The sequence below is a fragment of the Corvus hawaiiensis genome, chromosome 1 (assembly GCF_020740725.1).
Source record: "Corvus hawaiiensis isolate bCorHaw1 chromosome 1, bCorHaw1.pri.cur, whole genome shotgun sequence".
NCBI lineage: Eukaryota > Metazoa > Chordata > Aves > Passeriformes > Corvidae > Corvus > Corvus hawaiiensis.
The window spans coordinates 51,948,973-52,237,330 of NC_063213.1; the positions used below are offsets into that span (position 1 = coordinate 51,948,973).

The 288,358-nt window shown below is 36.4% G+C and overlaps 3 long non-coding RNA genes across 5 annotated transcripts; all 3 read right to left on the minus strand.

Annotated features, from left to right (window-relative positions):
* Nucleotides 1–5,680: 5,680 nt before the first annotated feature.
* Nucleotides 5,681–46,175, minus strand: LOC125326342. Its single transcript, XR_007203773.1, has 3 exons — nt 46,148–46,175; nt 14,138–14,227; nt 5,681–10,294 (listed from the first exon to the last, which is right to left on the minus strand). It is a non-coding gene; the product is annotated as an uncharacterized LOC125326342 (long non-coding RNA).
* Nucleotides 46,176–46,661: 486 nt separating this feature from the next.
* On the minus strand, nt 46,662–178,260 carry LOC125326335. Of its 3 annotated transcripts, none has more exons than XR_007203767.1 (14): nt 177,126–178,260; nt 176,876–177,037; nt 170,952–171,071; nt 156,926–157,144; nt 142,111–142,201; nt 133,308–133,502; nt 131,935–132,077; nt 121,710–121,888; nt 101,990–102,048; nt 94,997–95,096; nt 60,740–60,860; nt 59,283–59,409; nt 48,485–48,592; nt 46,662–46,727 (listed from the first exon to the last, which is right to left on the minus strand). It is a non-coding gene; the product is annotated as an uncharacterized LOC125326335 (long non-coding RNA). The 3 variants fall into 3 exon arrangements; XR_007203765.1 differs by having other exon boundaries at nt 142,067–142,201; XR_007203766.1 differs by lacking the exon at nt 101,990–102,048 and having other exon boundaries at nt 142,067–142,201.
* A 10,487-nt stretch (nt 178,261–188,747) lies between these two features.
* LOC125321165 lies at nt 188,748–195,120 on the minus strand. Its single transcript, XR_007201509.1, has 3 exons — nt 195,009–195,120; nt 190,002–190,252; nt 188,748–188,798 (listed from the first exon to the last, which is right to left on the minus strand). It is a non-coding gene; the product is annotated as an uncharacterized LOC125321165 (long non-coding RNA).
* Nucleotides 195,121–288,358: the final 93,238 nt, after the last annotated feature.

Below are 288,358 nucleotides of genomic sequence, written 5' to 3' on the forward strand. Positions count from 1 at the left end.
CTAGAAAAGAGCCAAGCCCACTAGGTAGCTGACAGCTGCTTGAATTTAGGCTGACACCTTTAAACAGGAATAGAGATAGCAAACGTAACTGATGCTGGGTTGCATCCATGGGGAATACAGCAGATTAGCTAACTCAGGATGTAGCTTCTGTTGCATAAATACAAACTACTGAGCATTTTATGGGCCTGATCCTTTGAAGCACCAGGCTGGCAGCATCTCCAGATCGTAGTGAATGTTCAGGCAAAGTGAAGATAGCTGTGTTATACATAAAATTTCCTTACCATTTTGTGGGTCAGGTCAATTATCTCTTAAGTCCATTCTAGGGAGCTAATAGAAGAGTCTTCGGCATGTTTAATTACACGGAGAAAGGAAGAAAAACAGACAATGGACAGAAAGAGCATAAGAATTGATTCATCGTCTGACCGCAGTGAAGTAGAATTGCAGGACCAAACTGAAGAGCAATTCTTCAGGACTGGATGAACTCCAGAAAGTACTCAGACAGCATGAAATAATTTAACTTTCAATAGGGCCTCCTCCCTTCCTTTCTTTCTTTACTCTCCTTAGTTGAGGAAAGAGTTCTAGAACTGAAACTTTAGGTATAAATGAAGATGGTGCTAGATGTATTTTTCATGTTAAAGATCTTTTCAGCACTTACTAAGAGATGTAGTTACAGACATTAAAGACAACACATTTCCACCTAAAAGGACTAGCCCAAGTCACTGTGTTGTCATTTTAACCTTTCTCATAATCCATTCAAATTAATCTTCTCAGGAGTTAACTACAATTTCCCAGTTTATGAATGTTGAGTTAGGAACTGAAACATGATTATTTATCTTACAACTGTGTATAACATATCCTACCAAAGATACAATGATTTGATACCGGAGAAACAGTCTTTGCTGTAAGGGCTTTATACTCTAAAGAAACATGATAGTCAAAGTAAGAGAGAAAAAGAAGTATCAGCATCCCTGTCTGAGAGAATGAAGGAGATTTTCAGCATTCAGCACATGGTCATGCAAAAGTAGGTGGCAGCTGTAGGATTTAACCTAGATCTCCTGACTTTCCATCCTATCCATCTCTATAATTATTCATTTAATCTGAAAAATATGCCAGCAGAAAAGTCTTGTGCTGCATCTGGTAGTAGACAGGATATAGAACTTTATACAAGAAGGTTTGCTATCTCTACTGGCATGCAACATTATTTCAGCAGAGCTGTGTTCTGAATTTTCTTTAAAATTCTTTTAAAATGAAAGAATGGCATCCATTACTTACTGAAAATAATTTTTCACTGCCTCAGGATTCAAAGGCTGAATACATCAACCTTTCAATCCTTATTTGCAGTAGGGGTTGTTTGGCTTGCCTTTTATTTTTTCCTATGGTAAGAGTGCATAGGAGAATAACTCGAAAAAAATTGGTGATCAAGGGCATACCAAAAACATATATTATTGTCATCCTAGATGTTCTTGGCCTTGACCAACTTTGTTAGTCCTCATACATTTTGGCACAAAATGGTCTTGAACTGATACTGATTAGACTGCCCTGGTTTTGGGCACACAAAACAAACTAAGGGGTTTGTAATCAGTATTAAAAAATATTGTTCTAACCAGAACAGCTGCTCCAAATAATTTATTCTTTATTTAACCAATATGCATAATTTTTTCGGGTAGCTTACTCTTCTAAAACCTTTAATACGCATATTTAAATTAAACCCTCCTTTCTCCACAGTGTGAGGTTGCACCTGTACTTCGTAGGATATTTAGTTTAGAATAAATGATCACTCTGATGCCTATTGTGCTCTAAACCAGCTCCACTTTTGCTTTAAGTGAAATCTTCCAATCAACCAAATCAACTTCCAATGCTCTATATTTGTGTGGAAAGCAAGAGAATATTTTTAGAAGATGCCATTTTTTATAAACCGAAAAATATGTAGCAGAAAAAGCTGTGAAAGGATAAAAATATCTATGGAAAAAACCTGATTATTAAAATCATAATATATAGTTCTTTAAAGCAGTAAACCTGAAGATGCTGATAAAACAATAAAGATTAGTGAACAGGAAGACTCCATGGGAACTAGTGATGAGGAAATTAGCCTAGGACTCAGGAAAGCTGTGCTCAGATTCCTGCTCTGCTACTGACGGTTGGCATTGTGCTGGGCAAATTCATTGCCTTTCTGCCATCAGTATAGTATCATGATACAGGGCAACAGCACTTCCCAGCCTCTCAGGAGCATTGTTTGGGTAAATTAATGAAAGATTGAGAAATTCAGGTGTCATGGTAATGGGGAAAGAAGAGAAGGAGGGAGAGGGTGTGAAAGAGAAAATCCTGGTGGCCATATATTCCAAACAAGCAACAGAAAAGCTCTTTTCCCCCCACTTCTTGAATACATTATCCCAGAGACACTACCACCATTGGTGATGGGCTCAGCCTTTGCCAATACTGGGTCTGTCTTGGAACCAGGTGGCTCAGTTGGACACAAGGGAAGCTTCTGTGGTTTGTCATAGAAGCCACTCTCTGTAGCCTCCCAACTGTCAAAACTTTGCTAGGCAAACCTATTACATGTGCAGATCCATTCCTGCAGCTGTGGCTTGGGATGGTATGGCAGGAAATATAGGGTGAATAATGTTGGCAGGGGACTGGGGGACAAGCTCCAGGCACTGTGGCATTGGGTGGGAGGGTGCAAAATTTGATAGGAATGGGGTTGAAAATGGGATTTGGAGAGATACTCAGACCATGTTGTTCTTACTGCAAAATTCAGGACCACATTTCAATTTTTGCTTTGGGAATGATTGTGGCTGGCTCTGAGATAATTACCAAAGTGAAAATAATAATTCTTATAATTGCCATCTATTGTCAAGAAGAAAGTAATTTCCCTTTTATGCCCTCACGCCCATTAATTTCAACCTTAGCAGAGATGTCTTGCAGAGGTAGTAGTGGTGAGAAGTGCACTGCAGCTCTTTTCTAGAAGCTCTTTCTGAGACCTCAAGCAGCTTTCTGGGCTGTTGAACACTGCTTCTTCCCTGTCACCCTGTGAGGCTGGTTGTGGTTGCAGGGCACTTAGCCCCTGCATGGCTTGTGCACAGTGTGCTCTCCTGACCTGAATTGTTTGCTGAAGGACCAGCCACGTTTACTGGCGCCGTGCTGAGAAAAGCACAGGAAATGCTTCATCTCCATTCTCAGCACCAGTAAAAGGGAGGGCAGACGGGTAGTGGAGGAGGAGAGGAGCAGTGGTAGCCAAAGGGGACAAGGGTCTTGTCCCTCCATCCATGAACTGGTTTGTGTTGGAGCTGTAGATCAGTAGGGGTATAGCAGATTTGAAGGCTGCATGGGAAATTCTGCCTCTGTAGCCATGTGGAGACACTTGAATTAATTTTTAGATGAAGGAAACAGAGCATAGGGTATTAAAAGGCCATGGTTTTCCAGGTCAGATTTCTAAAGGTTTGCATCCAAATCTGTTCTAAGTAAAGCAAGTAGAACTGTTACACCTTGAGTCACTGTTTTGTGCAAAAATTATGGTAGAAACACATGCCTTAAAATATCACAGGGAATAAATTTCCCTGTTAAGATATGTATGATAGGGGAAAAAAAAGCCTATGCTTTCCTTCTAGCATATATTTACAAAACAGAGATTTCTATCTTTTTGGTATTTAAGAGTCTTTAAAATTTATATATCAAACCAAAACCATAGAAAACCCGCTTTTTGGATGTTTGAAAATAGTCATAATCCCTAAATATAAAATTGCATGATGATTTCCATTGAAGAGCATATTCTATACTTTATGCCTCTTACAAATGCTGGAAGTGCATCTATATTTATCTTTCAAAACAGCAGTTAGGTGAATGAGGGAAAACCACTTTTTGGATAATTTTGAATTTTTGTCTGAATTCAGTTTTATGCTCCAAACTTTCCATGATGAATTTGGACCTTGTACTTACTGAAAGAGAACTGAACTTTTTCTTTGGTAACTGCAAGAAGGTCTTCATATCCCTTTTGTTTTGTGTCTGAAACTAACTAAAAGATTTTGCACTGTCTTTTTGTCAGACTTTCCCAGTTTTCTATCTAAACTGATCTGTGCATTCACAGTAAAGCTTCATTAAAGATCAGGCCAAGCAGTCTTTAAAAAGTACAGGGCTTCAATGACAGACAGATGGTGGCTTTCATGATGTCAGGAAGTGTCAAATATTATGGTTGGCTGCAGAATGATGGCTACTTTCCAAACAGATTGAGAAACAGACAGAAAGAGCAAGAACACCATTTGTTGTATTTAGATACATTGTGAACAGAAGGAAGCAAGACAGAGCATACTTTTACACATCTTTTTTCCACTCCTTGTGAAAACAGTTTAGGATTTGTTACGTTATATTAGCCCTATCATTATGCAAAAACATGTGAAAGCCAGAAATGCTGAGATAGATAGATAGAGATATATATAGATTGATAGATAGATATAGATCTATAGATATAGATGTGTTGGTATATATTGAGATATATATATATGTTTCCATTGTGACTTTCTGTGTCTTTATTTGCAGTTCTGTGGATATTTTTTTTAATATTATAGGCAGATAGAAACCTGACATTTCATTTAATGTATTTATTTATTTATTGATTTATTTTAGGAACAAAGCTGTCCTATTTAGATAACTTGCAAAAATATTGCATTTTTTATTATTATTATTGTTATTAACCTATATGTTATTCTGAACCCCTGTTTGGGATAGTGCTCATTAAGGTACTTACATTTAGATAATTGCTTTGGTGTTGCATAGGGGTGAGGTTTTTTCAGTATTTGTGTTGGTGCTTCGGGAGTTGGGATAGTTTTGGTTCTTCAGAATGGGACAGTTTTGAAATATAATATGTGCCAACAGCTAACTAGCAACTTTTTAATAAATATCCAGAAAAACAAAGGCCATGAAATGGTCTCTGTCTGGATGAGTGGCTTAAGCTGCACAGAGCCTGAGTGACGTCAACAAGTCAAAGATTGTTCATGTCTGAAGGATGGGACAGATTTTGTGCCTAAGAACTAATTAAGAACTATAATTTTTTACTTGAATATTTTTTTGGCCAATGGAATTCAGAGTGAAGGGTGCTGAAATGCCTACCTTTATTGCATACCATTATATCACGGGTGTCTACATCAGGTCAGCATTTTGGTAGAGCAAGCTGACTGTTCCTGATGACTGTAATTTTGAAAAGTATATTCTACATGGGTTTTATGTGCCTGGCACAGTTACTGGAGAGTCTGTCTACCCTCATGGCTGTAAGGGAGAGGTGTCAGGTTTGCCTTTGCTTATTTAAGATCTTGTTTAGGCTCCCCTGTCAGATGGCTTAGCAATGGCTGCTTTAAAGGTAAATGAAGGAGCTGACCTTGGTCAGGAGGAGGAAAGAGGGAGAGAAGGCCTGTAGGAAAGAGACATCTGAGAAGCTGGGAACTAGGACAGCTGCCCTGTGTGTGTTCCTGCTTATTTTACTTATTTATGAGCTTTTCCATGATGTCATTCACTATCTGTGTATAATCACTCTTTTCCTCCCCAGTTCTCTCCCAGAAAATCTATCTGTTTCTCTAAAATATCAAAATACTTAGAGAGAAAATACATGCTTATATTTATGATAATTAAATCCCCGTAAAAATAAATGACCACATTTTGGAATATTCTTTTATTTTTTTTGCTTGTTCTCCATTCAACAGTGGACTAGCTGAATCCATGGTACCATCATGTGACAATAATTTTACACTTCCAAATTATACCAACATTTGCAAACAGCATAGCAATTATCGTCCACAAGGAACCTCCTTAACCAGAATCCTGTTGCTCTGTGGAAAGAAAACAAAAACTGTAGATTGGAGCTTATTCATGGCTTGTTAAAGTGTGTTTTTTGATTAATGATGCAAAATTGAGTGATGGATTTTCCTGTTTCTCTGCTCTTGCCAAATTTGCTGTATGATTCAGCATTCCCCTCTTTGAATACTGGAAATATTTTTTTTAATATTTTTTGTTATTTTGGTATTTTTCTGTCTTTTGTAAGGATGTTTTAAGGACTGAAGGCCTTTTTTATCTAATTCATTCTTTGTAAATAAACAAACATGTCATGAATAATACAAAAAAAATATCCACAATTAATCATTACAATTCTTAAATTAATTCTCTTTACCCATAGTCAAACAGAATCCATTCAAATTTGCTTTTTGGTGAAAGAACAATCAATTGAGATTTAGGTTTAGCAGAAAGGTGTATAAAAAGAAATAATGCAAATTTTGTTTCCCACGAGCATTTATGGAAGTCTGATTTTGAGGAGGAACACACAACTCTGTGCACAGGAAGTAGTGTTCCTCACACTGCTTCAGTTGGAGAGAACAAACAGTGTGACCTGATTTACCAATCCTAAATAAATGATGCAGCTTGAATTTCAAATATTTGCAATCTGTTTGCAGGGAAAAATTCAGACTTATTTGTTGAGTACGTTTAAATGAGAAAATCATGATCTGCTGATGGATATTCCATGAGAAGAAAAAGAGGCTAATTTAGTCGAAGAAATTACAGGCAGAGAATTACTCACTCAGCGCTACTGGCAAATAGTAAACGAGTGGCACCAAGGTTTCAATTCAAACACTTAACAAAGAAAGCAACTAATAACGTCTTCCTTTTTCATCTGAAGTACTATAAAGAAGAGGGCTAGCCCTTCTGCCAAATTGCTTTTGCAGAAATGTGACTTCCGCCTTCGTTATTTTACTCAAATTGCCTTAATTAAGAAACTAACTCTGCAGCCCTGACTTTGATCTTGTTTTCAGACTGGATGTGTCCAGGTTCATCTTTATGGACTTGCTGATTTTCTGCTGGATTCAGGTCAGAAGTCACAGTCTGCTGCAGAATATTCCTCCAAATGATACATGTCTAGGGGGAAAAATCCTTTTGATTTAATACTTTTCTCAATATTTTAAGAAATTGAAAAGTTATGAAACAACCCCCCAGGTTGGGAGATACTGTCCATCCCGAGTTTTTTTTCCATTATACTGTAGAATTACACTACATTGAGCTAAATAGTAATTTTAAAATATTGTATTTTTTTTCTTTGTTTTGGTGAGTCATGGTGGTGGTGGTGGTTTGGGGTTTTTTTGGGCAGTTGTTTTTTTGTTTGTTTGTGTTTTGTTTTTTTCAGTCTTCCATACCTGGGAGGTCTTGCATAGAGCTCTTCTTCTGGAGCCCAAAACTCCTTCTTAGGCAGAATTCTACTATGAACTGATCTACTATGAACTTTGGATCCTTTGCATAGTGTCATTTCAGGTTCTTACCTTGGTTTCAAAGGGTAAGTAATGGAATGATTTGCATATGGCATCAATTCCAGATAAGTACAGTACCATGATAATTGATAATACAAGTAGATTATTGTTGCCTGGGGAAGCACCATGATTTTTGGTTTAGGAAGGATTAAAAGGATGGTTTTAGCTCCAGCTGAGGTGCATCTAGGCACTGTCAGAAGATGGAAATTCCTGTGGGTATTCTATTAGCTTGCTTGAGTTTTGTTCCTTTCTGGGGCATGTGGATTCTCATGGGGCCTCTCTTATTCTGTCTTCTTCATTGTATTCCATACCCAGAATAGTCTCTTTTCCTTGGGCAGGAAAAGGGAATGAAAGATGTTCTATATCTAGAAGTTTTTGCAAGCTGTACATTCAGTCCCCATCCTATTGCTTGGCTGGGTGATGTGTGCCTCCATCCATCTCCTGGGAGACATGGAGCAGGCTGTATGCATAAACATGGGATAGCCTCTCGTTACATAACCTGTCCCAGTTACTCACTTTCAAGACAAAGTGAGGTTCAGGGTGTAAAAAAAATCTTCATTTTATGAGTAGAAAGCCTACGGATCCTAATTGCTTATGACCAGAAGGCTACTGGGAGTAGGTTTCGGAAGCATGTTGATATCTAAAAAAATTAGCTTTCTTTTGGACCTTTTGTGTTCTCCTGTATATCAGCAAGGTCCTCTAACCCTATAGCATCCAAAATGGCTGTACATAGCATAACATTACAGAACAGACTTAGAATGGAATGACTTGGAATCTCCTGCTTGGGCCACTCATGTATTTCCCTAGACACTGAGTTCAGTCCTTCTGTGAAAGGTGCTCCATGGACCAGAGAAAAGCACTCCCACCTTAGGCCTCTTCCAGTCCTGTTGTCACGCAGAAAAAATTGTATCACTTTAAGGCAGAAGAAATATATTAAAAAAAAAAAGGGTGAAATTGCCTTGTAAAATAGGCAGGAATGGGAAGGGGCAGAAAAGAGAGAGTTACAATAAATAAGTGAATGTTGAGATTCCATAGGATATTTAATTTTCAATTGCTATTTTTATAATTCCTATATTTCTCTTTGTGGTAATTGGCTACACAAATAGAGCATAGCAGTAGATAACTTTCGTAAGGTTTTTTGACACTGTTTTTTATATTATTTAGACAAGATATCATAATTTATTTAATTAACACAGAACAGTTGTAAAACTGAGTGATAAATACACTAAGAGAGTAGTTGTCAGATTTGGTGAAGGTATGTAAAGAATTGGTTCCTCAAAGGTCTATTTTGGTTATGAATGTGTTCAATGTTTTCATTAATAGCCTGGATAAAAGACCAGAGCATACAGTTGATCTTTACTCATAGCATCATGATGTGTAGCAGTGACTTTACTGGGGTACAGTGTTACAAACCAAAGCAACCTTGACAAATGGAGAAGCAGCTTGGAAAAGAAAAATGTAAGAAATTAATCAAAACCAACTGCAAAATATTGCCCTTGGGCAAAAATAATCAACTGTGCAAACAAATGATGAGGAACTTGTTCAGCAACATTTCCAAAAAAGATCTGGGAACAACACACTCAGCATTAGTCAACAGTATCCTTCTTTTGAGAAAGAACACACCAGGCGGTATGTTGAGTTGTCTCTGGTATGCAAAATATGAGAAGTGAACTGTCCGCCATGGCTGGAATTGACAGAACCTCAGCTTTACCCATGCGCAGTAGGATTCAAATTGATAGGGGGTCCAAACAAGTCCAGACAATCTGGTTAGAAGTTGAAAAATAAAGGAGTGAAAAAGTTGAGGTTTTTAGTCTAAGAAAGCCTGGAGAGAAGGAGACTTTGGCAAAAATTTTCAAAATGATCCAGGGAAGAAAATAGTTTATCCTTAGGGAAGAAAATTTATCCTTAGGGACATTTGGACAAGAAGCAGGTTTAAACTTCAACAAGAAATGCTTAGTTTGAACAGGTTTTTCTAAGTGTCCAGTAAGGATGATAAATCCACACGTTTCCTGGGGATGTGGTGGTAGCGGGTTAATCCTCACTCTTTGTGAATGTTGAAGGTACAAGTGCTTTCTGTCTAAGGAAGTGGGGTACAGTTTATGATCTCCTGAGATCCACTCAGACCCTACTTATTGCTGAGTTGTGATTACTGTCTTGACCCAGCTCAAACATACCAAAATATAACTGAATGTTGCAAAGTTTTGTTAAAAGGGACTATCTGCATAATAGATATTCAAGGTTGCTCATTTTCATGTTACCTAATTACAAAGAAAATACATTGATTAAACAAATTCTCAGGCTTTCAGTATATCAGCTGCTCTTTCTGAGAGCTTATTTCCTTGAAGCTATCAAGTTTGTACAAAATAGAAATAAAATATAAATGAATGGTTCTCCACGAAGATGGTGCCATTCTTTATGGAGCTGCATCAGTGATAGGTCAAATTTATATTGCTCTGCAGTATGATTTTAATATCATTCTGGCCTGGTTTAGGCATAATCAAGTCTTCTGTTGAAAGAGCTCTTGTAAGGAGCAATTAAACATTAGTACTTTAGCTAGACCCATATTAAATTATGCCTTGGAATTTAAGTATCTGGGAATCATCTTAAATCTCAGCTTGAATTTTAGGTTGTATTGTATCTGCAATTTATATTGAGGTATAAGACAATCTGTTTCCATCTTGATTTAGTATTTATAGCTTAAAATGTTATTTCATTATTAAGTGTTCTGTGCAACTGTTAGTAAGACCACTAATAGATTAAGGTACTATTATTTATGATTACAGCTTCTGCTTTTCAACAAGAAGAGAAGCTGAACATTCAGCAAGTGAATTTTAACATGCTTTTTGAAAGCCTTGTAATAAATCAAAGCTAGCTGGGTACCCTTCAGCAGCCATGAGTGGCAATTCCAGCCCTTGCAGTGAATACTTACAACACAGTGGAAGCAAAGGACTTTGAACTGCTGTAACACCAAGGACTCAACAGAACACCTCTGTAGGGCAGGCGCAGGAGAATAGTATCTGGAAAAGATTTAATTTCACTTATCTCACCTTCTCTTTGCTGTGGACTGACAGGACTAGCACTCAGCATTCTCATGGACAAGCTGATATGTGACTCTGAGCCCTTTGAACCAGATTGTGACAGTATGAACAGTAATTGGGAGTTCCACTCACTCCAAAAGAGTCCTTGCCATAGGAAGTCGTCAAGTATGTACAGTTTAGATTGACACATGGATGAAAGAGCAACAAATAGTACCTTGTATCTTCATCAAGGCAGATCACCATTCAACATTGTATTTGAAATCTTTGAAGCATAGGAAGAGCTTTAAGTATGTCACAGTAAGCTTGTCACATTAAATACATACATTTAATGGAAATTAAATATGTTCATTGTTTTAAATATATGTTCAGTTTATGTCAGTATTTTGATCACTGATGGTAGCTTACAGTTTAGTTCCCCTGTCAGCACAGAGATTTCTTAATGCATTAGGGAAATAAATGCTTCAAATCCAAAGGACTAAAGAAAAATAACTAATTTCATTTACATTATAAGAAAGACAGGTTCTCTGCATAAACCTTGTATTGAATACATTATTTGGGCCAGAGTAGATGAGTATGAGCTGCATAATTTCCTTTTCACTCTCCATGTAAGACATAGTGTAATGGCTTGACAAAGAAAAAGCCGAGTTACACTTGCTGTACTATACAACTCCTTTGTTAACATAACCAGTAAAGAGAGATTATATAACATGATATTGCCTGATGATCAGTTCTCTGGTTTAAAGAGCTAATTTCTTCATGCTGCCAGTCTGTTCTGCAAACTCTTTTGTGTTTTAAGATGGGAGACTTTCCCTTCTCCCAGTTCTGAGGAAGAAACAGAAATAGGGAAAATAAACTTGTTTCTATGTGTTGCTACATTGCACAAACACTGATCCCCTAATATCTAGTTACATTTTTGACAATTTTGCAACTAAGTTGAAAATAAAAACTACTCACTTCTACTTCAGCAAGCTGTGTGAGAGCTATTGGTGGCTTGAAGACTTGCCTAAAGACAGCCACATTTCTGCCTGAGAAGTCTGTCCGACATACCTAAAGTTAGTTTTTAGGAGACTGAATGGAAACCATGGCCTTCATTTTTCTAAGCACCTTACGCTTGCAAGTAAAACTCCTTGTTGTGTAATCAATGGACCTAAAGATCAAGCACAATAGTTATCAGATGACATCCTAAACATATGTATTAAGACTTTCTGATTTGGCAATATTTAATATCACCTTTCCAGTAATTTGAAAGTTTATGTTAACATCTAATAAAACTTTGTCAAAAAATCAAGTGTTAACTACTTGATTTTGAAAAGTGGTGCAACCAAGCCTGTGACTAGAATATCATTCAAGGACAGGCTCAGAAGTCAATTCAACACAGGCATCAGTATTCAAGTTTGGAGTAGGAAAGACTGTCTGTCTTGCCTTAATATATTCAGTATATTTTCTAGTATTTGAGCTATGTTATGTCACAACAATTGTTCTAGAGGCTATTCTAATTCTGTTATTTGGAATAATTTTTCTCCCATTCTAGATATTCTTCTTTAGCTTTTCTTTCTGTCATCCTATTTCTCTTAAATCTATTAATTCTGATCTTTTACATTTTCAGTTAAGATACACCAACATTCTATCTATCTGGGGGCATGGGATTGAGAACAAGGTGGGAAAAAGTGAATTTACTATTAGAAGAGCAGGAGAGAAACATAACTACTGCAGTCCCATCCAAGCTTAGCATTGCCACAAAACACCAATGTTGGCATTCATCTGAAATGCTCCTCTGTAGAGTTTCTTTGCTTTCCTTTAATTCATAGCTGAGAGCTTAGCCTATAGCAACCTGAGCCATAGTTAATGAAAATTGAAAAGTTACATTATATATTGTCCTTCAGGGTAAAAATATTAAAACATCAACTTTATCTACAAAGACGGTTTCATTCCAGCTACTGCAGTTAGGGAGAGAAATGTACACAAGGCATATACATTATCCAAATGTCTCTGTCCCCAAAGGGTGGATGAAAGAATGTCTTCTGGGCATGAGTCTCTAGGTTTTTTAGAAGTGTTACGATAATTTTTTGTTTATAATAGACAACACCATAAGGAAGGTTTTACATGCAGTGTACAGACTGAGTGAGGAACTCATTCACAAACTCTACTAGAAAGGCATAGATGGATGAAGTCTATTATTGAAGCAGTGCCTATTGAAACAGCAGTCTATTATTGAAACATTTGAGTAAAATAAAAAAGGACAGTCTAACAGCAAACAATTTTACTGTCTGTGGGAGCCATCCCTGTCTTTTTTCAAGAAATAAATGACCATGACTCTGGTTCCTCACTACATCTGATGTAGCAGATGCATCAGTAAACAGTGGTCCAGGAGTGAACTGTAACTTTCTGAAGCACTTCCATTTACAGAACAATCCTGCGTGGTTGGTCACCAGTCAGCTACTCTCTGTGCCATGAAGATAAATTCCTACATACTAAAGGAAGATAATATTTAGCTGAGCTACTCCAATATGAGTTTTTCTCTACTTGCTCTCCTCTTCAACAAACATTCCGTCCACAGTGTTGTGAATACAAAGTGGCAGCAGTAGCATTTCTTAGGTACCTCTTGCATAAGGTGCATGCAAAAGACCCGTTATAGTCTGTGTGCAGCTCCTGGGAGTTCTCCTTAACCACCAAAACTCCCCAATGTCCCAGCCATAATTCCTACCAGGAAATCTCAGGCTTAAGTGCATGGTCTTAGGTGCACATATAAAGCAATGAGAGGGAGTTTAATGACCTGGAAAATAAAGTACATGAAGTTTTTTTATCATTTTTAGTATTATTGTATATCGCAGATCAGTTTTTCTTTGCTATGTGAAATGTGGCAGTTATGCCAGGGCTCCAAGGGTTGCTTTGCTGGCACCTCAGTTCAGCAGGAAGGACTCTAGCCTGTAGAGTACAGTATATTTCCAGAGCCAGATGCTTGCAACATAGTATTTATACTATGATGCTTTTTATTATGTCTTTTTTCTCCAATACACCTTCAAAGAGTAGCAAGCAATTCCCTGGGAACAATCCCTACTCTGTTTCATGTTCTCCTGGATATCTTGATCAAAGTACAATTTACCTTGAACAGCAAGTAAACATTTCCTTATAAATCTTAAAGTCTTTTAGCATGAGCTTCAGAAAACACAACGTTATAAGAAAACAAATTTTAAAATGCTAGTAGATCAGACCTTTATACATCCCTAAGAATCCCTAAGTCAGAAGCTGACCACCAGATGGGGAGATCTGGTGTTCACATCAGTGAATTATCCTTCATATATTTCTATTGGTACAGCATATCTCCTTCTTCACCTTTCCCAGAGTGCTTTATCCCGTATCAACTATATGCCTGTGGAACTGAGTTTTAGACTATATTTACAGATTGGTGTATACTAAGTGAAAATGTATGTTAATCAATATTGAGCCAGGTGTTTGTAGAAGAGGAGATATCCCATTTTTGGTTCACATACACAAACAAGCTGTACATGTTGTATGAAACTGTTCTTGACTGTTTTTCTCTGCATCTTCCATATCTAAAGACTATTTTGCGTGTAAGAGAACAGCTCTAAAAAATGTTACTGCTGGAACCACAAGAAATATATTGAATTCCAGATGTGCACTGTGAACACATTTCAAGAAATTGACGATACCTGCTATATTGCCAGCTTCCTGTAGGAACCCAGCATTACACATTATTAACAAAGAAGACAGGCCCAATTATGAATTATTCTATATGAATTATACTGCTGGGGTAAGAGCAATCTTTTCATCTTCTCATTTTTAGGGATTTGTGTGTCCTACCTTGTTTCTGCTCTCTTTTCATACTTCAGCCAAGATATCTTCCCATAAAAATAAGATGCATTTAGGATTTATTCCCTTGCAGTCCAATTTCTAAAACAAAACAAAAATCAGCAAATATGGAGACATAAGACATACTCAATTCCCATTAACATTTATCACATATAGTCAAGGTGTTCTTATGATTAAGGAAATGACCTGGTACTTGAGAGACCGAGATTTAAATTCTGTCGATAATTCTCTATTTATTTCTGCTGAAGAAAAACACTTAAACATGTGCTACAAATTAAGGACAAGCTTAAGTGGTTTTTGAGTCCCAGACTATAGACCTTGGGCAAACCACTTTGTCTCTTGGAGTCAGAATGTGAAATCTTTTATTCAGCTTGGTGAGCAGTTTCATGCACAACTAATGTCATTGATTTTAATATGGTTAGTCATGATAGTAACCACTTGCCAACCTCAGACTGGTACCTCAGCTCTTATTCTGTAGAAGGGGGTAATTAAATTTCCATGCCTCCCAGAAATATTAGTGTATTACACACTAGGTAATTTAGGTAAATTTAAAAATCCCACTCTTTGGAACTGCTTGAAGTCTTTTCACCAAGATTCTGCATACATGCTTTTGCTCAGATACAATATTTCTTTGTCTTTCATTTTCTTCACAGAAAAGTTGCGCAAAAAGGAGCGTATTAGCATCCTTAAGAAAACTGAAGTGATATGATGAATTATTATATAAATAATTTCAGGGGAATATACTCATTGTCTTTACTATGACATTTTCAGAGAAAATATTCCCTGCCTGTCATCTTAATACTACCAAGTCAATATGCTTTATATGCAATTTATATCAAAGTTTGGAGGAAGCTTAAATGAAAAAGAAATAGCCCACATTACTGCAATATTTGGGGTTTTGCCTTGTATCTCTTTTATCTATTATGATTTTTTAAAATAACTACCAGTAGTGCTGAACCCACTGTGATATGTAAGATAAGCTATTCTGAGATCCTTCATGTTCCATAAACCAGGGTATGTTCTTGATTAGGCAATCACTGAAAGAGGAAACTCACTTGTAAGTGCAATTGCACTTACATGTCAAAAGAATATTTATTAAGAGAAGAAAAGGAAATGTTGGAATCTGAATCAAAAGAGTTTAACATCACTTGGCCTAACCTTTTATATCTCAGTAGAAATCAATGGAAAAAGAAAATAATTAGCAAAGAAGCATGGATTTATATAGAGAGATATAGACATACATATGTATACATACATACATGCACTCACACACATATATATATCATATCTGAGTTTCATCTTCCACTATTTTAATCTCAAAACCAATGGAGAATGTTTGATTGGAGATTTCCCTTTCAAATCCACCACAAATTCCTTCAGTACATTCAAAATAAAGGCTTTTTTTCTCCCTCTACTATTCCTGGTGGCCCACAGAAAGCAATTTTTGAATGTTGAAACTGTAGGAATAGAGTCAGTCATTAGTCTGTCTAATTAGATGCTTTGGTCAAACACAGTAAGCACTTGAGTAAACCTGGACAATTATGTCATAGCAAGGCTGGAACTTTAGAGGGCAGAAATACTCTGATTGCATAAAAAGTGTCAATTGTCATGGATATGTTTTTGTAGTAACCAAGTTACTTGTGAACTTGACCTATTCCACTAAGCTTTTAAAATTGTTGATCGTGAGGCTTGTAATGGAATTTGTTCCACTGTGTGCAATCATGCGCAGTCCTTCAGCTCGAGTCAGCCAGGCTAGTAGGCTCCTTTGTCAGGCTGAGCTCCTCCTCTCTATTAACCTCCCAAACAGTGCCTAGCTCAACTTTACAGATCTTAATTCTATTTGTTCCACTTTGTGCAATTAGGCTTACTTCATGCACCCAGTCCACCAGCTCTCACGTGGGACTCCAGAATGTTTCAAGTCATGGATATTTACAAGAAAGGTATGAAAATCATGGAATCCCGAACTGCCCTGACAAACAGGGAGACAATGCCAGACCTCAATAACACTGTACTTAGCTCCACAGCATTCAGCAGTGAGGGATTTCAAGTGCAGAGAGAGAACAAAATAACCAAGGAGATATGTATGTGTAGAAAGGAGGCTGTGAGAAAAGGTAATAGGAGTCATGGCTACTACCCCCATGTGTCACTATTCCTCTTTTGCATTGGTTGTGTGGAGAACGAAAAATGTTACATTTTTTTTATGCCAGCCATATGTACCAGCTTCATTAGACTCAGCTGACTTTTGCAAACACTTCTTATTATGTGCCCTGCCTCCTCTTATTTGAGATAAGTAAGAGACAGTTTGCATATTTCTTTATCTACAACATTCAGTACAGAAGTTGCTTTTGGAGATCAAGAAAGAAGTTTATTTTCTAACCATGTTGATATGGGATCTAATAAATTTCCAAGGATATGTTGCTAAGAAAAGATGAGATATGAAGCTACCTTGTCTCTGTGTATCTGCCTGTGGTTGTTCTCCCTCTGTCTTTGAAATTAATTTAATTTTAGTATAGTAGTATAGATCTCAACCCTGGTCAAAATCCTTTTGTTTTTTCAGGAAAGGAGAGGAGATAGAATCTAAGACTTGTCTAGGCAAAATCACAGCTGAATTAATCCTGAAAAAAAACCAGTATAAAGAAATTTAAAATTAGTCATTAACCTGGTACTACTAGGAAGCTTCCAGGAAACTGCATTTCCACAGAAAATTTCTCTGTAAATGTAAATGTTATGTCATGAAAACTTTCCAGGCAAAACTCATTCAAGCTCTCCGGTGTCTTGAGTCTAGTTGTATCTGTTTACACCATGGATGATTTTGCCATATTCTACTTGTTGAAATTTTGCCTAATGAAGAACATAAAACATAAAATAGCAGGTATTCATCTAAAATGCAGGCAATACCTGTGAAAATCGTAAGTAAATATAGGCACTCGGTATTGCTCTTTCTTCATTTCAATGATTAAAACACCATTACTCAGATCCCCTTTCAGTTTAACAAGAATTTAGTGCATTCAGGGGGAATAAGGCAATATTTTTCTACATATTATCTGCTCCTTTGAACAACAGATTGTGAAAGCCAGAGTTCTTGTGCCATTAGTTGAAATGGCATAGCAACAGTCAAACCTCTGAGATGACACTCAGTGGTCATTTCTCCATGTTCATTCATCTGACAGAAGACTTTGGCTCTGTTATCTTTTTATCCATCCTTCATGCCACGAAAAAAGTGGCTGCAAAAATATCTGTTTTTAAATAGCTTCTGAAAATAAGAATTTGCTAGAGTTTTTTTCCTAATCACTGAGAAAACATGTGAAACTCAGACCTTACAAGTCAACATGAAGTGCCACTGAACAAAATATAAAGTATTTACTTATGATCCCATTTTTGTTGTGACAATATTCCCTATGGCAACAAATTAGATTTTAGTACAACAGCACTGGCAGAAGTAATGACCTGTCACCAAAGCATATACTTTTAGTATTAAAAATAGTAAGTCTTGTGGGGGCTAACTCATAAGCTTGTCTGGTGTACCCTAGAGAATGAACCTCTGTGCATGCATCATCATTCTGTTGCCAGACAACTTTCACAGCCAGTGACATGACACGTCTGAAGTCTATGCCAGAAAGAAAGCTTAGAACATTTTTTTTCAGGTTTATCTCCAGTACTTAACGGTGCAAACTGTAACCACACAAATCTATTTTCTAAACTAAACTAAACTAAACTAAACTAAGAAATGATGAACTGCATTAAAACTGCAGAGGGAAATCACGAGTCCGTGTTCATGGCAGCATAACAAGACGAGGCACATTACCATGCTTTGTAGGTAAGGCATTCATAAACCATTATTTTCTTTGGGTAAAAATCTTGGTTCCATCTTTTTCCTTTTAAAGAACAATTCAAAAGTCAATAGTTCTCAAAAACTTGTGATGACATTAATTTTTGCAATAAAATGACTTTCTAGATGTATTTAAGTCTTTTAGGTAATTCATAGGAAATATCCAGGAGGCTGAAATTTAAAACTTCACAGTAACTCCACTGTACTCAGGGGCCTCAGATACACATCTTATCAACTGTTAGAATAATTTCAGTTTGAATCCCTTCCAGAGTCTGAAAATTTTGCTATTCTTGGATTTATCTGTGGTGCTAGTGCTATATCTGTGCCTAACTTTTTTTTTTGAGTGCCGTGGGAACCTGTCCCACTCAACTGAAAGGAAATGTGATGAGTGCAACCCTTCAGACACCCACTCATGCCTATAGATGAGGCAGTTGGAAGTGGGGTAACTTTTCCTAGATGAGAACAAAGAAATGTAGTCTGAACTGATGGGAAATAGTCAGCATAGTAATAAGGTTTTCAAACTTCTCACCTGGAAGCCAATAACTCTCCCTCCACATGTTCATACTCTGCACTCACCGTTGGCAAGATCTACTCTCATGTATTAGGACAGATGCACTGATGGATGGAAGTCTCTTCTTGATGCCTTTTTTATTGTCTCTCAAACAGAGCTTTCCTTCTCATGTTCCTTCTCTGTTTCTCTTGTGCCAACTTTAAATTGGGATACCAATTTCTAAACCCCCATTTTTAGTAATTCCATTTCTTGCCACTTTTGGTGCTTATGCCCACAGATGTCTGCTGTGCTGATGACAGCTGTCTGTCATTAGTTTCATTCTTCTTACACCTTAAAACAAGGGTTCTTACCTTATATTCCCTGTGAATTCTGGTCTTTATTTACTGCTGTTCTGTGTCTGTACTTGCACTGTGTGCAGTTTTACCTTAAGTATCTTAGGCAAAAATTTACCACATAATTTAGTCACCCAGTATGAAATACAAAATGAGCCAAATTAGATCATAAACATTCCTGAGAGTTATTTTAATGACTGCATATCAAGATAGAGTGTTTGATGGAAATGGTCTGGAAAGTAGTGACCTATTGAGAAGAGCTGGAGAACAGTATTACCTGCATTGGTGAATGAGCAAAGCATTGTTGGACAGAAAAATCTGGGTAAGAATAATGAAATGCCCCACTGTCTGAGGACACCTTGTATTCCTTCCTGCCAGTATGAGTGGAGAGACAGAGGAATGTTGCCAGACAAGACTACTCTAAGAAGTGAAGGCTGTATATCAGATTTTTAAATTATTTTTATTTTACAGCTGCTGCCAGGTGGTGCTGTTCATATGTTATTCCATAGTGAATAAATAACACATATGCTATTTTCAAATATGTATATAAATATAATATTCTGATGTTTAGGAATCAACTGTAGTAATAAGTGCATCATCTTCAATATGTCTTTCTGTTACCATGTCAATAATTTATGTGGAGTAAACAAAAACATCAGCTCTCCCTCAAGATTTCAATGAGAATTTTTCCAGTACTTAAAGTGTCTTTTGGTTCTTTGCAACCAATTTTAGCACTGTTGCCCTTAGGCATCAATATAAGCTTAAGCATGTAAGTATTTGTATAGGTAGTAATGGAGGAAAATAAGCCCTTTCAGAAGCAAATTTGCCTAAATTATTTCAGGCTAAAATTTCAGAAAAGATTGAATCCGCCTAAATGTATCATTATGAGAGGAAGTCCTGCCTTGTTTTCAGTTTTTTACCATCCTCTCTTTCATGTTGCTGCACATAACTGTGGATAATATCAGGGAATTGATCTGGATAGATATAAGAAATATAAGAAATATAAGAATATAAGAAATTTCATTCACTTTTTCTAGCAAATTTTGCATTGTGCTAACTGATTATTATCTGAGAGTTCCTCATCCTGTAGTACTTATCTTTCATTTAAAAATTAAGTATATTTCTATACCTCATAATTGCACAGAAAAACCTGAAAAAGTGTTCTGAGTTCATTTGAGCTTATCAGATTCCTGAAATTCCTGAAAAGGAAGAAAGAAGACTTTAATTAAAGTTTTTTTGAATTTCAAAAGGTTCTTTACAAGTTAAGATTTATTTTACTGAAGTGAGTATTACTTTTGGTTTTTAACCTTTAGAATATCAAAATCTTAATGCAGTAGTAGCCAAGGGCATTTTTTAAGGCTGAAGGAACACAGAAGGAGAATCACAGGATCATCTAAAAATTTAGGTTATAGGGAGATTTTGGAGGCCATCTGGTCCAGCCTTCTGCTTGGATCAGGGTTAATCTCAAACTGGATCATGTCACCCAGGGACCTGTCCAACGAAGTTTTGAAAAATCTCCAAGGACAGTTTCCCACAGTTGAACAACCTGTTCCAGGGCTTTTTCATTCCCTTTGTGCATTGTTTTTTTCCTTAAGTCCAGTTGTAATTTTCTTTCTGTAAATTGTGACTGCGACTTCTTTCCTTTCACTGTGCACCCATGTGAAGCATCTGTTTGTGTTTTCTGTACTCCCCTTGAGGCAAACAGATACCTTCTCAGCCTTCAGACCCAGTTTCCTCAGCTTTAACCTGCATGTCAAGTACTCCAGCTCCCTCCAAATCAGGGTTTCCATTCTCTGGACTCTGCAGCTTCTAAGTGTCTCTTTTGTGACAGTAAGGCCAAAACTGGACTATGGACAAGCCTGCACTAGGACTGAGCAGGGAGGGATAATCACCTCCCTGGAGCTGCTGGCCATGCTCTGGTTCCTGCAGCTGTCTGCACTGAGCCTTCCTCACTGCATGGAGCTCGGCTGGCTCATAGTGTGTTGTTGGCCACAACCCACAGGGCTGCTAGGGTTAAAGTCACAGACAGACCAGAGGAAACCTTGGAACAACAGGTGAACAGCACTTCTACCTATGCATGATTTAATTAATTTAACTCAAAAAGCATTGAACTTTGATTGTTTATAGCTTTTTAGGACAAATATTGTAACCTGATAAAAAGAGATCCCTATTTGTTTTGGATAAGGTGGTAAAATGCTTCTGATATCAGGGCAGCTATGCCAGGTCAGAATCTGACATGATATGCTGAATAACAAAGAGGCAAAAAAAAAGGTAATACATTATATATTAGAAAACATATACTGGAAACCATTATTCTATGCTTGGAAAGCTTTGGGCATTTTTTAAAACGATGAATATCTCTGCTGGTTTCAAAGATGATTTAAACCAAAGTTTAGTTGCAAGCTGTAACTTGAGACTGTTGTGAGTTATACCACTGTTTTATTATTCTTAATAGCATCAAGTCAATCCAGAGATATTTCATCCTGCAATTTTCTTCTGATATGAAAATGCATAATGTTAATCTTTGTAATACTTTATAAACTGACTATAAACCAATGTTTATGGTCAGTTAATCATTGTATTACTTTGCTTTAGGTAATTTAGTACATTACCATAATGTAACAATCTACTTAATATAAATTTTAAAGTGAGCACAGCACAAGTTTCAGGGCATTAATATATTACATTTTCTAACCAGAAATTCAGAACACAGCTAAAGTTTAGATGCAGATCAGATATTTTCTGCTTCAAGTGACTTAGTGTTTTGCCTAAGGAATATTCTGATTTTGTGAAAGTCACTACATTTTTTTTTATTATTATTATAGTGTGCCTTGCAGTCCATTTAGAAGTCCCAACAGGACTGGAGCAACCATTACAATAATCATAACACAAGAACATCATATGAGGAAGCCTCCCAGAGCATCAGTTCAAGTGGATACATTGTAGGGTACTGTTTCCACCAACACTGAGGCTTGTCAAATCCCACTGAATCCTGAGATTTAAAAGCTGTCATGAGTGGGAGTTCAAATGAAAGGCATTAATGCTAACACATGATTACATTATTGATTGTATGAAAAAATAATACAGTGGGTGGAGGATGATGCAAAAGTAATAACTACCTGTGATTTTGGAATTTAATTAATTTAATTAATGATTTTTTAAACATTCTGTATCTTGTTAGATGGTGAGATTTCATTAAATATAATGAAAATTGGTGGGTCTCACCACTAGTAACTTGCATAGACTTGTAAGAGACAGCTCCTCAAAGGACAGCTGAAACTAAGGTAGATTCCAGACAAACCAAGAGACCTTCCACAGTCCAAAAAGGAAAGTAAGTCCTCCTAACATCACTTAAGAACTTCAGTAGTAGGGACAGTTATTTTTCATTGGGTATTGCACGATTAAAGCTCTGTGTACATACAGAGACTAATGTCTCCCTCCCTGAGAGAAGAAAAATATTGTCAGAAGAACACAGAGAACCTGAACATGAGAAAAAGTAAAGTAATAAGATTAAGAATTTAATGAACTAAGTGATCTGGGTCAGATTACTACTATGATTAGGGATTGGATAAGATTGTTTTTTCGCCATTTTCAACTCTTAGGCACCAAATTTTAGCTAAGTGCTCTCCTTTAAAGAAAGGACTGTATTATATATCTCAAGAATGCTCTTCCTCCTTTAGGTAGCCAATTAAAACTAGTATTTTTTTGTTGTTGTTAATTGCTTCTATAACTTGCTCTATACATAATCTGATACATAGTGTGCTCACAAGTCCACGTTTTAGCTTGAGGTACCTTCATCACATTTCATGGTGACAGAAGTAATTTGTTCATCTGCAAAGCTAAGACTCTGCTGAAGCTTGAACTGTTTGCAATGAAAGAGAAAGACATGGCAGGAAAGAGATCCAATCTCTGACTGCTGCATGGAAGGGAAAGACCTTTATGTATTGGGCTTAATTGATGAAGGCATGACACAACCAAAAGAATCATACTTAATTATGAAGGATAACACAATGGTATTAACTTAGTTGTTCAAAGAAATACCAATACTACACATAGAAATCAACCACTTTTCACAGAAATAATTACTGCAGGGTCTTGACTACTCTTGAGCCCTGAACAAAGCCAAGCATATTTTTGCATTGCCTTAAAGTAAACGGAGAGGCAAATTGTGGCTCAAAGAGACAATGAGTCTCCTGGCTTCCCCTTTCAGTGCCTGAGTTCTTACATGCTGGTGCAACTAGGTCATACAGTGCAAGATTCCCTATTGTGGTTATTCTTTTCATTCGCCTCTTACAGCTCCCCTGGGTATTAGCAATAAAGGAGTGTTTTATTCCTTTATTCTCCCTCCTATCCTGCATAGCCATGCAAACTGGGTCACAATTTGGACCATAATTTGTAAGACATCTGTGGATCCCTGCAACACTTTATAATCTACATATGTTCAACCTGCCCAGAACTGTATAAACTTTGCAAGCCTTTTATTTGGGAGTAGGGAGGGAGCAGTGCAAAGTGAATAGATAGTCTTTTTTTTTCAATCCTGTAAGAGAAAAAAAACCATAAATAGTTTCATTATAATCATATTTACTGCATTTGTGTCACTGCATAACAACATCAACAGGGCTGAGATAATCAGTATGATTTCATATTTTATTGTAATGAGATTACACTGAAGTTTAACCTCTGCTCTTATTTCCCAGATTTGTTATATTTTATCCTCTGTTATTTACATTATTTTGTAATACATTTTTCCATGAGTTACTATATGTCTCCAGAATTTTAAGTTTGAGTGTAGTTTTTCTTCAGAAAGTTTTCCTGATTTGATTTTATTAATATGAAATAATATAGCTCTCTTGACTGTTTACAATGACAGTTTTGTCAGAGATTTAATTGTACATATATCGTAGTCTCTAAAACAGTTATTTAAATTAGATTAAGAAAAAGTATGTTAAAAAATTAAATGCTTACATGGAAATTGTGTATTGTAGGCTAGGCACTGTTTTACTTTTCTTATTTTTACTTTACAATGATCCATTTCTTCCTCCTCTGACCCTGGTTAGGCATATTAATAAATGACATAAAAGGAAAGACTTTGTGAGACTACTAAACAGAAGTGCAATTGGAATGGGACATAAGCCCTAACTTGAAATATGATTTTACATAGAGTCCAGTCATTCTAAGAGTGGTAGTAGAAATATTTCTAATATATCACACAATCCATGTCAAAGAGGATGGCTTCAAAACCCTGGACAAAAAGACTATGCTAAATGCACTTGATCATTCTTTTGCCTCTTCCTCTCTCACATTCATGTCAACATAACTGAAGACATTGTTAGTCTTTAGCTGACAGCACTTGTACCAATAGGACTTTTTTTCAGGAGGATCTGATTCCCTTTCTAGATTAACTGACCCATTTTACTGCTGCTTCTGAGCTGCTGGGCTTCCCTGTAGTGGCTACGGAGCCCCTGCTTACTTATCTTTAACCCCTGGTGTGATGCTTCGGGGTCTACACATAGCAGAACTTACTGAGAGCTAAGAGAGTACTTGCCTGATATGCTTTGTGAAGACTGAAAATTTATCCCACCGATTCATGGTAACAAATTTGCTATTGATCAGGGCCAAATAAAATCCCACATGCCTGTGTAACTAGAGAGCATGGAAATGGAATTGGTTGAAAAAATATTTTAAAATTAAACAGATATAATTTGTACTATTAGTACAATTCCTCATGGGAGATGGAGATTTAATTCTTGGTTTAAAAAGAAATCCCCAAGTTTTCCAGCAAAAGAACAGTTTAGACAAAGTGCTGGAGACTAAACACCACAATAAACCAGGTTTAACCCAGTTCTCTGAGGAATTATTTGTGGTACACTACAAAATACTACAAAATATTTGCATTACTCTTGAGAAGGTTGTGAAAGGCATTCTTGGAGACTAAGAATAAGTCTCCATTCAGAGAAAGTGGTCTAATCCTGCCATCTCCAGAATTTAAAAAAGGGCAAACATTCCCCTACTTCCTGCACTTGCTGCTGCACTCTAGAAACAAAGCTGGCCTAATTCTGAGTTCAAGACAGTCAGATGGCACAGGCATTTTTACGTAGAATTACTGGCAATTAAAAAGAAACACTTCTACTGCAAAAGGAAACTCAAGACAGGTGACCTGGTCTGTCTGCTACATGCAGCTCATTAAATAGTTACATAAAAAATTTCATGAGAATTTGGTAGAACACTGTATATTGGCTTCAGATTCATTGTTAAAAAGATTAAATAATCAGGAGTCTTGTAAAGTAGAAGATACATTAAATAATAAATACAGGTTCTTTTCTCTGGAACATCCGATATTTACGAGATAAGAATTTTTTCATCCCTTTTTATATATATTTTTATTGATACAGGATTCTCCACACCATCCTGCCCCCACAAAAACTCTATCTATCTATCTATCTATCTATCTATCTATCTATCTATCTATCTATCTGTCTATCCATTTCTGCTCTTTAAACATTTGATAAAACAAACCGTATTCCTTTTCCAAAACATACTGGAGGAGCTGCAGTTGTTCCCTAGGAAGACTTGCCCAATGAGAGCACTGATTGTGGGGTAGTAGTCTCTTTTTCCATTTCTGATACCTCTCTCACTTCGACTGTCTTGTATAGCCTTATATTCGACACTGAGCCATGCCACATGTGCTTTGTGCTTGGTGATATATGTTTCTTTTTGCATTTGTTCCAAGTGTTTCAACTGAGCTTTCTGCTCTTGGTATTCTGTTTGTGGATAAAAATTTCAGCTGTAATAGTAATGCCTTTTCCAAAGCCAAGGTTTACAGAAACAAGGGTGAATTGTTCAAAACATTCAGATAAAAATTTAACATCAACCCATCTTGGAAAAGGCACTTAAAATTTCTGAGGAGTTGCAAAGGGCTGAGTGTTTTGTCAGCCACAGAGAATTTTTGTCCCAATGCATTGAAGTGTGAAACCAGAAACAAAAAAAGTTTGTAGATGCTCAGTAGCAATTTGCTAGAGTTTGGCAGCAAAATTATCCTAATTTTCCAGTCACACTGATCCTCCCAACTCTTGTGTGGCAGACAGCTTGCACACCATCACAAAGCTGAGGCATTTTGTTACTGTCTTGGGGTGACAGTTACCCTAAAATGTATTACTTATTTTAAAACATTATCCCTAGAGACACGTGACATTTTACAAGACAAGGAAATGAGAACAACAGCAGCAAAATTAAGATAATTCTTCTTTTTTTCCCCCTCTTCTTCCAGCACATCTCTTAATGAAAATGATCAAATCCATGGTGCAATCCCACTATGCTCAACTGCATAAATGTATGGAACTGCATTTTTGGGTCCTGGGAGTAGGATGAACAGAATGAAACAAGCAATGTACTTCCAAATAAAAGCAGCAGCTCTATTGGAAGAATATCTCTCTAGTTCACTTGGCAAGATAAACCTTCCCACTTTAATACAGTAAGGCCTAAGTCAACTTTCTATATAATGCAATGAAAATAGACACAATTTAGTAAAAAGAGAATTTGTCTTAACTGTATTTCATAACTGCTACATATGTGTCTGTGTGTTTGTAAATACAATTTCTCAGTGTCCAAGAATTAAATCCTTGCCTCATAATGATAGTAATAATAATAATAATAGTGGTGTCCTTACATTCCATGGAAAATAAAGATGCTCTATTACTTTCATTAGGCACTGGTAAGGGAGTGTGCACAGGTCACAGTATGCAAGCTATTAAGATTGAAGGCATCTGCACAAACAGCCTTGACTGCTTTTTAAAGGCTAAGCTGCACAATTTGTCTTTCATTAAGAGCTGTTGTGCAGTTTTGTGATTTGTAGCCAGCTCAACTGAGCTTCCAGAGTGTGTACTTCTATTTTGAGATCTTGTCAATAAACAAATAAGACATATGCTTCAGTGAGTCATCTGAGCAGAGCAGACTATCACAAGAATCAGTTGACCTGTACTTCCTTCCTGCTACTGAATCCTTCTCTACCTTTTCTTGTTAACACAAAGTGTGTCCCTGTACGCATCACAAAACAGAGAAGCCAGGGATGGGAAGACAAGGTCTCTTTCATCCATATGGGTTTATTTGTGTTCTGCTGGCACCGTTATAGTCATACAGTAACCAACATAAATTTTTAGTTTTATTATCACCTCTAAAAAGAGACAGAAATGTGAAAATTGAAGCCAGAAGGTTTGTATCACAGGATTAATTAGGCAGGGCCAAGTGGAGTCACACTTCTCCTGGCAGTGAGTGCCTCAAGAAGGTGCCTGCCTTCAATTATGGAGCGCACAAAGCAATTAAAAACCCTGTTTCTTTTTCCTCGGGTGTTACTTGTTGAGAAATCTTTTTTCTTTCTTTTTTATTTTTTTTTTTCTTTTTAATTCTCTGGAGATCTGAACTGGTTTGAGGTGTAATCTGCTAGGGTAGATATTCATGAAAAATTGATTTAGCAGAAACCTAAGTGCAATAGGTTTAAAATAAACCTGAAAGGAATGAACAATGTGTTTCTTGGCCGAAATTTTATTGGCCATTTTTTAAATACAGACTCACATGCACAGAAGACCAGATAATTAAGGACCCAGACATTATGGATCTCCAGGAAAGAATTTTGTCACTGGGACACATGAATCAAATCAGCCAGCCACTCTATGCATTTCCTTAAGCCATACAGCACTCTTGATTAACCTTTTCCTCAGTCCTTTATACAGATATATGAAAGCTTCTGAATGGCAGGGTCGTGTGTATGTGTCAGTTTTAAACGTATGTTTCAGGCAGCCATATTCCACGGTCCATTGGAAATTAGTACCCTGTTTCACCTGTATGTAGTCTACAGGACACGATAGCCTTTCTCTGGATTTATGAGCCTCTTTGCTCTCCTGGTGTTACCAAGAACTTTACCACTGTCACTGACTCCGACCCTTTGTACCAGGACTCAACATCTGATTTTGTGCAGCTGGACCTGCACATTAATGCTTTTGCCACATTCCTTTCAAACACCCAGCTAACTCCTTCCTGTCCTGTTATTTCCCATGACAGATAAATAATTCAAAATATGATATAAAGTATGGTGTATATCTGGTTTGAATAGTGCTCTATCAAGACATGTTTCAGCTATAGCAATGACCTCATACTTCCTGTTGAGTAGGGAGAAGCAAAAAGATATTTAAATCAATAGAATAAGGGAGCCATAGCAGGGGATATTACAGTTCATGTGAGTTTTCTTCACAGGTATTATGTGACAAAAAATGTATGCTAGGACATTAAAAGGGTGTAAATAATGACCACTGGTTTACTATTGTTTCTAACACTGGAATGCCTATATTCCCAGGCTTCCTCATTAATGTTGCCTAAGAAGTGATTATATTTTTAAACAAAAAAATAGTGGGTAGTGGAGATTTTTTTCTCCCATTGTGCACTTCAATTTTATTATTTCCTAGTTTAAATATAGCTCACAGAAGAATGAGAAAATTCTTTATAAAGGTCATTAAATAAATGCTGCTGGAACAAATCTTTAAACAGGATCATCACTGAAATGGGAAGTTATGCATATGGAACACTTTTACTTGTAGTACAGATTAAACAGTTGGCAAAATAAAGCTTTAGATTGCCAGACATTATGTGTCACTAGAAATCAATTCTGACAGATTTTATTGAGGCTTTTACCCATATTATTGCTGCTATATTTTTTTCAATTAAAAAAAAAGAGGAAGAGGTTTGACTTTTTCATTACAGGTCAGCCCATTTGGCAAAGGCTATCCTGTCACATGGCACACTTTTATACCCATTTTGATTTAGTGTGCATAGTATGTTTGTCAGTGGGGAATGTCAAGATGACAATAGTTTCACATTTCTGAGCCATTGCTAGAAGAACTCTGACACATTCTCTTATGACTATTTCAAGATATTTTTAAAAGTTTCAGCAATTCCACCATACACATAAAACAAAACACAACAGAGACTTTTTTCTTTCTTTTCCAAAGTTATTTTTCATTTGGTTCATGAGACTTAAATAACTATTTCTTAAAATTAACTGGCAACTAGAGTATAGCAGAGCAATATTCTTTCACTCTATTTAATGTCTTGTCACAGGTATAAACCCATAAATTTAGTGCCAGTGGATTTTGGAGTTAGCTAGCCATATTATCTATATGTTGTTTTCTTCAAAAGATCATATACATTTGTACATACAAAGTCCAGTATTTTTGTAAAAAGCCTTCAATTTTCACATCAGTTAGGGGGTTACTGATGCAATTTACTCAAGGAGATATGTATACATGCATACATATACACACACAAACACCAGGACAGTCACTGGAGAAGTATATAAAATAATTCATTGTATTTGGATTGAAAATCCAATCCTGGTATTAACTGTCTTTTGTACTGCAAAGAGTAGATAGGATTCAGTTGCAATACTTTTAGAAATAATTAGGAAAGGTTATTATATTCTTAGTGTAGCTACCTTGGACCCTGCTGCCACACGATGTGTCTGAGGCCAGAAGTTTTGAGGTCTACAGAAAGAGTGAGAGTCACACTGTTAGCAGAAAAGACTTATAATAGACTGAAAAAACACCAAAGAATCAACAGCTTTATAGGTGTTTTAAGATATTCACCAGCAAATAACAAGCTGAAAAATAGGCTGTGGTTCCTCTCTCAGTAACTTTATTCACCACTGCAGGTGGGTCAAGAGTGAGCTGAATATGGTGTGTTTCAGCCACTAACATTGAAACTTGCCTTTATAAAGTATCTCTGTACTGGGAACTGAGGCTTCATTGTGTGCAAAAGATCAGTCTTCCTGGCTTTAAGAAATAAGAAACACATTTTTTAGGCGTCCTCCTTACTTTTGATTATCTTTACTCCTCTCCTTAAATTTTCTTTATGTAGTCTTCAAGACAAGTTCAAAAGGCTCATTTGGTTAGATAGCAATAGAGGATAAGGATAAAATTGTTAAACTTCTGACTTTGCTTGGTCTATCTGGGCAAAGGCAAAGGGCTGAAGTCTCAAGTAGGCAAATATGTTGTCAAACTTCCTGTGAAGCCTCATAATAAAGAGATTATAAGAAAAATAATTAGGGACAAAAGCTTAATAACATAAACCAAACAAAAAGTGAAACATTTTGCAACTCGGTTCCCATTTTGATTGAGGGTTCATGTTTATGTGTTGTGATTTTTTCTGGATGTTAAGATTACACACATGCTCTCCCTAGGCATTGCGCAGGAACACCAGATTGCAGACTGACAGGGTGAGCCTTGCTGTGCTGGTGCAGAGCATTAACTTGAGCCTTGCTGTGGGCTGAACTCCCTTGTGAGAACCTTTGAGAGGAGCAGGGGAGGCATTGCTCAAGCCCCCTTACTGCTCCTTCTCGAGAGGCCAACACTCCTCCATTACTACCTGTGTGTGTGTCTTTCTTTTATGCTTCATATTGCACTATACAGCATTATACATTTGCAACATGTGCATTTATCTACCTAAAGGGAAAGATATTTTTCTTTTGAATAACATTAACAAAATCATGCTTCATATACACATAGATGGTTAGGTTTGGTTTCATTTACACATAGATGAACTTTACACAGATCTGTTGTGACACAAAATTTTTTTTAGGAACTTTTAGTACGTAGTGACTATGATGGCGCTGGGTTTAGCAGCTGTTATGTTTCAAGCAGGAGCTCTACATGTGGTTATTTGGGGAAAAGGGACACAAAGAGTAGAAATTTGAGGTGTGAGACTGTTCAATGGGAGATTCTCCCAAGTTCCTTTGTTACAAATATTGATAAATACTAATTGAAATCCTTAATAATATAAGAAAGATGCCGTATTGGGAACAGAGACATTCAACTGGAATTTTGTAGAGATGTAAGGCAGGCAAAACTGCAAGATATTAGAAGAAGTAATCAATGTGTCCCTTGTCATTTTAGGGGCTATTTTAGAATAAAAATAATTGCGCTTTTAGCTTTCCTTTTCTTTCTTAATTTCAGTAGATAATTTTTAATATAATTATTTTTTGAAGATAAAACTCAGTCTTGACTTGGGGTATCTATCATATGAATTAAAGGTCATTATGAACTAGGAATTCTCCTGTTTGTGTGTTAGTAACATCCAAAGTTGTGAATACTTCCAAAAATATTTTTCAGGACTTCACTTGCATAATAACCTTTTTTTCTGTTTTTTAAATTTTTTTTCAGAAAGGAAAAGTAGCATTTTGAGAGCATATAAAACAGGTTTTATAAGAGTTTACAGTAAGATACACACAGAGTCACCTAAGAAGTTATTTAATAAATAATTCATCAGATTAGATAATTTATTTCTAAAATAAGGGCAATTTCAGTAAATATTATCATTATCTTATTTCAGAAATATTTGCATTGAGACAATAAGATATGACATCTCTGCCCATCAGAAGAGTGGAGGGAGTCATCCTTAGTCAGTCAGTATGAAAATACAAGGATTATTCAATTCTTTGATGGACAGGTGAGATATTTTTCAGTGTTTCCTGCTTTTGGTTTGTAAGATGAGTCAAATCACATAATTTGTCAATCATACACTTGTAGGACTGCCTCATTATTTTAAACTAAATGTAAAATGTAGACATGTCTTCTTGTCTGTAGAGTCCAATCAGAGTACGGGTTTCTTCCATCACCTACTCTAAGGATCATTTAGCAGTGCACTCAGAGGTGTTCACCTACTTCAGCCATAGCTCATGATGTTAAGTGGTGCCTAATTTTAACTGCCCATTTACTAACATTTTAACTGCCCATTATCTGTTACCACCAATTTAAATTCTGGGAAAAGTTGCCTTATAAATGAACATCCTCCCTTGGCTTTTATATAAAATACTACTACTCTAATAATAATGCAAGTCCATCATCTTTAATAAATTAAACAGGACCTTCATTCTCCTTTAATAGCAATACAGGAAGCCTAAAACTTATTCTTAAGCCCTTAAATTTAGGGGAACACTAAAGTAGATGCAAATTCTCAAACATAATAGTGTTTCTGGTCAGCTACATAGAAAATTTCACTAAATGGCCAAGGTAGGAGACCACAGTTTCTAACTAGATCCAAATAGGTCAACACTAGCTAATAAATTTTGATCGACTGGTTGTTCTTTGGTGGGGAATGAAGAACATGAAGGGCCATGAAAAAGAGATATACAATAAACTAAAACTGCAGCATTGGTTTATTCTCATATAATGTCTGTGTGATGGATTAAAAAATAATAACAACTTTCTCCAAGGTTCTCATCAGAAAAATCAATTTGACTGAGAGACAGGGGTTTGTTATTACTATTTTTAAGCAAAAGTTTTACTGACAGGAATTTTTTTAATAAGAAAATACCATATAAAATTATACTCCACAAATAAATATCACAAAGTGAAGGAAAGCCTTGTATTACATATACTTCTCAAAAGGCAATTGCAAAATCCAGTCAAAATGCACACAAAATGTCCATATTTTCTGGTTTCCACCAATAAAAAGTTTTAACAGAAAAAAATTAATGCCTTTACACAATAATAAAAATAAATTTCCAAGAGACACTACTTGCAACTCATCTGATACATGGATTTCTTTTTTTCATTTTTTTAAAAAACAAAACACATTCAAAAAATCTCACCCCAAAACACAGCAACTCTAAGTTTTGTATACCTTGTAGGACAGAGCCACAATTTCCAGTGGACAGACAATGAGTTCTGTATTAAAGACTTTTATGCATTTATGTATTTTCTTGCAGCTATGAAAGTATAGTTATTATGAACCCACTGCTAAAATAATTAATGGGGGAAAAGAGGCAATCTTAGAACTGATTTTCACAAGTTGATTTGGGGGAATGTAGAATGATTATGTTTTTGAGGGTAAAATAATTATGCCAGTGAAGTAAATAAAAGTATTGCTACTGATTTGAAAAGGACAGAACTTTGAAATATTTTTCTGTGAACTAAATCATCTGTACACATTTCGATATCAAAGAAAATGGAGAGAGATAATGCAAATGCCTTTACGGGAGTTTCAAATGCAAAACCACTCCACTTCAAAGACACAGTAAGTGTTTCCATCCCTTATGCATTACCAAGGATTATGATTTCTGAGGCTGATACTCTGGAAGTCCATGTAAACAGAAGAGATTTAACCAATATGTACCTAAAACCTTTTTGCTATATGTGTTATCTGAAATTGCAATAGTGTGCCATCGGCATTGTAAACTGTGTTCATGAAGCCTTGGTTATTGCTCTTTTTAATAATGGTGTGACTGCAGTTATAAGTATTACAGATTTTTTCTTACTTGATATGATGCAGAGAGATCTTGTCAGGGAGTTTTGTTTCTTATTCTCCAACTGACTCTTGACTGGGGTGAACAATCTGCCTCGAGAAGTGTCAGCTTCAACCAAGTTTTCCCTGCAGTGGCAATATTTGCTTTCTCCTTGGAGCACAGTTAATGCCTGGCTGCCCTTTCTGTCCCTCTGCCTGGAAAGGTACTAGCTGTGCTGCAGGAAAGGATCACAGGGCAGGGGACAGAAGCCAGCTCTAGCTCTTTCTCTTTTGACAGTTATACCCTTACTTTCAGTGTGAATTGGGTGCTCCTGGAGGTTTCTGCTCAGCAAACTCCTCTCCCATCTCGTGGCAGTTTTGCTGATGTGAGGCAGACAAAAGAATTGGGATCTCTTTTACAAGGCTGCATAGTGGAGGAATTACAGGGTAAGGAGCAACAAGTGTCCACACTGCTGCAATAGTGACATGCTTGACTTTAAGCACAGGCATAATGTCAGTTATTCACAAATAAGTGAATAATAGGAATGGACATTAGTGTTGTTTACGAGCTACGAGAGAAGGAGCTATTTTATTTGTGTTGTGTAATAGTTCTGCTTTATTTCAGAGGTTTTTTTCTTTTCATGACATTTCATCACTTCTCATTTCCCCCAAATTAGATTGTAAACCAAAGTGTTCATTCTCTATTCCAGTCTCACAGAAAAAAAAAAAAAAAGAACAACAAAACCCCTGTAAAATAAACATTGCTGGTATCTACATAATGCATAGATTACAGTGTACAGTTTATGCTTTTTAGTACCTAGTTATGATGCACTGGTAGAAATAAGCTCAGTAATGTTGAAAACAGAACAAGAATATTGTTTAATGTGTAAATAGATAAAGCTAGGTATAAAGTGTTTGAAAATAATTACAATTTTTTCAGATAAAATTTAATTCCTTTATTTTTCATTTGCAGTAGGGAAAACTAAGGAAATTAAAAGTAGTAGAAGATGAAACATAATCTTCTGAAGTGCTGGCATGACTTCATCATCAGTTGTTAAGACTTTAACTAAGAACTTTTTCCTAGTTTAGCTAAAACTTCACTGTACACCTTAATCTATGTCCCATAAGATTATTCTGCTGTGTGGCACAGATGTCACTGAAGGCTTCCAGAATATGTGAGATTACTTTTGTTCTTTAGACAATTAACAAGATTTCTGTCTTACCCTCTGTGACAGTTATGGAAGTACTGAACTTATCAGAGACATAATAACGTAAACCTTCATACGTGTAATCATTTAATCATGATGCTCTCAAACAGTAATATTTTTCTCTTCACTTGAGCAATTTCTCTTAGAATTGTTTAATGTCAATGCTTATATCAAGCAGAATAGAATAAATACCAGTATTCAGCAGTAAATCAGAGAAACAAAACAAACAAACAAAAATAAAACAAAAAAAAAAGTTGAAGTCAGCAACAAATGGAAACATATTTCAGAATATTTCCAATTTTTAAGACCACTGGCACCTGGAATATAAAAGTCTCAATCTGCCATAACACAATTGGAAATTTCAGCAAAAAAACATGGGGAAAGTGAAAGCAAAGGCACGGGACTATTGAGGTGCAAAATGAATAACGTATATATATAACTCTTATAAAACCCCCCCAATATAGTTCACAGAAATTGTAGTCTGAACCACCCGTGGTATTCTCTGAATGAATTAACCCTACCTTACCCTCTTGCACACTGTAAGTACCATGATACTGTAGGAATGTTAAGTTCAAAGTTATAATTCAGGAGTTTGAAACATGGATGTTTAGAGAGAAATAGTAACTACTTTTAGCTGAGAAAACTCTCTTCTGGAGCACTCTGCTGATTAACAAAGCTGTCTGTGAAATTCATGATGCCACCAGAAGATCAGAACAGAAGAGGATAAAATGTCCATTCGGAGATCAGAAAATTGATTTTGCTGGCTAAAAAAAGTCTTTACTGAATAAATGTATTGTGAGATTCATTAGAACTGAGTTATATTCTGCAAGCACACTCTTTTTTTTTTTTTTTAATACCAATTACTATTTCATTTTAATTGCACACCAGTATAACTCCTTGAGTAAGTATATAAGCAGGCTTATGGAAAGCTGAGAGAGACACTAAAGATCATAACTTCTCTAAGAGACAGTGCTGTTGTTATTCAAGGGTTTTTTTGAGTCCTATGCAAAGTCCTCAAAAACTCGCAGAGTATTAGAAGCATCTGTCCTCTATCCTGCTTTTAAACACCTGTGGCTGAGACCATGATTAGAGATGGACAAAGAGATGTATCACATGCTTGTGATACAAAGCACTTGCTTCCCTGGCTCATTTGTTCTCCATCACAGATTAGCATCTTGTCAGTAGGTGCTATAAATATGTCTTTTGGAAAAGATCAAAAGGTTACTCAGTGATGAAATCTAGCACAAATATGGTATAGTTTCTTTTCTTCCTTACAAACCCTTTATGTTGAATTCAGCTTTTTAAGTTCTAGGCAAAGTTTATGAGCCACTCAAAGATAATTCTTGAAAACCAAAAAAATAAAAGCAGAACAGCCTGCTGTCAATAATATTGATAAGAATTGCGCCTGAAATTATAACTTGATTTCTTAGGCCTTAACTCATATAAACCATTATTGCTTGATATCTGAATTATATTTTTTTATTCAGCAAACTTATGTGCTGTAACAGACCTTGAAATAGTGCTGGAAAGTCTAGAAACAGTACAATGGAGACAACATTATGTGCACATATATGTTATTCATTCTGACACTGTTGGCCATTATACACTCCAATCCAGTCTATCATGAACAGGGCTCTGCATCCAAGAGGACCAGCACTATCCTGTTATACCAAGACATTCCTTGTCCCAGACATCAGATGGGTGGGACTCATCTTTTGCTCCTTCACAATTAAATACCTGAGAGCCAACTCACTGCTGACAGAAATCCAGTGACAGACTACTGACTTCCAATGCCAAGAGAGGAGCCTAGGCAAACCTATGGCTCTGAAAAGTAATACACTTGGGTTTTTTGTAAAAAAATGTTATTTCATTACTGCAGCAAAACTACAAAGTCCTCTAACTCTACATCTCCTCTGGCACTGCACTGTCCTATGTGCTTTTTCGGCTTTTGGAGCCAATTGTTTGTGAAGCTCTCCTAGTGACATCTACAAAATCTGGGTTTGGGGGTTTTTTTTATATGTTGGAAGTTATAGAAGGCTCTCAATCCTGAAATGTGTCCTCCTATAAAATAGATATATTATTGGTTCCAATAAAAGCCTAAAGAGAAGCTACTTTCAAACCCTACAAAAGAACCTCAATTTAAAGAGCTAAAAAACTTTGAGAAGAGGTCTATGTATATGAAAATGGTGAAGGCTTGAACATAAATAGCAATTTGCTGCTTGGAGTCCTGAGTGATGGATTTTGGCTGAATGACTGACTAAATACAAATATTGCTGCATTTGCTGCTTTTAGTGCATAAGTACTCAGCTCAGAGACTAGTTAAAATATCCCACCAAGCTCAGGAAAGGAAATCCTGCTAAGATTCCACCTAGCAGGATCATAAGAAGGTCCAGGTGACCCAGTACCCCTAAGGTTTGTTTGGAGTACTTCTTTTTCTGGGCTAGTGGTGCATCACCATATAGTTGTTTAGAAAATGGGTAAAGTAATGAATGCAAACTTCGCAATATTCTGTAAGGTTCAAGATGTGTCCTAAATAAAAAATAAAAATAAAGCATTATTACTGTAAAAGAAATAAATATGTTCATCTGTAGGGATCTCCAAGAACCTTGCATAATAAAATGGTGGTAAAATGAACTAACTCTTGAGCACGATGGCTCATTCTTGGTTACAAACATGCAGAGTTTTATGTAAATAAATCTGCAAGAATTTTAATGACAGTGTCTGTTGTGGAGAATAGGATTTTTTAATTTTATTTGATCAATGTCGGAGAGAATAAAACATCAGAACTATTATTTTCTATTAACTGTATCTGGCACTGGCATAAGCAGTCTACTTTGCCAATGAGTTGAGTCGGTAAAGAAGGAAGAAAAAGAGAAAAAAGTTTGTCAAACTTAGTAAAAACTTTATAATCTATATATAAAAGACCTCACTTACTTGCACCTTTTTGATTGAAAATATTTTATAAAACCAAAATCCTGTTGATATTGTTCAGCTAAAAAAAATCATAAAATCTCACACATGTAAGAGCTTGAATGTCTGGCTCATCACAATTTTAATTGTAAATCCCAGGAAATGCAGAATATGAAAATTAAATTAGGAAGTGCTCAATGGATTGCAGAGTAGTAAATTTTATTAAATTTCTTTACAAAATAACATTTGGAAAATAATTTAATAAAAAGCTGTATGTGCCTTACTAAGAAACAGTGAAAAAGGTTCAAGCAGTTTTTAGTGTAACTAGAATTTTTTTGCAATGCCTGTGGTCTTGGGCAAACTGTGCCTCAAGAAAATGTGAATTGATCAAAATGTATGTGCCTTTAATCTAATATGTAATTTATGTATAGATTACTGAAAAGATAATTTATGACAAACAACAGCATGATTCTTTAAAGCTGTTTTTATGGACCCTCTTCATGACAATATAGCGAATTGTTAACCAGTCTTGGAGAGCTGCAATCTAGTGTTTGTCACAGACAACACATTTAATTTCAAAATTAAAAAAAATGTGGTATTCCCGAACTGTATAGATGTATGTAGTATTCTTAGCAGAAGCCATAACCTGCTGTCCATATCTGTTCTGCCGTAAAAATCCACATTTTACAATACAGGCAAAACATTAAATTTTTATGTGCTTTTTTCATATCGATGTACATGTCTCTCACACCAAGAACATCTATTTTTCAAAAGGTTGGTTCTTGAAGAGACAAATCAGAAGTCTTCATGTATTTTTGCTTCTGTAGCAGTATTATGAACTAGGTATGAAAAGAAAGAGAATTAGAAAAATACACATTTTCTATGTACCTTGGAATAACTGCAACGTTAGATCTAATTGCTGAAATATATAGGACTTGTGCTATTTGGACAAATAGGATGAAGATTTCTGGTTTGACATGAAGACAATATTAAACCTGAATTTAATCACGCTGGTCCAATCAATATTGCAGAATCATCTTTCCTATTGCAGTTTAATGAAAGACAATGATACCAATATATCGATCTTCCTTTCAGCATGGTTATCATTCTATAGGGCTGTTGCAATGTCCTTAGAGCAAGACCTCCAAATCCTCCTAACCCAAAATCTCTTCCACTACCAATCTGTGGCAATATTTTTCTAAGTCACCTTGTCATGGAAGCCTACTGAGTGAACAGCACAACTAATTTGGACAAGAATTTTCCACCAGATGAAAAGAAAATTCCGATGTTAAGTAACAAAATCCCACTTTTTTTCTCCAGGACACTCTTCAGTACAAGCCAATCAGAGTCCTTCAGCTTTTGTTCATGAAACAGCTGGAACTTCTTATATTGATCCACTTGATTAACTTAATTAGTATGATTAATAATATTAATAGCAGAGAGTTGCTCATTACTACATTATTTACAACACTGTCATTGGATACACCCAGTTCATGAAATGTCTAAAAAAAAAAGACTAAATCATGTGAAATCTTGTTTTTAAGTCTTCTGACATTGCCATGAACAAGAATAGCAATTGACACATCTTGCAGATCTCATCATCATGAACTCAGAGTGATAGTTCTGGGACATTGATGTCATCAGCTCAGGAGAGTGTCTCACACAGCAGACTCACTCCTCACTCTCCTAGTGCCTTGCTTAATAGCCTGGATGCTTCTCTTTAATACAGAAGGTTGCCTTACATTCCTGAGGATCAGCAGATAGTGCAGGAAGGCTTTTATTTCATGCCTCATTTCTTCCAATATCCTTGGAATTATTTACCTCACTCACATTCTCCTGGCAGTTGTGGAAAAAGAAGAGTTGCAAATGAATTGTTATTTCCTGTATGTGTGTACACAGGTGTAAACATCACAGCACAAGGGATACAGAGCAAATTTTTAACAACAAATATTTCAGAAATGACAATGGTTACCTTAGCAGCCCTCAGTCCAATTGGGTGGAGTGGCCAAATGCCTGTTAATTAGCTGAGGGGGAGTTTTAGTCAGTACTAATGTGATTCAAAGAAAAATACTATTGATTTAATTAAAGTTAATTGGTGGCTCATCAAGGAGGAAGGTTGGCTGCCTTCTATGCCCCAGAAAGGCCAACATGCAACTCCTGTCTGAGACACAGCTGAATTGCCTATGTGTCACCCAACCAATATCTATACAACATTTAACATCTAAGCACCAAAATGTTTTGAACATTCCCTTTGAATATATCCCCTTGTTCAAATGCAAAACGAAGGACATATGCACTAATCACATTTCTACTGTGGATCTGTCAAATCACAACATTTCTGTGAAAAATACAGGAGTTTTACAAGAGAATCAGTTGCTTGCCAGTGAAATATGCTTTGCCTTAATAGAGTCACATGGTAAATCCTAATCATGTGGAATTGAGTTTTATTCAATTTTCAGATTTTATTTTAAGAATTTTACCTGGAAACCAGGTAAAAGATACAGCGAGCCAGTAAAAAAATTGATAACATAAATTAATCTATAACTTTCTGTAATATACAGTGTAATATTGATCAGTAAATAAATATAAACAATATAGGCACTGAAGAGTTTCACAATGAATTTAAATTAAGAAACTCACATCTTTTTTAAATAACTTTCAATCATAGTCTGTTCATCCCTCCAGCAGTCCATCCCAGCTTTCCATTATAAATGGTGGACTATGGTACTGAATTACATCTTTTGCACAGCAAATATTGCTTCAGTGCCAAGACTCCTCCTTTGTTGAAAAGCAGTTTCCCTTGGAAGGTGGCACTCCTGGCAAGAATTTATGGTCAATTCAGTTCATTCAAAAAAGTGACAAACATGACAAAAGGGCCAAAAGTTGTTATACCTACTGGCTCTGCCATCCCTAGTGCTGCTAAGAGGTTGAATATGGTAACTGACAGTCACATTTTTTTCTTCAGGCAGATGTAAGTTCACTAAATACACACAAAGGTGAGGAGATGTGAGCCAGTGGTGTACATAAAACTGGAGAGCTGCAATTCATAGGAGGTTGCTCTTATAATACATGTTAGACTTGAACAAGAACATTCCAGTAATATTTAGTCAGCAAGAATGGCAGGGCAATAGACAAGGGAGGTAGAGTAAAATTCATTTTCCTACAGCAGCATTGTGTGATACATCTAAAGTTAACTACAATGTGGAACTTCAGCCCTTTCGCTTTGACTACAAAATCACAACTACCCTTAGAGAAAAACCTGTAAGGAAAGAAGATTTAGAAGCAAGAAAGGAAAAAAAAGGCAGAAAAAATTTAAAACAGAACCAGCCCTGTTTTTTCTTTGTCTCTTCTTCAGTCTTCTGCATCCTTTTGTATTATGTGTTGAAACGAGAATCAACTATGCAGTATTTATAGTGATGTTACTCTCCTGATAAAGTATTACACAGGCTGTGGCAACAATCTAGGGCTCAGCAGGGAAGCTGTGAGACAGCTATTTTTGTAATGTTTAAAATTATACTAAATTAATAAAAATAAAATCTCCTGCTGGGCTTCCAGTTTTAAATAGCACATTGTGGTGTAAATTATCAGAGCATCAGGGTTCTGCTAATTTAGTACATATTATAACACTGAAGACATTAAAAGATCATAGCATTTTTCATTTTAAAAACAACACTGTGAAGTGGCTTAATAATTTCAATAGTTTATGCTAAGAATGGCTAATATATGCTCCATGGGATAGAGGGAAATGGGAAAACTGCATATCATAACTTTTAGGGGCTTGAAGGCATAATTGTTTAGAACTCTGTCAGAGAGAATTCTGCCTGTTCCTCAGATTATGACAGTCTAACTTACTAAATTATCACCTTCTAAAATTAGAATGGTACTTGAAAACAATAACTATACATAATTTTGTATTAAAGCAAGATGACATATTTCCTAATTAAAAAAAAAAAAAATATTGCTTTAGAATAAGAGAAATTCCGTTGCTTCATACCTGTATGGAAAACTTCTGCAAAGCAGTGCGGAAAATCCTACCACAAAGCATATATTAGGTTAGATAGTCATCAAGCATAGACCTTTTGAAATCATCCAGAAAGTATCCACTAACAGAGAAGGAAAGAGCTGAAAACATTTAGTCAGATGTTGGGCAGCATGAAGTGCTAAAGAGTGTGCAAGACCAAGACCTAAGCAGAGTAAAAGAGAAAGGTGATGACACATATTGCCAGAGAAACGATGTTAAAAATAAAAAATGTCCACTTGACAGCACATATTGGTTCCTTAGATATTTTTCCCCTACTACTAGAAACTTCTTGTGGCCATTCATCCCTGGTAGAAAAGCATCACAGTAGTGGCAAGAAAAAATGGGCTGCTGTAAACCAAACTGTCTGATACACTTTGGCAAGGTTAGGCAGATTGATAACAGCGTTAGTGCTTTGCAAGTACTTATTGCTGCCACCCGTGGGTGGAGCTATGCCCAGAATAATGGCAACAGGACATTAGTGGGGAAGGTTCAAGCAAGACAATGGGCTGAGACATCTCTTCCTCACACCAGTTTTTTCTCAGTCTGCATTTAAAACGCTAGAAGCTGTGTTTGAAAGCATGGAAGACTTATGACTACTGCTAGCATTTGTGTTTGCTCATGCCAGACTATTTATTTTCAAAAGTACTGCTTGTTAAGTAAATAAAAGACAATATAATTTTGGCAATTACTATGTTTACAGGGAGCTGGAACAAGGTGAAAGTCACTGGCATTCTTGTTGAGCTAGCTGATAAAATGTGACCTGAAATAATGTGTTACTAGTGAAGTCATGCAAAAAAAATCCCTAGACCCAGTACACTGAGACCACGTCCTCATTGTGAAGAGAGAAATATTCAGACTATGCTGTGGCAGTCTAATATGTGTGTATCATAAGATACTGAGCAAGCAAATAAAAGCAAGATAACTGCAACTTCTTGGGATTACTTTTGGACAGCAGTTTATCAAAATTTACATGCAAAGCAACTCACTTCTTTTAGAAACCTTGAGTCTGAAAAAAACCCACTTTTCATGCCTGATCAGGTACTGCTTTGCTGGCTCACTTGGGTTTTCATAAAGGGTGAATTGATTTAGAGCACCATTGAATTCAATAGAAGATCATAAAACTGAATTTAGTGTTGCTGTTATAATGCAGAAAACTGACCAAGATACTTAAAATAATTTTATTTTTTAATCAGAAACTGAAAATTTTTCAAAACTGGAATTTTTAATACAAATTATAATGATTGAATAAAAGTTTGGATAATGGGGAGTAACTGATTAGCAACATCTCCCTTTCTACCAATCTTGTGGCACATCAGAGGCCCACTTGGCACCTGGGAGAGCAGCAACTGAATATTTATTTTTCAAAATTATTCTAAATTATTTGAATCTGGGTTTTCAATATTATATGTCAGTATCATGATCATTGTCTACACTGGATTCAGCAGCTGAGTATGTTAATCATGAGTATATGAAAGAGCTCAAACTGATTTTCATTTCTTACTAGGCTTCCAAATCAAACTTTTCTTTGTGATGTCAAATTCTGATTTACTAGCCAACATCAATGATAGAGTCAGAAAATTATATGAAATTCCCCAGTTTTTGGGGCTTCACCACTGTGACGAGATTTTTTTTTTCTACCACTAGTTCTGTTTTCCCTCCCAGCTGCTCAAGTGGGGACAACACCTTTTCCCTCTTCCTCAGAGGACTTCAGAGAGGGCCAAGAGTTTTCGTTCATAAGATATCTCAGGAACAGAGGCTATAAAGGTGACATCTGTGGTATTATGAGCACTGGGAATAAGCCGTGACAGAGGCCAGCTTTGCTCCTTGCTCTCTGGAGCTGTGCTCAGCCTGTCTGCTGAGGGCAGACTCCTCAGATGGGAACTCACTCTGCAAGCCATACCATGTCAATATTGTGCCAGTGAGTGTGCTAATTATAATTCATATGATAAATACAGTGCCCAAGTTGAGCTTATATCCTGCCTTTGTGTAATTTGTTAGTACAGCAAACTTAGAAAAGAGAAACAGACAAGAAAGATGCAGGGAAAAGGACATGTAGATCCATAAAGCTAGCTAGAGACATATCCTCTTGACTCATATATAATTTTTCTCAGGTTTCTGTTGAGGTTCTATGAAGCCATATTTTACTGACCCTCTTCCAGAAAAATCCATGTCTAAATAAGTGGCCTGCTAATTTATCTGGCTTTATTATTAAGAAAGAAGTATTCAGTACTAATAAATAATTAATATTTAGACAACGCTTGTTATACTTCGGGTACAGGTGGAATATAAATATTGCCCCTATGAACACACAGAAGGACAGTTTTGGGGTTTTTTTTTTTCAACCACAAATGCTCAAATACTCACTGTCTTGGCAGGGAAAATGCACAGATACATGGAGGAAGATACTTGCACCTTACTTGACACACTGGAATAACCTGTGTGATGACATACTTTTATTTCTATGGAATCAAACATTGTTCTAAAAAGGCCTTTGGCTCAGACGTGTACCACAAAGCTTTGTGTTGGAGTCTTCTCTTCTCCCCACAGGCTGATTGTCTGGGTTTTCACCATTATTCTGAAGCACTTTTTATTCTCGTTTCCAACCCTTTTTTCCTCCCTTCCTTGTGCTGGCATGTATTCATATGGATTTTTTTTAACTGTTATTAATTACAGATGATGTTTCTTCTTCACACTTGACCGCAAAACCAGACTGAAATGGACATTTATTGAATGGAGATGCAGTGTAGTGCACTACCAGTTCATGTGCTGCTCAGGCAGATTTTGAGGCCTTCCTTCCCCCTCTACTGATCCATAATTTATTAAGCTCAGTAGCTCTGTCAAAAAACTGAAACTACAGCTCAGCAGCACTAATTGCCACTTCCATCATTAAAACTGATTCATTTTCCCTTGATGCAACCTAACCAAGGAATAACATGACAGAAATCTTAAGCTCCCTAAGACAAGGAGTTACCACTCCTTACAAGATAACTCTTTCAAAAATTAAATAAATACAAAATTATGAACAGCAGCAGAGGACATTGACATATCCCAGTGTTGTGAGTATGCCCATTTATTTAAAGGATGATGAAAGTATTGGGAGGAATAAGAAGGTTGCCACAATTTATAATTTAGAGAATTTTTTTCAAGACACCAGCTTTGTTGCAAGGAGCCTGAGATCAGATGAATGGCACTAAGAAAGCACACAGTATTCTGGATAGCTCATTGTCCTGGAGAAAAGGAGGAATAAGGTTTCAAAATGCATTTCCAGATGCTATGTTGAATCACAATCTCCATGGAGATAGACTCACATGAGACATTTGTGTGTACAAAATGAAGTACAGCAAAACACAGTCCATTTCTTTTGTCAAGTGAATAAGAGCTCATTTGTCAGGAAAGTACAAAGCTCATAGGATTATTGCTGCTGTGACACTAGAAGCAAGAGCAAAACATTTAGATAGAGCAGAGGTAGTAAAATGCTGTGGAAATTTGAGCTCATCCAAGTGCTCTAGAACCTGTTTGCAAAAACAGATGTTTGTAGAGATCTGGCCAAGACCCAGATGAACCAAAATTTTTGAGACATGGTGATAAAAATGAGTACTTGCTTTCTATATAGGCATATACAGGAGGGAAAATGTCTACTCTTCACCCAGCTTTCAAAAATAGGACAGAGATGAAACAAACTGTAAAATTTAAAGAAGATTAAATCAGAATTCAATGTAAATAACATAACTTGAGTGAGGTGATGTCATATTTTTGTCTTCTTTCCATGGAGGTTCAAATCCACAAAAGAAAAAACAGGAAGTGCAAGCACTGCAGAAGCAGAAATAATATTCGACTAGGTTATTAAAATAATAATTTGGAATATTCTGCTGATAGCATATATTCACAAAATAAATGCTTTTACCATTGGTTAGAAATGCATACGCATTCAAAGACAAATCTAAGTCCTTAACACGGATAAGAAAGATCTCATAGAGGATCTTGATTATGACAGTCATAACCAATTCTCTATCCAGCATAAAAGAAGGAACAATATTCCATTAGCAAAAAGGTGTTAGGTAAACTAACAAAGTTACCGTAAGGATACATCTCAAGTTACATATATCTTAGTTTATATCTCATAATACTAGTGTGCAGATGTACACTGCTATTATGATTATCTTGCATGACTCCTAATATGACTACAATCTTCTTCAGTGATTTCTTAGGCTTCTTCTCATTTTCTTTCTCTTGACTTTTAAAGATATCTTGAAACAAAGTCAATAAATTTAGACATTTTTGTGTTTCTTTATATTACTGCCTTTGGCCGTAACACTGAAAGCCTTCATTGCTCCGACTATTTACTCTAGTCCAATTTGCACTCCCTTACAATCATTCCCATGTTTCTCTTCTTTCTTTGAGTTTATATCCTTAGCCAGCATCTACTTTTACCAATTACTGATCTCTACTTCCAACCTATTTTATTTGATAAAGCAAACTACTTTGAATAAATAATGTATTCAAGTTCAGGCTTCCTGTGGTAGATTATCCATAAGGAAGGCAATTACAGCATTGTCTAATTTGTTTGGTTTTGAAAGTGTTCACTAATTTTGTATGAGAAATTTCACCCCATGGCCCAGTCAGGAAAGAACTTTGTTGATATTTTGAATTAAGTCTGACGTTCATGGCATAAAGCCAAATGTAGGAGAGTGAACCAAAAGTAAAGTAAAATGCTGTTTCATTTAAGCTAATGAGAAGCTGAAAGACCAAATTTGTATTGTTTGTCCTCTCCAGAAACAGAAGAATCCATATTACTTTGTTAGGGTATGTAATGTGATCATAAAAACATGATGATTAAATAAAGCTGAGCACCCATTTCAACTCTTCTATAACACTGAACGAAAAGAGAAAAAAGACACATAAATTAAACAATTTTATTTCCTTACCTGGTGTGGCCTCATTAAGAAATGGTATTTGTGGAATGGGGGCCAAATGTGGAAGGTATCTTTTCAGCTTTATACCGGCTAGCGCTTGTATTTCAATGCCTTAGAAAGCCTCGAGCAGCCTTGAGAAGTAGCACGGGCGATCTAGCACTTTAGTAGCTCTAAAATCGGTACCTGAATCAGCTGCAGAGCAAATACCATCAGCAGAAGCAAAGAGGGAGAAATATAGCTCCCTGCTCGCTCAATTCCCTGCAGTTAGAAGCCTTCAAATGAGACAGACGACCAGAGATGTTTACAGGAAGGTAGCTGAGCTGAGAGAGGGCGTTTGCCTCCCCTCGACCATCTTTTATTCGGAGAAGGGGAAAGGGGATGACTGGGGGCGGACCCGGGGTGAGCGGCCAATCAGACACTGCTGAAGAGTCTGAGTTACATTTGGCTTTGCCCGCGCTTGGAACAAAGGAACTCGGAGCACATGTCTTTGGGAGGGGGGATGGGAAGCTCAAAACAGGCAGCAACAGGTATTGGTTCTGGAGTTAGAGCTGTTTGAGCTGGAGCTCAGGACTTTTCTCTTATGGTGAGATACCTAGAGAAGAATAAAAACATTTTCAACTTCAAATATCTAGATTTTCTGTTTATGTAAAGGAGGGTACTCTTTGGGATTGTTTTTGTTGTTGTTGTTTGGTGGGTTTTTTTTCTTTTTTTTCTTTTTAAGTAGTTGAAAACTTGGGATTTCCAGAAAAGGCAGAAATAGCAAAAGCTTTATAAAGAAATCTCTGCCAAAATCTCTCTTTGATTACTTTGTCCTTGCATGGAAGGTCCTTTGTAGCTTTGTTTCAGTCAACTTGGTGGCCTTTTGATTTTGCCTCAAACTGCACAGTAGCCTCTGATCCCCAGGAACTTATGGTTTCTGCCATCTCTGAAGCCGGAGCTGTTTTGTCATTGATTCTCTCAGTGGTTTCCAACCCTCTTCTTGAGATGTAAAGCCTGTCTCTGTGCTGTGAGTCTGTTCTACCTGCCACATCCTCTAATCCAGAAATTTCCATCCTGAGCAGACCCAGTTACTCCCAGGAACAGGAAGACTGTCTCCACCTAGCAAATCATGTCTTTTCTTTCCTCCCCATGACTTACCCCAACTCAGCTTGCTTTACTTTTCCCAGAGACCACCCTCTGATGATGCCCTGGATCTGCCTCAGCTATCTGCCTCTTTCATAGCTTCCTGATAAGTTTCTCTGAGAGGTGTTGGAGCTATAAACATAGCTGCCTAAAGTACAGGGAAGCTTCCAGGAACTGAAGGAGGTGAAATTGCTGTAATTCTGCTTTCAGAATACTAAGATAGGGAAAAGACAGACAAGTGTCTAGAAAAGGAAAAAGGAAAGCTGAAATCATAGCCCTTTCACAGGGAGGACTAGCGAACACCCAGACCTTTACAAAAGTGGAAGACAAGCATAGTTTCATTAGTTTTGAATTATAGAGAGGAAAATAATCAGATACTGAAGTGTTAGACTTGGTTTTAAACAGCACATGGACCAGAGCAAGATTCTCACCATTTTTGTCCAGTAAGGGATTGCTCCCATAAAACAAGGAAGGAGCTTTGCATAGTCCTATTAAAACTTTCACAGACAGCTTTTGGTATAGTTACCAGCATTCAAATCTAAATATTGGAATACACTTAGACCAAATAAGACTTAGTTAGTGGATCCATATCCACAAAGCCCAAAATATTTTTTAGTCACAAGACATTTGAGACCAAACAAAATATCCTGCAGGTTACTCTTTTTCTGCATGAAAGCAGATTTCATGCTGCGGTTTGCATTCCTGCTCTGTGTGCCAGACTTGATGACCTCTGAGGGAATGCAAATCTATAAAGATGAGCCATATTTGCACCAAAAGAGATAATTAAAGAGAGGAAGGAAATTAAAAAAGAGAAAAATACACTGCAAATTTCAGAAAATCTACCTAATAGTGGAATAAGTGGATTGAGGGATAAATGGTCTCCCAAGAGATACAACAGAAAGGCTATCTGCTTGGATTAGTACTAAATGGAATGAACAAAACACTAGAAATTACATTGCAAGGAATAATATTGCACTGACAGGGGAATGGTCAGGATAATCTAATAGTACTGTTTATCTCCAACCCCCCCAAAACTGCAGGAGATAGTATCATGAACAACACCTTTTTGTTCTCTCACTTTGTCACTCCTCTATACTCAAACTCTTTCTTTTATCCTGCCAAGAACTGCTTTTGATATGATGTGAGGATGTGTCCAGCCTGAAAGGAAGTGAAAAGAAGGAAGTGAAAAGAAGTCCATGAAATATTTTGAGAGAAGCATGTGCTCACCATCCCCAGGATTTACAGCAGGTATAGTATTTCAGCAGGTGTGACTCTTCCAGCAGGTATGACTGTTCTAGTGGGGTGTCCATATTTTCTTCCTTTGCCATTCAGCACCTTGAAGAGATATAGGAGAGGGCTACAGAAACCTTTGTTGTGCAGCTGTTCTGATTGCTCATCAAACAGCAGTGATAGTCCTAGAAAAGCTGCTGACAAATAGAATGTAGGAGACTCACATTTATGGGTTTTGTTTCTGTTTTTCAAGGGAGCACTCCCCTTTGGAAACAGCCGTATGACAGCAGGCCAGAGGGGTGACATACGTGTGAACATATGTCACTGCCCCCGTGGTAATGTACATGCAAACATATGGCATTGCCCTCCTGGTGCATATTAGTTGTCAACAGACACAGGAAGGACCTTGCCCTGGTTATGTTTTTTATCATCCATATGGTTTTCTATTACTCCTGATAGCAGATAAATTACAGCTACTTCCAAAATCTCTGTCTAATAATAGTTTGTGTTTATTCCAAATATAGATGCTTTCTCTTCCTTTGGTACTTCCACAGAATTCATTGAGAACCAAGCAACAGTTTTTCATTGCACTGCAGGACTCTGATGATTTGAAAACAGAAGAAAAAGAAAGAGAAGAGTCAGCACAGACACAGCCAACAAGATGAATATCTGGAAGTAAACATGCAACTTGACCCCTGTAACTTGGAAGGGACTCAGCCTCACAGGAAGGAAAAGCCTCACTGCCACATTGCATACACACCACTGTGGTCACCAGAGAAAATCAGGATAGTGGCCCAATATAAGGACACAGTGCTTCTGTATACAGTTTTACAAAATGACATGATTCTGTGAAAAACTCAGTTGGAAGATAGCAAAGTTAAATCAGTTAGCACAAGGACTCATATTTTTCTAAAGAGTAATCTGCTAGACATTTTATAATGAAAACTCCACTGGCAAAAGCACAGACCATCTCTAGATGATGCTGAAGCCAGTACTTTCAAAGACTAGTTACATGAACTGTGACAATAAGGAATCCAAAGAGCAGCTAGCTCTGCATTAGTTTACTGCCTTGTTGTCTATTCCAGACGCAATCCCAAACCTCTATGCAGCCACTTCAATGAGTTCAATAATCAGTCCCTAAAATGGTCTAAACCACAAAGTGTACAAAATCAGTGTTTGTTTGAAAGCACTACTGTAAGTGACCCAAAGTCTAAAAGACAGGAAAATTACACAGCTGTCCTGCCCCCATATGTCAATCTCCTTGTCTGTTCCCTTTCACACCCCAGCATCTCAGTCACACTACACATGTGGCAGCTGCCATTTGTTTGCTGTGCATCCAAGAACATGCTGCTTGGTTTAGTGTTTCTGTTGAGACAGAAGAAGACATATGCATTGCACTAAAACAAGCAATATTATTCTTGAAACTCAGGTCTTAGCATGCTGAAGCTCAGGTTTAAATATGTCAGGGCATATATCAGACACCTGATCTGGCCTTTCCTGTTTGACTGGCAGAGGAATATCTTACCTATAAGATCAGTTGTGGTGCACATCGAGTTTGCAGAAGTACAAAACAATAAGGGCAATAGATCACAATATTTTTTCATTAAAAAAAAAAAATGCTGTGGGTTTGTGGTACTTCAGTTCAGCTTAGATGATCTTGCAGCACTGAGAAAATTCTTCCAACATCACGTCAGTAAAATACTTTTGAATAGGTTTATGCCAAAGCTCTCAAAACAGTTTTAGATGGAGTGTACATAATACAATTGACATGAAAAATCTCAGCCTAGCAAAGTACTCTGTACTATCAAGAATCATAACATGGGTCCTTAGGATGATTTGGAAACCATTTTAGTGGATCAGAACTAGTGTTATTATTGTTAGATGTGTTTAGTATAGTAATTGCAAAGAATCAAAAGCAGAGAGTTGTATACAATAGCAAATGCTACAGGTAGATAAATATTTCTCACTTTCAGTAGTTACTGAAATGATTTGGTAGAGTCATGCTCAATGACTGTTCCAAACTACCTATATTGTAATAGTCTAGGAATATTATAAAAATGAACAAATAACAAAAGTTTAGGATGCATTGATGGGGTGGTCTTTATCTTTCAGGTAGAAAGGACTTTATGACAGGAAACAACAATAAGTTAATGTAAACAACTTATTTTGCCTACCTTCATATTTCAATACAGTTGTTCAATATAACCACATTTCTCCAAAGACTCGTATTCTGTTATTGAAAGGTAATGGTGGAAACCAACTTAAGAACATGTAAAATGCAAGATTTTTTAATCAATGAGAAGCTATTAATTTAACCAAGCCTTCCTGTAATAATATTGAGACAGACTGTCTGCCTGGTTTTACATTATAGCTAGCTTTGCAATCTGTACGGAATCTAATGAGGTGTGTACTTTTTGTGAATATATTGATTGAGAGTGGTCCTTAGGAATCCAACGCTGCCAAAAACTTGGTATCTCTCCGTGATTCCTGAGGGGTTGTTTGCTTTCTAGAACAACAAAGTTGTTATTTTAGTAGGAGCTGTTGGCTCTTGCCTCTCACTACACATGAAACTCATTTAGTTCATCTTCACTAGATCACATTAAGCTCAGACCTCACTAAGTTCAGATTTGATGTGATCCAATGGATCAGTGATCTGACAGACCCCCATGTGAAACCACACTGATGCATCACTTGACAGGTTCATTAAAGTCATCACATTAAAGTCATTGTGCACATGTGTAGCTCTGCAGCAGCAGGATTCCTCAAGTACCCAAACAACCTAAGCTGGTATTCTGAGCAGTTCTTGACCTGACATATTTGGAGTTGACTAAAAATTCAAGGCAAAAATTTGAGGTAGACAATCTACTTTTTAAGACTTACAGAAACCAAAAGGATCTTCTTAATCTAAAAGCATGCCTTAGTTTAAGCATCTTTATCTCACCTTCATGGTGTCTCATTGCTGATTTCAGCAGAATCATCCACAGCTGAAATCCAACAAAGAATTATGGTTTTTTATCAGCTGTGGCTTTATCATAGTCAGATTTTATTAAAAATTGCTATTAGCTTAGAAGACGCATAGAAAAGAGAATCTGTAGCTAAATATACCCAATTCATTGAAAAAGTAAGAAGCTTTTTGCTTGCTGATTTCTTTAACATTGTTTTATAGTTATTTGATATATTTTTTGTTCGTACTGACTTTTTGGTGTAGCATCTGAGTGTGTTCCATTAGCTCATTAAGCACTATGACTAATGTCTGAAATATGATACGTACTCTGGAAAAAATTTGCTTTGTGTATGGAAAAAGAAAACAAATGTACTGGCATGTGGAAAAAGTAGAATCAGTTATATTTCCTCCAGTGTTGAACACAGCTGGCTGGAAAACAGGTATTTTTGAAATGTCAAGGTTTTACAACTTGTGCTTATCCCACATTAGAACAAAGCTGGGGAAAAAAAAGAAAAACCACCTTGCAGGTAAGACAGTTTTGCACATTCCATTAGAAGCAGGAGACAAGGATGAAATGATGTCCCTGATTGTTGGGGGGGGGCTTGGACTAGATGACCTTTAAAGGTCCTTTTCAACTCAAACCGTGTTTTGTCTCTGAACGATTCCATGACTGCAATTCCATGAATATTCTGTATAATGGCTACCAAAGCCACTAGAGGTCTTGCTGTGCAGTGTACATGCATCATCCCCAACAGTTTGCTGCTGCTTACATTCTAGTATGAGAAATGGTTTTGGGAAACCATGATGGAATTGGGACAACCTGCCCTAGGTCGGTCTGCTCCAGAGGAGTTCATCTCCCTTCCCATGTGTCACCAACACAGAAAAAAACAGGAAAGAGCTCAGTAAATATTTAGAAAGGTCATGTGTTATACTGTCTAAAGATGAATCACATGTTAAATACTGGAACCTAACGATAGTAGAGACACATTGTTCAGCTGGTTTTCTGGTGCATTTCAATAACTTTTATCCTACACACCAGCTAGCTAACTGAAATACAATACAGAATAACTATAGTCCGATGTTTACATTTTCTAATGAAAATTTTAGCTATAAAGTAGTGTCTAATCTTGGAATATTTTTATTTATTTTTGACAGAAATAAAAAGAAAGCTTTGAGTTTCTAGTTAAAAGAAATTACTACTAAAACATTATGTTATTCCACATCCAAAGTGGAGCTAACGTTAACATGAAATGCTTTGAAAGTTGAAAGAATACTTAATCATGGGCTTGTAATCAAAGGAAAAATTACATCAAAGTCAAAGGCCATTTTATTGACATCTTTTGAATCACAAATTTACTTTTTTATTTGAATGGGGGATCTTGGCTGTTAGAAGTTTATGGTTTTAAAGACTGATTAATCAGGATCCAGGTAGATCATTTTATCTCTCTCTAATCACAAAGATAAAATATTTCTTAAAAAGTCACTATAAGCTGATCTATATTCTGTTACCTGTATAATCTATACCCATTACTCGCAATCAATTTTAACTTAAAAATGGAGAAATAGTGGCTTTCTGTCTATAGTTCGCGAAATTTTAAGTTCTTTGACTGTCTTCTAAATGTCACTCTAATGCTTTTTAGGCTGCAAAAAAGTAATGCAGCAAATAAAACGTGTTGCCAAACTAGGCTACAGTTCAGGATAAAACTACTTCTACTGCACATTGTATAGGGGCCTGTAAATTTATTGAGGCTCAGACTTTAAATCTGTGTACTAACTCTTTCACATCAAAATGTATATATGATCTGAATCCAAGAAATTCCAAAATTAATTCAGTAACCTTCCTATTTTTTACTATGGACTATTATTTTAAAAAAAGAAAACACATATATACGTAGAACAATTCATTAATCAAAAATATTTGACAAATTTGGTGTAGTGCAGACTTTTACAGTACTCCTTTAGTTAAAGTGTGAATCAAAATCCAAAGTAAAATAGGAGTTCAATACTCACAATAGAAATAAGTACCAAATAAAAATACAGAAACTGTAAAGCTAGGATAGTGTTTCGTGGGGAAGGGAGACCTAAGGTGACTGGATATGGATATCTACCCACTAGCTAACAGTTTATGACAAATGAAACATATTTAAGTAGCCTAATTTTCTTTCTGATTTAATAGGATCCAATAAATGGAAACTGTATGGCCAGAATAATGAAAAGAGCACAAAATTTATCTCATTCTGTTGCGTCCTCTCTGTGTTCTTTTGTCCTTTGATTGCACTGGTGGATAATATTATTTTGTTCCCAAGGAAATATGTCCCTTTGATTAGGTTGCAGATATTCTCTCATTTGTCACTGTTCTATCAAGCTATGCCATGTAACAGCAGGAACCCTTGATTATTTAATTGCTTGTAAGAACTCATTAAATCTTACTATCAATCATTGAACATATGGCAAATATCACCCAATGGCAGGAGAGGTTTTAACAGTGATCTGTCACTGGGGCATACCCTTTCTTTAGTAGCATAGGCCCTTTGTTTAGTTCTCTGATCATAATAATTTTTAATTAATATTGATTTGTAAAAGAGTGTTCATGCAGTGGCCTTAATCTATGGGTATAAGGATAATCTTCTAACAGAAGCATTTGTAATTCCATATAAATATCCAGGAACCCCATCTAAGAGAGTTTAACCTTTTAACAATGTTTTGTAGATCATGTTAGTCTGATGATAACCTAATTTAGTCTTCAAAGTGGATACGGCTCATTAAGAAAAACATATAAGAAGTCACACAATAGGTTTTGCATCAACACCTTGATGGGATCCTATGAGCTATCTCTGATGATATGAATGCAAAAGACATTTTTCAAAATATAGAATATTAGCTATGGCTAATAGAGGTAGCGACTTGTTCAGCTACTTGTTTTGTCTATAACAAAAAACAAGTCAAGGGAGTGGGAAGAAATCTCACCAAATACTGCTTAACTGCATCACAGATCCTTAAGGTTTCGATATATATTTACACAGATGGATAGACCTAAAGTAATGAAATAATCTGATTATTGCAAAAAGTCCTGCCTGAGATATGTAGAGTTTAACATAAGAAGAATTTAGACTCAGCATTCTTTGCCATCAGAACTTTAGCTACAACTAATTTTACCTGAGGAGGTTCAAAATTAGCCATGCTCTAAAACTGAATAAACTTCCAAAGGTGAAAGTTCACAGCAGTTGGCAATAGAACTTTTTTGCAATCATAAAAAGAGTGATATTGACCATTTTCTTGTGGTGACTACTCTTTCCTTCTACTGGACTCACAACCTTTTTATATACTTTGTTCATTAGTACTACTTGGAAGTTGCAGGAAACAAGAGAAAAGTCCAACCACTCAACACTTCTTTAATGATTAAATTCAACAAAAAACTTGCCTTCATCTTTCTTACTCTTGATATACTGTTATTTGGAGATAAAAACAGTATCTAAGCTACTACTTTGTAATAACTTTCTCAAAAATCCCCTTTCTTTTGAAAATTTTGTGTCAAAAGGCTTTGAATAATTCATAAACAGAGAAAAGTGGAAACTGGAAGATTTCTGTCTCTGAGTCAGGCTTCTACTCATTCGTGCTACCTGTGCCATATTACACTCTTTATCTGAGGTGTGGTTGCCTTTGTAAGATGACATATATGCCTTGCCATAGCAACAGCTTAGGTTGGGGAAGGGTGGGTTAAATTCTAAAATTTGTATGTTCTTGGAACAAATTTTTGGATATGGATCACAGCTGGTGTCAATGCCAGTTTGTTTTGTGGTTTTGGTGCAGTGGGTGAGCTCTACAAAAGAAGTAGAGATTTGCATGTATAGAAATAGTAAAGAGCCACAAGCACCTTGCTTTTATACAGAGTGAAAGGACGGCTGTGCGAAGTAAGAAAGAACATCAGATTATTACCTGAGATATGTATCTGCACTTTTAGGTATTGAAATTATTTAGAAAAGAGGCAGAAAAGGAAAAAGAATTTTGAGGCTGGATTTCTCCATGTGTTAGTATTTCAGGTTATATTTTCTTTTTTTATGAACTTCTGCCTCTACATATTTCTGTGTATTCATCCCTTTTCTGTTAATAGTATTGTACCAGGCGTCTATAATTTGTCTTATGTTATGTTGACTAAAGATCATATAATTTTTGCAAAAAAAATCTGCTTTATGCTTTCATGAGGACTTATGTTGACTCCCACATTTTGAAACAGCTATACTGATTTTTAAATGTATAATAATTATTTTTAAACTTAGTTTCTGAATCTTTGGTTCTTCTCCAAAGAGGATTCACCTATGCCTAAATAGCTGTATGCATACATACAGCCTTGAGGACAGATTATTCAGGTGTTTCTCTGATAAAGTGAAATCTAATTCATTCCTGTAGAGGCAGAACTCAGTCCTATAACAAGGGGAAAACCTTCATGACAGATATTCAGCTACATCTAATATGTGTTTAACATTATTATAGCAGTATAAGGGATGTAAAAGAGTAATTTTCCTTTCCTGGAAAACACTGTAAGACTGTCTTGAGATTCCTTTAAGCAGTGCTGCCTATGGAAAACTATCCCAAGGATCAAATCAGATACCATGGCTCACGAGAGAGTCTTTTGGGAAATGTTTCGATGAATATATACAATTTAATTATTGTTTTGTTTTGTAGTTTACATAAACTTAACAAAACATTACAGGTAGATAAATCACAAATTTCTGTGGTTTTCTAAGCATTTAGTTACTGGGCTTTGTCCTAATTCCTCGTTTTTTTTCCATGTTGCGACATTATTGGAGTCCTTTTTGTGCTTTTTGCGTCTCTTTTCCTGAAGCTTAATAATTGTAAAATGATAATAATAATGTGAGATGATAAAAAAATTTTCATATTCTGTTTGAAATTCTGAGCATACTCAGATTCGTTGGCATTTTAGCTGAGAGTTCAGTTCTTATTTCATTTATTGTACAGAAATGGGTCCATCTGATTTACTTCTGTGTAAAATAATGATAAAGATCTCTTTTGCCAACTGGCTTGAGACTATGAAGTACTTCATTAACCATTCAGAGATACTGGAAACACCTTGTTTTCCCAAGAAACTGTTTTAACTTAAGGACTTCACAGACAGCCTGTTAACAAGAACTGCAATACATTACAGTAACTTCATTACTTCCAAGGTAGGCTAGAGTGTCATTTCAGGAGTAATGAATGATGCTTTAAGGTATCAGGCAGATACCCTAAAGACACTGAGATTATGCCACAAAATACAGAAAGTCTTCCAGGAAGCAAATGAATAAGCTTTGCTAAGGGAGCGTAGAATAAAACCCATTAAAACCCATTAAAGGAACCCAAACTGTAGACAGAAGGTAAGGAAGGATTGATTTGTTGTAGCTGTAAAGGCAATAGAATGTCTATTTATTAATTAAAAGTACATTTTATGTATTGTGATATGATAAATTGTTGACTGTTTAGGCGAATTACCTCAGAAATGCACCTAAGGCTATTAACACTGATAAATTATGCACTACTACTTTTTAAATTTCTGAAACAGTCTTCACAAGTATGCTCGACTTTATTTTCAGTTTTAAGCAGCAGTTTTGTGTAACCATATTCAACATTTAACTATTGCCACTAAAATCTTCCTAGCCAGAAAAAAAGCCAAGCTTTCACAAACAGTTTTAACTCTACTATTTTCCCCTATTTTCCTGTTAAATATACATACATATGAAACACAAAGTTTTCTATTTTGACAGAATCTGATGAAAAAAAGTAACATACTCTTAACTATATACTCCCTTGACTTTATATCCCCTTTAACTTGGGAGCGTTAAAACAAGTAACCCCCATCTGAAATAAATGTTTAAAATACGAAAATGACATTTTTGGGGGTATAAATAAACACAAAGAGAATACTGAAGGTGTATATGTATAAATAAATCTATATATTCTCACACACCAAACTTCTGGGAAAATGTACTAATCTCTGGGGTTTTTTCTTCTAGGATACTAACTAAATCAGCTAGAGGTGAAAAACACTAAATAGTTTTCACAGGTGTTCTGTGTCTTTGAACATATAATGTTTTAAGTTCAATATCCATACTTTGTACTTATATATATAAAAAAATATAGTGTCCGTATTCTGATATATTCTGTGTACTTACAACAGAGTTTATATCTGAAAATCAGGCATCCATCCAATATAAAGTTAAAAATTTCAACATTGTGTTTGTCATCCTCTATAAATTTGAATGTGTGATTGTGTATATATGGGAGTGAGTGTGCACGTGTGCGTGTGTCTGTCTTGAAAAATAGGCCTTTTTTGTCACTCTCTGATGGTGGTGACAGAGGGAGAATAATACCTTTGTCCCACTATAATTTCTAAAGGCATTTAAAGGGTTCATTGTTTCAAATCAAAGAGCTATTCATAAGTTCCAATAAAATGCAATCCATCACAATTTTACAGGAGCAGAAGCTTTCAGCTTGTGCATATTTTTCAGGAAGGCAATTTAAAGCTTATAAACACAAATCACATCTTTGGGTTTTAACCACAAAACATTTACACAGTACTGACCTACCACCTACCACATCTCAGTACAAAGCCAAGAAGTAGAGCACGCAGGACCAGGAATCAAGGACCTGGAGACAGCATTTTAGAGTAGACCAGATGCTGGGGCATCAATTCAGGAATTCTCAAAAAGTTTAGAGAGAAAAGGATGTTCCCTTGTGCTTATATCCCTTATTAGAGTGTATATGACATAATAATTCAAATAGTTGTTTGAATGACAGACCTATCTGAAACAGGTTCTTATATCCAGGAAAAAGGACTCTGGAATAATTTTTTTGCCCTTTTTTTCCCCCACGTATTTGATGATTATGCTTGTGAGCTAATATGTACATTGACCAGATGCACAATTGCTATGATACCATAGCATCTCTGATCAGTAACTGATTTAGCTCAGTCTGTTAAAAAACCTTTGATGCATATGGGTGAATCACTCTTAGAAAAAAAATGTGAAGACATATTATTCATTCTATTTTACTGGAGGAGAATTGAAGCTTAGAAATGCTCTATTGTTTACCTAAGGTTACAATCATTTAAGTGACTTACTCAAAGAGCTGGAATCAACCAGTTCTGTCCTAGTCTGTCTTAATATGCAAACATTACTCTATTTTTATTTAGTGTTTCCTATTCTGGGAATCTTGAAAGTACAGTGCGGATTCATCTTCCTAGGGAACTGGTATTCATAGACTCATGAATCATAGGATAATCTTTGTTGGATGGGAGCTCTGTAGGCTATTTTGTCCAACCATCTGCCCAAATCAAGACTAACTCAGAAGCTAGACCAGATTAAATAGGGCATAGTCCAGTAAAATTTTGAAAGCCTTGCTGAAAGTCCGGTCTTTCTTGACAGCCTGTTCAGCACTTAACCATTCTCATTGTGAGGAATTTTTTTCCTTAAGTCCCCTTGCAAGGTCTCATGATGTAACTTTTTATCACCATCATTTGTCATTTCGTTGTGAATCTTGGAGAAGAGACTACCTTACCTATGTTTCTCCATAACCACCCAATATGTACTTAGAGACAGAAAATAAATCACCTTTTAGTCTTCTTTTTGAAGGGTTAAATAAGTACATTCCTTCAGGGTGTTGTGCGCTCCAACTCCTGTCTATCCCAGCCTTCTCTGGCTTTGCTCCAATTTGTCAGTACCTCTCTTATAGTGGGGAGCTGGACACTGTGGCACTACAGGTGTAAGAGGACATGCAAGTGGCTTAGTGGGAATAAACTCTTCCTGTGACCTGCTGGCCATGTGCTTGCTGATGCAGCTCTGTATGGACTTTGTTTACCTTTGGCTGTGCACGCTGTTGGCTCCTTCAACTTGCTGTGCACCAGAATCCTGGTGTCCTTCTCCACAGACCTGCTTTCCAGACAGCTGCACCCCAAGTCACACAGATGCAAAAACAGCTCTTCCCCCTAAAAAAAAATACAATAACTTATATTTTAGGAGAAGGAAGCTCTTCAATACCATCATAACATGGGAATGCAGTCTGACAATTGTTAAATATCCTGCGTTTCCCATTAAGATTAAGGAAGATTTCAGGCTCCAAACCTGTTAGCTCTTAAAAAGGAATCAAGTGAACTACAGTAAACAAAAATCACTTTGTAAGAGAAAACTGTAGAAGTTGCTAGTCATTGTAATGCACACTGATATATTCTTTAGCAGCAACATTGTTTTATTCCAAATAATCACACATCAGCAAATGAAAAATTTACTGTTATCTATAAACTGATTATGTTACAACATCCCTGAGATTTATAACTCCCACACTGGATCTTTACCCCTTTCCTACTGCTAAACTGTTATCCTCTCTGCCTCTTTTTTTTTTTTTTTTTTTAATTAGGCCCATGTACTTTCAGCATTTCAAAAGGCTGTATATTTATTCTGGAACTGTTAGCTGCTACTGGATTGTTTGATTGAATCATGGTCCAATATCAATATTTTGTATTATAAAATGCTTTGTAGCATATTAAAGAGTCAACCAAAAATGAAAGGGAATGGCTACTCTAAAATCTTTTTCTCATTTGATGCTAGCAGATTGTTTTAAAAATTCACATCTTCTTTTCTGTGCACAAACTGCCTACAAAAATAGTGGCGGCAGTTGGATTGTTTTTAAAGCACATACAACTCTAACCTTTCTTAATCTAATTTACATTTTAAAATGCTTGCTGTTTCAATTCAATTTGTGCTGATCCTGCCGTGGAAAAGTGGGAGGACAATGCTTAAAATAATGATAATTCTTGCCTCTTTCAGACAGCCAAGCATAGAAGAGAACAGTTCAGAGTAGGTTGGGACAAGAAAGAAAATAGGCCTGGATTCACTTTGGTTAAAGTAGTGTCACATACAGAATCAGTATATTAACAATAGAGGTTTTGGAACAAGCCCACATGGCCTGATAAATAAAGGAAAGAAAGTAGTGAGAGAAAATCAAGCTACTTCTAAGTTGCAGAACGTAGCTGCAGAGGGAGGAGATGAAGAGACAGAGCCACTACTGCTGGAACAGAGACTTGTTGCCATGGGAGCAGGGATAAGGAAAGCTGGTACCCTGGAGGCAGTGACTGGGGATAAGAACAAAAAGGAGAGAGATAAGAACTTGGAACACTGCACATTCAGGGAACAGACTCATGCACACACCCCCCCTTTATTTTAGGAAGCCCAAACTGCCTTATTTCCAACCTATGTAATCACATGCATGATGGGGCCAAGGTCAGAAAGGCAAAATTTTGTAAGGAGAATATTAAGTACCTTTTACAGAAGTAGTTGGTTTTTTTAGCTCTCTCTTCCCTTTGAGCTCATTTTAAAATACACATCATATGTGACATACAAGGTGAATATCCATGCTTACAGGCTGATATCTTCGGGATCACTAAGGAAAAAACAAAAGCGTTTATCCATGGAAACAGAAGATTCAGAGTTTCTTCCCCTATCAAGTCATGTATTGTCTCATAGGAGTGCAATGACAATTCTAATATTATGAGGGTTTGACTTATTGAGAAAGATAATTTTTAAAAACCTTGCTAAATATTTCTACTGACATTCTTCGATAAAATATAGCACAAAAATTCGAGCAATATCCTGATGTCATGAGACATTACCATCCAATAACAGGGATAAAACTTGCTGTAGAATTTAACCATGGCATTTTTAGTTTTGAAGTAAGTTACTTTAATTTAGGTTGCCATTTCCTGTACAAAAATCATGCATTGAAATTTCCCATTTTTCCAAACAGCAGGCATTTTATATGGAAAAATCAGCAAAGAAACTTTTCTCCTTTGCATTTTCCAGGCACAGAGGGTACAAATGGTTAAATATTTTTCTCATGCTTACATATCGAAGTTTAAACCCTCTGCCCTGTGGTTTACCTGCATGATTTTATTCTCTTTCCTCCCAAGTCTGCCTTGTACTTATGTTTTTTTATTCTACAGTATGAGCTGATTGTTCAAACTCTGTGACCAAACCACTCACTTTGTAACCTTTTCTGAAAGCATATATTAATAAAAACAAGCAGGAGTTGTCAGTGCAGCAAAAAAATAAAACTGCCTGTTATATGCAAAGCACATCTTTAATGATGTTTAAAAAGGAGCTAAACATCTCTATGGGAATTCTTAAAACACTTATCTCTTAGGCCCTTATTTAGTTTTGCAAGTCTTTGTTGTTTAACAAGCTGGAGAAATGGGTCATCTAATGTTATATTAATCAGTAAATTAATATTTTAATTTGATTTTCTTTATAGTTGAGATGCTTGCGGCATCTCCAGTGTTTTTTCTCTCTGTACACTGATGTTAAGCAGTATCATTATCATAATGTACCTTGGGGTTGTGAGATAACAGGGTCCAGTGATAGCTCTATTCTTAGGAGAGTGGGAGGTTTATGATGACACTTATACATTTTAAATGACACGTGGAGGCTCTCGTGCAATGAAATGTCTTACAGCTGAGTCATAGGCTTTTCTACATTGGGCTTTTTAGTTCGTACACTTGAAATCACATGCTTTCATGTCCAAGGAGGTGATACATTTTACTAATTTTTTGATAAGATCTTTACAGTGTGCTGGAGTAAAAATCTCAATGATTCAGTTTTTATAACCAGTCCTATTTTGAAAATTTTTGATAAGTTGCAAGAGATATGACTATCAATAGATGAAAAGGAGAGAAAATGAAAATTAATTCTTTTTTCTGAAAAAGGTTCCAGCTAAGTACGTTTTTCTCAAATATTCAGTCAGTCAAATACAGAAGACTCGTGGACGCAAGGAGAGACACAGACTTTTATTTGGTGTTATCAGCTCTAATTACCCTTCTGAAATGTGCTTGGAAACTCAGAAGTTTGATTAGATCAGGCAAGACGGTCCCTGTCCCTTGTGCATTTTTACAAGAGCTGACAAAGAAAGCTTTCTCCTTTTTGCTCTCTTATGCATGACCTTTAAACAGGTCAAAATAGTGCTAAGATGGAAATGGTTCACAGGTTACTGTTAGGTGAGTACAAAGGAAGAAACAGTCTTTGTTCCTTTTACCTCCTTAGACAGTCACAATCTGGCCTTCTCACCTTCTCCTTTCCCTCCAGACTCTGTAATTGAGGATATTTACTACATCAAAGATCCCATGCCTAGTACAGGCCCCCTCCCTCTATTACAAATACACAAATCACACGTCCTAGTGCATGTTCGCTCTGGTCCAATGGTAAGTTACATGTCTGAGTGAAAATATATGTTTGGTGATACCCTCACATACCAAGGTCAAAGCAAATCACATTCACACATTCCGTATCACACTCAGTTTACTGGCCATACCTCAGCAGGTGCACCATAACCATATATGACTGTAAAACAGCCAATATTTTATTGTTTCTTGAGCTTCACTGGCTTTGTAACATAGCCGTTCACAAAAATGCATCCAAATGCAGGTTCCACTTATGCTTGCAATTGGGCAAGTGCAAAATTGGCTCAGGAGGAATGTAGGCACGGTGCCAGTTTCCTTCTCTCTCTCTCTCTCTCTTTTTTTTTTCTTCTTTTTTTTTTCTTTTTTCTTTTATTTTTAAAATAACTTATTAATGTGAAATGGCATTTTAAACATTGCATAGCACAGGATTCTGGGTTTGGGGACTGAGTCATGTCTGGCAACCCTCACTTTCAGTCAGAAGCTTTTTTTCCTGTCTCAGAATAGTGGTACCAGCTTTTCAAAAGATAAATCTGCCTGGATTGAGTCAGCCTCGAGGCCAGAAATGTTGTGTGGGCTGTTGGCTGGATGACTGCACCAGAATGTTTTGAAGTTAGAATAAATGGAAAAATCTAAATGAACGTGCTTATTATTTTAGCATAATAATAGAGTTAATAGATAATCTTACATTATGAGATCCATGAAAATTTTTGTGATGGATCATTGAAAACTTGTGGGAATATTCACTTTGCTTTTGATCGGTACTAGTTTTCTCTGAGGAAAGTACTCATTTTTTACAAAAGCCTATAAATAGAAAAACAAATGCCTGAATTAGTTTTGAATTAGAATGAAGTTTTGAGTCTAATTCAACGTGAAAATCCTTTTGAATTCAAGAGAAGACTTACCTCAGTTTTAATATGAAGGACTTTTCTAAAAGTTTGAAACTTCAGAGGTGTTTGGCTTCATTGTAAACATTTCACACATCTCTAGCTATCATGTTGCTAAAGTCAGCACTTGCCAGTGTCAACAGAATGAGCTTGTTACACATCACTGAATGTTGCAGGAGTAGGTTTGACGCCCTATATGATTTTTCAGTCTCACTTTTTGGAGTCTTTACACAAAACGAATAACATCTGTCTTCAAAGAGAGTTTCATCAGCTCCAGAAGCAGGACGTCAATAGACTACATAAGCAGGAATAGCAGAGGTGTCTTAAAAAGATGGGTGCTCCAGAAGTGAACGTGCATTGAAAAAAGAGACAGTCTGCTTAAATTAAACCAAGTAACCTAAGGGGTCTGGCTACTCTCACATTTTTACAACACATGCAAAAAACAAGTTAGGAAGAAGTTTCTTCCTTTAGCAACTTAAAAAATAGATTGAAATTCCAATTCTTCTGTCCCAAAAGCACAGCAATATTTTCTCTCTCTATTGATTATCACTCCACTTTGGTTGAAACAGTCCTGACTAAGATCAAAATCGCCTTGAAAAGATGACTTTAAACCTGATGAAGTACCAGCACCACTGCACTATGCTATCAGATGGGTATTTTTGGAAAATGAAAGTAAATCAATATTAATAATATAAACCAGAAATTGATTGATTTTGCCATTAAAATATGCAATGGTGAAAGAGCCCATATCTAATGATTTCTGTTAAAGTCTTGTAAGTAACGTATTAATTAAACTGGATACATGAAAATATTTGAAGACATTTGTAAGACTTACTTGGGTCAACCAATTTTTAAAAGCAAAAGTTCTACCATTAATAAACTAGAGAAAGATCATAGCTGTTAAGCAATAAGGATGAAAGTCACATGAAAAGGTGACTATGAGAAATTTGAGAAAAAAAGAATTTGCAGTCTCCATCATTCTCTGTCTCTTACAGTCTAATAAGTTAACTTGTACTGACTGGTAAGAGAGGCAATAAAAACTGATAATTCTTTAAATGACACTAATTCCAGGATGTATGCAAAGCCTCACCAATGCCTTAGCATCTATCAAGGACATATTAAATAACTCAAGATAGTGGATTAATATTGTGTAACCATCTTCAGAAATACTAAACCATCCATTCCAACATCCTTACTGGCATTGATCATGAACCATTGAATCAGTACTTTATGTTCATTTCCTTTCATTTGCTTTATTTTACACTGGGGAATATTTGCATTCGTACTACATTCCTGTTTCACATCAAACACACTCTAAAATTCCTACCTGCCTTAATGCAATAGTAACTTTGGTAGCCAGTTATGGTCCTTGATAACTATGCTCATTCCCCACTCCACCCAACAGTGAGACTGAAAGAGCGAAAAAAAAGGGAAAAAATGAAAAGGAAAATAAAGACCTAAAAGGCCAGTGATCTGATAACAAAACCGATAAGTTTGTTATTATAGTAATAACGAATTGGTAAATTTGGAAATTAACATCTAATGTATGTCAATAAAGCTCTAGTAATGGCTTAAAAAAAAGAGTTAACAAAAGCACCACCAACAAAATGAGGAATTAGAAAGCACATTAGAGCAATCAGTAAATCATTTTGAAAAAGAATCAAAATCACTATACAGAACTGAAAACCACTAAGTCAATCCTTATTGTCAAGCCTAATGTGATCCAATGTACTGTAGTGAGGGAATAGGAAGGAAGTGTCTACACCACATGTTGAATTAAAGGGAATCAACCAGCCATTTACTTTCATTTATTTAGTAACCTTCGTGATGAGATCATCAAATATATTGCCTCCTCGGGAATCACAGAAGGCTGGTATCTTGCTCCCTTTCTTCTATCCCACCCTTTCCGACCTGATTTTTCCATCAAACTACTTGGCTATTTAAATGCATGGGATTTTTTTAGGGAAAAGTTGGTTTTGCTTTGTACCAGAAGAAAAACATATTGAGATATTATGCTAACAGATTAATTTTAAGTCACTCTGAAGGATTCACTAATGGACTTCTGAATATTACAGTATCATACTCTTAAGAAGTAGTGCACACAACAAGCTATGTTAACTGAGACCAATAGGAAATAATTTGACTGCAAATGATAAGTAAAAGGAAAAATGTTTCCTGCTCCACCAAAGCAAAATCAAACAAGAAAAACATACTGATGGCAACACTTTACCTATAAATCTAGAGATCACTGCATTAAACAGAGACGACTTCTCTTGTCCCTTGTTTTGATAGGTAAGTCATCTGCTGTTGGAGTAATTTGTTGTCAAAGGTGTTTGAGATGAACTGGGTTCCTGTTTCCTCTATCCCACTTCCATGATGGGAACCTGAAACAACAGCCCTACCTGTAGATATTTATTCTGTATAATGCCCAAAGAGAGGTGAAAAGGATCTCACAATGGGTAAGACTTCTATTTCCAAAGACAGTCAGTATAACCAAAAAAACCACAGAACATGAGCACCTGAGTGCCTCCATGGCTCACTGTTCACTGGGTTGCAGGATCCCTTATCCATGCTACCTAGAAATGACTTGGTAAGTATGCAAGAGCATGCAGAAATCCTTTCTTTGGTCACTGTAGCCCCTTAGTACAGTTCTCTGTCTAGGCAACACTGCCTCATTCTGGCTAGTTCAGAATTAATTTGAGTATTTCTATAGGGCTTCATATTGAGCCATATTTATATTTTGAGAGCAACAAAGCTTTTATCTTTGGAGTTTTCTTCACCTACTTCAAATCTGCTGGAGTTCATAAGTATTTAAAAGACTGTAATTTTTTTTTTTCCCAGCTGTAGAAGCTGGTCCAGTAGTAGATACTATCACACTTTACAAATCTTGACTCAATTATATCAGTACACTGTGGTAGGGAAATTGCTTCTGAGACAGTTTCCTTGCTTGTTTTCTTCCCTTGATATGTTTTACTTGGTAGTAGTGCTGATTGTATATATCAACTGAGTTGAATTTGGAAAAATAAACTGTTTACAACTTCAATCTTTTATCAAAGAAGGTCAAAATATTATTCTTCTACGTATAAAACTTCCAATTAGTGATAGCTGATGCATACGCTATCTAAAATACTATATTACTTTTTTCTGTTCCAATTTGTCTGGTAAAGAATTTGAGTTCCTATGAATTTATTCCTTGTTTTCATTGTATATGTGAACAGTATATGTACCAAATTTCAGTACATAAGGAGATTTGTTGACAGTTTACTTTGGCAATTCACAATTTGTAGAGCATAGCTGCTAGCTAAATCATGTGGGTTTGCTTCTGCTCTCTAAACAGATTCTTTTTTTTTTTTTTAAGTGGAAATAACAAATAATGCTTAGCCAGTAAAAATAAAAAAAATAGTACTCTTTAGATGATTTCTGATTCCCTTCCTCCTCTCATATTCATGCAACAAAAGCTGTTTGAGTAAACACTCACAAATACTAAAATGAAAGGGCATCGGCAGACAGGAAGAATGGCTTTTCAATTGGTTGCTTAAAAGTCTTCCATTAGGTGTCAGCTGCTTACATTTCCAAACATTATATCCCACAATAATGAATAAAAGACTTCCTAATAAAATGAAGGCTTTTTAGTGTGAACATTATGAGTGCCTACTCAAGACTAAGGTTAATTTTGTGCCTTGCATGAGCACTTTGGCTTGCAGATAGAGAGTTTGATTTAGGAACAGGTCACACTCCACAGACATGAAATATCCATCTGTTGTGTGAAGAGTCACACTCTAGAGTGAATGGAATTCCTCAGATCAGAAGAAAGTAACTGAGTATTTTGTGATACCTGATCTCTCCTCCACCTGTGGAAACCTATTGAAGCAGCTCTACTTACAAGACATTTGTCAGAATGTTAATTGGAAAAATGACTTCATTGTGTGAGTCATACAGTCACCTCTGTGGACCTCATTAGGTTTAAATGAGCAGACTGAAGGCCAGAGCAATCATTCTGAGCACAGCCATATGTTGGTGAAGAAACTCTCTCAGAAACAGGCTCGTGGCCAACTTTGGGTACTTACAAATGACTAGATGGAAGATGGAGGTCTTGGTGGCAGGAAATACACTGGAAACACTGACATATGTAACATGTTCCCTTTCACAACAAAGGACAATTTAAACACAAATCTTTCAAAATAGCAGATTCACTAGCTTGTAGGTTTTTAAATGGCTTGCAGCTTTTGGATTGGGACAATGATAATTTTAGGTGGCTGTAGATCATGCTTGCATGTAGCTGTGGGGTTCTTGCAGGACACCCCATAGCCCTGGTTTGAAATCCTTAGGAACACAAAACTTTTTGCTGGGAAATGAAGTCATTCCATCTTGACTTCAAAAATAAGAAAGACAATCAAATTAAACTATTGGTTGAGTTTGTGACTTTCTGTGAGAATATAAGCTGCATTTGTGGAGCTGCTTTTTACCTACTTTTGAGAATTAGGTAGATCTGGATGAGGGTTTTAGTAGAAAATGAAAACAACTCTGTCTCCCACAGCAGCTAAGAAGTAATCTCCAGCAGCAGAAGTAGTATAAAGAGAATGACATATTCTACCATTTATTTAATTTTTTTTTAGCTTGAAAGATTCTGCTGTTGGGATATCCAGACTCAGAAGTGCCGAGAAAAACATTGTTGGAAGACATCTCATAGTAAGGAGTCTTGTCAGGACAAGTAAATGGAAGGAACATGGGATAGCATTCTTCTTCTAATGTCATCTAAATATAATATAAATTTGCAATGAGGCTTAAAGTGAGTTACAAAGCTTGAGGGAATTAAACTCTGTAAACTTTTTCAGAGGATAAAAGTAAGCAATATAGTCATTAATATCTATGGAATAACCTCACCCAAACCAGTATTACTGAAATACAAGACTTCTATAATTACATATTTGTATTACCTTAAGTATATCTATTTTGAAGCTATAGATTAAGGTACTTTTGCGGGTGTGAAACTCTCAATAGTCTGACCTTTACGAAATTTATTTCAACTACTCATATATGTCTGAACTTCAGAAAAGTACACATTTTGCTTCTTTTTCTCAGTTGCTGTGCACACAGTCCTTTTTCTATCTGACCTCAAAATAAACAAGAATGAAAAAAATATTTTTAAAAACTGACAGCTCACTACAAATAAGCAGAAATAAAACAAGAAGCTTTTAAAAACCAACAAGCTACCAAAAAGAAGACTGAAAATCTTGACATTGTCATCATCACTTGAGAGACTGAATTGTTATCTACTCAACTCCACCTTCCCACATGATGAAAGAAATCTAAGACATGGCCTTGAGGTATCAAGCCATCCAAAACTCTGCCCATGCAAGTTGTGTTCTTCCAACAGGTATATTTCTATTAGATTTAGTCTCATAATTGGAAACACAGAGATGAACAGCATTTCACAAAAATGGCCATAAAATCTTATGCTCCCATACAAAAAGCAACCAAGTCAAAACTTATTTGTAGCAAAACAAGAGGATAAAAACTAGGAATTAAAACACATTGGTCATTAGGAAAGTTCTCACATCCAAAAAACACATGGTGCTTTTCCCACATACTCACCCAAGAGACAGAAAATATGTCCCTAAAACAGAAGTCAGTTTTAAAGACATGCAGTAACCTGGGTATCTGCATGAAAACACTTAAAATTTAGAGGTTCCTACCCTGGATTCATTAATAGATTTGGGATTCACAGGGCTCACCTAGTTTTTATTTTATTTAAGTCCTATTCAGAAATTTTAAGCATCTATCAATTTACGTATAACTTCTAAGGATACTTCCTATTCCTGTGGTTGGATGTAAATATAGATACTGCTGTGTCATCAGTATGACTAATCATTATTACCCAGCCAGGTACACCTTTCTAGTCATATTCATCTTTAAAGAAGTAGCACAACCAAATCTTCAAAGCAAAAAGTTGTCATCTGAAAATTCTTTCTTCTTTTCTTTGAAGTCCCTTTGCACTTAGAGGTGCTGCCTATGGAATATAATCTGGCTTGCCCAGCTGCTTTCACTCTCAATGTTTCCAATTTTGAGCTTTTTCTAGAAATCCAGCCAAGGAACAAACTGCACTGAAGTTTATGTGAACCAATTGCTTTCTATGTCAGCACTACAACATTATGATGATATAATTCACTTAACCACAGCCTATGCAATCCCTGTGGATAAAAAAACTCTTTGTCCTTGGTGTACCCACAAATTCCTTGTTCTTCCTCCCAGCATCTGACTTCATGCCCATCCTTGAATTATTAACTCCCAGAGCAATGTCTCCTTCTCTGAAAATAATAAATCTATCTGCCAATTGTTGTTACCATGTAAAAAATTAATTTTTCATAATCACAGTAAAGAAAAATGTAAATATCTGCATGGTAAAATTCTGCTATTATTAATTAAACACTTTTATTCAAAAACAGTGCTGCCTTTCTCTAGAAATTAATATCCACATTTAATTTTAATATTTAACAATTCCTTTAAGTAAACAGCAGAATTCATGGAAAAAACTTGTTTGATTGTCTACACACAATTGATTGCTGGTATGGCTTGTAGTTTATTTAGTTCCATAAAATGGAACTGTGGTTTGAGCATTTTAAAACACAGGTTCATATATGTTCAATATTTTGTTCAGTTATACTCTTTGCCAGTATTTCCTCCAATTGCAGCAACACATTCCAACAGCCTTTTCATAAAGCCATCTTTCCCATTTGTCTTTTTTGTCCGCTTGGCAAGAAATATCCATAATGATGACTGTTTTCCTAACCTTTTATGATCAGAGGGGATAAAAAGCAACATCAACCACAGGCTTCTCTGAGGTACTGCTTAAAGTTATTTGTTCCCCAGCCTGTGTCACAGATAACAATGCAGAAGGTACTTTTCAGTTTACTGATTAGACTACTGTTAAGTTTGCATTTTTCTGAATAAGCCTCTGCTCAGTGCTTCTGTACTTCTAGCTGTCTATACTTCCAACGCTCCATTCCAATTTGAACACTCCCTTGTTCAAAGCTTCCATTCCATGGAGCAGTAAGGTTTCCCACAAAGTAGATCAACTGTTAGAGACCAGCCTTTACAAATATTTGGGCAAGTCTTGCACTGCATCAGATATAGAGAACAATACACATACGCAACAGTGAACTCTTGTCTCTGACTGGAGGTTTTTCCAGCCTGATCACTGTTTCTACCAAATTTAAACAAATAAGGATGTAAGGAGCTAGAAAGATATGCACCATTGAGAAAATTAAACAATTCTTCGTGAACTAATTTTTTTCATATAACATATACTCTTTTAATTCATTATTAGTTATGCTGTTAAATTGACTGGAAATATATCATTACACCTTAATAACCCTATTGTAAGTACAAAGTACATCTTTAACTGGGACCTTATTAGTGATGCTTCCATAATGGAATACTGACATAGGTTAGAGACTTGTGTATTTCAAGTGTTCATAGCATTTATAAATGTCTGCAAATTAAGAATTGATAAAATAAGATTTTGATAAATAAAATGTAATTCTTTTTAATGTTTCACATACTGTATGCCAGATAAGGTTCTTCTGCATAACCTGGGCCACATGCTTACAAGCATGAGTTAATTCTCCCCTCTCAATAACTATTTTGAGTCTGGTAGTGTGACCTACTTCCCTAATTGTGAATTTCTTCATGGCACACAAATACTACTACTAATATTGATGTATATTTTTTCCTCTTCTCTGTCTGCCTGCTGCCTACAGAAGAGCCATACAACACATATGCAAATTAATCCGTGGGAGATAATCCCAGTCCCTCGGTTCACCCACTTTAACATCAAGAAATAAAGAAGCTCAGTACTGAAAGCTCCATAGCACTAGGGCTTACGGAGCATTGCCACACAACATATTTTTCGGCATGCATTGTTTAACTGTTATTTTGGACTAATTTGTAGTTACGTTTAATTACATAATAATAACTGTATTTACATATCAGTATAGATTACAAAAATCTTGTAAAAAGCTTGCTGTACTTACTAAAAAGTGTTTTGCAACATTCCCTTGCTCTGTTTTATGGTTTCCACATTACAGAAGTGCACCAAATCCATATCCATTTCTTTTGCTAGTGTCAGCTGGTGCACAACCAGGCCTGTGGTGGAGGCGGTTTTGTCTTGTTCCCCAGCTGGCTGCTAAAACCTGTTCTTTGCAACTCCTCTCCCCACAACTCACTCCTTTGCCCAGCTGCTGTGTTCTTCCTGAGGGCTGCTGTGGCAATTCCCAGTTCTGGGCATATCTTCTCAACCACCCACCCAAGCCTGGCCCCTGGTGCCAGTGCACTGCCCCCTTATCCTCAGCCCCCAACAGAAGCCATCAGTAATTCTTTGGCAGAGCAAGGCTTGGCAAGCTCTGGGCTCTGGAGCTGGAGCACAGGGCTGGGGCTAGCCTTATCAGGCTGTGAAATTCCACTGAAACCAAGGGGATTTCTTCTGTTGAGAGGAAAGCATGCAGAAGGGCTGTCAGGATTGGGATCTTATGTACTACTCATGAGTGGAAGGAAAATGGAAATCTTTTCAATGAGCCTGTTTGCTTTGTAATATAAAACTATGTAATAAAAGAACATTCACATCATTGTAATTTTCCAATGTTTTATACTTTAGTCATATTTTTCATAGCAGTTTCTCTGATTTATCCATTTCAATTTTTTATGATACTTCTTTTTTTGTTGTTGTTGTTGTTGCCTGTTTATTATTGGCATATATTTTTAGTATTTTTCCTTTGGATTTTTTTTTAAATTGACAGGATTTCATCTCTGTTTGTTAAAGAGAACCAGCTGTTTTCTTCAAAGATAATTTTCTGAAGCTGCTGTGTGCCATAATTACACTGCAATTACACAGCAATATCCATAAAAGCAGATGAGGATTCTATGTGTCCTTCTGACTCATTAGAAGTTGCAAAAATGATGGATGCAGTCTTTCCTAGCTTGACTATTGCCCTCTGTTGGCAAACCCAAGTCCTGTCCTATCGAGAAAGAACTAAGGCAAGGAATAAAAAAACCTTTGCAAGAAGATCAGTTTCTGTTTTGGTAATGGGAACACTGAGATGATGCTGAAGCTGGGAAGTATTTTCTAGGTGCATTTGATGGATAACACTTTGAGGGGTTTTTTTAATGTTTGCAATAAATCAGTATTTTATACATTTTGCACACTTTCTGATAAATTATTTCTTTTCTCAAATAGTCAAATTACTTGAGCAATTATTCTCTTTGCAGTTCAGTCTGACATTCACATAATTTCCTTGCAAAATCCTTCAAAAAATTTCTTGTTTTGAAAGAGATGGTCAAATTCTATTCAGTTTTGTTTCTTCAGATGTTCTGACATGAACAAGTTGAAAGAACTCAAAATATGCTTATATGGCTTTGGAATACCTTAGATCTTCATGTTCTGACTATGGAGAAGAAAAAAATCAGAGAGCTACTATTTTCACTCAAATCAAAGCAGACAAAATCAAATTCCTTCTGAATCAACAGACAAAAAATATTTTCACTCTGGAAGGAGTTCTCAAATATTTAAGGTGACAAAAGAGATCAATTAAGATGGGAAGGGTAAGAATTGGATGGTGAGATTTTGAGGAGGTGTGGGGGCAGGAGGGTTTATTTGGGTCTTTTTGCATTAAATATTGAATCAGGTGAGCTATTTAGTTTTGTTCATCCATTTCTGGCTAGGGTTTGGCCTGGTCACTTCATAATGAGCCTAAGCTAAGGTACAGAATCAGTGAGGCTACTGGGACTGATTGTCAATGGACTCTTCTGCACTCTTGTCAGAGCAGCCACTAAAGTCTAGATTTGTAAAAGATTGTGGATAGGGCAGAACTTCAGAAAAATTAATTTCATTAAAATCCTACAAAGTTTAAAGTGAGTTGAAAATCAGGAGAGACCTATCAGCACATGGATTTCTCCTGGGTCTTTGCTAGATCCTGATACAGTTTCGAAACATTTACTTTGGTATGGGCAATAGTTTTGTAGTCAACTGGTCAACTAAAGCATACAAGGTGATTATTAGTCCTCTAGTGACTTTCACAAACAGACCATATTTAAACAGCAGAGTTAAACAGAACTCAGTTTAGAGAGTCTATTCTGGAAATAAATGGCTGTGAGAAATGAACTCGTTTTATTTTCAGTTGTCTTTCTAGCTGTCAGAGCATCTATAATGTATATCTCAGCTTGCAGAATTTTTAGATGCTCAGAATTTGAGTGTTTCCTTTACTGCCAGACAAGGACCAGATTTTGTTAAGGCTAACACAAGGACAGGAATAAATTTTCTAATGTTCACATTTCTTTCAGTATTGATAGCTAAGGCAACTTGAATGAAGCTTCAAAGGTCAATGACTTCTTGTTTAGCATCACCGGGTTGACCGAAAATTATTTTATATTTTCTTTTCCCTCTCTTTTCAGAAACAATTCATTGATATGTCCAAGATTTTTTTTCTCCATGAAATTAGACTTGCACAGCAAGACACTGTGAATGCAATAAAAACCTACACCAGGGAAAATGGAAATATGGATAAGCACCATTTATAAAGTGAGGAACCAGTTGTCTGTCCACTGCAAATGCACTATCAATTTTCAGTTTCTGTGTAGGACAGTAGTTCTTTCAATAGATAAGACAATTGCATAATTGCAGGACTTCCAGTTTTTCTTCCATTCAGTGATTGCTGACTGAACTGTGCTGATTAGCTTTCAGTACAAGGCTTGACAGTGGCTCTGCAATCATTCTGCACAGCTCATACCAAGCAGTATTTTAATTTGTTATGAGAAATACCTGATGAAGTGTATTGTTGGAGTCACGGCTATTATCCTGCTGGGCTTGTAGAAGACACCACTTTTGATGCCAAGTATATATTTTCCACAGTTCCTTTGCATTTTTCTTCCACTATCACTTTTCATTCAATATTTAGAGATTTTTTTCTTTAACTCAATTATTTACAGCAATGAAATAAAAAACCCCTCCACAATTACCCCTGTTTTGTTAAATTGCGAAACAGTACATTTAGCAATTCTGTCAAATCTCTAGTAGTGAAAGTCAGCTCTTTGCCATCTTGGTTTATATATTTTTGCTACTATATGTACTTAAAATATCAATAGATAGGAAATTAGAATTCAGCTACTAAAGAAAAGTTTTTAAATATTGCAGAGACCACAAGCAAAAAACCCACGGAAAAGGCATATTTTTGCATATATAACTAAGACAAAATATGCAGCAGTTAAAGCTCATACTTTTCACTTTTCTCCACATGTACAGAATCTCTACTTTTTTTGAGGCATAAAATTCTGATGGTGAAATTGCGACTGCATGAACTGCATAGAATTAAAACATTATTTTTATCTATCTACATTCATTAAAATGTAGAGAGGAAAGAGGTAGACCCTAAAGTCCAATTAATCATCAGTCTCTGAAAATTATGATGTTATAGTTTGATGCACTCATTAAAAAAAAAATCTGATCTGTGTTTACTGGCTTCTAAATTGCTCATTTTATTTGTGTTGTCAAATCAAAGATTGCATACGTCTCACTGCAGGAAATATAAGAAAAACTGACTGGGAGATAAATACTCTGGTTATTGCATGGAGGAATTGAAAAGGTCTTTGCTTAGACACATCAGAACATACTGTCCTGCTGTAAATATAATGGTTATCAGGGTGTGAAAATTTAGGCTCACTGCCACAGTAGGGGATAGCTTTTTTTCCCTCCTTTGGTGGTTGTTCTGAGATTAATACACAAGCAGTGCAATGTTTTTGAAAAAAAAGATGCTTTTTAACCCTTTTAGAAGATTGTTTTAGTGGTACTAGCAATGGCACTTTCAGATGTACAATAATCTGGATGCCATTCAACTGTTCAAGCTATTCTCTTTTAAATATTTCATTTTTCTTTTTGAAAGCATATAACTCACATCAAATCTTTTATTAAACTCTGCTGTCAGATTATTTTTGGTTTATTTTTTAACTTTCATACTGGTGTTATGTACTCAATGATGAGATATGTATGTACAGTACATTCTCACAGACACTATTAGCTTCATTATTTGTGATTTAAGATTAAGATTTGTCTTTCAAATCCACAGTTTCTGTCAACTGCAATCATTTTCTGCTTGCCTTTACACATAAGATCAATGCTGTTAGAGTTCAGGTTTCTGTGACTGTCATCCTGAAGTTGATGGTATTTCTGGTTCTTTATTGCCTTCTGACATATCACTACACTTAAGTACAATTTTTCTCCAGTGCCTGAGGCTGAGTTGAATGAAGTGGTCCTTCAGTCGCATTCTGTCATCTGTGTGTTGACCACGACCTTCATGGTTAATTTATGATTAGGAGGTTATGTCTTTCCTTACTCTAGCAACAGTATTTCAGCAAAGTTCTTTATAAATTTCTTAGTTCTGCAAATACCTTGCAATTTTGCAGGCTTGCTCTCTGCAGTATTCTTCAATAAATAATAGGAAGCTAGCCTGCACTTTTAGAGAAACTTTTCTATGTACATTGCTAGTGCCTGCTTAGATTGTTTCTCACGCTGTCTGTTGTCCTGCAGAGCCAGACGAATAATGAACGATCTTTGCCATCTCTGGATTGTACCACTGTGAGTTCTTAGATGACATTTTACTGTGAGATGACATTTTACTGTGAGATCTGGTAAGGGATCTACTTGATTATATATCATCTACCTGGGAGTAAATGTGTCTGGTAGACAATGAAACAAATTAAGCATGAACAGTTTATGGCAGGATGAGACCTTTATAAGCTTTGAATTTCAACAGTTGATAAAATATGAACTAGACATCATTAGTGTTTCAGAGTACATATAGTGTTAATTGAATTTGGAATTTTGCTTGGGATTACTGTTACTGTTTAAACTTAGCCTATAAATTGAGGGATGATACTTCCTTGTGCAAAATCCCTCAGTGAAGTCTTCTACAGCTCACCAGTAAGCAGAAGGATTGCTGCCAATCCTCTTACACAACTTTTGTGAATGTGAATACAGTTTTCTGAGAATGAAGGCCATGAATTTTTTTGAGAATCAGCTTCCTCATAACATAGGTTCTCTTTCAGGAATCCCAGGTACACAAAAGTTTAATCCAGCTTATAGGTTTTACACTACATCTGAATAAACTCATCACTGGTCAAGTGTCTGGAATCAGTATTAGGAAAGATCTGTTTATCTATTTGGTGGATGTGATTAGTAATTCTGAATTAACCTCTCAGATTGTACAGACTGAAGATATAAAAAACCCCAAACAACAACCCAAGAAAAGTGCAGAATCAGTTGATCTTGACACAGACAGATGGAAATGGCAGGAGGAGTCCAGTAATGAGTGCCATAGTCCAAAGTACAAAATCACAGCTAATTTGTAAAACTGTTAACACACATAACATTTACCCTTCTATTTAAAAATCTGCATTATTCAAAAGGTTTAAAGGAAAAGAAGCCAAGAATACTTGATGATTCATTAGTTTGAGAGGCATACATGCTCTTGTTAAGACAATTAATACTTTGGTCACAAATCCTTTGGTTTTATTGATTTGGCAGAAATCATAACCCTGGCTCATTTTGTACTTAACACTGAAGAGTTCTGAAGAAGGGGAAGATAGGTTAAGCAATTGTTCTGTGATATTTGCATCGAACTGATCCTGCAGTTTCTGAACACAGATCATTGACCAAATGCTGTACTATGATGTAATGTGGCTACAGCAAGAGCCATTCATCCTGCACAAAAGGCAAATAGAAGGCTTCTGAATTAGTGTGTTGAAAATTTGATAGGATAAAATGTCAAATAATTTTTTGCAGGCTCCTCAGAGAAAAGCCTTATATGTATAGATGCTCTGATATATTATCTAAATAGTACCCTTTCTTAGATGGAGCTGTTACTTACAGAAGGTGCAGCTTTACTTTCTTTCTAAACACCCTTTCAAACATACTGTTTAAATCTGCCTTGCATTCAGTAGATTTTCCTTATGAAAGAGTTCTATATTTTAACTTCTTTAAGCCCTCTGCTCCATACTGGATACATGAAAACCTTTTATCAGAGATGTAGCACTCAGAAGACAGATTTCAGAACCATCATGGACAATTCTCTATAAGCATCAGCTCAAAGTCCCACAGATGCCACTAAGCAAAACCAACAATAAAATGCTGGCCATCATCAAGAATATAACTGAGGATGAACATGAAATGTAATACTGTCACTATCAACTGCATGCAGCACTCTTCATATCTACAGGATATAGCAGAGTCAGAAAAAGCAAGAGAAGAGCAAATAAAATTAATAAGGACTTGGTGCTGGTGTCCTGGCAGAGAGACAGACTAACTACCTAGACTGAGGGTTACCTGCTGAAACTCATATCAACTTGGACTAAAACAAGAAAGTTCTTTTTTATGCAAAGGATAGTGATTGTGTAACTTCCTGCCAAAGACAGACTTGGAGGAAAAAACATGTTCAAGAAGAGATTAAACAAAACAATGGACAACCATATCCAAAAGTAGATACTAAAGGGGGCAGGTGGGGATGTACCCTCTATTGTCCTTCATCTGGTAATTGTGGATGTTAGGGCAACAAACCACAGCTAGTGACCAGGCTTGAGGCCTTCTTCTGTTGCAAGTGCTAGACAGGGAGCAAGATGGACCTACAGATGAGTTCTGTTCAAAGAACATGATTCTTTGAGCTGTTTTACAGGTAAGGCAGGGAAAGTATTACTGCCATGAATAGTCTTTCTAACTATGGAAATTTTATTTGTGTATATATATATGTTTATATATAGTAAAGATGAGTTTAAGCCATGCATAAGCAGACTTCAAAGATATTTTGGGTTTTTCAAACATTAAAATGACGAACAGATTAATGAATAGTGAAAGGTATATAAAAATATATTGTAAACAATTTAATGTATCCTCTTTTTCAACTTATATTGTCCTTTAATATTAATTTTCCATCTTTTATGTTCACAATATGTTAAATATGACTGTCAATTTAAAATGTTTTAAACAAACATCATGGAATATTTCCTGAAGTTTATCTGAGATTCATCATTTCAAATTTTTTCTCTAGAAGCCTGCTTTTAAAGATTATGTTCAGAACACCAAAAAACACAATAGTGTTGTCAAATTAAGATAATCTGAATGTCTTAAGTTAATTTGAAATGTTTTTTAAAAATATTAATTCTTTTTATTTGTACAAAATATTTGGATAAAAGCAGAAAACAGTATTCAGGACACAGATGATGCTCTAAACCAGTTAACATTATCATTTTATTCCCAAATGTATTTGTCATGGATTATGAAACTAGTTCTAAACTTCTTGTGTTAAAAGAGTTCTGAATAAAGGAAACTGGCACGGTTCAAAATATTTGTCATTAGAGGTAGGACCTTCTTAATTTTACTTTACAACTACAATTATTCTCCACACAAGTTAGGATCTTTACTAACTCAAGAACTAAAATTCCGTTTTACCTAAAACTTCCCACACTACTCAGCTCCAAAATTTTAAAACAGTAACATATGGTAAGCAGTTTGTTATAAAAAGGGGGATACTGAAAAATTTAAAACAAAATGTGTAAAGGAAAAGGCTTCTCTTCCCTACTTGTCTGTAATGTCACTGTAAATCTGTCTCAGTTTGAGCTTATTTAATTCTTGCTGCAGGATGCACCAATCTTTTGATGCCCTCAAATAATCCTAGTTTGGGAGACTAGCTGGAACCCTTACAGAAATGTCCACAGAAAGAGCCTTGACTTAGTAATTAGCCTAATGTTTGATGTGTTGGCATCTCATGAGATGTTGTAGTGATGAGTAATAGGCTCACACTAACTCACAGCTTCATTCACATTCTGCAAGAAAATACAAAACTGTGTGCCTGTAAGGTTCACAGATAAAAATAATTTGTGAAGACTGGATCATGCCAAATATCACAGATATTATATGAAGTTTAGACACCTTTTAGAGAAGCAATTAAAAACTAAATGTTAGACAGACTGGCAGTATTTTAATCATAGCATTAATCAAGTTGGATATTGTGTTAGAGCTTCATTCATGTGATCAAGTTTTCTTCTAAACACACGTCTTGCAGAAACAGTTTTACAGGCAGCTGGTGATGTGTGACAAACTGGTGAGCAATTGGGAAATGTGCCTGCAGCTGAAAGTACTAGTCTTCATGGTGGATGGTACTTCGGGGTTTGTTTTTCCTATGCTGCAGAAGGATGAAGACTCAACCATTCTGAACTTTCCTATACATACATAAAGCATGTGCAAAAAGCCTGAAATCCTGGCTTTTCCACTCTGTCACTCCCTCAGCAAGACAAAATCAGTGACCACGTAGAATTAAGCCTTTTTCCATCTTCTGATAGAGATCTGCATGACAGTTTTCTGGTGATGGTACTCAGGCCACTACTGGTCTTTCAAATGTTACATGAAAGATGAAATCACTTGGCTAAAGAACATGTTATCCTCTAGGCCTCATATACATAATAAAACTCTCCAACAGATGCAACTGAGAGAGTCTCAGAATAGCCATTAGTCAAGATACTTTGGTTTAAGAGTCCACAAACACAGGTTCACAGGTTAGACTTGATCAGTGCAGGAACTTGTGATAAATGTTGTTGCCACTGGTGACTAACTAATAGCTGTCAGAAAGGCAGAAACTTCTAACATCAGCAAAATTTTCAAAATCACAATTCTAAAAAATTTCATTTGGCCTTTAAAACCAGCTCTAAACATACTACTATAAGAAGTGATATATAAAATGCAAAAAGCACATGTCTGGCATAACTTACAGCAAGAATAAAGCAGAATTATTTGCAAAAATCAAGAAAAAAGTATTATGTGAATAGAAATAATACATCAAGGTAAGCAGGTAACATGCACACAAAAGGCATTTGGGGAGTTACTTTTAATATGAGGGGGGTTGTGTGCACTTTGGAGGAAGCAGTACCACTTGTTAAAATGTACACTTTAGGTTAGTCTTCTCTTAGGAGTTAATAGGGAATTAATCATCTGTACACCAGGGGAGAGTGGTTTGATCAATACTGAAACTATAACCTTCACTGAGGCAACATATCTAATAAGTACATCTTGAATAAAATTCCTTCATGCACTGACTCATTTTTCTTAAAACACGAAACCAATAAGCATTAGAATCCTTTTGGAGTGAGGGTGATCTCAGCAACACTTCTGACTGGTCTAACCAAAGTGTACCCATCTATACATCCACAGATAGGCAATAAGCACATCTAATACATTATTAACACAGAGTAAAAATAATAATGGATCAAGAATTAAACTTTCATGAGCAATATGAAGGTCTGGTGCTGTGCCTATAAAAGAAAAAAACAAACCCAAACCCCATATTTATCTAAATTAACAAGGAGAGTTAGAGATTTCCTTCTCAAGCAAATAACTAGGGTGAAAAAGATCATTATACAATTTGAAACTTTTCATTGTGAGAGTAAATGCAGTAAAGAGTGCTGAATAGTTATGATTTTTACAGGAATATATTAACTGAAGCATTCTAAGAGAAGTATTAGATCTAAAAAATATTATATAAGCCCAAACATCTCTTTTGATTCATTGTGCCTTTTGCATTTTTCTTTTATTTTTAATGGCTGAACAGGGTGTTAAATTGGAGTAAAAGACTGGCAGGAAAAAACACACTGTATTTACTATATCCTGATGAACTTTACAAATGTATAGGTAAATTATTCCCTGAGTTATCTGTCCTGTAGTCAGAGGACTTAACTTATTGATTTACTTACTGCCTGCAACTTACTCTAATAACCTAATAAACTCTAATAAACCTTCTGATGCACCTCTTATACTATGTAATGAGCAAGGAAAAAGAGAGAAGTTTAAAGGTTGAAAGTTAGAGGTTTGCAAATCAGAAACACAATAAAGCTGTGAGATTTTTAAGCAACTCCCCTGCTTTCACACCTTTGCAAAATTATTTCAGCTAATGTGGATGGCTTTGGTGGGACTGAGGTAGTGTAGGCAGCTGATTTGCTCTGTAGTTTTTAAAGGAATAAGTAGAGGAACAGAAATAACCAAGAAGTAATGCTTCTCCTAATTCAGAAGAAGCATTTGGTGTCTACTTGGTTTATTGTACCAATGATACAGTTTAAAAATACTGCTTTTGGTACAATTAACTAAAAAGCTCGCTACTTTTGCCAGACCTCTGGCACCAACCACTAGCCAACTATTTCCGAGTGCTTACCAAGAAATACACCGCTGGGAATAATGACTTTTACACAACTGTGGCTCTTGCTCCTGTCTGAACACTCTTTCTCTTTTGCAAGGACAGGTGAAGGGCTCTTTTGACAGCAAAACAGCAGAAATTGAGGCCTGTGTCTTAAATCAAACAATGAAAATGTTAATTGAACTGAATTGTAAATTGTGGTGATTTACCTGCTTCTATATTAACAGCTAAGACAAGCCAGGAAAATAGTGTAGAGTAGACAATCAACAAAAGGAATCACTATGACTATCTGAAAAAGAAAGCTGGTCATAGCCAGCAGTGCCTGTAGGGAATGGAGACAAAGACTGCCCTCACACCACCTCAGGCAATTCAGAGTTACTATACAAACCAAAAGAGTTTTATGCCAGAGAAAAGAATGTCTGGAGTATGTGTGGAGAAGGAAAATAAACCCAGTACTATTGAAGTTTAAAGAAGATATACTTTTACCAAAGTGTAACGGGTAAAAATGGACTTGAAACCCAAATTTTTGAGTCACGGTTTACCATTTCAGAGAAACACATGTATCAGAACCATATTACTTCAATGTCTTTTTGTATTTTATTGAAATTTTTATTACATAATTTTCAAATTCTCTCTGTGGTAGTGCTGTTTGGGAAAGGGGTGAACAGAGATTTTAGAAAGACACTCACAGTATATGCAAAACTAAGATGACTACTGCAAGCATCTAAGCAGAACTCCTTGGGTGGGTGATTTGCTCTTATGAGACAAATGCCACTAGGCCATATATGCTCCTGTTCTTCAAACATTTATATTCATGATTTAAACATTTATATTCTGTAGTAGTTCTTAAATGTCCAGTTGTCCCAAACCGGTTTCTTTAACACACTCTTGAGAAGGGCTGTGGCTGATTGCACAGGTGGGACATGCCCAGACAGCGAGACAAATCAGCTGCAATTCATGAGCAATTCAGATCAGTTTTAGTCACAGAATAATTTGGGACTATCACAGACATCTTCACCTACATCAGGCTGCTCAGAGTCCTGTCCAACCTGACCTCAGAGGTTTCCAGGCATGAGGCGTCTACCACCTGGGAAATCTGTTCCAGTATTTTGCCTCCCTCATTGTAAAATTATAACTAATCTAAGTCCTGTGGCTATGTTACAGGACAAGCAAAGAGGTCATGCTGCAATAGCAGATGCTGCCTAAACTGATCAGCCAGGAAGAAAAGGGCACTCCCACTGGTTCTTTCAGGTGCACAGACACTTGCCGTGGCTCAAAGGCCTGGGAAAAGCAGAGCTTTCTACAGTAAGGAAGATAGCTGAACTGAGCCATGTTAATCTATTATGTAAGTAAGAAAAGTAGAAAGTAAAAAATTAAATGGAGGGAAAAAAATAACAGTGACCAAAATGGCTATATTTTTAAATATTTGAGCTAAAACTAGTAATAAAGAGGAAAAGGAAAAAGATAACTAAATGTCAAAAGATTATTATCCTGACAGTGTCCCATCTAGCAGTGTTTTCAAGCCCATGATTAGCTTCAATATCTTGTGTTGTGAAGAGCTTGGCTTGAAAGTTGAGGTTAATAAGTGCAATAAGAGATGCAATGCCCTAACTGCTCCTGTTTTCTCAGCAAACAGATGATAAAGAGTAATTATCATTCACTGATAACTGTCTCTTTTTAGATCTTATATTCTCCGTAAACTGATTTTGTACTTAGAATAGAATTTTCAAGAATTCAGTCTGTCAACATAATATGGTCTTGTTATTGCAATACTCTAGCTTGTAAACAACTTTTCTACTTTTTTCCTATTTTAGATTGACTGAATTATGTAAGAAATGTCACATTTATGATTAACAGTGAGCTATTTACACAGGGACTTAACCTCTGTTGGAAAGCTACAGACACTTAAAATTCAAGATCACTTTTTGGAAAGCTACAGAAACTGTTATGTCTTTTAAAAATGGGACTGAAGTAATTTATCAACTGTAATACAATGAAGGCAAGAAAAAAACCAAAATGAAATCATCTGTAATTCATCATTTCAGTGTTTACTGAACAGGTACAATTTAGTATTTAAAAACAGAAAATCCTGATATCTGGAGGTGGAATTTCACTTTGGCCTTATCAGGGGCAAATGTCACTCAGAAGCTGGAAGACTGCACAGGAAGAGAGGATGGAGATTTTCAATAACTGCCAGCAGCATGTGCATTATAGGAGAGATCAGGGTCCTGACCAAGTGTTCACTATAAATTCAATTCTCAGCAGTTTTGAGAATACTTAGACCATGTTTCTCTCCTCCACTTGAGGAATGAACTAAATACCCTCTACTGCTTAGAAGGGTAAGAGTGTTGAAAAATGCATTAATTTGCACTCGAAAAGTTTCTTTTTTCTTTTTTTTTTCATCCACAAGTTCAAAAACTTCAGTTTCTTTTAACTGCTTTTTTAAACTTTTGAAGCTTGCCAATGAGATGAATGCACTTAAGAAAAACACTAAAATGTTAAATCTGCTGTTTCAAAGAGGGCCATTTTGATGCTGATTAGAATTTCTTTAAATACAAGTCCAAAACCTGCAGAAAATTAGTCAACATTATTCACTGGCAGAAAGCAGTTGAAGACCCCTCATTGCCAGCATTACAACTTTCTTAATTTATTTCAATCACAATATGTAATAAGACATCCCAAGACATCTGTTTGAAACTTACTCTCCTAATTTTGCAAAATGTATATGCCTGAATACATAGAAGCGATGCATGGAACACGATCAAAAGGCCATTCCAAAGGTGTATGCTTCCACCAAGGAAATATTAGGGTGGAATAAAAGTACATCCCCCATGCCCTCCAAGTCTCCCCTTAATAAAGGGCTAGCATTTAATCTCAGTTTACACTTGGATCTGAACATTCTTCAACAATGCAGTTCCACACAACTTAGAAGAGTTACTTAGAACAGAGTCTGGTTACAGACCTTAAGGTAAAACATCCTCTGTTCACAGAGATTTAACCCTGAGTGTGCCAGTTATTCCACTCTCTGATGGCCTATGAGCCGGCTTGTTCACCTTGTAGCTGCTCACCACCCTTCCTTCCTTCCAAAGCTGTGCCACTGTGGAGGATGAAAGGAAGAGTGATACCAAACCAAGTGATACCAAGAGTGATTTACAAGGCATAACTTTTGTGCCTTTTAACCAATAACAAGATGATGTGAAAGACTGGAATACAACTTTGGGGGTGGGCTCAAGGTTTTATTAAGCCCAATACCCTGACTATTGGGTTATAGAATCAGATATATTTTTAGTCCATTCCTAAGGCCTAACACATCATTGATTATCTTCGTCAGAGAAGAGATTTGAGCATATGATCTGTTCTCTAGGATTTTCTCTAAAAGAGAATGGTACCAACATGTTACCAGTGTTTGATTAAAAGAAAGGTATGAGCTTTAATTCATTACTTCATTTTCAAGAACAAAGTGCAGATAGTCCCTTTCAAAGAAAGGTTTCTGATGCTTCTGGTCCTTAGTTACCACTGCCTTGGAAAGGCATCATTTGACATGCAACATTTTCAAATTGCCATACCACTTTTATCTTTATCCCCACCACTCCCTATCCCTCCACTGCACTCCCCCCCTTCTCCCTTCCCCCCTCCCCCAAATATATGAAGCCCCAGACAGCAAATTCTTTATTCTTAGGGCCAGGTGGTTATAAATTTGGCATTGCTGTAGCTGATGCAGCTCATACCTCACTCACATACTAGGGTGACATGGCAATAACACTCAGTTATAAACTGACACGCGTGTATGCATAATACTTCTCAAAAGGTTTTCGTGGCTCACCTTTGTTCAGTTCACCCATCTTCAGTCAGCTCTGTACAGGCTTACAGGTGATACTTTCCAGAACCATTTAAATCCTGAGATTAAGAAGCAACAGTTTCTGTCTTTGTCCATTATTACTGCATTATTTTACAGTATAAAAATCAGAGCCTGGCTTTATTAGATTCTCTCCTTTGCCTCCCATCCTTCCCTCACAGTGGGAGTGAGAGAGAGAAAGACAGTAATTAAAAAAAAAAACCCCTAGAAATCAAAAGTATAACATTTCCCACTGTTAACTTCATGAAGTTAGATTTTGCCAAGCAGAAAAATACATATTAAAACACAGCCAATATTTGTAATCTTAACTCTAGTTTTAACTTAATTTTGCTTCAAAGTTCTAACTGCAGGTGTTTGGGGGATTTTTCCCTCTCCAGTTTAAGACTGCATGCTTGTTGCATCAGATCAACTTTGCTGAGCTACTGAGTTCCATTACACACACACAGACAAAAGTACAGTATCACCTCCTAAAACACTTCCAGCTTCATCATCTGAGTAAAGATATGACAAGGCTGTTTATCAGTAGGTAATAAGACAGATAATTTAACTGTACAAGCTCTAATTGGTCTAATTCACTAACTGACCTCTCACCACTTGATTCACTAGTACAATTGAGCTCTGATAAAGCCTTTAATTGTAAATTGCACACAGCTGTGAGCTGCTTCTCACGCTGGCACAAAAACACTATCATCGACTGTTTCATCTCTGCGACCTGCTAATTTGGAGCATATGTAACTGTTTTTAATGCTGAAGGCTTGACATACCACAAACAGCAGATGTTGCAGCTGCCCCTGAGACGCTTTATTTAATTCAATTACGTCTTTTGGAGATATGTAAAAAAGCTAGGCGAGATGAGAGAGGGCAGGAGAATGTTAAAAATGGAGCCCCTGGTTGAGGCCCAGGTGGCTCGATAGGCAAATGATTGGGTGAATGTCTAAATGATCTTTTTAATTGAGTAGACTGACGGCTAATCAGGGTCATGAAGTGTTATCACACTGATGAGCTGAGTGGAGCCCTGGGCTGCTCTGCAATTAATGCTGCTTTTGTGAAAAGAGAAAAAAGGAAGATAATGTATACCATCTGGCAATTGTTTATGATAAAAGCAGCAGTTTGCTACAAATTCAAGTTAAATGCTATTCATAACATTATTTCTTCTGCTGCTGCAGAGGGCAAGGACATAGAGCCCAGGCCTTTGTCTGACTTTCTCATTCTCTTTCAACAAGCAAAACATTCATTTGCTTCCACATGTGTTATTATTAATTATTTGCCTGCTTGCTAATGTATGGCCCAAATGATGCTCTCTTTGAAATGTCATGAATAAGTCCAGCAATCTAGATTTTGGATGCTTCATGCCAAAGCATCCAGTGAGAGATAAACAAAACTAAGTTCTCAACTTGTAGCTAAAAGCCAGAGAAAACAAGTTAGTTGTTTTGGTAGTGGTGGGTACCCATCCCCCTGCCCCCTTCCCCTGCCCTGTTCCATTTTAAAGAGCTTGAATCTTTGAAAGACACACTTAAAGGTTCAGAAAAAAGCATGATTTTGAGAAGGAGGGGGGAAACTGAAGGTGGTGAATGTCTATGTGAAGGAGTTTCACTGGGTCTAAGAAGGCTTGGCTTTACAGAAGAGAAATACAATTAACCAGCAAGTCATGGGTGTTCTTGGGCCTTGGCTTTCTAGCAAGGCAAGGAGAAATAGGAACTGGTGATGGCATAGCACTGAGCTAAAAGCTAGCATCCCTGTAAGTAGAATATTATTCTACTACTCGGTAGAAGGACATGACAAGTGGGGAAAAAAGTAATCCTGCCAATTCTTCTTAGGTTTTAAACCAGTTGTGAATTGGAGGTAATACTGCTGGGGCCCTCCTTAAAGAGGACAACCAGCAGTCAAGTTAGGGAAAATTTAACAATATATAGTGTCACTTCTGACAAGAAGATGAAGCCTTGGCTTAAAACTTAGATATCAAGAGCTTATTTATTGCTTACAGATTAGTTCTGAAAATCAGGTCATTCCAATTCCTGGCTGTGTCACAAATATATTGTATGTCCTTAAGAGAGTCACTTAACTTGTATATGCTTTGTCTAACAGAGAATCTAATCCTTTTTCTTTTTAAACCAACACTCAAGTCAAAGTTGATCAAAATTAACAAATATCTGTTTTGACTCCTCTTTAAAACTTAAAGGCTGGAAACAGAGACTGTCCCTCTGCCAGAAAAGTTGGAAAGAACTGGACTTTGTAAAATTTCTTTAATTCTTGGGGTGCTGGAAGCACGTTTTGTGTATCATTCCTGTCATTGTGTCTTATACTTTTTTACTTTGGAACTGTATTTAAGCATCATGTATATCTTCAAAGCAAGATATTGCTGGACAGTACTCTAGAAAAAGGAGGAATAGCCTTAAAAGAAAGGCATAAGCCTCAACCTTAGATCTTAAATGTTTTTGTCTTAACCCCTTGTTAGTTTTTCAGTTCTGTGGACTACAGATGGATACAAGAACTATTACCTGTCATCACTTGTTTTTTTCAGTCCTTACTAACCACTGTGTACTGAAGATGAAATATCAGTAATGTTTACAGAGACCATGTGTTTGCAACGTAGAGAAGGATATACTTCTTTAAGGGTTTCACTCAGCAATTCTCATGCTTAAACCATGCTTTGAGTCAAACTTCTAGCTGTGATTAACAGACCCTTGTTATAAATATACACTGCAGACTCCTTAGCAATTTCCTACCTTTTCCCTCCTCTTCCAGATACTGTAATGTTCAGAAGTGCCTGGGAGACTGTTTTCTCATCCAAGGGAAGTTTTACAAGATTCCTTAAGTTTTCTTGCTATTAAGAGCAAGAAACTTTTCTAACCAGGTTAACAACAACCACAACCAAAACAATACAAAAAAACCCCAGTAAGTATTCAAAAGAAAGAAAGAAAGAAAGAAAGAAAGAAAAGAAAAAGAGTGAGGAGTAGGAAAATAAAATTAACAGGAAGTCATAGTCTGCAGGAGGACTTTGAAGAAGCTGAGAGATCCTCAGCTATAGCTGCCCTAGCTGACGTGGTGCACGGTACAGTGGCACTACCCCAAAGTAGTGTAGGCAGCAAAGAGCAGCACTGCTGGTATCAGTGCAGTGGCCAGCACAGGTAAACCATGCTGGTCCAGCAGCAGGCTGACACAACCACACTGCTTTGAGATTCTGCTTAGTCCATGCTGCTTTCTAGGCTGGCAATGCTGTGTCCACTCTACATGAAGATATGCAGAAGACCTCCTGGAGTCATCCATTAAACTCTGACTTATAAATACAAGTTGAAACGGTTCTACAATACTTCATGAAATAAAGGCACATCAAATGTTGATCTGTTCCCAGGCTCATCTCATGAACTTAAATACCCTAAATGGGCCAGATGAGTAGTGGGTCAGGGCATCTACTTCTCGCTGATCAGAAATGCTTGCCTTATTAAAACAGGTATATACCATCTTGGAAAAAAATGTTTCAGTTCCAAGGAGCAAGTGTATTCTGAGAAAAACATTTCTTAAGAAAATTCCCAACTGTATCTCTTCAACAACAGCCATTCACAAGGCTCCTGTATCATCATGGTAGTGAGACATACAAAAGGGTTTTTGTACTGAACAATTGAAGTAGAACATTACCCTACTTTATGTTTTAATAAGGGCAGAAAAACAAAATACTAGGAAAAAATGCCGTGATAAGAGTATGTTGTGAGTTGTTTTGGGAAGAAGTGCCTGCTGAGGGTGTTTTGAGAGTACAGGTAGTTATCAGACATTGTAGCAGGCAGCAGCTCTTGTTAAGACTATGGAGTTAGACAGAAATGTTGATATTTAACACCATGCTTTAGAAGACAGCTTAAAATAATACTCAAGATAGTCTTTGTGGCACTTTGAAATCATGGCATTAAGCTCTCAATTACGGATGAATGCTGCTTTATTTTAGTTTAATAAAGGTATCCCACACTTTCTCTCAGACTAGTATTAGACACAATAAAAAAGAAACATTCTTTCCAAGATTTAATATGCTATTTGAATTCTCTTCTGTGATCACAGTTTCCTATTATCTTTCTGATTTTTTAGCTACAGACTAATGTAAAATCTTCACACATAAAAAGGAATTTGTGGTGACACTTCTACTTATTTCTGGAAGAGTTTAGGAATCCTGTATTTTATATACTTATAATGAGACAGCATATTAATTCTATTGCTTTAATTTCATGATGGTGTGGGAGAACTTTTTCCAGGATGACTGGGACTACATGAATAGCTGAACTTTCATTTTGATGACTGGACCTAAAAACAGTATCATTTTTAAAAAACTAGGTAATTTTTTTCGGCTCAAACAAAGAAAGAAAACTTAGAGTAACTCTACATTGGCAGTCTGAGAAGTCCTCTGGAAGTGTAAACCTGAATTAAAGGCCCTGAATCCAGGAATATTTGAATAATTTGTAGGACTATTCCAACAGAAGAGATTAAGAGAGAACTATCTAAAAAATATACTCTCTCAAATATTTGGTTCACAGTCCTATCTCTGTGCAAATAAAGAGAAGGAAGAAATCCTCCTTCCTTCATCTCAGCTCTATGACAAATATTTGAACTATTGGACCCTAAAAACTTTTAACATTAAAAAAAATTTTACTTCCTCTTACTCAGAATAATATAACATTTTAAACTTAAAAGTGAGCTTAAGATGTTGTTCTGCCATATAGACTCACCTTTACCATGCTACAAGTATGTCTGTTGGAGAGGAGTGCAAAAATCTCACCTGGGCAATTAAATCACTATGCATTTTATCTGTAAAATTATGAATACAGATTTACATGATTTTAGCATTTCGCATTGATAACCATTCAAGTAGCTCCTAATGTTGTTTCTTTGAAGGAAAGTACCTTAATTTTTTTAAAAATCGCAGGTTGGCACAATGACTTACAGACTCTCTGAAGTAAAAAGGATCTAAAAAGTAATGCAGCTTTGCCTTCAGAATTCAATATAGAGTCCATGCTGCTCCTTTCACAGAACTCCCATACTTTGGATACGGCTGGGGAAGAGACCAAGGTATAATTTACAACTCACACAACTGTCCCATGTGTTCATAAAATCCACTGCTGCTGCCCAAGGACAGGAGAAAAACAAAAATCTTCTGGGAAGAACAGTTCCTTCAGTTCCACTGTTACCAACAGCCACATGATCTTCCTGAGCAGTGGTATAGCCAGAATTTTAATCCTAAAACTACCCCTGCATTTGGCTACAGGCAGTGCCAGAGCACTACATGAGCAAGGCATTTCAGCTCCATCGTAATTTTATCCAGGGGACTGAATTCCAGAGGCACAACAATATATGTGTGAAAACCTGCTAAATACAGTATCTTCCCTAGATAAAAGCACAGGCAGGGAAACATAAGGTAGATTTACACTGCTACCCCTCTGAACATAATAAGACAAGATTTTTTCTATGTTTTCTTCCAAATTTACCTAGAAATGCCAGCATTCAAAGTGAATAGTTATGCTAAATAGTGAAGAAATCTTTATGTAAAGTGTTTTCATTCATCTAACTTCTATGAATAATATTCTGGAAATGCCTCTGTCCCTCTGTTTAGTGTAAACTCCTAACTTTAGCCTACCTTAGTTTTCTAACAAGGATGTTATTCAGAACAACTACATTAGATTACATGAGTATTTCCCATGGGGTCAAAATCCAAAAGACAACTTTAAAAAACGTTGGTTGCTAAGTTTGTATATTCATCAAATGAATTTTAATTAGGTGGAGTAAGGCCAATTATGTTTTGCAATGCAGTGTACAATCCTAAAATAAACCTGTGAATGAAAATATTCAAATGCAAACGCACACTGAAATAACTCAGAACATCCTAATTGCTGTTGGAAACGTGAGTCTCATAAAGTACATACAAACTGTGTCATCTTGACAAAAAGCACCCCTGGATCCTGGAGTTTTCTACTGAGTTTGTTTTAAGTTTATGCTATAATAAAAAGGAACTATTTTCAAGGGCACAACAGACAGTTAGATGTCTAACTCAAGGCAAAGTCAACACCTGAGACAGTATATTATACTAAAATCTTGGGAAGATTTCCAAAGCCGCTAAAAAGAGATAGGCAGAATTCAACCACTGATAGCTAAGTGCAGTTTTGTAACCTATGTAAGACAATTCAAGATTGTTCTTCTGCCAAAAAGGCTATTCCTGACTTCCCACTACCTCATGGCCATATATCTTATTGTATCTTTCTTGAACTGGAATGAGGAAAAGCACAAAGTTTTTACTTTCTTTTGTGGGATTATTTTTCACTTTGTCTGAGGTAAAGAGGGAGTCTGTGGAGTAAGGTGGGAGTACTGTAACATTAAATTACTTATAAAGTTGAATAGGGCGAAGCAGAAGATGCAAATTGTAGTGGCAGCTTACACTGAGAGATCAAAATTCCTATGCCTCTTCACCCTAGTTAGCTCTTCAGAGGTGTTATTAAGTACATGTTAGATATACTAATTAGATACTAAGCAAAGATAGTATCTATTAGATATACTCAAAGCTTTCTAGCTATTTTAAGACAATGCAGACACAGCTATGTAAATACTTGGAATTTAGTCCTTAGAAATCCATGTTCTCTACACAGACATATGGCATTTGCTAAAATTCAAAGAAAATGCGTTTTCCAAATAACTTAGAAAAAGGAGAGAGCAGACAGAATGATCTAAATTACTCATCGATGCCTACTGAGAAATTCCATGCTGCTTCTGTGTCTATCCTCAATTCTCGGGTACACTGATAGTTTCTCCAAAGTGTCTACTTATATTTTTGTGTGTCATATTTTTGAATATTTATAATTTTGGGGATTAAACCCAAACCAATGGAGAAAAACAAAAAAAACCACCCCACAATTGTTAAATTTTTTCCTTTTTATTTTTACCCTATTCTGCAAGGCATGACAATACTCAGATTATTATCTTACAAGATATCTCTCTCTTAGTAATGCAAATTAAGTTGAAAAGTATCTCCTCATTATTTCAGAACAACCATATTAATTTTCAGTTCAAACTGTCCTGAATTTCAGTTTCTTTCCATAAAAATTTTAAAGGTGTATTTCAAAGGGAAAAAAAAGCAAACAAACAAACCAAAGAAATATAAAATAATAATATTTTATTTAACTCCAAACAATATTTTTGCTCCCCCACACACCTCATTCGAAATTGCAAGCTCACCAGAGCAAGAGAACAACCTCTTTTCTCATGAAACTTCAGCCTAAGGTCATTAGCGGAATACAGTGTTTCAAACAATGAGCCACAGTTCAGACAGTTCAGTGACAGACTGAGGAAATTGGGACTGTTGAGCCTGGAGAACAGAAGTGTGCGTGGAGACCTCATAGCAACCTCCCAGTATCTGAAGGGGAAGCCAGAAAAGGACACTTTGCCAGGAAGTGTAGTGATAGGACAAGGAGTAATGGGTACAAACTGAAAGAGGGGAAATTTAGGTACTTAGGAATATTTAATAGGAATTTATAGGAATAATTTAGATATTAGGAATAAATTCTTTATTGTGAGGGTCCTGAAGCATTGGAACAGGTTGCCCAGAGAGGCTGTGGATGCTCCAACCCTGGCAACGTTCAAAGCCAGGCTGGATAAGGCCTTGAGCAACTTGATCTGGTGGAAGGTGTCCCTGCCCATGGCAGGGGGCATTGGGACTAGATGATCTTTAAGGTGCCTTAACATTCTATGAATATATAATTCTATGATTCTAAAAAGATAACCAAATTTTATTAAGTTTTCTTAATAAAATAAATGGTCACAAGTCTTCCTTCCCTGAAGAAGTTTGAAGTGACTGCTGTTTCAAGTACTTCTGTCCTGCCTAATTTAAAATCTAAAACTCCATTTCATATAGCTTAGAAGAAGCTCAGGTACAGATGACTTTCTTATAGCTTACTGGACAGCCTGGGAAATTTTTATTAATAATGACTAGAAATTAAATTTTAATGTAAAAACCATTACAGTGTATAAATAGAGTGTATTCACTGCTAACAAAATTATAAAGTAGCTCTTATAAGCAACTTATATTTTCAGAAAGAAGTGGGAAGAAAGCAAAAAAAAGCTTGCTTCTGGTTTACCCTAATATACAAGACCCCCAGTGATATCTATTTTCTTTCCAGGAAGGCAGACATTGGATTACAGCAGCAGAGCAGAATCAACTCAGTCTGATGCTCCTTGAAAAACGAGTATAATAAGGATCTCTGGGAAGGCAGTTTTCATGATTCACTTCCAGAACGGACACTGCTGGAGATTACACAAGATGAGTTTCAGCAGCATCCAGTGTGCATACACCAATATTTGCAGGGGGGAATCAAGACCAGAGCCTGCTCTTGTACTGTGGTATTTCTTGGCCAGAAGAAACCACAAAATACTCACACTCACATATGGATTTGTTTCCAGACCACAGAAGTTTAAATAACATTTGAAAAATACTTTGAAGGAAAACAAGTGAACTTTTAATGATAAACAACTTCTGTGAGACTCTCTATATTTATTCTGCTCTGTTCCATGCAGAGCTAACAACAAAGGGCTTGAACAGTCTGCAGTGTTCCATGGCCTACCACCCTGCAAAGGGCACAGTAGGAGCCCAGCTCTGCTCTGTGCCTCCACCAAACACTTGGCAAGGTTTTGGCTGGCCTCCCTCCCTCTACCCTTAGTCATCCTGCAGTCTAGGGATGCATGTTCTGGGTGGTGAGAGAGCAAGCTCATGCTAATGAACCCTCCTTATCATGCAGCTCTTATGCCTAATTCATCAGGCCCTTTGGAGAGCGATCAACTCATCAACAGCCACACGGTGAATGCTTTAGCTCAAGGCTGGTGTATGCTCTCTTTGGGTGCACAACTGTGGTTAAAGAGGCTGAGTAGATAAGTATATGTTGAGAGATGAAATGTTACCAAAATCTTTCCTTACTTACTCACTGCCTACTGGACTCTTTTTCCAATATTAACAAAATTAAAGCAAAACAAAGTGAAAACAAGAAAATCAAACAAAAACAACAAACAGGAGATTTGAAATAATTCCATGTCCTGAGTAGAATATTTTAGAAAATATACTATCTCTTTAGATATATATATACACATATATTTCAATGCATTTAAGACAATGAGAGATATCTGGAAGTCTTTCTTACTTTTCTGAAAGGTTTTGAGTACACTACCATTGTGATTGCATATGCAGATATCCAATGCCTCCTGCCTATCCTATTCTTCTTTCTACCCAGTATCTGCCAGTTTGCTGTCTGCTATGCCTTTCTCAGGGTTTCTTTGTAAAGAAACTCTCACCACCAGCAACAGGCTGAGGGTGCTGCCAAATGCAGGTACACATGTGCACAGAAAGAGAACAAAGCTTTTCTCACTTCACTTACTGGCTTTAGACCTTGCTGAGCACTACAGTATAGCAGCCCTTGAATCTTCACATTGAATTTTGGAGGTTTAAACTCTTCATTTGGTGATGCAGTCTCTTTCCTGTCAGGAATAGAAAACTTTAGTTAAGTGTTCATTAGAAAAAAAAAATAAAGTAAAAAATGGGCAATCTATATTGTAAATCTGTATTAGGAAACGAGTCTGGGAGTGAAAACAATCTCTGCCTAGAAACAGAAGAAAAAGTTATACCAGTTGTATGTCCTGAAGATTCTCCAATGACTCTTTGAACTGCAGTAGGAAGTTTTGGATTTATATTTGGCTTCTGCAGTTCAACAAAAGTCTTATTAAAAATAAGTGAACAAAACCAGGCCAAATCTTATAAAATAATATCCCTGTCCTGCAAAAAATAGAAAGAACCACCTCCAGTCTTCACAAAGCAACACCAACTTTATTTATACGAATTTCATTAGGTCTTTGATTCCTAACTTTTTCTTGAAATGCTTATATTCCTCAATAGATTAATATATCCTTTGTTGATGTTGTGGCTTTCTAGCACAGTATGGCCACAGCTTTTCTGGGGAGAAACTTAAGGACGCACACTTCTGTCAGGGTGCAGAGAAACCTCTGATGTTCATACTTTAGCTGTTTAGCACTGATGGACAAGGGAAGGTTCGAGGTCAAAACTACTCCTAGCTTACTGTTCCTCCTCAGTAAGAAAATGGATTTGTAAAGTGCTTATCCTCAGACGGACCGGAGTTTTTGAACCTGCCAGTCCTGTTTGAGTATGTAAGGTAGTTACACATAAAATGTACATATATGTGTGATTTATGATTTCCTATGTGAAAATATTTTAACATCTTTCTGGCAGTGCAATAATTTCAAGTTTTTAGTTTGCTAAAGCACCCAAAGACCAACCTGACAGGGAATTGGATCCCAGTGCTGAGTCATGATCCAATTTGGATTTCTAAAAATGGATGACATGATCAGGGATGTTCATTGCCCTTACAGAACTTCACTCAGGCTACTTTGGGGTCTTGGTATCCAACATGACCAGCCTATTTTTTCCAATTGTTGAACAGTGCTTGACCTTTCACTGTGTCTGAAATCTACTGGGGAGGCATGAAGATTTAATTGATAGCTTTGCAGAAAATTTCCCTGAAGTCAAAGGAATGAGACCCTTTGGTTAGCTCTAGATGTCTGAAATAAAAAACAAAAACACATACCCATAGCCCTCTGAAAACTGAAGATTCATAGTCCAGTTTCATTTTGAAAGGGTTTGGATTTGGGACACTAAAAACTGAAGTGGTTTTCAAGCCATTATCTGTGCAAAATTAAATAACTGGTTTATGACAGATTTTAATTTGAACCTTTCTTTATTGTTCAGCAGGACCTAGTAACTACTGACCTATAAGAATTTTCTTTGTTATCTTTGTTTGTTTCACTGTGAAGTTTACATCATTCTGTGTTCTCTGTAGTTTAAAAACCTTGATCATAATTATAAGTACAGGAATCTTCAGGAAGGTATTTCTGAAGAAATACAAGGATATAAGGGCCTAAAAAGAAAATCTTTTACTAGATTTGTGTCTCATAGGCCTCTCTCAATATGGTCTTTAAAACCTGAAATAACTTTATATAAATATGTCTGCAGAAGATCCAAGCAGAAGCACAACTGTTTGCAAAAGTTGAGGAAAAACATTTAAGTCTACTTGGCATCATTTCAGTTCTTTACAAATCTATTACATGAAAAAAATCTTAGCTCCAGGGAGCCAAGCTATTGTACCTGAACTGGAAGGTCTGACCCAGATATGGATTGCACCTATTATGTAGAGACCATCAATTGACAAACATTTGAAAGTGTTCCGAGTACCAACACGAATAATATAAAAAAAAAAATCCATTGGCACAAAAACATATCATAAAACACCTGAGGTACAACAAAGAAGCTAGTGCTTGTTCATTGTGAACAGACATTTTCAAGTGTTTCGCAGTTTTTGCTTTGTTTTGTAACAAGTTTAGTGGAATTTTAAAAAAACCTCAAAAACCACCTGGCTTTCGGAAAAATGTTTCTTTTAAAGAAAACCTAAAAAGTTATGCAATGATTCTGGGCATGTGATCTGGGAACTTGGAGTATCCACAGCACTCATCAGAATTTGGGGGAGAGGAACAGGATTTCTTTATTCTTTTTAAGTTGTGATTCAGCTTGAGTGGGTTTCAGAAAACGGTGCCCAGTGAAACCAGATCTACAGGAAAATTGGACAGAGTGTCAAGGAGATCTTGGAGATGTGGGCTAAGGAGGAAGAACAAATGTCTTCTTCTTTGACAATCAGATTTGGAAAATGGAATTCAATCTGCAAATGAAGTTGATTGATTGGTTTTACATGCGTAAACGAGAAGCTCACATCATTATCAGAAACCACATGCTCTGATCCCTGTGCCAGAACAAACCAGGTGATCTGCCTCATACATGGACCTATTGTTAGCTGCATGCCTTGTGACTACTTTGAACTTTGTGCAACAATCAGCTGGGGTCATACTAAAATGAAATATTCTTCTTCATTTCTTTCAATTCAGGGTGGAGCTAAATGAATCAGAGGAGTTTTTCCATTGATTTCTGTAGGGTTGTGTTTAACATCTTCTAAAATACCCCAGATTTTTTTTTTTTTTTTGTGGTCTATAAAGCAACTTAAGGTAAAAAATACCCCTTTTTGATGATACTAGAGCCATTCTTAAAAATAATAGAAGAAAATGAAATTTCAGTAAAAAAATACCTCTGAATCTTCTCCTGTGTAGCATCCTTGGCTGCAGTCTAGAGCAGAGCAAGAGCTGTGGGCTTTCTATGTGAGTGCAATATCAAGCACTACAAATGTTCAGCTTAGAACTGTCAAGCCACACATAAAATATTGATACGTCACATTGGCAGGGTTAATACAGTGTTATTTTAATTGCAAACACACTGTGGGTGATTAGTCAAACTTGGTGCGTCTTGAATTCTAAGATAAAAATGCCTTCTGGCTGGACCTCCTATGCAATTAGCACTATGACCCTCATGTGCTCTTCTCTGTTATTAATATGATTGGTCTAATATGAGTATTAGACATCATTCATTAACCTGTTGTGAACCATCTTAAAAACCATCTCTGAATAATAGACTACATTCCTTTTTCTAAATCCATTTACTAGTAAGGAAAGTGAAAAGGATGAAGATGAGCTTTCTCCGTTACATTGACTGGTATAGTGTTAAGCAATACGTACTGTATGAAATTACGAAAGAGCAAATTAAATAACAGGGCATATCTGGCTTATTAGTAATGGATGATCAGGTGCTCATTATGTTGAATTTCCATCCTGTTCAGAAGATGAATGCACATGCCAGAACAGAAATATGTTAACTGACCCTGTCTAAATGTAAACTAATGCACATCTGGAAGTTCCAGCTCACTTTATGCTGGATTTCTCTCTTTCTTTATTCTTTTTTCTTTTTTTCTTTTCTCATCTTCTCTTCCTTTCCTTTCCTTTCCTTTCCTTTCCTTTCCTTTCCTTTCCTTTCCTTTCCTTTCCTTTCCTTTCCTTCCCTTCCCTTCCCTTCCCTTCCCTTCCCTTTCCTTTCCTTTCCTTTCCTTTCCTTTCCTTTCCTTTCCTTTCCTTTCCTTTCCTTTCCTCTTCCTTTCCTTTCCTTTCCTTTCCTTTCCTTTCCTTTCCTTTCCTTTCCTTTCCTTTTTTTCCTTTCCTTTCCTTTCCTTTTTCCTTTCCTTTTTCCTTTCCTTTTTCCTTTCCTTTCCTTTTTCCTTTCCTTTCCTTTTTCCTTTCCTTTTTCCTTTCCTTTCCTTTCCTTTCCTTTCCTTTCCTTTCCTTTCCTTTCCTTTCCTTTCCTTTCCTTTCCTTTCCTTTCCTTTCCTTTCCTTTCCTTTCCTTTCCTTTCCTTTCCTTTCCTTTCCTTTCCTCTTTTACTTATTAAAAGTGCATTTGCCTACACACTTATAAAAAATTATTATGAAGAATTGTAATTAAATAGTTAATTGCTAAAAAATAGTTATTAAAAAATTGAAGATTACTATTAGCAGTAAGTTAATAAAAGAAAAGAAAGGGTGAGTATTTTGGAAGGGAAGTGCTCTCTTCTGTTGGGACAGGTATTCAGTTAAGATAAATCAAGTACTCCACTGGCTTCAATGGAGTTTTATTTTTTACATCTGCTGAGGAAAAAAGCCCAGTAAAAGAATATTATCTACAATAAACAAGACTGGATTGCTGACAGGAACTGACTATAGATTAGAAAAGTTTCCTGGATCACTATTTTACCTAATAGCACTCTGAACTGAGTATTGCTGTTTTGTTCCTATGTGAAAGCTTGGTCACTTCAAATTTTTACCCATCTCATATGCCTGATCCTGTCACTGTTCCTGGCTTACGATGTGTGAGGCAACCCTTCTCTGGTCTGAAGAAAAGGTCACACCAGTGGCGAGATGCCTGCCCAGGAAGGGTGTTGAGATTTACTTTATCTAATGGGTAAGGCAAGCCCCATCACGGACGACAGGATTTAAAGCACTGCAAGAGGCAGAGAGGAGGTAAGATGAAGAATGTTCGCTGGTCTCTGCACTTCATTAGGAAGCACACACTCCCAGTTTTGTAAAACTCCATCTGCTCCCTTCTACTTGATGAGCAAGGAGTCAGCTCTACTCTCTCTGCTTGTGTGGCAAAACTAGGGCCTGGGGCCTGGAATACTGCCCTGCAAATGTGTGAGGTGTAGGCACGACAGCAGCAGAAGGATTCTCTTAGAGATCCAGCTCATACTGCCTGAGACTTGGCAGGACGTACAAGTAAAATAATTTTCTGTAAAGAAGAAGTCAGTGTCCGTGTTTCATACCCTTTATTGGAGTAGGATTCTAAGGGTGAGTCCCCACTGACACAGGACTGAATTTTATATGTTTATAATGGGGTTAAGCCTTCCTCAGTGAGTGTATAATTATTCTAGATATTCCTATTGGAAAGGATAAGAGGCAGAAGATTTGCTGATTTTCCTCTCTGATGTCTAGCATGCTATTTCATTAAGGTATCATCTTTTAAATCAAACTCCTGAATTACTTGATAAATAGTAGTTCAGTGATTGCTTTTGACAAGTGGGCATGAAATACTTGTTAAAGAACTGTGTGTTGCTGTCAAATGAGTATTGTGCTGTTTTCACAGAGATTTCCAGGGCCTTTTAGAAAGTCATACCTAATGCTTAAATTAAACATTGAATCATATGACTTCAGCAGAAGGCAGCTACTACTAACATAATTCTTACTGATCTGCTAACAACCTGGAGATCAGTTCAATTGTTAGGAATTCTAGCAATACCAAAATTACCACTGTGTTGAATTATTAATGGTTTGTATCAAAGAATGAACTTAAATTGCTTTGGTCTTGTGTAAAAATTCCTCTGATCTTTGGCAATCATTATTTATTTACAGCTCCCATACGTTCTCCCTCTTTCACAAAGAAATAGGGTTTCTTAAGTATGGCCAGGAGGCACTGAATTTTCATATGTAGTACTGTCTCTCAGTTAGAAAGACAGGGAAGAACTGCTGGCTTGAAGGTTCAGCAGCCAGCTTTTCCGTGTGAAAGGCAGGTTATCTAAACATTTTCTTCCCCTGAGAGAGATATTCATAATATTTATTCTAAAATACAAATATTAGAGCTCTTTGCTACATGTGAATTATCCTTAGGTATAGTAAATACGGTTCAGGTTAAAATAAAATCAGGGCATAGCAACAGCTAGTGTTTACATTTATAAAAAGTACACGCGGAGATTATTGCAGGAAAATGTTCCAGAATTTATTAAAAACCCCCTTTTTAGTTGGATAAAGAGAATTTTAGCATTTAGACTTGAACCCAAGTCGGCTGTAACTGTAAAATGTGGCTTCCATAGAGTATCTCTCTGTTTAATGTGGACATTTTCCCCTAAGTTGGTTCATTTTGCAGAAGGCAGATTAATACCAAATGTCCTGATTTATAAATTGCACGGGACTGGATATTTAATTTTTTTTCTTTAAATTCAGCTTCGATCTATCAACTAACGTCTTGACAATCCTTTAGAGTCAAAGAGAGATAGGATCACCCATTTATCACTATTACTTGTCTGTGTCAGACATATAATTGCTTGAAGCATCTGGTCAGATCCAATGAAAACGGAACAGAGAAATAAAGAACGTATTTGAGCTACCATTGCAGTTTGTACTTAAAACTGAAACACAATTTCAGATGGTGCATGGTACTGCTTTAAAAAGAAAAGTATATAGAAGAAACCCCTAGTTATTTGTTTTTGAAAATAATTGATCCCATTTGTTCTTTGAACTGATGTTCCTCTGCTGATAATCTGTTAACGTTCACAACATATATGTGGAATTGATTTTCTTCAGAAACAGGATATAGTAAATGTTCCAAGGAAATGCCTTTCAAATTTTCATACATCAGTTCTCAGTTCTGGCAGCTTTTATTTAAAATTGCTTCTACATAAGCAAATTAAAGGAATATGATTTTTAATTGCTGTTCCTTTCACTCTCTAGAGATCAAACTAGCTGAGAGTGGACTATAAATCCTCAAAACGTGCTTACTAGTTTTGTAAGGTTTAACTGAAGATGGGCTCAGATTGTTGATAGGGTTTGATGGTTCCAGCACCATGAAAGGGAGAAGCATTATGAGGCTCACCAGCTCGTTAGTGTATGTCACTATCAAACCAGGGCAATATAAAACAGCATCAGACTCGTCCTTTTCCTAAAATGCTCATTCCCATATTAAGGTTCTACTTTCCCTCTATGGTAGATACTCCTACTGAGTTCCACACTCATACAGGAGGGCTGGTCTTAATTACAATCTCTATAGCAATGTCCCTGGCCTGCTTATTTTCACTCTATAATACTCTTTGGGAATAGAGTAATTTTGGGAATCAAATAAAAACACACTGTTTGCTCTCTCTGAAGCGATCTCGCTTATGATAAGTCAGCTCTGAAAGGGTTCACCTGGTTCTTGGAGCAGAAATCCACTTCTCCAAATATATGTTCCACTGAATCACCAAATCCTGGCACAGATATACAGGAAAGGCACATCATTAACAGCAAAAGGCATTGCCTGCTGATAACTCCAGATAACCCATAGCACACATCTCTATAACCTACTCTCACAGTGAAGTTCTTTCCAAAATGTTCAGTGCTAACCCAGAGTTATCACAACTGAAATGGCAGCAATTAAATTTCCATTGCAAAGAAAATATGAACAAAGCTGAACACTCTTGTAAAAAACCACACCGTTCAGATGGGGAAAGCAGCTTTGAATAGCTGAGAACTCTGTCAAATCAACATCAGTTCTCATCAGACCACTCCAAGGTACTTCTCTTTGCAATAACATAATGCATTTCAATTTCTGCCACTATCAGTTTTCCATGCTTAGACAAACAATGCTACATGATTACTTTATATCTCTAAAGACAGTGATTTTTCCCTCAAACTGTCCCAAATAAAATCTAGCAACATTAAATGTATATAATAGCAAAATTAAAACAGAGTACTAAACAGAAAGAAAACAGCAAGGAAAGATATAGGGAGATTACATCTAAAAACATCCCCCCTAAGTTAAAGAGTTCAGAATGTTAAGAGTGAAAACTTAAGGTTAGAATGAAAGCACTTTTGAAATGTTATCTGCAATGGTTATTACTCTGTCCTACAATTCTCAGTCGCAAACTCACTTATACAATTCCCTATATTAAAGTTGACTTATATATATGTATAGATATTTAAATCATTTTGTTCATATATGCAAGAAGTAAAAAGATTTTTTTTTTAAATCCTTACAGGAATATGACCTTCATGAAGGTAATTCCCTCAGATGCTGAAAGAAAATAGAACACTTCTTTCTATTTATTAAAATATTCAGTTAAGTTCAGGGAATTTTTTCCTTTGTTCCCAAGAAATACAATTTTTAATATATGCTGTTATATGATTCCATGCAAAGAAGCATATTTTATTTTACAATATGCAAATATGCTGCATTTATCAAAAGCAATCCTCATCAAGTTTTCTTTCTATTGGGAAAATTAAAACACATATTTTGTGGCTAACTGCGCAATATTATTGCATCTAATATGATTTTAGCTGAGGGAAACCAGTAAATACAAGTTTAGTTGAAAGATTTTGAAAAATGACCCCTCTCATATTTAGCACAACACTTTGTCTAACAATCAAGGAAAGTATTCTGTTTAACTGAGAATGAAATCCAAGGTTCTCTGTCCCTTCAATTAGGATAACCTGGCTCACAGTTTTTATTTAAACAGCCCATACATTTGAGGTATTGGATCTGTTTCAAAGATGATGAAATAAATATTAGATCTCTGGAAATCAGTACAACACAAAACCCCCCACTAATTGGCATTATAGGAAAAGTAATCATGATGCAACTCTCCACTCACACAAAAAAATTTATAATCTTTTACAGTTTATCAGACATCACTTGTACAATCAATCTCTTGTGGGATGCTTTGCACTTGGATAGTGGTGAATTGTAGTGGACTGTCATTTCTATTTGAAGTAAAAATTATTGTCTTTTCTGAACCTCTGAGATAATTTTTTTGTTGTTTTTTATATGCATATACCGGTATTTGACTATAAAATAATGTGTTCACATTGGCATACAAGAGATTATGTGAAGTTAGTCAATTACCCATGATAGGAAAGGGACTGGCATGCAGATTATGGTGAGGAAATACTTTTAATCTTAAATCTCAGTTCTGTGAGCCAGCCATCTTAATTTCTGCCAATCTGAGAAAAAAATATTTCAAAACTGGTTCCTAATATGTGTTTCAGTCTGACCTCAATTATGACCAATTTATACCACAATATTTATATACAATTTTATAAAATTGTTTTTCACACAATTTATGGGGGAAAACTTTGCACTACAGCTTTTTTAACCTTACCCTTTGAGGATATCCTTTAAGATTATCTTTGCATCATGATGTATTTGCCATCACCATATTACTGCCATCCCATTTTGCTGAAATCAGAACAGTTACAAGTAGAGTCTTGCATTCTTAGACTTTTTCTCTAGAGTGTAGGAACTGAGAGCTGTTTTATTAATTTTCCTTAAACTGGCCCAAGTAGATTACAATCAGCATTAAAGTTTTATCACTTAGGAAAATTAACAAACAAAATTTCCAATTTTTTTATTTATAGATTAAGAACACATCAAGCCGTGTCCTGGAAGCTCACCAAACACAAAGAAGCCTTATTTTCCCCCAAGATGCCTTTTCACCAGTGGATTTTTTGTGCTTTAGTTTGTAAGTGTACAGGAGTGCACTTGGACATCATCAAGTAGAGATTCAGTAGTCATTGATTATTACTGATATGTAATAATCTCAATACAAATGACTTCTGCATTAGAAGACTCACAACTGTCAGAATTACAGGAATGGATGTTTTTAAAGTCTGCTGAATATGGTCTTATGAACTTTTCCTGCTATTGTAATTTCTGTGGAAACTTTTATTCATCCATTAAATTAAATGAGCAGGAAGGAAGTTCAAAATACCAGTCTATACCAGTACTTGTCACATTAATCAGAAATTCCAGGAACCAAAACAAAACGATAAAAACAACCTAAGCAAAAAAAAAAAAAAAAAAAAAAAAAAAAAATCCAAGCTTTTGATCATTCTTCAGCCATCCCTCTTGGGACTTGGCTTTACCAACACATCTCTCCAGTAGTTACACTGCAAGGCAATGTAGCATTACATTTATGATGACAAAGTAAATTATTCAATAAAGAAATTCAGGTTTCAGTAATGCCTTTTTCCCTCCTAAATTTATGTAGCAGTGCATATTTGCACATTATTATTTATCTGTCTAGTGAGTTTTTTAGTATATGAGGGCCTCCTAATGAGTAAATAACCAAAATCACACTAGGGTGATGGCATATCTTTCCTTCTACTTAACAGTTGATTTAACCTCTTCTTTTCCTTCTTCCTGCATCTACCCAACAATTCTTTCTTTCCACTCTCTTTCTAAATAAATTCACTTATACATTCTTCTTACCCCCTTATTCTTAATTTTAGTTACTTTCCAGGGAACTGTAAAACAGAAACTGGAAATAGCATTTTTCTTTAATTTTAAAACCAGTCATATTCATGATGGTATAAATTTCCTATGCCAGTAGGCTTCTAATACTTGTTGCTGCCCTCTTCACAAATTAGACTTCTGCACTTTACTAAAATATATGAAAACTCAACTGTTCAAATGGAAACCAGAATCTAAAGGTCACAGCATCCAAAAATGGAGAAGAATCACTCTAAAACAAATGACTTGTCTCTTTTTTAGCAAGGTTTAAAACAATAATGCAAAGATTTGTGAATTTAATTGAGAAAAATAACAATCAAGTATTTTCTTTATTTTGTTATTATTTTATTTCAGAAAAAAAAAAAACTTTCTTTTACCTCTGCCTAAATTCCAAGCTTCTGGTCCCTGTTTTTTATTTAACCTCCTAGGAGAAAGGGAGTGATGAAATCTCCTTTTTCTTACCTGTTTCTCATTAGTAAATAGAGATACTTAAAATGTAAAGGAAATAAAATTTCATCTGAAACTTATAACTTAAAATATGGCATAAATTTTATTTGGAAATCAAAGAATGACTAATCTTACTTCTTGTGATTTATTTTTAATAAATTTCAGCTTTTTTTCCCATTTTCTCCACTGAATAAAGAAACATTACATTGCAGAAAAGAGCCTTAAAGGTCTTCTGGGTTCAAAAATGGCTTATTGATGAGTCTTATAGTGCAAGATAATAAACTTTTTTTTATTTCAGTTTTTACCAGGTTATAAAGCAGACAGATATATTCTTATTGAGAGTTGATAACTAAAAGCATTTTGGTTTCTTGACTCTCAAAATAATCTGAAGCCACAAAAATGTTATTTTAAAAATCGTATCTTGTTTTTCAATGTGGTTGTCATTGGACATAGAATGTACTAATCCAGGTTGAAGTTCATCCTCCAAAAAATTGATTAGTTGAAGTAATCAGTCCAAAGTTATGTAATTTCATTTGCTATAACTAACATGCAGAATTGTAACTTGCCCTTGTTTCTGTACAAGACATGAAAGAATTTTCTGCCTTTTTGGGTGTCAAGTAATATATGTAATCTATGTATTCAATTTCTGACTTTTTTTTTTTTCTAATCACCTCTTGTTTCTAAAGATCAGATGTTCCTTTTATGACCTTAAGATCTTGAGGAAATATTCACAAGAAAGGAATTCCCTTCTTTCTCTTGTTTTTCTGTTTCAATATTTTAGAAAAAAAGAAACAAAACATAGTCATGCTGTTACTCTTTATTAAGTAATTCCTTAACCTACAAAGAGACAAGAAATTCACTGGTTTAAAATAGTCTGAGTCTCTGCATAAACCAACTGGAACCATTAGAAAATCCAACCAGCTGAGTAGCTCAGGAAGCAGAACTTGTAGGAAAATCTTTTTATATTAATTATTTGTTCCATATTATATATTATCTAACAAAAATTTCATTCCATCTATCACATTGTTCTAAACTATGAAGAATTCAAAAGGTTTACAGCCCAAGAAACACACCTTTAATTCTGAAACTTCTATTGTTTTCATTTTCCATTTGGAATGAATTCCCATCTCAAAATACGTTATTGACTCAAAAGGAACGCTCACAATGTTAAATGGTATATAAGAAAAAAAGCGAATGTGAGGGTGCAGAGAGAAGGGAGATATTTATTTGTTTTTGTAGTGCTAGGTGTGAATGCTCAGTTCTGTCTTGCTTCTTCTACAACTCAAAAAGAGCAAAAAGAACATTTACAGTGTAAAAAGCATTAGTGACAATACCACTAAATAATCAACTATATGCTTTTGGACACTTTTTATGACAGCACCATACTAACACTCTTATCAGGGAATGGCCTAGCTGGCTGTTAACTTTTTAAAATTTCTTGAGATTTATTTTTCTAGCCTTAATTTTATTCTGATACAAGCTTTTGAACACCACCTTAGTTTAAAATTCAAGTATATGCTATTGAGTCACAAAGAAATAAGACATAAACGCACAGGATGAATCTCAGTGTAAAATAGTTTTTCAGCTTATCCAAAAGACTTCCTCACTGACATGTCCCTGGGCTGTGGTGAAGCAGACACCTGACACAGTTTGGGCTTTTTAAACATTTTTTTATGATGTTGCTGTTAATGTAGACACTCTCCTGATTCATTGGCAGCATTGCTTGTGATGGAGAGTGTAATTCCTGCACTGTTAGGTTTTGGGAAACTTCCATTTACCTCAGCAGAGCAGTACGGAACATCGATGCAGCTACATGGTACCTGGCAGAGTTCATCTAGAAGGTCTGGAGGAAAATCACTACTTGGAATCATATTTTCTTATCTACCAATATGTAGCAAAAGACCAGCAGTTCAAACATATGCTCGTGACATAACTTACTTCAGGTAGGCAAAAAGACAAAGACATTTTAAGTACATTTTAAGTTGTTTACTCAGAAAAGATCATTCGCTTACAATAATTAGCTTTACTAGTAAGAATTCAAGAATTTCCTTTTTTAATATAAATATTTGGCTAATAGATATAAAAGGTATTTATTTTCTCTTCAGTTGGCTTTCTTTCCTAGGATTAGTATAGCATGACAGATGGCTGATGTCATCTTTACTTGGAAGAACTCAGCTGGCAATAATAGCATGGTACATTTCTGGGGATTTGCGGTACTGTATGTCATGAAGTCGTTTTCAACCAAAAAGAGTCCAAAAGGGAATTCCCAGAAGTAAATATCTGCTTATGATATCCTACTGTGTCTTGTTGATGCATCACAAACAGAAGGAAGCATAGAGTCTTTATAAAACTCCATAAATATTTACTATATTTTTGAAAATACATTGGAAATGCTACAGATTGCAAATGGTATGGGCCCCCTTGGCACTGTAACTTCGATTTTGCTGTTGAGTGAGAATAACAAAAACTGGTGATTTATATATATCAGAATCTGTTATGTATACATTTAAAGTTCAGTGATTTTTGTCACATTTGACATTCATGTGTAATAGAGTGAAAGCATTAATATTAGTAGAATGTAGATACGCTAGTTGATTGTTTTTCATTTTGCTAATGATTGCTGTGATGAGTAGAATAATGTCAGGGTCGGAGGGTTAAAGTTAATGAGAGCTTTCCATTGCACCATTGATTAATGGTGGATACTGTAGTGAGAGATTTTCACATTCCTCCCATATAGGAACAATAAAGGTAGAAATGATGCCAATTTTAACACTTTTACTTTGACTACCTACCAAAATGTTTCTAAACCTGTCATAATGACATCTAGGCTTGACAAAAACTGTGAGAAATTCCATAAAAATACATAAATTGTATCAGATGCTTGTAGTGGTATAAATCAAAGCTTGCTTTTTAAATCCACACTTTCTCTATTTGCACTAGGTTAAACTGTAAGAGATTTTAAATTCCTCTCCTAAATTCATGTCGGAGAGTACACTTTCTAAAGGCAGAATAATAGAATATATTGTAGCATAATATATATTTTAATATTAGAATATGATTCTTTCAATAGCTGATTTAATAATTAAAATTTAGATATGTTGACTCCAGTTGATACCTGATCCCGCTTTATCCAAGAACAGACTTTACTGACTGGATTTCAAAGATAGAGGGCTAACTTTCATAAAGCTCCAACTCTTCTTGAAGAACATAGATACAAATGCAATAAAGCAGACCAATGTCCATAAGAAACTAAGCAAATATTTTTGACAATTATTTTCCACTTCAATGCTTTTTACTAGTCTGTGTCACAACGAGAAAGAGAAGAGAGACTGCAAGGTAATGAAAAAAAGCATCTTAAAAAACAAAAAGACCAATCAGCTCCAAAATCTAACCTTACTTTCAAAAGTGTCATCTTGTCAAATGAAAAATGATTTTTAAAATTTCTAGTAAGAGCTTTCCAAAAGATATACTTTTTTAGCAAAGAATGTAAGAGATAGTGTATGAGAGAGTTTAATGACTTAAGACAAATGTCTCTGCTTGTCGTATTAACCTATCTTTATATACCTAAGAAATGCACAAATAAAATATGACCATGACATTTATATGAGTATTTTTATTCCTTTTCCATTTTTTATTAGGAAATAAAATTAAATGGCTGCATGTACCGTGGTTAAGAGAAGTTAAATCTTGATCCATCACCTAAACATTATGGACAATGAATGATAATTGACCTGTGCTACCTATTAGTACCAACATAGGCTTTATCCATTATATGAACACATTTGAAAAAGGCTGGCCTTATAATAAAGCAGTATAAAGCTGTCATGTTCCATGGTAGCTATGTTGATGGTGCACTGAAGCGACCATCATATGCTACAACATGGAAAATAGTAGGCTGGTAGGATTTTAACGTTTTTCTTTTGTAGTACAGTGTACTTCTTTCCTAAGTATGATTAAATAATCATAAGAACTCCTCTAAGGGCTAATCTGCGTTATTTCCCAGATTTTCACCTTGGGGACATATTGTCCCTTGTCACTGAAACCTCAGGGACAGAAGGGTACGCTACAGGGTGGCACAGCAGGAAGCTGAGATACTGATGAAACAGTGTTCAGTTAATGAAGGCATGGCCCATGGCTTCTGCTGGTATGCCATATGTTTGAAGAAATGCTAATGACTACAATTCAAATACCTTTTTCATCTTAACTATATGTAAATGTGTTTATAAATGCTCTCTTATAAATATACTATCACATTTTTAAAAGCTAAGTGCTAATGTTGCTTTCAACATCTATAATACACAATAATTAAAACTTTAGCAATTCTGTTTAATTATACCTTATGGGAAACTGTACAGTAATTTATAGAAATTAAGCAGAAAAACAAAGATCAACAGAAATAAAGCAGCAGTCTAAGAACTGAATAATAAATAATTTAGATCATTATTTTGCAAAAACAAGATCATTGTGAATAGACAACTTAGGGCCCGGTTCTCAAACAGCTGAAATTTGCAAGGGGAAGATCAGTTAAAAAACTCATGGCATTCTATTAAAAAACTCCTTCAGCAAGTTGAACTAATTGTGAATTTTTTGTGCAGTCAGATAATTTAACAAAACTCAAAAACTAGAACTACTGATTTAAGATCAAAAACTGGGGAGATCTTAATTGGGCCGTGGCTTTTTTCTCTTTGCTTTACCTTTGTGAAAACCCTGTAGCACTGCAGGTGATCATTAGCCACAAATGGCATTTTGCAGTGAATCATCTTCTCCACAAGTGGCCAAAACAACATCTCCATTGCAACAGCAGAAGTGGCATTCAGGAAGAGCAGTTGGTGACCAGGTTAGCCTACATGGGACACTACTATTTTTGCTGCAAGACAGGACACCCTGTTGCAGTCATAACTATTCCAAAGAAACTCCCTCAAGATCCAGGCTAAAGCATGGTGGTATTGCTAATCTGGGAATCTACTACTCACTTTTGTTTTCCTCTTAACAGAACTGAATCACTCATATACAAATTTTGCATAATACGTACCACAGAATTTGAATAAATTTAAGATGAAGAAGGGCTAAATATTTTAAAATCTCAGAGAAAGTCTACTTAAATTGCATCTCACACAGGCAAAGCCATGAAACTTAACCACGAGTTAACTCAATTTTCAATTCATTGAAATTTCAATGAGATTCAAAAATCCAGTCCAAGCAAGAAGGAAAATAAAATATAAAATGTGGCAGCTGACTAAGCATTCTTCAGGACACTATGAGTATTAAAGTAAAACACCTGTACCATGCCACTTTTACTGATTCCTTTCTTTCACCTGATCCTTGAGAATTAGGACAGAATGAATTACATGAATGAGCTTTACTTATCCATTTTCAGACAGAACTGTCCTACACAAGTGCTACACTGTCAGGGGAAGACTTTTTCTGCTTCACTTTCACCAAAAAGGATCACAAATTTGACTTTAAAGAATGAAGAGGAGAACTGGAAAACCATTCTGATTTGTGATGATCTTACTTAAAAATTAGGTAATTGTTTGAGAAAAATAATTTCTGACTAACCATATATTGTGGAGCACTCCGTGGGAACACAAACCAGGCTTGTGAGTGTAGTTTACAAGATGAAACATTGAAATCTATTTTATAGTCAAGGCAATGAATGTTTCAAATTCTGTTAGAGAGAATGTGAAAGTATGCTGCACAGAGGAGGATACCTTGAAGGGAAAAAAATAATAAATAGAAAATCACAGTTTCTCAATATCTTAATGGAAGGTCCTTCAGGCTGGGTAAACAACCTTTATCAATTCTGCCATCTCTTCAAGCAGAATTCATCTTCGTCTGCCTCAGCCAAAAGCAGCTTTCTGCCCTGTGTGCCCTCTTCAGCCAGGCAAGACTGACAGTCAGGGTCAAGAATTTTGCCCTACATATTTGACACATAGGCTCTGAATGTCCCATTTTTTAACCATTAGCACTGACTGGTCTGTTGAGGTGTCACTCTCCTCTATAGGGCTGGTGAGGCATGGGCCTTTTGTTGGCCTTTCATACAGAAGAAAATTTCACACTCTGACTGTACATTATTTTTTATTGACAAAAATGTAAAATATGGAGGACTATGGAGGACAAGGTAATGGACTAGAGAGTGTGTCCTTCAGTTTAGCAAGTCAGCTCCAGCTTGGAAAGCAGAGAAGTATTTTTGCGCTTGGCACTTGCTTACTGATCTCTGTGGAGAATATGAGTAAAATGATTTTAGGTACCTTCAATTACCACAGTTAACAAACTCCAGCTTAAAAAAAACAAAAAGGAAAAGGTGTTCTTTTATTCCCATTTTACATGTAAGGACATAAGACAGAAAAAGTAAATGTTTACAATTTGGAAAAGTAGAGGCAATCAGCCCAGTGATTTTGACATGAATCAGGAAATTTTCAATAGCTGATACCCTCGGGTTCAGGCCCAGTACATACTTAAATATCAAAAATGGGATTTATGTAGGGTTGTTTTGTTTTAGTTCTTTTATCAAATGAATATATAATTTATGTAGGCTACAGAAATGCAGAAAGGGAATGGCAGTGACAGAGAAAAACATCTGGAATGCAGTTCTAATTAATGGTATTATCTCACTCCTACAAAGCACAGAAACAGTTTTGAGGGAAAAGGGTTGACATCAGATCTTCTATTTTACAAGCTGATGCTCAGCTACAGAGCTAAACCCCATCTTCTTCCCTTTCTCTCATGCTCAGAAAATCTTCAACTGTCTTCTGTAGAACATTTGAGCTTTATGAGTCATATTTGAACCTGCTCTGAAGAAGATAGTGGTTAAGACCTGGGTAAGGTGAGCTTGGAAGTCTCAGGCAGGTCCTCTGTTCGCAATTTAATTAACTATTCACTTGAGAAGTGCATGCACATGGGGCAATGCTGCTCTTCACCCTCTTGTTGCATTTTAATAGGCATGAGTGAGCACATATCAGGTACCTCAAAATAGACCTTACATGATCTATATGAGGGGATTTTGAGCCTCAGAAGTCATGAAGCTCTGTAAACTTTGGTGATTTGTCCTGTCCATTCATTAATTCCTCAGCTGCAGGCAGCCTCACACATCTTACACTATTCCAGTTTCTGGGATGTCTCACTCTGCTGTACCCTGTGGAAGGAACCTGGCTGCCCAACCGGGGATTCTGCCATGGGGAGTTTAATTTGGCTACACACTTGCTTTATAGTTATTTGCAGAGAGGGGGAAACCTTGAAAAGCCGTATTTCTTGCTACAAAAGAGTGATCCTTGGAATGCCTGCAGGATCCTCAGTCAAGCATCTGGATATTAAGAAACAATTCCTTTCTGTTTGCTTGTTTTGGAAAAGTAGGCTATTCACCAGAGTGTTATTACTTTGTCTCTCCAGGTAAGAAATTGATTATGTGTCCCCCCTCCATCACTTACAGGCCATGTCTTCAGTTCCTCTTTGATGGTATATCTTGAATTTTCAATGCTTTTTGGACCTGTCTGTGCCTATATGTCTTCATTTTTTCCACACTAGACCTTCAGAAACCTAGTAAAGCTCCTTTTGAGCAATGGTGGCTAGTAAAGCTAAAGATTGACTACCAAATCAGATGGGCAATACAATCCCTGGAAAAGATAACTGCATGAAAATCCACAAAACTGGTGGGAGCTTTTCAATTTGATCAATGTGATTTAAGACATGTTCAGGCTTACATCTTTGCACAATCAGTGTAGCTATACCAACTGTTTATATTTCAGAAAAAGTGTTAAGGGAATTTATTAAATCTAGAATTCAAAAATTGGCCTTTCAGAAAAATATTTGACCACATAGAATCAAAATAATGTTTCTTACAAAACTGTTTTTTGGTGGGGGAGAATGTATTTAAAATTCAATAGAAATAAGGTCAAAATGTTTCAAAAAGACTTCAGTTCTTGGGTATAAATTATATCATAGTTACCAGTGAACCTCAAAATGAAAAATAATTTTGAAACAAACAGCAACATTATATTCCAATAAATGTAGAGAAAGCTGTGAGCCTATTGAACTGCTTTGTTTCAAATTAGAAAACACCTTTCAAGCAAATTTAATCAAAATTGATACTTTCCTTTAACAAGTTCAATTTTGTCAAAATCCTGTTTCCTGACAGCTGCAGTTATAACTTATATTTAGAAGCTTCCAAAACATTTTAATTTTGAGGTTATTATACAGATACTTCCAGTGCTAAAAGAGAATATTGTAAACACTGAAGGCTTAGAATAGCCTTTTCAAAGCAGGATCAAAAGCTTTAAAATGTTGCACATGGATATGGCTGGGGAATTATTTCAAGAGACAAAAAACATTTGGAGAATGTTTGGAAAACATTGCTTTCCATAAATCTGTACAACGAACTGAAGCCTCAAGCTTTTGCTAAGGAAAAATATCATATCACATCCTCCTGATTATCCAGTTGTGATGTATTTTATCTGTTTACTCACAGCTAGCATATGAGACATGAACTCTGGGACAGAGGTGAGCAGATTTCAGTAAAGGAGGCTGGTGCCTGCTGAACACCCTTTATTTACACTAGAAGAGCTGCCAAAAGAGGAAAGAACACAAAAGATAGGGAGCAAAAGCAATCCTGATAGCAAGAAATAAAAAAACGAGGACTTCTTTATCTCTCTCTTTCTTTTGATTTTAGTTTTTAATGTAAAAGACACCTAACCTATTTTTAAAGGCATTTTCATGCCACCCTTCCTTGGAGCAGTGGAACACACAGTACCCACCATTGCTAAGGCAGAGTTCATATCACTAAAGGTATCCAGAAAGCTAATTATCTCCTGAGAACTTGCTATAATTTTAAGGTTATGCAAAAGATGTTAACTAATCACACAGCTCCCAGATATTTGTAACACACAGTGTGACTCTGAGGTTGCATTTAAATGAGAGACAGGCATGACTACTGATGTATTGTTTGTTAGTGCTGCACAGCAAGCAAAATGCTACATTGCACAGTGCCAAATTCACAATACTTCATCGGTTATGCTTCAGAGATAACAGAAAGCATACAACACTTAATCAGTGTTCAGTGTTCCACAGGCTATATTAAATAATAATAATAATAATAAACTGAGAAGTACTCCAGGAAAAAATAGACTACAAAATTAATTACAAATTGCAAATATGGTGCAATGCAAATGAATGCAAACAAGAAAAGCAAAATGCTTATTTTTTTACCAAACACTGATCTGATTTGGAAAACTCAGGCTTCCTGATAAATTAAAAGTCACAGTTCAGGCCTTATATTATCTGTATTGGCTCAAAATTATACAAATTTGAGGATGTTCAAATTTGAAACATAGAACTCAGAACATATTCTCAATTTAGAATTGTTACTTTTTAATATACTGAAACCAAACTGCTGCAGACAAGTACCAGACTTTCTGCCTATTTTCAGAAGTGGGTGGACAAAGAAAATAGAGCTTATTGAATCTGAAAACAATAGCTCTGACTTCTTTGGAAACAATGTTGTTGAGTGGCTTTTTTCCCTTGTGAATAGTTGTAAAAACAATCGGCTTGTTGTTTTATGACAAAACCTCACTTTCTAAAGTTGGAATTCAATGCAATGAATCAATAGCAAACATGAATCTATATGTAATATATATATACATTTATATCTATAATATATATAAAGACAACAAAAAATAATTAGAAAATAATATTATACCTCTCCTGCAAGAGTTAACATTTATGCCTTGTCATTCAATTTGAACAAAATTACAATAGATAAGAATGACAGATAATTGTTATCTCTAAACATCTGACGTGAATTATTTAATTAATTGTTCCCATTTTATGCTTCAACACTAAGCATATTGAAGCAGGCCCATACATATTTCAATAGGTGCATGTTTTAAATTTAGGGCTATGTCATCACCAGACTATATTAGAGACTAGATAATTAATATTTAACTTCTATTAAAGCATCTAAAAATGTATGGTCTTAACCACCACCCTTCATTTAAGACAGCCACATGAAAATCTATTTGTGAATTTCCACTTAATTTTAAAGCAAATGAAACATGAATACAACTTGAGAGGTACATAAATGGCAAAATTCAAAAGAATCTAGGGTTTAGAAACCCAGGGAAAGCATGTTGCAGAGTTTATGTCCTTTTGATCAGAGAGTTGAGGGGAAAAAGAGGGAAGCTCAGACAAACTAGAAGAAAACCTATGGAGGTTTATTTACAGAGCATATCTAAAAACTGATGTGGATTTCCAGTTTAAGCTTAGTGGAAAGAAAGAAAGAAAAAAAAAGGCAAAAACATTCCTTGAAGTTGTGGTATTTGCCATAGAAATCAAATCTTGCTTTGAAGCAAGAAGCAGCTGTTACTGAGAAATATGGAAATAATTTACCATAAGAGGCAAAGATGTGAAGAAAATAGGTTCTAATCTGGTTCATAATATTATTGAATCATTATTTTAAAAGTAAAAAAAAAAAATAGAAATGAGCTAAATTGCAAGCTGTCAGAGAAAAATGCTGACACTATGGGAAAAAAACATTAGAAGATCTCTTAGTTAACTAAAAGGCCACAGTGCAGGGTCTCAGGTGTTCAATGAAACCTGCCTTCCAGCTCAGAGGGAGTCTGGTTTAAAGTAGAGAAAAGAAAGTCACAGACATGAAGAATGAAAAAGCTGTTTACACTCAAATATAAAAGTACAGATCAGAAATGCTGAAGAGACTAAAAAGTCTGGGATCAAAAGCAGAATCCCATAATTAGCTATTCCTATTTAGGAATTGTGCCTACTTAACCCAGATTTCTAATCTGTCTTTGAAAAGTGAACTGGAGAAGATCAGGTAGCCAAAATAAAAAATATGAGCTAATCAGCAGCTTATATTTCATTGTGGACAAGAAATGTATCCCATCCCAGGAAAAGGACTTTAACTTTCAGCGTCTTAGACTCTAGACCAAAAAAAAAAAAAAAAAAAATGCACAGAAATAAAGCCTTATTCAATGGCAATATTTTTGCCAGCTCTAGTACTCAGTTGGAAAAAGTCATTTGGGGGAATAATTAACTTTAAACCCGCCTCTCCCCAAAACAGAGATTTTCAGTATGTTATTTAAAGTCTACAGGCCAAATTGTCTATCAATTAACTCTGACTTCAGAGAATCAGCAAAAATGCAGCTGCAAACAGTAGAACTTTGCTAGGATGAAAATGTCTTTCCAACTACATAGTTTTGAAAAAGCCTAGCCTTTCAAGGTCCTATTTTTGAGAAAAGACAACGATTAACTCTTCATTTCTGCTACTAACCAGTCTACACTACTTTGATGCTAAGTATTTGTTAAAACTAACTTACATCATTGAGATTTAAGTACAGTTAAATAATTACATGAATAAGGACCTATATATGCTTACAATAGATTTTTACACTTTTTTGTGATGGCTTCACAATCCATTTTCTAACTTTTATATATGAGCAGCCACAAAGTTCAAGAGAAAAAAATACTAAACAAGCCACAACAACAATACTTGCTTAATATTTGTGTTTCTGAGTAAGCCTGTAATTTTTGCTTCCACACAAATTTTTCCTGACCTTCTTCAGAAATTTAATTTAGGTCATCACATCATGTCTGAGCCTTCCTGTATCATACATAATTTGCCTGAAAACCTTTGGTTTATGATGTCTTCAGTTCTGGATTATATATTTTTATTTCTGCATTCCTTTTGATATGTCATCTCAGCTCTCTGTATATATTAAAATAACAGCTGATGCACATATGAATTTGAATGCCATCCTAAAATGAGTATAGAAGAGGTGGTAAGACAGAGATTAAAAAGGTATATGCAGGAGATGAGACTGGAAAGGTTCAGTGAGACGGTTCTGTGTGTGAAAGATGCTCAAAATTTTGGATGATTACCTAAATTTTATTCTGAAAACATTTAGATCTCATTTTCAGAAAGAGCTCAAGCTCAGCAAGACCCCTAATGGGATTATCACTTCCTAAAGCCCTCAAAAACTTTAGAGCTGAGTTAAAATTAAATTGTGGGTGACTGTTAACTGTGGGTTCAAATGTGTAATTTTCATGTGGGATGTCTACAGAAATTTAATTAAATGATCACACTAGTGATCACTCAAAGGCTTAACTGGTATCTTAACTGGTATCAATGAAGTAAAGTTGATGTCCACTAAGAAACTCCTTTAACAGCATTGGGAGAAGAAGCTTAAAATAACAAAAAAGCAGAGCAACTGACTGATAAAGGGTATCCACATTTGTTAGATTCCTGAAAAGAATGGTAGGGACTAATAAGGAGCATAAAGAAAAAACATATGACAAGGTTGAGTGACATTCCACATTGGGGTGGCTAAAGAACAAAGCTGTAAGGAAAACAAAGTGATTGCCTGGAGTGCAAAGATCCTGTCAACACAAAAACAAGTTAAACAAACAATTTTACTCTTTTAATTCATATTGAAGACTGTGTCACTGTGATGTAACTGAACTCTTTAAAATCAAATCAATCATTCTCTGTAGCACTTTGTGGAAGAGCAAGAAGCAGAAAATAGAAACTTGACAGCCCAATGTACCTTTGCCCTGATGTTAACTTGTCAACACTTATAACCCCAGAAGGAGAAATCAGACAATAGACAATATATAAATTATTCTTAACAGCAGTGACAGCTGCTGTCCTTTTTCTCTCAATGCATGCAAAACTCACTGGCTTAGTTTCATTATTCTTAGTATTTGTTACTGCTGATACTATTATTATTATTACTACCACTACTACTATAACTACTTTTTAAAAAATGTCTCCCTAACTTAATCTTTGAGAGATGGATAAAACTGCTGTAAATCCAAAAGAAAAACAACTACTGTTTTGAATCTTTCATTCTACCACCAGCAGGTAAACAAAAATATTCTCATTAGCAAAAATGGCTGGGAATGGAAACAAAATCCCACTCTGCTGGGTCCCAGAGCTTCCAAGAACTGTGATTACAACTGCATAGAAATGACATCCCGTGCACTGAAATGCACTTCTGGACTATGGACACTTCAGAAGAACCTCAAAAACAAAGATAAACCTCTCCCCTATTCAAGGCAGGAGCAATGCTGCTTACAGTTCTGCTTCAGAAGTGATGTCCTTCCTGGGCACTGCTCATTGGAAGAGACATGAAACAAATTAAACCGTCCTTTGTTCCCTTTCCAGAACTCATCAAACACTGAACAACAAATGTAAAAAGTTCACTTATTTTGATAAAATAAAATCTTTCTGTAACTCTTGATGAATTCTGCTGTGTTGAAAAGTCAAGAGTTAACTGGAAAACCCACAAACACTGCTTGGCCTGCTGGGGTATGAATGAAGGATGGAGCTGAGAGTCTTCCAGCATTGTTGAATTGGTAGGCTGAAGCTTGAAAAGCAAGAAAGTTGATCAATTCCCAAAAGAGATTAGGGCCTTTCAGATCTTTCAGGACCTTTCAAGTCGTCTGGGAGCTCAGTAAAACTTGAAACATTTGCTTAATTTCTCTGCCTGAAAGATTGCAGTTGTGGGTGTGAAGGTTTTGGGCACTTCAGACTGCTTTGTGGGTTTGTTTTCATTTTGGTGAGTTGCTGTTGTGAACAAAAGATTTGCAGTTTGGTTGGTGGTAGTCTTTTAAAGGGGTCTTTTACTGAACCTCAGAAAAAGCATTATGAATTAGACTATTACATTTTTATAGGTGAAAAGAGCTAAAGCAATTTGAGAAGAGGGAGTCTAGGCATGTTAAAGAACTGTATAACTTGGAAGCAGGACCAGCATTTTACAATGTCTAAATATTTTGTTGACTAGGCTGGTAAAAAGTGTGAAAAGAGACAAATTTGGAAGGATAATTAGTGAGGATCAAGATGAAATACTAGCTGTCAGGAAGCAGAAAGTATTTTAAACTAGTGTTAGCAGATGCCTCAAGTATTACTCTTCACAGACAAAAGGGAAATGTGTGTGGAGATAATCCCAACTCATGAGAATGTAAAAGGGATAGAGTGATAGGAAATATAAAATACACTGATTATTGATGTAGTTCTTTTCTTCTCTCTTTGCAGAAGACAGAAATGAAAGCTGTATGAGTCCTTGCAGGTAAAAGGTTATGTAATTATTCAAACATACCTGAATTGTTAGTCTAGAAAGTACATTGACTGTCTAATCTAGGAATTGTCATTTGGTTTCCAGTAGGAGAACAATGTATTTCCTTAGTGGCAGCTAGTTTCTTAGTGACTGTTTCCCCCTCTGCACCCTGTACCTTTCAATTAAATCCCCGGCTGTGTCAAGAAAATGGAGGTAAAATGAAACAGCAGTCATTCAATGGTTACAAATAATATGCTTGCCTTTATCTACACACTCAATGGGCAAAAAGATATGATAAATGCTCTTGCACCCACATAGGTATCATATTGTTCTCATAGCATGGGACAAGCAGAAGGCAGCATGACCCACTACGTAGCAGAGATGGAGCAAACCAGGTGGATCTGAGGTCACACACAGCAGACAGCTTTGCTGTCTGGAACTGTCACTATTTAAGTCTCCTACTCCAACTCACCATTTTCTGTAATGCACATGTAATGCCTCTGTCTCTTTCAGTCCTTCAGAGGTAAGAGGTTATCTGAGAGTATATTTGGGGGAAAATAGCAAATATGAACATCTGCATTCCAAATGGTCACAATATTCTGCAGTGTAACACTCGCAAATTCCTTTTATTGCTTACTTTCAAACAAAAGGAAGCAATCCAGTAGTAAATATTTGACAGAACAAGGAAGAAAACAAATACACAAAAATTCTTGATATAGGATCAGACAAATGAAAAGATGCAAATGTATGTGATCCATTTTTCAGAGCAAAACATTTCTGTATGATGTCTGGTATAACTAAAATTGTGAAAACTTGAAGATCTTTTATATATTTTATACACCTTACATATTTTCAGCTAATCAGAACTGCTTCTTTATTGGCTATTTTATGTGAGTGCTGAATAGCAGTCCCTTTTTGTAGCTTTTTTTTCCTGCAGCAGCTACTGAAGTCTTCATTTACACTGCACAAATTATCCTTAACAGCAGGTAGGAAGCAATCAGCAAGGTGTAGCTGGCAATAGGTCTATTTTCATTACAAGATGGAGAGAGCCAGGGGACATGACATTTGTCCAACATAGTCAGGGAGGACTCTTTTAGGAAAATCAGCTCTGGATAATTGTAGTCTTGCTGAGGAGAAATTGAAAGGGGGAATGTGGGAAAGTGTGTGGTTGTTTTGTTTGGATTTTTCTTACTTTTTCTCATTAAGGTAAGAAAAAGACAGAAGTAAGAAATAATTCAAATCCTTTAAAAACTTCCTACAGTGTCATAAAATACATATAATTCTCCTGCTCTTGAGTACACTGAGCGTTTCAGAGCACGTCTGTGAAATGATTTCACAGTGACTCATTAGTAGAACTGTTAATAACAAATTTGGAGGAGGAGAGCATGAGGATTTTGGAGATGAAAGAGAGCCACAGCTAGTGCAGTTATATCACACTGGATAAATTTTTCAAACAATAGTAAAATAAGACAGAGGTAAGACGGAAATGGGCTAAATCATAATGACCCAACTTTACATGCAAAATTGAGACACACAAATTCAGAAACCAAATGTGTCCCAGAGTGTCCCTTGAAGGTGATTTCGGTCCCCCAAAGTTCTTAATTATCTTTCGAAGGAGACCATTTTCTCTTGAACTACAGTGGTAGGAATTTTCCCCATTATATGTTATTATTTCTTGTTTCAGTTCTCCTTTGAGTAATCTCTCTGTTGCCTCCCTTCAGTAAGCAGGAATGTTGTATGCTTTTAAGTATTTACTGAATGTTTTACAAGGAAATATTTTTTCTAGGACTGTAAATACAAAGAACTCCTCTAAGCAAAGGAATACCCAGCAGGCTGTATTTTCTTTCCTTTTTAAATAATACATTTGCTTGCTACTGGCCTTGGAAATAAACTTCCTCCTTTACCACGGAATAAACGTATCTTGTTAAGTTCCAGAGTAATAACTCTTTTGTTTTTTCATACATAGTCAAGAAAAATTCCTAATATAGTGAACACTGTAAACTCAGACTTGAATAAAGGCTACCATCTTTAGCTAAAATTACTAAATATAGAGGCATCTAGATAAATTCTTATATATAAGTATACCTTAAATGTAATCTTCTTAAGAACATTGATATTTGCAATTTTTTACCTGAATAAAATCCCTGTAATAGAGATGAACTGATGCCTTTGTCAGGGATGGTGAAATGAAATATCACTGCTTGCTCCAGAAGTCTGCAGCACAGCAGGACATTGAACCCTTCTCTTCCAAGTCCTAGGTTAGCACTTGAACCACGGGAGAAACTTTCCTCCATCTTCAGGGGATTATACCTGTAAATGAAAATGGAAAGGAAAACACATCAGTCCACATCTCTTCACACATCATTCACCTCTCAGAACCTGAGGAAAAGGACACTGTCAAGCTTTCTCAAGGAAATTGTCTCTTTTGACTTTTTTCTGGGATGTAGAATCCCAGGTCTTTCCCAAGTACCTAACAGTTAACTGAGACATATGAAACAAATGAACATTGGATGGGCAAGTTAAGTTGTTGCAAAATAATTTTTCTAAGGATTTGAATTTATGTTTAAACTCTAAAGGCTAGGATATGTAATGGCTAGATCTTAAACAAATACATAAAATATTAACATCACTTCAGAAAACTCGAATGAAGTACTTCTCCCCATAGAAGACACAGTATACCTTCAAGTTCCATAGAGTAAGAGGCATGGAGAAGAGTTGTAAAGCTGGGTGAGGGTAGAGGGAAGAAAACAAATAGAGAAGAATAGAGCCAACCCCTGTCTTATCTTCATGGAAAATCTCCAAGTTGCCCTGAACTGTTGGCCCGAAATGCTGGTTCACTCCTGATTTTAGAAAACGATTATTCTCAGATCAACACTTTTTGTTGTTTGGTACTGGATGACACACTAGGGTGAATACCCTTTTAGGCTCTTTCAAATGCCTCAATGCCAACTGGGCATTGCAGAAATTCATGCTGTCCAATATTGGACAATTAAAACTCAAAAAATGAAACAGGCCTCAGTCTCACTGTCTCCATGTCAATTCTGAACAACGGGGAGAACTCAAGTTCCAGATTCACTTTTTTTAGTTGATTAATTTATCGATATATTTTCCTTTAATTTTTCTGCATCACAATCTCACTGCCTAAGGCTTTTCATGGTATTAAAAACAACCAAGTATCACTCACCTCACTTGGCAAAGAAGACTAAGCAAGGACGGTGCACTTCTAACCCTTGATCCTCAGTCTGATCATATCTCCAGACTACACTATCTCTATGGTTCTATAGAGATACTTCATCAGCATGAAATTGTTACACAATAAAGCTTCTTGCTGCAAATATACACCAAAACATTCCTTCACATGTTCCCATGAAAACAGTTGGTATTTCACAGACTAAATTTCTCAGATCTAGAAATCTCAGTCAAAATCCTTGAAAATAAAGATATCGAGCATGGTTATTTTGAAATTAGGTGGTTTTCAAAATTGCTGTAGTCACAGACAAAGATTATGTTAGGAAACTTCAGCGGCTTCATTCACCGAGGAATGTATGTTCTGATCTGGGCTCTCCCAACCTCAAATACTCATTAATACAGGGTGTGTGTTCTCTTCTGTGCTCTCTTTGTCGCACAAAACAAGGAACGTGTAAGAAAATAGTGAAGAGAAAAAAAGGGTTTGAGTTGAACACTGAACTTTCCAGTTAATTATTTTCTTGTAGCACTGTATTAACTTAATTCTATGAAATGAACCAATGGCAGAAGACATAGCTATAGCTAAACCTGTTAACTTTAATTTCTATTTAATTTCCAGGTGAAAAGAATTTTGTTCTCACTCCTTGCCAACTGACTTAGGTTAAAAGCTTCTTTATGTACTTGAGTTGGTACAGCAAATTTAACTCTTTACTTTCATACTTGTTGTGATGTACATCTCTTGCTGCACTACAATATACCCTTTGTTGTACCAGTTTAAATATCATCCATACATGAAAGGCAATGAAATTCTATCAGCAAGTTTCTTTTTCTGAAAGCAGGCTGTGTTGGAACAAAATCAAAGAAGAAAATAAACCCATCCTGCTCCTCTCCAGCTTTCTAAAACTTTCTCAAGTTCTGGAAGATGGGAGAGAAATGCAATTAAAACAATCCATTAAGTGCTTTATTTGCCACCTGCCATTCATTGAATACCTGCTGATAAAAGTGAGTTTTTTAACTTGCAGATTTGTCCTGATAGACTGGAATTATGAAAGTTCACAAGTGCTCCAGGAGACACATGAGGATAAATATAGATTCAGTCAAATCAAATCAAATTTGGCAATAAAGACGTAAGAAGTGAATTACTTTTAGCTTGCCCCAAGTTGTTTAACAGAACCAGGACACTTTATGAAGGCAGTTTTGTTTAAAAAATGCAGAAAGCCTTGTACTGTTCAATTCTTCTGTTACTCTGTTAGCTATACAATTCACAAGCTGTTGCATTTTTCAATAGGTATTTTATCCAAAACTTGTCATATGTTCAGAGGTGCTTAGATAATGTTATTTTAATTAAACTTTTTAACTGTCACTTTTTATGCTATAATATATTTGTGACGTAGCTACATTAAATATTCCTATCCTTATATCAACATACTCACTGGCCAATTTCAGTGAAGGTGTGTGTCTGTACTAGCGTTTTATTTTGGATATTCCCTGCTCTCCTGAAGTGAATGTCCCAGCTGTTCCACTTTACTTTTCTGTGGGTTGCACAGGATTTGGTTCCTTCTGAACAAAACTGGCTCAGAGTTGAAGGTACAGGAGTGCTGTCACCTCATGGCACTGGACAAGAGCAAGCCTGAGGCAGCCAATCTCCCTACATCCCACTCCATTGTTTGTAGTGTGAGTGTGATCATCAGGTACTCAAGACAGGTAATTTGCCTCATATATTTATTTTTGGTGAGTTTTACAAATAGTGTAGCTTTCTACATGTTTGTGAAGAGAGAATCTTGTATTACACAGCACTGAAAATGCTGAAAAAAAGGTCCCTTGCTGGATGTCAAAAAAGAGGTTGAGGAGGGGGGAAAAGAAATGTTTTCCATTAGTGTTATTGCTTAGAGATCTTCATGTGAAGAATCGCTTGGTGCACTAGTGAGGTGATATGGATGTGCAAATCCAAGGTAGCTGGGAATGCAAGATTTGAACACTGAGTCCAACTGTTATTGTTAGTACCAGTAATTAAATGTGGCATCAAAATTTTCTTCCTTTTTACATATATCTTTTTCCTCCTTGCTGGTTGCCTCTTACTGTAACTAGAGAAAAAGTATATGTCTTCAAAATGTGAGTATTTTTCTTTTAATTAGAGAGCTTTTATAACCGATTCTCGCACTGTTTACTAAAATGCACTTCATCCTACTGATTAAAGATGCTGGAAAAGCTGTTATCTGCAACATATCTCTATGTCACAAATCCATATGATCAGATAGAGCAGACCAGAAACGCTCTGCTAATGCTAAAGTTTGTGTATAATTGACAGTGACTATTCATCTGACCTTATATGTTAGATCATGGAATTCATTAAAATTCAGAAGTCAAATACATAATGTAAGTTCGAGAATGTAATGTAGTCACAGCCTCAAAACTTAGTTATATAAAAAAAGGGCAATTAAAATTCAGTAGTCAATTTTCATTGCATGTACACTTATGAAACCCTCGTCTTTTGAGGATATTAAACATAGGCATCTTGCGCAGACAGTCATACTGATTCTGATTTTATTTTAATGTTCACCTGAATATTTTCCAATTTTAAGATGATAAATACCTGAGGTCAAAATAGCGACAGCAGATTCTCAGCACCATTGACAAACTGGGATAGTTTGTAAAAAAGCTAGAATTACCCAAGTAAAGTTTATAAAGTGATTTATTTTATATTAGTGTCCTTATGAAGGCATTTACTCGGATTATAATGTCAGCATTTACAACACCAATAAAAATAGGGCTTTATACTACAACAGGCAGTGTTTCATTTTAGTAGATCAGGCAGGTGCAGCATTTTCATTTCAGCAAGTCTTTCTAAAAACAAGGTCACTGTAAAATCATTCCTTGAACAGACAATTGGGAGGGAAATCTAAAATGACCCTTTAAGAATTTTAACTGGGATGTGTAAAGACATTGTTAGGTTCTCAAGTACAATAATTTTGAGTGAAACTAAAAAGTAGTAATTTCTCTAGTTAAATGCTTCAGGTCTGTGATTGACTCAGTTTCTTAATCTTTCATAATGGATGTTAAACAAAAACTAAAATAAAGACAGAGTTATTGTTAATCCACCAATATGATGTTAATTGTTTTTACATGGACCATGCCAAGGATATTTATATATATATATAAAAAAAAGAAAGCAAAATAATTAATGCTAAAAGTTTCTTTTAAACTAAAAAAACCCCATGAAACCTATGTAAAAAGTTGGTGTTTTTTTCCCTCTAATGAAATGAGCTCTTTACATATAAATTATATTGTAATAACAGAGCTCCCTGGTGGAAAAGATTTCCTTCTCCTGCTGGCAAAAATTAAGATAATCACAGATGGCTAATGATCAAAAATACTGACTGACAGCTCTGAAGTACAAGGCATAGATAATATTCTCAGAGCTACAGTTTATTTATACTCAGAACTGGCTTTAGGCACCCACAAAATGTGCATTTGTGATGTCCTATTATAAAGGAGATCTTTTAGCCACCAGTTCCTGTTGCCAAGGTTTTTCCTTAAGACTAAACTGATCTCCATTATTATTTCACCAAAATACTTGTGTTTAAGAGCACCACTTATTTGAAACAATCTGTAACTAGCTGAATTTCCTTAAACATGGAGACATTTTTAGTAGCATTATAACTAAAATACGTATTTTGAGTTCTTAGAAATACTGTACTATACTTCAGGGTTTATATACTGCAGAAGTCAGTGAGGGCAAAGAAAGGGTACTGAAACTCGTTAGTTTCTTGTCTTTGAATGATGGTGTACAAAGTGTCTGGTTTCTTTGGTAGTGCTCAAAAACCTGTAAGGAGTTTGGTCTTGCTCCCACTTAATGTTAGTTGAAATGTTTACCTGATTCAGCCAGGATGGATGAGCTTATAGGTAATTCTAGTTTTCTCAAATGTTTCTTATTTATCGCTTTATGGCTCCCCTAAAAACTTTGCTAAACATTTTGTAGAGTAGAAACCTATCTTTGATTTTAAAGCACTACTGTGCTTTAGGCTTGGGATTGTTAAAACCTTTCAGAACATCTAACATGCAACATCAAATGTTTTCTAATAGAATGTCTGCCTTATTGAAATATAATTTCTAGCTCCTGTAATGTAAATGAAAAGCTGGAAACATATTCCAGACCTATTTAAAAGGTTTGATAATAGGAATGCCAGTTTTAAATATCCCAAAGTATTACCGATTGTGTATGAGCAACATTTCCTATGAAATATGGATATCTGAAAAAGTTTCTGCTTCTTTATCTGTTTAACTTTCAGGTACATATTGAGAAGATGGCGCAAAAAAAGGCAAAGTTCTTTGAACTTTGCTATTGATTTTCTCTGAACTTCAGCAACCAGGAGAGAGGGAGAGAGGAGGAGAGAGAGAGAAAGATACTACTTATGGAAAGTCTATACAAAATTACACCTCACTGGACACCTGTGAATGCAGAAGGGAATTTTCAAAAACCCAAAACTGTAGGAGAACTTACTGCTGGAATTGGCACTTGCTTAGACTATGCAGTTCATCTCCACAAGCAGCATAAACCAGGCTTCATTAGTCACAGAGCTCCCGGAAATACTCGCTTAATAAACCTTTTGATTTTCAACGAAGTATGATTTTTTGGGCATAGGCTAATGATTTTTGTGCTGACAGAAATAACTTTGCTGATATGTTGCGTGGTCTCAGACTTCAATATAGGTTCACATTCTTTTCATTCAAATGTCTGATTGGACCCATGCTATATGAGCTGGAAGCTTTGAATATAAGGAGCACCCATATATCAACACAGCTCCCGTTGTGCCAGAACAGTGTTAATTTTACAATGGCAGGCATGGAGCTGGAGTAATAATTAATACAAACTTTTCCCCATGCACACAATATTTTTGTAGCTATGTTAAACTTCATCCAAACTGAAATTATTTCAGCAAGTAAGTTATTTCTTCTAAACATGTGCAATTTATAAGTAAGTCTGTGATTTACTAACATTCTAGCCATAACAAATTTATCAAAAATGACTTCTTAGAGTAAAACCTGATATACGTTAACAACTCAGAGGTCAGTCATAAAAAAAGGGGAAGGGGAGAGAGAGAAAGGTAGAGAAAGATTGAGAGAAAGAACTTTTTTTTCATAAAGGAGGTTTTAGGAGCTACAGTGGCTTCACAAACCATCACTTTTTAAGAGCATGTTAAGAGCATTCCACCTCTTTTGAAACCCAGTTACAGCTAAGTGAACTATCACAACTAAACTATTTCACTGATCTGAACAACAATAAACCAAAATGAGTAGAAGTACTAAAAGCATGCCTGAGGCAACAGAAACTTTGGTGTTAATTTCCATCTCTTTCAAGTGCATTTGATGAATGATGTGACAAAAGAATCCTAATTAAAGTCGAAATCCTGAATACTAAATAAATTAGAAGTGCCACTACATTCATCTTCTACAATGATAATACTGCCACTTCTACTCCTTCTCTGTGCCCCTTTGCTTACATCTGTGGCAGTAACTCAGCAAAGGGCACTGCCAGCACAGATGGGAAAATGGATACTCTTCCCCAAACAGAGAGATAATAGGACAGGCCTCTTTGTTTCCCTTCACTGCCTTCAATTTACACAAAGAAAGCCTACCAGGGGCATTCAAATTATTTTTAGGTATATATTTTTCCTCTCAAATTAAAACTTGACAAGTGACACTACGCTATCTGGTCTTTACTAGCCCTAGAAAAGTTGCTGTGTTTATGGCCATTAAATTTTTATTTCTTTTATTACTGGAGAATCATTAAGTATATATATACTTGGAGTAATATATAATACTAATGGGTTGGAAAGCAACACTGAAGGGATGAAATTCTATGGCTTGTGTCACACAAGGCAGAGAAGACAATCATAAATGACCTTAAAATCTATGAATCTTTCAAGGAGCTGCCCCATTCAATAAGCAGAGTGGAACATGAATTATGACTCCCGAGAGACATCCTTTCCCTGCTCCCCTTTTGTTCCAGGGAGCAACTCTGAAATACTTCAGGAGAAGTTTATATCCCCAGTATGCCCAAGCAGTAGGCTTGTCTTTTTCCATTCTCTTTCCACTCCTTAGAGAAAGAGGGCTGTCAAGGGAGGAGGCCCTTCTATTCCCACCACAACTACAAAATCTGCTAATGCAAACAAAAGGGGTGCTTCAGTGACTCCAAATCCCATTTGTACTGTCTGTGGCCTGTGACAAGAGAAGGCCTAAAAGGCTGTAGTTAATCAGGAACTCAAAGGGAGCCATGTAGTCCAAAATCTCAGCCACTGACTATTAGTCAGTGACTAATAGTGCCTGCCTGTTAGAAAAAAATGTAAAAACATAATAAACACGTAGTGATACTTCTCCAAATTTTTCTCCCAGCCCATAGCAGTTTATAGTAAATTCTGATTCAGAGTTCATAACTTTGTATTTAATGTCTCATGAGGTACTGCCCATGCACAGAACACGACTTGACTGACATGGTTAAACACTGCAACTGCATAGGTCACACCAAGTGTCTTCTTTAATTTTCTTGCAATGATATTACAGTTCTTGGCTCCTTCTAAACAATGTAGTTTCCTTTGTATTTTCTAAATTATAAAAAAAAAACACTTTCATTTGAGGTTTTAAGCAAGTTTTCAGATTTGTTGTACCAAACTTTTTTTTTTTAGAGGAAATGGAAGAGAGAATTATCTTAACAAAAAAGATAGATTGTCTGCTTGTATCTGTCTGATATATTTTAAGACCTGATTTTACACCTAATCTAGCTCATGACATTATAATGAGCTACATTTTTTGAAAGTACTGTGAATGAAAACAAAGTTTGTGTACATGTGGTATATAATTTCCAGAATTCTTGTCAGTAGGTGAACTTTGCAGCCCTAATTTTCTCCTATGAATTTTGGACTGATGTTTTAGAAAGGACATTTTTTGATCTTAACTGTGATAGTGATCATTTCAGTGATCAGAGTGGATCATTGGGCTAATTATTCTATATAGGTAACTATAGATAGGTTTAATAAATTGCCTAAATAGTAGAGACATGCTGAGACACATATAGTGTGATATCATTTATTGAAGTGCCTATTTTGCACAAGAACAATTAAATATATGCAGCACCAGCTCTTGAATTTTAACTTTGCATTCAGCTACCAACAGTAAAATATTTTATTTCCAATATCACTACAGGTAAAGAAAATTTTCAACCCATCTTTAAAAACACAGAGGATAACTAATTATCGTACTAATTCTCTCTCATACAAACACCCTGTGATACAAGTATGCAACTTGGATTTTCCTCTGTGCTTAAAAACCACAGTTTGACAGTCAAATATCAGACTTCCAATTTTTCCTGGTTTTTGAATGACTTCATAAGACTCATATGTCTTGAGGTGACAGTCAAGGATAAAGAAGGGAAGCAAGAGATGCTTGAAAAAATAAATCGTTGGAACTTGAGAGCTTAGTAATTCACATTTCTGCTTTGTAACAAAAACATTAACTGAAGCAGGATGGACTTCTCTAAACTAAGGCAAGAAAAGGACTTGGAAATTTAACTTGCCCTTTTTCATGTACAGTACTACAGAGTTAAACAAAGTCACTGCAAGCTTTCCCTTCTTAGGGATAGACTAGATTGTATTTAGTCTTCACCATCACGTTGACTTCATTACCAGTGACCTTGATCCTTTCTGCCACTGTCTGCTGTGATCCCTGGGGATTAAATGCTCAAAGGTTATAGACTTACATACGTGTATATGAGTTGTCATCTCCGGATTCTTAATAATTGATTGTCAAAGCACTTTTGCACCATGCACCTTGCTTGTTTTGGCAGAACAAGTGCCCTTTCTCAGCTCGATGTTCAGCTACTCTTCTTTAGGGTCTGTGAGTGTCAATTGGTGCGATAAAGCGTAAAAATACAAGCTTGTCAGTAATGACCCAGTTGGTAGCCATCAGAATACTTGGCTAAAAAGTCAGAGAAAGCTTTTCAAGTTCTTGTGCTGGTTTTTTTGTGTTTGTTTTTTGGTTTTTGTCTTTTTCCCTGGGACTTTTGAAAAATGTAGCAGAAACCATTTTCATTAAGAGAAGTCTAAATTTGACAGAGAAATTCAAAGGAAAGTATCCTCTTCAAGAGCTAGAGAAGAAAAATGTATTCTGGTCAATATTTCCAAACATGAAAGTGATCTTCAACAAGTTGTAAAACTACTACTGAGCCAAAAAAAACAATAATTTAAAAAGAAAAATTTATGTCAGGTCTGAGATTTAGGTATGCTATGAACATATAAATATAGGTTGCTAGGGTTTTTTAAAGTTTTTTCGTTAAAACTTTTTGTTAATTTTGGTTAGGTTTGTTGGTTGGGTTTGGGAATTTTTTTTTTAAACTGTCCTATTTTCTGTCCTATTTTCAGTGGTTTTATTGAGGATTGTTCATGCTAGTGAAGACCAAATTACATAAAACTAGTGGCCTTTTATGTTGATTAAGCTTAGAAAACAACGTTAACTGAACACAATAATTTGTTAAATTTGTTGCACACACCAGGCAGGTAACAATAGGTTTTATAACACAAGTATTTTTTTCAAGAGGTTTAGTGTCAGTGACATAGAGGAGCATCCTTTCGTTAGCAGACAATGTTTTCTGGAGTTGTAGTGTGCTATTGTCACCGTAAGACAAATCAGTAATGTATTGGACAGAGTAAACTGTTCCTGTTGTGTAATGCTTCCCTATCTCTCTAAAGACTTAGAACATCTTTTATCACAACAGGGGGAAATTTGGATCTTTTATCAACTTGTTCAAAAAGCATTCCATTTAAATAATGTGTCTGGAACTGTAGTCTATGGCGATAATCAGTAGCTTATTAACCTTAATCATAACAACACATTATCACTATTTGGTTTCACGTTGACTAATTTGCAGAACAATGGGGAAAAGCACACTCAGCCCATAAGACTGTTCCTAGTTCTTGGCACTGTATAAATATAGTGACCCTCACTTGAAATGTCAGAGACTTGAGAAAAAGCTGTATCATATGATGAAGGAAGAGAGTCAGGGAAAAGAGGATCATGTAATCAGAGAGTTAGTTAAAAAGTAAACACTTGTTAAACCTCTGGACAAAGTGAGACCATCATCAAACAGATACCTAGAGAACAGAATAAAGGTCAGTTACCTTTTATCATGTTTGTGTAGCTTCAGTTAAACTAACAAGCAGCAGCATGTGCTTAGGGTCATAGTTAAACACTTTTGCCTTGATAAATGAGCTGTGTATTAGGTGCTTCCCTTTCAAGAACATGGCCATATTGGAACTCTGATCTACAAAAAAAAAGACATCAGAAAAGGAAGCAATTTACCTGGGGGCAGAAATCAGTCATTTCAGGTGGTAGAAGGAAATAGTAACATGTAAAACAATAAAATAATGAGTCAAAACAACTAAAATGAAGCAGAGAAACCTCAAAAATAAAACCCATCACTTCAATTTTGGGGAGTGAAATTGCAGAATCCTTTTCTTTCCGGATTTCTCAAAATCACCAAATATTCTTTGTCTTGAACTATTTCAGTGTTGATGATATATTTCCTCATAATTGCACACTTCTTATGAAAATTCTAGTTCTTGATCCTGATGATTTTACTATTTCATAGGAGCCACACATAAACCTACTGCTAAGGAAGAAATAAAACCATAAACCTTACAAGGGATTTAGACGTCACCATCCTCAGAGGAGGGCAGGTAGATGAATAAACAGCACTTTCTAAAACCATGCTATATGGTGTATAGACCATGCTATATAAAAGTTTCACTGAGTTCATTCAAAAAAGGAGTTTTTAGGGGTATTAATTTCTTAGATACTGTAGGACTACAATATCTTCAGTGGGGAAAAAATGCTAGAACTGCAAAGTACATCTTAATAGCATTACAACAAAATAAGTTCAAGAAATTTAGGTTCTGTATTATGAAAATAATGTTCCTAAAATTGTTTACAAAAAAAATTTAGGCGACAACACCCCAAAATTCATTACAACCAGTTCTACTATATTAAACTAGAAGAAACATGAGAACCTTCTGCCTTTTCACTGAATTATGTTATGCCACTGTACCTCTTTAAATGTATACTGCAGCTTAATAATTAGTGTCATAGCATAGCAAAGTTTCATTGCATGATTTGCACTTCATAGGAAAATGTGAATGTGCAAACTTCAATTGGCCAGAGCATTCACACAGAGTAAGATTCTACTACAGGCTAAGCTTTTTAATGGTCATAGAATCACAGAATGGCTCTGGTTGGAAGGGACCTTAAAGATCATTAATTCCAACCTTCCTGCCATCGGCAGGGACATGTTCCACTAGACCAGGTGGCTCAAAGTCCCATGTAGCCTGTCCTTGAACACTTCTAGGGATGGGGCATCCACCACTTCTCTGGGCAACCTGTTCTGGTGCTTCGCCATCCTCATAGTGAAGAATTTCTTCCTTATGTCTAATCTAAACTTGCCCTTCTTCAGTTTAAAGCCATTACCCCTTGTCCTACAAGTACATGTAATAAGTACCTCTCCAACTTTCTTGTAGACCCCCTTTAGGCATTGGAAGGTGCCAGACCTTTCTCTTCACCAGGCTGAACAACTTCAACTCTCTCAGACTGTCTTCATAGGAGTGGTGCTTCAGTCTTCTCATCATCTTCATTAGATCCACATCCTTCTTATGTGGGGGCCCCACACCTGGACAATGCTTCATTGTACCTGTTTCTATGATAGAGAGACTGGCAGCAATATGTTTATGCTTTGATAAGAGTTCAAAAACTGTTTGCTGTAAATCACAGTAGGATATCACTGTCACAGTGGCAGTGGTGCTACAGCCATGAATGTTAAAAGGTCATAAAATATTTTTTTAGTAGATCAGTTTTTAAAGTTGAAAAAAAATATAGACCAACTCTTTTTCAGATGTCATACACAGTGAGTCATAATATATTCAAAAATTTCTATAAAAACCACAAGCATTTGTTCTTCCTTCAGAACAAATTTGTTTTAGTTTCCTTCTCTATTCTTCTTATGTTCAATCAGAATAGCAAAACACATGAAAATTTCTAAAAATATCAAATCAGTTTGAAACACTGTAGTCCATGTTCTGATATTAGAAGATTTGAAATTATAATGGAGAGTATTTCACCAAAAATTTATTTGGCACGTGTCACTGCCTTAGACCACAATTATGTGGTAAAGTATCTGATAAAGATCTGCAGAGATTTGGGTTCTAAATCTGCTAGGCACTAGACAGTAAAAAACCCCAGTAATTCACACAAGCCATGGGATAGGACCGAGAGAGAAATGTCTCACATATACTATACATGAAAGGACAATGATTCCACAAAAAAATTTAGCTTATGCCATATAAACAATCTTCCAGATTCAGGACACTGGAAGCAAATATCCATGTATATATACATATTTTTATCTTCAAAATATCTATATATTTAATTTATATTGCTTATAAATAAACAAAGAGTTGCACCTAAAACTGTATCTTCATTTCATAGCAGTGATTAAATTTATCAATTATTTTGTAAAAATGTAGCTTAGAAATTCAAGAATTTGAATTTTACTGAAAAGTGTGCTGTGAAGAGATTCCACTGTTAATGTAAGTATGATGGTCTGTTTCAAAATAATGCAGAAAATGTATCTGATTTTTGCATTATTCTAGGTAAATATTGCCCATAAAATTCAATGACTATTGAGACTTTACCTATGTGGCAAACAGTAAATATAAAAACTGAAATTAACTTTCTGTGTGTTATTTGGTGTTTTAAGATAAACAGTGGAAACACTTAGGTGTAAAAAAAAAAAGCTGATCTTTTCTCTTATCCTGCTGACTGTTAGTCTTTCATCACACATTTTTCTTATGCAGCTGAACAATATCAGTTTAGTACATAAGATGCAACCATGTCTTCACTTAATAAAGAGATAATATTTTTATTCAGCATTTATGTTGATATTTTAAGTATCATGCACACTGCTAAGTAGTCATAAGATCAAATGCACTTTGGCTTAGTTTCCATATAAAAATTAGAATGTGTTAATTTTATTACCACTCTGCCAACATATTTGAAAGCATATTAATGAGTGTTAATGTCATATGCTTAGCCAAAAGAATTCCTGAAGTCAGAGTGCTGTTTTATCTGCTTTAAAGCTTTAGTAATAAGGAGTTGAATAGGTATTTTGATAAGTATTTTATATCCTGTTAGCCAATAGTTGAATACAATTGAAAAATCTCCTACTGTGTACACAGAAATTATGCTGTATTTTGGTAAAACAGTAAACTTGATGATAAAAGTGACTGAATTACAATAGAATCTATCAAAAATATCCAGACAAACACAGAAATAATTATATTACTCAGCTGAAGAATTTTCCATTTGTCAAGATAAACATTCTCGAGTTTTTATTTGGTTTATTTTAAGAAATTCCAACCAGTTTGGATAATTAATTACATGGAAATCACTATGAAACTATTTAGGTTTCCTCTAACAAAATATTTCATTTTTTTTTCGTGCAATTTTTTCAGTCCCGTAAGAGACTGAATTAATCAAGGAATTAGATGAGAAATGGAAGTTTCTGTTTTAGAAAACAGAATGGCAGCTAGACAACAGAAAACAGATGCCAATTATTTGCCAGTGTCTGCGGTAGAACAAAATATTTCATGACATTTACTTTGCCTTAGCAAGGCTGCCGTTGATGTCAGTCAGCAGGTTCAGAAAAGAGGGTCCATATGATCTAGGATTGAACAAAAATTCTACACTTTGGTAAAGATGACAAGATAAAAAATGCGTAGTTCTTTTTATAGAGTCAGCTAAAATAGCACAAGCTGAAATAATACTCTCTTACTCTGTAAAACCAGAGCTGTTTAATAAACTAAGTGAAAACAGAATTTGCACTTCTTGGACTTAGAAGCCACAAAATAGGATTTGTTTTGTCACACATTAAACGGGAAAGAATTCAAGCTGTGCAATAGAAAATAAAATATTTTGTCAGTACATTGGCTATTTTTATTTTCCCTGAGTACACATTTGTAAGGTGGGCTAGTCTTTATCATGTGCCATCCAAGGGAACCAGGAGCTAGTGCCATGTTGCTTACCTTTAACACACCAAATCAACATGGTATATATTAATCATAAAAAGCAGACCAGCAGTAAATAATTCTGTTAAGCTAGGAGCTAGGACAACAGTTAAAACTTCCAGTTTGGACCTGTAACATTTTTTATGTAGCAAACACCCTAATTAGATGATTACACTGACAAAACATGGTATACTGTTTGTGGTTTACCTATTATATTAACATGAACTGTACAGATAAAATGCTTTCTGGAGATGGAAACTGTACTCCTGTTAGGAAACTGTCGGCATCGTTCTTCCAGCCAGATATTTCTTGCACCAACTAAGTCTTAGATTAAAGGCAAAGAATGCTCACCCAAACAAGAGTGTCTTGAAAAACAATGCTGGTAATGGAAGATAATGCAGCTGAATGGTTACTTTTTGTGCAGGGCTATATATACAACACAAAAATCCATGAGAATCCACAAGGGAGAAAAAAAATGCTGCATTTGTTTACATCTGGTCTTTAAAATAATTACAGAACATAATACTGTCATTTCATATGGGAATATCTGCTACCTGTAATATCTGTAATATCTCATGTTCTTCCCTAACGGAGGGGCTCAGTGTAACAGTGTAACCAGTGGAGGTCCAAGCATGTTTAGCAATGGGAAAGGAGTTGCATGTGACCTACCAAACACTATCCTTCACATCAGTCCTCCTGTCCTGACTCAGGAAAGAGATGTCTGTAAAGGCCTTTTTAACCACATTGTGTCTTCAGTTCAGCTTGTACTTTTGGAGCCTTTCGTTACTGTGGGCCTGCCACCACTCTGTCAGTGATAACACTTACAGCCTCAGTCCATTTGCCTCTTTACATTCCTCCCCCTGAAATACTGATAACTTTAAAGTGTAATGATATCCCAAGTATACCATACCTCAACCACCTCACTGAGTACCAGATGATAAATCACCAAGTCTCATTCTAAAAACTGTTAGCACAAAATTCTGGCAGTCACATAAATGCAAAACATAAATACCTACTGTTTTGGTGGCTGTGCTGCTGAGAGATTAAGTGGAGATAAGTGCCTGTGAGATTTTAGCAAGGTTTTCTCGGGGTCAACACACATTTTGAAATGAGTCAAAACACAGAGAACAAAATAGAGGAACAGTGCAGCTCCAGGATGACATCACTGCAACACAGCGCCCCAATTCTGTTAGTAGCTATTTCACACATTCAAACTTTTCTGCAGTTTTAATTCACTGTTTTTTGGGGTTTTTTACATGGTTATTGAAGTCTGCAAAATATACTTTACTGAGGTTTTTTTTCTGAACGTACCTGCTTTCCCATAATAATAATAATCTTCACAGTCATTTTCATTTATATTTTAGAGAAATGGAATTCATAAACTTTATAATATTGACATTCCTGGCAAAAAAGATTCACCTAAGCATGTGAAGCATGTTGTGCTATGACTTTATCTAGAAAAGAAGTTTTTGTTAGGAAAAAAAAGGTGGCTTTTCTATTAGTCATGAATTCCTGCTATAAAGAATCGATCTTCACTTGGCACATTTCTTTCAAATTAAGCGAGGGCTAAGCAAGACTAACACACCCTCCCTGAATGATGAGCCAGCATGCTGAGGAAGAAAGGCTGAGAGGTGGAGAATGACTTAATGATGTCATGGGGAACGCACTGCTGTGGCCCAATAGTACATCTTTTACTCCTGTGAATAGTTCCACTGATTTCAGTTGAATAGTCCTGCAGGATTAAGGCAGCGATTCATAAATGTTTTAAAACAAGGCCAAAGCCCCAGTCATATTTTAAGACTCAAAGACAGGGTAGTTTCTATCTAACCTAATAGATCAGAACCTCCACTTGCTCATTAGCTGAGGACCTCTGCCCTCCTTTTTAGGCCCAATTTTCTCAGATAAGCTGTCAGATGGAATCTGCTGCAAGTGTACACAGGACAAATTCCATGTCATTAATGGAACAGGTGTTTAATGATTTTGGATGCATCAAGTTTACCCAGCTTCTTAAAAGATCTCTTCTCATGTATAATAGTGGCTGCAACACCAGGGATCATTTTCAGAGAAGGTTGGCACCTCCCAGTCTATCAAATCATCAGCTTTATGTGCTTGCCTGGTGAATTTATTCAAAGAGATTTTAAAATTCTAAAGTTAAGAAGCTAAACAGTGTTTAGGATTCGTATTGCTAGTACTTATGGGGCAGTACTTCAGCCTCCACTGAAATCAGTAGAGTCTTATGTAAGGCCACAAAGAACTTGGACTCATTAACCGTAATATGAAACTTTCACACAAGCAAGATTACATTTTTTGAAGTATTATTTTAAATAAAAGTTCATAATTCAAAAATGTTTTAAATTGTGGATATCTACAATTAACATTTTTTTGTCTATACAGGTATGAACAGATGCAAAATGAAGGTTTTATCACAGTGGAAACTATGCATTTGATGTTTGAATGAAAACCATGCATTTTGACTTGGCACTGGAATTTAGCACAGTTTATTCCCCGATTTTATCCCAGCCACGTTATTTTCCATAGTGGAATAAAAGTGAAAGGGTTTAGCAGAATGAGCTTGTCAAGTTACATGGCACCCTCACAGAAAGGAATGGGAAGATGAAAGAAAAGTTCCTATACCAGGATGGGAAAGACTTATTTTGAAAAAAACTTTTTCATGAAAACATAGATAAAAAGAATAAGAGATTTTCCAAGCAAAATTAGGTCAACTGCATTTTAAACACTAAATCTCACTCAAGGAGGAATGAAGAGTTGTCATGTTTCTGTTACAGCTACTAATCTCTGATTTTATTCAGGTTTTTGTGTTAGTGTGAAGGATCTTTGCTGTCAAGAGCAAGCGGATCCATATTAAGAAGCCCAGCAAACTTAGACCAAAAGAACAACTTTCTCTTTTTGATGGAGACTTTTTATACTCTAATATTCTGTCAAGTTCCAATTACAGTTCATTCAAAACAATATTAAACAGGTGGTCTCTGTGCAAGGAAAATTGTCACAATGAGTTGAGAAACAATCTTTTTAACAGGACACCATCCAGGTACAGATAGAAGTCCTGAAGGCAGCTACTAAGGTTGCATACCAGTGAAGAACAATGCACACCCATCTCCCAGCAGCTTCTTGCAAAGCCTTGCTGCTTAACACAAGCTGCTAATGATCTATAAGCCAAGTGACTTTGGCCACGGGTAATTGAGGTGTCCAAGCTATTTTTGGGTATACCAGATTGCCTGTGGTGGCAACCAGAGATGGCAACTATTCAGCCATCACAGCTGAAATCATTGATATTCACTTGCCAACAAATAACCACTTGGTCCAAGAAAGCACTTTACTGGGTTTCTAATAGGGGAGACTCCACAGAGGCTAAATAGCATTTTAGACAATCTAGGACTTTTGATACTTCCCCACAATAATGGCAGATACAACTCAAGGTCTAACATACGGGAGAGATAAAATGGCACTTTAAACCTATGTTTAAGTATCTTAAATCTCTATCTCTGCACCAGACCAGATGACAGAGTAGGTGGGAAGCTAGTGGGCCCAGTGGTAGGTATATTCTCAGGCATCAATTTATACCAATGACACATCCTCTCAGATGTCACAATGAAAGAGTTATTTTGCTAGTAAGACAGCCATCACTTTCGCTCATAATGTGTCTCTTTGTTTAATAAACTTAACATGAATATATGGTCCCACTATGTAGGACTGAACAATCTTCTTTTCTCCTCTCAAAATGTTTAGCCTGGACACTTGACTTCTGTCTTTGATTTTCTATTTGAGGGTCTGTATAAAGAACTCTTTCAGACAGCTGGAGTATGTAGGTGAAATAGCTGATATAGGATAGCATGCTGTATCATCATTCTTTTTCTTTGAGCTTCCCAATATCACCAGTGGTGAAGGAATTTGGAATATCTGAGTAAACTAATTAGGACCTAATTAGTATTATGAAGGGTTTTAAGACCCTTTGCCACTCACAAGCAGTTCTACATAGCTGCCACCTCCTGTTGCATTTCTAGCTCACTAGGATTAGGAATCTCTTGCAGCAAAAGAAATGTATCTGCAAGAGGCAGCTACACTATGTGGACCCTGAACCTTAGTATGAGTGAGAAGGTCCTGAGTAATGACCTTCACATTTAGAAGGTCCAGCAAAGTGGTGGCAGCTATATCCCACATATCAGCTCCTCTAACATCCTAATTTAATAGGTACTGTGAGACCGTGTATCTAAATTTTCAGTGTGGAAGAATATTGCCCTAGATTGACCCCGAGTTTGGCAAGGTCTGGGCACAGAAAGACGTTTTTGTGAGAGGCAGCCCCAAAGCTGAGCTGACAATGAAGCAGGAGCTGCCAGTTCCCATATGGGTTTTGGGTGTTATTTCTCTCCTCAGAAGTAACAGGCTGCCTCAAAGTAGCTCCCACAAAGTTCTGAATGCAGATACTGGCCATTTTGTGAAGTCTAGACCCTTGTTACATTGATACACTGAATTTTCTGACAGCAGGAGTTGTTTCTTCCCTGCAAATCAAGAACTTGCCTCTGTGAAAATCAGTAGTTTCCAGCCTTCCTCACCCTACCATGAAGGCAGCACTGAAGTCACAGGGCAACCTGTGACAGGCAGAGGACCACCTTCTGTATGAACTCAGTAGAAGCAGACATCTTTCCTGTTTAAAAACAGTATTCAATTTGCCTCCTCACAGACCAAAGGGCTGCTTTGGAACCATTCTCTTACATTGTCATTACTGTTGGGTTTTTTCCCTTGCTTATAGAGAAACAGGAGACAGGTTTCTTGTGCTGATACTAATTACATCAGTGTGAAAAAGATTCCTACTCACAGCAGTGTACTTTTGAATATGGAAAAAAAATATATCTTTTTGTCCAATACAGATGGTCAGCTCATGTTGTCCCTTTTCACCCTGATCATTACCATCCTCCACCCAAATAAGAATATTCTTAGCCCATTTTTCATACTGATCATTGCCATTCTCACTGAAACTTGCCTTTAGAGAACCGAGGATTCTCTTCTTTCCTTTCTTACTTTCCCAGATCTCTAAACTAAACCTTGTTTCACCAAATGTATTGGGCTATGGTTTGGCAGCTGCAATATTTTTGATTTCAAGACTCTCATTAAATTAAAGAAAGTTTATATTTAATATTTACCTTTCTAAATGAAATTTTCTCCTTCATTTTTTAAACAAGAAAAAACATTATGTCCAAGACACATTTTCCCTGAATTGTCCTTTGTCAGACAAAATATCAGTGATCATAGTTACAGACCAAACACAAGTTTTCGCTCACTGTCTTGTAAATTAGGGTAGAAGACCAATACCCCATATGTTTGTCATGGTGCTTGATCTCTGGTTGGAATATGCAACCTTTTCCAAAATATCTCTTAATAGGAGGTCAGCATCATCTCTCTGGCATCTTTCATGAGCAGTAAGTTCTATGTGAAGGTGGAGAAAAAGGAAGCCTCAATCAAAAGGAATAACTCTGAACAATCCCATTTGTAACTTTCCCAGCATTACTATTTTTGCTTGCCAGTATGGGGGCTGGAGGGAATGCAGCAGTTGTTTCCTCATCCCTTCCAGTATGGCACTGAACAGACTTTTCTTTTAACTATGGCACTGATATTAAGAAACAAGTTGAGAGATCACTTTTGTCATATCCCCTCGATGCCAGTGTTTTATTTATAGTTCTCTTCTATGCCAGTGTTTTATTTATGGTATTAAATATACAAAGAGATTATAATGCAGCAAAAAAGGCTGTTATAGAAAAACAGATGCTGTTTTGTCCAAGAGCCATGCTTATGAACAAGGCCACCTGGCTTTATATACACTGACTTTGAACCACAGGCAGAACAGAGACCTTTTCTTTTTCATTATTCAATCAGCTATTTTATCTGTGTCCTACAATGGTGCATATAATACAAGACATTTATTTCTAAGAACTGACATGAATCAAATCTTATCTTATAGGAGAGAGCAGTGTTCTGAGTTTTGTTTTGAAATCGGGCCTGTGAATGTTTTTGCCGCCTCGAAGTACATTAGTATAAAACAGAGCATTTATCCCACAAGTTATTATGTAACCATTGTAAATAATATATAAATACTTCAACTTTATCTTAGCTTAGCACTACTTTTAGTACTGAACTTATTTTATTAGCGTTTTTAATTGGAATTCTTAGTAAATCAATTCCCTACCTTCTCTTCAAGGCAGTCAGCCCCTCCTAGTGGCTACTCCCAACCTGCAGCAAAACACTCCAGGTTTTCCTGACGTTTGTCCTTGGTCTTCGCTAAGCAGAGCAGTGAAGGTGGAGCTGTGAATTACTTTTTCTTCTTAAAATATAGAAGAGAACAGGGAAATCTTTTGTCATTTAAAGTTATTGATGTAAAAAATAAACTGACACAAATTTTTGCATTATTCCTTGCATTAAAGCTTGTCCTACTTTTCATAGCCTGAATATTATGAGTCATACAAATGTGAGCTGTAAGAGTCTATATTGCTCGATTACTCACATTCCTCCCTCTGCTACATCAATACTTTTTGAAGTGTTTTGTAAAGCTGAGCAGTAAAAGCCAAACTATTCCATACACTGAAGGCTGAAAGCCTGAAAAAAAATGCTTGTGGTAATATCCTTCCTTTTTAGATCTTTCCTTCCCTTAATTTCAGCAACGCTGTTCACACAAGTAGTTATGCACATGTTTGTATGCTTGTTGGAGTGGGTCTCTGTCACTCAGCCAGGAACACATTTCTGACAATCTGCCTGGTTTTCCTTCCTCAGTTTTATTGCCTTGCTGGCTATTTCTGCCATGACACTTCACCTGTTGAAACTGCCCAGGGAAGCTTTTGAACAGTACCCCATGTTGTCACTAGAGTTGTGACTACCCCTTTCTTACATATAAACATTATCAAAAAAACACAGAAAAAAAAAAAAAACCAAAGTCATTCTCTCTCCCCTCCTCTCTCCATTTGTATCTCCATAGCTGACTTGGGGAATGTAAAAAAAAGTTTAACTGCTGGCTGCAAGTTATCAGTGCAATAGAAAAAGAGCTTACACAGTGATACGTACGTACTGAATTTATTATAGAAGACCCTGTGCAAAACTTAGTTATCTCTTGATATGTAAATCTTTCTGGAAAAAATTTAAAACCATTCGAGGAAAAGAACATAGGAAGTTTCAGTAAAATCCACTGCCAGCAAGCTATCAACTGCATGTCAGGGTGCTTTTCACCCAGTTTTCAGCAAAGAGCAGAACATCTACTGCCATTGCTCAAGTTACTCCATGTCATCAGCAATTTCCAGATTTTAGGTCTCTATATTAAGGCAGCACTCTCAGTCAACCAGTAAAGCTGTCCTTCTGGTGGCCATCTAAAAGTACCAGCAAAAGTCCCAATTTTCAGAAGTAGGTATTTACTGCTTTGTGAGAATAAGGCACCATGCCAGGCACCTACAGAGAGAGCCAACCCAAATCAATAGCTGGGATCTTAGCAGGAGGTTAAGAACCCATGCACAGCACAGCAAGCAGACAAGACAAGCTTCATTTCTGATATAAATACACAATGCACTGAAGAAAGCCTACAGGCACTGAATCTTTTAGGATCAGTATAATTAGCTTACTCAACTACTTTGATATTGAAGGATACAGCCTAAATGTGCCAAAGCACATAGGCAACAACTAGCAAGAAAATTTCTGTCTCTAGCCCCAGGGAGGGAGAAAATTGTAGGTACTGTGTTTAATATCAGTAAAAGAACATACTAAAGGCTTTTTGAACACCCTACTTATGATTTTAGGAAAAAAACGGGGGGATATCTTGTGGCCTGGGGCAGGTTGCTACAGTTCTTAAGTTCACATAGATACAAGGTTTCCTCCACAACAATATAGATGTTTACATGGACTGGGGTTTTACTGTTAAACAAATTCCCATGACTGGGATTTTAATTTGTGTTGTACATATGAAAGTCATCTGACCAATAAATCTTTCTGTAGTTGACTGCTGAAGATGGCTTCAAGCCAATGCTGGAGAATGTTCACCTGAAAGTAACCCCTTCATGTTTCTGTAACAGCTTACTTTTGATTGAAGAATTATTATTATTTTCTTGGTGCTTTAATCTAAACTGACATCAGGAACTTACTACACTAGATGTTACCTATAAAAACACTAAGAAACAGTCATTAAAAAATATTAGTTTGCAACTCATATAGGCAAGACAGATTCAAATAAAATGCCTTCCGCTTCCTATCACAAACTGAGGTTCAGGAAACAAGTTGAACGAAAATTTTTATTCTTTTCTTTATCAAAAGATTTTCCATCTATTATGGATTATTGATTATATTTCTAGAAATGCTTGAAACAAGGACAACTTGCAGTATTCAATATTTTAAGATTATAAAATATGAAAGAATATTATTCAGTGTTTTAAAAAGCATGTCCCATATTTGAATGAAAATCTGAAATTTTGTAGTTTCCCACAAAATTGACAACCTGCCTGAATTTTGACTCAAGATAATCAAATCAGGCAACACTAGCTGAGGAAAAATAATTGAACAAACAGATTTACATTTTAAGAAAATATGGAACATATTAAGACCATGCATATGGATAATTCTAGAAACTGATGCATAGACTATTAGCTTCTTAAGCTATTGAAAATAATTTTTAAGTCTAGTGTGGTCTCTGAAACCAGCTTTTGGTCCCATCCTGCCTGGATTGTTCAGCTGTTATTTGCTGGCAAAATAAAATAAAATAAAATAAAATAAAGTAATTAAAAAAAAAAAACACCAACCAAACAAAAACAAAACCCCCAAAAAATTTAAAAATACCAAGCTAAGAAAAATCAATTCTATAGCTGTCAGGAAGGCCTGTAATATATTCTACTCTATCCTGGAATCAGAACAATTTCTAAAACAGCAAAATTACAACTGACTCAGAACCTAAAGCTACCCAAATTCAATAGAAATTCTTTTAGTGAGTCTAATGGGCTTTGGGTCACGGCCTCATGCATTAAACTAATTTATACCAAAAAAAAAATCTATTTCCTTTTACTTTCAATTAATCAGAGAACTGGATGTGACCTATTGGTGGAATGGTAAATAATAGAGAGAACAGGTCAGTTGTACAGAGTGACTCGGATCGCTTGCAGAGGTCAGTTCAGATCTAAAGATAGGTTTTATTGCAGCCAAGTGCAAGGACTTCTATCTAGAAACAAGGACTATTTGTATGATGAGAAAAGCTACTGTAGAGAGCAATGATTCCGTCTCCAGATTGACAACAAATGACTATAACGGTGGATGAGCAGTTGAACCTGATTTCCTTCAGTGAGCTAACATGATCCTTAATTGATTTGCAAGCACAGGAACATGATAAAGGTGGTAAGGCAGCATTAATGGCACCATTAATGGCACCATTACTGGAATTCAGTGTCCAGAATTAACATCTGTAGTTCTAAAAGGATCTCAAGGAATTGGAAGGAGTTCTGGAAAGATGTAATGATGCAGTCTTCAAAATATACCTCACTGTGTGAAAGACAGACAAAACACAGCCTATTTGGTTAATTTGACAAATGCCCTGGAGATAACTTGCTCGTTATATGTAAAATAATATTTCTGATAATCAGTAAGAGTTTCATCTGACAGGAAAAGGTATAACATGATCAAAAGTGAATCCAAATAAAATTTAGCTAGAGAAAAGGGAGGATTTGAAACACTGAGAATTAAATTTTGGAAAAAAGGATATTACAAATACCCAGAATTGTATCATTCATGTGAAACTCTTTTTGTCATCCTCTTTTACCTCAAAAGAATTATGGTTGATTTAATAAATTAATGGATGACATTCTTTGATTTGTAGTATGTTGGCCTTGATATGTGACCCAGAGATACAAAGATGCAAGTTGTGCTATGAGTTGAGAGGGAATTAATGGTTTTGAAGCTAGTGCATATGGGATCTTATATGCAGTGGTGATTTCCTCTGAGGAGTACAATTCGTAGATAACCTGGTACATTGACGGTAGGTACGTCTAGAAATGAGGAGCTGATTTGACCTGAGTCCATTCAGGACATGTGTTTGAGTACTGTCATGTTTAGCAGAGATTGTTATGTGCTTTATTTCAGTGGAACGGTTGAAGTACAGGTATTGGGCTATTCTGTTGGTCATTAAACTATTAATCCTCTGAAAGCAGACTATGGTTAGTAAGAGTATGTTCATCTACATATCAGTGGGTATAGTACATGTATTGAATGTATTACCTGGGCTAATGTAATGGAGATAGATATGTTAAGGCTGAAGGAGATTATAGATGGCTACAATGTCTTTTCACTTAAAAATCTATGACTTTACAACATAAGAAAAATGAATACATGATAGCTTGCTGAACCACATGAAGGATCTTTTCCAGGCTGAGTTTCATAGATGGTTTATCTGCCTGAGATTATATTGTTAATTATGTCACTAGGTCTGGAATTCACCATGGGTATTACAATCTCTTATGCATGGAGCTTTGTACACACAATACCACTAATGAATGCCAGACCTTATTCTCCAATTGCAGATGCATCCCACCCTGAGTCCTTCCAGCTTGTGCTGTCAGGTAGTAAGACACAGATAGAGATGCAGCAGATGCAGAGGACTGAGCAACCTCAAGCATTTGTGTGACAAAATTTCCTCTGCTTTCATAGGAAGCTAAAGATGTATAAGGTGTGAACTAGAATGGCAGGATTAATGATTCAGCTGGGTACCAAGTAGGTTAGGATTCCAGCAGGAGCTTGTGCCTAGGGGAACCTCACAAGGTCTACACCTGGGGACAGCAACCAACACTGTACAGAAACAAGACCACCCCACGGATCCACTGGATAGGTGTTTGCCTGTCCCCAGCAACTGTGCATCAAAAAATCACAATAGATCCTGCCCTGAGCACTCAGTGCAGCAGGCACGGTGTGTCATGTCTCGCAGATAATGGGGGAGATCATTCACCACCACAAAATTCATCACAGCGCACTGATAGTTTTTGGTGTTCACCACTGACACTGGAATTTTTGCCATTAGGATGATGGAGGGGGACCAGTAGCATTTTCTTGTGCCTGAAATACAGCCAGTGTTTTGCTGCCAAGTGCACAGACCAAACATCTCAACAGGGAAAGGGCAACTACAAGTAGTCACCAGCACTACTAGAACAGTTATACATTTATTTTGGCTGGTAGGGATATCAAACCAGCTAGGAAATGAAACCTGTAGTTACTACCACCATAGTCAGACATTTTTGTTCTGCTTTACTGATCTTTTTCATAGTAATCATGATGAATCAGACTGTGATGAGCAAATAAAAAGCTAAAACCACTAAACACATAAGGGAATCTAAAGGGCACTTAATAAAACTCCTTGATTTGCTATTTCAACTTTTAATACACTCTATCATAATTAATTTTGATGATCTTAACCTAAATTAAAAGCAACGGGTAGCACTGCATGGAAGGAAAAGTATAAGGGCACCTTAATGGAGCCACCCAACATAGTGCCCTGTAGGCAACCATAACTTAATTTGAAAGCACACTTGATATGCAGAAATACACCCAAGTAAAATGGCAGGTGATCCTCCAAACAGAATAAGAAGTAGCTGTTGTATCCACCCTCAGCCACAGTAAATTTGTATGAACACAGTGCTTTTCATTAAGCAATCAATAATATATTTTATTAGTTCCAGAACACTGCATACAACCCACTAGAAGCAATCTCACTCCACAGTTTTGAGTGTGAATACCACAATTAAACCAAGAAAAGATAAATTAGTTTTTCCAAAATCTGGAGGTTTTTGAGTTGTAAAAGTCCAATTACAAATTAGCAAGCTGTGAATAATCAGATTAAAAAAAAAACAACCAACAAAAAAACCCCAACAAAAAACCAGTTTCAAAGCTGCATGAGCTTTACTTGCAAAATCCTCAAAGATTTATGAAGTTAAGTAATAATTGGTGACAAATGAGACCACTGATGATAGCTAATGCAATCATGGTTTTTCACCTGTAGTTTTGGATGTAATACTTGGCCTTTTGAGAGCACCACAATCTTTCTGCAACACAGATGTTTGAAATATACACAAATGAAACAGGTTTGTGTTATTCCAGGGTTCTAACAAATACACCTGCATTTGAAAATGTCTGATCTCCCATTTTTCTTCCAGTACAGTAGTGAACTAGATTTCCAAATGTGTTCATCCACCCGCCCCCATTGCGGGGGGAGCTATCGACTCTTAAAAATGTTTTGTCATTATATCACTAGACAGGAGATAACCCTGTCTTGAAAATCATCAAGATTTAGATGCTGAGGATTTCTGAAAATCTTCCTGGCTTCTTGTTGGCATACTAATATTAACTAGCACATATATGTTGCATTTGGATAAGATGCATCTCTTCATCATGTCTGTAATTCAATCTTGACATGGTAATTTTTAAGTTCTAAGAAGATAATTTTGTACTTCATTCTCCTTTTAGCGTGTGAGAATGCAAAAATCAAATACAGTGAATTTTTCATTCAGTTGCAAACTCTCAGTAAAGTGAATGACCCTTTTAAAAAATGTTAGGAAGCCAGGACACTCAGAATATCAGAAGCACATTTCAATCTGGTTGCATCGGAAATACTCAAGAGCAAGGGTGAATAGTGAGGAATGTATTTTCAGGCTTAGAGAGCACCTGTATTCTCGGGGATGAGCTGAAATTGTTAGAAAATCAACCCAATAAAGTGAAAGCATAAAAATAAGAAAAAAACTGTGTCCCAAGGACTTCACAGTCTATTCATTGAATCCTGTTTAATGCTGTTCAGGCAAATATGCATTGACTAAAATATGGTTATTCAAAGACTTAATTTCAGAAGTAAATGACTGTAGATTTAGAACTATGAAAAAAGAGAAAACCTCATGTATGGAGCAATCTCAAGCAAAAGAAAGAATGGCCCACAGATAGGATATTTTTCAAAGATTTAGAGGACAGGTTTAAAACTTCATTCATTCATAAGCTCAACAAATTACTTAAGGTACAGAACCTACTCGTTAATAAGATAATACAGCTTAACTCTTTTCTCTCCCACATGTGTTGTACAAACTATTTCCTAGGCCCGTCTTCAGTCCAACTATCTTCCAAACCATTCTTGACAATTGTCAAGTTGTCATCTAATACTTGGAAAGTTTTAGATGGTCTATTTGAAAGCTGTGCCAAGGAGAATGCTAATAATAGTTAAACTTTCTGGGTATTGCCTAAGCTTGTAACCCATCTCTATTTAATATACTGCTGTACTTAAATCCATTGCAAATCTGTGAAAAATGAAAGAAAGAGCAGTCTCCATTGTGCAATACTGTAGTGTTATGGGCAAGAATCTTCTGCAAAAACAGTAAAACCTTTCTGTAAAATAAGGAAAATAATTCATTATATAGCCATGCACCCCTGAAGTGCAAGAACTTTTCTTAGATTCCACTCTTCCATTCAGAAATTCTACCTTTAAATCATTCAGCAAACTTCCATGACATTGTCATTATAGATGGGCAGATGTGAACCTGATGTTTATACCTGCACATTGTACTCTGAAGCATGGCAGTCTGCCTTTATATAGTACATAGTCATTCCCAGGCTGGTAGGTTTTGTGCTCCTTGAGAAAAGCATTGTTCAAACACATACAATGTCACATTAGATCAGTTAATGTCTTCCTAAGCTTGTCTTCAAACTAGGGTTTGTTTCAAAAATCACAAAGCAAATCTCATTCACTAGGACTGAGAGGAGTTCAATCTCTCTGGAAGTTCACCAGGGAGAGATTTTTGTAAGAGCATTTTAGGACCAGCTTCTTGAATGTGATTCTTGTTTTATAATTTTTAGCAGAAATTAAAAAGCAGCAAGCAGTCACAAATGGCATTTCTGAAAAAACATGTTGGTCACTTGATTTAGAGATTTAATAGGTATAATTCCACTAAGAGTTATTTGGACTTACACTGGTATAACATTTGAGTAAATTGTCACACCACTAATCCATAGAATTCTACCAGTATATAATAAAGATATAGTTGTGTGAAATTGTTTGAACATTGCTGTTTTTACCCCTAGTTTTCTCTGCAAACTTAGCTGATATTGCAGACAGAATCCATGCAGTGCAAATTATCCTCTATTTCAAAGATACTAGCTTCAAAATGAAGTTCATTTTCTTGCATAAATAGGATGCAATATAAACAGAGGTTCTTAGACAACTCAACATCGAGACTGAAAAATACTTTCAATCTGTGCTAGTTAGCAGCAAACAACATTATGTTTCCCCGAATGGCTATACTAAACATTTAACAAAAAAAAGTCTACATTTAGAAGCCATAATTTGACTGGTTTCAGTTGCAAAGCCTTCTGATTACTACTATTAAAAACCTTACCATGATTCATGCCCATTTCTGAAGAAAAAAGCTGTCTGGGAACAAAAACCCACAACAATAACTTGTATATTTTTCATTAAATTATGTTTTTCCTATGATTTTGGAGGATTTTAAATTCTTTTAAAATAGATAATATCTTTAATTTTAATTCCACTCCCATTGTGCAGGCTATTATTTTTATTTAGCCAATAAATGGAGAGAAAAAAAAGAAAAATAAAATCAGGGTTAAAGCATGAAGAGAAAAAGGCTGGACATTAAAGGATCTTTATTAAATAATTATTTTTAGGACTACTTTTCAGTAAGACAAGAATTTTAAATGAATGATTCTGCAATTTTACTGAAAAGTCAGTTGAAATGAAGAGTTATCATGTAAAATTTTGGTAGAAATCTACTTTCTTGCCAGTTTCTGGGGGAAAAAAGAAGAAGAAAAATTTAAAGAAACAAAAGTTCACAAATAAATACCTCATTTTCTCACCCTGCTCCTACCCCCAAAGTGAAACAAAACAAAAAGGCAACACTACACAGCATCTCCAGATGTCAAAAGTTATTATCCCTTTTTTCCTTGCACACAAGAGGAAAAGGAATCTTATCTGGAGCATATCCAGCTTGGGGCTGGGGGAGTAATGTGTACGCGAGTACAAAAGATTCCAAGACAACAGCTTGGAAAGGAACCATCTCAATCTCAGTGTTTACACAGTACATTTACCTGTCTGAAGCTCATAAATTATATGACCTCCATCTGACATTTTCAAATTAGATTTAGTAAGTGTAATAACATATTTAAAAATATGTTATTCAAGAGCTGGTTTGTTCTTTGTGAACCTGTTACAGGGACAATGTTGCAATTTTCAAGTTTGGCTAGTCCATAAATAGAGATATGGAAAAAAAGCAGTTAATTTTATGACAGTGTTACACTTAATCAGTCTTCTCATATTGTTTTATTTCTTGATTATGATTCTGTGTGTGTACATATATGTATATATATATACATATATATAAGGAATGTTTATTCCAGTTCATCACCTGCTTAAGAGAAAATTCATGATGAGAAGTACTGTAGGTGTCACTTCTCAGGTAGTTAACAAGGGTATTTATTAATATTAAATTTAATTTACTTATTATCAAATCATCAGCCCTTATAAAAAAGAAAACTAAGTATGGATTGTATTCCCTGGCAATATGAAGAGTTCAGGAAATGAAAAGTGTTTTGATCATATATAAAATATAGAGTATTGTTAGTGCAGAAGCCCTGTATCAACTTCAGTGACCCATTTACTGGTTATTCTTTCATTGTTTTAAAGGCATTATGAATTAGAGCTCTGCAGTTTAAATAGCATCAAACACATGCAATAGAATCCCTGTGCCTCAGTTAACCTTAAACAAGTATCAAGAGGCGGATTTAATGGATGTGATGTCATTACACTATATCATACATGCCAGAAAGAAAGAACAGAATATAATAGAATATCAGGGCAACATAGGAAAGCCATTTTTTCGCTATTTAAAGCTTCAGAAAAATGAGCCAAACCTGTGAGGAAGGGCCTGAAGTGCATGTAGTAATGCATCCTAAAATATCAAGACACTTAAGTTTTTCCATCCTCTTTAGCACTCTGTATTAAAAATCTGATGCTGTGCCAACAATCCCAGAAAAATTACTTTAACTGTTGCTGCAACATGATACCATTGTAAAGTTCACAATGAAATCTTTCACAACATTGTTCTGCTCCCCTTTCTAATTGGCTTTAATAGATATAGGTCTTCAGTTGCACCAATATTTGCACTTTTTTTTCCAGTGTCAACAGTCCCTTCCTGGCCCTATGTTTAACTCAAACTGTAAACACAGGAGTGACTATGTGATTCATATGGATGCTGTACAAGTTACATGAAGCCAGAGGGAGACTTTCATTGATTTCAATGTGAGATTACTAGACAATGCTGGGGGTGCATGAACTTTTGACTAGACACTTTTAAATCCAGTGGTTATTTTTCCCTTTTTTGATCTCATTCTTAAGCATACAGATTCAAAATAGTTAAGTGTCAGAGTCCAGCATGTGGCACTGGGGACAAGTTCTTTGGTAGAGAAGCCTACCTATTATCAAGTTTTAATTTATTTACCTTCTTCATGAAAATAAGACAGATTGATAAAATACTTTGAGCAGATAAGATAATCAAGTCTGACATCTAAAAAGTCCTGTCAGTGTTTAAGCAGAGCACCCAGGAAAAGGCTAACTGTCTTTTGAGAACAGGAGCAGAAACTCTGAAGACTGAGGAAAGAGGTTTGCGAACTCTGCTAAGGCCACTGAAAAGAATGCTTCAGTTTTGCCGGATGAGTCCACCTTTGCTTTCATTGTCATTTCCATTATCGAATTATCTCCTTTCTGGAAAGGGATAACTAGTTATTGATTCAAATGTCAGCAGCTTAATGCTATTATCCAGGGGCAGCACCAAAAAGGAAGGCTACTGCATCAACGATATTGGACACTCCCACTCTGCAGGACTGCATCTCCTTCTATTCTGTCTAGGAAGGCTTATGGCTCAGCATAACTGTAGATCTTGCAATCATCCATATATTTATCCTCACAAAATCCCTGCTATTCCTCTTACACTTATTTTAGAAGCGGGCAGTACATGTCTAGGGCGCAGACTGCACTGGAGCATAGAATTCCCTGAGCTAGCTTTTTCTATCACATTAGGACCACGAGCAGTAGTGTAGCCACAGCATTATGGAGGTTGGTGCAGGTCAATACTCCAAAAGATGCTTCAAGTGCTTGCATTAACCCTTGCAAAGCTATTTCAAGTGTATCCTAAGCTGCCTGACAAAATCACAATGGATCTAGAAATCATCTGAAGCCTCCAAGTCAAATGATTTTTCAGTTATTTCATGCTGAGATTATTTTGAGACGTCCACACAGAGATTGTTACAGATTATTTCTTTCTATTCCAGGGTTAGCTGATAGTGTGAAGCCTGGACACAAAAGCAGGCACCAAGGAAGCAGTAAGAACATACACAGGTTCCCCTCTAAACAGCTAAGAGTGTAATATCACAAAGAATTATATGTGTCTAGTAAATGAGCAGGTTGATTATGACAAAGAATAGTAACAAATATCCTTTGTGCACAAGGTTCTGAGGAATGCTGAGAACTAGCCCTCATTTTTTTTGGCCTCCAGGAGATTTCTAAATCTCTAAATAGCAATCTGAATTCCTTAGACAGCCGCACACACGATCCAGAGCTTGAGTTCTCCGCGAATCTCCTGTTTCATCTCTAATTCAAAAGATCACTTCCTGGAAGCTCTGAAGGGAAAACAGTGAGGCATTTCTTTCCTCTTTGAACCACTTCCTATGCCCTGCACCAGTGAAAGGCCTAGTTAGTCTAGACCTAATTTCCTGGGGGAAAAAACATATTCTTTACTAGAAAGAGCTGATCTACATCTTCTTGCAGAATTTAGCCCTATCAAAAGGAGACAATAAGAACTAGCAGATTTATGCTTCAAAAAAATTGGAGTGTTTCTATTAGAACAAAATTATTTTTATCATATAACAATGAGAAGGGTTAAAGGTAAAAATTTCTCCTCTTTTTTTTGCCACCTATTCCATCTTCTGAATAAGGGCTTCTTTTGAGTTCCTGAGCACAAAAGTGCATCTGGAAAATGTCAACTAATGTATTTCAAAGTTATTATGTGAAAATAAAACCACTGAACATATTTTTTTATGAAACCTTCCAAGAAAATTCACTTCCGAGACCTGGCTTGAGAATGAGCAGGAGATATTTTTCAGTTCAAAATAATTTTATGAGAAAGGTTTAAATGTTTGGAAAATATGTTGGAACTGTAATTTATCCCTTAACCAACAGCCTCAGTGATGGATTACATGACCAATAGAGTGAATCTATGTGTATACACACGTACACACATCATTTCTTTTGTTTACCTTTGGATCAAAATAGAATGTTACAACATTTGTTTTATCATTTTCGATCCCCCTGAGGCATTGTGACATTTGGTACATTTATTTTTCCTGTTAAGAGATGATTCCTTAATTGTTTGAAGCAGGTGGAGGAAATATTTAGCAGAATGTTTACACTGTGACAACTATACGTCGGGGAGGGAAAGGGGGAATGTGTTTGAACATGCACAGAAAGCCAGGAGTCGATTACATTTCTTTCTTCTGCACAGTCCAATACGCAATCTGAAAAAAATCTCATTCCACCGTGGAGCTAATAACAATATATAGATTTCTAAGGGGCCACAGGCCCCTTGTCATTAACTTTGGTTCAGCACCTAAGTCAGGTGTGAGTACTTGCAAATATGGGCAGCCTTCTTACTGCCCTGCTTTGAACACTAAGCTTGATGTTTTCCTCATAGTTTTCCACAGAAAAAGGTACATTCCTCCAAAATTTATTTCAGGGGACCATAAGTGAAAGCTCTCCCTGCATCCTCCCTCCTCTTACTCCTTGTTAGTTTAAGTCAGGAAACTTAAAATAAAGGTCCTTGTGCATGAAGGGCAGGATATGCTAACTTAAGATCAGCAAGGAAAACATGGGAAAATCAACTTTTGCTCTGTTAGTGGGGTTAAAAGGATGAGGTAGAATGCTTAAACTCATGAGTCTCAGCCACACAGCTGTGGCTGAATCCAGACCTATTCTCTTTTTTTCTGTAATGAAAGTTTATGACCACTCTTTCTGCCTTTTTAGCAGACAGAACCTCTGTATAGTTGCATAACCTGAACTCTTAGGGAATATATCAGGATGACAGTGGGAAGAGATTTATTTCTGCCTTGCTTCTCCAAGACGGCCCTCATCTACTGGCAGTTTTCAGCAAACCCCAGTTTCTTGGGGAAACTCCAAATTTAAATCCATTTGGTGGAAGACAGAGCTCTAAATGCCCTATCAGGAGTTTTCCTAAATTATTCTAATTCACAGGCCGGTGAATGGAGAACAGCTTTCCTGAGGCTCAGGTCAGTATTCTGGCCACTGGATTTTAAATACATATATTTTATACTAGGATCAAAGAATATTTAAGTACTTATTAGGGAACTTTAACACCTTTCATATGAGAGAATGCCATATTAAATGGGTGAATACAGCACGACACACAGGATACTTCTCTCAGAAAAAAGAAGAATTTGGGTTTCAAGCTTCTGGGAAAATTATTTTAATCTCCTTGGACTATTAGGTAAAAGGGCAACATTATTTCCACCAGCAATACATCATATCTGTAACTATGTTTTTCTCTTTGGTTATCCTAATACAAATATCCTGGTTAGCAAAACATGAAATAATTTAGTTTCTGGTTTGAATGAGGAAAAACAGAGACGCTTTTATTTGATCTGAACCAATTAGGATTTTTTTGTTGGTTTATTCAGACACAAAATAGTTTGAATATTCAGTCTATTTGCTGCTTACACAAACTCGTTGTTTGAATAATCATTGGGAAGAGGAACTTTGTCCAGCAAGACAGGTAGCAAGTAAATGGTTAATTGGGTAATGCTGCTTTTGGAGCATACACATATACAAGGGGTTCAAGACATATTGCTTAGGCACCCACATGAACCCATTTAAAGTTTTCTATATTAAATAATGAAATTTGCTACTGTTCAAACTCCATTCAATGTTTTTTGCTTTTACTATTACCAGGTCCATAATTCTTTCTATGGTACTTTGCCTTTGTTTACCATGGAGATGATTTGCAACAGAAGTTACTGTTAAACAGGAGTAAAGCTGGTGCAATCTATCCCGGAATAATTTCCATCTTTCTGAATCAAAGTATATAAATATATAATATCCTGTATTAAAAAATTAGTCTATTCAACCCTATGGTATTTTTTGTGACAAAGATTTTTGTGATAGAAATATAAAGGAGATAATTTTAACTAACATCCAGAGAGCTTCATATCACTCATATTAAAAAGTAATCATTTTCAGGTTATCTGGTTCTTAACAGGGTCCACTAGTACCCCACAGCTCTCCCTGTTTTATGAAATCTCTGTATTGTATCAGATATGAAAATACCACATGCTGTATTTTGAGATTTCATTTAACAAAACGGGGTGAAGTCACAGTGTCATGGAGCCTGTGAGCAACAAGAATACAAGGCCAGACAGGACAAGGGAGAATGGCTTCAAACTGAAAGAGCGTAGCTTAGATTTGATAATAATATGAAATTCTTCACTAAGAGGGTGGTGAGGCACTGGAACAGGTTGTTCAGAGAAGTTGTGAATGCCCCATCCCTGGAACCATTCCAGGCCAGGAAGGATGGGGCTTTGAGCAACCTGGTCCAGTGAAACTTGACCCTGCTCACAGCAGGTGGGTGGGAACTAGATGACGTTTAGGGTCACTTCCAATCCAAACCATTATATGATTCTATAAAGAAGACAAGACCAAAGCTCAGAGACCTGGATCCTGTCCTCAGCTTTGTCACTTACCAGTTCTATTATTTTGGACCACTCTGTCACTCTGCTTTGTTCTTTGGCCTTCCAAATAATTCTTACTTTTATCTACTTAAGAAACAAACTTCCCTGGGAAGGTACATTTTTTTTTTCTGGAGGCAAGAGCAGAGTGTTTAGCACAGTGGGGCTCTGATCTCATTTGATTCCGTTATACAAGATAGTACTACAAATAAATCACCATAATAATATTCTTATTTGCAGTTGAGATTAAACCTAAAGTTACCTTATTGGAGTGTCATCTTGGTTCCTGTGATATTTGTCTGAAACTTTCTTCTTACAGTATAACAAATGTGCTTCAACTCCATTGGTCAGCTTCTTCCTCTAATGCAGACAGCTTAATGGATTTTTCTTAAGCCCAGTACAGCTTGTTTCTGAGTATTAATTTCAACTTCAGGTTATTGTGCAAATTATGTCCTAGCTGGAAATTGAACCACGTTGACCACTGAAAAAGAAGAGCCTAATATATGACCTGTATTAGACAAATTTGCCCAGCCAGCAAAGTACAGTTGGATTGATTTTCACTCTGTCATAATGAGATATTTTGTTAGACAAGTTCTCCACCCAGTGGCTGCAAAGGTTCATGGGAGCAAGGATATGATCTCCAGTATGATACTATAGAAATGCTGGAGATCTAAATCCTGCATATATAGCTCAGTTGATTCAAAGGGAGACAGGCAAAAGGATGTTTCTTTCATTTGGACTTAAGAAATCTATATAATACAGTGTTTAAGTCATGTAAGACAAAAAAAATAGACTTAAGAAATACAATGGATGTAACCATTTTACCCCTCCCTTCCAAAACCTGAAAACTTACAGTAGCACTCACTAAATTTTCCAGTTTTAAGAATAATTTATCAACATGGGTTCGGAACTGTGAGGAGTATTTTGTTTGCTCATTTGTTTTCAGCACAGAAATGCAAGTCAAGAATTCCATTTCCAACCTGCCATCTACAATTTGAAATTTTCCTGAGAGTTATACACGATGAAATTCAGCACTCAAGAAAAATGTCTTTACACTTATAAAATGTACAGACTCCAATGCAAATAACTGGTCATGTCTTAGATAAATGAGTGTCCTTACACCATAACACACAAGAGTCACTCAAATTTAAGACTGTGTCACTTAGTTATGCCGAGATAAATTTGGGAAGCAGCGTTAGATGGGAAGGCTGGTTTTGAGAGGAGGTGCCTGACACATGGAAAGGCTGTGGTATTTTGCCTGATTTTTATGCACAGCTTATCTCAAATATAAAAATCACTTTGGTTGAATTTCAGCCAGGGCTAGACAGCTTTCCATATAACAAAGTTTAACAGCATTCCTGTCTCCCACAGCAGCAGGACCAGAAATGCTTTGCTGCATTTCTTCTTTAAGCTACCAGCAGCAGTGAAATGTATTTCTGCCTCTGTGTTTTTCATAGAAAACAACTTCAAAAATTAAAAAGATAATTTTTTTAAAAAAAATTCAACACCATGTATTTATGCAATATGAGCTTGACCATTGTTCATTTTCTTCTTACTAGAGATCACAGAATCACAGAATCATTTAGGTTGGAAAAGACCTCCAACAGCAAAAAGTCCAACTTTTGACCAATCATCGCCTTGTCAGCCAGCCCATAGGACATAGTGCTTTTCCCAGCTCATGCTTTCCCTTTCTCTCCCAATAGTTTACATGTTTTGAATTTCGTCTTGCTTCTTTCTCTGATATTTGTTGGTTCTTTTCAGTCAGTTTTATATCTAGTCAGAGAGTATATTATTTAATGAATTTGAAAATTACTGTATTTTAATATATAAATCCCTGTTTGTGGATGATGAATTTTTGGCCAATTAAAAACTCAAAAGTCCAACAATTTTTTTTCTTTTTGATTCACTTTTAAGATCTATAAAACACAGGTTGAGCAAGTAAACAAAAAAACAAACAAAAATTCACACACCTCTTCCTCCAGTTCTCACAACACTTTGTACATTAGATGCCACTCTGCTCTTTTCTGGCAGAGAACTGCAGTTTAGTTTCATAAACAAGTTGTAGCTTTTTCACTTGAGATGGGAAAAGGTACTACACGTATATATAATGGCATGAATTAAGTAAGACAGGAGAGGAATTAAAGTTTACAATTAGGATTTTGTCCTGTGAGTTTGACAAATAAGTACAACAAACTATAACTTAGAAGGAAATACTTAAAAACAATGTATTCTCAAAATACAGGTAATTTGCTATATTGTTGCTTTCCTTGCAAGGTTCTCATGTTTTAGAAGATTAATCTTTTAGGCAGAAAAAAAAAATCTTCATTTTATATTTTGTGCCACTGTTCACCCAGTCATATAAATATTTCTCCTATTATCCAACATTTATGACATTATAGCTCCCTTGAACACCAAACATGATTTTTCACATTTTTTTCCTATTTAGCAGTGTTATGTTTTTTCAAATTTTGTTCTAAGTGTAGTTTGGATACTCATTATAGTTATGATTTAAAATGAAAATAAATATTTCTTTCATTAAGTACTTGGGAAACTTGAAATATGTTGTCTAAATGTCTTTTTGATGAATAAAGAAGTAAGGATGGATGGAGGGATTGAGGATGAGGAGAATAATCAAAGGTTTGGTTGTCTCTAAAAATTAAAAAGTTCAGGCAGTTTAGATAATGCAGCTAGCATTTAGTTTTGTGTGTGGAATTATCCCACTCTTCTACTTGTTTATTTGTAATTTTTTTAATGAGAGAAAACATGGAGAGGAATCATACAGTAGCAATTTTAAATATGTCAGATTTCACCGGAAGAGAAAAGTAATCTTACTTAAAGTCTCCTTTTCATTTTTCTACTACAATCTAAATCATGGTTAAATTCATGCAAGGAGTTTAAAGTCTCACAACTCATTGGGAAAAAAGGCAGAATTAACTTGAAGCTCAAGTAACTTTGCACAGCTTAAGCCCACTCAAGCAGCAGACTCACACTGGGTTCCCACTCAGAGTGGGCTTAAACTTTAGGGACAACCAGTCCCATGTCAGTGGGATCTGTTCCCCGCTCACCGGCCCCTGGACATGGATCCTGTAACATCCCCACATAGGGAAACGCACAGATTTTTCCAAACTGTTAGCCGACCTCCCCACCTAGTGGCACTGCAGTGGAAAGGTTCAGGCTAACACTTGGAATTAAATCCCTAGGTTGAATTGCTAATGAAGCACAAATGCTCCGAAATAATGCTGTGCTAGAATTAGGGCCACATAATTGCACAGAGTCTGAACTTCAACACAGGTAACCCCCCCAAAAATGTACCACATTTCACTGAAATCAGAGTTCATGTATTGTCTGCCCCTTCTCTATGCCTCATGTCTTTGACAAGTACTAATAGTTCCTATTTATTCCCTACAAAAACCAACAAGGCTATTTGACATTCACTTGCATTCCCTAATTTAACTTCAGGTGACAGAGCCATTTCAACTTACCCATCCAAAAGAATGGGGTCATACTGCCTAACAATGCTTTGCAGTGAGAAACATCTGAAAAGGTATTGTGTTTTTACAAAACAGTATTCAAAGACACAACCAAGTCATTATTGAGAAAAAAAAACTCTAAGCCCTGTATCACACATTAATCAGCTGAAACTCAGATTCGGTGCATCACACCAATATTTGACCATATCACTAAGTCTCGTAGCCTCTACCCACAAAGAACATCTGTAATACTAAGATATATTTTTTGATTTATCTTGTGAAGTCTGGGTAGCTGAGATACAACTTCATGACCTGAAATTTGTATTTTCATCTTTCCTGCTGCTTAAGCACTAAGAATCACTGCCTAGATTATCACTGATCATGACACAGTTAGATGGACTTGATGTTAAAGAAGATATCATAGCTTCACATTTACGGTTCTAAACAAAGAAATCCAGGATGATTTCCTTATATTTTGGTTGTGTTCAAGTCTAAATTTAAGACGAAGTATAAACTTTTCCCTAAATTCCAAAGGGCTTCTATCCATCTCATAAATGTCTACACTTAATTTTCTGTTCTTGTTTTCTTGATTGCCGGTTGCTGCTTCAGTCTTTGAGGGGTCTGAAGAGTTATCTAGTTGCCTCTAAAAATGCCATGTATTTTCTACAGGGGTGACTTCGGATAGTGTGCACCCCAGAGGCATGTGCTCTGCCATCTTCTTTTCCAAAACAGGGATTGTAGTGGTGCAGAACTCAAATTTCATAATTGTTTCAACTGATCTCTCCTGCTTTTGCAAGAGGGAGAGATGAAACAATGGCTCAACAGATGTGCTAGAAGTTAGACAGTTGCAACACACCTTAACAAATGGGAGAAAAAAAAGCACTGGAAGTGAGGAGAATCACCTCTCTGCAATATTTTATTATTTGGAATTTCAGACATGCACCTTTCCTTTGTTTGAATGGATCCTCATATTTATTCCTGCAGAGATTTTCCTATCAATACCTTTGGACTTTATTGTGACTATCAAAGGAAAGTCCTCATTCTCACGATTATATGTTGTGCAGGGTTAGCTGAAAAGCCTGAAATCCCCAAGAACAAGAGTATACCTATCCTGAAAATAAAACATCAGAAAAAAAAAATCCGCAGTGAAAGTGGACATTCCAGGGGGCCTTTTTGTCCTTTTTTTTTTTACTGACTGAACTTTAAAAAAGCCTTTCTGAGACGTTTTAACACTTCTGCATTCACCCATCTTCGACCAGTAATGCTGATAACCTCCTGGTGTCAGTATGGCTCTACTGCAGTTCAACTCCCTCTGCAAAGCCCTGACTGGAGATAAAAAACTCCATGTTTGAATATGACAGCTAAATACACCGGTTAGAGGGGCTGGGATGTCAGTATGCTAGAGGAGCTGCTTAGTGGCATAAAACTGATTATTCCCTTACACTCAGATCCTTTGCAAAAATTCTTGTTCTACTTACACTCTGTATTATTGCCACAGTTCTGCTTTTGAAGGGGATACCTTGATAGCATTGTCTGTACAATATAGCCAGTAGTAAGCATGTAATTATTCTAGAAAAATATTATTTTTCTAGAATAATTTTAAAAAATGTTATTTGTCACGGTATTTATTTCACTTACTGTACAAAAATGACATTAGCAGTAAAACAAATATTTGCACCCACCCCAAGCCAGCCATTACTGTTCATGCACCTTCACCCCAGAGCTCATTAGTCAAAAGCATCAGCAGCTGAATCAAGCTGTCCTGAGGTACCATTTTTTCTCACTCAAACAGAAGCAACACCCATCAAATTATGAGTCTCACTCATCAGTCACTTCCTAAACTCTGATCATTTTTATGCCCAAATATCAATCCAGCAGCACAGAGAAGACAGGAGGGTATGGCAGCTTTTGCTTATATGTACAAAAGCTGACTTTAATTCTCCTATAATCTGCCACCTAACCATATTTCTGCTTAACCTGTTAGCAAGGCAATATGTCAGAGTGTTCTTTCTTCTGTTTTTTATCTTGTCCCCTCTCTCTAGTAAAATGATAGACAGAATTTATCTCTCTTTACAGCAAATTAGGAAGCAAATGAAAGAGAATTGGAGGGTTGTTCTTGCACATTAATTGGAAGGGGTGAGAAGGAATATTGCTATGTGAAAAAGAAGATTTAAGGGAAGTAGAGAGGAATACTGAATCCTGAAAAGAAATTATTCAAATAATTGAGGGAAAGAGTAAAAGCTCTCTTCCTTGAAACCCTGAACCTACCCTCAATCCAGAGCTCCCACTAGCTTTCCCAGGCCTGTTTTCTCCTTTATCCTCTTCCTCCAAAGTATCACAATATCAAATTTACCAACAATACTGAGACATATTTAATCAGTTTTGGGACAGCCAATTGGAACGGGAACATTTTGTGCTTATGTTTCATTGACAAATTAATTTTAAGATAAAAATTATTCTTACAAGTGCTGTGCTGCTTTCATCTGGGGTAGGGTTAAATTCTCAGACATTCCATACAATGGATCAGACTGTAAAGAACTTTAAGCTCCTTTTAAGATTGAAGCACAGCAGGCGAGGCTTAGTCAAACTTCTGTGGTAATGAGTCTACTATGTCTGGACATCAACAAGTCCCTCTTTCTCATGCTGCAGCCCTCCACCATGAATATGCCAACACAAGTACTTTCTGAGGCGTTTCTACACTGCCCTCCGTGAAACAATGGTTTAAAATCCTCTTTGCATGACTCTCCGAATCCATTTATCAAAATTCCATAGAAATAGACTTTTTAATCCATCTCTCCTGAATAACAACTCCTAGGATGACATGTCCTGTTTCATGGGGAGGAACAGCGGGTAGCACTGGGAAAAATAAGATATCTTTTGGCTTTAAAACAAGCTTAGTACCACTTTAAATAAAGAAAGTGGATAATGTGTTTGTTCTCAGGAGTACTGTGTACAAATAAATCTTGTTCTAAGTTTAGTTGTACCTCACTAATTTTAACAATTATACTGTTCCTTTAGAATGATTTAAATTGATTCCTAAGCATGTTATAGAGAACAGTATGGAGAACAGTTCTGGGTTGGTTTTTTAGTTTTATTACCTAGAAAACAGATGGCAATTTGTAATTTAACAAGCCAGCAGGGGACTTCTGCTGGTAGAACCCACTGATGGCTTTACCACAGGCATTATGATATACCAGGATGAACTTCTGTAACAGAATACTGTTTCCAATAGATCAATTTTCCAAAGAGACTTTAATAATGATTTGGCAATATATTTATGCAGCAGGAGGTTGCTAGACTATCAGAAAATCCAGAGTCTGGAATTATTTTTCTGCCTTCTTTGGAAGTAAAATGATAGTAGATGGTTCACTGAAGCATTAACATAGTCTTAGAAGCCACACAGAAATCTTGAATAAAACTAAAGAATAATTGGAACTTCCAGGAGGAAGATGATGAAAGTTTCATGAATGTACAGTCACAGCTAAATATGTTCATTTGGACTTTAAAACAAGTCAAATCTGTTTGCTCATCTCAAGTAATCCTACATGATTATATGGAATTTTTTATTCCTACATAACTCATAGTTAATCTGCTAGAATTTCTGTCAAAACTGCTGAAGTTGATGGTGCATAAAACATACCTTATATAGTAAAGTTCATGCTCACAAGTATAAGGAAACTGAAGGAAAGTACTGCACTGCATATGGTTAAGTGACAAGTGGCTGGTGGGAGAGAAATGATTTAAAGTGATAGAAATTGGTAAAAGTATCACTAAGAACAATGGGATAGACATAACTGAGGTTGGAAGGAATATAGACCTCTCTTGTTTTTACACTGAAATTATAGAAACTCAACTCTTCTGAAATGTTTGTAATATGAATTATATTTTCTGTGTCATACTCACTGTATACCTACGCTTGTAGTTCTGGAAGGTCATCCATAATTCTAGGACTGCTTTTTTAATTTACCTGAAGTATTCCATTATCATTCAATATAAACAGAGATTCAAACCTTGTCAAAGTGAAATTTATTTTTCATTTCCAACTTAAAAAAATTATTCAGACTAATGGCCCACCCACCATTCATCTGGAACCTCCAAATTTCTATAATCACGGTCCATGCTGATTTTTCAAATGAACAGTCTAAGAAATCTAAATCTCACTTTACAACCTCTCTCTCTCCATCAGCCTCTAAATTCTTGTAAATGTGATAGACATTGTCAGAGATTCTGGCACAACCATCCAAGCAGCAGGGTCACCTTTAAAATATTGTGTTGCTACCTCATGTTCATCACCTCAATCTTTCCAAATCTAAAAATCTGTTTTATGATACCCTTCAAGTTCATCAGTAGAAATACCAGTTTTAGTAGACATAGTCTTTAGTAAAGTCTCACTCCAATCATCTCTTGCTCCTAGCTCTCAGAAAAGCCAATTTTCTTAAATGGAATCCATTGATAGGGATAAAAACTATAGATGTTTGGGAATCAAAAGTGTTTCACCCACTTTAATGTAATGGTTTATGTTAACAAAATGGTTCACTGTCCCTACAGGATTCCTGGACCAGAAATCTGATCTATCTTGTGTGTGTTAGCCTGGATAGAATAAATACATCCAAAGAATCCAGAGAGAAAATTCATTTATATTAACAGAGGCTCTGTCTACAGAGATCTTTTAAAAATCAACTTCCTATTTAACTTTTTTTTTTTTCTTTTTTGTTTTAGTTAACCTTAATGTTTAGCTGTGTAGGGTTCTTCTAAGGAAGAAGTCCCATGTGAGATTTTAAACAGTTCCTACCATTTCTAGAGAGTTTGGGACAAGCTAGCATGGTTGTTGTAAAGTCATTTTATTTCCTTTGAGGAAAATAAGACAAAAAATATAAGAAAATTTGCTAAATAGAAAAAAAGAAGATTCAAACATTATGAAGGTACTCTCTGGTATCAATGACCTGGTGTGGCTTCTGGCCTCTAGGGTGAACTCACTGCTAGAGGAACAGAACAGCACAGTCATGTTCATCTGCACTAATGTCAAGATTGCTTTGACCCTCGCTCTGCACTGCTCTCTGTTGCAAGATGCTGTGCTGATTAGTTAACCTAGACCCTGTGGTTAAAGAGGGAAACCATGCATCCTCCCCTCATTAAAAAAATCAACAAACAGTGTGAGAATAAGGACATCATCATATCAAGCATGGCATAGCTCTCATATATCAGCTGTTCTTCAAATCTTTTCTTCTTTGACTAGAAAGTTTATCACCGGGTTCCTAATTCCAGCTTGATGGTAGTCATCCTCAGCTGAGTGGGATAAGAGTCCAGGGAGATGTATGGTCCAAGGGACTGCAGAGGAATTAACCTTTTCAAACCAAAAATCAAGTCATGGCAGAAAAGAATTTAAAAGATGGGAAAATGGAGTAGTTTGTTCTGATACTTCTTTAAATCTTATTTCCAGCATGCTATTTTTGGTCTATTCAGTTCAAGTTCTATGCTCCCCTTAGCTATTCGAAACAGTTCAATCCATACAGTAGTATATTCATTTGAACAAATTCTGTTTTTTGTTCTGAACTTTTGCTGAGTTGTATAAACAACTTCTTAGAAATCAGGCTAAGCTGGACTTCTGCTGGATTGGATATTAGCAGCACAGATCCAAGCCAAAAAGATGAGGAGCCTCCATGTGAGCTACAGACCTACCAGTCCTCTTTATAAGCACACTTGGGTCTGATGCAATTCCCAACAACTTCACCAGATTGGAAATGATTTATGAATCTTCAAGAATGCCATTATTCTCTGAAATACGTTTCAGAAAGCTCAGACATTTTTCTTTTCAGGTATTTTTTTCAAAGTAAAAATGTCTCTAACAATTTTTAAAAGGGGGATTTCCAGATTTCAAAGTTGAGGGCAATGAAGATAATAGCTAAGTGCATTTTTATTCTTCCTATGATGTTCATCTATTTTAAGCATCAAAGCTGTAATGTAGCTGAAGGAAAAGTACATGCTACAGTAAAAATATTGGCTCTCAAAATGTGCAGTAGCTCTTCCCTCTCCTCTATAGACAGGGTTGCTATAAATAAAACATCTTTTGCCACTGCAGCATTTCTTCCAGTGTAAAGAACATTCACATGAAATTTTTACTGCATCTTGGATAGTGCAAAGCTCTGGCATAGTGTTCCAAATGAGTAATTTCATTATAATTAATCCACGAGGGACGTGCTTACTCCAGAACTGCTGGCCTTTTGATCTCAAAGAATATAACACCATTGTAGTATGGATGCCTCAAAGGCTACAGTGTTTAAATAATACAGTCCTTATGTCTACTGCCTCTTTAAAACCTAAGGATTTGAAAGGTCAGGATTGCCAAGTGTTGCAATACGTTAAAAAAACCCAAATAGTATCTAATAGTAAAGGGAATTTTATAATTGTGTGCTAAAAATACATACATGTGGGAATATATTAACTGATTTAAGGTTTCGTTATTTAAATCAAGGCATATTAGATATTTTGTAAAAATATGGACCTCCTTTTTGCAACCATGAGAAAATATTTTATTTGAAGAAGCTACACAGAAAATTGCAGTTATTGATTTGACATTAATGTATTTGTCCTCTTGTAAGTGTGGCTATTAGGTCCTTTAGAGACCTGGCCATAAAGCATGTAACAGCAAATAGAATCGTTGCTTCTAAGGTAGATAGCTCTGAAGTTCAAGATTACTAGAAGGAAAAATGTCCAGGCTGACTTAGCTGTTTTAAATTACTGAAATATTTTAGAATTCTAACTGGTTCCAAAAAAAAAAAAAAAAAAAAATCAATCAATCAATCAATCAATCTCTGTGGCCTCCTGTATTAGTGTTGAGGGATTGTTTGACTGTTTGCATCTTTTCGGAGAAAAGAGGAAAGATGAGGCAAGTAAAATCCAAAGTCAATACTTCCAGTAAAATGAGAGATACTAAGTATCTCAGTGCTTAAAAGTCTCATACCCTCCAAATTTTCTGAAAGTGAATGCACAGAGTTAGCTTTTGAATCTATTGTGTTCTTTAGGGGACATCTGGATTTTATTATTTCATTTATTTAATTTTGGTGGTTGCTAATGAATATGATGAAGTGGACAAATGCTACTAGTCTCTAGCATACTGTGCACTCTTAAACACTAATGAACTATTAAACACTAATGGACTATTAGTGATGCTTTCTGGTTTTGATATATTGACATACTTCATCATGCTTTTTAAGATAAATAAAGTGCAGTAAACTGATACTATTTAAGTAAACAGGAATATGAGAAGGTAACAATATCACTAATTAAAAAAATTGTGTTGCATCCCTTTCATTGAGAGTCAGAAGTAACTACAATAAAAACTTTTGATTTTTTAGCAGAAAAAAATGATTTTTTGACCCCCACTTAGAGAGAAACACAGAAAATGTTTTATCTGGCGAGGGCAAATGAACAGTGCCAAGAAGAGATCATCTACCTCCGTCTTTAGCCTTGAAACACTGGACACTTTCTGAAATCTGTTGGGAGAAGCATCACTGAGGGGACACACTGAACATCTGTCATGAGACAGGAGGTATTTTGCCTCCCTGAGCTGAGGCATGGATTGCTCTGTATACCATATGTGCCTTTTTCCATACTGCCTGTGACTGCTTTCTCCTGATTGCTCTTGCCCATATGCTAAAGACATACATCACACTCGGCAAAAGCAATTAAATGCTTGGTATCCCCTTTGCATTAGGTTTGGTACCTTGGTGCCAAGGCTTTGACTTGCACCCCACCTCTGCTCATCTGTCTTCCAAGAGTGCTCTCAGTAGTTTAAAATTCAATCTATCTTGAATTATTCATGCTCAGTGCATCAGTGACTACTATATAATTCACCAGTCTAGTCAAACAATGTTGTCTTAGAGCAGTAGGGAAAGGAGGTCACACTTGCATACAACTCCATGTACTCTGTACTCTCTGGAGCATAGGGGGAGCACACACCTTAGGACAGTACAACACAAACTGCTGTTTGCATCCAGAGAATAGGATGAGCTATCCTTGCTCCTATCCCAAAAGTTCTCTGTGTTTAGCTGTGCTGCATCTCAAAAAGGCCAAAGTCTGTTACAAAAGGTATTGGACTTACAGTCTGTCTTAACAAACACCTTTTCAGCAAAAAAGGGAACAAATATACTCACTTGAGACACAGCATACATGCAGCAGGATTGCAAATATCTCCCTTATGGCCTGCCCATTTGTTACTGTACTAGATTGCAGAAATTATCTCCAGTATTCAAAGAATAGCTCCAACTCCCAGCACATTAATCCTCGATGAAATTAGAGAAACCATTAAAGTTTACTGTGTAATTATCTAATTAAGCAGGCACCTTTGGAGCAAAAGGGCCTTTCAGGTAGATTAAATACAAAAGTTTAATGAATAAAAGTACTCTCTGATACCCCAGCCTTGTTGTTCACCCTCAAATGACAATATTATTGTAGGAGATTTACAAGTTCTTCCAAAATGAGGTTTGTAGTAGAACTGTGGGCATAATTTTATCTGCTGCTATAAAAACTCCAGTCTAACAAAACTCTGTACCTACACCTTTAAGATTCATTTATTATAAAAGAACTCCTTGTAATATTGCTTCCAGTAAAAGAAGTGGGATGTAAAATTCCTCCTAAAGGGCTCAATCTGGTACAGTACTCAAAATAAATAGTAAAGACATGGACTGGGAGTGGAAAAGATCCAAATTTCACTAATGAGGTCTGTTGTCTGGTTACCATTTATTAGGGGTAACTACAAGTCTCAATAGGAGAGCAAAAATCTAAGCATCCTGCTAGAAGAATATTACTATCCTTTCTTCACCTTGTTAAAACTGTAGCAGGCAGACTACAGGTAATTTGCTTACATCCCTAGCATATTCTAAAAAATTAATGTATTCTCTGATTTAAGACTTGAATTATGTAAGCCTTCCTAGTAGTTTACCTCAAAACCAGACATAGCTGACATTTGCCTCCCAGAAGAACAAAGCTGTTATTTTGTCAATGCCAACAGTGTTCACTGGCTTAGAAAACGAAAGGCATTGCTGGGTCATGAGGTCTCAGAACCAAGAATGTGGGGCAGCTTGTGATCTCAGCACAAGCCTGAAGAAACATGGGTCTGGACATACTGATGTGAGCAGTTTGCTTTTAGTAACAAGGACCCTAATTTATGTGATCTTCAGCAAATAGTACTTGTCCTCCTCCCTGCTCCTCTCTCAGGTGTTGTTGAGCATCCCCTCCCTTGCACACAATCCTTCCACTCAGTGCTTCAGGGCACATGACTTGCCATCAGATTCCTGATCTCTCCTTTGCCATGGTGACTGATGAGACATTCTTGATGCTTCTGTCCACTTTTGACTCCCTCCTAAGATGTTATCTGTCCTGTCAATGGCCGACCTCTAATCACGATTCCTGTTTCCTTCCTGTCTGCTTTTGAAAGTTTTCCTACAGAAATGGTGACATCGGGGTGATTTCTCTAACAAATTTTTCTCTCTTTGTCCTTATGGTACCCTCTCAGCTAAAGGACTTGACTACTCCCATTTACACTGAATCTGCAGTTTCAGTGGATACATATTCTCCTACCTAAACTCTCTCCTAGAAATGGTACTTTTATCTCTGCCACAAATCTCTTAAATTTATATCAAAAGAAATAGGATCAGATGAATGTAAGGTTCCTTTGTCATTACTCTTTCCTTCTCACAGAAAAAATATTTTTATTTATTTTTTTATTTATTTTATCTTTTGCTTCTCATTCTATCTCTTTCAAGTTTCCTTATGCTCACAGATTGTTTCTTACATACATCACTATCTTTTTGTGCTTTGTTCTAATTCTAAGCAGAAATATAGAAACTATAACAACATCTGGGCAATAAAGGATCATCTCCTGACATTTTTCACCCTTGTATTCCAAACTCAAAAGAATGCAACATCTCAAGTTATGACAGAAGACAAGTCTTATATGACATAATCGCCATTCCCATGCACTCTTCTGACAAGGACTGTATCTGATGTGGAAGCTCCTGAGAGAGTAGCAGAGATGGATAAGATAGGACATTTATTTATTTACATGGGTTTGAAGGACCTGTTAATTAAATGACAGTTCAATTTTACCCACTCCTGTATGTGATTTGTATAATTTAAAGGCACATCTGTTCCATATCAGGTGAACTTCTCCACCTTAGCAGTTTTATCACTTTGACACTTATTTCCATATTTCAGTTCCATAATCACAGGATATATGTTACTAATTCTTTAGATAAAACCTCTAGTTAACACAATGCAAAGTGATGTGAATGTGTAGCTAACAGTACATGCAGAGAAATCATACTATTGCAACCTGAAATAAAGTACCATTTGAATGAACAGAACAAATAAACTCATGGTTTTCAGCTGTAAAATGAAAATATTAGGATACTTAGATAAAGTCCCATGTATGTCCTTTTAAGCTGAGTGTATCATCTTTTTAGAAATCATGGATGACACCTTTAAGAGATTTAACTCTGGTGATTTCATTTCTAAGTTGACTATAAAAAATCAAATAAAGTCAAGAGTGATCCAGCTCCTCAAGTTGGTTATTTCAATATTAATGTCCTCAGCAGGTGTAATTAATTTATACAACATTTTTTGATCTAACTAAACAGAGCTATGAAAATTATTTTCATACCCTTTCTTGGATTATCAGTCTCTAATTTAAGACCAGAGGTGGGGAAGAGAAAACTATGTGTTATGAAGCTGCAATTTATGATGATGCATTACATTTTAAAGGTAGTAAGAAAGAGACATACTCTTCACTGAGAAGAAGCAATATTTAAACTCACTCACTTTGTGGGAAGGTGCTGCAAAGCAAGGAGAGTCAAAGCTGTATATTCCAAGATTCATTTCTATGTTTTCTTCATATGTTGTCCTTATAATATTTTCTCTTCCTGAAGGAACATTTTGGCACTAAAAAAAAAGTGGTTTTGAAGCCACATTAGCAGCATATTCTGGGTGTATCAAGTAAAGTCAGAGGGAAGGACTAGAGAAAAATGAACCAACACTGCTTTAAAGAAAATCTTATCTTCATAATACTAAATATTTCATTAATTTATTCAGGTTTCATCATACATTTCACACTGAAAATTATTTTTTTCCAGACTAAACCAGACTAGTTTAAAATTTTCAAGACATTTCCTTTTGTTTTTATGTAGCTATTCTATATTATGGATGATCTGCCTAATGTTTTAATAAATGTGATGCAAGAAATGTCAAATTGCTTTTAATTTAATAAAATACAACATTGAAAACTCATTCATATGGCTTATATACATATTAAGGCCCACAACCCTGCTTAGATTCCTGAAGAACTTTTTTCCCAGCACAATGTATTTCCAGTCTGTAACAGAGACACTTCTAAATTAACCAAACCTTTCCACTTCTCATTTTTCCTACAGCAATTCCACTTATCCGTGTTTTCTCATGTGCTTCACTCCACACCCAAGGCAGTTACAATCTTGGTGTCCTCTTCTGTTACTTTTAAAGCAGTGACTTAGCATTTGTTCAGCTAAATGAACAGCAAATTTCAGCCAAAATCTTTGATGTCAGGTCCAGACATGTAAGCTAGTTGGATCCAAATAACAGCATCATATTCCCCAAGAGAACTGACAGCACAAATCTTTACATGACAAATAGTTAAAGGAGCAAGAAAAGGTCATACTATCTTTGTTGAGGAAAAGTAAAATTTAAACTCACTTACTTGCATTAAGTTTTTGCAGTGCACCAGAAGCTGAGGCTGCATTCTCCATGCAATTATACTAACTTCCTCATCTTATTTATAAATAAAGGATATTAAAATCACAGATGATGGAAGACTTTATATTAGTGGGTTTAAGATTAATTATTTTAGGAAAGAAAGACCACAAACATTGATAAAAGTCATTGCAGACTTTGAAGAATTTGAGAGTGTTTAGAGTATTAAGGGGAAAAAAGTGATGTGACATTTTATTAATTGGAAAATTGATGAGAGAAATAGTTGTGTGAAGAGTCATGGAATTTTTTTTATTCATTTTGGCAAGATTTACTAAAAATGAAGCAAAAAAAGCAGATTCTTAAATAGAATTTTAGGCCACCATTTAAAAATTCCTGTTTATGGCTATGACTGAATAATACTGAAAGCACAGTCATTATTTCCAACAGGATTGTACCCTTTTTCATATAAATAGTAGAAGTCTATGCCATGTTTACAGAGATACATAAAAAATGCAATCTATTCTCAAATATACTATTCTCCTGGAGATATCCCAATCAGAAGCATATAGACACAATCTCTTCCGTAAGTTCAGAATTAGAAGGGTAAGGAGAAAATATCTGTAAATTTAGAAGAGCTCTTCAGTGCAGTGCCTCTAGGTATCTCTTTGGCAGAGGGATCTAAAAGTCCTTCCATTCATAAGCAACAGACTGCTCCCATATCAGACCACCTGCTCCAACACAGTCAGGGCCTTACTGGTTGAGACAACTGTGCTCAGCTGCACCTTTTTACTGTAGTCACATTGCTAACATTGCCTCTGAGGGGATTGGGTTATGTGCTACCAGTTAGAAAATGCTTAATACACAAAATATTGTGGGGCATGAGAAGATTGGTTAGGGGTATATGAGCTCCATCATTAAGCCTGTGTATTTGTTCTTCTTTTTAGTAGGCACAACTGTTCTGAGCACAAGCACAACTGTTCCATTAGGGTAATTGCATAGCCAGGCAATACCATTGATCACCAATCAATACCACTGTTTAAGCATGGGATGGAAGCCAGATTACCCTAAGATGCAGGCAACAAGCTCTCACATTGCAAACCCTCCTGTCTCTGCTGACTGTTGAATTCAAACATTTCTGTAAAATCTACATATCCATCTTACTTTCTGACTCATGCTTTGCAATTCAAAAACTGACCACAGCAAAAATCAATGCCAGTAGATTAGAGGCTGAGAACTGTCACAGAAAAGAAAAAATTATCTTCTTAGGCAACTGCTAGCCATTGAAAAATGTCACAGGCACAATGTTCTTCCTTTCATTTAAGCACTGCAGCTATATTATGGGGCATCTTTCGATTCTCAAAATGTCAGCAATGCATTTGGGCCCATATTCACTCTCAGCCAATAGAAATAAAAGATGGGAATTAGCTGCAGCAATATTTTGTTTGCTGATCTTAGAAACATTCACAGGCAATGAATGTGGTTTTAGCTGCCAATATATTACTTTTTCGAGAAAAAAAGAAAAGTCTTGGAACAGTTAATATAAATTACAAAAAATTTAAATGAGAAAAATCTGTGGGCAGATTTCCTATATTTGTTTTCTCAATGGTCTTTGCTCCCAAGAAGTATATTAAATAGAGAAGAATTTTTCAGTGGGTTGTGCAGGAGACTTCAGCCTTTTAAATTAGGCAAAATGCATAATTCAATGCTGGTAGGTTATAAACATGTATTTGCACAGTATATATTGTGCAGAATATGTAACTTACACATGCAACCCCCACTCAGGTTTATTTATGTGCTCTGACCCCTATTGTGGAAGCAATGAAGAAAATATCAACATACTTACCTGAATAGCTATTTCTGAAATTGAGAATTATGAAGGAGATGAAAATCAATCTCCTGATTAGTAGAAATAGCACAAACAGGCAGAATTTCAAAGGTGCATCTCTGGACACTATGAATGCCAAGAGAGAGGTGTAAACATTAAGATACAGCAAGATTAGTAGAAAAGGCAGGTTACTACACAGTATGACTGACAACAAAATCCTAATTTACTTGCATGAAACTTATTGATGGAGGAGCTTATCTTCTGTCACTTGTTATGAAGATGGTCTGGTGCTCAGGTTTATCAGTAATCCTTTGATGGATTTTACAAGGACAGATTTTCATGCTCACTGAATACAGTTATCAGAGGCATTTATGCTCATTTGTACAAATTTTTTCCAATTTTTTGGAGGTGATGAAGGCCACTGCAGTTGGAAGTCCCTTTCCACAACTGCTGGTAACCATTGACTTATCTTCCAAATCACAGCACTTTGGTATCCCAGCATTTACATTATCCGCCTATCTTCGGAGGGATTGGATTTTGTGTCTGAGAAATCACAGAGCAGTCTAATTTTGAGAGTAAGTGGACATGTAATAACATACAGGGAAAAATGCATGCTTGGTTTATGCCCACAATTACACACATATAGTATGACTAAACTCTAGTAATTCAAATATTGTAACTATTTCAAAGATTCTTGTGACCACATGTAGAAAGTGGCATAAAGTCATGTTTTCCTTCCCATCTTAAGAACAATTTCCATCTGAAGTAATCAAAACAAAGAATGCTTTAAAAGAAACAAAACATGTTCTTATAGACATTTTTCTCACAATACCACTTACATGTACTAACCATGAGTCCTTGATAAATAGGAATAAATACTGTGTAAAGAGGCAGACACCCATCTTTTACCTATTTTTTAGAGAAATCTATTATTCTCCAATAAAATTAAAATAACGATGAATGCTTTTCTCCCTGAATTCTTCCTATGATCTCTGACAAATACAGTGCAAAATGCTGGGTGATGGTCATCACTCTGGCACTGGCAGTATTCTTCTAGTAAGAACAGCAAAGTATTTTCAAATCCTATTAAAACTCTGCAGTACATATTTTGCAACAGAACATGGATACACATGATTAAACTTTCATGAATAAATCACAAGACATATCTGTTAAAAGACAGCATGGATGTGGAAATTCATTACAGGCTTGCGGTGAAATACAACTCAGGTTTGTAAATTGGAGAAGCAGTTCTGTCACTCCACCCACACTACTCACAATGGTAGTGCTCTCAAAGGGCAAAAGCCAGTGAATACTGAGGAAAAAAAAAATGAGGTGGAGGTGTTACTCCTTTTAGTATAAAGAGTGAAACAATAAGGCTCTTTAATGTAAGCATATTTTTTCAAATTAGGAATACAACAGCATGGGTCAGTGAAACCATGCTTCAAGCTGACCACGGAGATGAGAATGGATGGAAGGTGGGAGACACAGAGTCAGGGTCATGCAGGGATCTTCAAAAGTATGAAGTATTTGCACTGAAGCATTTTAAGTAATCCCTTCTAGCTGTTCACTTTCAGGCTGCTGCAACTATTATGCTTGCCTTCAAGCTCTTTTCAGTTCAACACAGTGCATATCACACTTACTTCAAGCACTGCTGCAAATTGTTATATTTATTATGATACTTTGAATTAACACTTTCACCTCCACATCATTCTAAGCAACCCTTCATAATCAAGAATTAGTAATTAATAGAGACACAAAGAGAACACATTGGTAACACAGCTTTTCTGATTTGTCCCAGAAAGACAGATATGCAGCAAACGAATTTCACTTTGAAATAAAGGGATCAGGTAGATTTCAGGTGAATTCATACAAGTAAAAAAAAGTAAATATCAGTGAGATATTAGAAATAGAGATAGACATTTCTACACCTAAAATAAGGTGTGAACAGATGCAGGATGATAAGTTCCATTCTCTATTAAATTATTTCTATGAAACGTTCCTGAAAGACCATTAACTCTTCCACAGTGTTTTCATTCTTTACTCAGTTCTATATAAAATAGCAAAAACAGAGGAAGTCTTCTGATGCATTCTATATGACTTGTAAAGGAGAGAAAAATATATACCTCATGAGATGCAGGGGCTTATTGACTGTATATATAGTGTTGTGACTGCATTATTTCCTGGATGTAAACCAACTCTATTGCCTCTTCCAGTTTAATCCTTTCCCAGCTGAAATCACTAGGGAGCCCACCATGCAACACATGAAAAAAAAAAATTCTTACTGAAAATGTGAAAATGTATCAATAAAAAGAATACCAAAACAAATCCAGACCAAAGCAAACAAACAAAACACCCTTTTCCCCCTAAAAGATACAATAGTGGTTAGGAAGTTGTAACTAAGGGTATGAACTATTGGGCAGAAAAACATATTCTGGAGATGAGAAGGCTCTAGTGAGACCTTATAGCAGCCTTCCAGTACTTGAAGGGAACACACAAGAGAGCTTGAGCAGGATGTTTTACAGGAGCATGCAGTGTCAAGATAAAGGATATGGCTTTAAACTAAAAGAGGGTAGATTTAGATTAGATATTAGGAAGAAATTCTTTACTGTGAGGGTGGTGAAGTACTGGAACAGACACTGACCAGAGAAGTTGTGGATACCTCACCCCTGGAAGTGTTCAAGGCCAAGTTGGATGGGGCTTTGAACAACCTGGTCTAGTGGAAGGTGTTCCTGCCTGTGGTGGGTGCCTTGGAACACAATGGTCTTTAAGGTCCCTTCCAACCCAAATCATTCTATGATTCTACAGCCACCTAAGAAGTTGAATACACTCATTGAACCCACTGAAAACGAAACCTTTTCCTGATGAAGAGTTATTGTCCAACCCTACTACACATAATTGCTTGAACCAATGCATGGAGAGCAGCCACATCATGTACCCAAGACAGCCCTCTAAGGGTTACAGTATTAATTCTGCTTTAACTAACGGTGAAACCACATGTTAAACTATAGAAAAACGTGTTGTAGTCTGAGACAGCCTCCTTTGCTTTTATGAAATACAAACAGGTTGGTTCTGCCGCTGCTGGAAATCGGTGATGCTGCATTAAAATCATGCAATCCTTATATTTATTTTTTGTTTGTGCCTTTTTATTAGGCTGTCTCAGAGCACCTTAGGAATCAAACCTGTAAATGTCTCTTACCCTAAAATAAACAGCACTCAGCATGACACAAATGACATTTTGTGAGGCTCCAGGAGGGAGTAAAGTAGCACTGCCACAGAGTTCCTTCTTCCTCTTGAAATGTCATTACTCTGGTATATTAACATAAATCACTTATCCAGTTGGACAGCACAGCAGGTCACTCTAGAAAGGATTTCAAGTAATGAAATATGTTTCACACATAAACAGAAAATACAAAGCAATACCAAATGGTTCCCAATACTTTACTTACTCAGCACTCCATTTGCCAGGTTTATTGTTCATGTACATAATAAACTTGATTGCATGCTGCAGTAGCCTTGTTTATTGGTTCAACCACTTGAACTCATTCCATATTCATTTTGGTGTTCATCATGTTTTCGCCCACATGTTGTACATAATCCAAACAGTTGAAACAATATTGTGTGCATACTTGGTAGAGTACATATGAGGAATAGGCCGAGGTTATTTCCCTGTACTTGATTAAGGGCAAAAAAAAAGATCTTGAAGAATATTAAAAATGCAGTCTAGTAGATCTCTGTGACATTTATGAGTTCTGTTCAATCATTTGTCAGGTAAATCAGAAATACAAAAGTATCTATGGATACAGATATTAGATTAATCAGTCAATACCATTCAGATATAGGTCAATCGTATAAAAAAAAAAAAACAAAAACAAAAAACCAACAAAACCCAACTCCCCCAAATACTTCAACAGAAAAGGCATGTGATGTGTTATTCATTGGCCTATGTGGCTCCCCATTTTATCCACTTTGTTTTTAAAATCCATCATTTTTATTCACTATGTAGTATAATGAGAAAGAAGAATATATAGTGAAACATTTTCAATAAGTTTTAGAGGAAAAGGAAATGGCCAGAGGTCATCTGAATAAATAACAAAACTAGATACTTCATCCCCTCTTGTCTGAGGAAAAAGAAGTGTGGTAGATTTTCCAATCTCTTGTTGCCTTCAGCAAGATTTTGTTTTAAATTATCAAACCAAAGGAGTTCTTCCTTCATGGAAGGAATGTTCCAAAATATCTGCAAAAGAATAACCTTGTCAGACAACAAACTAAACAAATTTCCACCATTAACATTCAATACAAAGAGAATCCTTGGCATCCTGCTTAGTCACTTCAAAACCACACATTTCATGGCTGCTACCAAACATTTATCGGCTAAACAGTTGGTACGACATTATTGCTTAAGACATCATCTGTAGATATCTCCTACGTTCCTGTCTTTTTTTGGCTCTATTTTTGCATGTATCCTAGGCACAGGGAACATGAATGCTTTTAGGACACCATTTCTTACTGAATGCATTAAGTTGTATTTTGAAGACCAGACCCTGACTTGCCTTTTACTGCTATCACAATTATGTTCTATGAACACTCTCACTTCTATTTTCTGTTAGGGAGAAAAAAACAAATGTGCAAAGCAGTTGGCATTATTTTTTTTTCTTTAAATTTCTTTGAAACTAGGAAAAGTTTAAAACAAATATCAAAAACATATCATCTAACGATATATTTATTTATGTAGTATTAGTAAATGAAACAAAATGCTTAATGTACATGTCATTAATTTAATCTTATAGTTAGGCAAGTGAAACGCAAAAGGGAATTGCCTTCTAAGAATTATAAATCTGGTAGCTGCCACATGGTCATAAGGCTGGTGGCAATTACATAAGCAAATGTACGGTCTTAACCTGCTTCACTGTTCCAGGCATTCTCTCCCCTCCTATCTCTTCTGCTACTTTCAGCACATTTAAACATATTATTTGCCATCCTTAAGTTCTGGGCATCTCCTCACATCACAGGAGAAAATGAAATAGCTGCAAATGAGTTGCTTCCAGAATGAGGATCTCTATAGATTTACTAGGACTGCCCTACACTTAAATTCATTTTGCACAATGGGAGGCAGAGTTAATAGTTTTATTAGCAAAGCACATGCTACAGTGCTAATGCCATCATAGTGCATTTGGTACACAGTATCTCTGTGTGAAGTGGCATTGTGTAAGCTCTCAGACATCAGTAAGGATCTGTTTATGGCTGCTTGTTTTATGAGGTAAGATTATGGTTTATTAAGAAACACTGTTTACAGTAGACAGCTACACTGAGACATCTTAAAAGTATTATGGAGAAAAGGAAAAGCGTGAAAGATGTCCTTCCCCCTCCAAAAAAAAAAAAAAAAAAAATTAATTCTGGTGTTCTGGTGAAATATCAATAACAATAACACACTTAACACATTTTACGTTATCGTCTTCTGCTTTCAGCATTTTAGTTTATAAAATACTGTAGCTTCTATCTGCAAAGCAAGTTTTTTAGGCACTATGGTTACAAAGAACTCAATATCTTCATATATTTTTAATCAATCCATATAAGTATCTTTGTTGCACTCTGAATTAGTAAACTCTTTGGAACATGTGCAATAATGTAAATCCTTAATGTCTTATTTAATTGTCTAACTGATCAATATATTTACTTTATAATTGCATAAAATCATCTTGGCCAGTTTTATGGTCAAGAACTTATGACCATGGCAATCATAATTTCCATATTTGTCTTGTCATCATGTCTTTGCCCTGTTGTTTTTAAAATAATAATTTTACAAGCTTAAACCCTTAGTAACATCAAATTTAGACACCTAATTTCCCCTCTTGTCCAGTACTAGAGTGCTTTTAGATTCTTGATGCATTTGTTTTTTCCTAATGATAATTTTGCATAATTTATATTAAGTTTTTGTACTGTTCACTACAGGACAAAATATTTCATTTACATGATTTCAGATAACTCACTTTCTATGTTGAAGACAGCATTTTCCAAAGATACTAATCATATGTAATTTTAATGGAAACTTTTAAAGGTAACATTTACCAAACTACTTTCAGCTTTGCTAATTTTTGCTACTGAGAAATTACTGTTTTCTCTGCTAACCAGCTTGAAGAATTGTCACCTGAGAAACAGACTAGCAGTGCTATTGTAACACTTTCCGCCTTATAACTAATGCAGAAAAAAAAAAAAGGCTTCTCTTATATTTATTTAGTAAACATAAAAGTTCAGATAAAATACAGCAATCACCAGGAACACAGATTATTTTCTGTATTGTGTGTAATGAGTAGAATACCTTTCCTTTAACTAATGAAAAAACTCATAGAATTCAGAAAGCCATTTACCCCACATTACTTGTTTTACAAGATTCTAATTTCTCTTACTATGCAGAATGGAGAAAAGTAATGGGTAGACTAGAACCATTATTTATATATATCTGTTGAAAATTCTATCTTGCTGAGAAGAGTTATATATCTTTCAACTGTTTAAGAAAAAAGGTTGTGACTTCTGCCTTTTGCAAGTAATTATCTTTCTTTCTCACCCAATCACACTTTACTTGTTTCCTATGGATGCATTGGCTGCAGCAATGTTCCTTACAAGCACTTTATGCAGAACCTTCCATAAATCCTTGGTATTGCTATCCTTCACATGAAGACAACAGAGTGCTAAATTATTTAGCTGTAATTTCTTCCATCTGCTAAATTTTAATTCTTGTTTTAGTGACAAGGGGGATGTTGGCATTTCCTTTGGTACACCAGTATTGACTCTTTTTGCTGAATGACTATCCCAATTCTTTTCCTACTGAGGCGAAACATTAGAAAATTGCCATAAGCTTTTTCTTTTATGTTATGAGATGGGAAAGACCTAAAATTGTGCTGTGGGCTTCCTGCCCTGAGTTTTCTCTCCAATTTCTAAGTGATAAAGTGGGATCAAATTTTCAATGTGCAAGGATGTAAATGGAGATTTACACAAAGATGATTGTCATGGGTTAGCAAGCATAGTCCTGGAAGTGATGTTCTATGACCTGACAGAACCTATCAGCTGCCCAGTTTGAATATGGACAATTTTTTAAGCCACTTAAAATTTTGACTGCCTCTGTGGTGAACATTTAAGAATGGACAAAGCCTGGGGGAGCACTGTCTCGTTTCCGGCGCTGGGACAGGTGGCTGCAGGGCCCGTACGGGGCCCTCAGGGCCCGGGCCAGGTCCTGCTCAGGCCAGGCCGGGCCACGGCCATCCTGGAGCCGTGCAGCCCTGTTCCACCCGCGGCCCCCCACAGCCCTGCTACGTGCAGACAGCACGGCCCCCCCTCCAGTGCGGCCGAAGATTCAGCTGAAGCTGCACCGCTGCCCAGCAAAGATCATGTGACCAGCAGCGATAAGCGAAATTCCAGCTGCAAGACCCTTTTAGTGCTGTGAAGAGCTGAAAACCTGAGGGAGGAGAAAGAGGAGATGCTTAAAGCTGAAATTCTGTTGTAAAGCTATGGTGGTGATAGACTATGATATATCAGAGTACCTGCTGTAATTTCATGAAAGCATAGGGGGTGGAGCGTTCAACTTGTACATGTGAGCAAAAGCACCTGTGCTGGAATAAGCAAATGCTGAAGCAGCCGTAATTTGAATAGAAGTTTGAACAGGGGGAGATGGAAGCGATGAGGACTCTTGCTCCAACTGGAAGGAGAACACCTCTGTTCCTAGAGATACTCCCAGAGATAGTCTTAGAGATGAAGATAGTTTTTTCTCCCAGGAAAGGAGGAGGGCCTCTATTCTCAGAGATGGAAATGCTCCGATGGGTGAAGAGAACTTTTGTTTCTGAATGGCTCAACCTTAAAATGGTATCCGAGTAGCTCAAGATTGGACCCTCAAAAGCAGTTGTGGGAAAAGCTGCAAGTCGGGGGAAGGGACTCCCACATGCGAGCAGAGAACCAACCCGGGCGGCTGGCTCGTTGTGATAATGTCTCCATAGTATGAGCAAGAGAGACTCCTTTCCCTAAGTGAACTGAACAAGATTGTTATGGAAGTGGTAAACAGACTGAACATCTCAAGGGTTGTCTTTTTGCATTGTCAGTGGGAGAAGGGAGAAAGGTGGGGGGAGGAGAAGTGTTCTGAAGGTGTGGTATGATTTTATTTTTTTTTCCTTCTTTTAGGTCTATTAATAAACTTCTTTATATTCTTTCAAGTTTGGTGCCTGCTTTGCTTTTCTCCTAATTCTTATCTCACAGAAGGTAAACAGTAATGAGTATTTTGGACCAAACCACTACACTAAATTGGTGTTTCTGCCCGGTTACAAACTGAACCCGCTACAATGATAAAATTTAAGAATGTGAAAACAAGGTCAGGTGAGCATGTGGAGACAGACGTGGCATTAAACAAGTGTTGGTAGATATGTAAACTCTCAGCAATGGCTACACACAGGGTTTCTCCTGAATTCGCAGTTAGGTGGCCATTTGCTAAATGCAATCTCCAGCTTGCACTAGAGATGGCATCACAATTCAAAGCCAGGAAGTTGCTCATCAAGCTTTAAGAGTAAGAGAGCATATTAAACAGGGAAAATTCACTTTCTGGTTGTCACAGCATGACAGCATCTGTTATGGAGATTTTTAGAGTACACACATACTCTGATGAGGAGTTGGCAAATAAAATGTTTAGTGTCTCTTCAAAAATTGATAGGATGACTGAGACTAACCTGGTGGATACCACATTCTAACTGCTGAAACAGCAAACCTGCTCAATTCAGATGGTCACTGCTGACTCACGACTTCTTTTCAGACCCTCAGACTTCCTTTCAGTGGCCTGGAATTCCAGACTCAGTACTGTGGTTTGAAATTTGCATTGCATAAACAGAATACAGAAGCTCAAACACTCATCTTCAGTTACACTTCCAAAATGTAAATATCTGCAGTGATTATGTGAGTAGAGTGTGAAGCTCTGGCACAGTTGCATGTTTTTATGTGGGTTAAATCCCATAATTAGAAGTGCAATAAGCTCCTATCTGAAAATCACCAAAGAATGCAAATCTCTTGATGAAAACTGGGCTTATAAAGATCAACATTTTGTAAGAAACTGCATTAATTTAAGATAATTTATATTTGAATTAAGTTAAAACTTTTAGTAGCCTTACTTTACAGTGTCATTACTTTCTCTTGCTGCCAGTTCAAAGTAAATCTAGCCAGACACTAACAGCTGGATTCTATTCTTTTATCACCAATAATAATAAGATATTGTTTTCTCTGTAGTTCATTAATTGACAAGATGAAAACAGTGTTCATTTAGCTTACAGAAGATAATTGTCTTTGAGAACAAGTCAACTAGGATATGGTAGCCATGTCTTCAAAACACTCCCTTCCACTTAGAAGGAGTAATTTCATAAACTGGCACAGTGGACCTCAGGTCATCTTTATGGAATACACCTGTGGAAGTAATGGTCCAAAATGTTAAACGTCTTAAGTTTAAGCTGCCAAAGATGGGTCTCCACTGAAGTCATGATTGCCAAGGAAACTATTTTTAACCAAATACTTATGAGCAAAAGTGTGTAATTGAATGTTAATTATAAGAACTATAAACAAGGATTCATTACAACTCCATTAAGTTCAGGCTGAAGTGGAACAATCATCATAGATGGCAGCCAAAAAACATACCCAGGTTAATTAATTGGACGGATCTTGGAGGAGCTCTGTATCAAGTACTAAATGAGCACTCTTTTCAGCATGCCTCTTAGAGAAACATCCTTTTTGTCCTGGCTTAAATTTTCTACCAGGCAGTCTTTACTAACTATATGTAAGACTTAAACTTGTCTTTCTATTACATATATATATATGTGTACATATAGTAAAAATTGATTGAAATATGTAATTTTTTTTCTGACAGATTTCACCAAATGAAGGAGATAAGGAATTTCATCTAAATTATTTTACTTAGCAAATTGGAAAAATGTTGTTGTAAATTGAGAAACTTTTTTAAGACTGAAATTTAGTGAAACTAAGGAAACTAAATGATCAACCACATTATTAATTCAATTAACTATGTTTGTATGTGTACAGATGCTCTAGATGTCATTGGTCATGCACAGAACGTAGAATCTTAAAGAGGACAGACAAGAGTATCTGTAGCAGGCTACTGCAGCAAGTCAGTACCTACCACAAGTTAAATCATTAGTGTTGAATCTATCTTAATTATTACTTTAACATTATTGTGAGACCTATATTTTGTCATTCTAGTCTTTAGAAACATATTCTAGTATTTTATAATTCAGTATCTGATATTTAAAAACATTAGTCATCTAGAAATGTTAGTGTTGCCTCCAAACTGTTTTCTGTCTGCTATGCTATTGATGGTTGTAAAAATCAAGACAAAACAAAACAACTCCATAGCTATATTTTAAAATAACATGAAGATAATTATTTTATGAATAAATAAAAAAGTTAATAAATCCTAAGAGGCTGAAACTGCTATATAAAATTTCTAGACACTTTTCATGCACAAATTAAGTAGGCCTGACAATATAGATGCAAGGATTGCTTTCTCCTTATTGAAGTAATTATAGTTTACTTCATTTTGCCCCTTCTATAGTCTACTCATTATGAATCCAATGCTAACTACTGATTTTTGCTTTTTAAACCAACACATCCTGGAACCATGAAAATTTACAGCTGAGAATAATTACACAGATTTATCAATAAAACAGAGTTACTGAAATGCAGTACAGCAGAGTTTGGCCTCACAGAAAAAGACTATGCAAAAGGAACCCCCTTGAATTCTGCTTTAGCAAAGCCCTCAGGTATATATTTTATCATAATTCTGTTCTCAGCTCCCACTAACTTCAAGGAGATGAACATACACTTGACTGCTTTACTGCACAATTATAGGATTCAGGTTCTTGAAACAAACCATGTGTTTGCAGGCCATATGCAACATGAGTTAGGGTTTACCTTAGCATGTCTGACTGCAAATTATGGGAGTTCAGAAGAAACTCAGTGAGCTGATGGCAAGGCAGAAAGTGGTAACTTGGCCAAGTTTTTCAGTGTAAATTGCTCCAACTCATGAGTCCAAGCAATTAAAATACCCGTGTGCTTCTTTGCTTGGACTGAAATTCCCCAGGTAGCTGCAACTGTTCCTACACATGCTGCACAAACTGCCAGTGTCTAAACAGGTTGATAGCAGTCTTGCTTGAGTCTCATTGAATCCAGGAGCTAGGGAAAACAGTGCTGAAGTCTTCCAAAGTCTCCATCAGAAGTCCTTCAAAGGCTTCCAATTATAGTTCACACAATTTCAAGGGGTTTCTTTTTGAGGCTAAAATGCTGTTCACACTGATGCAAAAGGTTTTTTTATCTGCTTCTTTAAAGGAATTAGTGGCAAAACCTGAATCAGAAAGGCTTCTCTGTAATTTCATGCCGTCTTTCAGACCTCTTGAGGATGAGCCTTTGGCATCTGATGAGAGAGGTTCAGCTGTTTCAGAGGAACACCTGCTCATGACGAAAATCATAGGTAACTGGAAGCATGTGCAGCATCTTGGGAGCAAGTGGCAGCTCAGGATGGTTCCAGGCCTTTTTTCTTTTTTTTTGAGATAGGTGGCATTACAAGAATAATGTTGTATCAGTTCTGCAAATGTAAATGTGGGTAGCAGTATTTCCTTACCTTTCATAGATATTAGATGGTTCTCTGACACTCTGCAGAAAAAAAATAATAGTCTATAAAAATAGACTGCCAGTTTCTAGTCTCATCAAGTGAGTTTTACAGCAATATAGCAAATTAGAAGAAAAGAAGACAAGGCCATTGATACTAACATCTATTGGAAAATTTGTATCTTTGTTATTTACTGATGCTTAGAATAATAAGATCAATAAAGAGAATTTGGACTTCAATATCCAGTCATGTATTCACAACTTGTGGGCAGTTATATTGTCTTTTCACTACATTGTTTGGCACAAATTTTCTGTGTTTTAAGAACTGGAGACATTAAGAAAAATACTATCACATTAAAATTTCTTATAAAAAGCCTAATCAAATTAAGTATATAAATGAACAATCAAGATCAGGACAATAACTGCATTTGTCATAACTGTTCTACAAAGTTTGCATGTATATGCCACTGTAACTCTATGTTTCCTTCCTTCTTACTTCATCTAACAAGCCATCCTCCAAAACTTCCCTGTTGCTATGTTATCTCATGCTGATTTCTGATACGGCTAGCAAAACTTCAAGGCCTACTTATAGCTATATAGCCACTTGTACTTCCTTGGAATTTTTCTATATTACCAAAGAAAAATTTTAATTTATTTTTTGGGTTTTGACCTATTCATAGAATTGAATTAATCAGATATGCTTATGCTAAGACTTAGATCAATTTTTAAACTGATGGCCTGTTAAAATATATATATAAGGCCAGCTGGTAAGGTATAATCAAAATATTTTCAAGCATTCTCTGAATAGAAGTTACAATATCTTGTATATCATATTTCCAAAAACAGTGAATATCCTAGAGTCATGAGAAAAATTTAACTGTTTAGTCCAAGAAATTCCTGTCAAGCTATCTTTCTCATTTGTAATGGCCTTTGTTAATCTTTCATGTGATTAATCTTTCCCACACAACATGTGCTTTCAATTTTTATTCCTCACTAGATATAATTACATTATCCTGAGGAAACAGTAAGTTTTCAAATTAAAAGCATGCACAGAATAAAAACATATCCCACATCAAATATTCTCCTAGAGTTCAGAAACCCTAAGAAAGCTAATAAAACTCGATTGCTCCTTGTTCCTGGTCAGCCATGGATAGCTCCTGTAATCTACTCAGTCTGCTGGTTACTTTGCTGACTACAGCCTACTTTCCGTGTCCTTGGTCTCTAGTTCATACAGTTGTATTTGCCTTTTGGCACAGCTTCACAGAGGAACTTAGGAGCTGTGGTTAAGCATACCTGTGGGTTTTTTTGCTCTTGGAAGCACATCATTTGTCTTTCAGCTACCCTGAATAGCCTGAGGTAAAAGACACCTCAAAGCAGGATGAAAACTAGTCACCCTGCTGAGGGAGTCAGCAGCAAGCTCTGCAGATGGGCTGACACCATCCTGGCTGAAGGCTTTGTGCAGTCACCCTGGCACACCCACCCAGCCTAGTAAGATGTGATTTGTGAAAATCAGGAGATTCTACGTTGTGACAGGTAAACAAACAAGCCTGTGGATTTTCAAGTAGATTTCATATGTTCTTATTACAAAAATTATCATAACCACTGCATGCGTGTCCTCTAGTAGGTAAATTATGAACATACCATCTAACTATGCCTTCTCTCCTTCTCCTAGCAAAATAAGCATCTCTTCTATGAACATCAGAAATGTAGAGGTCAAGGGTTTCCTTATTCTTCCAATTTCCTGGTCAAGTTCTAAGCTCATTATATCTGTAGCTAATGTGTGATATGACAGTGATCACATTCCCTCTCCTTCGGAAGCAGTCATCTAGTTCTGAAATCTGATCTTGTTCCAGATTTCAAAGTCTGCAGTGTTGCAGTACTGAAAACGGTGATAACTCTTGGATATGTGTAGGAACATAAAGGAAACTGGTGGCAGAAGAGGAGAACCTTAGTTCAATTGCAAAATAGAAACTTGCATCTCCCCTGCCCATCATAATGCCCAGAGTGGAAATCTGTACAGTGTAGGGAATGATTGAGGGGAAAGTTGTGCCAGCTGGAATGTTTACCCTCTGTCAGTGGATGCTTTCTGGATTTCTAATGCAGTCATAAGCCCTTAATAGTTTCTAGAAATGTCCACACATAATTTTATTCTTGTTATATAATTAAAACCAGTTGCACACTTAATATTTTCATTTAGATGGCAATGTAATCTTGAGCCAAATGCATCGTTGGTGTAGATTCACTTACTTCATTTAATTACAACAAGCCTGAAGCTGGCCTTTTATAATTGTTTCCTGACAAGAGTTTTAGAAGACTAAACTATGAAGCAGTATTTATAAAGATCACTGCAAGTGCAGATTCAAAATTACGGTATTGACTTAAAAGCTAGAGGCCTCTGGTTGAGTAATCAAATCTCTTTGTTCCAAGCATAATTGTTTGAGTCTGACTCACTTTGTTCTATTTAAAGGCTAAGTGAAGAATTGCAATATTGAGGTTACTTCAATAAGCTGGTATCACACTTTCCATTTAGCAAACAGAGAATGATATTACACTACATTTGCAATTTGTAGTGCTAGAAAAGTATTTTGTTAGATATTAAAAGTTATCTTTAATTTCACAACTCAAATCCTCACACAGATTTTTCTTTTCATAAAAATATGTCTTTGTATTATTTCACTCCTTCTCTGCATCTGTGAAGGTAGATAGAAGAGCCATCAACCTTCCCCCAGATGCTGTGAAGGACCAAGTGCAAGCCATGAAGAGCCTTAAAAGCTCCGATATGTTTTGGGGACCAATACTATCATACAATTAGTTAAGCTTAAACCATAGCAAAAAGGATGAAATAAATAAGTCAGGCTACCCAAAAAAACAAGAAAACCATCATGATATGCACTTACTCCACCTGTTTCCTTGCACAGTTGACTATTAATAAAAATTTTAAAAATAGTACAAGAGCAGAGTGTTAAATACAGTCTTTTGAGATCTCCTTCCGTTAAATCAGAACCCTAAGACCTGGACATTCATCCTTGTCTTCAATCCAGAACAGCCTCTTTTCCATAAAGGAATCAATGGTGTGCGAGACTTATCCTTTCAAACGTCTATCCAATGTCAGGGAACTTGTCTTATTGGATATGACTGCAGGGTATCTTCTGGGTAATAGGCAACCATAAACTGTAGTATCTACAGTAGGATCATATTTCTCTAATGCCAAAGAAAAGGAAAATAGAAGAAGGAATAAAAAAATTAAGTACATGAACCTAGTGTGAGAAAGTACTCTCTCTATCAATCCAGAATAAAGGCACCCAGAACACAGCAGGTATCTTCTTAGGAATTTGAAGAGCTTTGTAGTAGCACTTAGGGTTAACAATAAAAGTTTTTATAAAGTCATGTGTTCAGTTGATGAGACTAAGTACCTGTATTTTATTTACCTTCAAAAATTCTGCTGCCTGTCCCCAGGTTGTGGAGAGCTAGCAATCATCCTGGTTTTACAGAATAAAAATATAATAATTAAACTTTTGATACTATAAAATCTAGCAACAGTATGGAGTTCCACTGATTCAAACTATGCTACTTATCAACATTAACAGGATAATTCCACTGCAGTTTAAGAAGTAAGTAGTGCTTGAAACCTTCATCTTAGACTACTTGTTATTGGAAACCTACATGCATTGATTAAAATTTTAACTAGATAATTCTTTTTTTAAAATAATTCCTCATAACATAAAGATACTGTGATCTGCTGCAAAACATCTTCAAAAACCTTCAGAAAGTACTTTGCAAGATTAACAAATGATACATAAAAAATTTTGGAGAGAGAATTATTCCCTCCTCTTATAACTCACCTCAGAACTCTGGAAGACATTCTCATCCCTTTCTAAAGGTCTGTAGTTTTGCTGTTGCTGTACATTCACATTAAGTCCTGACTTAGCCCCTGCTGCTAAACCTTATGAGAAGCTAAGGACATTTCATTTTAGCCTCTGAAATCAAATATATGGGCTTGCCTTGCTTACTAGTATAAATTAGAAGGTTTTGGGCTAAATAGAATTTAGAATGTTGAATTTTAACTCCTCCATATAAAGAAAAAAAAAGAAATTAGCAACACAGAAGGCTAATAGTGGTGTATTCAAATCACCACAGTAACACAGCTGTTTCAACCTCAGCTTAGGCAGCCAAATGATCAAAAATGGACACAAAAGCAAACCAAATACATTATTAGAAAAGGAATAAAACAAAACATTGAGCCACAGTACAAAATTTGTTCTATAAGAGCATCTTGTGAAATGCAAGTCTGGTTTCCATCTCAAAAAGATTCTCAGGAGACAATGACCCTTATCAAAGTATCTAATGGCATTAGTATGAGGAATAACCAAGCTTATCAGAGGTATTCATCTTGGAAAACAAAAAACCCTTACCTCTTTGTCTCTGTCCTCTTACATTTATTTCTAGAAAACACCGTTTTGCCACTGCCTGTGATGTGCACTGAACTGCCTGGGTATTTTTCTTTTTTTATATACTTTGCTGATTCTTACAGCACAGCTGATATAACCCCATTTTGTGCTTCTCCTGTCTCCCCAAGTACCGACTGCTTCTCAAGCGTGTTCTGACTCTTGCATTCTGTAACTTGCAGCTACTTTGCTGCAACAGCTGAGGTTTAAGTGAGCAAGTTTAAAGACAGGTCTTACCACACAGCTGAATCACACTGCAGATGATTGGCAGAGTGGAAATTAGGCCATTTTAGTGCTGAAAATTCCCAGCTTAGTTTGAAGAATAAACATATCTGGCAATAATTTTCTTGTCAAGATTTCCTGAGTGTTATGTCATAGTGCAACAAAGGCAACCCACTGAAGCGCTGCTGACCATTTCTGCGTTCAGTGGTTTCTGAGACTGGAGTCTTTGCTGCAATGCTTCTTAGTAGTTGGCCCTCTTTGATGTCCTGAAAACATACCACAAAGCAGTTATTGTGGTTTAACCCTTATCAGCCACTAAGCCCCAGCAGGCTTGTTCACTGCTCCCCAGTGGGATGGGGGAGACAATCAGAAGGGTAAAAGTGAGAAAACTCTTTCGTTGAGGTAAAGACAGTTTAACATATGAAACAAAAAACATGTGCACAAACAAAGCAAAAAAAGGAATTCATTCATCACTTTCCATGGACATGTGAGTATTCAGGCATCCCCAGGAATCCAAGGCATAGCCCCATACTAGCTACTGTGAAGAAAATTAATTCTATCCCAGAAAAAACCATCACAGCAATAATAGCGGTCACTCCAGGAGTCATGTGAAGATTGCCCATTTAGACACAATTCGCTCATCACATTTATCTCATGTGCCCAGTATCACCAAGTGGCACCAGTGCCCAGTGTCATCCATTGAGATTTAAAGGTACACAAGGCCACAGCATTCTCAAAATGTGTTTAGAATTTCTCCTGTGCAAATAACGACAAAAGCTCAATTAATTAAAAAGAAATAAAAATAAAAAAGTCTTTACGTCTTAGACTTTGGAGACTTGTCTCTGCAATAAACTGCAAGCAAAGACTACAAAACAGGCTTAGCTGTGACATCAGAATTCCCAACACTTTTTCCTGATACCCACCCCCTGTCATATAGGTTGCAACAGTTTCAGGAATACTGTAGAAAGAATTAAATTGCTTGGGCGGGCTTTGCCTTCTAAATGTAGAATTAAAAGAGTTTCACTGGTTAGGCACCCAAAAAGTACTTTGAAATTGCAAACACTCATCAGCTTTCAGCATAAGAAAAGCTTTAAAGGTACAGTAGTCATTTTAATGCTATCTCAAACATCCTTTTCTTGTTCCAGAGGGCACCAGTGGAGGAGGGAGCATTTGCTTTTTTCATTAGTCGATCATACATCTGTGGCAGTTGGAGCGTGGGCCAGCAGTGCTTCCCAGCTGTATAATTGCAGACGCCCTGAGGAGCATTTACCTACTTTCCAGATGTGAGTTCTTTTTTTTTACAGAACAAAACACTTGACCATTCTATCATTAGTCCCCTTTATGCTTTATAACTAAATAAGCCAAACTGTACAGTTGGTGATTTTACAAAAAAAAAAATAAAAAAAAAAAGAGTAATGAGGTCAAGGAAGTCAGCAGGAAAAGTATAACAATATCAAAATGCAACACAAACCTTTAGGTCAATTATCTAAGGCCTGATCTTGACAATGCTGGGTTCAGTGGCTCTTCCTTCTGGGTAGACAAACACTCGCAGCTGGGTTGCCCTTGTTAAAAGTCCTTAAGGATCAAGCTACTATTTTCAGAAAATGTCCTGAATCTAGAAGGTCACTGATCTCAGCATTTCAAGTAATATGGACTTCTCTATGGAATAAAAAGATTTTTGATGTAAAATCTGTCCTACAAATCTCAGTCAGGACCAAGATTATAGCTGTATATTGATGAAAAATCAACATATTGTATCTACACCAGTTTGAGAGAGGTTTCTCTGTGGAGGTTTCCCAAGGATACACACGCAGAGGGTGTGGGAAACCTGAAAAAGATGGTCATTCATGTACTTGTATTGTAGGAGTGCCAACTGTATGCTTGTACTGTGCACCAGACGCTATCATAAACCAACACGACATGAGGACAACTGGATGGGGGGAGCAAACTGCTTTGGGACTCTGAGGTAGAAGCCCACCCACCCTCAAACCTCACAGACAGATTATGAGGTTTATGGCACAGAATCCTGTCTCCTATTTCCCCATTGACAAACCAGCCCTCTCTGTCTCCCTGTCTGTCATCACACGTACCACCCCCAGCTGGTCAGGCAGCTGTCTGGCATGCCATACTCCAGAGAGAGAGGGAGAAGATGGGATGCAATGCTAGTGCTGTGGGATACTTCAGCTAGTAGGGCACAGTTCCTTGTTACAGCCTAGCACTTTGGCCTTTGCCCTGCATGTGTTATCTTCAGTCACACACTCTGATATGCCATCACTTTAGGCAGATACTTCAAGGATCTGCAAATACTGTTAGCAATATTCTTCTTCAGAGACTATTCCATATCTTCTTCCATTGCTCTTCGGCACTCCTAGTGAAACTTGACAAGTTGCAGACAGCAGCCGTGAACATTAGATGGTTCATGCATATGCACAGGGAAATGATACTGGAGAATTGGTAACAAATGAGTTGTTTTAGCACTTAATTCAATGCAGTATTTAAGCTGCACTGGAGACCTGACCATTGGAGGGTGACATGATCACAAACAAGGACCTGTAGAACATCAGCTTTCTCTGGAAGTCATCTGAGCAGAAGGATGCAGCCCAGGGTTACAACAAGCAATCACAAACGTCTCTCTGCACATGGCCAGCCAACTGCTCCACTGCGATTTTCACCTTTTTCTATATATGTGTAATTGTTCCTTTTGGATGGGAAAGTGGAAAAGTACTGATATCTTGCTATATAGCATAGTCAAATGTACATATTTTGCAGTCTGACAGTACAACCACAGAACTGCATAAAGTTTATGCAGGTTTTTTTTTAGTTTATTTCTTTCTTTCTCAGATGCGAAGATGATGCATAGTAAAAATAAATGAACCAAACACTTGTTTGAATAATTAAACATGTGAAAGTAAAACTAACCCTAAGCACATTTCAAAAAAATGTGAAAAGATTCCTTCAAGGGACAGAAGTTCCAATCCTGCACCTAATCTAAGTTGCACAGTGAGGCCATATAAACTACGTCTTTATGATATTATAATTATTTGGCATAAAGATTATCATAGAATTATAGAATAATTTGTGTTGGAACAGAGCTTGAAAGGTCATAGAGGTCAAACTCCCAGGAGTGAGTAGGGACATCTTCAACTCCATCAGGTTGCTCAGAGCCCCATCTGACCTGACCTTGAATGTTTCCAGGGATGGGGCATCCACCACCTCTCTGGGCAACCTGTTCAGTGTTTAAATCTGCTCTCTTTAGTTTAAAGCCCTTACCCCCTATTGCAACAGGCCCTGCTAAAAAGGGGCCTGTTTGTCCCCATCTTTCTTATAGGACCCAAAAAAGTACTGAAAGGATGCAATAAGATCACCCCAGAGTCTTCTACAGGCTTAACAACCCCTACTCTTTCAGCCTTTCCTCATAAGAGACATGTTCCATTCCTCTGATAATTTTTGTAGCCCTCTCCTAGACCCATTGTAACAGGTCCATGTTCCTCCTGTGCTGGAACCCCAGAGCTGGATGCAGCACTGCAGGTGGGGCCTCACCAGAGCAGAGCAGAGGGGCAGAATCCCCCCCCCTCGCCCTGCTTGCCACGGTGCTCTGGATGCAGCCCAGGGCATGTTTGGCCTTTGAGCCGTGAGTGCACATGGCTGGGTCATGTCCTGGCTCTGATCACCAGGACCCCCAGGTCCTTCTCAGAAGGGCTGCTCTCAACGCTTCATTTGCCAGCCTGTATTGGTACTGGGGGTTGTTGAACCTCATGAGGTTTCCATGGGCCCTCTTCTCAAGCTTGTTCAGGTCCGTCTGGATGGCATCCAGTCCCTCAGGTGTGCCAATAATGACATATTTTGAAAAATTTTTATGCCACTGGACAATAATAGAGAGGAGCAAATGCCTGAATTGAGCAGCAATAAGCAGTAAAATTTTTAGGTAAGAGGCTCTAACGTCTCCATGATGAGAAACTGTGACATTCAACAAGAGATTGCTCTCTAGAGAAGATCCATATGCTATCAGCAACTCTTTAGGTTGCATATATACTTCATAGTGGATGCTCAGAGAGCTTTGTGGAATGAGAACCAATAAATGGAATCAGTTGTTTGGATTTTTTAAAATTGCTGATATGTTGTTAAAGGTGATACACAGTCTTCAAAGCGTCTGACAATGGAGAAGAAGCACTTACATTATGCTGGCAATTGCTTTTTGATAAAATCTATGATGGTCTATATGTGTGTCTGGAAAGCATATTAGGCTGATATCAAAGTAATTCTTGCAAGTATTAATGCTAAATATCATAGATACTGATGAATATCAAGGCCTTATTTTTCACTCTGCTTTTATATGTGCAGAGGAGTAGAAAATCAATCAAAAATGTCAGTCAGATTTTATTCACTCTAATAATTAAATAAAGGCATTGTCCCAGCTCTCTGATACACTATTCATAAGTACACACTGCACTTCTGTTAAGAAAGATGATAAATCTGGTAGATCATTTACATTTGACTAGTATTTCCCAAGGGATAAAGCTCTTGGCAGAGAACAGAAATCAAAATTTAGAACTTACATGAAAAAGTAGCAGTAGAAGAATAAACACAATTTTTTAAAACTACTGGTTGCAAGTACCATGGTAACACTGCACCGTAGTCCTTTCTTAATGAAGAAAATCTAAAAGTCAGTGACAAGGAATAAACTGAAACTGTTTTGACCTAACTTCAAAGTTTTGCACTTGAGGACATATGGCTCATTGCCCTAAGTCTGACGTGAACCTCAATGGGAGTTCTAGGAGTGATTTTACATCATCATGCGGCCGCATTCCTGCAACAAGCCCACACAGCTAGACAGCCTTAGATGCGTCACTGGCACTCTTCATGGTCATCCACCTGTATAGAAATTGCAGAACCAGGACCTCTACACTTAAAAACCTCTCATTAGATTGCACATATTGTTGGCAATATGTGTTCCCTGCTCAAAAATCATCTGAAAAGGTAACACTATGAATGGGAGAATGTCACAAGAGACTTTAATATTACCTGAATACCTGATTTACTGAGTCATTTGCAGCTTCAGGATTCTGGGACTTCATCAGCACCGTACATCAGAAATCAGACAGGAAAAATAGTGGGTCTTAGTCTTGCTGAAAACCAGCATCTGTCAAGTAAAAGAGATGGGATGGAGCTTATCTAATTTTTGAAGGGATTACACTCACATAAATCTTTGTATAATGACTCTTATCTACAGCAAACTGCATGACGTATTCCTAGAATATAAAATAAGGAGACTACTTCAAAAGATACATGGTAATTCTGCAGGTAAGAAATATAGATTATGATCTCCATCAAATAAAATGATTCAGGACGACATTTGCAAGATAACTTGAGTGAACAATTTTTAACAAGATGCACTTCCTAATGACTGTTTATTAAAATAAATATAATATATTTAGGAAAAAAAGGGTCATGTTTCTTAAATGTAACAGTAACTTCAAACATTATAAGTAGCCTAAAATCTATTTCATCATGTTGCAATTTTAAAATCACATTTCCCAGGTTTTGGGTTCACTTTGTCTCCAATGTGTCTAAACTCCAAAATATCAGAACAACCTAGTGCCCAGTACTGAAGCTGATGTATCAGGTAGACTGATTTCAGTTGGTGAAATTTCAAGAAGTTGTCATGTCTGTGCAACTGTGGCATCTTCCATAATTTCATCACAGTCCAGATTTGAGCAAGTTTGGACTAAAGTATTTACTCCAGCCTAGATTTTGCTTTGAATTCATGGTCAGCTCCAAAATAGTCTCTTGAAATAGTTTCTTGAAATTGTTCACAGGCTTTGTACAGAACAGAATAACATTTCTAAAAGCCACTGAGGACCATCCTTAGAATGAAAGAATATGGCAAGAAGATCCTGAAATAGTACAAATTGGAGCCACTAAATCAACAACTAGTGAAGTGCTGAGCTCATTTGCCTGGTACACAATCTACTAAGCCTTAATTCCCCATTCCCTAATAAGAGAGCCATCTTGGGTGTCTTCAAATAGTCAACCCCATTTTTTTCAGGATTTATAAAGACATATCAAGCCTGCATCATTCTTCTTAGACTGTCAAAACTGGTCATATTTTCCTTTACTGTGAAAAATGCAGTAGTTTTAGTGTTTTCATTTTAAACCCAGGCCCACAGCCATTGCCAAGCAGTGACTGAATTAGTGTTTATAAGGGAGGTCACTTTCAAGGTCACTCAGTATAAAGTATCATGCTGTCAGTTTAGAGATGGTCTAAAAGGACCAGATTTCACAAATGTTATCTGGAAATGTAGAGTAGCTGATACAGCTCCTCATCCCACTGACAAAAATGAAAATTTGACATTCTAGAAGTCCACTAACTCATTGCAATTCCAGCAATGCTATTACTGTTAATGTTAATAATGTTGTTACTGTTGTTATTTAATATCAGAATTTGGTGCATAATCCTGATAAACCCATTTATGTGACACATCATAAGCTATAAAACAACAACAGTATTCCCATAACTGGGCATGAGATACTGCTCTACTAAGGCAAGTATACACATATTCAGTCAGTTATGATACAAGTAGGGTTGTAAGGCTGTAAAACCATCTCTAAGAATACTTGACTTCCAACTTTTTCTTCATTTTCAATATGTTGCAGCACATAAGGGGATGCAAACCATGCCCACGTGCCCTTCCCCACCACACGCACTTCAGTCAGGTAGCAGTCCCTCTGCATGCGTCTGTAGCTATTGCACAAGAAAGAGCTGCAGTGGTCCCTATTGGTTCTTAATTACCTTTCACACAGCTATGATGCACAAAGCAATAGCAGAATGAGAACATCTCATGAACTGTCAATGTCCCTATAAGACTCAGTAGGGAGTCTTATAGAAAAAAGGGAACGGGAGCGAAATCTGTGATAATTTCTCTATGGTCATACAAAATTCAATATCACCATCAGTAAGAAGTTCACCATTTTAGTCCAGATCTGTGTTTTTATTTCATTCATTGTTTGAATGAAAGAGATTTTTATTGAAATTAAAGACCATAAACACTGCAGTCCTGAGTTTCAGGAATAATCAACTCAAACTTAACTATATTAGTTAAAATTATTATTAATAAAATATCATTTTACAGGAGAGTGTGCTTTGTTTCTGTGTCAACATATTGCCTAAACACAGCAAATTTTTTCTTTCCGTTTTTTTCAAGTACCAACATTTCCAGCAACATCTTGTTTCCATATAAACCAATCCCCTTCAGTTAAAAAGTAAGATGGCTCTCTTTTGTTCAAACAACATGGACCCTTGGTGGTATCTTTATATTATATTAAATGCATACAGTCAGTTCACTTATAAAATCTCTTCTCCTTTTTCATTTAGATAACTTTAATACAAGTAGGGTTCGTGATCAAATCAGAATCTTTTATGTAAGGAACAAGATTTACTTCAGAAGAGTTATACTGAGAAGTCAAAACAACCCCACCTATCTTCTTCCAGAACCTCCTTGTCCCTGGACTTGGCAGATAGCACACGGCATGGGGAAATCTTGCTCTTGCAGACTTGGTCTGCATGCACAGAACAATGTGTTCACTCCTTTTGACTGCAATTCTGGCAGGGTGTAGACTTTCCTCCATCATTACTTTGTCTTTTGACTTAAGAATGGTCTCAGCTGTCTTTTCTCTGTAGGAACCCATAAGTTTCACTTAGAAGACTAGGCCAATGGGCACAGCCCAAGCTGTGAGAGACTGAAAAGTTAATGTTTAATGACTCAAACAATCAGCCCTTTGCAAAAGCAGCAGGTGTTTTGCTGAGGCCAGGTTTGCACTCCCCAGCTGAAGGGGACGAAGAGAGATTTTGGGTGTGGGGTTTCCACATCTCTGACCTGCAGAAGAGCCGAGGGGCAGAGGGGGGTGAGCACCCACCAGAGGATGGCCACAACAAACCAACAGCTGTTTAGCAGCAATCTGGGTTGTGAGCCAGATAAGTGAAAAGGCCTCTGATAAGAAGCAGATCCTGTGAGGTGGGACAATGCTTTTTAACCTACCAAAGATCTCCTTTCTGATAAGGCCGAGGTGTTAAACTACCCCTCTTTCCCCACCAAGGGAGATATCGAAACATTCACACATAATCCTGAAAGTGTTCCTCCTTTCTGATAAGGCACAATTGGCACAACTACACAGGCATGAGAAACAGCTGTCATGTCTTTGATGGTCATAAACTATCAAAGACTCCTGAAACACCCCGAGACTAATTTCTGGGGCCTTCCACTAAACACTGACCCATTGAACTTACTGTTTCAAGCTCTCTCCCCACATCTGATGGATCAAGACTGAAACCGTCGACATCTACATTGCAACAATCAAGTTTGTCTCTGGATTCATGGCTGGTAGTATCTTTCCTCTACTGTTATCCTTGCTTTGTCTTCCTTTTTTTTCCTTATATGTTTTCGTGATATAGAATAACCAAAATGGCTACACGCCTCCTTTCCATTGCAACCAAATTGCTCTAAAACAAACTTGCCACATATGTATGTATATACACACATACACAAAGGTCATTCAGAGTCATTTTACTCTAATCTGTCCCAAGGGATCTATTGACAGAAACCTCAGTTACACCTTCTCAGTGGCGGGTCATAACAGTTGTCAGGGTGTGTCTTGATTTTACACATTTTAAGGGAAAAAAGGGATTATAGCATTCAGCTGTAAAATAAATCTTTCCCCTCATCACTGACACAGAAGGTAAGCCATATGGCATCAAACCTCATCTGTGTAATTCCTAGCAAACCTTAAAACCCTTATTTGGAGCGATACAAAGTATTCGTGATGAGTGCTTTGGCCAAATTGTTTAGCTAGACCAGATGTTTACAAACTTACATGTCATCAATGGTTTACTTCTCTTACTCTTTCTGCGCACTTATTCTAACATGGCAAAGTTGAAAATATTTACTAGAAAATTAAACCTGTCCTATTGCAGTAGCGAGCTTATGACAAATACTTTTTTTTTTAGCAATATGTGTTAGGTTTTTTCTCTTTTTCTTTCCCAGCATCAGATGCAGTACTGTTGGTTCTCAGGCCCAAGGCTATATAAAGGGAAAAGAGAGTATGGGAGAAACATAGGACAAGAAAATAGTGAGTCCAGTCATGTCTGCTGACATATTTCTCAGTCCTAGTGGAACCATCCTACAGGCTTTCTCTATGACTTGCAAGCCATCAGTCCCATCTGGCATTTTGACATTGATGGGGCAACCCAGTGAATGAAAATTAATTATCACTGAGCTTGTTATAGAAAAAGCACATTGTTCCTGAAGATAATGTGGCATGATATGAGGGTTGTGGGGGTTGGAATATGCCTTTGGAGCAATATCTTGATGGGTATTTTACCTGTGGATTTTCACAGGGGTAGAGTTGCAGTGCAATCACTGGGACACAAATGACTGATTCTGAATTATGATGCTTCCTTGTCCTCTCTCTAGAATATTACCACATATTCTGCACTTAATTTTCAGCAATAATGTGTATCATACCAAATAAATAGGATGCTCAGTGCCTTCTTACTGGTACATTCATAGGAACCAATTTTCAGGCAGCAAATTCAAAGATATTGTTTACTTCAGTGGATGGACGGCAGTCAAGACAAAAATTTTATTTGGAAAGAAAATAAACCAATGATGGGTATAATATTAGAACTGCTGAGTGTATCTGAGGAATTTTGTAGATGCAAAGGTGCCCAGACACTCTTCAGAGTTCAGTGTCTGTCAGGAAAGTGCCTTCCAAAGAAAAAAGTAATGAAACCCCCTAGAAGATCTCACTTGATTTTTGAGAGAGTGCATAGTGAAAAAAGATACATGGAATCATTAAGCAGTGCCTACCATTATTATCAAGAGAAAAAACTGACAAGAGTTTTTTTCTGATGACATGAGCCTCATCATATGTCAGGGCATACCACTCCATTCCCAATAAGATTAAGTTACTCTCAATTATTTAAAACCACATGATGGAATTCACGATAAAAATGTTAAAAGAGATATTCGAGAGGACTGAAACTGCTATAATGAGTAATTCATAAATAAGATTACTTGAGTTCTTTGTCTTCTTCCATTAAAAAACATACTTTTTTTAACCATCTAGTGAAGAGGAACTATAAATACTAGGATAATCTGCTTGGTGAAATCCATTAAGCTTGAACACATCCTTAGGGGGCTATTGATTATCTCTTAGCCTCTCTTTCAAAGCAGATCATTAAATTTGTTACTTGGGAAATGCATCCCACTTAACACGTTGGCCTCATGGAGGCTTTTGAGCACCCTAAAGTCATTCAATTAGAACAAGTTAACACAAACAGGCTTTTAAAGAAAAAACCCATATAGGATTATGTAGTCCAAATTCTAATCCTATTACTTTAGTTTCCTCATAGGAAAGATTTATGCTTACAGTCTTAGCAAAAGTCCATTGATAAAACTTTTGATACTGCCCAAGGAACTTGATTTCCTTCAGATTGAATATGTTGATTTGCAAAACACCATAACATAGAGTCCTATTAAAAGAAAATTAATGTAATAAAATCTGTCAGTATTCTACCTAGACTCACTTGTGAAGAGAAAACATCTTTTAGGGAGTGTGTCTTAAATGGAGTTTTATAATGGGTAAAGAGTCAGATCACTTCCATGTTGAATGTGAACAGAACAGACAAGGGCTTCCCATGCTTCTTTAAATTGATTTTTTTGTTGCCTGAGGCATCTACATGTGAACAATGACTCAGGTTCACTTAACATTAATTTTAAGTAAGTTGATACATCTCAATGTGTTTTCACAGTGTCCAGGTAATTTCTTTACCCATAAACCTAAGATCTAACTCTTAGCCTTTCCTGCATAGGTTTCCATCCAAGAACATACTGTCAAGCATCTAAAAGGCCTTTGGGTTCAATAGCTGTATGGATACAGAAGCTACACAAGATTCAGAGAGGCACTCATGCTGGCTGGGGCTAAAAAAAGGAGGGAAATGGGGGAAAAAGAATGGAAGTTATAGAGAAAATGTTAGTTACCATGTTAATGCTTATTAGTCACCCACTTTACTGCTGATCATCTTAGTTGTACAAAAAGCTTCCAAACCACAGGAAAGACTCTTTTTTTGAAGAACACAATGCCTGTATCAAAAATTACTTTCTTCATTCAGTGAGGCAGACTCTCATGAATCACACAGCAGGGTCTCCATTTAGTTAGCAAGGCTGTTTCTCAGGTGAGAAAGAGTTGAGTACTTTTCAGTTCCAGAGTTTTAAAAGAGCAAATTTTCCCTGCATGAAAATGAAAGAGAATATATAATAAATAAAAGAATAAGAGGCTTTCAAAACCATATGCTTCCACTTTGGAAAAATAGCAACATTGCAATTCTAACCTCAGACAAGAGCAAAGAAAGAGAATCTGCAAATCTAGCTGAGAATTTTGTAATTGGTTTTGCTTAATACACCATATATTCCTTAAGGGATAACCACAGTGCCCTAGCTTAAACTAAACAATGGTATTTATAAACTATACCACAATGGGGCATGGCTGTTTTCTCGTTCTCATAAACCACTGTGTTTTAATACAACTAGAAAATGTTAGACCCTTTGTACACACAAAATTTTCTGTGACAAGAATACAGTACAAGAACTTTAGCTTTACACTTTTCTTCTAATATAAAATTTTTAGTATTATCATTGCATAATACTAGATTTATAACTAGTCTACTAGTACTAGATTAATTTTCCAGTTCTTCTACTTTGTAGGACGTCAAGTAGCCTAGGTACCCCATAGGTACCACTGAAGTGCCGTTTATTCCTTATTCTTGATAAATTAATATAAGGCCTTAGATCTTCTGTACTGTGTATGTTCCATTAGTTCCACGTTTGACATTTACTTTTTAAAATGTCACAATGCACTTTTTGCAGTTAAGACTCTTTGGCCTAGTCACACATCAAAAAGGTCAATGTTTAATGTATCAGTCAGAGACACCGTAGTTATAACTGTGGGACTTATGGTCTCTTTGCTAAGTATAAACAGCCCCTGGCAGGGTGGCATGGACACAGCATCTGAGGAGAGATCCACAGAGGAAGAAACCAGATCTTGAAAAGAAACACTGGTGCAACTTATGTGAGGAAAGCACAAAAGTGGGGAAAAGATACTTTTTCCTTTTCCTTGGGCATTTTGACATGCTTATGTGGCCCAGTGGCCCAGTGCAGTGGTGGTCAAAGATACCCAAATACTATAAAAATAAGCAATACATTCAGTGCATAGTTTTGTGACATACAGGGAAAGGGTTACCTGAAACATTTTTGCATAGCATGTTATGATGCTGGATCATACCAGCTGAGCAGATGTAATATCATGTATGCAGCTAAAATATATGAGGCTTTACGTAGACATATCATTACATTTTCACGATAGAAGAAAACTGGTTGCTCGTAATGCATCCAAGACACTACATAAAACTAAAGGTCAGGGAGCAAGTTGGATTATCAGGGCCCTCTCACATCAAAAGCTCTCTTAGCAGCCTGCTTTCCTGCGTTGCACTGGCCTGTCTCAACAAGCTTTCCCTCTGGACAAAGCCCAGGCACAGCTGAGCCTGCATGTGCTAAAGACAGTTCCCAGTAGTCAGTACAGAAGAGAAAAGACCATGTGTGAGCTCTTTCTCTCTCAGTAATCCAGTAGGGTTTAATACCTTAAACATCCCCATATGTCTACATGCCACATCCCATGGCATACAACACATATTCTGAGTTTCACAGAGTCTGCACATTGTTTCATGCTACTGACACGTTGGAATTACCCCCTCCACCCAAATGGACACACCATTGTGCAGGGAATGCTTTATCAGAAGCACAGAAATAGTGCCGGACACCAGTGTTCAGTAATTATTTGCTCTTTTACATGGTATCATTTCTAAGTACAACAGCATAATATGTGTAGGTCTGTCAGACCATCTTTTATAGTCCTTTGTGAGGTCAGTCACAGTGTCAGAATAAGGAAATTACTAAGAGGCTTTTGAAAAAATTTTAAGAATTGTTGAAAAGTCTTTTCACCACTATCTAAAGAATAGTTCTCCATCTTCTCTCTGATCTTTTGCTGGCATACATATATCACTAGCAGAAAAAGAAAATGATCTCTAAATATTTTTGAAATCGTTCTGTCATGAAACATGACAGAGACTATGGTACGCAGGAATGCCTTTGCTTTGATGGGACAGAACAGATGTAGGACTGTGTACAGCTGTATGCTGTTTATGCTAAGGAATAATGGTTCAGCAAACTCTTGCTTCAGAATATGTACTGTGGCATGCAGCAGGTCTGGGCCTCACACAGGGTTGAGGAAAACAGGGTAAATCTGAAATACAGCACTTATATCCTTAAGCATCCCAGAACCTGAGTATATCACAACATATGGGTTTCAGTCAACAGCATGACAGCAGTGACAGCACATCATGGTACCCTCCCTGTAAAGCTGTAGTCATCCGTAATGAAAATGCTTGGTATCAGGTAATGCAATTTAAAGGATTATAGTTCATCACCCCTACTACTAGACAAAAGTCTCTGATGGTATGATACTTTACACTAATTCTGATAGCTTATTACTGGTTTTAAAAATAAAAGGCACATAACGAGTGAATGAGGGCACCAGCTGTGTGTGCAAGCTGACAGAACATCCTCTTTGTGAGAGTGTTTTGGAAATCCTGTGGATTTTTACAGGATACATTTTTACAGTGCTCATGTCATTTTGGTTAAGGAGAAAATACTGGGTAAAGCCAGAGAAGAAGTGAGACCATAACTGTAAAATATCAGTTTAATTTCCAGATCGCTGATAGAGGATGGAGATGACAAACTTCCCATAAAAACCATAACTTCCCACTCACTAGGAGAGTTCTTTATATTTTATATTCCTCCATAATGGTGTTCTCTCTGTAACTCCTATTTGTAGCCATTGTATTTTTCCATAAGTAATGTCAAAAGACATTTCCTTCAGTAGGTCAAATCCTAGCAACATACAGTCCCTATCTCCAATTTTTCCTGTAAAAAAAATCTAATGCTGTTACAGACACAGACCAAGAATATCTGAGAGCTCACACACATTTGTGGAGTGGCAGCACCATCACCCACACACTCCGTTTCTCATTTCCGGAGCCTGAGGCTGAGCTTGTCACTTTCACCAGGCTTCACTGAAGACCTTTGTCCTCCTGCTGATGCTCTGGCCATGAGTTCACAGTCTCTAGTCTGAACTAGATATTGCAAGAGAACTCAATGTAAGGTTTGTGTCAAGCCAGTAACGTGCAATTCACTTGGCATATACTAGAAAAACATTCAATTACTTGAATGGATAAAGAACTGAAAATCTGCTATCCATCGTCCATCATAATTATTTACAGACTCAACTAAGCCACTGATAAACTTTTGAATATTTTGAATTCAGTATGACATAGTATCAAATTTCTGATAGCCTAAAGCCAAACCAAAATAAAACTAGTCCCTTCAGAGAAACAGGCTGCCAAAATTAAGCGCACCAAATAAAATAAAAAAGTAATAGACTAATAACAAATTTTCCATAAATTTGACATGCTTCTTAACTACAAAATGAACCAATTGCCACTATTTGTCTGGTTATTTTTATAGCCAAAATTCAGACCCATTGCAAATTCTGAATAGCTCTCTACTTGCTATAATGTAACCTGTTAATACATGACAATACTACCTGACTCTATCACAAGGATGGCTGAACAGTCCTTTTCATTACCAAGGTGACCTTGCCAGCAGCCTGTTTATAGAGACAGGTGGTAGCTACCTACTCCCAAGGCCTGCCTCTCCTTTCCGCATTTTGTGGCTGGAAGCATTTTGGACTCGGTAACAATCTTCTCTCTCAGGTTTGATATTAACAAGGTTATATTAAAAATTCACTGCTTCCACACAGCCCACATTTTTTAATGACCTTCCCAACAGTCAGCAAATGAGTGAAATCAAAATCTCTTAAAGCCAGAAGCTGATCAGAGTGAAGGTGCACCTAACTTACACTTTCTAAAATATAACTTATTGACACACATTATCTGAAATAGTGAGATACTCTTTTAGCCACACCAACATTGTCACAAGAATAGCTACAGTGCTGTGACTGAGGGTCAATCGGAAACAATTTGTTGTGTTTAGACCTGTCATAAATTCACTTAATAGGAAACCAAATAGCTCACAGAGCTTAGCATACTTTCAGACGATTCAGCTGTTTGTGGTCACAGCAACATACCTTTTTTTCTGAGACAATGCCTTCTAGGCACTCCACATACTCACCCTTTGCTATGCTTTGATCTCCCTTTTTGAATGTTTTCATTCATGTCTTACTCCCCCAATCTTGAAGGAGCAGGAACCTAATTTCTAAAATGAAAATGTAAAATGTTTTGGAATTGCTTTAATTAATTTTCTCTAAGATCTAACAGAAGAACATGCAAAAAATGTTTAAGCAAAACCCATTGAAGACTTGAAGCTGACCAACTGGAAGACTTTCAGAATGGAGTGAAATACTTCATGGTTATTCATTTCCACAAGCTTCATGAAGAAACAGAGATGGTAACAATCCCGAAAATCAAAAACAACTATGGAAGAGGCAGAAATCATAATTTTATATTTCCAAGGAAAATACTACAGAAAACCATCACTAAATAAAAAAGTTTCTTGGCAGTTATCTTGTTTTCACTGTGACAGATTGGGTGGATGTGAATCTATCTGCAATGAAAGAATCTTCTTTTCATCCTTCTTAAGCTGAAGTCTTGCTGCCATACCATGACTCTCTAAGAATGCAGTAGATGGACAGTATCTATTTTTCTGTAAGAAAATTGCAGAGCAGATAATGACCACCATTGTTTTTCCAATCTTCTATTATCATCCATACTTGGTTTTCCTTAGCATCTGAAATACTAAAAACCAAATAATTCTGTACCTCTACGTCCCATTGCTATCCCCTTATGTTAAGGACATCAGTAAAGAATCCAGTGTAACTTCCTACAGCAAACCCCTTGAGCAATCCACTTACTTCATGTAGCATTTTCCTATGCTGTTTTTAAAAGCATTATGTCAAGAAATCAGGAAAAGAGTAGCAGCTTTCTCCCAGGTAAAACTTGACTAACATAGTTGAAATCTAACCTCAGAAAAAATGACAAGACTAACATTTGTCAAGCAGAAGCTAGGTCTGTACAAGTAAACTGAACACAACCTGGGTATGTGCTCAAGATGCCAAAAGGTCGTTACTCATGTGATTAAATTTTTGGAACAGCCTTTGGCATGCTTATGATTCACAACTACAATTTTCCAAACAATTCCCAGATGGCATTTCTAAGACACACTTCTCTGGCATAGTCCCTGGGTATTATGCCACCAGGGTCACACCTGCCCACACTCATGCCAGCTCCCCACCAATGCAGAAGGCATGACATTGTGATATATAAAAATGTCCTACTTCTAAGATGTCTCTTTTTTTCAAGAATGTGTTTTTGCAGCCTCCTTCTTGGGTCTGCTCCATGGCATCAGGAACTCCTGACAAGCTTTGACTGAACCAGCTGAGCTCTAAAGGGTCCCTTTACTCTAGCAGCTGGGTGGCCAGGCATCCCTGACCATACCAGGCCCTCTTGTATGACTCAGGTGGGAACAACAATGACTGTAACAGGAACATCAGCTGCCTGGCCAAGGTGGCAAAAGGATAATCAGTTACCCCTGACAACCTTGGAACATTCCCAACTGCATTGTAGCCCAAGTGGAACAGTACTGTTATTGCTGAGGTTTTTGAAATGATTTCCAAATGTTTTGGAAAGACCAGGGGCTAACAAGATGGGATATTTCCAGGATAAAAATTTTGCACATGTGTAAAGCCAATCATCTTGCAACCTTTTAAAGGGTGATCCTAAGGTAGGCCCATTGGAGCTTTCCTGGACCACAGCAGGCACCAGTGCCTCTATCTAAGTAGGAAGCCTCTTGGAACTCATGGACTATCAAGTTTTTTATTCTTGACAGACTGGCTAATGATGAAGCCAAGGTTTATAGGCCCCTGTACACATAGCATTCAAGGTGTAACCCATGCCTGTTGAGAAAAGTTAAGGGATTTGATGTGTTTCCACGAACATGAGGGAAATTTTGATGTACATGGATACAGGTATGGATAAATATATCTCTTTTCCATAGGTGCATGCATATGAATTGATTGCGATATAAATGCTGTTATTATAAAATTATAATTAAGTCAGTGTCATAATTGTAGTAAATACTATTGAATCATTATAAGAATAATGAATTAGTCAATTATTAAGTTCTGCTAAACCTTTTTGAACCCCAATCTTTTTATCTGTATCCTTTTTATCTTTACCTTTTTGCATCCCCAGTCTCTGTGTAACTATTCTAAACTGGTTCTAATCTGACTTTCCTATATATGCTTCATCTACATAATAAATATGTAGAGCGAACCTAGCCATCAAACTCTGTTAAAAGTTTCACTTTCATAAATTCATATTAAAACCTGCTTTTGGCCAATACCTCCAATAGTAATACTTTAAGCAGCCTAACTATTCATTCATGACAAAAATGACTTCACTCAGACAGTGAGGACAAAGATGACTCACCCAAGAAAAAGGTATGGGGGGAGATGAGAGAAGGATCTGACTCTGACTGAATCATCTCCACTACCTTGAGCTTGTGGCTGGAGACTACCACACGGCCACTACCATACACAGAGGTAAATTTAAAAGTTAAAGCTGCCTTACTCTGAGCATGAGATACAGACGAAGGGTCTAAGTGCCTCCCAACTGATTTCTGAAGAGATGGGGTGTTGCAGTGGGAATACTGCAACACGCATATATCAAACCAGGAGTCCCGTGGAAAGGAAATATATATGGACAGACAGATTCTTGATAGCTGTTTCAGAGAGATGTTTATTTCTCCAGCCGCATGGCCGGAGCTCTGCCGAGGAACTGTTCCAGTCACTGGACCAAGGGTCCTTCTGCCCGCGCAGGGAACACAAACCAACCAATGGGAACGAGGCTGAGCAGGGGCAGGGAAGCCCCGTGTCTGTGCCCTCAGGGCCCCTCTCCCACGGCTACATGGGGGGGGAGGGACCCCAACAATGGGGTGGTATAGGAAGAGCAATGGACTTCAGACACCATCCCAATACACACCAATGACAGATCTTCGTAGAGCACCAGCCATCTTAAAATGTGAGGGAAGTTACAGTTCTGCGCTCTTTGGAGGGAGAATATGGCCACAGTCCTCTGATACACTTCACAGAAAGATGGAAAGAAGGGAAGCTAGAGAAATAGCATAACCACATCCCATGAGTTACAGAAGAAAGCAGGCATCGTACCACAGGCTTCAAGGAATAATTGAGTGTAACGGAGTGGCAGTGGGAGACTCAGTGGCACCTTCTCAAGGTATGGCCACTCTATACCCACAACGCATGGTTACACACAGTGGATCTGAACCACTCCATAAAGAAGTACTGTGAGCATTTTCACAAGATACAACACAAAGAAAGAGAACCTAGTTAAATAAAATCATTTTCTTTATTTTCCATTTTTCCTTTCTGTAGTTATCTTTTCTTGATCTCACTTTTGATCATCCTTTCACCACATTTTCTCTTCAATGATGAATATCAGCAAAGCAATCCAATTTTCCTACAATCATATTTCCAAGGAGATCTCAGGGGGATCAAATTCTTTTAGTCTTGTGTATTGTTGAGTGCAACAGCAGTCTCAATTTGTATTCTACCACAGGGCAGGCGCCCTTTTTCCAAATCACCCCATATGTATTTGACAAATCATGAGGACATTCCTCACATGCCATGAAAAGTAAGGACTTAGCATAGCAAGTACAACTTTGCATTTATTTTGCAGGGTAAAAAGGTTTACCCTTCACTTTTATAGGTTGTCATCTGTTTTCTATAAATAGAAATTTATGTTACTGCTCAGAACACTTAGGTTTTAATCTTGGACAAAAATTGTTACTGGAATACTATCTAATCAGTAGTGCTATTTATACAGTGGTCTGTACTTAGTGCGAAAAATAGCTAACAAAGAAGAAAAACAGCCTAGAAAAATACTCAGTAGAAAATTATATATGACCTTATAGAAGTTAATGATAGGATAGAAGGTCAACGAAGCAACAATTTACACCAGTGAAAGATAAATCCTATTGATATTACAAAAACATGAAGTTTCTGTAAACCATATCTAATGTTTATAAGTGTGTCCAATAATTCTCCTCACACAAAACAAGATAGGATTATCATGGTCTGCTGAAGTACGTAGTGTAGCTATTTCCAGTAACAGCAATCATGCTACTAAAGGCAAATGTTGAATGAGATGTGAAAATCTGGCTGTTGTTCTTGGCTTGAATAGAAGGTGAATGGCAGCATATTTGGCTGTGTTTTCTGAAAAATATGCCAGATTTCAGACTATAATATTATGCACTGCCCAGAACAGATTCAGATAGAATTTGAAGGGAAAAGAATTGTACAGATGCGCAGCAGCTCAGTGTCATATGACAACATATGGCATCCCAGTGTAATGATCTTTATAACTATTCTGCTCTGGCCTTCACTTTCTGAACTGAATTTCACAGAACCAACAAGAGCACATTAGCAGAGCACAAATTGATTATCCAAATAAAAAAACTGAAGACAGAGGCCAACCAAAAAGGTTTATGAAACCTTCTCAGATTAATTGAATTGTTAACTAAATGGTTTTTATATAAATATTTTTAGTTTTTTTGTCCTGAAACAGATTTCAACTTATATTTTAAGTTGAAATTGTTTTAAGAAAATAATCAAAACTACAATGAACTCAAAGAAAAATTTATTTTCCAGTGTAAGCAAAAGAAAATGTTTCCTAGACCTATTTTCTCATCTATCCTCTCTTTGACATTAACTCTGTGATAAAAATTGTACCCTGCAATGCCTGTTTCCCTCTGTTGACTAAATAAAAAACTCAGATATTTTTACCTCTATTTTGTGAAGTGAATTTCCCTCTTTCTGACTTACAAACAGAGATAATTTACAAAAAATAAAAACAATCAAAGAAAAAGTTGCAAACACATTAGTTAAGTGTGAGCAAGTAGTTTAATTAGTCTTTTCTTGATGTACAAATTTTTAGTGAGGTTTTAGGCTATTTCTCTTTAAGTTTCCAAGGAAAAGTCTCAGTAGAGCTCTGGACAACTGTATAGCAAATATAAACATACCTATAAAATAATATTCTTCCGTAAGAATATTCCTCCATAAGCTTTTATAGACCTCTGGTATGGTGGTATCTAACACACCACAGAAAGAAAACTGATGTGTTAGAAAAAGGAAAGGTCATATCAAAACTATATCACAATGAAATACACAATACAGTTCAAAAAAAGCCATTTAAAATATGATTAGCTCAAAGTATTGAGGTACCGTTGGAATAAGCTTTCAAAGTCTGATTACGCTGTGAATTTGTTTCCATACATGCATGAGGTGAATAAATGAATTATAGAGTCAATGTGCTACTAAAAATAGTGTGTCAGAATGTAAGTGTAGGCACTCAATAGCATTTGAAATACAAACACGTGACTATAGAAAATTGACCAAGTTCAATAAACCAAGCATGAAAATTGCTACTGCTTCTCTGGTGCTGCATCAAATCTACTATCTCTTGTAAAATGTAAATAAAATGAATCAAAAAGAAAAAAAAAACCCTAATGAAGAGAAAATTTTTCAGATGGAAGTGTGGTAAGAGTGTCCTGTTCTGTATCCACTATTTATAGTAAATCCAGGGATATATTCTGATAGCCTCCCACATGTTGAATGGCAGCTGTAGAGCTCCCAAACGACCTTTATGTGTTACTGCATTACTTTGTGTGAATGAATAGAGTAATCTCATTCCCTGGACTCAGAGGGAAGGCAACAAAATCCTTTGAGAACACATTAATATGAGTATTGTGTCTACTTATTTCCTGAAACACACTTCCAAAGCACCAAATTTCTACGTGGGCTGAGAAATTCTGACAAAATCTGAGCTTGTTGCAAATGACCTGAGAGCGCTATGAAGAATCCACCACCAATCACTGCACAAAAGCTTCACATTGGCTCAGAGAATAGGGAGAAAATCTTATGGAGAATACTTATACTACGAACCTTTTCACTTAGTGCCCTGTAATGCGCCTTGGATTCTCCACATATTTTAAATTCCTCTGTCAGACAAGCAAACTAGAGGCCTAAGGTTAAACAGCATGTATTCTCTTCCTCCTCACCTGCTACACCTCACCCGTTCATTTTCTTCTAGCCAAGATTATCTAACATTTCAGAAATGGCAAAAACTATAAAAAATATATGGCATATATTTTTACATACTATGGATATTAAACATTATAACTTGCAACATTTAAACACCCCATAGCAGAAATAATAGTGGAACTCCATGACACTATGGATCAGTTCAGGGTACAAGTGTTCATTCTGTCATATGTCAGCTCCCTGTATATAACCATATTAACCTATCACCAAACAAAAACTAACATATACTGCTTTTTTTTTTCTGTATTAGCTCAGGAGCAGCTCCACAGTAACACTGCCAGCAGATCAAAACTTGACTTTGTTCATGCCGGTTTCAAGTCTAGGTAAAGCAAAACAAGACTGCTCACAGTTGTCCATGTGCACATCTTCTTTGCAACTTACAACAAAATATATTATACTTTAATAGCTAAAAAAAAATTGATTTCTTATCTCTGGCACTCTTCGTATGTGTAAAATATTATTCAAGATGAATAACTTTTGGTAGAGTTTTATATTAACCTCTTCGAGGAAATGATATTTGTAATAGTTTTTACATCTACATTTTGTCCAGAAACATTGCCAGTTTTAAATAATAATAATGAAAAAAATAAAAAGGATAAAATCCTTGCCTGAAGGAGAAAGCAGGTTAAAGTTAATGGCCTTTTAAAAATTATTGATATTTTTCTTACCAAACCTAGAGGAAAAATATTTCAATAATGTTTGTGGCTGAGTTACCTGGGTTTTATTTTCTCTTTGTCAGCAGTTGTTTTATAGTTATTCAGTGCATCAAAATAATTTACAGCTGCTAGTGTATATCTCTGTGCTCATGTGTGCATATATGCTGTGATTTTATGTATGTAATTTTGTACACCTTTGTGTAGTCAACTTTCTTACAACTATAAAAAATTGTAGTAAATTTTCTTACAATCAAACATATCATGATGTCTACAGTTGCTCAGCATCAGGAGTTATCTTGCCTTCAGGGCATCTTATGAATTGGTACTGGTTCTAGAGTGAATTATGTGCAACTCACAGTGGCACCCAAAAAAAGAAAAAATATTTAAGAATGTTCAAGCGCTCGGAAAGGAAGAAACAGTAGGATTAAGGTTAACTGAATCTTTCACCTCAGTACCTGGACATGAGGTGGGAAATAGATAGCTCAGACAAAAGGTGTTTGATGTGGTATCTTGCAATAGACCATTCACAGCACTCAGAAATATTATTTGAATGGAAGTTCTTGCTCAGTTTCACCTACGTGTGTTATTTTATGTACTTATTTTTAGATATATACTGTGATCTGCACACTGGATGTAGCCTCCAGATTCAGACGACAGGATATGTCTGCAAATAAATTGTTACTGACCATACTTCAGCCAAGGACAGCAAAAACTAAAGCTCCTGACTCCAGCAAACCTTGAGTAAGATATTAAGTCATTATCAGACTTCATGGTTTTTCTTATTTTTAATAGGGAGAACCAAAATGTGTTCCCTCATCCCCTTTGCTCTTCTTCATGTCAAAGAAGAACCATATAAAATGAAGCATTTCAAGGTAAATTCTTCATGTAGCAAGTGCCATATATGGGAAAATTTAATCCAAATGTGTACTTTTTGGTAACTGTAGAAGCAGCAGAAAACAGCATATTTTTACAGGAAAATGGCAAGTAAATAACATATAGGCAAAGTTCAACCTACATCTGCAGTCATCCAAAGAAAAAATGACTCCCACACAGTTGTGTATCATGCAGTCTTCCATTAGAAGACTGTATACTAAAAAAAAGCAAATCAAATTAAGCTTGAATATCAATGACAGCTCATAAGATCAAAAAGATAAGTGGAAAGCTCTGATAAGTATGAATCAGTCATCTGCCTTTGTGTCGAAGTCAATTTACAGTACAGAAGTTTGTTTCAGCTCTGTAGTTCTGCATTTAAGGGAAAAAGCTTGTCACTTGCTTGCAAATTAAAAAAAGCTACTTGCTTTTCCTGGCAATATAAGTTAGACAAAGAATGATCAAACCTCTTCACAAAGTGCCTCGTTCAACATTCCCATGGTGAAGTCATGCTGGCTGTCTCAAATCAGCTCCTTGTCCTCCATGTGCCCCAGCAGAGGTTCTAAGAGGATCTGTTCCTGGCATGTTCTTCCTAGGCACAGAGCTGAGGCTGACAGGTCAGCAGCTCCTAGGGTCCTCCATTCTACCCTTTTGAAAGATGGGTACAAAGTTTCCCTTTTCCCAGACTCCTGGCACTACACTTGACTGCTGTGATGTTCCAAATACCGTGAAGTGGCTTAGTAACTAAGCTCCAAAGTAAATTCAGGCTGTGCAGGTAAGACAGAGTAGGCATTTATTCTCAAGCTTGGTATGGACCTCTAAATAAAGAAAATCCTCCTATGGGCTTTATGGAAATATAATCCTAAAGCACTTGGTTGTAATGTCCAATATGAGTCTGCTATACACTGGTTTTGATTTGCACAAGCTTTAAAACCATTTCAGAGAGCAATGAAGTCCTTCTCTTGCCTTTCCAGCCTTTGTCTCTCTGTACTCCTTCCACCATGCATCAAGACAGAAAGGCTTATTATTTTCCTTCTTTTAAAGAATCATTATTTTTTATGAAATGCACATACTCCTCAAATTTTTACTCTTGTTTCTTATCATTATGATGTCAGAGGAGCAAGTCTCACTTCAAATCTTAGGTCAAAAGTTAATGAAGAGGACCAACATCACAGTCTAAGATGAGGAGATTTAATGACTTCATTCCTTCAGGAAATGAGTTAGCATGATTTTTTTTACTGAATTTCTATAATGTTCCTGTGGTACCTAAAATCCAAAGGCAAAGGTAGCAAGGCACCTTTACTGATATGTGTTTGTTTATGTATACATATATATTCACACTAACAATGTACAATGCAAAAGTGAAGTCCTTTACTTCTAACATCTCAGAGAATTGATTATTCCAGCATGATGAGCAATTTGAGTGAATTTGCTTTTAATTCTACTGTGGGATTTGGAGGAAGGTGAGATACCAATATCTTACATAGTTCAAGTCTAGCACTGTTTAAGTAGGACAACTCACCTTTCTTCCCACATCAATTTCCCCTTGCACTTGAAAATTACCAAGTCTCTGTTTCTGCCTCACAGGTTGTAAACTGGGCCAACCGTTAAAAGGACATTGACATTACATATAGTTCATCCTCTGGTATTGAGAGGGAGAAATCTCTTAACTCATGATTTCAAAGTGAAGAAATGAACTGAGCAGCAAATCTTGGGTGTTCCTGCTAATCATTGTTTTTGAAAGAATTTTCATTACAGCTCATCTGAGAAAGGTGTCAGAGGCTTGTAGTCAGTTCATCTTTTGGCTATAAATCTAAGCACACATCCACAGAACAGCTTTTCCTATTCACTGCTGATAGACCTAGAATAAAGTTAAAAGAGACACTGAGAAGACGCAAAGATGCTGTTATAATACTGTAACCTCAGTACTTAATAGATCTATGTTACATAATATATATATATAGCATTATATAATAGACATATTTTTTTAAAACAACTTCAGTTCTTCAATATCAGAAAAAACTCCAAATGTGATGAATATGTACAGAAGTGATAAAAACATTACAGAATTATCTCATAAATTCATGAAGTTCTGAGTTTAGAATAAATTTCAAATTTTGCTTAGTCTACTTTTTTAAAATCATCAAAGTGAGGAGTTTGTGTCTAGGTCTCCTCTGTGAAATGTATTTAAAACTGCCATACCCAGTTGAACCAATGGCCAATCATCCTTTGCAAGTATGGTACTGCTGGACAACATTACTGAATGTGATTGTTGAATGTGTGCTGAGAGTTTGCCTTTGCTGGTTAGGTAAAACTTTTAGATCTTGTAACACACTTTTTTTTTAACTTGTGCAGAGGCAAAACCAACCTAAATTCAGGAAAGATCATTATAATTAGAAAGGCACATTTCAGACTGCAACCAATGCAGCGCAAGAGTTCTGCATCATCATCTTGCTACACATAAAATGTGGGGGAGGAAGAACATTATTAGAGTTAAGACTGGATTGACAAGAGGAGTTAAAATGTGAGGGCTTTTTTTTTCCATCTTTGCCACATAGCTCAATCTCTGACACCATCAGAAGTGGAAATGCAAGAAAGACTGTAAACATTTTACAACACTTTCCTGAATATTATAACAGTCTCCAAAATTTGAAGCTCAAATCACTGAAACCACATTCTGAAACCAGATTCTTCTTATGTAGCAACTCTCCATGGATTTTCTTCTCATAGCACTACCCAACACCTCTTTGAAGCACTGTAATTACCACTCAACCAAATTGTGTAAATAATCAGGTTCTTAGATCAACACACAATGTAAATTGACTATAAATAAATCACATGCTAATGATGGAAAACATCACCTCAATTCTAAAATTCTGCTCTTTCATTTCTCCTTTTCTCTGTAGATTGTAAGGTGTGTTCTGAGGTTAAATAATTTGAATTTCTTAATAATGTGGTCTCTTAAAATGGAAGCAAGTTTTTTTTTTCCCTTATTGGATGAAGATAAGGAAAAAGATAGGCAATTTTCTCCCTATATTTTAAATTTGGCAAATGAACTTTTAAGATAATTGAGATAATATAAAATAGAATTTATTTCATAACACATTCAAACATGTTAAGACTTGAAGTAATTCTATAAGCCTGTGTATAGGGCACATTTCTTTTGAATTTTAGAAAATTCAAAGAATGAAAACCAAATCCCCAAATTTCCATATTGATACTTGAATAATTTGTTTTGTCTGTGACTCATAGCAGCATGGAAAGCCATTTCTGAGATGTGGTCTTCTTTCAGACTCTGGAAGGAGAATAAATGCTTAGTAATTTCCTCCTAGAAGAAAAAAATGTTGCATGCTATGCCTTCCTTGGTTTCAATTAGTAATTTCTAGATGTCATGATAAACTGCTAAGGTTCATAAATTTTTACTACTTTTTTTTTTAATGCACTTCAATGAAAGACATAGGGCAACAGATGATACTGAAGTTCCTACCAGATTCCAGTCCCTTCCATTATTTTTACTGATTCAGCAGGGAATTCACATTAACTTTAATGAACAGGTTTGGGGCACATACAATTATTTTTTTGGCAAATATTTGTCATTAACATGTACAAAAATTATGCATTAGCTAATAACAAAGATACAATCCTTATATTAAATCCAGACAAGTGATAAACTTTTGTTGTAAAGCTGTTTTTCAAAGGCTTCATGTTATTCTGTGATATGCTGGAGGCATTTTTTGTGCATAATTCATAAACGATAAATTTTATTATTTTATCTGGTCAATGATGTAAAAATCTAAATGTTTCTGCATTTTATCTTTAATTTTTCCTTTTCTTATTTTGAAATATTCAATAAGTTAAGTGAATTTTAAACTCTGTCTAAACAGTGAAAATTCACTTTTCTTTCAAGTTTATCCTACATGTGCCCTCCACTGACAGAACTAAAAGAACCATAATAGATATTTTATGAATTTTTTGCAAACTTTTTTTGGCTCAGAGTTTGGACATCATACTTTTGATAGACCAAAGAGGAAAAGGAGCCAGAGAAAAAATCTTGAAACAAAACAAAGGAAAATTCTTCTCAAAAGTACATTTGTGCACAGTAATCTCACAGTAAAAGTGGTGTGAGTTTGTGCATTTTAAGTTCTGACACATTTGACAAATTATAATCAAAACCAAAAAAAGCAAACAGCTTGGTTTATATTGCAGAGAAATAATGATTTCAGATGTTAAGTCATGAAGGACATCATCCATGTATTTGTGTTCTTTACTATAGTAATGTTACTGGAAAGATATGTAAATTAGTACATTTCAAAAGGCTGTTCTCTGTCACTCACAGAACTTAAGCTTTGCTACATGATGAATCTGTCATGAAGTCATTCAGTGCAAACTTGTTCTGCTCATCAGATACAAGGACATGAAAAGCATTACTGAGTTCTGATGTTATTATCATTAACCCTATCTTTTAATAATGGTACCTAACCATTTGAGCAGATTAATGTCATCATGCAGTAGAGCCAGATATGATTCAGATCTCTCATTGTCTTACTGGAATCAAACTGAACATGTTAGGTCTTAAACAACTGAAGTGTTTGGTTTAATTCCTAGTGCATGGTTAATTCCACCAAACCAGAAGTGCGTTTGCGTGCCTGCTACTAAAAATGTATTTTGTATAATTGTGACAGACTGGTAAAGTTGTCAGCAGAGAGTGCATATATTCTAAAACACTGTTTTATAAGTGAAAGATTGTGAAAGAGAATCACAATTATGTAAGAACTATATAAGAAGAGGCCTGTGGAAGATTTAAGGAGACAAGACAAAAAACCTTTACCCTCTGAAACTTACCCCCAAAAAAGTTTCCTATGAAATATAGAACCAATGAGATTAAGATTTTGATTCTTACTTTAGAGGACTGGTCTGGGCTAATAAAACAGCTTTTCCAGAACAAATATAAAAATAATCAATTCTATGATTAGTGTAATGGAAAAACAACAGCCTCCTAGAATTCACTTGAATATAATTTGCCTAGGACTACATAAGGGTAGCCTGAGTGTTCACTGTACGGAGAAGACCAACTCGCATTTTTCTGAATTAACTCAGAAGATTCCCTCTGTTTCTTCGAATAGGGTCTTAAGTCTCAATAGGGAAGACTTGCTTGGTCACAAAGTCCTGAAGCATAAATACTGCCCACAATGAGACTGAAACAACACTTTGTAAAGAGCATATAGGAGATGCTGTCATGAGTATAAATATGTCCATGCAGCCAATTATTAATACTCTATGGTAACCACATGAAATGGAACAGGTAATAAAATAAGTCACCATTTCTGGTTGGAATACAGAATGCCATTTCACCTTTGATGTAGAAAGAAAGTTTAAAATTCCTTTACACTCCTTCAGAAACAACATGGAAAAACTTTATTTCAACATTTATTGAACACCCAACCTCATGAACTGGTCAAGATGCATTTTGCTCTCGATGTCCCACAAAAAAAGTGTAGAGAGGGAATGGAGAGTGGTGTTTTATAATGCATTACAGTACACGAAGTGGTAGGGTGAGAAATTTAATACTGCAGTTTGCTTTCTTCTTTTGTAAGCTATATAACCCTTATTTCCAAATCAGATATCTAAATTCAAGATTCAATGTCTTTGAGAAAACATTAAATGAGATCTGAGGTCAAGGGTTGGAGTTTTTTGCATTCAGAATTTCTTTCTTGTCTCACGTATACCTTGTGAATACTGCATATATTAAAGCAGTATTCAACCTTACATTAAAAGGTTGCTCATAGGTTAAGTGATGTAAATATTACCATTTGTGCATGATAACAAACAGCACTGATCCCTAATACTTTCATAAAGTCTTCCAAGGCTTTTTATAAACATTTTTTCTTCAGGCACATTTTTTTACAATCTTAACTGCTCAAAATGGAGCCACTCTTCCCAGGGTATTCTAAAATGTTATAGTTGTTGGCATTAGTAAGTGAGGGGCAGAAGAAAAGATGGGAACATAGAAGTCTAACTGCTGAAAATTGTTATCTGCAACATGAGCATTTGGTGTCAGATCCACTTAGTATTATCACCTGTTTTTCCCCAACAGTGTAATGCACAGATGAGAATGTAAATAATTTTTCAGCAGGTAACTTGTGAGTCACATCACAACCATACTGTCATTTTGAACAGTGGGAAAAGAGAAAGTGAATTTTCAAAACTTCTTTTTATTTTTCAGTATAGATGTCAATGTAGAGTTACAAAAGAAAAGGAGTAAAGTTCAATGTGAGGTTTGAGTAAGCACATAAAAATATGGAAGTTTATCTGACAATTATGTAAATCTACATAGATGCCTGGAACCTGATGAAATAAGATAAACGGTTCAGAAGATTCTAGAACTAGAACTATCTGCTACTTACTGAGGGTGAAAACAGCTCATATAATTTATGAATTAAATTATTTTTGGATGCATATCACTGCAAGGTACTTCTTTCTACTGGAGCTAGAGGAGTTAGGAGATTGAGTCCCATCTTTTAAATAGGGGGAGGCTTCTCATGTCCCTTTGTCACATCCATTTTCATCAGAAATGTAGCTTGATTATAAAAATTACAGAAAAGTAGGAAATTATTAAAGAACTCTTTCCATCCTGCACTAGGCCAAATTTGAGACTGCTTAAATTTTCTGACAAAATCTAGGAAAATCCCAGCCTAAGAGTAAGTGATTGCATTAACTTAAGTGAAGCTTCTTATTCCAAACTGCTTTATTCAGGCCAGGAGTTCAATACCAGCTCCTAACATCCACTCTTTTCCTCATTGCTGCTGAGTTGCTCTCAGGCAAATTTTTCTCTGGACTTGACCAGAAAATGTATTTTTATTGTGAGACAGCTTTTCAGGCAATTACTGAAACCACCACATTTAAATGAAAATTCAAAGTGGAATTGATTTTGGCAAAAATATTCACAATGCAATGTGATGGGCATAGGACCAGATGCAAAGAACATAACATGTCTGCTGTTTCACAGGAGCTACCAGTTCTTTCTTTTTTCCTGCTATCTCTGTAGCACAGCACTTCTGCCATCTGCTCCAGTCAATGGTGCAAAGACAACACAAACATGTTCAGTTACTGTGTTCTTTTTCACCTTTTGAAATAAGCTGTAATCACCTATAAAATGTGAAAATGTCAAAAGTCCTCACCCTGTCTTCTCTTACAGACGTCTGATTAGAGCATTGACCAGGACACCATTCACGCATAATCAGAAGCGCACTTCACCCTGAATCCTCTCAGGCATAACTCGCATGTTAGACATCAGATTTCCCAGCCAGCATCTGGTAGCAAAGCTCATAGCAACACTCATACTGACGTCCTCCTATCCCAGATGGTTTGCCTTACCTCACATCCCCTTCCACTTTTTCATCTATCCACAGCTCTGACTGGCAGCTCTATGACACTACATTGTACCATCAGGCTTCTCCTACCCTTTGCTCATGCCAAACAGACAGGAATGTGCATGCTTTTGCATGCTCTAACAAATCTTCCTCTTCTGTCTGGCTTTTGAAAAATATGAATTCCCTCCACCTTCTTCCTCAGCACATTATTTTATCTGATATTTTTGAGTCACAGGAGTGATGGAGCTGCACAAGAAGAGCAAACGATTGATGTCTGGCCAACTCCTAAATACTAATAGCTCTCAAATAATTTTAGTCAACAATGTAAGTTTAAATTTCCATAGTTCTTGAGAGTTCTGAATTGTCTGTACATATTAGTTGTTGTCACAGCCAAAGTAAGAAGGATGTTGGAAATTCCTGGTAATTTTTGCAGTGCCACTTACACTGAGTATAGAAAAGCCAGAGAGCAAGTTTGAATTTAAGTGATTGAAAAAGAGATCTTATTCAAGTAATGTTGTATGGAAAATTCTGTGAATTTGTTTGCAATAAAAGCTTTGACATTCATAAATGATCTAAGGAGACCCCCTACACAGAGGAATAGTACTTTTTTCCATTCTGCTTTGCTTTGCAGAAGGAAACCATGTTGCAATGAAAAAGCTAGTTGCGCATACGGAGAAGAAAGATTGTTTTTCAGAGCCTACCTGCAAAAAAATAATGAATTTTCTTCAGTAATCTCATTCTCGGCCAACTAATGACTAACAAGGAGGTTATTAATATTTTTTTAGGATACTTGATATTAGTTTGGAATTTGTTTTCTTTATCAAATCTATTGGAGTGTAAAGATGAATGCAATTTTGCTTTTAACGTATAAGTGCTACAATTCTTATGCAGGTACTAAAATAATATTACAGTATGATAACATCCTTCTCTTCTATTTTAGGTCTTTCAGGTTTCTTTCATAGAATCCTTTAAAATTTATCTCCAAAGTCTTCTAATTTAGGTTAATGCAAATCAATTCTTCATTGGCTCTCCTCCCTTATTTATTTTGAGCTTGAAACACACATGTTCTTTCAAGAGCTAGTCCTCTTCAACTATTTCAGGGATGTGATTCTAAAAATCCACTTTTTTCCATTTTGTCTGTCAGCGATGACAATTTCAATTGCCTATTTGCTTCCTCCAGAATTATCTCCACTCTTGCATGCAATCTGTACATGCAAAAACCCCAAACAAAGAAAAACACACCCCATACAATTCAAATTAATAAAGTCTCAAACTTCTCTAAAATTATCCTTTCCTAGGATGTTATAAATAATTTTTAGATGTTAGAAAAATTAACTGTTTGATAATGACTAGACAACAAGAACTTAGATGTTGCCTTGAATGCTAATATAAGCACTCTTTGCACGTGATGTGTTGCTGAAACTTCAGATTCTGCAACAGATACTGCCTTATGATACCATTCATGTTATCAGGCACAGCTGAAGACTTTGCTGTTAAAAAAAGCATCAATATATTTTATACCTACAATGCTGTCTTTCATTTTTTTTTCTTATTGATTATGAGAATAAAATCAACATGACAAAACTGATCATCCAACAAATTTTCTCATTTCTTTTGAAATTACAAGTGAGATTTTAAAACCCATAAATCAAAAATTAAACTGTCAGAGAAACCACAGAAATGCAGGTTGTGCAAGAATTGAAGGCATATTGTGATACAATGTTTAACAGCAGCATTATGACTACTCTAGGTTTTTTTTTTCCTGGGTGTTGTTCAAATCTTTCTGATCTCCCTGAGCCTGAAATTATGGTTCTTAATGAGAATCCAACAGCACTGGTATATAAAGGGCACTATCTGGAGATCTGACCCCATCTATTTTGGAATATAAAATGTTTTACACAAATTCAGGACATGTAAAAGTGAGGTATTTTTATTTGAATTTCTCTTTAGATATAATTTCTTGTCAGTCCTAGAATTATTTGATATTATCTTTAAAGACACATTTCTAACAAGATAATTTGAAATTTCAGCATGTGTGAAACCACAGCTCTGTACTTTGCTAGCTACAGTATCACATTAAAGACTTACTAGGGAAAGGAGAAATGCACAGTATGACCAAAAGTAAAAAAAAAAAAAAAAAAAACCACAAGGAAATAAAACCCTCCTACTGGAAAAAACATTTTTCAGTTTACAAAGAAAACTTTTATGTGAAATACTGGTGTAAAAGTTCTTATGGGTTTTTTGTGTCTCATTCAGAAGAATATGATGCAATTTGTAGAAATCAAATCAGTTGGTAGATGTATTTCTACCATCAGCAATTTCTCACCAGTTTAATAGCCTGCATCCAACATGGAGCTAAGTCATTCTACTTCAAAGATGCAAAAATTGCTGCAATAGTTATTTGGGGTATTATTCATTTGGGCACTCCTAAGCGTTATGTAATCCAGGATGAAATCCCCTGCCCAAGGTAATAGCAAATTCTTTGTTGTTTTCACAAAGTCAAACAAACATTTCTGAGGTACAGCTTGTGCTTACATTAGAAAAAAAAACAAATCCATGAAGATTTCTCCTGAGCTGAGCCATCCTTCTAATAATCATCTTCCCTCTGGTTACATCCAAAGTAGACATGCATTTTAACAAGATAGTTTGTTCTTTTGTTGTGATGAGAGATGCCAGGTTCAGTCTGGAAAGTGGATGGAGCCAAAATGTGTTTGAATTTCTGTTTCTCTAACAGTTTAACCTTTCCCCAGCCAAAATGTTGTCCAGGTATAATTTGAGGATTTGGATAATTTTTTAGAGATTTCAACATATTTTCATCATTACAAAAGGGCCAAATCCCAGGACAGGTGTCTTCCTAACATTGTCGGCTTCCTCCACAAAGTGACAGCCATTGACTGAGGCTGAAGAACAGAGCTCAGTGTACAGTTTAATGTGTTCTGGCACATTGAATTTACTGAGAATCCACCATAGTTCCAGTCTTTCCTGATGATACTGCTGACCCACTGCTCACCAGAACAGCAGGAGATAGTTCTCAAGAGATCACACACAAATGGCTAAGGTTCATGCTGCAAAATTCCCCGACATTTAAAGGCAACATACCCTTAAGATATACTCCTTATCTAAAAGTACATTCTTTAGAGAGATGTTCTCTAGATGGCATTATGGTTTCCCTAGCAGCAGATTAGAAACTTCTTGAATTTCTCCTTGTGTATGAGGTTCAGATAACACTCCTCATTCACATCTTTTCAGACAACATCTGCCCCGTTGATTGTACTGCCCCAGTGGCACGGTGAAGGACAAGCAAAACTAGGCAGAGTTTAAACACTCATAATTTAGGCAATATACCTACAATTTAGGCAATATATCTACACCTCACTGTCAAGTTCTTTTAGATTCCTTGCAACCCAAACCATTCTATGATTCTACAGTTTTACTTTTTCATTTAACATGTTCTGATGTTAAGAACATTATTCCTGGTAGGAAGAGAATAATTATCTTTGCCTATAACAGCAATTTAGTGTTCTAAACTCTTCCCAAGGAGCAAAAAAATCCACATGAATCTCTCAGGATCATAAGCATGATATTGTTGACCCGAGTCAGATACAGATTAGTCAGATACAGATTGTGTTAGTTGAACAACCTTCGATATGAGTTTTCGGAATTATGGCATGAGCATTTCCATGCAGTTACATGATGCACTTATGACACATAAGCAGCTGGGTTAGGTGTTGATTGGGTTCAGTTGAGCAGTCCAAATACCAGCAATAAAAGGAGGTACATTAGCCAGACAATTTGCTGAGACAAATGTTGTGGGCCATGGTCAGAAGGTGCTGCACACACTGCCCGTCTGTGATGCATCTGGGATGTCCTAACAATGACATTGTCCTTGAGCAGCTGTGGCCATCACTGCCTGGTACATCAACATCAGAGTTGCTGTTTTCTGAGAGGTGTAATATATCTTTTCTAAGACATGTAATATATCTTTTCTGAGACTAGCTTTTGGAAAATGTCAATGTGTGGCCTTCAGAGAAAGAAACTCTGGCTTCATCTGAGTAATATATATAAATATGATAATATAACAGGCTCTGCTTGAAGTGATACTAGATTTTATGCTTGGAAAACCCTTAACAGATAGTACAAACCACACATACCCATGCCCTTGCTGCTATTACTACTACAATCATTATTATTTCAATGTTTTCCCCTCAGCAGTTTGATTTATGATAAAACTATGACAGAAATAGCAAAATATGATAAAGAAAACTAATCCCTGGTCCCAACAGGAAACATTACCACCTTGCCACACCCAAATTGCACAAGTCTGTCTTTGCCAGCATATGGTAGCAACTTCCAAACTGATTATTAACAACCATGTCTGGAATGTCATTTCTCTCCAGAACTGGATGCTGCCTGGGAGGGCACCAGTAGGCACAGACAAAAACCACACAGAAGGGATCTTGCTTTCTATAGAACCATAGGAAAGAAAGGTGGCACTATGTTCAAGTTCATTAAGCAAGCACTTTGGTCAGTTTAACAGCATGCATATCTTTACATGCTAAATTAATTCCTGCAGTGTTTAACATTACCTATACCAGACACATTCTTAGAGACAGTTAATGTAGCACAAATTAATTATGTAGTATTTATTGTTTCTCCCTAAACCTATAAATGTGCAAAAACCTGAATATTAGACTATGCTACAGTGAGAGGAACAAAATTTCAGAAAAGCTCATGAAGAAGAATTCAACTGAATCTTCCTAAAGCAAAGCTTTCACTCAGAAGAAAACACCTGAGTTGAATAATATTAACATGATATTAAATAAGGATAAATGACAATAACACTTTTCATCAGTAGAGCCCAAAATCTGTTTCAAAGGAGATAGAATCACTAATGGTCATATTGACTGAAGTCAAGGACCTTCCCTTAACTCACTCAGCAGGCCAGTGTGCAAGCCAAGAAGAGAGTTCAACTCTACTGGGATGCAGTCCAATGACTCTGTCATTAGTAAAGCCACCTTGGTTTTGGTTAGCAAATTATGACTTTTTTGCAACCTTAACACAACAAAGTTTCTCCCAGAGTGCTATCATTTTAGCTACGTTTCCAGCAGGACTTCATGCTAGTATATGTTCAAATCTAACTTCAGAGTAATCTGAACACATTTTAAAATATGACCTTTTTTTTTCAAAAATCTATTAATTACACAATTTCCCAAGTAAACTACTTGGGAAGTAATAGTAGTATGCAATTTTTTATCTTAAAGCTTTTACAATATATATTTTTTAATCCATTTAATGGAAAACCTTTTCATCAACACAGACTGTCAAGAAGATAGGCTGTGTCACATGAAGTCATTTTCTTCCACAAAACACTTCCCAGTCTGATGCGGATTTGCCTGTCCATAGATGTTAGTGATAAGAAATGTCAACTTAAAACATATTGTTGTTCCCTAAATCTGAATATGCTTAAATAAAATGAAAGCTCTGAAAAGTAGCTAATGTTAATTTTAAATTCCCAAACCTAACTTACTGTCATTGAGGATCTGGGAAAGATATGTAGTGTACATAAATGCACTGATTTATGTTGAGAGACAAAAAAAATAGTTTCATCATATCTAATTTCAAAACTGAAATCTTTTTCCTAAAAATAATTCATCTTCATTTGAGGTCATACTGCGCTAATAACACTCTACATAGTGAGTTAACCAGTTTCTGATCTCCTCAGCTACTCAATGACAAGGAATAAACTCTAGGATATATGGATATGGAAAAGCAATCTGTTGTCTTCAAAGCATGTGAAAGTGACTGAGAAGCAGACAGAAGATTGTTCCATATGACAGGGAGATAATTTCTACCAGGGGGAAAATTTGCTTAAATCGCTGAGTTAGTACGCCAGACACATTTACGTGGCCTTAGCCTAAAGCTGGCTCTGCAACAGGGCATGATCTATCTGTTCACCAATGCTTCTATGTCTTCTTTATTAAAATTTGACTTAATGTGTATTTTAAAGGAAGGGTAGGTACGATATTAGTTGTGCAAGTGAAGGACATCAAAACTTTCCATAAACTGCCACAGAATGAAGCCCTGCATATATATAAAACCCATGCCTGTGGCCTCCCCAGACACTGTGATGAACACTTGAGCCAGAATTTTACCGTACTCATCAAAGGCCCTGTAATATTCAAGGGTATGCGTATGGCATTGTACAGTTTGCTTCTGTTCTGAGCTTTCAAAAATGTTTGCCCAGCTATTATCTGATCAATACCTCTTCTTTGCAGAGCCATGCTAACAGGTCACTTTTCTCTTGTAGACCATTTCATAATATCTGCAGCACAGATAACTTGTCTCCTGAGCTTCCCTCTCCCTTCTTAACTGTTCCATCTGTTCTTAAAAATTCTTAGACCTTGTGCTTGAAAGTGATTTCCTTTGGAACAGCAACCAAAGCTATTTCCTCATAGCCATCCTTCCCCTAATATTGCCAGATATGACAAAATTTTTCCATTCAGTCGCACAATAATTTAATCAGCTTAGTGAGGTCTGAGCCTCAGGCCTCTGCAATACTATTTCATTTGACTGCTAAATGTCAGCCTTGGTCCCTTCAAGCAATAACACTTAAAAATATATTTTGTCTTTTTAACATTCACTGTATTCATTGCTCCTCTTTCTCACATTTTTGTTTGGTTTTATTAAATTTGTTCATAAGTTCTTGTTAACAACATGAACTCATAGACTTCTACAGAATCTGTAGGATTCTATGGAGAGGGAAGAAAAATGTTAAATGCATAAAGAAAAAATACATAAAGAAAAAAGATTTTCTTTTTAGTTTTTTATCACAACTAAAAATACTCAATTTTCCAGCTAAATTATTTTCTCCATTGATCCAGACTTTCAGGCTGAAATAACCAACAATTACAGAACATAATTTGCTTGCAACAAGAAATTTTACAAATATGAACTTCTGCTTTCATTTGGAGTGAAAACTAAAAAAGAAATCCAAGTTTTAAGAGTTTTCTATAGGTCAGAAATTTCACTTTCCAGGCTTTTTCTTCATTGGATGCATTTAAGCTATCTTTTAGAGCCATTAAAAGTTTATTTGATTTGTTAAAGTAGTTGAAAGTGGGGTTTTATTCCTACCACTTATGCAGAAGAAACCACTTTGTTATTTAAATCTCTGTTCTTTTTAATGCTATTTGCTGGAGTCTGCCTGGACACGAGCAATTTCCCCATTTGGAGGTAAATGCATTAAAGGATCTGAGCTTAGAAATGGGTTAAAAGTAAATTGCAATTTCTTTAATTTGATTGGTGAAAGATCAATCGTAAATTTTTACTATTTCCTGAGAGCTTTTAAAACTGAAGCTCTCTGGCTGAGGGAAACAAGGGCAATACATCAGAGGTACAATTCTAGCAAATGGTGGAAATGACAAGGCTTGTTGGGGTCCCTCCCCCCACCATGGGGTCCTGGGAGAGGGGCCCTGAGGGGAGACACGGGGTTTCCCTGTCCCTGGTCAGCCTCGTTTCCCTTTGGTTGTTTTGTGTTCCCCTGTGTGGGCAAGGACCCTTGGGTCCCGTGATTGCCTCAGCTCCTCGGCAGAGCCCCGGCCATGCGGCTGGAGAAATAAACATCTCTGAAACATCTATCAAGAATCTGTCCATATATATTTCTTTTCCCCGGGCCTCCTTGTCTGATACATGTGTTACAGTATCCTCACTGGAACAAAGGCTGATTTGCAAACCTTAAGACTAAAGTAAGTGAAATAGTCTAAGGAGGGCAAAGAACCAAAAAAAATCTTCTCAAGCAGCCCCTACCATTTGCAGAACACTGTTTTCTTTACCTCCAACTTGGCCCACAATCACATGCATTTGACTGTTATGTCAACTTCATCAAGGAATGCTAATTTGAAGGCACTGAGTGCTACTGTCCAGGCCTGAAAGGCATCCTCAGAAGCGGCTCAGGAAACGTAGCTAGGATATGTAAAGAGCAACATGCCAGGCATTAAAAAAAATATATATATAGTAGAAGAAATAAAACATCTCTTGAAAGGCTGCGCAAGGGTATCACATTTAGCGAACAACTGTACCAGTCAGAAAACAATTCCAGGAAATCATGGCTCAAACTGTATTTCCTATTATGCAAGAACAGGTGCAATTATAAATAAACAGTACTTTTTAGTATAACGATTAATACATTTGTTTTTCTATCAAAAAGCCAAACAGACCCATTTTTAGTGCAGTACGTAGCTATGACTTTACGGTGCCAATAAAATTGAAGTTTCCTTTTAAGATCAAAATGTAAGACATAAGAGATGCAAATTTCACTGATTTATCAAAAATAGTTTGAGCTAGAAGTGTTGAGAAAAATCAAGGATTTTTTCACAGCTTTTAATGGCAGTGATGTCTTGTGTATGCAGCTGGCTGAATAATGAACTATACTTATGAATAATTACACCATCATTGATTTGGTTTTTGGGTTTTTTGCAGCAACAGCCACCCAAATTCTCTTCCTCTAATGATTTCTAATTTAGCTTTAAATAGAAAAAGGAATGTGAATTATTTTCCAGATGGAACGTGAGGATATTTTTATGGATTAGTGATGAAAGAACCCAAAATGTCTTAACATATGTTTGCAGGAGAGATGCTCTTACCATCTGAGAATACTGAAAATGGCTTGAGAAAATAGGGAATTTATGTCCAGACGGAAAGACTCATGCAAATTTTAAATTGGCCTATTCTTTCCTGCAAAGCAATTCAAGGCAATTTACTACTGGACAAAACCAATACATTTCTGCCTGAAATTACCTCAAAGCAGATGTGCAGTTACTTTATGCAAAAGCTTAGCTCTACTAACTTTTTTGCTCCTCAGTTCTTTATCCTATAGGCAACACTGATGTCTAAATATTTTTAGCTTTTTTACATATTTGCAGCTTTCTAGATTTTTAATATATAGTTGCATATTTTCTATCACTTTCTTGCTTTAGAACAGTAGTTCCCTTTCTCACCTACTCTGTTTAGTCTTATTTTCAAGGAAAAGAATTTCTAACAAGGACATCCTGTTTTGCACCAGCACCTGGAAGACATAAAAATATACAGGGCTAAGAACCCTTGGAGGGACTCCAAGGGGCAGGCCCAAGGGTGGACTACCAGGGCAACCAGTCTCCTATTGGGTGTACCTGCTAGATATTAGTTAAAATTATAAAACTTGTGAAAATTTGATGCTGCATATGCACATAGGGATTATCTGCACACCTTAAAGCTTTCATTAAAAGACTACTCTTTATGTTATCAGTTCTAACATTGTTTGGAAGGTTTTTCTTCTGATTTTAGGCAATGCCACAGGCCAGAAGAAAATGTTATTGACCTTTCTGGTCTGTAAGTTGTTGGTAGTTGATTACCTATGCTGTGATTTTTTTCTTTGAAGTATTCATAATTGCTGTTTTCCTGCTCAGCCTGGTGGTCACTACCATTCATATTCTGAGGGTCTTGATATGGATTCTAGGAGGTGGGAGGACACCTAACTTATGAAGTATAGGACTCTGCTAAGCATTTTCATCTGGCAGATGGAGGTTGACTTTTCTGAGTCCTTATGCACACATTTGTGAAGTCTACATAAAAATAGTTACTGATTTTTACAAGAATTGGGCTGCCAATGGTATGATCCCAGCATGTTCATTTCCATAGTCCTATACCATTATTGATCCACTGAGCTACCTATGGTATTGGTTAGAAATTGACTGCAGAGACAGCCAGAGAAAAGCTAAGTAAGAATATGATAATTCTTTACTTCTCTACAGACCCATCCTAGTACTGATTATTAGAAGAGTTCATTTGTGGAAACCGTAATCATGCTTAGATGTTTACTAGCCTCTGGTAAACTAACCAGATGTAAGATAAACAACTGGAAAAAAATTTTTCACTGGTCCCCAGGGTACAGCAGTCATTACTGAGTGTTAATGCACTGGTGATCTTACAGTACATACACTTAAAATCAATTTTTTGTAATTATTCAAAGTCTTGCTTACTTTACCCTTCTTAGTTAAAACATTTTAACTCTAATGTGGCTTCAATACTTCCGACAGTAAATTAGTAGATGTACTTGCTTTTTTCATTTTTTTAAAATGTCATTAAACAGATTTTTACTTTCTTTTCCACAAAACAACTTAGAAAACAAAATCCCAACCACTTTTTCCACCAGGGAATCTCAGTTTTTGGGTAAGGCAAGAGATACACCCCATACCAAGCCACTACACAGAAGTGAATAAACAGTGATGAAGCTTACTTTGATCTGGATTTTATTCATGTAATGTTTTGCTGTTAAAAAATCCACCCTTCAGCCCATCACTTAGCTGTGAATAGCAGGATGTTAGAGGAAGAGCAAGAGTTAGTAAGAGTTAGAGGCATAAGCAGGTGGTTCTGCACCAGGCAAAAATCACAAGACCTTAGTGAAGGTTAGAGTTCACCCACTAAGGACTGATAAGAAGTGCTTATTGCTGAATCATGTAGGCTTCAATCTTGTAGGCTTATGATGACGGATTCTATCAAAAGTCTTTTTGCAAATTTTCTTATCAATTTATATTAACAGATGTTTAGGATCAAGATTATATTTCAGCACAGCAGGACCCAAAAACTTCCTATATTTCTGGATCAGGTAAACCATTAAAGCCAATGTCAGTAAGTACCTATTGTATATAAGGGATATACCACAGATTTGTGCCTTATAGTTTGTTTTATTCTATGTTGAGCAGCAAGAAGAAAATCCAGACTCCCCGTCTCATAATCTCGTAATTCACTTCCCACATCTACATTTCAGAAAATCATTATAAAGAAAACATCAGCACATCCTTCCAACTTTTTTTGGTCCGAAATAGGATTCTTAGCTCAGGTGCAGCCCCAAATATCTGTGCTTAGTTGCAGATATCCAAACTAATGTCCTGACACTCAGAACATTAAAAGGTAATGTAGCGATAATTGTGGCACACAGATAAATCCATGCCAAATCCAAATAATCTTCAGATGGAAGGACACAGGGGTGTTCCAATACCCTCCACAGCATTTCTAGCCCTGGGAGCATGATTCAGAAATGCTCAAATTGCTAACTTAAACCTAATAGGACTTGCTAAGATTCAGCTTTATGCTGCACAATACCACATAAAATACTTTTGGATTTCTGGTCCTGGAAAAACGTAGCCCCTTCTGTCAAGGACTATGTCTAAATTAATAAGGCTGCCTAAACTTAACCTGCCTCTGCCTGGAGCCAGAGCAGCTTTTTTTGCTCTTACAAACAATCTATATCTCATTTATGCAGCTCATGCATAACGGAGATTATATAGTACATACTGTCATAAGTTAGATGAGGGTTTCTAGAGACTAAAACAATTTGCACTGTGTGGGTTTTTACATAACCTAGGAAATTTTGTTCAGATATCATTTTACTGTACTGGGATTCTAGTGGACAACAAGTCCACTTCTGTCATGGTCTCACAATTGAAAAAGTAAAGCACTTAGTAAAACATATTATATTTAGCTGTTATTTTCAGAGTGACATAGAATTCCTTTACTTCACAGTTCTTTATAGAAGACTTTTGCTTTGTCTGTCTCTCTTTGGGACATAGTCCCTCACTATGTGTATGCAAAAATTTATATCTTGTAGGATGTTTATACTGAACAGAAGACCCATTTCTTCACTCATATGTATTAGTACACTCAGACAGAATGCTGAGAAACACTGAAAGAAAAAGATTATTGATTTATACTGGACTTGACAGTGCTCTTTCTTTCAGAAAAAATATGTTTCTAATACTGAATAATAAATGTTTGTCTTTAAATTGTTTCTGATCTCAAGACATCAGTTAGGTATACAGCCACAAGGCCACCTGATGTACCTGGGCAGTGCAAACATATGTTTTCCTCTGAATTCAGGTCATTTATTCCTTTTCCAGTTCTGCATTGTGATGAAAACCCAGTTTGAAAATTTATACCAAACAACAGAAATTGACCTTGTCCCTGCTTTCTGTGACCTTCCTTTTCAGTATGAAAACAAACATCAAACAAATATTTCAGACTCCCTATTCTCTCCAAAAGATCATTTGGCTCACCTGGCCAAAATGGTTTATATAACAAGCCTTTGTGTATATGACAGTGACTTATTTTCTTTGGAATGAAGCTATGAAAAAGTAGTTTTAAAAAGAGCCAAGGTTAAGATCTTATGCAAGTAAATATTGAACACATTCCTAAGAATAGCCCTTCAGATCTGGAATAGGTTCAAGAACAGTTACTTAACATTCTGAAGAAAAAATAAGTTTTGATTTTGTCAGAAAAATGTCAAGAGGCAGATTGGACCTTAATCATATGACAGAAAATACTTTGAAGTTGTTTGGTTTTAGTGTTTTCTGGTAAAGGGAGAAAGTTATGCAGTGAAGAATACTTAGCAGAAGTCAAATAAAATCAGAAGTGATATTATTTACACAGCTGCTCTTATTTGGTTGTGTTTCTATTAAAAAAAAAAGTAATCAAAGAGGAGCCCAAATGAAAATAATTGTTCAATGAAGAGACAAAGGAACATCAAATCCTGAGATTCTGAGTGGAATTCAGAGATCACAATTCTAATGAGTACAGGTGGGGTTTTGTATCAGAATTCTTTTGCTCTTTACTTTCAGACAAGTGTAACCCTTGAGTGAAACTTCATTACTGACCGAAAGATCTGGGCAGCTTATTGAATGCTGGGCAGATTACTGGACTCAGATTCCAGGTCTGCAGTCCACTGTCTTTAAAACAATTGAGGAAAACTGAATATACATACACCCGTGTACAACTGTATGTTCATTCAAGAGAACAAAGTATACTTCCACAAAACCAAAATCTTTTGCATGTTTTGCATTTCTCCATTCTATTTTCCCCCACCTGTACTTTTGCCAACTTTTTTTTTTTTCTTTTGGCCTCCCTTAGCACCAAAGACTCTCTAATTTCTTCTGTACCAGGTACACACAGTCAACAAGACCCAGACAGCACTGAGAGGTGTCTGCCAAATACAATGGCATGTGCTGCCACTATTCAGCATACAAATCCAAGACATCTCACCCAATATACCTGTTTATAAGTGTCCTTCTTTTGACCGAAGAATTTAGACAGTTAGTACTAAAATCACTTCTATTGTACGTGAAAACTTTTATTCTAGCCACAGCCAAAATGGGATACTTGAAGCAAAAAATACTGTCAAGGCTCTCCCTTCTCTTTAGTCAGTGCTGTTACTACTCAACTCTAGTTCATGCTGCTCTTTCAGTCATTATCAGAGAGGAAATACTGAGAGAGCTCAAGTCAGAATGCACAGTTTGAGTTTTTCATCATGTTCCAAGTAACCAAGTTCTTTCCAAGCTGCTGGAAGAAATGAGGGCTACCCTTCCACAGCCTTTTCTGCAGACTAGCTTTTCAGCCTTCTCACTCTCTAGTCTCCTGTGCACCTGAGTGTCTAACTCAAGGGATGTGAGTTCTGGAAAGCAAAATGTCTCTTTAAGCATAGTTGTGGCTGGAGTGAATACTTTAGCTCTCCTGAAAAACCTTTCTTTGGCCAGAGCAAGAGGTTGGCCTGCCTGTCTCCACAGTCATGGAGTATGCCTGTCTATAAGAGGCATACAAATCAAGTGAGTGTACAGTTATCTGGGATGCCCTCAATCAGAATGATTAACAAGTGCTCCAGACATGATTTTTTCTAGAAGAAGAAAGGCACATACCTATTATGATACTTCTAGGAACGACATGGCAGCAACAGAACTAAGAGATCCTGGGAGCAGAAAAGGTCTCTTCAGTACTCTAGATGTCAAAACCAAGTACATATATTTGTGGTTAGTTTAACTCAAAAATATATAATAGCAAAAGCCTTGATTTGTGGGGTTTATGATCTTGAAGTAAAACTGTGATTCGTTAGCATGATTTGAAATTGAAGGTAGGAAAACTGGCAAACAAAACATACATAAATTTTATCGAGTGAGTAGTAATCTGAAGCAAGCAAGAAGTCCTCTACCACTTCATTGCTCACAAAGAGAGCCCAAAGATCAGTTCTAACTACATCAGTCCTAAACCAAATGCTTCTCCTACAGGTTCCTCAAATCCATATCAGAGCAGAGAAGAAAAAAAGGATATATAATATAAAAATGTCTCTCCAGGTTTTACATGAGGCCTAGTATCCTTGAAGTGTTTTATCACAGACATTTATGTCTGTAGATTATGAATTAATTCAATAAATTCAGCTGTCAATTATTCTCTTACTATTCATTAACACACCTTGAAGAACAGCCCAGCTAGTTTCTTGAAGGTCTGTCAACGCAATGTTATTTCTTTGTGAAGCAGTTTTGTAAAAGCACAATGCTGGTGGACCTAAATCTAAATGATGAGGTTGAACATTCAGCTGGTCCAATTACTCTTGGACTTCTGCTGTTTTCCAAAGCCCCAGAAATATTCAAGCACACTTGCACATTTGGTATCTCATCTCCAAAACTCAGTGTCAGAGTGGAGCGAAATACATCCCACTGTAAGAAAGAACAGGTTCAAGACCACCTGATGAAACTGAGTGGGCACAAGTCTACGGGGCCTGATGACGGGCATCCCAGGTTCCTAAAGGAACTGGTTGATTGTTTCCAAGTCACTCTCCATCATATCTGAAAAGCCATGGCAGTGACTTTTCAGGTGAGGTTCCCAGTGACTTTCCAGGAAAAAGGGAAACATAACCTCTCATGAGGTTCAATAAGGCCAAGTATAAAGTCCTGCACCTGGGTCAGGGCAATCCCAGACATGAGTATAGACTGGGAGAATAGATGAATGAGAACAGCCTTGGGGAGATCAGGTTCTGATGGGCAAATAGGCGAACATGAGCCAACAGCATGTGCTCACAGCCCAGAAGACCAACCTCGTCTTGGACTGCATCGAAAGCAGCGTGGCCAGCAGGTTGATGGAGATGATTCTGCCCTTCTACTCTGCCCTCATGAGACCTCACCTGGAGTGCTACATCCACTTGTGGGCTCCCCAACATAAAAAAGACGTGGATCTGTTGGAGTGAGTCTAGAGGAGTGCCACAGAGATGGTGAGAGGGAAGGAGCACCTCTGCTATGGGAACATGCTGAGAGAATTGGAGTTCTTCAACCTCAGAAGGGAAGGCTCCCAGGAGACCTTGTTGAGGCCTTTCAGTACTTAAAGGGCACTTACAAGGGAGAAAAAGAATAATGATGTTTTACACAGGAATACTGTAATAGGACAAGGGGAAAAGGTTTTAAATTAAAAGAGCATTAGGAGAGATTTAGATATTAGTATGAAATTATTTCCTGAGAACATGATGAGGTACAGAAAGAGGTTGCCCAGAAAAGCTGTGGATGTCCTGTTCCTGGAAGTGTTCAAGGCCAGATTGGATGGGGGTTTGAGCAACCTGGTCTAGTTAAGGTGTCCTTGCAATGGCAGAGGAATGGGAACTAGAGGATCTTTAAGGTCCCTTCCAACCCAAGCCATTCTATGACTCTATGAGTTGCACATTCTTAGTCTCCTGACTGGCTGAGGCAATGCTCTATTAAAATAACTGTATCTTTTCCATTCAGTTCAGTGACTTCAGTCAGACCACACGGAACATGACCAGTCCGCTTCTCGTGGATGATGTTTAAAGGGTCAGGGCACAGCAAAAGACAAGATGGTCTAAGCAGAAAAAAAGGGAAAAAAAGAAAGAAGATAGAGTAAAATTTATGGGAAAATCTTTAAATAATAATAGTATAATCTCTTGCTAAATGGTAATTGCAAAGGCTTGAAGAAAATGGTTTGGTATAAATAAATTAGATTAAACCATATAGAATATTCTGCAGTGAAACAAAACCACTTACTCTCTGATGACACTATGCCCTACTTGAACATACTGTTAGTATTTTCTTTGCTAAAAAGGTTAGGTCCAGCTGTATTTCCTTCCATCCTCTCTGGATGGCTGGATCCTCAGCTGGGTTAATTACTATAGTAATGCAGATGTTAACAGAGCAAGGTTAACTGAAGGTCTGGCCTATCAACTACTTATTTCCTACAGAAATTGAAGACACAATGAGAGGAGCTCCTTCTTATTCCCAAATTCAGAAAAACAAGCTCTGAAAGCATGTGTTTTCTGAAAGTACGTTATGCACCCCACTCAGACAGACTAAAATATCTAAAATTCTAGCATAACTACTACTACTTTTGTTTTTTTTTTTCAACTCACAAAATTGAAAGAAAATTTGTAAACTTGCTTAGGTAAAACACTACCTACTTTCATATGGCTCTGAGACACGTGAGCACATTTTATACAAGCAACAGCATTTACCATGGGAATAACAAAACATTAAATTCTCTTTATTATGAAAATGTAATTTTGTAATATTAATTATAATATCTATTATATATCAATTAAATAAGACACAACCCCAAATTTGAATACAAAACATTTCTTTTGAAATATCAGGCATTTAAACATTAGTAAACTGGGTAATAAAGAAAACTAGGTCTGTATTAAAATAAAGATGTTTTATTTTCATAACCGTAATTTATTTCAGGGGTTGGCCTTATTTATTTTGTAGGTGAACGGTATTTGTCTGGGCAGCTATCCAATATTTTATGTACACTTGGTTTTGGAAGGTTGGTTTATAGCCCACTATTCAAACACTCTTATGAAGTCAGAGCTACTAACTTCAGTGAGGATTTTCCATTGTTATAATGGGATTACATCCCAAGGAAAATGAAGGGATATTATATGCATAAAATTAATAACAATCACAAATATTGGCAACTGTGCGCAAAAACACTCGTACTTAGGGTAATTCAGGATTCCCACTCTAACGTGGCTGTAGCTTGATTTTTCAGAGAATAGAACATATTTTGTGATCTTTATAATGAAAATTCTGAAAACTAAGCAAAGTGAAATTAATTTCCTTGCATCAAAGCAAAACAGCATAATTTCTCAACAAATCAGTATTTTAAAAGAAAATTGGCCAACAGCCTGTTAACAAACCAACGTTAATCATATTTATTTTATTTTCTGAAATAGAAAAGCAGCAAAGCACATTTTAAAAGCACATCTATGCTTTAATTGAATAAAAGAGCTTCTTGCAGTAGAAAATGCCAAAAATGCTTTAAATATGGGAACTGCATTGCTCTAAATACGGGCATCTGTGCTGTTTATAATGACGGAAAATATCCAGGTACTCTTTGGATTAAGCATTAGAGCAGTTTAGAGTGCATTTATAATAATCCACTGGAAAAGTATGGGTTTCCCACTGGCATGAGAAATAAATGCAGAGGAGTTTTACTTGAGGAACAAAGCAACAGTTTGTGTTATAATTAGGTTAAAAATACCCCAGATATAGCTATAGTCACATGAAGCAAGTCAGCTGAAAGAAATTTTGTTTCCAGTCACAGGAATATAAAGTAACATTTCTGAAGCAGAACGAAACCTTAGCACAGCTATGCTATAAGAAAATATAAGGAAATGCTGGCAGGACCGGTTCCCTGGTTGGAGTAAATGATGCTTGAGATTTTTATCAGTATACTTCAGTGAGCACTCCATTTCATGCAGCAGTTTATACCATGAGTTAATATATTAACACTAACATTTAAACTATTTCTTTTCAAAGGTGAGCCAGGTTCTCCTGCATTCTTTCATGCATTCAGAGTTATAACTTCTCTCTCCAACAAAAAGAGAGAACTCCACTTTTTGTTTCTTAACTTCTTTCAAGGCGTAATATAATAACTGTAAAACAAATTAGATGGATAAGGAAGAACAGAATATAATAGGTGAATTTTATATTCTTTGAATGGAAAACATAGTGATTGAACAAAGATGATAATTTGACATTAATACTGTTTATTAAGGATGTAGAAATTCCACAAAGATTTCACCACTATCACAATTTAGACTTCAAATTTGTGTATTTTGTTATAGACATTATTCATGTCAAAACTCCCTTTTTTAAAAAATTCCGTCCTAAACTTCTATTTTTCTTTCTTTTTTTAAAAAAAGGAGTTACACTTTTTTTTCTCCTCTCATAGTTCTGCAAATTTTCTATGAAGACAGGATTTTTGATATTCCATGTTTTTGCAGTGAAATGAAAAATTCTAGTTTTTCAGAATTTGCAGTTTTTTGAAAAGTTATTGTACTTTTTTTCAAACAGTTCTGATGTAATATTATGATTTCTACATTCTGGCAGAAGTTCATTTTAACACTGAGAATGTAAGGTGGTGTATGAGACCCCTGCTCCCTCATTCAAACATTTTAGAAAGGTATGTTTATTTTACAGTTTCCCACCACAGGAATTGAAGGAAACCATCCACACAATTACTTTCCTTTCTATAGGTTTAATCTCCTTAAGTGAAATTGGTGATTTGAAGGATACTTTTGCTTTGATTCTTGAAAAGAAATACAGATAGCTGGGAACAGCTGTTTATAAGCTCACACACTACAATCATGCTGTGCTGAATTTCAAGCACCCAACCTATCATTTGAGAGAAATTATAAAGAGTGTTTCCTCTAACCTCCACTCTATAAATTGTATCAATTTCATGCATGCCGGAAAGCTGAAATTAAGAAAAATGAACTTCATTACATTAATTCAAACGTACTCTTAAGGGTTGGTTTTATCTCTGGGCTTCATAGCTTTAACAATCTAATGGTTTTCTGAAATTTTCTGTCTAAATAAGATATGTTCAGTACTGCCTAGGTGGCTCCTGATTGAGAACTAAAGCTTAACTAGCCAACCAGATAACTCAGGGTCTGATTTTCTCCTAAGGAATAATAGTACAGTTATTCACTACATTTATGTGGAATATCTAGCAAAAAACTAAGGCAGTATTGTTTGATTCAGACTGTGCACTCACTCTTTCAGAGTTTCTCAAACCCTTTTTAACTTTAAAATGCTCTAATATGTGGCAAGTGTGTGTACCAGAATCTTCTCAGAGAGTGCCTGGCCTCTTATAATTCCCCATGTGTAGGAACCCAGAGTGCCGAGAGGATTTCTCTGTCTGTTTTTAAGGGTTCTTACCCCCCTGAACAACACCGTTTTTACCTCCAACCTTGGAAAAAATTACCAACGGTCAGACAGAACTAGAACATACAGTGGTGAGAATTAGGTGATAGACTACTATGTAAGATTGTAACAGGGTGAAAAATTTAGAGGTTTTGGGCTTCTCTTTGTAGTAAATAGATAAGAGTAAAAAATATCAAAATGGAGGATTGTTGTTGTTCTCTAAACCTTCTTCTCCTTCTTCTACTACTCCATGTTCTGCAGTAAAAGTAGTTTACAATGACTGGATAGAGAATTCCACAGTTCCTGCCTGTGTTACTGAATAATTGGTAGGAAAGTGAAAATAATATAGGTTTTTAGCAACTATTGGTTAAATTATCTTTAAAAGGCTGTGTAAAACTTGATAATTAGAGTCTTCACTCCTGCTTTCTGTGCTCTATGCTGTACCTGGGTCATGCTAGTGGCTCTGTTCCTCTGATAAGACTTAATAAACAACTATTCGGCAGCATTGAAACTCCAGGAAAAGTCTTGGTTTATCTTTGAAACTCCTTGCAAGGACTTTTAGAAAATTCTCTCCTATCAGGAGGGATTTGATTTATGGCACGGTTCAGTTTCACCCATGACTCCTGCATGTGTCCAGTGTGCAGAATCAACAGATTTCATTCATCAGAGTACTGCAAAAGAAGCAACAACTCTATGGGTGAATCCCAGACATTCACAAAGCTGTGGTTTAGGATTCAGAGATTATGTTTCTACTCTGTGAAAAATTTCAAATCCATGTTTACATAGATAGGAATGTAGAACTATATGGGGAAAGAGAAGTTTACAAAAAAATGTTTTTCTTTCTCTGCAGAGTAACAGAATGGGAAGCTTCGATCACTTGTAGAGATGTGAGCATAGTAAACCATTGGAGCATATCTCAAGATCATCAGCAATATTCAGAAAATTAACTCCACTGTTTATTCTTTCTCACAGAGTCAAATTCTAACTAGGTACACCATCAGGAGAAGTGTGTCTTATTGTTCCTACTGGTACATGGTGAAAAGAGTCCGTGTTATTAGGAATCTGAACTGCAATTAGATATTAATCAGAATGGAACCAGCTAGTCATACAGATCATGCAATTTATACTTTTAGGTATTAAATTTCATTGCAAGACAAGAGACTGTGCCCACTATTTTCTTAGTATAGTTTTTCTGTGGAACAACTTGCTGTATTTGCCACAAACTTTCTGTGCATATATAAGGGACATTATCCCTCGAAATGGGACAGGTAGAGGAAAGGTACAAATCAATATTTTGATTGGATCAATTTGAACTCCAGAAAAAATTTTGAGCTCAGGTTATAGAAAAACAAATATATATGTTTCACTTGTAAGAGAATATGCAAATTAAAAGGGATTTGAAGTGGTTTATCTTGGTACTATTATGATGGTAACAAAATATGTACTTTCAATAAAAAAACCAGATGAGATTTGTATGGGGAATAAAGTTATGGAGACTTGATGCAATTTCTAGATCCTATAAATATAAATGTATAGAATATTAACAGAGCATTTATTATACCTGAGTATTAAAAACAATGATGTAACATTCTAATATATTTGTATTTTCCACAAATACTTTCAGACTGGAGACCCTGCATTGAGAAAGAAGTCTTCTTGACAGACATTTTAGTGTATAATGTTTCATAATATAATCACATAACGCACAATCTAATGTATAATGTGACCACAGTAAGAATAAAATTTGTCATCATCCTTCCAAAATTCCTTGTATGTTTAGTCTTTTTCATTTACTGGATTCTCAAAATAACTGCAGTTGAAAATTTGGGTCTCCCTGTTTAACCATTTCATACCTGCTGCTGATTTTCACTTTTAATGAGAATCTTATGCTCCTAGGATCTTATCATTGAGGATGTCAGCTACATTCAGCAGAACGCTGCTCAGACAGCTGGCCACTAGCTCAGCATGACTCCCCATTCCACCAAATCCTCTGTTCCACGGGTTGTATGTTGGAGAGCTGTTGGAGGCAATATGGAGTAGATAAAGTGCAGTATAGATCAGCTTTCTACCTAGAAGCCAGGCTGATCTCTGGAGTGAAAAAAGTAAGTGCTTTGTGACCCCAGGATACATTAACCACTGTTCATCACTATGGAAATGTCCCTCTAGAACACAGGCCTTGGCTCTTCCATATACAGAAATTCCTTGTACTATATAAATTCACATGATGTCTGATTTCACAGAAATGCACACTGAATTTCAACGCTTGGCCATGAACATATTTGGAAATACATGCATGCAAGTGTTCATGTGGATGGATGGATGGTTAAGGAGAGAGAGAGAGAGGGAGATAGAGACAGATGGTATTTATATATAAACACAGACCCTTACACTTGCACCACTCATACATACTTTGAATTCTTCCTATAGGAATTCAGCATATCAGAAGATGGTTTGGGATTCTGAATAAGATTTTATGTGTACCCAGAATAATAATTCACCTGTTCAGAATTATTTTTCTTTTGCTATAACCCTGGTCTCATTCACACCCACATTTGAGAAGACTCCCTACATAACTGATAAATAAAAATGTCTTAATATATCTCTAGGTGTTGTGTGTTGCTCTCACCTACTGTGTTGAATAATGCAAATTCTACTGAGCAGGACTTTGCAGCATTTTATGTTACTTTTTAATTCACTTTTTAATGTAAACAAATACTTAATCCTACAGTCTAGTGAAAGAGAAACAAGGAAAATTCTCCTTTAAAAGCTGTTCTGAAACTGATTTTTAAATTTCTTTTTGAGAGAGAGGGATAAACTCAGACCATATTTGTGTGAGGATCCTTTTTTATCCTTCTTTCCTTTTATGGGTGTCTAAATAAAACCAATGAAACAGCTACTGATTTTAGAAGCTGATTGTTTCAAAGTAATCATTCTCATTTTCTGAAAATGGATCAACTTCCTGTGCTTTCACATAGATATACATAACACAGTAAGAAGGTAAAGCTAGTTTAGGGAATTTACTCTGAACTCACAAGGTGCCAGGCATAACCACAATTTCTGAGTTGTCCTTAATAGGCAAGTTTAGACCAGCTCCAGCAACAAGCGTGGATAGTTTCCTGTTACCTGCAAAAAGTTGTTGTATTCATACAATTTTCCACACCGAATTTTTATAGATACATATATATAAAAGTACACAGCAGCCAATCTGTAGAGTCATTCAAACTTTTGGGGTTTATTTCTAATTTCACCTGATTGTGCAAGGGAAACTCTCATTGCCCAAATGCATTCCACCACTGAAGCTGAATTATGAGGATATACAAAGGGAAGAAAAAAATTTCTCACCATTTACCACATAAGAAGCAAACAAAACATAGTACAAGTCATACTTCTTTCTTGCAAGGCACAAATTCATTAAATTAACATATCTTAAACCATATGAAGTATCTACTTTCTGCACAAACTTACTTTTAGCCTGGATATATATATATAACCCATATTGTTGTGATAGTCATATTTAAGGGTTCATATTAATTTCTGATTTATTCTTTCAGTATCAAAGCTTTACTTTTGCCATCTAGACGCACACCTTTATGACTTGTTGGTCTTTATGGGTCCTTCCAAACTGAAGATATTCTATGATTTTTTGGCAACTAAAACAAGCAAACCTATAGGCCTACACATCTTCAAAGTAGGGTGCCTGGACACCAAGAGTCAGAACATTTCAGGAAATTAGCATGGAAATAGGAAGGAAAATTAATGTAATGAAGCATGAAAAGGGTGCCAATTATGGTGTAAACTAGGAAGAAATAAACAGGAAGCGGTAAACCGAAAAAAAATGTTGTCAACTGTGGAGGGAGAAAGCTAAAAAGAGATCTCATTGATTGGAGAAGAAAATGGTAGAATGGTTATTCTTCAGAATACAAGGGATAAAAGAAAAGGTATATCCTTTCATGAATGGAATTTTAAAACTGATGGAACTGATGGAATTTTAAACTGAAATAATTATACTCATATCTGAGACATGAAAGAAAGGGACTGACAGATAGAATAAACAGAAAAACCAGGTCAGGAAAAGGTATGATCTATTATTTCTACAATTCCAATTTATAAGCCATGGCTTGGGAGGACTTTCATAACTGCTGTTTCTGAAGGGGGTAAATGTCCAATTGAGAAGTGAGTGTTTTTTTGGAACAGTCTTAATCAACCCACCAGACACCTAAATATATAAAAGTTAAGTATGAAAGAGATAAACACCATAACATTTACATTGCATAATCTAAAGAAACAAGGACCATAAGCAAGTGGATGAACTGATTATAGAAGGTATCAGATAGCTGAATCAGAGACGAAGCTTCCCAGTTTCAGGAGCCCAAAGGTGGAGTTGACTTTAACAAGCTCTGAATCAGCTTTGTTTATATTGAGATCTGAATGCTGGCCTCAGGTCTTCAAACAGGAAGGCAAAGAGAGAAAAACATACAACCTAACTCCAGATTCCAACCACAGCCCAAAAGAATAGATGCCAAGAGATTGCTATTTGGAAAGATATTCTTCTTACAAAGCTTCAAAGATTTAAATATCAGGCATCTAGTCTAAACCACAGTATTACAGACAAGGGAGACCGGCAATACCTAACACACATGAGTGGCTGCATCTCCTGTCTGTGCCCCAACCCTTTATCAGGATAAGGCCTATGTCTGTATTGTGCTCCGTTTCCACAGAAAGCACACCCAAGAGGGGGAAGAAAATGGAGGAACAGCACGCTCTGACTAGATCGCCTATTTAGACAAAAAAGAGTCAAGGAGCCCAGCCTACTTCAGAGCAACATTGAATTCTCTTTAGATGCTTCTACAACTGACTCCAAATGACCATGTAGACCATCTTTAGGTGGATAGACCCCTCTGCAGGTTTCTCCTACAACAAAAGTGGAATCCTATGTGATTAACTTCTATCAAATTTCTAACATTTAGGTGTGTAAAATTTGATGGACTTTAGTTTTATTAGGGAACTGTAAGGAATTGGTGAAATTAGTACTTGTGGTTCAGTAAGGTGTTTGAGCTATAGATGTCTATATTACATGGATGGGAAACATCCCCAAAAAAACCCTACAGACAGAAATAAATTCCTGACTCAGCTATATGTATTTGAATCAGCAGTGTTCCTTAAGCTCTTTATAAACTTTATATATAATATCATGCAAGCAACTTAGAGTATCCACTGTGGACACAAAGTTTTTGTCACAATAAGACAAGACAAGCTGTTCCTAACATAGACAATGCCAGCTGTTTACCAGTGTGCCTAGATTTACAGATTTACCCAGTGGAGATCAGAGTTTATGCCATCCTCATTCTCAAAAGATGGCACTCAATGCAGGCTATAGTGTTCTTCTGTAAATTACAGATTATTGAATGCTGACATTTTCTGATAGATACTGAAAAATAAAAGCTAGACTTGAAGTTTAGACTAATACCAATTAGAAACGAATCATAATATAAACACTGAATTTGGAAAAAAAAATCAGGGTTTTGCTTTTAATAGTCTTTTGCAGTTGAATTCTTTTCACCAAGAGCCTATGACAGGAAGTCTTTATGTACTTCTTACCACAACTTTAACAACTGTTACTGTAAGTTATCATAAATAATCAGTCATATTCTATGCCAAAAACCTGTGTGAAAGACTATTGTGGATTGTCCTCACAAGGTGGGTGACACACTATTTAAAAACCCAGGAATTCTGGAAGAACTGGCTGATAAAGTTTTGCTTTGTCTTTCTTTCATAAAGCCATATACCAAAATTAGGCTGCAGCACTGTTTTACACAGAAATTAAAACAAACAAAATACTTCATTTTCTCAGCAGAATCTCTCTGCTGGTCTAACTTGCTTTGCAGTTAACAAGATGCAAATATTTAAAAGACTGAAAAACTTCAAAGGCAGTGCAACTTAAGAGAACAAAACTGATTGCTATAATATCCTCTACATCATTTTCTCAGGCACATTCACAAAACATATTAAAGAATCCTAAAACATATTCAAGGAAATAGAAAAATACAAACCTAACACTCTAACATATACTTATCTTCTACTAACAGAGAGATCAAAAAGAACATGGTCTGGAACTGAGCAGTGTTTTGTCTAAGTCTTCTTGTTGCAATGTTCAGCCTTGTATGTAGTAGTAATGGCTCTTCTATATTTTGTTATTCACTTCAAGTCATTACTAACAACTCTTCTGTGAAACAAAGGCATTGGAATAACTGTCATGGAATACTGAAAGACCTTTCAGTGTTGGGTTCAAGTCCTGCCACTGATTTTAGTAAAACTAAATTAGTTTTTCATGGACAAGGAAATATAATGGTACATAAGGGCTACTTCTAAGTGTGCCTGCTCCTAGTCTACCATTAACTGTTAGAAAAAAAAATGTACTTCAATAAATTAAATTTCCACTATTTAAGGTCCCATGAAAGTATCTTTAGGAAAGATAGTGAATCTGCCAAATTATTTCAAACAGTCAGGAATCTTAATCTTATTCCAGAAAGCAGTACTTCAAAGAGCTTTATTGTGCCACCTTTCACAAGTGCTTCATTCCTGCCTCCCTCATATATCCAGACACTCCTTGTTTGCCCCAAAGTATGTTTATGAAGCTAGTTTGGGTGTAGGGAAATGAAGAAGTGTATTACACAGCAGTGATTTAAGGTACTAATCTGTGATCTGTGGAGTTGTGTGATGCAGGATTAAAGATGTGGAAATGAATGAGTAAGGTAAAAAACCTTATCACTCAAAGATCACAGCGTAACTAAATTACTCACCCAGTGAGACGTTTATCCATAAAACAGGAGATGAGCAGCACACCCTCTGGCCAATATTTGAACTCATTTCACACTCAACCAACATTTGTCTATTCACACCCTCTGTCAACCTACTCTATCAATGGAGGGAAGACATTTGAAGTAAATTCAAATTCAAATAATGACATCACAGTTTTAAGCATTTGATAGATGCTTTTGGAGAGGCCAAAGTTTCTTAGGGGAGATCAAAATCCCTACGCATTGCAACTACATCAAAATTAAATAGCTTTCTTATTTTTCACTCTAAAACACAGAAAACCCCTATAGCTACACTTTATTATGACCTAGTATCTTTAAATTGAATCCAGTGCTAAAGCAGTGATGGTGTCTTGGCCTATGACAATTAGCATTTATGGGCAAGATAGAAAATTTTTCTTTCATTGCATTGACTCAAATTAATATCATAGAAATATTTGGATCACACTCAAAAAAATGTATCTAGCTAGTTCTTTCCTCTCTGTCTCTGGGCCTTTAGGTTTTTACTCCAGTTCTGCTTACTATAAGATAGTTGATTATTTTTCTTCAGTTCTTACATTGGTGACAAAACTTCCCTATCAGAAGTCATCTTCTGCTATGGTTTCCATGAATTTTTAAACTTGCAATTTACTATAATACAAAAAAAAAATTAGGTAAAAATGTTTACCATTTGTAGGCAGGTATGTACTGTTACAAAAGATCAAAAAAGAGAGAAAATATTATTATTCCATGCAAATATTACTTGTTTGTTACTCTCACTCTGAAAGACTCACAGTAGCTTATTTGTACTGCCTTTAGCAGTTGTGCTCATGCTCAAGGCTAAGTCTGCAAAGCCTTAGATCTATTTGCATCCATATTGCTGGGGGAGACAGAGCTTGCAAAGGAGTTAACCTTCCTCCCTTTGCCCCTGCCTTCCTTCTCATGACTGAGGTTCCTTGCTAGGAATGCCAGTACACTTCAGGCTACATCCACCACACAGGAAAAAGGAAGAATAAAGTAATGATGTAGCATGACTCTATAGATTGTTGCTGAAAACACTCACATAGATCAAATGTGTCAGAAGAAAAGCTGTGGAGTTATCAGAACACAGTTGGAATGCATAGCTGCTTGTTATTCTACTTCAGTATTACCCATATTTTTGAGGTAAGTTTAGTACATCCTCTCAGGGAGTTTAAAATACAAGCCTCCCAAAGATGTCACTGTTAGAAGAATACAAAATTCTGAACACTGGCATGCTGGGCTGCACACTTTGTTACCTGTTATTAGGATATGCCTGATGAATCAATACAGATATTTCAGTTGCATCTGCTTCCCTTCTAATCTCTTTTGCCAAGATTAAATGCTTTTTAAACAAAGTATTCCTGCCTCTGTTGGATTTAAAGGAAACATATCCATTTTGTTTGCTTTACTGTGAAAGCTTTGAAGTCCAGAGGTCTTAACTGGACAGTACCATGAGGATTCTGCAACATCAGCTGCCTTTTGTTTCCTTAGGTATTTCAGAAGGAGAAAGAATGGATGGAAATAATGGATGTTCATGAATAAGTTACAGAATTCTTTACATCAATTGTATCAATATATATATGTATATGTAACAGAACCATAGAATTTCTTGCATTAAATGTCCAAAAGTTGTCAATACTGAACCTGCTATTTAGCAGATCTAAGCCAATGTAGATTAACTGAAGTCAGGGGTCATGCTTTGATTTTCACTGAAGCCCTGCTTCAAATTGCAATAGAGTGTGTGGGGAGTTAGAGCTGTAATAGGATAAGTGGGTTATCACAAAAATAGCTTAGGTAGCTGTACCTTCTGTTTCTCTAAAATCATTTGGCATACTAGTAAGAAGAGCTTTAGGCCAATTCCATCATAGCAATTTATTTTATCAAAGTCTCTGAGTCAGCATGTGCAAACAGTAATTAGGTTAGATCTTTTGCCCAAGACTAACAACAAAAAAAAAAGAGCTAATGACAGAGAAGAATTTCTTAACCATAATAAATAAATAGAGAACAGAGTGGCAGAGTAACTTAAGTATCACCAGAAAGCTCCCAAATTATTATTAGGATTCTTGAGCCAGTTTTGCAGTCCCCAGTTAATCCAGCAGAAAATCAGTACCCATGCTCAGCAGAGGGCCAGAGGACTCCTCCCAGGTTGATATCAGAGGGCTGACTGCTTTAATTCAGGAAGTCAGACTTCAGCAGTCCTTTGAATACCACCTGCTCAGCCACTCATCCTTTGTGATTTCTTTCCATTCACTAAGGATGCTCATCCTAGAGCTTTTGAGTAGGTATCAATACAGATTGAAGTCTTTAGATCTTGATCATAATTTTGCATATAATTTGCGCCATTACATACAATGGAACTTTAAACCTATTTGAAATAGGGTTTTTTTAACTGCTTGCATACCCTGGATCAGAATTCCACCAACAAAAGTAATTACAAATTCAACAGTACAGAGCCAGTTTAGACAAACTAAAGATCTGGTAGGTAGCATTTTGGGAGCAAGGCAAACATTGTGGATCAAGAGAATTCTGGGCTTCCTTGAACATTTATAACTACTGTATGAGCTCTTATATGCAGTTCAGACTTGTCCTGTTATTTTCAAGTAGGAAGTGATAATGAATATTATCTTGTCAGCAAATAACTATCATTATCAGAACCAAATGCTGCTAAACACAGGTGTTTCTGTATTTTATCCTTTGTGAATTCTGGTCGTTTAGAAGAACAAAAGTCTGAAAAGTTACATAGATTTTTGGTGTACTAGGCTATACTACAGTGCAAAATAATACAAAAAAATGCACTGTTAAAAACAGCCTCATGATGACAACACTTGGCATTCACTTCATACAGGTGCAAAGGCTTTCCAAGATACAGTACAATAAAAAGTCAGAATTCATGGAATTCAATAGCTAATTACATACTAGGATACTACTTGAGCTTCTGACAACTTCATAAGCTCAAAAAATTTATTTTAATAGAGTCCTTTTCCATAGCTTCAACACTCAGATTACATATAACACAGGCCTTCCTAATTATATTAGTTTAATGAGATCAGTAATAAGATTTTATATAGCTGATAGCAGGGGTACCTCACAGAGTGCAATGGAAATTACATCTTCAGCTCTTAAACAAAACCAGTGATGCTGTTTTGATTTAAATAAAATAAAGGACTGGCAAAAAAGAAAAAGGTAACTCAAAAGTTTAATGGAGTGAACAATACTTCAAGCATTATCTGATCAGATAAGAAACATGAGAACTCAAATTACTTCAGGGCTGGATTTAACAAAACAGAAACTATTTTGTGTTGCTCCAGCAAAGTAAAAGGGGGCAAAGCAGAGATGAAAGAAAGACTTCAATACAAACTTATTTTTAACCATCCCCTCTTTCTGGTGAAATAAAAATTTTTTTCAACTTTGTAAGCAGCTCCTTTTCACAGTGGAAATTAAGAAGAGAGAAAAATAATTAAAAAAAAAATCTCACTGTCAGGCCCCTTTTTCTCCATGTTTGTACTTGTGTTAGGGAGACCTAATAGTTAACCTTCAGAAGTTGCTGTGAGCTTGTTACATGCTAAGCAAGAGAGATGCATTGTGAAAGATCTCTTTGATCTTACTGCCAGGATCATTCTGTTGAGCAAAATGTATGTATGGAGAAAAAACGCCATTATTTTCAACTGATGAATCTAAGCTGAAGTGAATATCTTGGAAAACAGGCAAGCCACATTACAAAGCATGGCTGGGGAGGGAGGAATGGAGAGAAGTTCCTAAACATTAGACTGAAATAAAATACTCCTCGGTGTTATTTTTTTTAAACCAGCGGGACTTTCAACTTGCCCACATACATGAGCCACCAAAATATTTGTTCTGGATAAGTTTAGCTGTTTTTTGAAAAATAAGAATGATATTTTTTCTCTCTCTCTAAAAAGGTAGAAATTAGTCTCATTTCAGAAGACAGCACGGATTATTTTTCTCCTTTCTCCCTTGCATGATTTGCAATTGTACAAAGAAAATGTTTCTGTGGAAAAATAAAGCATGATGGATGGGGGAAGACACATATACTATTTGACAATGTATTTCTAACAGGCAAGTACTTCACCAAATACATGTTTTTAAATAATAAAATAATCTATCAGCCTTTAGATTTAGAAGTACTTGAAAGTCTCATTAACCTGGTTTTATGTCAGGCAGACTGGACCTTATTGTTTTTCATCTTGGTAACACAAAGCATATATTTGTTCCATTGCTTACCAACACATTTAAAAATAAGACTATATTTCATATATTTTATGTACATATAAGGCCAGGGAAATTCCCACAGAACAGTACCAATGTTGCTGGTTTTGATGTGCTAAAGGGAGCTTATTGCTAAAATTCTGGCACTAAACTGCAGTGAGAAATCTGATTTTCCCCCTCTTTCTGAGAAGTCAGCCTTCTGGCTGTTGCTGAAACAGCTGACTTCATTGACTCATCCCTGAGCAGATAGGGAACATATTCTTACAATTCCTGAAGTAACGTTTTTCTTTCTGAAACAGCATAAGCATCTCATATCTCTGAAGTATTTAAAAAGGTACTGTCAGAGATTCGATATAGTTTTTTGTACAATATTCTCCTATGCACTATTTTGTCCTTTCATTTTTTCAGGATACTTTTCAAAAATCTTATACATTTCTGGCAAACATGAACTTAACATTTTTGAGTGCCCTAAGGTCAAGACCATCCTCTTGGATACAATTATAAGCGGGGTTTCAGAAACCTGCTCCCTCAATTTCATTTTGTCAGGCTAAAGGTACGATTTAGAACATTCTTAATTTAATTCCCTGACAAAAGAAATATCCATGTTCTAATAAAGCAAAAGACAAATCTTCTACCTTTTCTCTTACTTTGTACTCTAATCAGCAAGTGTTTAAGTAGCTTATAGAATATCCTTTATTGTTTGATTTTCTTTTCTCTTCTCCTCTTAAAGAAGGCAATCGACTCACATAACCAAACCTGTCCAAACGTATGTATGCAGTGCAAACCAGGCATGGAGCCTTCCTCTATACACAGTAGTAAGAAAAATACTATCTTTGTGGTTTGTGCAAGTATCTCTAGCTCCCTAGGTGATTCCATATAGTCATGAATCTTCTCTCTGCCTAAATATCATGAAGAAAGCTAACACAACTGTGAAAGCTCTTCCATGCAAATCTCAGATACAAAGTAGGTCACTTCTCACACTGTCTTTTTTACCAGCTTTCCCTTAAGGCTTCTTTCTGACATTTTTCTTTACAGTTTTCTTCTTGTTTCTTTTGAGTCCTCCCTTGCTTTCAGCAGCAGCTTCCTTTTTAAGTGTCTACCTAACTTTCCTCTCTCCACATAACGTGATTGCTACGGTTTCTGAGCTATCTGAACACTTACAGATTTATAAGAATGGGCTCTCACAACCAGGGTATTAATAATCCCTCAGCAGTCTCAGTACCTACCCTCACTTACACAATTGTAATACACAAACTCAGGAAAATTACATAGGATTCACTCTAAGAAAGGGTATTTCAATCTATTGTGTCAGGCATCTGAAAGACGATTTGGTTGTGGTGACACCTAGCACGGCTCCTTTCTCTGGGCCTGTCTTTAGTTTTTCTGAGTCTTCCCACTTCAAAATCAAGGAAGCATACTGAACAAAATATATTTTCAAATCAACAGGACTATCACATATTGCAAATCATTCCTGCTCAGTGTGTATAAGATAATCCCATGGTTTTATTCAATTTGCTAGTAGGAAGTATGCTGCAAAATCACCACAGAGCAATCTTTCTTTGTAATCTGATTTTATATTCTGAACTCTGGGTCTCATCAGATTTTGTTGCCGAAGCATATGCAGCTTTTCTGGAGATCAATATGAAATATGAGAATAGCCTCTAGGAAAGAAAGGTTGACAAGAGACAAGCCAGCAAAGCTTAACAAGAAAAATCATTATTTCACTTTTAAGATCAGTTTAAAAACGGGTTTTGTTTGTTTCTAATGGTCATGCCTAGTTAATTTCCTTCAATTAGTAATTGTAGAAACTTCAGTTTGAGATTTTAAAAAATCATATTACAAAGCAATTTACTAATGTTTATTGCCACTTATGTCTTTCATGTGTGCAGTTGTGCAAATTCACCAAGTACATTTCTGACTGTATTTCCTTTACTTGGTTGAAATCACTGCTAGAGGAATTAATTTATATATTGGCATTTGTTGTTCCTGTAATAATTTGTATTTTTAAAATCAAAGATAACTTGTACAACATTTTTCTGTTCCTGATTTCGCATAGTTTGCTGACAATACTTAATTGGGAGGAGCTGTTGAATTCCTGGAAGGCAGGAAGGTCCTGCAGAGAGGTTTCAACAAATTAGAAAGATGGGCAATCACCAACTGTACGAAGTTTTACAAGGGAAAATGCTAGATTCTGCAGCTGGGATGGCGCAACCCTGGATGTACAGACAGATTGGGGAATGAGATGCTGGAGAGAAGTGCCACAGAAAGGAACCTGGGGGTCCTGGCTGAAGGAAATTTGAACATGAGTCAGCAGTGCCCTGGCAGCCAGGAGGGCCAAGCGTGTCCTGGGGGGCATCAGGCACAGCATCACCAGCCGGGCAAAGGAGGGGATTGTGCCCCTCTGCTCTGCACTGGGGCAGCCTCACCTTGAGTGCTGGGGGCAGTTTTGGGTGCCACAACATAAGAAAGACATCAAACCTATTAGAGAGTGTCCAAAGGAAGGCAATGAAGATGGTGAAGGGTCTGGAGGAGAAGCTGTATGAGGAGTGGCTGAGGTCACTTGGTCAGTTCAGCCTGGAGAGGAAGAGACAGGGAAGACCTCATTGCTTCCTCATGAGGGGAAGCAGAGGGGCAGACACTGATCTCTTCACTCTCATGACCAGTGACAGGATTCAAGGAAATGGCATGAATCTGAATCAGGAGAGGTTTAGGTTGGCTATCAGGAAAAAGTTTTTCACCCAGAGGGTGGTTGGGCACTGGCACAGGCTCCCCAGGGAAGCAGTCACAGCACCAAACCTGTCTGAGATTATGAAGCTTTTGGACAACACTCTCTGGCACAGGGTGTTACTCTTGGGGTGTCCTGTGACAGGCCAGGAGTTGGACTGAATGATCCTGATTGGTCCCTTTCAACTCAACACATTCTATGACAAGTTTTGATGATTCAACTCTTTTCTGAATGTTGGGCAAAGGATGCAAATAGAGGACTGAGAATGTACAAGGAATCAAGAATACAGACTAGGATATTTGCCAGTAGTGGTCTCATTTACAAAATACATGATTTGAAATAAGTTTTCTACTTTAAATTTTCCTTCTCAGTTTTAAAGGGAAAAAAATAATCTCTTCGTCTCGAGGATGTCAACTCTTTCTGAATTCTGTGATACGTGCCCATTTCTAGAGATACCTAACTTTGTCTCCAAAGTCTGCTGTGAGTGACAAATGAAAATTAGATAAAGAAGCTGAAGTTCAGTACTGCCGTTATTGATGTATTTTTGTGAGCACTTTGTCTCGCCATTTTCACTTAAACTGTTTTTTTCAGTTATTTTAGTTATTTTCTGTGTTATCCCTAAAATGTTTTTATTTTTTATTCTTAAAAGTATTTTTACATATCTGGTATATATTGTGACCTTTTTTTCCTGGATAAGGAAACACTGACATTTTGTGAGCTTTCCCCTCTTATGAAGAAAAGTTCTTAAGCTATGTAACATTTCAAAAATGGTATTTCCACTTATTGGAACTTTGGAACGTACTCTAGTTTTACACCTGAGCAAAGAAATGTTTGCCTTTCCTGTTTCTCCATAAAAAACAAAGCAATTTACTGCACAGATATGCAAGAACTTAAATCCCTTATGATAACAGAGCCAACGTTCAGAATGATTCAAACCCAACTACTAATTATGTTACAACTCTACAGTATGAATCACAGAAATAAGAAAAGTCTCAGTAGGTGATCACTGAATTATTACTAGAAGTGGTGATATGTGGATACATACTGCTTTGGAAAGTACCAAGATAAAATCTATGTCACAGAGAGTAGAGAATCTAAAGTAGGGAGAGAGTGTAATGAGAAAAGCATGCAGCCTTTGAATGGCACACTTGCAGACAAATTAATTGAAACCAACAGATATTTCCTATAAACATTTTGTGCTCTTTTTCTGTTAACTGCTCTAAAATGACACATCTTGCCACAATGCAGCAAGATTGCCGCATTTGCAAAGATATTAACACCAAGAAGTTGTATTGTAGGTGTTTATTTCTACTTTTAGCATACATTTGGGAACTGAGAACAAAAAAGGCTGGGCTAGATCTGTATTTCTCTGGAGTCCATAAATTTCATGTTTTGCTGTGTCTGTAAATAGTTTGAAAATCAAGTTTCCTGAAACACTAGGCTGATAACTACCTGCCCTCTTGTGTTTTGCTTTTAAGACATACAACTAAATACTTTTTTATGTTTCTACTTTAGACACACACTTGCATGGGTAGCCAGGTTAATAACCCCCTGGATATTCCTTATTGCTTTTGTATTTTCTTTAAGTGTTCTAACCCAGTATTTACAGTTTCTAACGGCAATAGGCACTACCTACAGTATGACTGCTGGTGAATAAATCGCAGTTACCACATAAAATTCAGGCCAAGGATTTTGTGTTCGTTGCACAAAGTAATGTTTATTGCTGAAAAACTCCAACCTCAAGTCAAGCATACTGTGTTATTGCAAATATCATTACAACTTGTAATATTAGACTATGCCCAACATGCTCATCTGATCACTGGTTTTCTGAGGGAGAAAACAGGGCAGTTTGTATTTGATTTAAGGCAGTTGCTGGAGAGGAAGTTGAAGGAAGAATTTCAGCTGAAATGGGTTGAGATGGTGCGTGATCCAACACCTTTCCTCCATGGAGGACAGATATCTTATCCTACTTCCACAAAGTTTGAAATATCAGAGACAGCAGTGCTTATTGGGACTTTGCCACAGTGGAATTATTTAGTATCCAGCTATGAGAAGGAGAAAGGGAAAAGTATATCTATTGGAATGGAGGGAGATGTTTAACCATAACAGCTACAGGTAACAACCCACGCATGCAGTACACCCAAGTAAGGTGTGGTCCCCATGCAGTAAATAAGACAAGGAGATGGGCCTAGCTTTTTTGAGATTCGATTTGGGACTTTTTTTACATAAGAGGAGTAGTCCACTTTCCACGTTAACAAGTGAACCTCAAGTCCTTTTTATTTTGTCCTGTATTCCTTCATCGTCATGCAGCTACTGTTAGGAACCCTGACCATGATCTCATGCTAGTACAGATATTCGTGCACAACAGACAGCAGTGTTAACATGGAAAACAAGCAGGATTCTAAGTGGTCTATTTTTGTTTCTGAGATCTTTTATTTTCTGGAACAGCTACAAATCCTATTAAAATTATTTGGCTGCCTTTCACTCTCTATTATAGTCTGTCTAACAAATGACTTTGTGGTAGCTGCTACCTGTCTTCCAGACTGTACTAGTAACAGCAGTTAACACAGCAGTAAATACTAATATTTCTACAAGGCAAATAATCATTGCCAGGCAACTGCACTCCTTGACCAGAATGTATAAGGACTCTCAATACCTGTACAAGTTTCTATTCTTCAGCACTGAAAAACAGAATATGAGAAATGTCTTTTTAATCCAATTAGTTTCTGTTTAGCATCTGTTAGAGAACTGGATAATAAGAGCTAAGGAGAACTAAGGAGAGATCAATATTTTCTCCCATGGATATTCTGTATTCATAGGGATGGGTTTTTATTGATTGATTTATTGGCAAAATGAGATAAAAACAACTTCAATTGAGGAAAAAAGAAAGAGCCTAATGAGGGCTGAAGTCTATACGAAAGTGGAATGTGAGACTAATACCAAATCAAAAACCAGTTCCCTGACAGCTCCTCTGACCTTGCAGTCATAAAGTTTTGTGATAACGTTTTGTGAGCATGGAGAAGTACAGTGGAAAGAGAATGGTTTCTTCCCTAAAGCTGACTCCTCAATGTGAAATAATCGCATCAAAACAAGAGAAGCATGGCAGAGTATAAGGGGAGCTATTCGGCTGAAATAGTACGAGAGTACCATTTGTTCTTCTCCAGTTTACAAACTAAGCAGATTTATTCTTATTTATTTGTGCTCATAAGAGTGTTCCAGAGCTGATCACAAGAATAGGCAGCAGTATTGGGACAGTGCAAGAATATGCAGTAACAGCAAGTCAATCTGGCACCTGATGCCTTCAGAATATTGTCCCTCCAAAAACAAATGTATTTTTCATAAACATTAAAGCACATACAGAATGATTCTTTCCTACTCCACATCAAATTCCATATGCTTCTCAGCCATAGATACTCAACAAATGTAAAACAGAGAATCTACACCTGAAGGAAACAGAGGGGAACCAGGAGCATTCACACAGGCATAGAAGAATGAAGCTTAATGAGGGTATGAGAGATGAATTAGACTGTACATAAATTCTGCTCAGTACCATGCTCCATGCTAAAAGCTAGTTACACATTCACAGAAGGAAATATTTTGATGCATATATTCTAACCAGTCTGTGCTGGGCATCTTTCGTCTGTGCCACAACTATCCACACCCTCACCGTGTCTAGTAGTTCTAGGATGCAGAAGGGGCAGGGAATGAGCAACAAAGATTCTCAGGGTAAGACCTTGGAGTCAAAAATTTAACCAAGTAAATTTGACCCGTGCAACTAGATGGAAGATTTTTTTCGAGGTGCATAGAGCTCACTGAAATCCAAAGACAGGTCTGGAGTTCTACTTGTTGTCATTGCTTTTTAAAGGAACACTGAATTAACTGTATTTAAAGTCAGATCATGCAAGCTCTGTATTAGTCTGTCCTGAAAAGTGCAGCAGCTATTGCTGTCCAGTATAGATAGAGTCAGTGTATGCATGCACAGAGGTGTAAAAACCATGAATCAGAAAGAGAGCTTAATGTATAACTGTGCATGTAGGCTCAATTTCTCTTGGCAGCAAAGAATCAAGGTGTAACACTTAGGCTTAGAACCACAGCATTTTTTCTTGTCTTTTGTCTCTTGGTGGTGGTGAAATGGCAGAACCAGTTATAATGCAAAGTGCATCCTTCCACTCATGCAGGCTTACCCTCTCTCTTCCATCAGTTTTCATCTGTGTGCTCTCTAGCATCACATATATTTTCCCAATATATAACAGAAATTTCAGGGAAACTAAGCCATTTATAAGGGTTCATCCCTTATCATCGAGGCCATCATAGAATTTCATTCAGATCTCCCTTGCTCATAGCTGCTATAAAACACAGCAAATTCTGAAGAGCACCTAAATTAGACCATCATCTGAAATCACTGCCATAATATGGAGTAGAATGTTTGCTTTAAAGAGTACCTGTTTATGTTATTCACTTTTCCTCAAAGCTTTGTACTTAGGTAAATGCTCTTCATCTAAGTTAGTACCTCCCAGTGAAACACCCCAGTCTGCAGCTCACTCTCTGTAACTCACCACTCTAATAAAAATGTTACCATTAGTGACCCGGTAAGCATTGCAATCACTCACCATTGACACAAAACCACCTCTGTCAGGCCACGTTGCCCTACAGGGTACAAAGGAGGCACTTTCTCATGCCACAGTATGAAACATTAAGAAAAATGGAGGAAATATCTCAAGATTCAAATCCTTTTTTGGTCATTCCCATAGTAAAATGTATCATTATCTATGGACAAGAGGCAGCCTCTTTTTGCTTACTGATGCCCTCCTTGGCTGATAAATATCCACAAGACTTTATGAAGGATATGAAGCATTGTACATCCTAAAATGTGAACTTCCTATCCTGCCTGGAGAGTGTGGCATCTTTAATCTCCATAATTTAATCAACTCACCTGAGGATACATCTGGTCATGAGTTCTAGGTAAACCTTGGGACGTCAATTCCCAACTTTGGCAGTGCAATTTATTTACATATAGATGATGAAAAATCAGCTCAAAAATTTCATAGAACACAATAAATCATATAAACAGATACAACAATCTGCCACAAATAAAAACACCACAAGAAAAATCAGTGCAACATATTTTAAACTGTAATTATGTGAAAAACACAGGATCCAATCACTTAAGTTAAACTCTGTTCTCACATACAAGAATTTATACTCTTATTTTGAGAGCCAGTCAGTAGAGATGGAGAGGATTACAAATATTTCTGATTCTGCTCTCAGAACTAAGGCTCAGGTTTATAAACCTGGAGATTTGAGCTCTGTTTCTATCTGGCTTTAGACAAACATTTTGAAAGGGTCACATATAAGCTACATTGCAAATGTCTTTACAGTTTAGTGGGAAAAATCTAGTGGTTTCGGTTTCCTGTTGATTTTACAGGAGTTTTTTGAAGGCCAGATAATTCATCTGAGTGGGATGCTAAGTGCTAAAGCTACCAGGTATCTTATCATCTCACCTCATCATGTTTTGGTTTCTTTATATTTCAGAGGAAAATATCTTGATATTCTTCCTTTATAAATATTCTTCCCTTATAAAAGATAAGGGGATATTCTTCCCTTATAAAATAATGGAAGGAAGTTAAGATAACTGATATTCATAAAATATTACCCTGGATACTGCTAACGAAAACCAGATTTCTGAATGTATGGAGAAGGACTAACAGAAAAAAAGAAGAGAGCATTGCTGGATTTGTCCTTACACATTAGCTACTTCCTCAGTCATAAAACAAGAGAGAGACAAATCCAGTCTTTATTTACCATCCTGGGAGACCATCAGCCACAGAATTCTCCCAGGTCCTGTCCCCAGTAATGACCAGTTTCTCATACCACTTCCATCTAGAAGAAGATTAGGTTATGTCCCAGGATAGAAGGAACCTCAAAAGATAATTTGGTCCAACCTTTCATGAGAAATGGAGCTTAAATCAGATTATCTGTCCAAATATACATTGAAAATACCCAGTGAGGGAACTCTACTCCCCCTCTGGGGGAGGTTGTTCCAGGATATGACTGTTCTTAGTGTTAAAAATGTCTTATGAAAATATATTGTATCAGGATGAAATCCATCCCAATGCAATCTGTACTCATTTCCCTTTGTCTTCTCCATGGGGCTTTTTTTTGAAAAAAAAATTATTCTAATACCCATGTTGATATTTAGAACCTTAAAATTTAAAGCTCTGAAAAGTTAGATATTTATGTTTGTGTTTAGATGAAACCTGAACTTTAAACAAAACATGGCTCCATATCTTCTCAAAGCAGCAACAACAGGAACTCAAGCCATTAAAATACACATTCCATTAATTACAAAATACTAACGGAAGAGGAAATCCACCAAAGTCGTGTAAAATTTCAACTTAAGGCACTTATTGTTTTCAGCACTTTCCTGTACTCAACAATACAATTTCTTTCTGAAGCACCAAGAAGACCTCTAGAGATTTATCAATGAAGCATGTGTGAATTCTGTTTTACTTTCTTTTCCAGCCTTTCACTCTAAACACATAACCATGTTTAAAGGAAGAAAATGTACATAATGGAATCAGGCATAATTTGGCAACATACTGAAACATAAGAGGGCAAACAGATGCATTTAAACCTTTCTTCTAGCTCTTGATAGATTACATAAGCATCATTGCATGGAACAATCTTCATCTTACTTTAAATATTGAGTACATGTCCATTAATGCTTTTGTGTAAAACCCTACCCTGCATGTACAGAAATTAATCTTATCACATTACAGCTGGCTATGCACTGTTCCATGAGCACACTATACTTGCAATTGCACAATCCATTTTTATTTTCTTTTTCGATTGTCACCTCACCACTGGAAACAAGGTTTCCTGGAACTTATTTCATTTCACATCTGGCAATACCAAGACTTCATTCAATACATTAGTATAAAAATTAAGTATACACAATTGCATTTATATGAGGTCAGTGAACAAGTACTGGAGACAGAAAGCCTAAAGGATTCATTGTATCTTCTGCTACAAGGTTGTAAGAGAATATTCGATGAGAATAAGAAAGCACAAAGCAAGCAATAATGAGGAAATAACTCAATTTTTTATGTGCAGATATTTTTCATATAATGCCGTTAATATTTGGGTAAATAAACTTGAAATGAATGTCTTCCTCATAATCTGTCTTCTCACAAAAGAGCACAGCGTTAGCCTCTTTTTGTCCTACTATAAATCAGCCACTTTGTGATGAGGCACTGATGGATTTTAGTTTTGAGGAATTTTCCTCTTTAATTCTGAATTACTACATTCCAATTAATATATACATTCACAACACGCTAAAGTAATAAAACATTAAAAACAGTTACTGCAAACACAGCATAGTCCTTATGTTCTGCATGTTTGTTTGGAAAAAAAAGAAAAAAAACACTTGTGAAAGAACTTGTAAAGGAGGAAAACATACTTGTGAAACCAATATAAAGCAGAAAGGCTGAGTATCCTTTTCAGGGCTAAAAATCTCTTCACAATACTAATGGATAATCTGGAAATATTTAACTTTGCTACAAGCAAAGGATTTAGCAGAAGAGAGCTCTTTGATCAATACTTGCAGAATTGTGTATAATTTCCAATGGGCTTGAACAGAAAAATGCTATTTATTGACTAAAATATGATACACAACATGGAAGCTTAATATGAGGGGTCATGACCAGGAGTAAGCCAGTAATCTTCTCCTAGCCTGAACAATCATTTCTTGCATTGCAGTAGCACATGATCGTTCTCATTGTCATTATTTTCTGGAATCTTTCCAAACTGTAGAAAAATTCAGTCCCTGAAGTCAAGAGGTTAAAGTAGTAAATAAATTAAAATGACATTAAATAAACAGAACAAATGGAAGTATGAGCAGTGAGAAGGTAAAAAGCCTGAAAAGATTTGGGTTCATAGATTAAAGGTGTTCAGTTCATCATTCTGAACAGGAACCATTTTGCTTTCATCTTTCTAGCTTATAAAACTAATAAGAAGGAGTTATAGCTTTTATCCCAGTTTCATTTTATACTTTGCCATGGAAGCCCAAAAAGGACAGTGAATGGGAGCAGAGCACCCTCAGAGAAGTTAACATGAGTTGTGACATCCAGGAACCACCCAAGCAGACCATTGCTCTGTCAACCTCAGGAAACTACCAAGCCCTACTTGGGAAACATCAGCCTGTGTACTTAATTCTGGTCTTTTAAATTCCACATTCGTCCAGTAGCTGAAATGCCTTGAAACAAATATTGTTCCCATCCTTCATGCAAAACTCTTCTGCACATTTGGCTCCAAGAGAAAAGCACAGACAAGGAATTTCACATCGTATAGATTTCTAGTGCTAAAACCTTTCAGAGATAAATTGTGTGCTCCTCCACTCTCCACCCTTTCTGATGCAACATATCACAAAGTCCTGAAATTTGGACCTGCACAGGGGCAATATGGACTCTGGATTCAGAGTCTGTGTGAATATCTTTTTTCTCCATGTTGAACATGACTGAATGCACCTGAAAACTGTTCTCATTCGCAATGGAAGAGACAGGGCAGGGACTTCCAGTGCAGGCAAGCCCAGCTCCCTCTAGATGCACAATCTTCCAGGGCAAACTTTATTTCCCAAAGTACATCCTCTATGGGAGATGCTGGATCATATCCTAGCAAAGAGGCATTTTACATGTAACTTCTGAATAAACTTTATAAAAAGTGTATTTCAACCCTCATTTCTAACAAATAAAATGTTCAGCCAAGTAACACCGTATTTCACATTTAAGTTCACATATCCTACAACTCCCATGAGGTTTTTAAGTGATACATGTCAAAAACTGACTGTGAACATCCAAGGAAAGCAGGTAGACAAAACTATATACAATCTTACATAAAATGTCACTTATTCCTCAAGAATGAATCAGTAAAATAATTCCTTAAATTATCATAATTTATTTTCAAATATAGATCTCCTTTTTGTCTCTAAGTATTTTGAATTATCTTAGATTACTAAACCTTTCTCATGGTTGATCAAGAGTTATGATAACACCTTGTAATTGTTTTTAACAATCTGATCCCCCGTTGCTACCAACTTTAATCAGGAATCACACATAATCCTAATTTTTGATGAGGGATTTTTGAGATTAAATTTCGACAGAGCCACTGAAATAAGAATTCTGACAGATCTCAGATGCACTGAGATCTTACGGATGCAGACAGATCTCAGATCTGAAGTGTCAACTCAGATCTGAAATGTCATGCACAGTTACCCCAGAGACCTTGGCTCTGAATCTCCAAATAACTCCAGCATTATACAAGCTCTCATGTTCCTGCTGACAACTTTCAGGACTTGATTTCAAGGGAGTATAAAATTCATCGTTCAGAAGTACTGGGTAAGATGAGAGTAGTAACTTAACATGGAGGGGAAAAAAAAAAGCCACAGTCTATTCTTACGAATGAAGCACCAGCATGCAAACTATTAGGAAGAATGCTTCACTATGCAGGCTAACTAAAGATTTCCACACTATTTTTTATTCAGTACGTTGTCTGAGACTTCAGGATAAACATTCCTCTTACTGACAATGGAGCTGCCTGAGAGCCAGATTTGTAGTCTTTTCCATTTTTTATGAAAAGGACTTTATGAACCATGTTCCTGTTCTCAGCTGCTATTCATCTTCTGATATGTAATTATATTTGCAATTGCACACAAGTAAGTTTCTTTTGTATTTCTGATGATTCTTTTCAGAGATCTTGCTGTGTTAAGTACTATAACCTCAGTGGTCTCTTGCACCCAGCTACCTCTGGTGACCATTTATCTTTAAGCAAGGTTCTGTGTGATTAAATTGGAGCTTGACTCCCATTCCCCTGAAGTGAAACATGGAAAAGTTCCTTATATGTACTTTGCATACAGACATAACTGTTTGTACTCTGAATTCCATGCCTACATATCCAATGGGTACACAAAGACAGATAACATTCACTATTCAATTCTTAATGGATTATGATGGATATTAAATGAAAAACTTATTCTTGGTAATCCGATTCTACTGAACTGGCATAAGAATTCTGCAACAGTTTCCACAGCATGGAAAAACACATCAAAAGTAGAAGCAGAGGTATAGACAGGAAGAGGTTGCTGGCTTCTGCTCAGTAAAGCATAAACTCTGGGTCTTTTATATTCATAAAACGCTGTTGTAGTCCAAAGAAACAGGGAAAAGATAGAAAGAAAAGTCAAAAATAGTATCCTTACAGCATCATTTTCCAGGGAGACAGAAACTGTATTCATTAAAAAAGTTTACAATTTTGTTTGTCAAGATGGATATTCATAACATTAACTCATTAACTGCTCTTTGGTAGAATGACTTAAATAAGTTAAATACTTTTTATCATTTCTCCTCTTCAAAGAACTGTCTTTGTCCCAGATCATCAAGCATGAGGACAAAACAATATTTTTCAGGAAGATTTGTTTATCTTCCAATTTCATGATCTAAAACTTGGGAAACAAAAATTAGTTTATTGGAAAATATAGATTAGGATGGCAGGTGAGAATGCATGTAAACACACACATATCACCACTGATTTGATCTGGTATAAATTTTCTCATAGGAGAAAAGATAATACATGCTTACCAATAAAGACAAGCTTATCCACAGTGTAGAGTGACTGTACTCCATGCCACTTACATTTCTCCATGGGCATGCCTGTTTTGCTTGCTATTGACCTATCACATTTTTGGTAGTTGTCTGGTTTAATTCTGACCAGATGGTTTCAAGAAAAGATAATTTCCTTAGGTTACAAATTACAGCTGTGTCAGTTTCTAATTTTTAAGTTGCTTTATGTTGTTTATTTGCTTCATATTTCCTTTACAAAAAGCATAAAATCAACATAGCATTACTGTGGCTCACACTGAAATCCCTCCTCCCCAAAACATTATTTGTGCATCGGAAAAATATTCCATCTGCTGATTTTCATTTCTGGTGCACAATTATCATTAGCAAGAAGCCACAAATGGCATTTGAATATTGAATCAGATTTAGGTAAATCTTTCAGACTGTATAACAGCTGGTATATGTACTTAGTCTGAACACCTGTCATTGGCAAAAGAGTCTTAACTAGAGGATTTTTTGCTTAATTTATTCATTTCCAGTTACACCAACTTCTGAGTAATAATTCAGGTACTGGGAAAAAAACCTCAACATAGAATTATAGAATATAATACTTGGAGTTGGAAGGGACCTATTAAGGTCACCTATCCTCACTCCCCATCAGTGAGAAGGGTCATCTTATCAGGTTGCTCAGAGCCCAGTCCAATCAGACCTTGAAGGTTTCCAGGCATGAAGCATCTACCACCCTTTTGGACAACCTGTTCCAGTGTCTCATCATAATTTTTTATGCCTCAGCATAAAAAAAGTCTGCCTTATATCTGTCTTCACCTGCCCTTATTAGCTTTAAACCATCACCCATTGTCCTATCACAGCAGGCTGTACTAAAAAGTTTGTTCAAATCTTTCTTATAGGACCCATTTAAGTACTGAAAGGCTGCAGTAAGGTCACCCCAGAACCTTCTGTTCCCTAGGCTGAACAACCCCAATTCTCTCAGCCTTTCTTCATAGGAGACATGTCCCAGCCCTCTGGTAAGTACTGTGACTCTGCTGGACCAGTTCCAACAGGTCCATGCCTTTCCTGTGCTGCAGACCCCAGAGCTGAAACATTACTCCAGTGAAGTCTCATCAAAGCTAAGTAGAGGGGAAGAATCACCTCCTTCGACCTGCTGGCCATGCTGCTTTTGATACGGCCCAGGATAGGGTTGGTCTTCTGGGCTGACATACCTGTTGAAGACCTTGTTATTATTCTTTGTAGCCCTTGCCAAGTTCAGCTCCATCTGTGCCTTGGCCTTCCTGACCCCTTCTACATAGCCAGGCAGTGGCCCCATACTCTTCACAGGATACCTGTCCCTGATTCTGCTGCCTGTGCATTTCTTTCTTGCCCTTTAGTTTGTCCAGCATGTCTTGACTGAACCATGTCCATCTCTTGACCTCCATTCCTGATTTCTTATTCCAGGGGATCAAGAGCTTTTTTATTCTGTGGAAAGCACCCTTAAAGATCTACAAGCTCTGGTGTGCTCCCTTATCCCTGAGGACAGTTTCTCAGGGTGTTCTACTGACTACTTCCTTGAACATCTGGGAGTTTGCTTTCTGTCTGCAGGACCTCAACAGCTTCCCCTGGGGACAGTGGTCCTGCAAAGGCACTGCTTTTCACAGTGACAGGTATTAAGGCAGCCTGGGGGAGAAAATTCATCAAAACTTACTTAATCTAATTGAACCTGGAAAAACAGTTTGAATATTGATTTCTGGCCCCTTGACCTTTTTGAAATAACATAATTGGACCTTAGGAAGGAAAAGCTGCACACTGCTGATGTAAATAAAGATACTTATTAGATCTTGACAGAATATTTTCAATCTTCTCCTAGTTTTATAAATTAGTTTATTAATTTTCATGGCAAGGAATATACAAATTATCCTCATAGTTATTAGGCTAACTTATAAAATGTGTATTCTATTGAGACAAGCAAAGTATAAATATTCAAAAAATTCAAATGTAAACCTATGTTCAAGCCGACACATCTGAAATCTTTCTCAGATACTTTACTAGAGAATATAAAATTTTAAAGACATTCTTAAAAGGTAATTCTAGACCTATTATGTAAATTAAGGCAAAAGAAAAATCAAGTTGTTGGTATTACTGAATATAATTTACCATTAGCAAAAGACTAATGAGGGGCATATATGATTGCTTATTTAGGCATGTTTACACCATTAAATAATGCAAACAGCAGTAGTGGTCAGAATTTATTCCATAATAATAAAAGTTAAATATATCATTTTCCTTACAGAAAAAAAGGTTCTGATCTGTTATTTATATTTTAGAACTTCTGATCAATTGTCAGTTAGTGGATTTCCTGCCTCCAGGTGAGGCATTTGTGACATCACCATGTTATATCGCCTCAGAAGACAGAGCCATGAATGATATGGACTTGTACCTTCCTTCAAGTGATTGTAATACTGTTCATTCATTCAGGTTTCAAAATCCAACTGAATAAAAATCTAGTCATAAACTTGCCATATAACAAGATTTCCCCAGACATCGCTTTAAACCAGCAGCTCTTTGATACATCAAATAATAGTCACATCATATTTCCTTTTCCCCATTCAGTCATTAAGATATTATTCTGAGAAAAGAAAGTGTGATAAAGATTTATTTACTTTAAGCTTTGTCATATCTGAAGAAAAATCACTCATCCTCCAAAAAAACCATCTTGTTACAGCTAGAACATAAATATCTTTATTCATTTGGAAAAAAATTCACTTTACCTTACAATCATTCACACCAATAAAATAAGAGTTACTGCACATTCTCTTCAGTGGAGAACCATCTAGAAGCAGATTAGGACCTCAGAACCCAGACAACAAGAGTTCAAAATCAATCACCTGAAGACCTAATCAGTACTTGTGCATGGCAGGAAGATATGCTCACAATGGCAGCGCCAAGCTTTTGGCCTTTTGGCCTGTTTAGTGCCATAAATAATTAGGAAAATTTGCCCTGAGGAGGCAAAAAAGGTATCTGATATAATCATTAAAGATTAGAGGACTGAAAATTATTCTTAGTAGCACAGCTACACAGCTTTTACACCATTGTGAAGTAGGTGGATACTATCATGGCTTTCCCAGATAACAACACCAAAAATATAGTTACAGTTCAGGGTATAAGCAGCAATAATTGCAGTCACAAAAAGTCCACCCTGTTGTGGCAAGAGGTTTTGTTACAGGGAAGCATTTAACTATTAATTGTACTGATCACTCAAGGTATTTTGCTGGTTAGAAAATTAAAACAATAGGTATATCATTATTCAAGGCCATATGTTTTTCTCAAGGGGGAAAAATATCCAAGGCATTACTAGACACTTTATTTACATTATTAGGCTCAAGACACGTTTTCACTTCCTTTTTGTATTTTCAGGTATTGCTACTATAATTCAAATAGTAACTCAATTATGTCTTTGTAAAACCCTCAGTGTTTGTCCTCCCTAAAGGTGACTGGACTTGTTTGTGGCAAAACAGTGTCACCCAACAGCTAAAAAAGACTTTGAGGTGTTCAGAGCCTGCTCCTTATCAAAATAGTTTCCAGGATTACACTTATTTGATAGGTGAGAGCAGTGCTATTGATCAAACCTCTCAATCAGCTGCCAGACAAAGGGAAATCTACATAAACCCCACCTGAGGGGATACAAACACCAGAACAGCCAGCGTCAATGCAGTGCAGCAAACAATCTGGCTACTGACACTCTTACAGGCATCTGCTTTTCCCCTGGCACATAACATATCAGCTGCTCTCAGATCTAAGAAAATGTACAATTCCTATCCACTTCTTCCAATGGAAAAAGAACTACAGTCATGAAGATTTCTAGTCATTATTTTAGGCATGTTCAGAGGTTAAAGAGACCGTGGCCCAAATTCTGTCATTTTTATGTATATCCATCTCAGCATGAGCATTGTAGCTGGTTTTGACAGCAAAAATAGTTTATTTACATGAAGTTTAGGAAATTACTTATTATCAGACAAATTTTGCTGTGACTGTACAGCGCCAACAGATGGATAATTGTTTGCAAATTGTTTATAAATAGTCAGAAAGTAAGCTTTGAATATTTCACTGCTTTGCAAGGAACTTGCTATAAGTACACCATAATACTGTGAAGAGATTAATCTGAATTATATAGTAGATGACTCATTTCAGATTCAGAATGGGGTAGAGGGGAAGCAAAGGCCTTGTTGACTGGCCACAAATGGAAATGCTACATAAGGCAAATAAATGAAAGGAACAGCTCTGCTCCATTTCTAAAATAGAGGCTGCAGGCTCAAACAGAGCAAAGAATGGAATCAAAGTCTGGGTAATCTCAGTATCTGAAAATGTGTGAAGGGATGTGGAATTGAAAGAAGCTGCACATAGAGCTGAAAGAGCTTTGTTAGCTGCTATTACTGGACGTTCAGCAATGAGGGGCTGGGACAGAATTCACCGCAATTTATTATTAGAAGAAAATTAAATTTTGAGAATCACTGGGATCTAGTCAATGTAAAATGCAATCCAAAGTATTTCAGGATATTTATACCATAAGAAGTTTTTCAAAACATTTCTCATTTCCTAGTTACTAGAACTAATATTAGCTGCACGTGAATGTCAAATGCAATTCCAATTCAAGTATTTTTTTCTTAAAACAATATCCCAAATTCAATCTGCCCTATAAATGGTTCTGGTAAAGGCAGTTGTTTCAAATACCAGCATACCAAACCACATCTCTGCTGCAGAGGAGACAGAAAAGAAGTATGAGGAGAGAATTTATATGCTCCAAATATAGATGGGATAACCCCTTCTCATTCTTCCATTGTATGCCACTCATCTAAATATCTTCTTTTTAATTCCGTTCTCAGTATCCTCCCCATAAGTATTTTTATACAATTTGAAAAAAAAAGTGCTTAGGATTACATTTGTCTATCCAAATTCAGACAGAAATTAAAAGCTAGCACTACTTAGTTCACATTATATGAACCAGATTTTACTGCAGTTTTAAAATGCTACAGAAGGAATTCAATTGGACTATAGGGAGAAACGGAAAATTATCTGTCAGAGGTACAAATAGTACCAGATTTTATGGCTCTATCACCCATGTCTCTCCACTACTAGTCTGTCTGTCAGGTGTGTTGGAGAAGAATGGTGTGTACTAGAGTGAGAAAGGAGTCTTCCCTAATCTGGCTTTTCTAGGAATATCACATGGGCACTGCAATTTAGAGCAGCACAGGAACTGATCTGGGCCAGTGAATCCAACACCTTTGAAAATTCTATATCCATAAGGAGACCTATAACAGCATCCTGTGGAGTCTGTTTTTTCTTTGACTTAATGGAATATCAGTGCAGGAACTAAAAGAGAAACTTCTCAGAGAACCTGTTAAATTTTGTCTATAGAGATATTTTAGGGTAGAAGAGCTTTCCTAATAAAGGAAGAGGTAAAACTAAAAAGGAATGAAATCTTGCCTGTGGGAAAGTGAGAATAAGAAAACACAGTGATTTTTTTATTTCCTTTTTTAATTATCCTATATGTTGCAGTAATGAGAAAGAGTCAGTCCATTACAGATCTTTGATATTGAGAGGCACTAAAAATGCTTCATCTGGACTTCTTTTCAGTAAACCTTTGGCTTTCACATCGTTGCCTTACATCTGCGATTTCCAAATCATTATACTATTGCCAAGCTATTGTACACATTTCAGGATGCCAGCCAAACTCTAATAATGGCATCATTAAGAGAGTGATATTGCAATGGTAAGTGCTGTATTACTTTGCTCATTTTGGCAATCAATGATGTCAGTAATATCCTGTTCCTTAGGAGGCCTAATTAAATTCTTTCATTGAAATAATCAACATTCGTGTTCCCAACCACTTTGCAACTACAGTAATTCTTTGTCTGCCAGCTGTGAGAATTTCCTATCCTACCCTCTCACATCAGCAAACCAAAGGGAAAAAGTTCATTTCACACTTATAAAATATATTCATGATTGAGGTAGGTAATAGGCATATTTTGCTTGTGATACTAAAGCTTAAGCCACAAACTAAGCTTGGAATAGACTCAAGTCAAAGAAATAATTTATCAAATTCTGAAATTTAACATACTTAAGAAAGTGTTTTCAGAAACCACTATCTTTTAATTAGTAGATCAAACAGCCAATCCACTCACTGATGCAGGGAGAATACCATCGGTTTTGATTTGGATCTAAAGTAACCAAAGAAAGTAAACAGTAGAATTTAATTGTATCAAAAGTCACTTGCAGAAGGTTTGCATGTGAGTAGGACTCTGGATCATGAATTCTAAAATATGAAACTAGCCCTAAACCATGCCAGAAGAATATATTAAAAACAAAGACACAGACTATCTGAAAAATAAAATAGAAAGAAATGTTCTGCTGTGCACTTTTGACCCTCTTTCTACCAGTGCTACACTGCATAATGGCTTGAATCTAGAGCTAATAATAATTTCCTCCATCATGCAGAATCTCGTGTCTGAACTTTAGTCTGGATCCATTGCCAAGGAGAGCCATTAGCTCACTGTAGATACCCAGAGAAATTTTCTGTCTAAGTTGAACGTATGATGCCAAAAAATTCTGTGTAGGAAATGTGAAAGAGGAACATGAGCATTCTTATCTGCCTGGGATCCACAGCCTAGAATTCTTTTCTGGAATAAAAGGACTTATTCAAAAGATCCCTTTAAAGAAAGACTCATGCTTTTCTTTGTACACGGCTGGGAGAGGATAGATATAAGCCTCCTTCTTCAAAGCCCCACACAGGAAAGGTTTGACACCCCCCACCTCCATTTTACAGGAGGATAATGGAAGTCACCTTGCATCCCATCAACTGATGTTTCAGTACTGTGGAGAAAAGAATGCAGGATTCTACATGCAGAAAATCCCAAGAATCATAATAAATTTTAAATTATAAAGGACCTCTGGAGGTAGTGTAGTGCAACCTCCTGTTCAAAGTAACCTAATATAATTTCTGAGAAACTTGATCTAACTTCATAGTCAGTCAGAGCTTTGCCCAGACAAGTTTTGAAGATGTCCAGGGCTGTAGATTCCACAGCCTATTACTTTTCTTGACCATCCACAATGAGCAGGCTTTTCTTTCTTTAAGTACAGTTTTGTAGCAGTGTTCCTTGTCCTTTCATGGACCTCTGAGATGAGTCTAATTTTATCTTGTCTATAACTGTCCATTAGGTACTGGAAGACTAAATTTGTAGATCTTAAGTCTATGTGTCCCATTTAAAAGAGTATCCAAATGCTCAGCTCAACATTATTTTGGATGCACAGGGGAAGGAGAAATGCACAGTTCAATGCAGGAATGGTTAAAATTTTTCCATATACCATAAAGGATAATTTTTTTTTAAGTTTTTACTTTTCACTTTGATTCACAATGTGGTAATAACTTCTTTCTTGCTTTTTGCAGGGTTACTTATCAAGTGGAAGGCATTTCATAAAGAGCTAATTGGAGAATGTCATATTTGTAATTGGAGCAGTCTGTATTGAATTTGCTGACAACATGATAAATCAATGTGCCAAAGCTGGGAAACTAGCTACTTCATGGGATCCACTAGCAAAAAATTCATGGAACAAGTAAAACCATTCAACATTTTGCATATTTGTGCAAAAGTTGTATAGCATTCAACTACTGTTAGCTGTTCTAAATCTTGCAGATTGTGTGCTTTAGAGTAGGCTGGAAAATTGGAAGATGGAAACAACTTCAGCAATTTCTTCAAATTCAGAAAGATGTTCCAATATCAGGAACCATTTTCTTTCCTGCTTGGTCCCTATTACCTGAGAAGATATCTGTGTATTTGACTGAAAACGGTTTAGTAATTAGGCCTCAAAGAAAATCTTAATGCCTATATGTCATGTTTTCATAAGCTGATAGTGAAATTTCTACAAATTCATCTTGGAGCCACTGTGTTCAACACATTAGCTCTTTGTGACAGATTGCATGATGGTACATACTACATCTGAAGTTAAGGGCTTCCTCTCTAGTCAAACCTATCTCAGTTTAATTAAAAGTGTGATTTCAACTCCACAAGACCAGAAATGTGATAACTTTGCCTTCTCTAATTTAATTCACACTTCATTGGCATTTTTTAGGTAATTTTCATCTCAGGTTAAATCAACAGACATCAAGACTGCACTGAGTGCACCTCATAGATGGACTAACTCAAATCCCTTTTAACCAATATGAAACTACACTGGTAAAACTTCAGTGTGTTACACACTAACAGGGCTGGTAGCTGGAGCAAAAAAAAACCACTAGCTGGCTCTTAAGTTATATAGTCAACTGTGAAAGCCTGTATGTCTAAAAAAGAAGCTGTGGAGAAGGTAGCAAAAAACCAGATCAGCATTGCCTAAATAGCATAACAAAGATTTCCAGTTTGTACCATCTGAACCTTATTTTCACAATTCCTTGAACATACTCTCACTGTTCTATTTTTCATTCCACAAGCTGTGTCAAATATTAAACATATTAATCCACCTACTCTTTGGTATAGCACAGTTTTCACAGCTGAAGTACTTAATTAGGCTTTGATTTGCAGTTTCTAATTAGTAGCAGAAGCAACAAGCTGTAGAAACAAGCTGTAGTACAGAACTACCAGATTTAAGGAGGCAAGAGGCATAATAATTTAAATTACTCATATATATTGTTGGATCCTAGTAATGTAATCACTTAGGAAAAAGATATGAACATATTCTAGGCAAATCACCAAAAAAAATATTATAATGTAACTGAATTTTTTTAAATGAAGCTTAAATATTCCTGTTTAAAAATCCAGATTTGGAAATCATTTTTAAAATCTATATTACAAAAAACTGAGAAAACAAGCATAATTTCTTCAAGTGTATTGCTCTATCTCCTAACAGATATAGCATATGCAAAAGGAAGGTTGGGATGAGCAGATAAATTATTACACTAGATATTGACAGTTTCTTGTATTAAATAAATAGAAGATCTTTTGAGGTATTACAACTGTGTGCACATTGTCACTATAAAAATTTTCTTCAGCTTCCAGACCAGAGGATCAAGGAGACCTGGATCTGGCCTGAGATCATCTCAAACACTGAGGAATGGGCTTAGGGATAATTTTGCCTTGCTCTAATCTTCAGTTACTGGAGCAGGATCAAATTATCACGAAGATTTTTGTTCATTGTAATATATTTTTGTTATTACTACTTATTCCAATAGTCTTGTTCATTTCCTCCTTGAACTGCTAAATACATTGATTTAAGGAGTCAGCGCTGCCAGTGCAACAGTTCCTTTTGCTCTGTATAATAAGAAAAGATAAAAGATAAAAATCTGAACTACAACACTCTTCAACTATTGAGTTCACCTTTATTTGCAGCTTTTCTAAAGTAAACATAGCCAGATTTTAAACTGCCTTTGGGTTAAAGTGTTTCTCCCTGCATCATTTCTTGTCACCTCTCTCTGACCTCTCCATAGGCCTTCAATATCTTTTCTGAGACTGAGTAAGAATCACAATTTCACTGCTGAGATCAGATTGTTGATTTATTGGTATAGCAGCATTATAATGTATTCCTTACTATTCCCCATCCAAAACTTTATTACAAGAACATCTTGTTTTGATTTTGTACAACTGCTGCTCATTAAACCAGACCCTTCATCCAGCTATACTCCAAAAGAGACAGGCCTATTTCCTGAGTTATTGCAGGTAAAATTTGGAATCCTGTATGGCAACCCAAAAGTTTATATAACAGTTCTAGAGACATTTAAAGATATCTTTTCTCTGGTCTAGAACTACAGGAAATAAATATTGTTTTCAGATGTCCTACAGGTCATAAATATCAAGCCAAACATGTCATCCAGAAAGCAATTCAAAGTAGAAAGTAAATATAAGAGATGGATTTACTGGAACTGAAGAGCTCTGACCTATCCACTAGGACAAAAAAGTATATGAACTTTTCCTTTCAAAGAATTTGGTTCATGCAGAGATGAAGCCATATTGGGAAAAAAAAACAAACATCAGTTTTATTTCAGGTCTTGATGAGTAGAAGAATGCTTACCTAGGTTGCAGAAGCTGGAAAGGTAGACAGCTGGAACTTGATGCACCACAGGCACCAAACTGTCATCGCATTTGATGAGTTTGGTGCCTGTGGTCCATCAAGTTAGCAGTGGAGTTAGATTTCATAGTAGTGTATCCAATATTCTGACATAACCCATGGCTCTATGAGCTGAGGACTTTCTAGAGTTTTGAGTCTCCAAGTCAGAAGTGATGTAGAAAAACTTGAAGAGATCAAAAGCTGTCAAAATCACCTGTGTTTGAGAGTTTGTGGAGGTGGGAGAGGAGGTAGCTGGTGGCAATCTGGCTGCAATGTAGGTGGGAAGTAGATGAGTACTTCCAACAACCTGAAAGCCAACTGTTCTTCGTGATGCCAAACAGTGTAACAAGAAACAGTGGTTGCAAACCACAGTGTGGGAAATTCAGATTGGACACAAGGAAAGATTTTCACCGGAAAGATGAAACCCTGGGGAATGGCGCCTGTACACCTTGTGAAACATCTGTTCTCGGAGGCTCGGAAGATTCTGTTCAACAAAGCTGATCTGGTTGAGAGATGTCCCTGTGCACAGCAGGAGTGTTGAACCGTATCTTTAAAAGTCCCTTCCAACCCAAACCATTCCATGTTTCTGTGGATCCAAATACGTTTTTTCTTCATTCAGACAAACATCCCAAGTTTACTCTTTTGTCCTTACTCATTTAGAAACACCTCTTTCTTACAGAGTCCAAATTGAAGCCAATAAACTTTGTAAGCAACAAATAGGATTGAAATTCCTTCCCACTGTCCTCCACAGTACTGCACAATTCCTGCAGTCATAACCCATACAAGCTAACGTTACCTTATTGGCTCAGACACCAGCAATGGCATTAATGTAGCAAGAGAAGAGCTCAGACACACTTTGCAGCCACCTCTGGGAAGATGTAACTATATTCTCAACAATATCTAACACAACTAGGTTAAAGTAGACAGAATTTGCCTACAGTAAGCTGGAAATAATTCCTTTCAGTAAGTTTGAAATAGATGCACTCACTGTTAAATGAGGTAAAGTGACAGCAGAAGTCAGTTCCCACTTCAGACATGACTGCAGCTGCCTGGGCAGTACATTTCTCACAACATTCTCTGGTTAGAATTAACCACCTTTAGATTCTGTCAAAAGTGGCTCAATTATAGTCCCAAAGTTTTCATCCTTCCCCTACTTTCATGCATTTAACATAAAATTATATTAATGCCTCTTACAATCAAGCTGATTTCTGAACTATTTGCAAACAGAAAGACTGGTCCACTTTCCCCCAAGGACACCATGTGCATCAGAAGAAGAAGCACATCATATGGATGTTGCAGTGCTCTCATGCAGTTTACTGTCTGAATGCACTCAGGAGGCTGGTGTCAATCTGTGCTACACTAAGAAATCCTTGAGGAAGCACAGATTTTCTCACTATTTTGAACCCACTTCTGTCATTATTTTTTGATTTTGTCACTCTTACTAATTCCAGCAAGGACATTTGGGACTCACAGAGTGGGGGAAGATGATGTGCTATTAGAAAAATGAGTGGTGCCGTGCTATATTAGTGCACCTGAAAGAAGTAATACTAATATGCAGAGCAATCAGAGACAGACTGTGCCAGTGACGAGCTTCAACTGAAGGCTTTGCAGTTACTCAGCAACTGAATTACTGAGAATTCTCTGCCCAGAATAATGACCCAATTCCTTATAATATCATTATATGAATGCTCAGCTCTCCATTTCCTGTCACCAGCAAGATGCTACAAAAAGAGAAATAAATAAAAGCTTATGTAACCAGGTAACAGTGCAACACTGTATTGCCATTGCTAACAGACCATAAGCTTCATGAAGAATTACAAGGCTTCAGGACTCAGGCTTGTCAGACTTGCTCTGTTTGAACTTTTCTTGACCTGCCTCTGGTTTTATTTTACTTAGTTTAGATGTGACATCAATTTCTTGTATTGACCACAAGTCTATGGCTAATTCATTGTACTTTTGTTTATCTTTGTAGAGTGAACTTTATGTCCCTTCATTTACAAATCAGTAACAAGCAGTTGTCCTATGGAAAATAGGATATCTACTACTCTAACATGATAACATAGTGCAGAGAAAAACAGGACTATTACAACAAAAGTCCTTGAGTGGTGAAGACAGGATGAAGTGAAGAGGGACACAAGAAAAGGATGCTGAAGGTGAGGGCACATGCTGGCACTGGAGGTCCCTTGACTATAAAAAACTTAGTCAGTTAAAGACATGTGACCTGGAGTTGGACAGAACTCATTTTAGGGGGTAACAAAAAACAGTGTCTAACACAAGGAAAATCACCATATATAGTAAATTTAGGTGTAGTGGAGAACTGCAGACCAATGAAGACAAATGAGAGGCATAAAAGCATGCTAGAAAATGTATAAAAATCACTCCTGATCAATCCTAGAACAAGTGAGAAGAAACTATCTATGCAAATATATATTCCTCATGGCAAAATACTCAAGATTATGACAGTTCACTGTGATGCCCCATCAACAGCATCAGCATGAAACCATCAACCAGAGCATCAGTAGAGACATGAGGCTAACACATGAAAAGGGGTAGGAACAAGGAATTGTGCACGTAACAAGTTTACCTATAAGTATTACTTTCTTTTTCTATTAGGACTACACATAGAATTTCTTGAATTAGGCTGCTAAATTTTCAGTCACGATAACAATAAATTCTTAACTATATATGAAGGACATGTTTCTACTGTGCCTGTAAACAAGAATTTGAGTGTAGCAATGAGCAGAAAAGAACACCTCTATGTGCTAAGAATAAAAGAAGCCACTTTTCTGGAGTAGGAGTACTCTAATTTCCATCAATGTTGAATATACACAGATTACCTCAGCCAGCTAATTTAATCACAAACAGAGACCATATTTATACTCTCAATTAAGATGAGCTATGATAGCAGCAGTTAAAATGTAGTATGATACAGACAGAAGGTAGGTCAGAAAGTTCTGGTTACATTTTGATAGAACACAACAACCTGGAAGGTTTCAGTGATATCAAAGCATATTACATTTACGTCTGGCTACTAAAATAATTGCATTTTGTACATAATTAACCTCTAATATTCATTGCCATGATAGATTTTAGGATCACTTAATAAGATTCTAAGAAATTGATGAAGGTTTAAAGCAACAAGCACATCTCAAGAAGAATAAAATGGACTGAAAACAGAGATTGTATTTCTTCTGCCAAATAGCAGACTCTCATCTGAAACGAAATGGCACAGAGCCACTGACTTCCATTGGGGGTGATCTATTACAGGCATAGCAATTCACATGTTGCAGGGCACAAAACAATCTCTAGTGGAGGTTAAGGAGAATCCCCATTTCTGTTATTCTCTACCATTACTTGTTTGCTTGCCTATTCCTCACTGTTCAAGACAGAACTCTAAACTATAGAGACAACTCATCTGATTCCGTAGAGCAATGAATAAACATCCAAACACTATCCTGAAGACCTAGAAAAAATCCTATGGTTTTGGTTGTGAAAACCACTGTTGATCAGTGACACCTGGTGCATATGTTCTTGCACTAAAAAGCTCCATCACGTAAGAGCAGTCATTCCTCTGCTTGAATTTGAGTTACCACATAACTTATTGTCCTTTTCCTAATGAAAAACTGCCTCAGGCAAAATAGCAATTTAGCACATAACCACTGATAGAAAAAGGCATTTAAAAAAGGTGCTGAAAAGAGAGACATTTATAAAATCTTTACTTGAGCCATAAATAATAAAGCCTACATTTTCTGTAATTTTATGTAACTGTTTGATGAATTTAGAATTACCTTATTAAGAAAATAAATTCCTTCGTGTAATTATTACTACACAGTTACCTAGATGTCCTAAATTCTTTTAGGATTCATTCAAACTACACCTAATAACAAGGAGAGGAACACACAGAGGTAAGTAGCCTTTCTGATATCAGTTAGAAGAATCAGTATGCATGTAAGCAAGGTATATATGACAGAAACAAGATTTTTATATAAATCTGCTAATGCATAGAGCTCAGTCTGTCAGAGTCAGTCAGAAAAAAATTATCCATATCCTATAATAAAAGCAGATGTACTATATATAAATTGTGGTCAAAAGTACAGTATGATTTCTATTCTTAACTATATAACAGTGTTTTCTGGTAAAATATTGGATATTGACCTAGCACAAGGTGCCCTTTAGCACAGGGAGACAAGAATTTCTTTTTCATAATATTTCTCTACGCCAAATATGCTTCAACTTTCAGAAGTCAGCTACCTGTTTTTCCAGTATACATTTTCCACCTGTGATATTTCTATGCCACAAATTTGGGTCCAGAGATAATCCAATGCTACTTCTGGAATAAAGGGAATGGAGATGTCAAGTTTCTGAAGACAGATTTGATAGTTCTGAGAAACAGAAAGCATGCTTCCACTAATTGCTACTCAATTTCATAACAAGAAAAATTAATAGACCACACGCAGAGCCCTGCAAAAACACAGCAGCTCGTCATAATGCTCTTTCAATAACAGATGAACCTTTTTGCCTTTAAGTTGCCAATTCCTCTTTGCTAACTGTAAAGCAAAGCTTTTTGTAACCTCTTGGTCTAATTTGATCACAGCTCAAAGACAGGCACTTAACCAAGCACTTGGTAACCTAAAATGCTATTTGTGTACTCAGGAGAGCAGCTCAGGAAAACTTTCTGAACTGGTTTAGACATTGAAAACTCCTTGGGAATCAGTTTCAGGCTTTTACGGAGCATCAATAGGAGAAAATAATGGTCTTTCAACAAGGTAATATTGTTTGTCTGTCATTTTGCAAGAGTCTGCTTGTTCGAGCACTTTGGCAGTAAGGTGGGGATGGCATTACTGGCATTCCCCTGAAGCTCATGTTGGTCCTCTCTCAGCCACCACAGCTGCTTCCTCTGCTGGATCCCTGCATTTTCATTTCCTCTGCTGCCCCCCTGCTCACTCAAATCCTCTATTTATAACAGAACAAGGCATATGATTTGTATTAAGATAAGCCAGTTTTGTGCCCAAATAACATTAATAATCACACAATCCTGAGTTAAAGCCATCATCATCTATTTATTCACAACCTTAAATTTGCACAGGGGTACTGAATTCATCTCCAGCTGTTGACATAACTGGCAACAAAGTCAATTAAGGTTCTCCATATGGAAAAGAAGGCAGAATCTGATGCTTAGTTTTCCAAGCTTCATTTCTAAAACTCTGCCTTCCTTCCACAAGGAGCAATTTGAGTAAGTGGCTTCTCTGTAGGCAGTCTTCAATAGCCTTGTCAGGAAGCCAAAACAAAACAAACAAATGAAACAAACAATACAATGAGAAATAATGGCTAATGAATGGGGAAGTGCAGCAATCTAATCCTATCATAATTTTCTATTTTTATACACTTGGGGCAAAATCCAGAAGTGATGTGAATCATTCAAAATTGATATTGGTCCTAATTCTTGCTGTCTAAATCTCTCTCAGTGAACCAGAGAGTCAACTGGGAGGGGTGAGGGAATCTATCTAGTTGAATATTCACCTCCCAGTTCTTATTTTTGTATAGGTGGGTGTTCTACATGCAAATTCCAAAACATTTTTTTAAAAATTCCGTATGTGCACATAGATATATAGATATATGTATATACATACATTCACATCAACATATATACACATGTACACACACAGACAATACAATGCATTTGTTTTAAAAGCCAGATTATTGTTTTACTGTCCCTAATCACTGCAGTACCTAATATATACCACCTGTATATAGTCAAGGAAGAAACAAGTGTTGTTGAGCAGTTAGCACAGCAGCAGTAGCATTGATTTTTGCAATGCACACAGGTTTTACTGAGAAAAGCAGCAGAATTAAGATATTCCCCACACTTTGTCTGGCCTGCACTTAAATTAGTTGCCTACTGTGGGGTCAGCTGTTGTAATATAACCAGATTTAGGCTTTGCTCATAGGATTGTCTAGAAGGTAAACAATGTGACATTCCCTGAATTTGCCCTAACCAACAAGATGAACAGTTTTATATTTTCTGTTTCCATAATTGTGAACAATCAACTTACTTCAGCAGACACATGGAGAAATACCACAGAGAGCAAGAGATATGCACCACCACCAGCTTTTCAGGTCAGCATCAGTTCTGGGGTCAGATTCTTGCCCGTGCAGTTCTGCTTGTATGCCCTTACTGCTTTGCCTTCCTTTTGTTATTTCACTATTGTCACATACTGGGCAATATTTGGTATAGGGTTTTTTGTTATTTTAAAAACAAAATATTTAGGCAATAAGAGTATTGTATTCTTCATTGTACCTCTGATGGCTGTTGGCAATTCTTTGTTTGATGAAGGCTTGGCAATCATTAGGTAAATTTGGCCCCACTAGTGAATAAAATGTTTCACTTTTTCTTCCTGAGTGGGGTCTATCCTGGAAAGAAAAATAGAGCTGGGTCTAGGTACTGCTGAAAGAAGAACAAAAATTCCTTTTGTACTTTTTGATTTCTGTTTTGTTATGAATCTTTCCCATTTCATGTGGCCAGTAGGTGGGTTTGGTGCTCTGAACAGTAACTACAATCCTCTCCAAACTGGACAACCTCTTAAAATTTGTCATGACACAGTGTCATTGGATTACTTTTGACCTTAGAGGAAAATAGCCCATGATTAGATGATGCTCTTGCAAATACAGCTAGACTTAACAAAAGTTAGATGATGAATAATAGGGGCAAACCATGAGAATTTCTTCCTGTAGGAACAATAAATATGAGAATATCTCTTCTAGAAATCAATCTGTATAAAAGTATCACTCTTACTTTACCCATACTTACAGTACAATGACAGTTCCTATACTCTGACAATGTGCTCAGATTACTGTAATAGTATTGGGAATATTTCCACTAGTCAAAAAATTGTTAGATGTTAATACCTCTGTAATGGCCTTTGACACAAAACATGTTGTCTATTAGCAGAATACAGCACTTTCTTAGTGAAACTAACTGTTCAAGAGGGAGGTGATATCTGGGCCCTGATTTCTCATACTCTGGTGGGAGGATTTTAAGGGGCAAGGAGTCCTGTTTTTGGTAATTCTGGTTTAATAATTGGTAAACCAGTTATAAGTCTATCCTTACCTATATTTCAATAGTCAGAATCAATCTCATTGAATTATTAGTGAATTTTTTTGCGGAGCTGACTCAGGAATGGAAGAATTTGTTTAAACTATCTCTTTAAATATCTCCAATAATTATGCATCATTTCCTTGACTGTTGTGTGGATGTTCTTTTACTCCCTCATACTTACAATCAGGGAAAAGAGATATTGATCACTGCTAATGAGACAAGTGTGACAGGCAGATAGGTCTTATTCTTTAGCGCTCTTTTCTAATCTCAGACTACAAATTGCATAGCCAGGTCAGCTATTGAATAACATGCATTCATTCAATGACTTCTAATTACTTTTCTAAGTATCATTTAAAGCATTCAGTCATAATAATTTCATAAAATTCTCATTAGTTTTACCACAGTCACTCTCGCTTCAAAATTAACCTAAAATATGTGGGAGGGAAACAGATCAAATTATTTTCTCATAATTTTGCTGTTTAAGAGTTTTGTTTCAAATTTCAGCCAGCAAAGAAGCCTGAACCCAAAGGTTCCTACTCCCATCTTTATCGAACTTAAGGAACCCAAGTCATCACTTCAGTAAGTGCTTCCTCTCATGAACACAATGACTTAATTGACTTTGTCTCAAATTTGTAATCTGATATAGGAATCTCCTGTTCACTTCAGTCTTTCAATATGTGGGTATTTCTCATAAGCCTTCATACTTTTAATTAGTAGTGATGAATATTTCTTAGATGTGAAGGTTAAGAGGTGTAAATCGACCATTAAGGAAGTTTTGTCAGACCAATGTAAAACCATATATTGGTAGGAAAGTGGCTTTAAATTGAAAGAGGACCGATTAGATATGAGGAAGAAATTCTTTGCTGGAGGAGTAGTAAAACAGTGGAACAGGTTGTCCAGAGAAGCTGTGGATGTCCCATCCTTGGAAGTGCTCAAGGCTGGGTTGAATGGGGCTTTCAGAAACCTGGTCTAGTGGAAGGTGTCCCTGCACATGGCAGGGGGTTTGGAACTGGGTAACCTTTAGGTCCTTTTCAAATCAAACTATTCTACAAATCCATATTCAGGGTTTTACATAAAATTGGCTTAAATTTTGATACTGTGTAACATCCATGACTCCTACTTGCATTAGAAAGATTTTCAGAAAACTTATGCTACTTTTATTGAGGCACCATATGTCATGGGATTTATTCAAGGTCTGTACACAATAGTGATATAGGACTTGTTACACTTCAACATGAAACATTAAAATAATACTACAATTTTTAGGGACTTTTTATACAAATGAAGGGACTACAATGACAAAAGATCAAAGAAAACCAAAGCTGTAATCGCTCCTGCAGAACCTCACCCACAAGCCAGGTACAAGGATAGTATCTGTCTGTTAATTGGAGTTTACCAAAATCAGGCCATATATATGTATGTATATATATGTATATATGTGCTGGTATTTCCTTTTTCCTACCTGTCTCTTTCTAAAAAAATAGCTTTTCTGTTTGCTTAAGATAAGCTATTTACCCAGCTTCAGCATGGCTTACATTTCTTGTGTTTGAGAAATACTAATTCCCTTTCCAAAGAAATGAAAAGTCAGACAGAGTGTGGTACCGTGTCCTACAAGCCTCATATGAGGCCTCCATGATTTGAAGCACTTAAACCAAGGTCCTCTCTAGAATGCAAAACCAAACCCTTGCTGTCCAGTCCAGCTCATTAATTAAAAGACCCTTCTGATTTTATGGTGCTAATTAAGAAACCTGTAACTTCAAAACTCTTTCTTTTTTCCTAATAGTGTTTCTGCTACCTCTCATTGGTTGTTTTTTGGATAAAGGTTGAATTATGTGTTCCTTTGAAAGAGCTGCCACTTCCACTCAAGCACTCATCAACATCCTTAAATAAAGTTTTTTCTCATTTGAATTAGGAGAACTGGAATCATTTGGTGACAAATATAAGCAAACATGGGGTGCGGGTGTCCCTGTTAATTCACCCACAAATATCACCGACTTTCTATTTAACCTCTCACCCTTTCAGCTTCCTGGGTTGATATGAGCTAAGGAAAACAGGAACCGTTACCTTTTCACCTTACACTTATCATTGTTAATAATAATAATACCTTATTATTGCACATAAAACTGCCTATTGTAATGAACACTGGAATAACACTTATTCCATTTAAATAATACATGCGTGCCCTGGTTTTGGCTGGGACATATAATCAGTATCTCGAGAATACATAATTTAATTTTTTTTTAAATCACTGGGATTTTAGTTATTGTTATTTTTGTCAACGGAGTTGAATTTTATGGTCATTTTCCACTTGTTTTAAATCCAAACATATCTTATTAATATGTGGTAATGCTAAGCCTTTTGTCAGATATTGATGCATTCATCATGTTACACAGGCATACACCTATTATGAGCTTTTCTAACCAGCCAGCCTGTAAAAGTAACTTTTTATCAAAAAATCTTGATTCTTAATAAACTTTCCTTAACGTTTCAAAAATTCAGGGAGTATGGAGAGATCAGCTTGGAGTAAGGATTTTGTCTTTAATTCAGTGGGAAAAGCAGCCTGCTGTTTTAATGAATAACCACAAATGACTGCTACACTAGCAGATATTGATTTCAGCAGGGGCTACTTGTCTCCTAGGCTGACATTTAATATCTGTTAAAGGGATTTTCCTGCTGACTGACTTCAGCAAAAGCATTACATTAGGACTTCAGCCAAACTTGTTGGTATTAGTAATTCTCCTTGAAAATATCTTTCAATCAGAATTGCAAAAAGCCAAAAGCAAGGCAAAGTTTGATTTGGCAAAATTAGAATGAGTAGCAGTAGAATACAGAAGACGGGAAAAAAGCCTCAACAATTAATTCCAATAGTTTTCTACACTGCACATAGTAAGTTAAGAGATCTCCTAATAGAAAGCATCCTGCCCCGATGGTGTTGCAAATACACTCTGCACTCCCATGTCACTTGTTACGTCTGTGTGAGTGTAGCTGCATAGTCTCCTGTTCAGATAACAGGATAATAGATAACAGGGATAACAGCTGCCTTGTCCTGTAAGAAGCAAAGAGCATGGATTCACAACACAGTTCAACACATGCCCTTGTTTTCCTCTGTTTACATCAAATGAGCAACTCTAGTTTACACCAGTTTTTATTCATCCTTCTATTACATTTGAAGTATGAATCCAATCTTAACCTGCATTTTTTTCCTGACTTTGGTAGTTTTCCTTCAGCCTTACTTTAAATGTTTCCTCTGCTCTGGCTACTCAGATGCATTACATGTTCACATGTCTAAATCTAAAACTGAAAGTTTTGTAAGAATTCAAACAGAGGATATTTTATTTTTGTGATGCACTTAATTTCTTTTCTGCTTTTTGATGCAGTCAAAACCTATAATGTAAAAGCTGGCATCAACTTTTCAACTGAGACTTTCCTGCACCTAGAACTGGACTTTTTGACCTTCAGAGTCTGATTCCCAGAATTCCTTACCTTCTGCCACAAATAGACTATCACAGTAAATTTCCGTTTCTACCTTAGAACAAGGACAGTGAAAAAGAAAAAATTGCTATGGTCTGAATAAGATAGCCCAGTATCTTACAATGAAAGGATAAAAGTGCTATCTGAAAGATGAGAAACCATGTTGAATACCACTTTTCCTAGTTTGGTAGAAGATGAAGGATACAGGGCTTCCAAATTTGAGGCAACTAACTCAACCATAATTTTTATGTTTTAGGAGAGAAAGATGTCACAACTCAACTCTCCCTTTCAATTTCTTTTGCAAGAAAGACTCAATGACTAGCCAGGGCTGTGAACTTTAGCGATGACTATAATTGGATTTGCTTATTTCGAGGTTTTTGTTTGCTTTATACTTTGTCCACTCATAATGTCTCTCTCCCCAAAAGGAGCATCAGGGTGAGATGAATTTCTGTGGACCAGGGCTCAGGCACTTCTTCAGTTCTTATCTGCTCAAGGCTACCAGGTAGGCCAGATAGGAGAGTCACAGAAAGGACTGTGTGCAACTGGGTGCAGACAGCCTCAGAGAGGATGTAGAAACCAAAGCTTCCAGCGTGTAGTTTTGCTGCCACTCAGAAAGCTACAGAGATGGCTGGAAATTAGGACCTTCCACAAAGGTGGGTAAAAAAACTGCTTATATGATCCCTATCACTGTCCTTTCTCTGACTTACTCTGAGTTTTCCACTTTAAACAGTTCTGTTGCTAGTTTTCTTGGAATTCTGTTTCTACTAAGTCTGTATAAGCATCAATGCTTTTTTCCCTGAAGTGTGTTTTTTCATCGCTGTGCCCTTGTGTAAAACTCATATTTTGATTTTGTTCATGCTACCACAAAGCTAATAGCATTTTAACCCACTTTACACTGTCATGAATGATGACAAAACAGCAAGCAGTGATAAAACATCTCAATAGATAGGAGGTTTCCTGGGAAACTGAAATTGTCTGAACTTTTCCAGAATCATTTAAAATATATAAATAAAAAGTAAATGGTTACAAGACTTTTTCCTTCCCATGATGGTTCTAATAGGATCTCCTCTGAGAATTTGCTGTTATAGTTGGCCAGAAATCCGGATGAATGTCCTCTCCACATTACCATGTATTGTAATACTCTCCTGCTGTTCTGTTCCAGATTAACAGGAAATGGGAAACAAAATAATATCTTTTATACAGAAATGTATATAACAAGATTTCTTTTCTATCACTTTTTAAGAGGTGAATTTCTTGGAATTTTGTCATGAAATTTTGCCAGTGAGTCTGCTTTTTATTTAGAACAAATAAAACTATATATAAAAAGCCCAGAGGAATACTGCAGGTGAAAGGGTAAATTCCATTTCTAGGACATGCTGTTTCTGATTCTAACTTCATTTCCCTAACAACAGTTGAAGAAGTTCTTAATGAGCTTTACATAAATCCATTTTGTCTAGTTAGAGCAGCAAATCAGATGTAAATGTTTTTTAAGCTACCACAAAAGACCATTTTCTAAATTGGACTGAACTGATGATGGCCATGATATCTTTCAGTATAACTATAGTTGCTTCAGTATAACTGAAACAAACATACAGAATGGTGGGTTCTGTTTTATTTTTTCATGTATTTTAGGGCCAGAAATTCTCATGTCTGAACCCTTCTCTAAGACAAGAATACAGAGCCTCATTGCAGCTCCAAGTTCAGCTTGAAGTTCATTGCATCCTCTGAAAAAACCACCATCCTTGATGCTAAGTGTGCAATGGCAAAATATTTTTCTCAACGATATAAGGGTTTCTTACCTACAGTTTTAGAAATATGAACCCTTTCCTGTATTTGACTGACTAGCTCTAAACCAGATCTTGCTGTACTGCTGTATTTATATACTGCTAGGTTAAAAGCTGACAATTATCTTTTTCCAGAAACTTGATCCTGTGTTAATTCTCCTCAAGTCATCACTAAAAGACATATTGGAAAAACTTAATAACATTCATTTTCCTGAGCCTCTCAAGGCAGGTGAGACTCACCAGGTAGTGACCCTGGACCACCCCTACTGTTCCTTCTAGGACACCTTCTAGTTTGGAGAAAGGGCTGTTCTCATGCAGGAATGAAAGGCAAAACTGGAAATATTCTGTGTATGAGGCCAGATTCCATCTTGTACAAGGAGTAGTTCAGTGTTATATTTCCCTGCTAAAAAAAAGAGAAAAAGGTGGTGTGAGTTATTATTCAGTGTGCTGTGATCACAAATGTGACACATTTGATTCATTTTCATATGCTCTCTTCAGACTTTTTATTCTTTCTTCTTGTTCTTTTGGTTCTTGTAAATGATAAGAATGTGTTTTTTGCAACAGATGAGGAACAAAGCTATTTTTTAATTCATACATCACGAGTAGGAGGTAAGTAGAAAAAAGGCAGATCATTTCTCAGGCGCTTTAGCAGATCATTAAATAGCAAAATAAAATATTTATCTAAGTTTCAAGAGCTGATAAGAGAGCAGGAACAAATAATGAATTCATATTTTCTGCAGAATTTAAATATCTGTTATTGTAAAGTTTCCTTAAATTTTATTGAATTTTCCAGATTACTGGTTTTTTCTGTTTTAAAACACAATATAAAACAGAGTTAAAGCAAGTACTACCTAACTAACAAGTCTGCACAATATACAAGAGAGAAAGAAACTCAGTGTGAGAGTGAATGACAACAGGAGAAGCACTTGGATATTTACCAGAAACCAATTAAATGCTCTTAAACACAGTTTTTTACAGCCCACTTCTCTGCTGAAGAACACTATATTACAAGATTTCTTCTGTGCAATTCTTTCTGGTACAAGGATTTTAATCCAAAACCTGCTAAACCCAGTCCTAATCTGTATATTCACCGAAGATCAGGCCTTGTATGAGCAGAAAGGAGAAAAAGGCTTCTGAATTTCTTTTAACACTTGCATTATAAAGGCATTTCGATCTGTAGGACAAAGACACCCAAAAGAGCCAGCTATGATTTGCAGTTTCTAATTACTTGCTCTAGGAGAGCAGGAGAGCTCTGCATCTCATTTTTTTTATATTTGTGTAATCATCTCTTGAGAGCAGTTCCCAACATGAGCAACACTCCCCTGTTTTCATAACATTTCAGAAATGTGCTGGCCTATTGCCCCTTCCACCTCTCTGTCCTCAGGGCACTGTTCAGCTCAAATTGTATTACTGAGAGTGAATTTGGCCCTGAGCACTTTGCCAACAATATATTAGCTACGATCCACATGTTATAACTCAAGCATGGTGAGTCTCTATCCTGCAGTGCTACTGTGCCCCTGGGCTTGCAGCTAAGCACTTTGCCATCTCAAGCACTCCTTCCATTAGCTACAGGGCTCAGGGTGTTTTAGTGATTTTTTTTCCTCCCTTTTCTTACGGTATGTGCCTTTGTCTTGTTGTTTTCAGCTTCTGGCCTCCTTCAGCTATGGAAAGATACAGATTTGTTTATGTGCAGTAAAGCTGCTGCTTCCAACGAATAGCTTGCAGTGCAGAAAATATGAGAATCTCAAAGTGCTCCATTAGTGAAACTTTCTCCAGTCAGCTGCCATGTGGGTCTAATATCACCAGTGTTGCTTTTTATGTTTTTCCTCAGAGTCTGTGCACTTTGAAAAGTACCATAATTTTCTATTATATTGGATCTTTCTTAGTTAGAAAGCTGGAATCCAGAAAAAAAACACACCTGAACAAGAAAAAGCACGCATGAACAGTTTGGTTGCATATTCAAAGTATATTTTACCAGGGGCTCTCTGCATGTTATGCAAACAGTAATTAATTACTCATTCTGTGAGGCACACACACATTATGATCTAAATTATATAGCTGAGGAAACTGAGTTTCACCAAATATCAAGGTCTAGCATTTCCAGAGGCTGGTTATCCACTGGTCCCAACAAATGCAAATACCTTCCTGCTAGGCTGCCCATAAAAAGCACTGCAGATCTGGAAACAAGGCAGGAGCCCTAATTCCCAGCCCTATATTCATTGTTTTTCCTACAATTAAAAGAAAATTACACTGTTTATGATGCTTGCCTTCACCCATTTAAGAGATCTTCAGTTACTGACCACGGCCAAATCAACTACTGTAACAGTTGTTTTAGCACAGACTAGTCAATGCTTATCATGGACT